This window comes from Mobula birostris, chromosome 8 (genome assembly GCF_030028105.1).
Source record: "Mobula birostris isolate sMobBir1 chromosome 8, sMobBir1.hap1, whole genome shotgun sequence".
NCBI lineage: Eukaryota > Metazoa > Chordata > Chondrichthyes > Myliobatiformes > Myliobatidae > Mobula > Mobula birostris.
Window position 1 is genome coordinate 32,666,509 of NC_092377.1, and position 288,358 is coordinate 32,954,866.

At 40.5% G+C, this 288,358-nt stretch overlaps 3 protein-coding genes across 17 annotated transcripts in view; 2 read left to right on the plus strand and 1 right to left on the minus strand.

Moving 5' to 3' along the window:
• The first annotated feature begins 7,610 nt into the window (after positions 1–7,610).
• Positions 7,611–150,426, plus strand: ppm1ba (protein phosphatase, Mg2+/Mn2+ dependent, 1Ba). 9 transcript variants are annotated; one of them, XM_072264980.1, is made up of 8 exons: positions 7,611–7,949; positions 68,328–68,392; positions 70,196–70,316; positions 72,324–73,180; positions 108,601–108,718; positions 125,026–125,137; positions 129,577–129,634; positions 143,183–143,923. In XM_072264980.1, the coding sequence occupies exons 4-8, from the start codon at positions 72,335–72,337 to the stop codon at positions 143,432–143,434; spliced, it is 1,386 nt and encodes a 461-aa protein (XP_072121081.1). In that variant the 5' UTR covers positions 7,611–7,949; positions 68,328–68,392; positions 70,196–70,316; positions 72,324–72,334; the 3' UTR covers positions 143,435–143,923. The 9 variants fall into 9 exon arrangements, with proteins under 9 accessions (XP_072121081.1, XP_072121076.1, XP_072121074.1 ...); XM_072264976.1 differs by lacking the exon at positions 7,611–7,949 and adding an exon at positions 64,395–64,721; XM_072264975.1 differs by lacking the exon at positions 70,196–70,316.
• Positions 150,427–227,889: 77,463 nt separating this feature from the next.
• slc3a1 (solute carrier family 3 member 1) lies at positions 227,890–260,096 on the plus strand. Of its 2 annotated transcripts, XM_072264989.1 has the most exons (10): positions 227,890–228,330; positions 233,788–233,967; positions 236,210–236,364; positions 237,859–237,984; positions 238,748–238,867; positions 239,961–240,085; positions 246,143–246,344; positions 254,126–254,308; positions 255,088–255,210; positions 255,457–260,096. In XM_072264989.1, exons 1-10 carry the CDS (start codon positions 227,955–227,957, stop codon positions 255,892–255,894), a joined length of 2,028 nt encoding a protein of 675 aa, XP_072121090.1. In that variant the 5' UTR covers positions 227,890–227,954; the 3' UTR covers positions 255,895–260,096. The 2 variants fall into 2 exon arrangements, with proteins under 2 accessions (XP_072121090.1, XP_072121091.1); XM_072264990.1 differs by lacking the exon at positions 233,788–233,967.
• Positions 245,847–288,358, minus strand: part of prepl (prolyl endopeptidase like) — a 73,466-nt gene continuing 30,954 nt past the window's right edge. For 4 of the 6 annotated variants that reach the window (XM_072264985.1, XM_072264986.1, XM_072264983.1 and 1 more), the window contains 6 exons: positions 280,393–280,568; positions 279,288–279,504; positions 276,054–276,203; positions 270,659–270,779; positions 262,707–262,795; positions 260,221–260,627 (listed from right to left, as the gene is read on the minus strand). In XM_072264985.1, coding sequence (XP_072121086.1) covers positions 260,577–260,627; positions 262,707–262,795; positions 270,659–270,779; positions 276,054–276,203; positions 279,288–279,504; positions 280,393–280,568 — 804 coding nt within the window. In that variant the 3' untranslated portion in view covers positions 260,221–260,576. The other 2 variants (XM_072264984.1, XM_072264987.1) reach the window with 2 other exon arrangements.

Consider the following 288,358-nt stretch of genomic DNA (forward strand, 5'->3'; position numbering starts at 1 on the left):
GGCCATTTTGCCCATTGAGACTGCTCTGTCATTTCATCATGGCTGATCCAATTTTCCTCTCAGCCCCAGTCTCCTGCCTTCCCCTCTAACCCTTCATGTCCTGGCCAATCAATAATCTATCAACCTCTGGCTTAAGTATAGACACAGCTCCACAGCTGCCTGTGGCAAATAATACCATGGTCACCAATCTCTAGCTAAGGAAATTCCTCCTCATCTCCATTCAAAGAGGACGCTTCTTTATTCTGAGGTTGTGTGTTCTGGTCTTGGACTCTCCCACCATAGGAAATATCCTCTCCATGTCCATTCAATCAACACCTTTCACCATTTGATTAGTTTCAATGAGTTCACCCCTGATTTTTCTGAACTCCAGTTAATACAGGCCCTGAGCCATCAAATACTCTTCATATGTTGTTGTCAAATCTTGGCGACCCGATGGATAATGTAATTGACAATAGGGTTTTCGTGGCAAGATAAAGAAATAGATTGCCAGACCTTTCTTCTGCCCAGCTACTGATATTGCCCAGGTTGGGACCCGGCCATCCGTAGGACCAGGATCCAGTGCTAATGCCACAACAGTACCGGCTAGTGGTCTTCATATGACAAGCTGATAAATCCTTGAATCATTTTCATGAATCTCCTTTGAACCCTCTTCAGTTTCAGCGCATCTTTTCCTTAAGGGGCCAAAAGCTGCTCACTGTGAAAACGGAGAGGCCTCTTTTCTCCCTTATTAGGAAGAGAGAGAACCTGTGGTATGTCGAATGCCGGGTGAACAATGAGATCTTTGGGGTAACTGCGAGTCTGCGTCTTTACTGTTGCTTTGCTCATGCTTGAGTGCTTGATGGCGGATGCTTTTTTTTGCTGGTGGGGGTAGGGGGATTGTTGCTTGCTCCCACTTAGGCACGGGAAGGGGGAGCTGGGCGGGGGGTTACTTTGTGGTTCTAACATTTGACTGTCGTTCTTCCTTTGGGGCACTCCTCTGTTTTCGTGGATGGTTGCGAAGAAAAAACATTTCAGGATGTATATTGTATACATTCCTCTGACATTAAATTGTACCTTTGAAACTCTGAGGCCTCATCAGTGCTTTATAAATTCTCAACATTACGTCCTTGCTTTTACATTCTAATCCTCTTGAGATGAATGCTAACTTTACATTTGCTGTCCTCACCACAGACTCAACCTCCAAATTAACTTTTAGGGAACCCTGCACAAGGACTACCAAGTCCTTTTGCACCTCTGTTTTTTATATTTTCCTCTCCATTTAGAAAATAGTAAACCCTTTCATTTCTTCTACCAAAGTGCATGACCATACACTTCCTGACACTGTATTCCATCTGCTACTTTGCCCATTCTACTTACCTGTCTCAGTCCTTCTGCAGCCTTTCTACTTCATCAAAACTACCTGCTCCCCCACCTATCTTCGTATTGTCTGCAAACTTCGCAATAAAGCCGTCGATTCCATCATCTAAATCATTGACGTAACGTAAAAAGAATTAGACCCAACACAGACCCGTGTGGAACACAACTAGTCACTGGCAGCCAGTCAGAAAAGGCTCCCTTCATTCCTACTCTTTGCCTCCTGTTTTATCCATGCTAGAATCTTCCCTGTAATACCATGGGCTCATAGCTTGATAAAAAGCGTCCTGTGTGGCATCTTGTCAAAGGCCTTCTGAAAATCCCACTACACAACATCAACTGATTCTCCTTTGTCTATCCTACTTGTTATTTCTTCAAAGAATTCCAACAAATTTGTCAGGCAAGATTTTCTCTTGAGGAAACTGCGCTGACCATTTTATGATGTGCCTCCAAGTACCCTGAAACAATATCCTTAACAACCAACTCCAACATCTTCCCAACCACTGAGGTCAGAGTTACTGGCCTATAATTTCCTATCTTCTGTCTCTCACTTCTTAAAGATTGGAGTGACATTTGCAATTTTCCAGTCTTCTGGAACCATTCCAGAATCTAGTGATTCTTGAAAGATAGTTACTAATGTCTCCACAATCTCTTCAGCCACCTCTTTCAGAACCCTGGAGTGTACACCATCTGGTCCAGGTGAGTTTATTACCTTCTGATCTTTAAGTTTCCCAAGAACCTTCTCCCTAGAATTGGTAACTTCACACACTTCATGCCGTCTGACACCTGGGATTTTCACCATACTGTTAGTGTCTTCCAGAGTGAGATATTTATTCAGTATTGGTTATTGTGCTGACTCATCAGTCGGTAAGATACTTAATCCGTTCATCAGCCATTTCCTTTCCCCCCATTATTCCCTCTTCAGCATTGTTTTCCAGTGGTCCGATATCCACCCTTGCCTCTCTTTGACACAATGTCAGGATTCTTAGCAGTGTTGGGAGACAGAGGGATCTTGGGGTCCGAGTCTATGGATTCCGTCAAAATTGCCACACAAGTTGATAGGATGGTTAAGAAGGTGTATAGTGTGTTGGCCTTTATTAGTCAGGGGATTGAGTTGAAGAGCCGTGAGGTAATGTTGGCTCTATAAAAGCTCGGGTTAGACAACACTTGGAGTAGTGTGTTTTGTTCTGCTTGCCTCATGATAGGAAGGATGTGGAAGCTTAAAGGAGAGTGCAGAGGAGATCTACCAGGATGGTGCCTAGATTAGGGAACATGTCTTGTGAGGAAAGGTTGAATGAGCTATGAACTCTTGCTTCGGTGGATGAAAAGTGACTTCATAGAGGTGTACAAGTTTATGAGAGGATTTTATAGATAGAGTGGACAGCCAGGACCTTTCAATAGGGGTAGTGGCCAATACTAGAAGACATTCATTCAAGGTGAGTGGAGAAAAGTTTCAGGAAATGTTAGAAGTAGGTTTTTAATACAGAAAGAGGTGGGTGTCTGGAACACACTGTGGGAGTGGTGATACAGGCTGGTACAACAGCAACATTTAAAATAGATAGGCACATAGATGTAAAGAAAAATGAAGGATTATATGTAGTTGGGAAGGGTTATATTGATTGTGGAGTATGTTTTTACAGTTCAGCTCAAAATCATTGGTCAAAAGGCTTATACTGTGCTGTGCTTGTTCTAAGATTAGTGGCCTTAAGATGTCTGGAGAATTAGAAGGGCCGGGGGTGGGGGGTTGAAAAGGATTGGGCTTTAACTGACAAAGAGCAGTGGATCAAGGAGAGTTGGTAAATGCTAATGGATTTATGTTGGGTACTTTTCCATATCAAAATCCAGCCCAGTCCATGTGACTGAAATACAGTTGCCCTGTGGAGTCCAATAAAGGTTGTTCTAGGATCACCTGGATTAAGTCCCTGAAATCATGCTCCAAAAGCAATGTTGCATGACGAAGAGGGTCATTGTGGACATGACTTACACTGGAATTGCACCAGGGTCACAAAGGTGATTTATGGAATGATGTGAAATATAACCAAAATGAGAGTTATTACCTTTCTCTTCTGGAAAATTATCTATTAAGTGATTGGATTTTTCGTATGTCTCTGAAGCAGGGATTCCCAACCTCTTTTATGTTATGGACCAAAACCATAAAGCAAGGGGTCTGTAGACCCCAGGTTGGGAACCCTTGCTCTAAAGGGTTATCTATTGCCAATTTGAAGTGACTTGCAAAATTGCCATTTTCTCAATATGCAAAATGTCCCTGCATTTTGTAGAAATGGAGATTGTGGTTTTGAAAGCAACCTGCATCTTGCAATTTTCTAGTGATGATAAAATGGTGAAATATCTACTAATTACTGTCACATCATGTGTCAAACTGAAGCAAAAATGTAAGCTGCTGCTAGAATTCAGCAGGTCAGGGAGCAGCTTCAGGGGAAACTTGACAATTGACATTTCAAGTATTTTAACAGTGGCAGATCTTTTGTACTCAGTTGCAGTTGTCCTGGTCATTTTATTTGTCTTCCTCCACTTGTGTTCTTACAGCTTTTTAGTTTTGGTATTCCTGTTCGATTAAACATCTGTATACTTGGCTGTGTGATGTGCTGTTGAAGTCCCACCTGTCCCATTATAAAACTTCATTTTGTAAGTGTCACATCCTTTTTTCATCTGCTTTATTGAAAATCGTATATTTCTCTTGCTGGTTTGTGTTTGCCACTTTGAACGGAATTTCCAAATCATCTTCATTGTTCTCTAGTATATAAACAGTACAGTACTGTGTTTAAAATATACTGCCTCAAGATTGCTGACTTGCCTCAAAACAACTTTACATGTTGCTCCCAAATCAAGCTGAATATGCATGGTGGTGTCTTCACTGAACTGACCTTTATGGGACCTGGAACTGTACACTGTATTCGCATGATAGTCTGAATCTGATCCTGATCTCGTCTCTGTCCCTGGATGTTTTATCTTACCTACCGTATAGCTTTTTAATTGTTCCCTCTTCATTGGCTACACTGTAGAAATGATTGTATAGTCCATAAAGCATTCTCCCAAAAGCAGGACATTTCTTTTTCATTTACTCATGCCACTTTCCACAATACTTGCAATGCTTTCTCCTTTCTGCCTTTTGTGTTTCATTGTTTTATTTCACTGCATGTACTTCCTGTTGTTAACCGTCCAACAGTTCAGGCCTGGCTGTAGGTCGTTCTGCGGCTTTTCATCTCTGAAAGCACTCTTAACTCTTTCTCATGTTGCGGCTGTTCCATCAGACTGATTGCTACAGTCCACAAATAATCTGATCTCTGGTGATCAAAACCTACACAATTAAATTTATGCAATTTATCTGCTGAATTTTGCTTAAAAAAAGTATCAAAGGATTTCCTCTTACTGATTTTCATGTCATGAATCAGCAACAGTGAACTGTTTCATTTCACAGGTAGGTTGCCATTTGTGCAAAATGTATTCCCCAGAGTTTCATTTGACAGTTTCATGGTATGATACAGTTCTCTCCTGGTGTGACCAAGGAGGAATAATAGCATATCTACTGTTATAAACAAATAAATATACAACACAAACTCCTCCTTTCACTCTCTTTATTCTTTAGGCAGGCTACAATTACATAATCCACTGATTCAACTCAGGTTGGAGGAACACCACCTTATAGAACACAGAACATAGAATAGTACAGCACAATACAGGTCCTTCGGCCCACAATGTTGTGCCGACCCTCAAACTCTGCCTCCCATATAAGCCCCCACCTTAAATTCCTCCATATACCTGCCTAGTAGTCTCTTAAACTTCACGAGTGTATCTGCCTCCACCACTGACTCAGGCAGTGCATTCCACGCACCAACCACTCTCTGAGTAAATAACCTTCCTCTAATATCCCCCTTGAACTTCCCACCCCTTACCTTAAAGCCATGTCCTCTCATATTGAGCAGTGGTGCCCTGGGGAAGAGGCGCTGGCTATCCACTCTATCTATTCCTCTTATTATCTTGTACACCTCTATCATGTCTCCTCTCATCCTCCTTCTCTCCAAGAAGTAAAGCCCTAGCTCCCTTAATCTCTGATCATAATGCATACTTTCTAAACCAGGCAGCATCCTGGTAAATCTCCTCGGTACCCTTTCCAATGCTTCCACATCCTTCCTATAGTGAGGCGACCAGAACTGGACACAGTACTCCAAGTGTGGCCTAACCAGAGTTTTATAGAGCTGCATCATTACATCGCGACTCTTAAACTCTATCCCTCAACTTATGAAAGCTAACACCCCATAAGCTTTCTTAACTACCCTATCCATCTGTGAGGCAACTTTCAGGGATCTGTGGACATGTACCCCCAGATCCCTCTGCTCCTCCACACTACCAAGTATCCTGCCATTTACTTTGTACTCTGCCTTGGAGTTTGTCCTTCCAAAGTGTACCACCTCACACTTCTCCGGGTTGAACTCCATCTGCCACTTCTCAGCCCACTCCTGCATCCTATCAATGTCTCTCTGCAATCTTCGACAATCCTCTACACTATCTACAACACCACCAACCTTTGTGTCGTCTGCAAACTTGCCAACCCACCCTTCTACCCCCACATCCAGGTCGTTAATAAAAATTATATTCCATCTGGGTAGCCTCAACCTGATGGCATGAACATTGACTTCTCTAACTTCCGTTAATGCCCTTTCTCCCCCTCGTACCCCATCGGTTATTTTATATATATATTTATATATTATTTTTCTCTCTCTCCTTTTTCTCCCTCTGTCCCTCTCACTATACCCCTTGCCCATCCTCTGGGCTTTTTCCCCCCCTCCCCCTTTTCTTTCTCCCCCCCTCCCCCTTTTCTTTCTCCCCCCCTCCCCCTTTTCTTTCTCCCCCCCTCCCCCTTTTCTTTCTCCCCCCTCCCCCTTTTCTTTCTCCCCCCTCCCCCTTTTCTTTCTCCCTAGGCCTCCTGTCCCATGATCCTCTCATATCCCTTTTGCCAATGAACTGTCCAGCTCTTGGCTCCATCCCTCCCCCTCCTGTCTTCTCCTATCATTTTGGATCTCCCCCTCCCCCTTTCAAATCTCTTACTAGCTCTTCTTTCAGTTAGTACTGACGAAGGGTCTCAGCCCGAAACGTCGACTGTACCTCTCCCTAGAAATGCTGCCTGGCCTGCTGCGTTCACCAGCAACTTTTATGTGTGTTGCTTGAAATTCCAGCATCTGCAGATTTCCTTGTGCTTGCGTTTTTAGATTCAAGTCTTTTTATATGTTTTACTTAAACCACACAGTTCAGGCTCTGTCCACATTCACATATTGTTCCAATTGGGAAGTACCGTTCAATCTTCCATTATCAACATTTTCTGGTTTCATCAATATCACTACAGAAACTGTCTCAGTATTTCCCTCACATAGTGGAAGAGTCGGTAATTCAAGCTAACCAGGGTACTTAGTTACATAAATTAAAACCATAAAATTTCAAAATTGCAATTTCTTCCAGGGACAGATAATTATGACAAATCACAAAAAAACCATGTTGCAAATCAGAAAGCAGTCGGTCACATGATGAAATCCTTAAACTGCTAGAGCCTTAAAATAACAATGATTTAACATGCGATATTGAAAATGGCACATTTTCTATCCTTGAAGGAATTTGTAAATGGAAATGTCAGGATCATAACAATAATAAAATAACTTTGATGAACATTTAAAATTGTTGTGATCCAGTCGAGAAAGTGGTTGATACCACATTAGTTGAAAACACTCAGAGCTGTGAGCTGCAATTGCCTTTGGCTGCTTCAGCATGACCTAAAAATAGAACGTCAACGCGTCACGCATCTGAAACCAAAAAGCTATTGACAAAAATGTAAGAGTGCAATTCGCAAAAATACATAATCTCAAATTTTAGATGTACTCAGACTTCAACATAAATGAGTTTTTAAAAAATGTTACGACACACATACTTAAACAGGTGAGAGATGGTGGGAAAAAGAAATTATTGTTGTAAGACTGACATCATCGACTCGTATTGGCTACTGGTGATTTCATCCCAGTAACATCCGGGTACAAATCGCCTCAAAGTTATCAGGCGGACGAAGATAATTTACACAGCGAAACAGTTGATTGACATGTATGTTATCCAATCGTCAAGGAAGTCTGACGCATTTTCACCAATGATGAACAGAGTTTTGAAAAGGAGCCGGGATTTAGAAAGGCTAAATAAATTATGTGGTTGACGATAAAAATGGGTTGACTAAAGGTTCTGCACCAATTTCCGGCTTTTTGGGGCGGGAGGGAAAGGCGAAATACATCTATCACATAACAACTTTGATTACATAGTTTGTTGGACGTGCCTGCCCAAGCGCTAACTCAATGGAATGAGCGGTGGTGGCGTCTGTTTCTTTTTCGACCCTCACTTGTTTTTTTAAAAAAATCATATTTGATGTCCGTCTAAGACGTCATTAAAATGTCTGAAAATGTCCGCTGCTGTGAGCTGCAGGCACTAATGAGTGACAATACTGTATAAACTGGTATTCTGAAGAAAATATTTTAAAATAAGAATTAACCTTGTGTGTAAATCTGAAATCGGGAAAACAACGGAGGCAGGAAAAAAAGAGATCCGTAAGTAGTCGTGTTTAAATAATTGGGAGAGTCTCCGTGTCGATGTGTGTCTACCCTCTTCTTTCCCAGCCCTTCACCATGGTATCCTCTTCGCTTCTCTCTCCTCACCTCCCCGTCACTCCTCCTCCTCCCGGCCCGATTCTCTCACTGGAGGTCAGGGCTTGTAAAAAGGCTTAGGCCCACACAATTATTTCTGTTTAGGAGTGTTTGTTTCATCATATGGTTTCATAGATAAAAGCATGACGAGCAGATTCCAACTTCATAAATTCGCCGGTTGTCAAAACGTGCACACATACACGAAATAAAGCTATTTCTAGTAAATAATCTTTTAAATTTATAATGTGTTGACTTAAAATAATATTAGCCCCTTTAACTGACGAGCAGGTAGACTGGGGCATGACAAAAGGTCATTGTCGGTCTCTTGTGCAAAATAGTCTCAGATTTCTATTTGACAGTTAAATGTATTATTATTGTTTAATTATTCTCATTTAAAGCATTTCAAACAAGTCTTTAAATGAGAATAATGCTGTAATAGGAGCAAGATACGTCTCTCGTTTTCCCCATCTTTTTAGTGATTTTAATATGATATTAAATGTGTTGTGTGCCCTCTAGATTTAGTTTAAAATGTATTTTTATTTTTAGCTGCAAACATCCGAACGAATATGTAATTCATGTATTTTTGTTATAAAAGATGTCCCTGTCATGTCCTTGAAATTGTTATCTTTGGGTTCTGAGAAACTTAGTAACATTTGATATATTTTACGAAATAATATTGTTTAGTTTTGAATATTCCAAAATATTTTGTTGTCATCATTAATGGTCCATCTTTGTATATTTGTTGTATTGGGTTTCTCTTAATTGAATTTTTGTTTATTTCTTCCAGTTAATTAATTATTTCAGTTCAATTTGTCTACTAAATCAGGTTTGTTTCTTTTTGCATTTTCAAGGTTTTAGTGAAACTCAGTAGGAAATGTAATATGTGTTCAGTTTTAAGTTTTGATTCTTGTAATTCAAAGTAGTAGCAGGACTGTAGATATACCTGATGAAGGTATGGAAGAGCCTCTTTTGTAAATAAGTGCATAAAAAGGAAGTATATTTCAAATAAATCAATTGAGCTAAAAGTAAGAAAGCAGCATAGATGCTAAGAAAATGTTTTGAAGTGGAATGCTTGCCTGCTGAGAAGTTGCAAGTTTATATACGGTTCAGGAGAATAGGAAAAATCCTACTTTTATGTGGAGCCTATTATCTTAGAATGTTCCAAAGTATTTTGCTCCCAATGTATTACTTTTGAAGTTCAAGCCCTCTTCTAATGATGAAAGCAGCAACATGATAAGTTGTAAAGATTTCTTAGCCAGAACAGTGCACTAACTCCACTACTTTTAGAAACACAGAAACATAAAAAAACCTACAGCACAATACAGGCCCTTCAGCCGAAAATGCTGTGTTGAACATGTGCTTACTTTAGAAATTACCTAGGGTTACCCATAGCCCTCTATTTTTCCAAGCTCCATTATTTTCTGCAACTTCTTGGTCAGGATCGTGGGAATGATGGTATTAAATGCTGAGGTATAATCAATGAACAGCATCCTGACGTAGTTGTTTGTATTGTCCAGGTGGTCTAAGGCTGTGTGAAGAGTCATTGAGATTGTGTCTGCCATTGACCTGTTATGGCAATAGGTCCAGGTCCTTGCTGAGGCAGGAATTCAGTCTAGTCATGACCAACCTCTCAAACCATTTCATCACTGTAGATGTGAACGCTACCAGGTGGTAGTCATTAAGGCATCTCACATTATTCTTCTTAGGTACTGGTATAATTGTTGCCTTTTTGAAACAAGTGGGAACTTCTGCCTGTAGCAGTAAGAGGTTGAAAATGTCCTTGAATGCTCCCACCAGTTGATTGGCACAGGCTTTCAGAGCCTTACCAGGTACTCTGGTGCTTCCGCCTTGTGAGAGTTCACCCTCATTATAAACAACCTAACATCGGCTTCTGAGACAGAGATCATGGGTCATCAGGTGCAGCAGGCATCTTCACAGCTGTAGTTGTGTTCTCCCTTTCAAAGTGGGCATAGAAGGCGTTGAGTTCATCTGGTAGTGAAGCATCGCTGCCATTCATGCTGTTGGGTTTCACTTTGTAAGAAGTAATGTCTTGCAAACCCTACCAGAGTTGTCGTATATCTAATGCCGCCTCCAACCTTGTTTGAAATTGTCTCTTTGCCCTTGAAATAGCCCTCCGCAAATCATACTTGGTTTCCTGATACAGACCTGAGTCGCCAGACTTGAATGCCATAGATCTAGCCTTCAGCAGCTGGTTCATCCACAGCTTTTGGTTTGGGAATGTACAGTAAGTCATTCACTCATCCGGACAGGTTTTAATGAAGTCAGTAACAACTGCACCATACTCATCCGGATTCGAAGCTGAATCACTGAATACTGTCCAGTCCACCGATTCAAAGCAGTCCTGTAGGCGTCTCTGTGCTTCCCTTGTCCAAACCTTCTTGGTCCTCACTGCTGGTGCTGCAGTCTTCAGTCTCTGCCTATACTCAGGGAGTAGAAGTACAGCCAGATGATCAGACTTCCTGAAGTGAGGGTGTGGAATAGCACAGTAAGCATTCTTGATGGTGGTGTAGTGATGGTCCAGTGCGTTGTTTCCTTTAGTATTGCAAGTGATTTATTGATGGTAATTGCTTTGTGAGTTTTTCAGACTGGCCTGGTTAAAATCCCCCAAAATGATGGTGAAGACGTTAGGGTGCACTGTTTCGTGCATGTTGATCCCATTGCTCAGGTCATCTAAAGCGTGATTGACATTGGCTTGAGGTGGAATGTATACCGCTACCAAAATGATCCCGGAAATCTCCCGCGATAGGTAAATAGGATGGCACTTAACTGCTAGATATTCCAGGTCTGGTGAGCAGAATTGGGACAGCACTGATATATTTGTGCACCAAGAAGAGTGATCATGAGGCATTCTCCTCCACCTCTGCTTTTGAGAGACTCTATAGATCTATCCTGATGGTGTATAGTAAACCTGCCGATCTGAATCATGAAACAAAGGACACACTCAGTCCTAATGGCCCTCTGATTCAGTGCCCTAGCTCTGAGATCACTGATTTTATTCACAAGAGGCTGCATGTTTGCCAGCAAGATAGTCGGTATTGGGAGTTTTAAAAGCCCATGTCCTTAAACACTCTTGTATCCTTGGACGAATCTGTCCCAAATTGGCATTGTTTCCGTCAGTTTTAAGCAGCGATAATTCTTTTAAATGCATGAGGGCATCTTTGTTGACTGTACTGACCTTGAAAGCAGTTGTGCGCTTTATCTGTATCAGCCTGAAACGAGTAATAAGAGTGGATATAGGACCACTTGAAAATGAGGCAATTCTGGACAAAGAGATGGCTGATGAACTAAATGAGTATTTTGCGTCTGTCTTCACTGTGGAAGATGCTAACAGTATGCCTGATGTTGTAGTGTGTGAAGGAAGAGAAGTGTGTGCAGTTATTGTTACAAGAGAGAAGGTGCTCAAAAAGCTGAGAGACTTAAAAGGTACATAAGTCACCCAGACCAGATGAACTGCACCCTAGGGTTCTGAAAGAGGTAGCGTTGGAAATTGTGGTAGCATTAGAAATGATTTTTCAAAAATAATTGGACTCCGGCATAGTGCCAGAGGACTGGAAAATTGCAAATGTTACTTCACTCTTTAAGAAAGGAGGAAGGCAGCAGAAAGGAAATTATAGACCGATTAGCCTGACCTCAGTGGTTGGGAAGATGTTAAAGTCAATTGTTAAGGATGTGGTGATGGAGTACTTGGTGACACAGGATAAGATAGTACCAAGTCAGCATGGTTTCCTTCAAGGAAAATCCTGCCTGATAAACCTGTTGGAATTCTTTGAGGAGATTACAAGTAGGATAGATAAAGGGGATTCAGTGGATGTTGTATATATGGACTTTCAGAAGGCCTTTGACAAGGTGTCAAACATGAGGCTGCTTACCAAGTTAAGAGCCCATGGTACTACAGGAAAGTTACAAAGTTGGTTAGAACAATGGCAGATTGGAAGGAGGCAGCGAGTGGGAATAAAAGGATCCTTTTCTGGTTGGTTTCCAGTGACCAGTGGTGTTCTTCAGCGGTCAGTGTTGGGACCCCTTATTTTTATGCTGTATATAAATAATTTAGAAGATGGAATAGATGGCTTTGTTGCCAAGTTTGCCAATGATACGAAGATTGGTGGAGGGGCAGGTAGTGTTGAGGAAACAGGTAGGATGCAGAAGGACTTGGACAGATTAGGAGAATGGGCAAGAAAGTGGCAAGTGAAATACAATGTTGGAAAATGCATGGTCATGCATTTTGGTAATAGAAATAAATGTGCGGACTATTTTCTAAATAGGGAGAAAATCCAGGAATCTGAGATGCAGAAGGACTTTGGAGTCCTTGTGCAGAACACTATGAAGGTTAACTTGCAGGTTGAGTCGGTGGTGAGGAAGGCAAATGCCATGTTAGCATTCATTTCAAGAGGTCTAGAATACAAGAGCAAGGATGTATTGCTGAGGTTTTTTAAGGCACTGGTGAGGCCTTACCTTGAATGTTGTGAACAGTTTTGGGCCCCTCATCTTGGAAAAGATGTGCTGGCATTGAAGAGGGTCCAGAGGAGGTTCACAAGGATGATTCCAGGAATGAAAGGATTATCATATGAGGAACGTTTGATGGCTCTGGCTCTGTACTTGCTAGAATTCAGAAGGATGAGTGGGGATCTCATTGAAATGTTTCGAATGTTGAAAGGCCTAGACAGAGTAGATGTGGAAGGGATCTTTCCTATGGTGGGAGAGCTTAGGACAAGAGGGCACAGCCTCAGGATAGAAGGGTGCCTTTTCAAAACAGAGATCTAGAGAAATTTTTTTAGCCAAAGGGTGGTGAATTTGTGGAATTTGTTGCAGTTGTGAAGGCCAGATCATTGGGTGTATTTAAGGCAGAGATTGATAGGTCCTTGATTGGACATGGCATCAAAGGTTACGGGGAGAAGGCCGGGAACTGGGGTTGAGGAGGAGATAGAAAAAAGGATCAGCCATGATTGAATGGTGGAGCAGATTTGATGGGGCAGATGGCCTAATCCTGCTCCTCTGTCTTGTGGTCTTATGATACGTTTTGCAGTAGGAGTGAAGAGAGATGAAGTAAATCAAATGACGCGGTTCTGAAATGTAAACAGGAGCAGTGGAAGCTGGGTAAATATGCAATAATTAGAAAAGCACGTGGGATTGAGGATTCATACTAGGGAAATAAACTAGGGATCTCATGAATACTCGCTGATATATTGTCTTCAGTTTTGGTTTCCTAAATTTAGTAAGAAAGGTAAGGGCTAAAAGCATGCATAGGAAAAAAAATTCAGAGAAACGTGACCTTTATTATCCAGGGGGATGAGCTTCAGCTGTGTGGGATAATATCTACTACATGTTTTCTTCCAAGTTTTACAGCATACAGACTTGGAAAAATAACTTTGTAAGTTTATCATTTTCAAGGAGTGCTGCATCAGAGCTCAGCACATGACCACTTACCTGAGGACATTTAAGTGTAAGCATTGAATGCTGGCTAGTTTTGCCAGTGACTCCCAAATCTCAAAATAAACAATACAACCAGCCACATGGTCATACTGATAAAGAAAAGGTCCTTCCACTTGAGTAATGTAAAGGATAAATAGAGATGTGCAAGATCTTGACTTTTTTGTGTGGTGGGGGTGGGGTAAGAAATTAGAGTGAAACTGTTCCCATTGGTTGGTAGATGAAGACACAGGTTTAAAATTTTGACTAAAACTAAGAGTAAATGTATCTTTTTCAAGCAGGAAGGTTTTAACTATTGGGGTGCCCCAAGGGCTGGTTTTTAGCCCCTAATTAATTACTAATTATATTAATGACCTGAAGAAGGGAGCAGTATGTAACATATCCAAGTTTGCTGACAACTTAAAAATAGGTAGGGAGGCACTTTGTGATGAGGATACTTGGAATGTACAACAGACTACAAATTCAGTGGATGGAAACTTGACAAATGGAGTTTAATGTAGGAAAGTGTGGAAAAAATGCACATCGATAGGAATGAAAAGGCATACTATTTTCAAAATGAAGATGTAAATGAGTGAAATAGCATGTCATAAAGCATGGAAACAGCCCCTTTAGACCCACTGGTTAGCCAAAGAATTTAAGCTAGTCTCTTTTGTCTGCATTTGGTCCATATCAACCTTTCTTATCTTTAAATGTTGTTATGTGTCTGCCTCAGCCACTTCCTTTTGGAATACAGAAGGTTCCAGAAGTTCTTGTGCATGAATTACAAAAAGTATGGAAGGTAAATGACATATTGACTTTTATTGCAAGGCATTTGACATTTTGAAAAAGGGAAATATTGTTCCATTTGTCAAGGGTGTTAGACCATACCTGGAGAACTGTACAGGGTTTTGATTCCTATGTTAAGTAATAATACAGTAGCATTGGAGGCACTTCAAAACGGATTCTCTAGGCTAATTCCCAGATCATAATTGGCCAAAGAAATAACTTGATTCTTTGAGTTAAAAATAAGGAATAATTTTAATGAAACATAAAACTCTAAGGGCCACAACAAGGTGGATATTGAGATGTCTTCAAGAGAGAAATAGTCACAAACAAGAGGATGTAGTTATAAAATGAGGGACAGTGATTTAAAGCTGAGATGCATAATAATTACTTCTTGTACATGGTAGTGATTTTCTGGAATTTGTATCCTGCATATTTATGGAGTCTAGATCATTAAATGTATGAAAGGGGAGAGCAAAGTTTTTTTTTGAAATATCAGTGATTAAGGAACGAGAAGCTGAGGCCTGGAGCAAATTGGTCATAATGAGAATTAATGGTGGATCAGGTTGAGGGGTCGTGTGGTCTCCTTGAAATCTTGATTTCTTATGTACATGTAAGGAGATGTGAAGGATAAAATAGTTTTGGAGCTCACTGCCAGCACGACTAGTGAGGGAGGGAACTAGATAGGCCCTTGATGAAAAGTAATTTGCAAATTTGAAAGAGCTGTGGAATATTATCTCAGGATTGCGCGTTAGGAGTTTGCATGGATGATGAGCTAAGTAGCTGCCTCCTCTGCAACAACAGCTCTCTGATTCCAGTCAACTTCCTCGTGTGCAAAAGGAAGAATGAAATTATACAAAATGTAGACCAAATGCAGATTTGTGAAGAGTATTTGATTGAATTAATTTGTTGAGAAAATGTGTACAAATAATGGACCAGATCAAAAATAGTCTTCACAGGTATTCCTGTCTTTTATTTGCATCAATATGTTCTTATTGCATGGAATACATTTCTTCCTAAATTAATTATTTTAAGTATTTGCTCAATTTCTTTCCAATTTTGATCCCATCTTTACTTAAAGATTTTTAGCTCCCTGATCCCAATTCATATTTTAATCACAAATATCTAACTCCCTTTGTCCTCTTCATCCAGTCTGTCTTAAACATATTGTCCTGTTCATGTATGGCTCAATCATTTCCATCCTAAGTGCACACTTCCTCATGATTGGACTTGTTCTCACAAGCTTGTCCAAGTATAAGATGTTGCTTTGTCAATGTATATGGTTTCAAGATATTGCTGTCTTTGTGAGATATGTGGAATATTCCGTGTTGCAGTCCTAATTGGTTCCCTTTTCTCACCCATTTTTCTATCGTGTTGATGATTGTATCAGTCCCACTTTCTACTGACTGGGAAGTTTCATCATTGTCATTTTCACCCTGCTGTTATCTTCATGTATTCACCCCCAACTCTGCATTTCTTGATAAGTTCATCACAAGTCAAGTAGACTCTGTTGTCATGTGCACATGTATGGGTGAGGTACAGTACTGTGGAAAAACTCGCAGCAGCATCACTGGCATATAGGTACAAACAATGCACATTATAAGTTGTACATATATGGTGGATTCTGGTTAATTGGGTGATTGGTTATTCGGAGCAGCTGCTTGCTGGATGTTCCTTTGTTTATTTGGAACACTATGCCCCTTAATTGGGACAGGAAACTGTTGCTGAAGTTTCTAACTAGCGTTGGTCACATGAACTTGTGTAACCATTAAACACTACACCATGCTTAGAGCAAATAGTTTTTAAATAGCATCAGTTAAATTTGTATTCATAAAGCAGGGATTTTTTTTGTCACTGATAGTCGGTGAGAAATGAGCAGAAAGATAATTTGGAACTGTTTTGTTCACTACGGTTGTAAGCACTCAAGCTTGGAGATGCCAGAAACGGCTGAGAGTGAAATTTAAATAATTTCACACAAGATACAAACTACGAAGAATTTGCGGGTAAAGAAATTCCTCCCCATCTCTGTTCTAAAGGGACATCCTTGTATTCTGAGTCTATGCCCTGTAATCCTGGACTATCCCACTATTGGGCATATCCTCTCCACTTCTACTCTTTGTCGACCTTTCAATAGTTGGTAGGTTTCAATGAGATTCTGCCTCATTTTTCCAAACTCCAATGAGCACATGCCCAGAGGTGTCAAATACTCCTCGTATGTTAACTCTTTCATTCCCAGGTTAATTCTTGTAATCACCTCTGGACCCTTCTTTCTTGGATCTGAGGCTCAAAACTGCCAACAATACTCCAAACGTGGTCTGTCCAATGCTTTATAAAGTCTCAACAGTACATCCTTGTTTTTATATTCCAATCCTCTTGAAATGAAAGCTAATATGCATTTTCCTTCCTTAATATCAACTCAACCTACAAATTAACATTAAGGGAATTTTGCACACGGGCTCTCAAATCCCTTTGCAAATCTGATTTCAGAAATTGTTTTCTGTTTAGAAATTAGTCTGTCTTTCCTTCTACCAAAGTGCATGACCACACATTTCCCTGCACTGTATTCCATCTGTCACCTCTTTGCCCATTCTCCTAATTTGTTTTAAGTCTTTCTGTGGACTCCCTGCTTCCTCAACTCTACCTGCCCCTCCACCTATTTTTTGTATCATCACAAACATGGCCATAAAGCCATCAATTCCCTCATCCATATTGTTAACGAGAAAAGGCCCCCTTTATTCCTACCCTTTGCTTTCTGCCAGTTAGCCAATCTTCTGTCCGGGTTAGTATATTTTCTGTAATACCACGTAATCTCATTTTGTGTGGTAGATTCATGTATGACATTTTTGTCAGACCTTCTGAAAATCCAAGTATACAACATCCACAGACTCTTCTTGGTCTGTCTTACCTGTTATTTCTCTAAGAATTCCAAAAGATTTGTCAGGTAAGATTTCCCCTTAAGGAAACGATGCTGACTTGGGCCTCATCCTCATCCTTAATAATGGACTCTAACATCTTGCGAACTGCTGAAGTCAGGCTAACTGGCCTATAATTCCTTGTCTTTTGCTTTCCTCTCTTCCTAGAGTGGAGTGACATTTTGTGACTCTTCTGTTCCTATGGAACCATTGCAGAATACTGTGATTCTTGAACAATCACGATTAATACCTTCACAATCTTTTTATTAAGCTACTTCTTTCAAAATGCTATGGAGCAGTCTATCTGGTCCAGGTAATTTGCCTGCCGTCATAGCTTTCATCTTCCCCAGCACTTTTTCCTGAGTAATAGCAAAAATTCCCTTGCTGGTCACTTGTCAACTCTTGTATTTCTGGCATGCTGCTAGTGTCTCCTATCACCCCTACTGCACTGACTGGCGACAGCAGCTCGCCGGAGTCCTCAGTCCTGGGCTGAAGGTTAATTGGCCCTCTGGTTTCCATTTTTACCTCATGACTTCATACGTCTTCAAGGCAAAGATCCTCCCTTTCCCAGCGTTGAGATCTTTGGAGCTTCTGTTGGCATTTCTGCAGCTCTGGGTTTTTAAGAATGTGATTGCCAGTCACATGCCCAACCATCCCCATCTCAAAGCAGACTTGGTACTGTCCATAGTGGAGTTGTTTTTAACTCTTGTTTCCCATTAAGTTTTGCTATATTGTATGCATTCTCTTTTCCTTTTATGTCGTCTTTGACTTCTCTTTGGGATGAACTGATGCTGTATCTTCCAAATTACTCAAAGAAACTCCAGCCATTACTGTTGTACCATCATCTCTGCTAGTTCTCTCTTCTAATCAACCTTGGTCAGCTCCTCTCTCATGCCTCCTGATAGGAGGAAAATAAGAAGTCTTAACTTAATGATTGGATGTGGCAAAGGCAAAGGATGTGGGACCAGAAAACCTTTGAGCAAGAGCAAGACTCTGAGAATGTCAGAGGATGGGAACCGATGCATTGTTTTCATTAGAGATGCAATGGGAATGGTGATTCTAGAAAGGCGGAATGTATTTACTAATCTAAAATCTGTGCGGTGAAGTTTTAGTTTGAATGTACGTGGAAAAAGTGAGAGCTAACTTTAAAAAAAAGAGATACAGCTATGAAAATGAATTTTAATAAATTACCAAAAACGAAGATGTTATAGAAACCAGTGAAGGTGAACAAAGAGAAAGGGTGCAAATGGAAATCCTATCAGAGAGAGAAACAGAGGCTCTTAAGGGTTGTTGAGAAGTTAAGCAATACTTAAGACATCAAATATAAATAGAAACAAAATACATGTTAAATACCCTTTATCCGAAATGCTTAGGGCCGGAAGGGTTTGGGATTTTGATATTTTCAGATTTTGGAATAAAAAATGAGATAGCTTGGGATCACCATAGTTTCAGACTCTGAATTTGTATGCTACTGATAAGCAGTCTTTGTTTTGCACTTGTTCATCGCACATATGTACTTAACAGTAAACATTATTACATACCATTAATATAATGAAAATATAATATATGCAGGGTAACAAAAGCAGCACAGCAGCATCAGAAAAATACCTGATGCCATGTTGTGATTAAAAGGCTGCAGTACACTATTTGTATTTTAGTTTTTTTGTAAGGTATAAAAACGATCAGCATTTGTAGGCTTGTGCTGGTGTTAGATTTTCATCAGCTTATGAATTTCTCTACTGTTTTGTGATTAATAGATGCATTATCTTTAAAAATATAATGCTGTGCTTTTTCTTAAATTTCTGGAGCCAACCTGCTGAATATTCACAATTACCTTCAAATTTCAGTTGGTTGTGATAGATCTTTGCTTGTTTCATGATCAGCGTACCGTTAAGCGGCATATGTTCACTTCGATGCTGACAAATTTGTTCTTTCAATACACTTGATTTTTTTCATTTTTTGCTTTATGCAGCATTTTTCTATTTTTCATTAACTTCACTTCATTACTGTGAGGTCACTTTCCTGAACTGTCTGTGATGTGCAGAGACCTGCACGTTGCCTGGGAACCTTCCAAGTAACTGTCTTGTGGAATTTTCCATTCATGTCCGTGTTAAAACAAAAATTCTGATTTCAGAGGTTTTCTGATTTTGGATTTTTGGACTGGGTACTCAACCTGTTCTGGAAAATACTCAGGTCAGGCAGAACCTATGGAGAAAGAAATTCAATTTCAAATGAATGATCTTTCAATTCCAATGAATCAAATGAATGATTGTTCATTCAAACTGATGAAAACTTATTTTAAAACTTGTTTTATTTCTAACTTCCTCACTTTTTCAGGGCATGACTTAAGGATTGAAGGGCGCCCTTTCAGAACAGAAATGTGAAGAAATTTTTTTAGTCAGAGGGTGGTGAATCTATGGAATTTGTTGCCACGGGCAGCAGTGGATCCAAGTCATTGGGTGTATTTAAGGCAGAGATTGATAGGTATCTGAGTAGCCAGGGCATCAAAGGTTATGGTGAGAAGGCAGGGAAGTGGGACTAAATAGGAGAAAATGGATTAGCTCATGATAAAATAGCGGAGCAGACTCGATGGGCCGAATGGCCTACTTCTGCTCCTTTGTCTTGTGGTCTTTTCATGAAAGGTCATTGATTGTGTTTCTGTTTGCAGAGATGCTGCCTAACCTGAGTATTGCATTTATTTTCTATTCTTTTTACTATTTTAGTTTGATTTAAAGAGATGTAGATTCAAAATTGATGTTATTTTCAGTCCACAGGTGTAAAGGAGAAGGAAGAAATTGTTATTCCAGATTCAATGCAGCATGTAAAAAACACATTATGATAAATAACACAATAACATAAAATACTATAAATAATAGCTAAGATAGCTTAAAATCTAAGCCGTATATACATTGATTATATGTATATAAAGTGATGCTAGGTAGAGGAATATCTGTACATAAATGGACTCAGACAGGAAATGATAATGGCGGTGGTGGGGTGGGTTAGTGGGTGGAGGTGTTGATTGGCCTTTCTGCTTGAGGAAAGTGGTCCTGGCGTGCGCGTTATGTTGCCTCAGAAAGTAAAGGCATTGGTGAGCTTTCTTGATTGTGTTGGATGTGTTCTGAAACCATGAGATATTGTGTAGGATGTGCACTCCCAGGAGTTTGAAATTGCACACAGTCGTGTCGCCGAGGGGTGTGAGTTCTCCTGAACTTGATAACCGTTTCCTTTATCTTGATGACATTAAGGAAGAGGTTATTTGCCTGGCACCATGCCACAACCTCTTCCATCTTCTCTCTGTAGGCTGTGTGATCATTGTTGGTAATGAAGCCCACTACTGTCGTGACTTCAGCAAACTTGACAATGTAGTTACTTAAGTGTTTGGCCGTGCAGTCATGTGTGATCTGAGGGCTCAGCACACAGCCCTGGGGGGCACCGGTGTTGAGGATGATGGGGTGGAAGGAGTGGATGTGCATCTGATTATCTGAAGTCTGTTGTTTAGGAAGTCCAGCACTCTGTTGCACAGTGGTGTAATTAGACTGAGGAGTAGGAGTTGTTCATCAAGGACAACAGTCCTGAAATCCAGAAGCAGCATTCTGACATAAGTATCCTTGTTTTCTAGGTGTGTCAGGGCAGGTGCATGACAGATGCCATCGCATCGGTCATAGAGCAGTTCTGTCAGTAATCATATTGGTGCATGTCCAGTGTGCAGATGTAATGGATGTGTACCTGGTACATCTGCAGTTTAGCTCTTCCAGCAGTTACTGACCTTGTTTATAATTAAGTCCCTTTCAACTGTTAATGACTTCTTGATATCTCATCTTCTTAAATAAAAAAAATCAATTTTGCAATCTAAAGTATGTTTCCCAATCAATTTCTTCACTTACTTCCTTGAAAATCCTATTTTTAAGAGATATCTTAATATTTTGTAAATAATCAGTTTTTATTGTCAATATTTTTCCCTTTTTCTTGATTAATTTTAATGAATACTTGATTTTGTATTATTTGCCCCAGCTGTCAGGTATTCTTCTGAAGATCAAGAAAAAAGTTGTTCAACATTACTGCCATTTCCTTATTTTCATTTGAAATATTACTTGTGTCTGATGTTATCATCTAAGATAGTCCAAAGATTTTCCAAAGTATTTTACTATTAATTAGAGTCATAGAGAAGTACAGCACCAAAACAGGCCCTTTGGCCCATCAAATCCATGCTGAAAGTGTTAAAACTGCCTGCTTCCATTGACCTGCACTGGGGCCATAACCCTTCATGTCTCTACCATCCATGTACCTAACCAAACTTCACAGAAACATTAAAATCGAGCTCGCATGTGCAAGTTGCATTGGCAGCTCGTTTCACACTTTCACAATCCTCTGAGTGAGGAAGTTTCCTCTCGTGTTCCTCTTCAGCTTTTCACCTTTTGCCCTTAATCCGTGACCTCAGGTTGTAGTCCCATCCAACTTCATTGGAAAAAACCTGCTTGCACTTACCCTATTAATACCCCTCATAATCTTGTATATTTTTATCAAATCTCTCAATCTTCTACATTCTAAGGAATACAGTCCTAACATATTCAATCTTTCCTTATAACTCAGGCCCTCCAGTCCCAGCAACATCCTTGTAAATTTTCTCTGTACTCTTTCAATCTAATTTATAGTGCGCCTGCGCCGGTCGTGCATGCAGCCTGTTACAGCCGTTCCGATCGGATTCTTACTTTTTTCTTCTTACTTTTAACTTACGTTATTTTTTGTATTTTTTTTCACGGTAACGCATCGAAGCTGCACCCTCTCTAACATGCTGGTAGAGTTTTATTTGCGTTTTTAGCGCTGGAAATAGTTACATCCCGACACGCGGGACAGAAGCATTGTTCATTCCAGGGACCAGCTGCTTGCACTAATGCTGGCCGGTTTAGCGAGCAGAGCGGTGGACACCCCTGCTGAAATCTGGAGGAAAACACACAGAGGATGCAGAGGGGGATCTCAAAGTCGAGGAAAGAAGACCGGGTCGAGACAACAGAGGCTTATGGAGAAGAGGAGTTTGGTGGGTAATAAAATGGACGAGTTCACGGCACTAGCCAGGCGTCAGAGAACATTTCAGGAGTGCAATGTTATGTGTTTCACTGGAACGGGGCTGCACGAGGACATACCCGATCAAAACTTCTCCATGGACGGCTTCCAGACGGTTCGGGCTGACTGGAAGTGCACTGAGAGCAGTAAGCGTAAAGGAGTTGGGTGCTTACTGTTCTGGTTAACAACAGATGGTGCAATCCAGGTCATATTATGATCGAGGAACGTGTTTGTAGACCAGATATTGAATTTTTTACTGTTGGACTTCGGCCACATTCCACCGAGATTCAACACTGGGCAGCACGGGAGGTCGTTCCTGCCTGTGGCCATCGAACTTGCAGCTCCTCCCGTGGAGGGTCAGACACCCTGAGCCAATAGACTGGTCCTGGACTTTTTTCCATCTGGCATAGTTTGCATTTTGTTGTTTGATTGTTTGTGGTTTTTGTATTGCTATATTTATGCTCTATTCTTGGTTGGTGCGGCTGTAACGAAACCCCATTTCCCTCGGTATCAATAAAGTCTGTCTATCTATCTATCTATCTACCTATCTATCTACCTATCTACATCTTTCCTCTAGGTAGGTGACCAAAACTGCACACAATACTCCAAATGAGGCCTCACCAACATCTTGTACAACTACAAAATAACATACCGTCTCCTGAATTCAGTACATTGATTTATGAAGGCCAATGTGCCAAAAGCTTTCTTTACAACCCTATCTGTTTGTGATGCCACTTACAAGGAATTATGGATCTGTATTCCCAGATCACTTTGTTCCACCACCCTTCTCAGTGCCCGATCGTTCACTGTGTAAGACCTATCCTGGTTGGTCCTACCAAAGTGCAAAAACCTCTTACTTGTCTGCGTTAATTCCGTCTGCTATTTTTCAGCCCATTTTTCCAGCTGATGCAGATCCCACTGCAAGTCGTGATAGCCTTACTTGCTATCCACCACACTCCCAATCTTGGTGTCCACAAATTTGCTGAGCCAGTTAACCACATTATCATCTAGATCAGGGGTAGGCAACCTTAAGCACAAATGATTTTCTAGCATGCGTTATTCATTAATTTGAGGCAAAACATAACAATGTATTTAAATGGTTAATTCTCATATCTCAAGTTTTTATGGCATTTATCTGGCCCACCGTTCGCTCATTAATACGCGATCCGGCCCACAGAGGCAAAAAGATTGCCAACCCCTGATCTAGATCGTCGATATAGATGACAAACAATGAAGTACCCAGCACTGATCCCTGTGGCACACCACTAGTCACAGGCCTCCAATCAGAGAGACAACTATCTACTACCACTCTCTGGCTTTTCCCTCAAATCTAATGTCTAATCCAATTTACTAACTCACCTTGAATGCCGAGTGACTGAACCTTCTTGACCAACCTTCTATGCAGGCCCTTGTCAAATGCTTTGCTAAAGTCCATGTAGACAACATCCACTGCCTTGCCTTCATCCACTTTCATGGTAACTTCCTTGAACAACTCTATAAGATTGGTTAGATCTGACCTACCACGCACAAAGTCATGCTGTCTATCTTTTAATCAGTCCACGTCTATCCAAATACTCAGATATCTGGTCCCAATACTCGGATATTGGAATACCTTCCAATAACTTTCCCAAAACTGATGTCAGACTTGCCATCCTATCATTTCCTGGTTTATGTTTAAAGTCTTTTTTCAAAAAAAAAAGTGGGACAATATTGGCTATCCTCCAATCCTCTAGTATCTTTTCTTAAGTATGGTCATTGTTGTAATGTAGAAAATAGTTAATTATTTCCAGTCCTCCCAGTTATAATGTAAATTATTCTACACTTGATTCTTTTTATTTCAAGATTTTAAGATTGTTTGTTGTCATTCTTCATTATGGGAGTATAAAGGAGAGCAGAATGATTGTTACTTCGGATCCAATGCAGCATATGAAAAAAACACAAGTATAAAGATGCAGTAAATATAAACATAAAAGCAGGACCTGTAGAAAGAAGTTGGGTTAATGGGTGGCAATATTGATCAGCCCCTATGGCTTGGGGGGAATTCACTTTTTGAGTCTAGTGATCCTGGCATGGATGCAGCGTCATGTTGGGAGTGGGACTAACAGCCCAAAAGCAGGATGGGTGGGATCCTTCACGATATTGCTGGCCTTTTTCCAACTCCTTTCTGTTTCTATTTCCTTGATAGTGGGTAGGCTAATACTGGTGATGTGCTCGGCAGATTTAATTATCTGTTGTATAGATCTCCTGTCTGCTGCAATACAGTTACTGTACCACACAGTGAAACAGTACGTTAGGATGCTCTCAGTTGTAAATGTTATTTTCTTTGGCCCTAAACTTCTTACCATTGTTTTTCCACATAAAAATGAGAGGAAAAATATCTGATCTTTAGACATGAGCATTTCATGTAAAAGGAAACTTGCGTAACTGTAGTTAACAGAACTCTTCTTGAGCAACTGCAGGGTACATTCATGGTACCACCACTATCGTATTTGCTGAGGTAGTCCATAAATCTCAGCCATTGTTAATGAAGAAAGCTGGTGTAGGTGCAACTTAGCATGGTGTAACTAGGAAGTAATTGTCTGCTAGTATTTGTGCCCTTGATTGTGAGCTGTGGGATTATTGTTGAAGTATTCTTGTAGAACCTATTCATATTAAACTGTAATGAATGGAGTTCAGTGCCCAGATACTTCAAGTTGATGTTGTGGTTTATGGTGAGGTTTTCCGTTTGTTCCAGCTGGATTGGCCAGTTCTGAATTCCATCACTGGTTAACTTGAAGTTTTAAATAAGAGAAGAGGTGCTTGGTGGTAGATGATTTGCTCCAGGAAGAATGTTTTTTTTTATTGTCTGAATTGTATAACCCCAGTGTTGAATGGTCCAGGAAGGTTTCTAGTTAGTGTTTTAAAAGCGTCAGAGATGACATGAGAGGAAAAAAATGTTTATTTAGCAAGTCTCATCTGGAGAGTGCTGCTGGCAAATGCTCCAATATTCAAATTGGAAATGGATAAGTAGTTGGGGGGGGGGGGAATACAGGACCACAGGTAGGGTGAGAGGGGTTAATTGGATTGACCCAGCTATCAGCAGAAGTCAGTGGTCTGCTCTTGTGCTATTTCTTTCATAGAAGTGACTGGAATTTCTTTTGTTGAAGGTCTGTAATCTAACTGATGCAGAAGATGCCTGCCATTTGTCAGCCCACAGAGACTTGGATGTTGCTGACAAGGTCGGCATTTATTGCTCATTTCGTATTTCCTTTTGAGAAGATAGTGGTGAGCCAAATTGAGTAATACAATGAGTACTTTACTTGGCCATTTCAGAACTGACCTTGTTGCTGTTGGGCTGGATTTGTATGTAGGTCAGACCAGATAAGCATGGTTCATAAATTTCCTTCAGCAAATAATTCGCTGTGTGCTTTTTTTTTTAAAGGCATTCTGAATATTTTGTGGTTTTCTTTATTGATTCTGGATGTTTAATTCAAAATTTAAGTTCTAGTTACCATAGTGGGTCTTGAACTTGCATCACTAGATTGTTAGTCTTGGCTTCTGGATTGGACACTACACTGTCACTGTGTTCACTTTCCACAAGCCTGATGGAACTTGATAATTTTTGCTTGGAGTAGGTCAGATATATTTTCTGCTGCAGATCATTTTGACTTGGTGTCTATTGGTGGTATGCCAGCTGGTGGTGGGGTGGTATCTGCACTGGACTTCTAGGTGAGTGATTCAGGGTTTGAATCCGGCTGCCTCCTTGCATGCTTTCTATCTGTGCTGGGTTGAGTGTCGAACAGACAAAAGTGCAAAAGAAACAGCAAGTTTGCCGCTCAGTGTGCCACAAGCGCGGAAAGGAATAAACTATAACTATTGGTGATGGTAATGCAAGGTGGTAAGTCAGTTGAAGAATTCATGTAACTGACTTGACTAAAGATGGAAGGGTCTGAGTTTCTCTTCATTCTGTTAACAACAGGAAGAATTGCTTGTAAAGAGAATGCATAGCAATCTTTGGGTGGGTTAGAAGTCTATTCTTTGAAATCATTTTAAAGATTACCTTACTACAGTAGTCAAGTTGAGATATTTGGTCATGATGGTAGAAGGGGACTTCATATTGGATTGGAGTTGTATTTTTAAGTGTTTATTTGAAGTCTTCACTCACTGTCAGTTTCCTGTTGCAATGTGTGCAGCAGTGGAGGGAGGGTGTTGCTGTGAATGGATTTGCTTTGGTACAAAGTTCTGATTCTGTACTGAAGCACAGTCTACTTTATTATCACTGGCCATTTTTTTTAAACAAAGAAAAATTAAGAGCTGAGCAGAAAATATCAGCAAAGAACACAAATTCTGACATCAAGATTTTTGAAAGATGTCAAAACCAAATGAAATTTTAGGCATGACAGTGTACTGACGAACTCCAGCACTGTTGTTTGGGGTTATGATGGTTGGACTTCAGCAATGATGACTGCCTTCTGATGCATCAGATATGATTTCAGTTGGTTCATATTTCTATTCAGTAGAAGTTTGCTGGAGCTCAGTTTGCTTGGTTACACATTGTGCTGGAATACAATTGTACAGGTATTTATGCTCAGTGTGAATTTATAGATGCCCAGATTTGGGCTGTTGAATTTGTTTTTGTTCTGTTGCATTTGTCATAGTGGCTATACTGCATTATAGAGCAGATGGTGTTATCACAGTCCACAAGAAGGTATTGTTTTGGAAAAAAACTTCATGATTATTCCTTTGCCACCACCTATGTGCCTAGTCTGCAGGCTTTTCATTTCTAGCTAAACAGGGCTGTTCCCTTGTTTTGGTTCCCCACTACCTGAAGCAGGTCTGGTCTGGCAGCTTCGTATTTGGGATTCAAGTAGCTTAGTTATACTTGGTGCTACTGAGCCTTTTTAATGGTTGACAGGAGTTGAGACATGTTTTGTGCCTTGCATACTTCTGTGCTTCCTCCAACTGCTATTCTATGTGATTAATGATAATGGTGGGGATAGTAATCAGCAGTTAGTTTCCTTATCCTTGTTTGACTTAAACCTTGAAATACTGACATGTGGTTTCTTTTCACACTGAGTATTGTCATCTGTGATTCCAAATTTTCTGAGCTGTATGGAGCCATTTTCATAGTTGACCCTGAATTATTTTTGAACCACGATGAGCTTAAATAGGCAAATACAAATTCCATTCCCAGTGGATGATTATTTAGCAATGGTATTTTATTGAAATTACTGTCTTGGTCAGTTATAAGTTTCATGGATGTAGCAAAGGATTGCTGTGATGAAGAGACACAAAGCAAATATGACTCAAGGAATTTCATCACCTTGTACCTTCAAATTTGTATTTATCTCTTGTGTATGTTATTTGGATTGTACTTTTATAATATATCTGGCATATTGTTGCATTTGAGATCACTAATTTTGAAGGCCACAGATTACTTCAGTAGCATGAATTGACTTTATTTCTTACATCCTTCACATACATGAGGAGTAAAAATCTTTGCAGCACTTCCCCATTTAAATGTGCAATTTATAGTAATTTGTAATAAATATGTTCAACAGGACAGTCAATATAGCATAGAACTACAATTGTATCAGCGTGAATTAATCAATCTGATGGCCTGGTGGAAGAAGCTGCTGGTCCTGGCTTTAATGCTGCAGTACTGTTTCACGGATCGTAGCAGCTGGAACGGTTTGTGGTTGGGGTGACTCTGGTCTCCAGTGATCCTTCAGACCCTTTTTACACCACTGTCTTTGTAAATGTTCTGAATAGTGGGAAGTTCACAACCACAGATGTGCTGGGCTGTCTGCACCACTCTCTGCAGAGTTCTGCAATTGAGGGAAGTACAGTTCCTATACCAGGCAGTGATGCAGCCAGTCAGGATGCTCTCAATTGTGTCCCTGTGGAAAGTCCTTAGGATTTGGAGACTCATGCTAAACTTCTTCAAACGTCTGAGGTGAAAGAGGCACTGTTGTGCTTTTTTCACTGCACAGTCAGTAAGTACAGACCTTGTGAGATCCTTGGTGATGTGTAACTTACAGTTGTCCTTTGTCAATAGGAGTTACCCTGTGTAAGAATAGAACAGGCCCTACAGTCCAAGATGTTGTGCTGAACTAATTAAGCTGATGTCTCTTATGCATCTGGTCCATAAACCTCTGGTCTCTACATATTCATATGCTTATTGAAGAGCCTCTTAAACATTTCTATTGTACCTGCCTCCACCACCACACCTAGCACCCACCACTCTGTGTAAAATAAACTTGCCCCATAAATCTTCTTTGAACTTTCCCCTTTCATCAAAAATGCACGTCCTTTAGTATTAAACATTTTGACCCTAGGAGAAAGATACCAGCTGTCTTCCTACCTCTGCTTATAATTTTATAAACTTCTATCAGGTCTCCCTTCATCCTCTGTCTATCCAGAAAACCTATGCATCTTAATGTTCTGAATGAGCCTAAAATGAGGGATTTGTCAAATGTGTTACTTGCAGTCCATCTAATCCATGTTGTCAACATCCACTGCTCTGACCTCATCGGTCACCTTGGATGCCACCTTAAAGATCTGTCAAGTTAGTGAGATATAATTTGTCCTGCGCAGTCATGCTCATTGTCCCTGACAAGGCCTTGCTTTTCTAAAAGCTCAGAAATCCCTAAGCATCCTCTCCAACAGTTTCTCTCCAATTGATGTGAGGTTTATCAGACTATAATTTTCAGGATTATCCCTATTTTCCTTGACTCCCATAAATTATAGAATATGTTTAAAATAATGTGTTGTCACTTCTTGGTAAATTCTTCTCCCTCACATTGATACTTACCTCCTTCAGAGAATGAATAATTCATAATTAACAAACAATTGGGATAAATGTGGTTAGCAAGGTAACATAGCAGAAAGAAACATTGCTTTGGGGTAGTATTGGGAAAATGAGAGCTTTTTAGCATGATCTCTTTTGGACTGCCTCCATTGCTAGTATAATCTTTTTTAAACAGGGTGATCAAAACTGTTGTCCAGGTGCCTATATAGTTGTAACAATACTTCTCTATTTTTTAAATTCCAGCCTCTGAGGAAAAAGGCCAAAATGCATTTGTTTTCTTAATTTCTTGAACACCTTCATACTAACCTTTGATATTTCATGCTCAAGAACACTCATAGTTAACTCATTTGCTCTGTGTCTTCATTAAGATAATAGTCTGCCTGGAAATAATGTATTTAGGGTTTGCATATTTTTCCAAAGCGTAATCAGTTATGCTACAAAGAACAGAATTAGCCTTCATCCTGAAGTGCTGACACTTTCTTGGGTTTAATATCTTCCATTGGCCTTATACATGTGTCTCCACTCTGAAAGCCATCTCATTCAACATTTACTTTTAATTGTGTGTGATCCTCTGCATCTACAAGAACCCTTGACTAATTTGCACGCCTATCCCTTTATTATAGCATAGTCTCTAATTGTATGAACCGTGTTATTGTCTTAGATAAAATCACATGAGATAATGAAGATCCAAATGTAATGCGCTTTTATTACTGCATCAAACTGAGGGTTTACCCACTCATTCAAAGAGGAACTCAAAATTAAAAGGTCTAATTTATTGTTCTGTGGCAAACTTGCAATGTGTTCTCAATCTTTTGATCTGTGTGTGTGTGTGTGTGTGTGTGTGTGTGTGTGTGTGTGTGTGTGTGTGTGTGTGTGTATGATGGATCTAGAGCAAATGAAGTTTAATTCAGATGCAAACTTTACATCAAAAATTGAACTCTCTGTCCATGTTAGAAAAAAAGTGAGTCTTAAAGTCAATACTTAAAGATGTTCTGATACAAAGAAGCAATCAAAAAGGGAATGGAGGAACAGGATTATGTCATTCAGCTCCGTGAGCTTGTTCTGTCTTTGAATTGGATGACAGTTGATTTCTACTTCATTTTTCTGCATTTGCTTCATATCCCCTAATGCTGTACGCAAATTTTATCCAAAGTTCGAAGTAAATTTTATTATCAAAGTAGATATATATCACCATATAAAAACTTGAGATCCAATCTTGGTCGTTACAATTGCCTTACATTGGTGGCCTTTCTGATGTGGGTTAGAGGGTAGAAGGGAAAGAGAGGCTGAAGGAATTATTGGCTCATTTCTAATTTAGGACCATTAAGAAATAGTTCCTCTGTGTCTAACCAATAAACACTTTATACTTTGGTTAGCTTAACCATAAGTATTTTTAATTCAAGGGTTTACTATTAAGTTTATGAAAACTGACCTTGTAATTTAAATCATTAAGTTTGACAATTTGTGCATTTGTATTCCCTGCATAAAGTAAAGATGCTGTTTTTGCATTGTGATGTGCAGTTTTAAATCCAATATTCCAAATGGGATCCACACAGTAGCTTAGGTCAGGCAGCGTTTGCAGAGGTAAGAAGATGATTAGTATTTCAGGTGAAGACCCTACATTAGGACAGAATATAGAGGGGGAAAAAGGGAAATGTATCAAGGGAAGAGGGAGGAGTGAGTCAAAGGCTCGTAGGCAAATAGGTAGAATCAGTTTTTGTGGGTAGGGGCAGGGTGTGTGTGGGAGGGCACAGAAGATGGGCAGATTGGGCTAGAGGGATGTTGTTACTAACGCTGGTATGTGATGGTCAAAACATAAGAAAAGATTTGGGATCTAATTCTGTGCTTTGTACAATTGAATCATTGTTGCTTTGAGATGAGATAAAAACAAATTGCTGGAAACAGTCAGCAGATCAGGCCACATCTGTGGGAAGAGAAACCGGGTTAATATTTCAAATTGAAGATCCTTTGCCAAAATGGCAGGAATGAACTGTGTTCTGGTGGAAGTATCTTCAACATGAAACATTATCTGTTTCTCTTCCCACTCATGAGGTCTGATCTGCATGGGTATTTTCAGCATTTTATGTTTTTGTTTCAGATTTCCAGCATTTGTCATTTCTTGATTGTTCACTCCCTTGGGATGAGGGTCCATCTTTGAGCTCAATAGTAGCTAGTTTATGGCTCTCAGATCAATTTTAATGATTTGTGTGTATGACAACCCTAATACCATGACTTCTATACAGCTATTCTTTCAGTATTAATCAAATACTACTAGTTTTTTCTTAATCCAATATTAATAACTTTGCAGTGGTCAAATAATTTGCTATTCTATTAGAATTTACTTTGCATAGATGACAATGTTAAAAAGGCATTTGGACAGGTAAATGAATGAGAGGGTTTGCAGGGTTTCCCAAACTGTGGTCCACATAGATGTACTAAAAACTAGCAAATGGGACTAATTCAGGTAGGCTGGATGAGTTGAGCTAAATAGCCTGTTTCTCTGCTTTCTGGCTCAGTGATGACCCCTTGTTCATAAGCTCTCTTTCTACCTTTGCAAATGTAATACCAGGTTCAGTCATCTTGCGTTGGCTATTTAGAAGTTTTTCCTTTGCATCAGATTATTGATCTAGTTACTTTTATCTTTAAATTTAGCATTAACTGATTTCATATAAGTTCTGAAATCTTTGGTTCTAAAAGAAAACCTGGGTACATTCCAACGTCTGATTTGTTTCCTACTTGGAACTGGACTGTCTCTTCTAGTCTATTGAAATCAAATTCTCTTGTTATAGCTGCATATTAAATAAAAGCATTTTGTTCCTACCTCCAATCTTGTTCTTTCATTCGACTAGATCAGTGCTGATCTTCTATCTCAGTGCCACTTTCCTGCCCAACTCCATATCCCTTGATTCTTTTAATAATTAGAAATCTTTCTGCCTATTTTGCACATAATCAGCTGTCTTATACATTTTAAATGTTATTTTAACTTAATATCATATCAGATATGAAGAAGTGGAAACGTTTAATTGCATCATTAATGTTGCTTGTATCCTTAAAAAAAAATGTTGGAATTGGAATTTACAATGGAAAAAATGGGCAGAAAATGTAAAGTATTTAGTATATTTCATATATTTTGTTTCAAGTTATACAAAAGTAAGGATATAACAGAATTTTTAAATGAGGCTTGAATCATAATTATATTCGTAGTCCAATTATTTATCTTGATTCCTGTTTTAATTTGTTGAGAGCAGGGGTTCCCAGCCTTTTTTATGCCATGGACCAAGTTGGGAACCCCTGGTCTGTAGATTTATTTCTGAGCTGTAAGCATATAATCAAGGCTAATATGGCATAGTACTGAGACAGTGCTGCACTGTTGTTATATGTGTTTTTTCCCTTCATGTGATGTACCTTGCCTACCAGTTCTTGATTTGCACATGCCTCCAACCCACCCTTTTTGAGGTTTATGACCCTCGTTGCTCCAGCTTCTCTGTTTTGCAGCTAGCTATACCCAAACCATAGCTGCTTTGTCATGCCTTCTGTTCTCTTTTGTTAACCCTGTCTTCCAAATCATCTTCGTGTCCTAACGACTGTGTTTTTGACAGTTGTCAGAAAATATTGACAATTCTGGCTACTTTAGGTCTCTGGTGTGAGCTTTTGTACTTCTTCCCTAATTTGATGGCATATTACATATTTAGCAGAAAATCATGTTGATCGGCTTGACATTTTCTTGGTGGTGGATTGAATATATTGTGGCGAGCATTTGGTCCATAGTGACAGACGACGAAGCTCGTTGAACTGAGCAACTGTTTTATTGATAGACTCAAAACAGACCAGGCATCATAACCTGGAGAGTGAACCCCACCCAGTCTCACACAGACGGGGTGAGGTGACTATCACACGCCCCAGTTACAGTTAAGGTGACTCACAGATACACAAGCAAATAACTGTATAACCCAAGCTAAAATGTAACATAAATGAACTGGAACTTCCCACCATAATCCCGCAAAAGCATTTTAACGCAAGAACAATAAGAAATGCAGGGGTGGGCTGTCGACCATGTTCCCCCCCCGCCCCCCCCCAGAATGTCACACTGCCCCACCTGAGTATTCAGCTGTCCCCAGCAACCCTAGAGTCCGTAGCAAAGTCCAAAAGTTCCAGTGAGCGTGAGCGTTGACACTGCCACCTGTTTGTGTGAGGCAAGGGGCAGGGCACCCGGAGTGTCACTTCCTTCCTTCAACCTCGCTGGGTTAGTGGTGGCCAAGGGGTGACACGATGCCAGCTGGTCCCGGTGCAGCATGACTGCCTTCCGCCACTCAGGTAACCGCACCCAATATACCACTTCGGAGATGAGGTCAAGCACCTTTCCCGGCCCCTTCCAATGGCTTCCAAGCCTGGGGGATAGTACCTTCTGGGAGGGGCAGTAGATCCATACTGGGGCCCCCACCACGTGAAGCTGCATTGGCACTCTAGACTGGCGGCCCAGCCCCTTCTAGAACTTGCAAGCATCGCAGCAGTACACGAAGAGCTCTATGTCCTACCTGTACCCAGGCCAAGAGAAGTTTTCACGCCTAACTCCAAGATGGCCAGTCCCCACCAGCCCATGCACCGACCGCAGTACTGTGGTGCAGAGCCCCCGGGGGGACTACCAGCTGCAAGAGATGTCTGTCACCATCGGACAACTACCACCGCCTGAGGAGCAACCCGTCCTGGATCTCCAGCATTCCCCACTGCGAGTATGGGGTGTTGGTCTCTGGGTCCAGGGCAGAGACCTCTGCCCACTCTGGCCGTCGTCCCACAGTCAACCATTCCCTCAGCCAGGCCAGCATGGGATCGCTCACCTGTTCACTGTCCAGCTGTTCATGGTCCATAGTGTGGAGGTCCTCGCTGGCTGTCACCTGAAGTGCTGTCACTGTCACTTGCCCGTGGTTTAGCTGTGTTGCGTTGGGCCGCTGCAAGGTGTGCTGCACTGCCACGGGCTGCTGTGAAACCGGTGGTGGTTACTACCCCCACTGGGACCGCTTCCTGGAGCTGCCCTGCCGGAGGACTACGGCTTCAGCACGGAGGTAGAGTGTTGCACCCAGCACATCCACGTGGGCTGCCCCACGGGATGGGCAGCAGGCCAAGGGTGCAGGACTCTCAAATGTCGGTGAGCCACACCTTGTGCTGCACTGTTTTTCCTCACTGCAGTGCGCAGCCTCCTCTTCCCTCGCATTGCTGCACAGTCGCTGGTGACCATAGCCAGCTGGACTGCAGTTGTTGTCCACCCAGGTGGGGATGGCTGGTCCATGTTTGGGGAGAATACTGGGAGGTGTGATGGTTGACCCCGTGTTCAACAACGCACGGCATCTGATGCCCTTCATGATACAGTCCATATATAAGCCTTGCTCTTCACCCAGAAGGGTTTTGCTGGAGGACTCGGGCGGTGCTCCCCACTCGGCATCTCCCAATGGCCAGTGCGGGGCAGTCCCGGGCCAGATGCCCTGCCTCACCGCACTGGTAGCAGAGATCATTTCGCCGCCCGCAGCACTGGTTGGACCTGTCTCACGGGATCCTCCTTGTCACTCTCCTCCTCACCCTTGGTGTCACAAACCTAGGTTTGCTACGTGCGGTGTGACGCTGGAACACTTTGGTGGGGGGGGGGGGGCTAAAATTGCTTCCGCCCTCTCCGCTTCGGCCAGCGCTTCGTCCAACGACTTCAAGCGAACATGTTACCGAAGGCACTTTGGCATCAGTACCTTTACAAAGGGGTGGAGGGCAAGCTCTTCCTGGGCCATGAGAGGGAACTGGAGATAACCAAGCTGAGCACACTGGTGAAGATTAGCTGCTAATGCCCCCAGACTTTCTCCCATATGGCCTCATCTGCTGCACAGTTCCTCCCTCATTGCTTTCACCAACAGCCTCTGCTCGAAGCGCTGCTCCAGTGCCACTGTCAGAGCCCTTTAGCCACGCTGCTCCACCATTGTTGGGTTGAGGTGGGCACATAGGGCATCTCCCTCCAGTGCCATGTGGCAAGTTTGACTTGCACCAGATAAGGCTCCTGGTGCTTGGTACTGTTGTATCTGGGAAGCTTCAGGGTAGACCTTGAGACACAAATTGTCCTTTGATCTTCCTCTTGCTCTGGCAGCACCTGCCATAGTTCCCATCCTCCCATGGCTATGGCATCTTAGGTTCTCCGGTGTGGGTCATGACAGAGGCGAGTGATGCGCACTGCTCTGTCCCCTGGGTACACTTGCTCTGTTGGGGCTCCCTGGGGAAGCACAATGCTCAGTCCCCAGGTCCTCCCTCCGGGTCTCATCTTTACGAGTCCTGCCTGTGGGTGCGGGGGAGGCATGCTGCTCAATTCCTCATCTTATTCCCCAGGTCGTAAGGCACTATATCCAATGTCGTAGCTCTTCAATCTTGCCGATCTCACATCCCACTCCTGACACCAATGTGGTGAGCATTTGGTCCATAATGACATACGAGGAAGGTCGGTGAACTCAACAACTGTTTTATTGTGTCAGACACAAAACAGACTGGACACCATGACCCAGAGAGTGAACCCAACCAGTCTCATACAGTTGGGGGGAGGTGACCATCACACACCCAGGTTACAGTTAGGGTGACCCACAAATATACAAGCAAATAACTGTATAACCCAAGCTAAAATGTAACAATGAATGAACTAGAACTTTCCACCATAATCCCACAAAAGCATTTTAACACAAGAGCAATAAGAAATGCAGGAGTGGGCTGTTGACCATGCCCCCCTCCCCCCCAATATTCAGAATGCTCGCTGCTCTTATTTTGTCATTGGCTGAGCACCTACAGGTTCAAACCAAGGTAAACAACAGTGAAGATTGGCATCAGGGTAGGATGAAGACTAATAGCTGTTTTCCTCAAAATATGTCCAGATGTAAGATTTTCCTAAATCCCATCTCATGGTTGCATTTACCTATTGCCATATTTTTTTTTCACAACTCAATATAACAAAACAAACTATCTACCTGCAAGTCACTTCTCTTCAGATGACCCATTGTTTATCATTCCTTGATGTGTGTGTGTGTGACTGGCACAGAAAGACAATGATGGGAGGAGCTGGGTGGAAAATCCTTTGCTGAAGAAAGTTTAGCTGCTGTTGTCTGCAAGGTTGGTGTGCCATTTTAGTGAAAAGTGGTGTTTCTCTTCAGCATCTTCACAGCCTGTCCATCCCTTCCAAGTATTATTGGAAATCCGACAATTATTGACCTGAAAGATAACTTAAATATTATATTCATCCCCAGTCTACCCTTGCTTCTTAAAAAACTTAGGGTGTCTTAAATTTGTTCTATTCCTGCCAGATCATGGACACTTCCCCTTTGCTATAATTCTTTGGTGATTCCAACCATGTGCGGCTAGGACTGTGAAGCTCTTCATGTCAAACTTCAATTCCTCTTATCCAGGTCTGTAATTTATTTACTACAGACATCTGGATTACTGTGGCTGAATATCATAATAAAATTAAAATCTTAACCTTAGCCATCACTTACTGAACCCCCAGATTAGCTCTTTCTAAAAAAAATTTCAAGCCTCACTTATTTTTATTTTATTTTGTTTAGCGATACAGCACAGAGTAGGCCTTTCTGCCCCGTCGAGCCACATTGCCCTAGCAAGCCCACAACCCGGATTAACCTTAACTTAATCGAGGGATAATTTACAATGACCAATAAACCTTCCCAGTATATCCTTGGGCTGTGGGAGGAAACGGAGGACCCGGGGAAATCCTACTGATTCCATGGGGAGAACATACAGAGACTCCTGACATAATGCCGTCCGAATTCAACTCCAAACTCTGGAACGCTCTGAACTGTAATAACATCACGCTAACTGCTATAACATCACGCTAACTGCTATAACATCACGCTAACTGCTATGCGACTGTGGTTTACAGCTGATAATCTTCAGAATTAAGACCATAAGACCTAGGAGCAGAAGTAGGCCATTTGGCCCATCGAGTCTGCTCCGCCATTCAATCATGGGCTGTTCTAATTCTTCCAGTCATCCCCACTCCCCTGCCTTCTCCACATACCCTTTGATGCCCTGGCTAATCAAGAACCTATCTATCTCTGCCTTAAATGCACCCAATGACTTGGCCTCCACAGTCGCTCGTAGCAACAAATTCCACAGATTTACCACCCTCTGACTAAAGTAATTTCTCCACATCCCTGTTCTAAATGGATGTCCTTCAATCCTGAAGTTGTGCCCTCTTGTCCTGGACTCCCCTACCATGGGAAATAACTTTGCCATATCTAATCTGTTCAGGCCTTGTAACATTTGGAATGTTTCAATCAGATCCATGCTCATTGTCCTGAACTCCAGGGCTTACAGCCCAAGAGCTGCCAGACATTCCTCATACGGTAACCCTTTCCTGGAATCATTCTCATGAATCTTCTCTGAACTCTCTCCAATGTCAGTATATCCTTTCTAAAGTAAGGAGCCCAGAACTGCACACAATACTCCAAGTGTGGTCTCACGAGTGCCTTATAGAGCCTTAACATCACATTCCTGCTCTTATATTCTATACCTCAAGAAATGAATGCCAACATTGCATTTGCTTTCTTCACCACTGACCTCAACCTGGAGATTAACCTTTAGGGTATCCTGCACAAGGACTCCCAAGTCCCTTTGCATCTCTGCAGTTTGAATTCTCTCCGAATCCAAATAATGGACTGCCCGTTTATTCCTTCCACCAAAGTGCATGACCATACACTTTCCAACATTGTATTTCATTTGCTACTACTTTTGCCCATTCCCCTAAACTATCTAAGCCCCTCTGCTGGCTCTCTGTTTCCCCAACACTACCTGCTCCTCCACCTATCTTTGTATCGTCGGCAAATTTAGTCACAAATCCATTAATCTCACTGTCATACATCATAAAAAAGTAGTGGTCCCAACACCGACCCCTTTGGAAATCCACTGGTAACCGGCAGCAGCCAGAATAAGATCCCTCTATTCCCACTTTCTGTTTTGCTAGTAATTCCCCTGTAATTCCATGGGCTATTATCTTGCTAAGCAGCCTCATGTGTGGCACCTTATCAAAGGCCTTCTGAAAATCCAAGTACACCACATCTACTACATCTCCTTTGTCTATCCTGCTTGTAATTTCCTTAAAAAATTGCAGTAGGTTAGTCAGGCAAGATTTTCTTTTCAGGAAGCAATGCTGGCTTTGGCCTATCTTGTCATGTGTCTCCAAGTACTCTGTAATCTCATCCCTAACAATCGATTCCAACAACTTCCCAACCACTGATGTCAAGCTAACAGTTCTGTAGTTTCCTTCCTGCTGCCTCCCACCTTTCTTAAATAGCAGAGTAACATTTTTCCAAACCATGTTGCCATGGAGTTCAAAGGGTAGTTAATGCCAGAATACAAGCTCTATAAGTGCAGAAAACCACATCAGCTTACTACTTAGCTGCCCCACCACCATTCTCTACTTCCTACCATAATATTTATAAGGACGTTCATCAGCTGGCAATGCAACCTGCACCAAAAAAGATTAGGTAAATATGGAATGTGTATTTGTATGGAAACAAAAACAATAGTTCAAATAAGCGTCATTGTGACTTCCTGTCAGATTTTAAAAATTGATTTGAGAAATTGAGAGGCTGGCATCACAGGATATATTTCTGATACCAAATTGCCCAAGAGAAGCTGATGTCTTGAATTGATGCCACTCTTCTGCTGGTGATACTTCCACAGTGGTATTGAGAATGAAGTTGCACAAATTAAACCTATGTGTTGATGAAGAAAAGGCACTGAAGTTGAAAACCAAGGTGATGTGAGTAATATGTGGAGTTGAGTAGTGTTCTCATGCACCAGCTATCCTTGTCTCTATTTCTTGATGACACTCATCACTTGTTTGGGAGGTGCCATTTGAATTTAGGCTATGCATGAGGATAATTTGAATTTCGGGGATTCACAAGCCCCAATAAGTATTGGTTTGATTAATGGTTGTTACCTTGTGATGTACATGAGGTAACAACCATTAATCTAACTTATACTTATGAGGGGTCCTACAAGATGAATTATTCTCACTCTGACTTCAGCCTTAGTGTTTAGCTGGCTGTACTTAAATAGGCAATAAAGCAAAGCTGTGCATGATTCTGTTTGTTATGAAAAGTACCATGTTTTGTTTGCAATAAATGTGATTGTTCATATCAATGTAAGAATTTCATTTGTGATTCTGGATGAATTAATCTTTCTAGCTTACTGTTTAATTTTTTTAATTTAATTTAAGTAGCAAATATCTACCCAGTGCATTAAGGTTTGCTGTTGGTTTAGATGTGCAAGATATGACAAATAATGGAAATGTGAAATAATATAAAATATTTCAAATACTCAGTGGATTACACAGCATCTCTGAAGGTAGAAATTGAGTCACTGTTTCAGGGTATTGATGTTCACCAGAATATTAACCAGAAGTGTGTGAAAAGAAAAGCAAAAAAAGTGGAAAAATAGTAACATATACAGGAGAAAGTATGCAGATGTTTGAAATGCATAGCAACACCCTCAAAGTGCTGGAGGAACTCAGCAGGTCAGGCAGCATCTATGGAAATGAATAGAGACTTGATGTTTCAAGCAGAGACCCTACTTCAGGACTGAGAAGGAAGGGGGAAGATGCCTGAATAGAAATGTGGGGGGATGGGGAGGGGGAGGGGGAGAGGCAAGTTGGAAAGTGATAGGGTGAATCCAGGTGGGTGGGAAAGGTCAAGGGTTGAAGAAGGAGAAATTTGATAGAGGAGAGTGGACCATAGGAGAAAGGGAAAGAAGAGGGGACCCATGGGGAAGTAATAAGCAGGTGAGAAGAGGTAAAAGGTCAGAGTATTTGAGATTTTTTTTCAATAATCATAGTAGCTAGAATTAAATTGATAGGTGCGCATCTGGTGTGATTGTGGGTGGCAACTTTCCAAAAAAAAAGACAGCCAGTTGTAACCGAATTCCCAGATGCATAGATTATACTGGGCCCCTGTCAGCTTTGGCTCCACGGTCTTCTAATTAGATAATCACAGGTTCTAACCCTGTTTCAGGGATTTGAGCTTGTAATCTAGTACAGTGTTCAATTGTCAAAAGTGTTGTTTTGCAGGTGAGGCATTACCTTAAGATCCCATCTGCTGCTGTTGATTATGAATTATCCTGTACCGCTTATCTATGTAAAAGCAGTGATGCCTTCTGGAACTAAACTATTATTCTCCTCAGTAATGTCAGATTATATAGATATTAATTTATTTGCACTTAGTACCTCCTTGTTTGCAAACTGATCACAGTATTTCTGAGCATTATAATGATTATGAATGTTTCCCAGGACGAACTTTGAATCTAAATTTTTTTCTTGCTTAAATTAAAACTTTACATTTGATTTTATGGAAATATCCAAAAGAGAGCACTTTTCTAGAGTTGGCTCTGATAAATGAAATAAATACTTGATGTATTGCAACATACAAAAAATGTTGGAGGAACTTAGTAGGCCAGTTTGCATCTATGGAAATAAATAGATAATCGACATTTTGGGCCGAGACCCTCCTTCAGGCCTGAGAAGGAAGGGGAATAAAAAGGTAGGGGGAGGGGAAGGAGGCTAGTTGGAAGGTAATAGGTGAAGCCAGATGATTGAGAAAAGTCAAGGGCTGGAGAAGAAGGAATCTGACAGGAGAGGAGAGTTGGATCAGAGGAGAAAGGGAAGGGGGGGAACTGGGGGGGGTGGTGAGTAATAAACTGGTGAGAAAAGGTAAAGGGTCAGAGTGGGGGTGTGGAATTTGTTTACTGAAAGGAGAACTCTATATTCATGCCATCAGATTGGAGGCTACCCAGATGGAATATAAGGTGTTGCTCCTCCACCCTGATGTGGGCTCATCTTGGCACAAGAGGAGGCTATGAACATCAGAACGGTAATGGGAATCAGAATTAAGATGAATGGGCACCAGGAAGTACCACTTGTGGCGAATGGTGCGGAGGTGCTTGATGAAGCAGTCCCTTAATTACGATGAGACTCGTCAGTGTAGAGGAAGCTGCATAAAGAGCACTGAACACAATAGACAATCTCAACAGATTGTATTGATACATTATTTCATTATCTATATTGGCTTCTCTCAGCCTTAAACTTTTGGTTGTTTGCTTTATTTGATTTTGACAAGGAAAAATTGGAATGCTAATCTCCTATGATATAACTTTTTGGCATCATAGATAATTGTTTCTCATATTTAAGAAATAATCCATGTCTGTTTTTCTTTATTGATGTATTTTCTAAATTAACTTGAATTAAATCTTGTGTTTATGATTAATATGCTATCTGAGGTTGGGAGTGTGCTGTCAACAGAATTCTACCAATGCTTCTGTGGATTATTGAGTAAGAACACACCCACAGCTAAAATTGAAATTCTGTGCTAAGTGGTATGCATTTATACGTGTAACATTTCTCATGTCTCTGCACGTTCTGGTACAGGTGGTGAAGTATTTACGTGTTATACTTTTAAATTGGATTAAGGTTTTCAGTAGCTTAACGGAGTTGCAATAGAACCATATTGCTGCAGTTTGGCATAATTTCAACTGGGCAAAGTTTCAATTGGCCTTTCTTCCCCCCACATTCAAACAGTATTTGAAATATGCAGAGCCTATAAATAATTATTAAAGTGGTTGCATAGAATTTTAAAAAATCTGCTTGCAAGGTCCAGTGGTAGGATGATAACTGCGTTTGGATAATTGAAGTTTAGTTGGCTATTCTGATTTTTCTGTTGTGAATAAGGTTAAAAAGTGATTCTCTCTGTTCACTGAAAACAAAACATTCATTTTCCAAGTCATGAATTTAGTTTTGATTCTGATATTTCCCTTGTCAGTCCAGTGACTTCCCTGCTATTGTGCAACTTCAGGCCTCAAGCTCCAGGTTTGCACCTCAATGCCATTAGTTATTCTAATGTCACAATAACTATTGAAATTGGAGTGCATTGGCTGAACCATTCTGCAACGTATGCACTGAAAGCAATTTGGGTTTTTAATGTATCCCAAAAACATGAAAGATGCTAAAGTTTTAGAAAATATATTAACCTTGTGTGGTTGTCCAGCCATGGTGGTGCCATCTTGCCTTTAGAATACTTCCTCTTTGGGATGTATATATCCTATGCCTTCCAAATTGCTTCCAGAAATTCCAGCCATTGCTGCTCTGTTGTCATCCCTGCCAGTGTTCTTTTCTAGTCACTTCTGGCCAACTCCTTTATCATGCCTCTGTAATTTCATGTACTCCACTGTAATACTGATACAGCTGACCTCAGCTTCTCCTTCTCTAATTTTAGGGTGAATTCAATCATATTATGATCACTTTCCCCTTGGGGTTCTTTTACCTTGTGTCCTCTAATCAATTTTCCCTTAGAGATTACTCCTGAAACTTTCCCCATCGGTGTATAGCCACATGGGAACAGAGGTTTGAGATCAGAGCTTTCCTTCTCCTAAATGAGCTGCCAACCATGGCTGAGGAGCCTTATCTGCCCAAGGCGGCAGGTTTTAAGGCGACAGTAACCTGCCTTTGCCCCATTTCCTGTCAGTAGAAATGGTTCTGCCAGGCTCAATAGTTAAGCCACACATGAAGGCCTGAAGCTAGTCTTGGTTGTCAGAGGCCATTTGAGATGCATACCATGAGGAGCATTTGATGGGTGGTGGGAAATTCCCCAGATATGGCAACCTTAAGAAATCCTTTGCATGGTCAACATTGTTTTATTTAGATTTAAGAAGATTACTGCTTAAATAAGAGATCTGAGAAAAATACAGATTTTCCTTTTGTTTTCTTGATAATAGCATGGGAGAACAGTTGAAAGATGTGTTCAACTATTTTATAGTAAAATAAAATTTGACTATTAGCATGTGGTGCTTTGCTAATTCTATCTAAGCAGGTGAAGCTGGGAACATTTATGAATTTTAGCTTTTGATAGCCACTTTATACTTTTGAGTTGGCCAAATTGCTTACCCCATACTCTTGCAAAGACTACTTGCAAGATTTCTATGCTGCTAATATTTTATTTGGATTCAAAAGCATCTTTGCTGTTTAGAAGTAATTGAAGATAATGAACTTTGCAACGCTGTTAGTTTTGAAAGTATAATCTTTCAGGCTACTTAAATTTGAATCAAAGTCAATTGTCAATTTAAAATCTAGTCATTTAATTGGGCTTTTGAACAAAGAGGCCTAGCATTTGCTAAAGTCAGTTGCTGTAATGCAAGTGTATGTAGAAATGTATAGAAGAGAAAAAGAAACATATTCCCCTTTGAAGCAGGCTGTAAATTAACAGGAAGTATCAATGAAAATTTTCCTCCCAATTCCCATTGGCAAAAGATCAAAATGTGGAAATGTTAATTCAATAGTAGAGTCAAAAATATTCATATAACCATATAACAATTACAGCACAGAAACAGGCCATCTCGGCCCTTCTAGTCCGTGCTGAACGCTTACTCTCACCTAGTCCCACTGACCTGCACTCAGCTCATAACCCTCCATTCCTTTCCTGTCCATATAGCTATCCAATTTTACTTTAAATGACAATATCAAACCTGCCTCTACCACTTCTACTGGAAGCTCGTTCCACACAGCTACCACTCTCTGAGTAAAGAAGTTCCCCCACGTGTTACCCCTAAACTTTTGCCCCCTAACTCTTAACTCAAGTCCTCTTGTTTGAATCTCCCCTACTCTCAATGGAAAAAGCCTATCCACGTCAACTCTATCTATCCCCCTCATAATTTTAAATACCTCTATCAAGTCGCCCCTCAGCCTTCTACGCTCAAAAGAATAAAGACCCAACTTGTTCAACCTTTCTTTGTAGCTTAGGTGCTGAAACCCAGGTAACATTCTTGTAAATCTTCTCTGTACTCTCTATGTTGTTGACATCTTTCCTATAATTCGGTGACCAGAACTGTACACAATACTCCAAATTTGGCCTTACCAATTCCTTGTACAATTTTAACATTATATCCCAACTCTTATACTCAATGCTCTGATTAATAAAGGCCAGCATACCAAAAGTTTCTTCACCACCCTATCCACATGAGATTCCACCTTCAGGGAAGTATGCATCATTATTCCGAGATCACTCTGTTCTACTGCATTCTTCAATGGCCTACCATTTACCATGTATGTCCGATTTTGATTAGTCCTACGAAAATGTAGCACCTCACACTTATCAGCATTAACCTCCATCTGCCATCTTTCAGCCCACTCGTCTAACTGGCCTAAATCTCTCTGCAAGCTTTGAAAACCTATTTCATTATCCACAACGCCACCTATCTTAGTATCACCTGCATACTTACTAATCCAATTTACCACCCCATCATCCAGATCATTAATGTATATGACAAACAACATTGGACCCAGTACAGATCCCCGAGGCACACCACTAGTCACCGGCCTCCAACCTGACAAGCAGTTATCCACCGCTACTCTCTGGCGTCTCGCATCCAGCCACTGTTGAATCCATTTTACTGCTTCAATATTAATACCAAGTGATTGAACTTCCTAACTAACCTTCCATGTGGAACCTTGTGAAACCCCTTACTGAAGTCCATATAGGCAACGTCCACCGCTTAACCCTCGTCAACTTTCGTAGTAACCTCTTCAAAAATTCAATAAGATTTGTCAAACATGACCTTCCACGCACAAATCCATGTTGATTGTCCCTAATCAGACCCTGTCTATCCAGATAATTATATATACCATCTCTAAGAATACTTTCCATTAATTTACCCACCACAAACGTCAAACTCACAGGCCGATAATTGCTGGGTTTACTCTTAGAACCCTTTTTAAACAATGGAACAACATGAGCAATACGCCAATCCTCCGGCACCAACCCCGTTTTTAATGACATTTGAAATATTTCTGTCAGAGCCCCTTCTATTTCTACACTAACTTCCCTCAAGGTCCCAGGGAATATCATGTCAGGACCCAGAGACTTATCCATTTTTATATTCTTTGAAAGTGCCAGTACTTCCTCCTCTTTAATCATCATGGTTTCCATAACTTCCCTACCTGTTTCCCTTACCTTACACAATTCAATATCCTTCTCCTTAGTGAATACCGAAGAAATGAAATTGTTCAGAATCCCCCCCATCTCTTTTGGCTCCACACATAGCTGTCCACTCTCATTCTCTAAGGGACCAATTTTATCCCTCACTATCCTTTTGCTATTAGTATAACTGTAGAAACCCTTTGGATTTATTTTCACCTTACTTGCCAAAGCAACCTCATATCTTCTTTTAGCTTTTCTAATTTCTTTCTTAAGATTCTTTTTACATTCTTTATATTCCTCGAGCACCTCATTTACTCCATGCTGCCTATATTTATTGTAGATCTCTCTCTTTTTTCCAAACCAAGTTTCCAATATTCCTTGAAAACCATGGCTCTCTCAAACTTTTAACCTTTCCTTTCAACCTACATAAAGATTCTGTACCCTCAAAATTTCACCTTTAAATTACCTCCATTTCTCTATTACATCTTTCCCATAAAACAAATAGTCCCAATCCACTCCTTCTAAATCCTTTCGCATCTCCTTAAAGTTAGCCTTTCTCCAATCAAAAATCTCAACCCTGGGTCCAGACCTACCCTTCTTCATAATTATATTGAAACTAATGGTATTGTGATGACTGGACCCGAAGTGCTCCCCAACAAATACCTCTGTCAACTGACCTATCTCATTCCCTAACAGGACATACAACGCTGCCCCTTCTCTAGTTGGTACCTCTATGTATTGTTGCAAAAAAACTACCCTGCACACATTTTACAAACTCCATACCATCCAGCCCTTTTACAGTATGGGCTTCCCAGTCTATGTGTGGAAAATTAAAATCTCTCACAATCACAACCTTGTGCTTACTACAAATATCTGCTATCTCCTTACAAATTTGCTCCTCCAATTCTCGCTCCCCATTAGGTGGTCTATAATACACCGCTATAAGTGTTACTACACCTTTCCCATTCCTCAATTCCACCCAAATAGCCTCCCTAGATGAGCCCTGTAATCTATCCTGCCAGAGCACTGCTGTAATATTTTCTCTGACAAGCAATGCAACACCTCCCTCTCTTGTCCCTCTGATTCTATCACACCTGAAGCAACGAAATCCAGGAATATTTAGTTGCCAATCACACCCCTCCTGCAACCATGTTTCACTAATATCTACAACATCATACTTCCAGGTATCAATCCATGCTCTAAGCTCATACACCTTTCTTACAATGCTCCTAGCATTAAAATAAATGCATTTAAGAAGTTTTCCTCCTCTTACTCTCTGTTTATCACTAATGGTGCAAACAACTTTACTATCTTTTTCTTCCTTCTCCCCTACATCTGTTCCTACACTCTAGATTCCTCTCCCCCCCCCCCCCCCCGTATCTAGTTTAAATCCACTGAATCCTCTGTAGCAAACCTACCTGCAAGAATACTTGTCCCCTCCAGTTCAGATGTAAACTATCCCACTGGAACAGGTCCCACCTTCCCTGGAAAACTGTCCAATTATCTATAAATCTGAAGCCCTCCCTCCTGCACCATGTCTTCAGCCACGTGTTGATCTGTGCGACCTTACTATTTCTAAACCGGCCTGCACCTGGCACTGGTAGCAATCCTGAGGTTGCTATCCTGGAGGTCCTGTCCTTTAACTTGATGCCTAACTCCCTAAACTCACCTTTCAGGACCTCCTCACTCTTCCTACCCACATCATTGGTCCCTACCTGGACCGCGACATCCGGCTGCTCACCCTCCCTCTTGAGAATACTGAGAACTCAATTGGAGATATCGCGGACCTTGGCACCAGGGAGGCAACAGACCATCCAGGATTCTTGATCTCTTCCACAGAACCTCTTATCTGTCCCCCTAACTATTGAATTCCCTATCACTACTGCTCTCCTCTCAATTTTATTAATTGAAGCAGTTTGAGTCGCACCTGTGCTATCATTCTATTGTAACTCAGGGCCTGATATGCAAGGAAGTCTGGGAGACTGAAAGACAAATGAGTATTGCTTTGTTGTGTTTCATGTATAAAACGTTTTAAATTTTAACCTGTCATGTTTACAAGTAGTATTTGTAGTATACAGAGGACTTGTTTATTTCATTGAAAATTATGCTGATACGAATGTAGTTCATTGAGATCACTTAAGCAGGTGACATCTATTAAGGTCTGGAGGGAAAAGATTGCATCCTTATCACTTGTCTTAATATTCCACTTTCAGTTGCTTATCTATCAGCTTTGAAAGTTGTTAGGTCATTAGAACCATTGGCTGAAGATTAAAATACTCTTTCAATGTTCTGTCCTGAATTGAGAAGTTAATTGGGACACATTGTCTTTTTTATACCTTTTTAACTATTTTGATGCAATCTACCATTTAACTGAGAAGCAAATTGTGCATTGAAATGAAATGTAGAACAAATTAGAACACTATGAGTACTACTACAGTACTATAAAACTGTGTATTAGTCCCTAATGGTTATCAATGGAAGAATTCATCCAGTGTACACTGCCATGTTCTTTTGATTGATTCTGAATGAACAAAAGCAGCTCAGACACCTGGTGGAGATAATGGACTGCCGTCACACAATGCAATCAATGATTGCATCCTCCAAATCTTTATATTCACTGCAACTTTCAAGATGATAGCTTGAAATACTTTGATTCCTAACTTGCTGAAGTTATGAAATTGTTTCATTTTCACTCCAAGCTGTTTCTCTGGTATCTCTAAGCCTGAATGCTTGAAACTGCAGTGAGTAAAACAGTTCTAAATTGTCTTGCTCCTTATTTCTCACCAACTGGCAGTGACAAAAATCACTGATTTTTGAACACACACACAACTGATGCTGTTTAAAATCTGTTTGCACTAAGCAGGGTGTGGTATCTAATGCCCAGATAAATGCATGCAGCTGACTCTAGTTCAAACTTCAAACAAGAGAAGATCTGCAATTGCTGGAAATCCAAGCAACACACACAAAATGCTGGAGGAACTCAGTAGGCCAGGCAGCATGATTGGAAAAGAGTGCAGTCGATGTTTTGTGCTGAGATCCTTCGCAGATCTGAGAGAAAAAAGATGAGTAGTGTTAAAAGGTGGAGGGAGGAGAGGGAGAAACACAAGGTGATAGGCAAAACAGGGAGGGGCAGGAGTGAAGTAAGGAGCTGGGAAGTTGGTGAAAGAGATACAGGGCTGGAGAAAGGGGAGTCTGATAGGAGAGGACACAAGGCCATGGAAGAAAGAAAAGGGGGGAGGCGATGGGCAGGCAAGGAGATAAGAAGGGAGAGGGAAAAAGGGGATGGGGAATAGTGAAGTGGGGGTGGGGGGCAATTACCAGAAGTTTGAGAAATCAATATTCATGCCATTAGGTTGGAGGCTACCCAGAGGGAATATAAGGTGTTGTTCCTCCAACCTGAGTGTGGCCTCATCATGACAGTATAGGAGGCTATGGATAGACATATGGGAATGTGAAGTGAAATTAAAATGGGTGGCCACTGGGAGATCCCTCTTTTCTGGCGGATAGAGTGTAGATGCTCAGCAAAACGGTCTCCCAATCTACATCACATCTCACCTATATACTGGAGGCTACACCGGGAGCACTGGACAACGGTATATGACCCCAACAGACTGACAGGTCTGAAGTGTCACCTCACCTGGGAGGACTGTTTGGGGCCCTGAATGGTAGTGAGGAAGGAGGTGTCGGGGCAGGTCTAGCACTTGTAAGGATAAGTGTTGGGAGGGAGATCAGTGGGGAAGGACGAATGGACAAGGGAGTCACGTAGGAAGCGATCCCTGCAGAAAGTAGGGTGAGGGAATGATGTGCTTGGTGGTGGGATCCTGTTGGAGATGGCGGAAGTTGTGGAGAATTATGTGCTAGACGTGGAGGCTGGTGAAATGGTGAACACAAGAGGAACTCTACCCCGGATAGGATGGTGGGACGATGGGGTGAGAGCAGACGTGAGTGAAATGGGAGAGATGCAGTTGAGGGCAGTGTTGATGGTGAAGGCAGGGAAATCCCTTTCTTTCAAGAAGCAGGACATCACCTTCATTGTGGAATGAAAAGCCTCATCTTATGAGCGGATGCGGCAGAGACAGAGAAATTGAGAGAAGGGGATGGTGTTTTTATAGGTAACAGCGTGGTAGCTGTGAGAGTGGTATAGTCTTGGTAGCTGTCAGAGGCCACAGGTTTAAAATAGACATCAGTATGTAGCCTCCTGGTAAGCCTCAGGCTTGCTCAGCTTGCTTTTGTCTTGGGGGAGTAGCCTTTGGCCCCGCCAAACTGGGTGTTCAAGTTGGTGTGGATGCCATGTGATGTACCCCACACCGCAACTCGGAGCGCCCTGTCCCATGTCCAGGGCTCCACTTCTTTTCCTTCAGGGTCCTGCTGTAACCCAGGCTGCCCACAGATAGCCCTCCTCACTACCCCTGACTCAGTGGGAGAAGGGCCAAAAGTCTCTTCCTCAATCAAGGGGAAGTTAGCGAAAGGCAGCATGTACCACACATCCAGCACATCATCCTTCAAATCCCATATTCTTCCCCATTTCCTCGATTGGTAGCTGCTGTTTGATTTTCTGTCAACTGAAGCAGTTAGCCTGGGCTGCCTCTGCAGCCTCTTCAGCCTCCTGCAATTGAGATGTCAGCTTCTTCTTTGACTTCTCTGCCTCCACCAGCAGTCGCAGCAGTTTGGACTCGCACTTGGTGTTCGTCTCCATCTGGGACACAATTACACCACCAGCTTCTTCCAATCTGTTCTGGATCAATTTCTTGAGTTTCTGCTGATCTTTTCGAAGGTTGGTCATTGTTTTGTTTCTCTGGATTAATTCATCAGTAAATGACCGCAGTTTCGGCTGGGAATTCCGCTTCCCCGTCTCCACTTTGACGAGCGTGGACTCCAATTCTTCAATGGTTGTCCCAAAATTGCAGCACTCAGTCTCCAGCCTGCATTTCTGAGCATTCAGTTCAGCTGTGCAAATCTCGTCTCTCAACCAAACACTCGGGAGCAGTGTCCTTCTCCAGACCTGGCACTCGTCCAAAGAAAGTTATACTTCGTTAACCTCTAGTTGCCCGGGATTCCTCACTCGCCTCGCTTCATAGTCTTCCAAGGCAAATCCCGATGCTAGGAGAACATCCAAATACAGATGTCCCCGGCTTTTCGAACGTTTGCTTTACGAAGCCTCACTGTTACGAAAGACCTACATTAGTTTCCTGTTTTTGCTAACAGAAGGTGTTTTCACTGCGAGAGAAAAAAAGGCAACGCGTGCCCCGAGCAGCCACTTTCCGCCGGATTCGGAACGGCATTCTCGCCAGCATTGCTTAAACACGTGCCTGTAAGCATCCATTAGCAAGCTGAGTTCTAAGGTATTGGAAAAGCCTAAAAGAGCTAGTAAGGGTATTACACTTAGCGTAAAACTAGACATAATTAAGCGTTTCGATCGTAGTGAATGAAGTAAGGACAAAGTGAGTTTGGCTTGTGGAAGTTGACGAAGATGATGTTGAAGAACTGATAGATGAAGAGCTGATGCAATTGGAAGAGGAAAGGATAACAATCGAAACTGAATGAGTAATAATAAAGTACAACTTTAATTTTGAAAGGGTACGTCGGTCTAGGGCATATTTGCAAGATGGTTTGAGTCCTTACAAAGAACCGTATGATAGAAAAATGTGCGAGGCTAAGCAGTCAAGCAAGCCTTCCACATCAGCCACAGCAGGCGATGAACCTCGATCTTTGACATCGAGGCAGGCAGTCATAGGAGAAGAGGAGCTGCCTGCCCTAATGGAAACAGATGATGATGAGATGACACCCCAGTGTCCCACCACCCCAACCCCAGGCCGCGGACAGATACCGATTCATGGAGAATGCAGCGGTAGCCAGGAGGCACACAGCACATCTTTAAGAAAAAAGCCGAAATAGGCTAATTTATTAGGTGCCGCCTGGCACGTAAATGTCGGCCCAGATCAGAGGCGCAATCGCCTCTGATCTGGGCCGACAATTACATGTCGGGTGGCACCTAATAAATTAGCTTGTTTATTAGCCTGTACACCAAAACTCCAAACAAGTCCACATCCCCCATGGTCTTCCCCATGCCCTGCGGGAAGGTTGCAAGGGCTCCGGATATGTCCTGTGGCATCTTTTTGGACCGGAAGAATCCTAGGGAACCTATAACAGCCGTTTTCTCCTTGTCGGCCTCACTCATCGGGGTCTGGCAACATCCAGTCCTCAGATCCAGCACATTCTAGTATCAATTGTTTGGCGACAGTAAAGTATAAACCACGTCGCACCGCTCAGACAGACCATTGTGCCTTCGGTCCTCAGGACCGTATACTGCTCAATGACAGTGCGCCTGTTCAGAGTCCTATAACCCACACATGCTACCTATGTCTTCTGCGGCTGCAGGGGCCAGTCGCCACAACCTCTCTCTCACCGAGGTGTCTTCAGCGGTCAACTCCCCTCCCTTGTGGTATTTCGGAGCGTCCACTCAGAGGGTGTCACCCTCAGATACTTCACCTGGCCGTACCACCATCGGCTCTGGTTTAAATTCTGTACCAGCCCTATGCTGCTACACACGTCCTCACAAGCAGCTCGAAACACTGGGTGCACAGACAATGTCCCCAAACAGCTCTCACCTGCCTCCTCCTGGCAGGCCCCCATGCGCCTCCTCACCAGTGGGGTGTTGGTCCCCTCCAGAATTGAAACACTGCCCATCACACCAGGGTCCGGACACATCAGCGTTAATGATTCATGACCCTCTGACACTCATACATTGGCCCCTGAGAACTCCAGTTTCACTGACCAATAACCGTCGTCTGGATAATCACCGGCACTGGTACCCCAAAGCTCCAGAGCCCTTAATGTTGTCAAGGGTAAATGCTTCAGAAATGGGTTGTAAAACGAACTGTACAACAACTTGACCTGCGACCTGGTGTCGAGGATGGCCTTAGCATAACTTCCCTCCATCCGTAACGACACACTGAAGCATGGTCCCACTGAGCCCTCAGAAATAGGGTCTTTTTCTTCCTGGAGTTCCTTGGTACATCGCTGGGAACGTGTTCCCCAGAGACTCCAAGCTGTTCCTCCACTGCGTCTGCATTAATTCCCTGACACCTCTCTGATCAGCTGAACAACTGCGGGAGGGGCTGATCCCCCTGGCACTGCAAGCAATTTATCTGCCCCCCCAGCCAGAGAAGATACCCTGAAAACTTTCCGCCAATCTCCTGACACAGGTATGGAAAGCTCCCCAGGTGCTGCATTTTACTTCCAGTCGAACCAAATGCATTTCCCCCCGCTTTCAGATAACTGCCAGCTGTCACTATGGGGTAATTGAACCTGACAGTTCTGATAAAGTCAACAGCCCGCCTACTCAAACTTTCAACCAATCCTTGTCTTCCCTCAGCTGAGCACTGCCACTCATCTAACAACTGAGAGGTCCGTTCCACTCATGCCTCCGCCCCTTTAGGGGTGGACATTATCCCAAAAACTAGGCGGAGCCTGCCATAGCTGGAACATTTATTCGCAGACACTACCTCCGAATCAGACCACTCTTTCCTCTCTCTCCTAACAGTATGGACAGCCCATGGCCCCGCCTCACCTGGGGCACTAATAGACACTGGCAGTCCCCCAACCATCTCATCAGCGCTAGTCTGAACTCGAACAAAGACCTCCGGGGTACCAACAGTCACCCCACCCAACACACATGCAGTAATAACCAGCAATCCCACAGAGGTACACTAGCTTTCTGCCCCTGCAGCATGCATAATTTAAACAGGGCGATCACACAGCATTGAATGGAATCCAAATTCACATCTCGGATGAACCCCCACAATGTAGCCTCCTGGTAAGCCTCAGGCTCACTCAGCTCGCTTTTGTCTGGGGGGAGCAGCCTTCAACCCCGCCAAACTGGGTAATCAAGTTTGTGCGGATGCCGTGTGATGTACCCCACACCGCCAATTAACCAGACAGCACACGATGTATGATTTACAGATTACACTTTATAGATCTTACTACTGGAACTACGTAATTAATAGAGATACAATATAAAAGGAAAGCAAAAGGCGCCAAAATTAGCAGAGTTCAACTACTTCATGCACAACTCTTGGAGCTCAATTAACGGAGTTTTCTTTCCACCACTCACCTCCGACCTCCTTGACCCGCCGCCTGGGACCAACCACTGTGGTCAGCACGCCCTTCCTCTTCGGTTCTCCTCCTGAAAAGCCCTAGGCCTCGGACTCTCTTTGGGTCCGATCCTTGCCCAGCTTACAGCATCTCTCTCATCGCGTCTCCTCTCTCTGTCCCCATCGCGCCTTCTCCCCAAAGCCTGCAAAAACAATAGCTTACAGACACACAAGAAAGAATAACATCTATCCCAATTGGTTAGCAAATGAATACAGTTCCGGTTATCAGTAATTATAACCCAAACAAGCTTCTATCGTTAACTCAGCAGTTAACATTACAGAGAAGTCATTTTATTAGCCTTAGCAAATAACATGAAAGAAGTAACCCCTTACAAGTAGATGAACTGTCTTCAGAGACAGAGAGATCAAGAAAGGGGAGGGAGATGTCAGAAATGGATCGGGTAAATTTGAGGACAGGGTGGAAGCTGGAGGCAAAGTGGATGAAGTCAATGAGCTCCACATGGGTACAGGAAGCAGTACCAATGCAGTCGTTGATGTAGCATAGGAAAAGTGGGGGATGGCCACCAGTGTAGGCTTGGAATATAGACTGTTCCGTGTAGCTGACAAAAAGGCATAGCTGGAACCCATGTGAGGGCCCATGGCTACACCTTTTGTTTGAAGGAAGTGGGAGGAGCCAAAGGAGAAATTACTAAGAGTGAAGACAAGTTCCACTAGACAGGGGAGAGTGGTGTTCGTGGAGGGGAATTGGTTGAGTCTGGTGTCTGGAAAGAAATGGAGAGCTTTGAGGCCTTCCTGGTGGGGGATGGAGGTGTGTAGGGATATAGTAAAAAATAAATGATAGGTGCCAGGCAACTTGAAATCATTGGAAAAAATCCAGATTGTGTGAAGTGTCATAGATGTTGGTAGGAAGGGACTGAATCGGGGGATAAAACAGAACTGAGGTATGCCATTATGAGTTCAGTGGGATGGGAACAAGCTGAAACAATGGGTCTACCTGGACAAGTGGGTTTGTGGATCTTGGGTAGGAGATGGAAATGGGAAGGGTGGGGTGTGAGAACTACGAAGTTGTGATTGTGTGAGAGACAATGACCTGGTGCTCCTAAGTGGGGTCCCATTGGAGGGTGAGTAAGAGGAGGTGTCTGAGAGTTGTTGCTGTACCTCAGCAAGGTAGAGGTCAGTACGCCAAACATTTAGAATCTGTTTGGCAATGGTCTCCTATCCCAGTTGAGTGTATCATGTCCCAAATAAATGAAGGGAATCCCCATTATTTTCTCGATTAGTTTTTTCTCTTTAAGTGTTGTCCCAATTTTTTTGACTGTACTCTTTTCCATGGATGCTGCCTGGTCTGCTGAGTTCCTCCAGCATTTGTGTGTGTTTCTTGTTCAGGGATTGCCCATCCAAACGTTAAATGTCCTTCCTGTGGCAGCACTGCTGCCAGTGTCTTTACGATGAAATGTTTCCACCCCACTTCACAGTATATCCATACATTAACCTTAATCTGTCTGTGTCTTAGTCAGTTTCCAAGTAGTTTATATATTAATCCCAGAATAATTACTACTAACATTCTGCTTTTCATCTAAACACTTCCTTATTACTATTTGTTAAATACAACTTTTGGATCCTCCAGCTCTCTGATCAGAATATATTCCTGCCATTTCAAAGTGACTATCTTGTGTACAAGATAATGAGAGGCATTGATCATGTGGATAGTCAGAGGCTTTTCCCCAGGGCTGAAATGGCTAGCATGAGAGGGCATAGTTTTAAGGTGTTTGGAAGTAGGTACAGAGGCGATGTCAGGGGTAAGTTTTTTACGCAGAGAGTGGTGAGTGCATGGAATGGGCTGCCGGCGGTGGTGGAGGCGGAAACAATAGGGTCTTGTAAGAGACTCCTGGATGGCTACATAGAGCTTAGAAAAATAGAGGGCTATAGGTAAAGCCTAGGTAGTTCTAAGATAGGAACATGTTCAGCACAGCTTTGTGGGCCAAAAGGCCTGTATTGTGCTGTAGGTCTTCTGTGTTTCTATGACTAAGTAAGCAGCTGCCCTGATTAACCAATGGACCAATTAACTGGAATCCTCTGTACTTGCATTTTATTTCAGCAAAACTGGCAAAATGATGAAAAGGAAAGAATTAGCTGAAATGAATGAAGATAAGATTGATGAAATATTTTAATAAGATTTTGTAGGAAAAATATAATTTGGAGAAGGTTGGGAGGAGATGTAACTTAAGGTTCTTCTGTAGATGATGGTGGCAGATAGAACAGAGAGAATTTAAGTTGGTACCTGAGAAATGATTGGCAATTTATTATTTAGACTTAGATCTCAGTAAACTGGATGTCTTTCTCTTTCAGAACCTTTGGCCCAAGCTGTGTCCCCACCACTTCCACTTGTTGAGCAAAACTTTGTCAACTGTCTTCCCAGCTTTCTATCAATAAATATAAATCTATACCATTCCAGTTACTTATTTCTCAGCTTGGCAACATGCACCATTCATATTTATTCTATTTCATCCAGCCGAGTTAAATGTGCCTTGGTTGTCTTTTTCCAAAGAAAGCAATCTCAACTTCTCTTTATAAATATAATTCTGTAGTTCTGAGAAAATCCTTATAAATCTCCCTTGCAGAACTGTACACAGTACTTCAGCATTGTCCAATAATGTTCAATATTTTTCTGCATGACCTCTTTGCTCAAGCATTCTGCGCCTCTGTCAATGAAGGTAGTTTCTTAACTACGCATAAACTCTTCTTGAGCTTCCAGCCGGAAAGGTATCAATTACAACTGATCTTTGAATGACAAACTCTGCCATCTTCATCAGGGATGATGCCTGGCCATGTGTGGTCCAGTGGTATTTATATCCCCTCTCAGTCCATCCCTCCCGATTGGTTAGTCCTCATTCAATCAGATTTCCACTCTCCCTCCTTGTTTACAATCGAATTCCAGTTCTAACTTAGAGCGAGACTTTTGTCTCTGTTGAAATTCTTTTCCTCTAGTTGTATTTCAATGGCTTCTTTTACCAGGTGGTCCCAAAAGCCATTAGCGCGGCACAGTAGTCTTGTGCCTTTGAAGTCAACCGTTTGACCATCGCGAATATAGTGTTATGTGACCACCTATTTCTCCAGGTAACCCAAATGGATACACCACCTGTGCTGCTTGTTGTGGGTTTCCACCATGCGAATTGTGGCTGATGAACGCTGCTCTGCATTCACAGGGAATCCTGTAAACGCCAGTTGACCTGAACACCAGTTCATCTTTTAGCCGCACAAGCTGTTGATTTGAGCTTCCTTACCGGTTTGTGGATGGTATTCATCCAGTATTTCTTCAGGATCCTGGCGATCTTTCCAGAAACCATGGGACTATAGGGAAGATGGGAGGTAGCAGCGTGTTCTTCTTCATTGTTAGGTTTCCTGGTTTTTCAGTCAGCCCTTTTACAGGCCTGATTGATTTCCTTCACCTTGTAGCCATTCTGCAGGAAAGTCTTATTTCCTCAGGGAGACTCTGAAATAGTTTTTGCACAGTTAACCAAAGTGGAAAGAACTGCTCTACATTGAGAGGCATGATGGTGGCTGTTATTTTTGAGATACAAGTCCGTGTAAGTGGGTTTCCGATAGACGCTGTGTCTGAGGCTACCGGTCGGTTTCCATATTAATGTCCAGGACCAGGAGGTAACCATTCTTCTTGATCTCCATCGTAAATTGAATGCTTGGATGTGTACTGTTCAGATGGTTGTGGAACTGTTTGTGTGCTTGGAATCCATGAGGCCATACTACGAATGTGTCATGGATGTATCTGAAGAAGCATTTGGGGTGTAAGGGCGATGAGGAGAGGGTTCAGAGTTCAGACAAGGCAATCCTATGGCCACTCCATCCATTTGTTCATCATAGTTCCCCTTGTAGAAGAAGTTCATCGATGTAAGAGTGTGTTCAAAAAGTTCAGTGGTATCCTTATCAAACCTTTGACCACAGGAGTACCAAGCTATCCTTAATGGGAACTCTCATGAACAGGAACACCATGTCGAAACTGACCATTACGTCACTTTCTTGTTGCTAGCTATTGCTAATTTCACCAGACTGGACATGCCCAGGCATCATAACTGTTGAAGATGGCAGAGTTGTCATCGAAACATTGGTTATAATCAATACCTGTACCTGCTAGAAGGCTGAGAAGAGTTTATTTGCCATGTATGCCGGGAAAGCACTAGATCTTTTCTTAACCACTTCATTTATCCATCCTTGTACTTCCCTGCCTCCTTCCACCCTACACTTCCAGGATTCCTCTGTTAGTACTCTACTAACAAGTATTGTGTTGTCTTAAGAGTTGGAGAGTTATACAGCATGGATTGTGATAGTTGAAACCAGGTGAGGGGGAAAGTGGGGGTGGGATGAAATGAGAAACTGGGAGGTGACAGTTGGAAGAGGTAAAGGCCTGATTCTCCTTAGCGGGATCCTCAATGGATAAGAAAGAAGAAGTGTCTGATATTTGCCGTTTGTCCTCAGTAAGGTGGAGGTTAGTCTGCCAGACTACAACAGCAATCACCTTGACTGCGAGTTTGGTGAGGTTGGGATTGGTGCAGAGAGAATTGAGGGCAATGCATTCAGAGAGTGAGATTCGAATGGCAGAGAGGAGTGCTTAAGTCAAGGCAGATGCTCTCCTATCAGCAATTAGAGCTGAAAAGATCCAGAGTGTGTAGAAGACTTGAGTGGGCCCTCCAAGAAGAGGAGGAGGGCAGAAGGTAAGTGGGGGGGGGGGGTCATCCAGTGCGGGAGTCCTTGCCAAAGAATTCAGCTTGGTGATGGAAGAAGAGTGCAATGGTATAGCTTGCATGGAACTTTCTGAGGTGCAAGCATAGGGGCACAGGTAAGGCCCTTGCTTTAGGTGGAAAGATTTCTGGATATTAAGGGAATCATAAATATGGGAAGATGAACACAGAATATAGGAGGAGGATTAAACCACCTGGCTCCTGAGACCAGCTGCACAATTCATTGTGGTCATGGCTGATTATCCACTTCAGTATTCTGTTTCCATCAATTCCCCACATACCTTGATCAATATTTTATTCTGACCTGATGCTGCAAGGAAGGTTGGGTCTCAGATCCAGTCCTGTAGAATGTATTCAATGATGTTTTATTTTTTTTAAAAAGTGTATTTATTTGGAACAAGTTTTTCACCCCCATCCACAGATGCTGCCTAATTTGCTGTTTCCAGCATTTTCTGTTCTTCAATTTAACAGCATCTTAAAGCTATTCAAGTTGTGGAAATTTGCCCTTAGAGAATATGCAAATCATGAACCAAAAGTCCAAGATGTGAATGAAAGTTGGTCTTACAGAATTGGTTAGTGGGAGAGGGATTAATTGTGAACAAAATAACCAATTCTGCCCCTTACTTTCCAGTTATGATGAAGGGTCTCAGCCCGAAACATCAACAATTTGTTCGCCTCTATAGATGCTGCCTGACATGTTGAGTTCCTCCAGAATTTTGTGTATATTGCTCTAGATTTCCAGCATCGGCAGAATCTATGTGGAGAAATTTTGTCTTATTTTCAACTCTTCTTGTCTTGATGAGGTGCAGATAATGTTGTGAATTTTTTTTTAACAGTAGGTTAATTTTGTTAAGTTTTTTTTATCCCAAGATTTTTACATATTGAAGATGTTTGATACAGGGCCAGCAAGTTTAAGTGAAAGTTGTATATCTAAATGATCAATATTATTTGTTGTGAAATATATCATTAAACCATCTTACCTATATTTGATGATGAGTTTTAAAGTGTGCATCTCCATTCAATCTGAAGACTTGAAGGTGAATTAGATCTGTAGTTGCTTGTGTCTCCAAACATAGCTGCTGGCCACTTCAAAACTTTGCTTTGGAAGTTGACAATTGACAAGGCAGTTGTTTATATGGCCCTTGGCAGCTGTAGTATGAATCGTTACTGTTGAGAGAAAAGCATTCTGTCGGAATAGATCTCCATTTATAACACAGGATTTCAAGAGAAATAGGATTTTGAGTTAACAGAAAATCATTATACAGATAATTTTATTAGAATGCAATCTCTCTGCAGAGCAGGCTTTGTCTGTATTTTGATTTGTTTCTTTTCACTTCTGACCTTTATTTCTTTAAGCTAGCAATGCTTAATAGACAATTTTTTTCTTGAAACAGATTAGAAGGTCCAGACAATTTCTGTACAGAAGGGATCTTCATGACACTGCTTTGGAATATAGCTAATAACAGTAATATTTCTGAAAGATTAAAATTGTAAAACTGTAAACCTTATTCTTGTATGTTTGGTCATCCTTGTACATGGTTTACAATTATTTTACATGATTGAAAACATTTTTACATGATGAAATGTTAAGAGGAAATAACAATCTTTATGAGCAAAGAGAAAGGCACATTTGCATTACTAAAATTTAAGAAATACCTTAGTACATAGTTTGTGATGTAGCCTCAAAAGTAAAATAACAGAAACACTCAAGTTGAACAGCCCCTGTGGAAAGTGAATTTGAGTTAACATTTGGGGTTGAAGACCCTTCATCAAATTTGTGGAAAAAAGATTGCAGGTTGCAGAGAGATGGAAAAGACAAAGTGAATTTTTTTGATGATTCCAGGCCAAGATTACAAATGGTTAAATGGGTTAATGAGGGCATTTAGAATGTGATGATACAGTTTAATGTACTGTTAAAGTAGGTCTGTGGCCTAGCAAGTTGGATTGTACTAATGGAGAGAGCAAAACTTGAGCCAATGAATAGCTAGAGATGGAGCCAATGGTAGAAATGGCCTTTGTGAAAAGGATAGAGCAAATAAGTTATCTGCTGTTAAAGAATTTGTTATCAAGTTTGTGAGGCTGCATTTTGTCTAGATGGAAGATGAGACTTTGTTTCTTAAGCAAAATGCAGCCTCAAAAACTTGACAACAAATTCTTTAACTGCTATCTTGAGGGCATTTTAGGGGGGATAAATCCTCAGGACCTGACAATCTATTCCCTCAGACCTTGTGGGACGTTAGTGCAGAAATTGCAGGGGCCCTCGCCAAGCTATTTAAGTCATCTTTAGCGACAGGAGAGGTGACAGAGGATTGGAGGATAGCTAATGTTGTTCCATTGCTTAAGAAAGGCTCTAAGAATAAGCTGTGAAATTAAAGGCTGGTGAGCCTGACTTCAGTACTTGGTAAGTTATTGGAAGGTATTATAAGGGACCAGATATATAAGTGTTTGGATAGATATGGACGTATTAGAGATTGTCAACATGGCTTTGTGTGTGATAAGTCATGTCTAACCAATCTTGGAGCTTTTTGAGGAAGTTACCAGGTAAGTTGCTGAAGGCAGGGCAGTGGATATTGTCTACACGGACTTTAGCAAAGCCTTTGACGAGATCCCACATGGGAGGTTGGTCAAGAAGGTTCAGTTACATGGCATTCAGGATGATGTAGTAAATTGGATTAGCAATTGGCTTTGAGGAAGAAGCCAGAGAATGGTAGTAGATGGTTGCCTCTCTGACAGGAGGCCTGTGACTAGTGGAGTGCTGCAGGGATTGGTGCTGGGTCCATTGTTGTTTGTCATTTATATCAATGATCTGGATGATGTGGTGAACTGGATCAGCAAATTTTTGGATGACACCCTTTGGGTGTAGTGGATAGTGAGGATGACTCATAAATCTTGCAGTGGGATCTTGACACAGCTGGAAAAATAGGCTGAAAAATGGCAGATGAAGTTTTCTGCAGACAAGTGTGAGGTGTTGCACTTTGGGAGGACAACCCGGAGTAGGTCTTACATAGAGAGTGATAGGGCACTGAGAAGTGGAATACAGATCCATAATTCCTTGAAAGTGGCATCACAGTTAGCTAGTATTGTAAAGAAAGCTTTTGGCACATTGGCCTTCATAATAAAAGTATTGAGTACAGGAGTTAGGATGTTATGTTGAAATTTTATAAGACATTAGTGAGGTCTAATTTGGAGTATCCTTTGCAATTTTGATCACCTACCTGCAGGAAAGATGTCCAAAAGATTGAAAGAGTGCAGAGAAAATTTACAAGGATATTGCTGGGACATGCGGACCTGAGTTACAGGAAAAGGTTGAATAAGTTCGTACTTTATTCACTACAGCATAGAAGAATGAGGGGAGATTTGATGGAGGTATACAAAATTATGAGGGGTGTTGAAGAGGTAAATGCAAGCTGGCTTTTTCCACTGAGGTGGTGTGAGACTACAAATAGATGTCATGGGTTAAGGGTAAAAGGTGAAATGTTTAAGGGGAAAGTTGAGGGGAACGACTTCACTCAGAGGCTGGTGAGAGTGTGACCAGTGGAAGTGGTGGATTCGGGTTCAGTTTCAACATTTAAAAGATGTTTGGATAGGTACATGAATGGGAAGGGTATTGAGGGTTATGATCCAGGTGCAGGTCGATGGGACTAGGTAAATTAATGGACTAGATAGGCCAAGGGGCCTGTTTCTGTGCTGAGAATGGAATGGAGTCTTAAGGTGAAAGCTTAACAGTGAACACAGCTGCTCTGCAAAGCAATTTGTGTGAGGACACCACATTGTGAATACCAAATACATTACAATATATTAGCTTGCGTGAAGTGCTAGTGAATTTTTGATTCAGTTGAAAGAACTTTTTGGGTCTCTGGATAATTCGTAAAAGGAAAAAGACAAAGGGTTCTAAAGTTAGCCAGTTCTATCAAGAGGAATAGCCTCCACACCGTTGAGAAATTCTACAAAAGGTGATGCCCAAGAAGGTGACATCCATCATGGAAGAGCAACAAAGCTGGTTTCAGATCAAAAACTTTTGATCAGAACTGGGACAGAGAGAAAGTTCTTTAAAGTTGCAGAGAGTTTGAGAAGGGACTGATGAAAGAAAGAAAATATCTGTCGTGTGATGAGGTCAGCATTGCCATGTGGATAAGCTGTAGATGAAGATATCTGGCTTATTTTGTAAGAGAAATAATACAGGAATGAAATGTAGTGCTGCAGGAGAAGCCGATTGATCAAACTGCTAATAGAGGGAGAAAAATTGAACTAATATTTCAGATAGTTCACTTACAGCAGAATTAATAAGTTCTGATACAGAGGAAAAAAAAGTTACATTTAATTGTTGAATTCTATATTGATTTTAAAGGCTGAAGTGTGCTTAGAAGGAAGATGAAGTTCTTTCCCTTAAACTTGCATTAGGACATGAAGCCACAGATAATTTAGGTGGAGTGGGATGAAGAATTAAGTGGCAGGCAAAAGGAAGCTGAAAGTTACTTCTGCAGACACACTTATGTTCTAGAAACCAATCTCTCTCTGGTTTCTTCGTTGGAGGACATTGAGCACCAAATGCAGTACGCTAGGTTGGGAGGAATGCGAATTAATTGTTACTTCAACTGGAAAGATTGTTTCACTTCCTGGATGGTCGGAAGGGAAGAGGTAAAAAGACAGCATTTTCAGTGGAACCTTCTGGCAATCCTTCATTTAAAAAAAAAAGTGGTTCAGATTTTTTCTTCCCATTTAGCATTGTCTGCCTTACTGGTCATTTCTTATAGCTTTACATTTCACAGCTCTTATGTTCCTTAAAATAACTGCTGTCATCAACTGGATGACTTCATCTGTGGCTATCTTGACATTAAAAGCAGTTAGAAATGCTGGGGAAAAACTTCCATATCACCCGAATCTGGGAACCAAAACCATTTTCCATTTCAGGTTGATGACCAATCATCAGAAAGGCTGGCTGACCTGACCTTTTCCAGCATTTTCGGTTTTTATTTCAGATTTTCATTATCTATATTTTTAATTTTTACTTGCCTCGTTCTAAATTTCTTTTCATTTCTCCCACCTCTCTCCAATGTGTAACTAACTAGTTTTCTTTCTGCCCCAGTTGTGATAAAGGGTTTATTGTTACTCTTTCCACAGATGTTGGCTGCTTGCTGAGTGTTTCCAGCATCTTCTGTTTTAATTTCAGATTTCTTGTGTAGGCAGATTTTTCAATATCCTCTTTAAGAAAATTTTTTAACTTTTGTAATGTTGCAAAACTAGTCAGAAAGAAAAACTCACTTGATCCATTTAATTTATAATATGATTAATAATAGAATTTATAATGTTTTGAAATGAAACTGGACGTTAAATGTTAGCGCCTCATAATTTAATATAATACAATGTTTCAAAATGACATCAGACGTTTAATGTTAAATAATGTTTGGAACCAAATCGCAACCCTAAACGTTGAGATAAAGTGCAAACTACAAGTTGTATTTGAAAATATAGGTAAAGTACATTCTGTTCGTTTCTTCGACCTTTGCCAGAAACAATGAAATCTGACACTAGAATATAAATAGCAAATGGAGTCTTAAAATGATTTGTGCACATTTGGTGGCACAGTAATGCGGCACTGAGCAAGTACAACTGGTCTTTCGCCTCTGTACCCATCCTTGATTCTGGAGAACTGTCACATCGCTGTTCTGAACAGGAGTGTAGAGCATAAACTTTTGGAGAAAATGAATTGTATGTTACGAGATGCAAGAACGATTGAATTGTATGCTAGCTTCGTTTAGAGAATATGAGGCGTCCGGATTAAAGTTAATTTTATGTATGGAACAGAATCTAGGAATTTGTATTCGGGTAAGGATACTGAATTCATGTTGACTTTTGAATATTTTGAACTGGGGAAGTTTCTATTCTGTGGCTTTTTTTATCCAACAATTTCGAGGCTTTATAATTCACCAACTTTTAAATACAGTACATTTCCTCCGCACTTCGGTTATCTCCTCAATTCCAGGATCAGCCAGGTAGTCGATTTTATTATACTGTTCCAGCTGCTACCAACCGGGTAACGGTACCGCAGCATTAAAGCCAGGACCAACAGGCTCCGGAACAGCTTCTTGCACCGGGCCATCAGACTGATTAATTCACGCTGACACAATTGTATTTCTAAGCTATATTGACTGTTCTGTTGTACATACTATTTATTATACTTTGAACATTCAGACGGAGACGTAACGTAAAGATTTTTACTCGTGTATGTGAAGGATGTAAGACTTAAATAAATTAAATTCAAACTAGAGGTCAACGTTTGATGCTGTGCCTGCAGTAAGGAAAGAAGACACTGGCACAAGAAGGGTAAGCGCTGAAGTAACTGATGCTGCTCTTTAAGTTATCTAATTCGTGGAACTGCTAATATGGCAACCTTTTTGTTTGTGACGTGCATTCATTTTGTTGGAAAATCAAGTCGATTCGATAACTTGGCGGGCGCTAGGACCGCGGTGAAACGCGACTACCAAGCGGGAAATGACGACCTAGGCCGTGATTAAAGCCTGGGCCTTTCCTGCGCCAGTGTCAGTCGTTAAGTTTGGAGCGCGTTAGTTCAACCACGAAGCGACTGCTACCGGGATCGATCGCTTACTTTTTAACAGGGTTCTTCAACGCAGTATATAGTTAGTTTTCTTCTATTCTTGGGATGCTGAATGCAACTCGTGTTGGAATCCAGAATTAATCATTTAAAAGGCCCTGAGGTAGGGAGGCGGAGATAAAAGGAGAAGCCAGAAAAGAAATATGTCAGAAAACTGAAACTGGAGGAACGGAGAAGGAAAATCGGGTGTGCCTTGGAGAGAAATTGGGCCAGTTAAAGAAAAATATAATGTTAGCGATTTTTGTTTTGTTGGTGGGGTGTTTGGCTGGAGGTGGGGTGTTTGGCTGGAGGTTGGGTGATTGGTTTAAGGAGAAAAATGCTGTCTTTTAATGTAAGTAGATTGTGCTTGTGAGGCTATGACCAGGCCTTTTTAACGTCCTAAAAGAAAACACACACTTATTTCAATGACCCAGTAATTCACAAGGGACAAAATTTCCAAAAATAGTATAGCAGAGAATTCTATTTACAATTTCTATCAAATTTCTATTTACAATTGATCCAACTATGTCTAAACTGCAGCAATTTAATTAGGAAGAGAAAGTCTACTTTATTCCTCCCAAAATATAATTGTCATAGAAATGTATCCGAGAATCAATCATGAGAAGTGATTTTATGTTTGAACTTTAGATCGGGCCCAGAGTAGTTTCAAATTGTTCTCACTTTGATGTTCTCAGTCTCTTGATTGGACTGTTGAGTCACCACTGAATGTTTAATATGTATATTATGAACAGCAAGAAACTTCTTCCTGAACCATCCTTTCAAGTTTTGATGAATTGTTGGAGCTCAATCTTCAAGTTGAACTTGAAGGCAGATTTACAGGATGATGGCAAGATTATTTGCAGTGTGGAGGAACAGAGAAATTTTGGGGTGTATGTCCAAAGATCCCTCAAAGTTGCCACTCAAGTTGATAAGGTGGTTAAGAAGGTATATGTCCTTCATTCATCAGGGGATTGAGTTAAAGATCTATGAGGTAATGTTGCAGCTCTAAAATATTCTGGTTTAGACTGCGCATGGAGTATTGTGTTCAGTTCTGGATGCCTCATTATAGGATGGATGTGGAAGCTTCAAAGAAAGTGCAAAAGAGATTTACCAGTATACTGGCTGGATTAGAGAGCACATTTTATGACGATAGGCTGAGTGAGCTGGCTGTTTTTTTTCTTTGAAGAGGAGGAGGTTGAGAAGTGACTTGACAGAGGTACATATAATGGTAATGGGCATAACTAGTGTGGACAGCCAGCGAAGTTGTCACAGGGTGGAAATGGTGTGGGGGGGGGGGAATAATCATGTTTGGAAGAATGAAAAGGAGTGATGTCACAGATTTTTTTTACACAGAATGGTGAATGTGGTGAATGTGCTGCTGCCTGGAGTGGTGGTAGAGGCAGGTACATTAGGGACATTTAAGAGGCTCTTGTATAGGCACATGGACTTCAGTAAAATGGAGAGTTCTGGGTGATGTTGGACAGAAAGGTTAGATTAGGTTAAAAGGTCAGCACAACATAATGTATGAAGGACCTGTACTATGCTGCATTGTCCTACGTTTTCATCAGTGGCATCCTATTCATCTTAAGGTGGCAGGAATGTTAAGGAGTTACATTCTTTCATCTTTGGATTGACTTCTCCTTAGTCAAAAAACATCAAATAGTCAATAAATAACTTTGAAGTCAAACTATTTATTCCTGAAAGATCTGCAAGCAGTATGGAAAAAGATATTTTATTTTGAGTTATTGCTCATTTAGGAAAGCTGTTGCCTTTCTCTGGAAGAATTCAGATGGTACCATTTTTGTGTTGACATGAATGTAAAACTGAGAAATTGATTTAACATTGTATTCAAAAGTTGCAGCAGAGACAATTCAATATGGTTCTGCAACAATGATTTCAGGAACTTAGATAAGGTGATCACCTCTGAGGTGTGACCAAAGGTGTGTTTCAGAAAGAAGATTAATCATGGTAATTTAAGATGCTTTTGTCTCTTAAACCTGGGATGAATAGTATTGAATGCATTTGTAGCTGGAATTCATTATATGTTTTAGAAAGGGATTATTACAAATTAAATTGCTAAGGATGAATGGAGTTACATTTCCAGATGGACATTTTATTGATGGCAGTTAGAATTTGTTAAAACTTGATTTAAACTGACTGTAATGTTTAAGTGCAGAAATAAGACAAGTATGGAGAAAAAGCAGGATGATTCAATTTTCACTGTAATGTAGATTTCTGTATGCAGGCAAGCTTGTTGTGAAGAGCATTTTTCACTGCAGCATGTCCTGGAAACCTCCAGGGAGGAACCATTATAAATGTTGTTAAATGCTTTTTCACATATGAACATTTATCCTGGTGATCATGATAAGATTGAGTACAATGAGAGTTAGATTCAATAGCCCAAATGAATGGTATGAGGTGAAGTCAGGTGATAAATTTTAGCTCTCAAAGCTATTAAATACTAGTTTATTTTACTGTCTTGGCATTTGTTTCTGATATTTAAATCACCGGTTATTACAGATTAATTCTACAATGATTTGCATCTTTTGAATATTCCATAACTAGGTCATATTGTGGGAGGATCACCACGTGATATTTTCAACCAATTACTATTTAAAGCATACATCACCAAATGTATGAAACTATTAATGAATGATGGCATATTTCCAATTAAATCAAATCATACATGTTTCAAGGAACATTTGTATTAGATGTGATGAAAAATGAGGATAATATAAAAACTGCACTGTAGTGAACAGATATACTCAGACTTGTAATAAAAACCAAGGACTCTAATGATGTTCAGCAGGTCAGGTAGCATCTGTGGAGAGTGAAACAGCATTAACTTTCATTTTAGTGATCCTTCATCAGAAATGGATTCATACTATTATCTGTAGGATATATTGCAATGAAAGAATATATCCAGTAATCCCACTTTGTACTCTGAAGGTAACAAATAGGATATTTTAACACTAGCATGGAACTATTCAATATTTACTGGTAAGATACAAAGAATGCACGACTAAAAATGGAAATGGTCAACACTTGACATCTAATCTTGGTGCTAGCCACTGTGCATTTTATTTTTATCTTTTTTGGCATATGGTGTTTTCACTTTGTTATCTACTGTAGTTAGCACATTTTATTCCTCCCCATTGTCCCATTTGAATTTGAATTCCTGCTGACTAATTATTTGAGGTTTTTCTTTATTTCTTCGACCCATATTCACCTGTTAGTCATGTCTTCCATCTTAGTTATTTTCTTGATATTGCCCCACCCTCCCCTCCAGTTTTTAACTAGTATTTCCTCTTTTCCCATAATGTTTTAAGAAATGAGCTGGTAGACACCTTGTTGATGACAAACCTCGAGTTTCCTGCCCAAGGACCTCTCTATGTATCTGTGTACAAAACAGGTTGTTATATGTATTATTTGATTATTCATTCCATTGCAGAGAACTCTAACTTTATACTCGTCTGGGATTGGCTGATTGACAATTTGGAAAGAAAAACATGTATTTATGTATGTTTCTCTGACCTGAGGGACACTAATACCAATCAAAGTTTTACAACTTTTGATCTAATTTGGAACAAGAATTCATAATCTTGTGCTATACATATTTTGCTAGTTTCTTTTTAAAAGATCATTTTGATATTGCAAATAAGATGGCATTGATCCTTCTGTCATAGAATCTTTAAAGTTGTTGAGAAACTTAAGTGCAGGAGCGCAAAGGAAGAGTGCTAAAGCAGTTGGGCAAATCACATATACTGGGTGAATCTTAAATGTGGCAAGCACTTACGAATACAGAGTATTGCAGCTGAAAAATATTTATAAATATACATTTCTGATTTGTGTTTTAGCCTTTTACTTGCTGACAGAATTATCGACCAGATCCCTGTTTCGGAAGTGTACAGAAGAATAACAGGTGAATAAGGAAATGTGCAGAGAATGTATGCAGATGGCTAAGATTCATCTAACTGTTGTTTCCTCTGTAAAAATAAAAATAACAGTCCACATTTCCACTATTCTGTGGTGGTTATGGAAAATACTTAACTGTGTCTACGTTTTGTAAAGCAAGAGCACGTGACAAATGTTAATGCCTTCAGCGTGTGATTTCTTTTCAATGATCTCATTTTCCCTGTATTTACTTCTGTGTGAACCTTTGCCTTGTCTTTTGTACGGCATGTTCATATTTTGTTAATCAAACTTGTCAGTAGAAACATGAGTTAACAATGTGTAACAAATAAATAACAAGTTTGTCATGCTGTGTAGCTTATACTATTTTTCTGAAAATGCGTAAATGGATTATATTTATATTTTAAGCAAAGATTTTTGTGTGTGCAGGCAGCCCCTATTTTACTTGAGTGGGGTACTGGGTTCCTGGAAAGTGGTTCATATGATGATTGAAGTCACATCATCTACACATGCCAAGAAACTTCATTTAAAAATTGTTTATTTATTTTTTCCCACTTGCATTCTGTGCAGATGAATTTTTATTCTGTATCTCATTTTTGGGTAGTTGACTTCTGAATTCTGTAAAGGCAGATTTCATATCCTCATGTACAAAAGAATTGTCTCTTTCATTATCTAAATGCACAGGAGTTGTGTAAAGAACATTGATAAGTATTTCAAGTTTTGATAGAATTATTTATTTGTTAGTGGCTGTGCGATGCCTGACCTGTCCCATCCTTTCATCCATTTTGTAATGACCAGACTTGCACATAATTTTCAGAACCCATGGAGCAAATTGGGCTCCATGTCTTGCTTTGAATACCTGTTTTATGCAAGTGGTGCCTAAACCATGGACCACTCTGGTCGTTTAGATTCTGCTGCCAAAAGCCCTTTCAGTTATTGCTGGGTGTATCTCAGAATGAGCTTTGAAATACTTTAAGAAATTGAAATGAAATTATTAAATACATTTATCTATAAACTTTTTTGATTGCTACAATAATAGTTATCAAAGGAAAAGAAAAAAACTGGTGATGTCTGTTTGATGTCCAGTGTTGCAGCTTCTTTTAAATGAATGGGGTTATGCTAGAAATATCAGAATATTTTGCTAGAAATATGGCTGGCATTGAGCTAGGAGGCCAGTTTGAAAGTGTCTCCGACATGTCAACTCAGAATGACTGAGCTCCATTCCTGGGCTCAGTGCAAAGAACAAATCAAGGATATGAGAATACAGATGTGAAAATGAAACTGCTGAAGGAACTCAATGTGTTAAGCAGCATTTGTGAAGACAAAAGAAGAGCTGAAGGTTTTGGGTCATGACCTTGCAGCAGAACAGAGAGTATGGAGGAAGAATAGCCACTATAAAGAGTAATGAAGGGTGAGACAGAATAGTAGGTGATAGGTGGAACAGATGAGGTACGCAGAGAGGCAGAAGGGATAGTGAAGAAAGCAGGCTAGTAGGTGGAAACAGAAAAACAGTGTAGGTGCAGCCAGGAGGAAGGGTGGTGGGGTTGGGGAGCAGAGACAGGAACTATAAGGTCAGGTTGAACCAGGTGGATAGAGGTGTGGGTGTTGGCATAAAAGAACATGAGAAAGGTAAACAAAAGTAGAGAGGACTCGGTGGATCTATAGCAGTGGATAACATAAAATTGAAAAAAAAAATCAGTGTTTGTGTCATTAGGTTTTGGGATACCCAACAGGAACATGAGGTGCTCTTCTGTCAGTTGCTCTTAGTCTTGGGTCACAAATTGAAACAGTGACTATCCCTTTGCATCAATAGATGCTGCTCAACCTGCTGAGTTCCTCCCACAGTTTGTTTTCTGCAAGGCAGGGCATCAGCATCTGATCTTCAGTGCATTCCCAACTTCATGCTCAGGCAAGGAAGTTGGAACCAGCAAAAGGTATGCATATTTTGTTCCATTTGTATTTTTGAATTAAGTGTATGGCAGTTAGAAAATGATGCAGTTTCTAGTTTTTATATTGTGGCTTCCGTATAGTCAAGCAGAATCACAGTGAAAGCCTTGTAATTCATGATTGCTAGTTTCCACAGACAAGCTTAGGTCATTCGTTTAAAAAGGTAAGGTCACGCCTCCTACTGTCATGAATATACAGTGTATTCCGGTTAATTGGGCCATTGGTTAACCGGGGCAGGCGCTTATTTGGGACCACTCTTAAAGAACAAAAACTAATCAACAAAATAGCTGGGATTTGGATTCCTTTTGTTTTTTGGGACACTGTTAGGCTTAATTAAGGAAGGGTACTGTTGCCAAACAGTTTCTAACTAGCGTCAAGACACCTGCACTTGTGCTTGGAGTGAACAAATTTTAAATAGCATCAGTTGCATGTCATTGTGTTCAAAAAACAGTGATTGTCACTGATAGCTGCGAGAACTAAGCAGGAAGATGATTCAGAACTGTTTTATTCACTGTGGTTTCAAGCATTCAGGCTTATGGATGCCAGAAACGGCCAGGAGTGGAAATGAAATGATTTCACTGCTTCAAGTTAGGAACTATCAACAATCTTATATCTGGAATGTTATAATGAAAATGAAGACTTGGAGGATGCAATCATCGATAGCATTTTATGAAGGCAGTCCATTATTCGCACGAGATGTCTGCACTGATTTTGTTCATTTACAGTCAAAATAATGCGGCTGAATTCCTCCTTCAATAACAATCAGGAACTAGTACACAGTTTAGTAATGTTGAGTAGCATTATAATTTGTTATATATTTCATTTAAATACATAATTTGTTACTCAGTTAAATGGGTATTAGAAAGACAAACCACCATTTAACTATTTCCATGAAACCGGCTAATTGGGGCAGCTACTTAACTGGTCAAAATTTACTGGTACTGAAGTGTCCCAATTAACCAGAACCCACTGCATATCACATTATACTGCTTGGAACAAGGAATAAGGTGTATGATTGAATTGCAGTGACTTTGGGCTTTGTCTTCATTTATGTAAAAAAAAACAAATTAATTGACAATATTAGTCTAAAGTTCAAATACTTTTAATATGAAAGGAGAGAAAAGGCACATCTTTAACCTTTGTGAATTGATAACTAGGATATTTGTGAGGCAAATTGTGATTATTTTGCTGGATAAATGTAATCCTTCGCAGTAAACATCTTCAAATTATGCAGCAATGGCCGTTTTGATGGTAGTTTAGAAATTCTTTAAAGATTAGATGCTAAAGAACTCTATGGATATATGAAAGAAGTTGATGATATATGCTACATAATGTAGGATATTTCTGCAGGATTGGGAATGTAACTTAAATTGTATGAACTGCACAAAGGAATATATTGAAAATCTGAACCAGCAATTGATGTTGAGTTAAGGTAAAGATAATGATGCAACTCAAAAATGTAAATTTAATTTGTTTTCATGTGTTCTAATTTTTATTGTTTTTCATCAGTAAAATCATAATTTTAAACGTTTCTGTCATTTGTTACTCATCCAGGGAAAATGAGGTTGAAAAATTTATAAATAAAGGTGTAAATTCCAAGAAATGATCTGTGTTCTGTATTTGATTTTTGCATTTAAATCTTCAAATTATTGTTCAGTTTATTCGTGTTTGTATATAATGTATAAAATTTCCATGTTCTGTTATTGATTTGATAAAGTTCTTGGAAAATGTCTATAGTAGTACTTCGATATATTTTGCAGTTTTTAAGATAGTAGACAACCTTGTTTCTGTATTATGTAGAAAAGTTTGAAAGCATTGGAGAGGATTTCTATTTGATTTTTGTATTCATTACCTTTTGTGAAACAATATAGTAACATACTTTCATGGAGCAGGATGCAACGTTTAATGCAATTTTTTTTGACTAGTTGAAGAATTTTCTTTTTAATTTTGTTTACAAATAACCTGTTATTTGTGTGTCTCTTGCTTTTTTTCAGGAAAGTGAAAAATGGGAGCATTTTTGGATAAACCAAAAACAGAGAAACTTAATGCACATGGTGCAGGAAATGATTTGCGTTATGGCCTTAGCAGCATGCAGGGTTGGAGAGTTGAAATGGAAGACGCTCACACAGCTATTGTTGGCATTCCTCAAGGCTTGGACTCGTGGTCCTTCTTCGCAGTGTATGATGGGCATGCAGGCTCTCGGGTGGCAAATTATTGTTCAAAGCACTTACTTGAACACATCACAAGTAATGAAGACTTCAGAGGCACAAATGTGTCTGGTTATCCCATTGAACCTACCATAGAACATGTCAAGAGTGGTATCAGAACTGGATTTTTGAAAATTGATGAGTACATGCGTAATTTTGCAGAGCTGAGAAATGGCATGGACAGGAGTGGGTCAACAGCTGTAGCAGTGATGATCTCCCCGGAGCACACTTATTTTATCAACTGTGGCGACTCAAGAGCTGTTCTATACAGAAATGCACAACTTTGCTTTTCAACACAGGATCATAAGCCTTGCAACCCAAGGGAGAAAGAGCGAATCCAGAATGCAGGGGGCAGTGTAATGATACAACGAGTTAATGGATCACTAGCTGTGTCGAGAGCCCTGGGGGACTATGATTACAAGTGTGTCGATGGGAAAGGGCCTACAGAGCAGCTGGTATCACCAGAACCTGAAGTGTATGAGATTCTTAGAGCAGAAGAAGATGAGTTTATTATACTGGCTTGTGATGGCATCTGGGATGTGATGTCCAATGAGGAGCTCTGTGAGTTCGCTAGATCTAGACTAGAGATAACGGACGACCTTGAAAAAGTCTGCAACTGGGTAGTGGACACCTGCTTACACAAGGTAGTTAATACATATTTTATTAATTTAAATAATCTAAACATACTGTGGTTTGAATTAAGTATGGTTGTAATGTACTTGAATTGCTGATTTCAGACTTCAGATATTTTTTCAATCAAGTCAGTTTTTAACTGATGTACTGTACGTGTTTGTCATAGCTTTTAGTTCACACATGTCAAACTGGTTATTGCTCTTGATCTTTTGCAAACTATTTTAATGATTTGTCATTATGTATAAATTCACCCCACATGCTTCAGAAAGTAACTTAACCCCACTTAGTTCAGAAAATAATTTAGTAGATTTGTACTTGTAATAGATGCAAACAATGTTTAAGTTTTTGGTACATATTTGACAATTAGACTGTTTCGCTCTAAATGTTTGGGGGGGGGATAAAAAAAAGAACTGGAGGTCTGGCCTTAGTTAATCACAGGAAAGAGGGCAGAACAGTTGATCTTGATAGAAGAAAAATATAACATGACTAATCAATAGCAAGTGTATCTTTTAAAGTCTTGTCTTCTATATATCAAATCATCATTTGGACCATGTACATGTAGAATTTCTCCTTATGATTTGTGCCTGTAAAAGAAAAAGGGACAAATTTTGAGAAAGGACAGTTGTGAGAGAAAATTTAACGTTTGCTTGTAAAATTTAAAGTTTGAGTGATAATTATCCAAGATCTTTAAGCAGAGTGGGAACTCGGAAGTTAGAGGCTTCTCAGACTAGTTCAGACCTTCCAAAATGGCACTTTTCCAGATTTTTTTCCAGTGTTGGAATTTAGTTTTTCTTATGACAACTGGAAACACCTTATTTGATCATGTTAAGTGATAGTAGATCAATTAATGCTCTTTTGTATCTTTCGTCTAACTTAGGCTACCAATTTCCATTGAAATCTTATGAATGTTCATGGGTTTTGCAGTAAATATTTCCTATTCATTTTGAGTTCTGGATTTTATGCACGTCAGATCAAACTTTAGCAGGTTTGATGACACAAGAACAGTGGCTGATGTACGAATTGTTTCAAACGGGTACATTAAATGGTGATCTTTTTCAATTCACTTTTGAGCAGAGAAGCAGGAGAATGGAGGCCAGGTCATTGTGTATATTTAAGTCATTGTGTATATTTGAAGTGGAGATTGATAGGTTCCTGACTAGTCAGGGCATCAAAGATTATGGGAGGAAAGAAGGTCAGGACAGTGGTGTTGTGAGGGATAATAAATCAACTATGATGGAATGGTCTAGCAGACTCAATGGGCTGAATAGCCTAATTCTGTTCCTTTGTTTTATGCTATTCCTGTGTGTGCTTTGTCATTTTCTGATATTTCCTCATGATGCCCATGGAGTCTCTGCTGGCTCTCATAAAACAATCACCTTTCTTCCACTTTTCTATTCTCCCTCTCTCTCATACCCAACACACCCTGTTTCTCCTACTAGTTCCTTTCACTAGGAGTATTTTACAGTAGGTAATTCAGTGAACAATTGACATATCTTTGGGATGTTGGAGGGGAAACTAGAGCACCCAAGGTAATAATATTAATAAGAAATAGAAGTAAGTAAGTATTTTATGTCAGACGTGGAAGACATTAGCAGCATGCCAGAAATGTTGGTGTCAGGGGGCAGAAGTGAATGTAGTTGCTGTTACTAAGGAAAAGATGCTTAGAAAGATAAAAGGTCTCAAGGTAGATAACTCACCTCAGCCAGACAGACTATACTAGAGGGGTCTGAAAGAAGTAGCTGAAGAAATTATGGAGGCATTAGCCTTTCAAGAGTCACTCGACTTTTGAAAGATCATTAGATTCACTGGGCTGGTTTTGGAGGACTGGAAAATCGCAAATGTCATTCCACTTTAAGAAGGATGAAAGTGCATACCTTGAGAAGTTCTTCCTTACCTCTGTTCTAAAAGGTCACAGCCTCAAAATTAAGGGATGATCTTTTAGAATAGAAGTAAGGAGAAAATATTTTAGGCAGAGTATAATGAATCTGTGCAATGCTCTGTCACAGATTGCGGTGGAGGCCCAGTCTGTGGATATATTGAAAGCTGAAATTGATGGATTCCTGATTTGTCGGGGCATCAGGGGATATGGTGAGAAGGGGTTGGGTGGGATCCGGGATCAGCCATGATGGAATGGCAGAGCAGACTCGATGGGCTGAATGGCCTAAATCTGCTCCTATGTCTTCTGATCTTATGGTCTAACAAATATGAGGAGGAATTTCTTGAGCCAGAGTATGGTGATTCTGTGGAATTCATTGCCACAGAGGGCTGTGGAGGCCAAGTCAATGGGTGTATTTAAAGAGGAGGTGCTCCATTCGTTTCTGTTTACTTTAAGCGCAAGAATTTCATCCAAAATTATGCTGTTTGTGTTTTGATATTAAATCGGCACATAGGTCAAAACTGCATCTGTGATAATTATCAAAAGCGTATATTATTTTACCAATCGTACGCTAGTACCTTCAAGTTGCAAAAATAAAATTCAACACATGCTAAAATGCAGAGAGAGGCTGCAAACTCATTGTGACTTTCAACTTAAAGAGTGATTTTTCATATCTGAGAAAAGGCTGTTTATCAGTACCCAAGTACAGGAACCTGAAATTCCTGTCTATGCTTTTGTTGCCATCTGAAATGAAATGAAACTATAATTACCTACTTTATGACTATTTGGAGATTTTGATGGTTCACGCTACTGGTTTCCATGCTACTTTTCACACAGCTGGGACCCTGGTTCCAGATTCCAGTTCCTGTGCATTTAATTGTCCTGATTTAAACTATTCATCTGGCATGAACAAATGCCCAAGTTGTTTGATTAAGAGAGTTTCATTGTATTATTTGTTTATGATTAATACCACTTCGATACTGTTGATCAGTCCGCTTTAAGGCATCATCTCCAATGTTTGTAATATTATACTAAATATGTCCAATGGATCTCTCCTTGATTTCCTTTTCATCTTAGATTAATTAAACGGACAAATATAATTTTTCTGGTCTGTCTTTGGCTTCTAGACTTCATCTTGGGCTAAATCCAATGGTATGCATCCTTGGCATCTAACCTTGAGTTGAGTTTTCAACCTCATGTAAATGTGATGAGACACAAAACTGGACTGAATTAGCAGTAACTTGTGTAAGTTGAATAGTGAAACAAGGGTTTGTTAATGACAATATCAAGTAAATAATAGTATATCTTTGTCCTAAGAGGATCAATGAATAAAAATGCAATTGCTGTATATATGGGCTCCCAAACTACATCTGAAAATGCTGCCACATTACAGTCATCATAAACACAAAATACTCTGCAGATGCTGGGGTCAAAGCAACACTCACAACTCAGCAGGTCGCACCCTCCCCCCACCTTTGTAGGGCCTCTGACTCTTCCCTCTTCAGTCCTGGTGAAGGGTTCCAGCCCGAAACATTGACTGATCGTTTCCATGGATGCTGCCCGACCTGCTGAGTTCCTCCAGCATGTTCACAGTCATCATTAATATTGAATTCCATGAAATAAAGTGGTCTAGAGCGCCATGGAGAGAAAATTGGCTAAAATGGGAAAAGGAGAGTAATAGTTGTTTTATCAGATTAGTCTGATAGATAGATAGATAGATAGATTGCTTGCTTGCTTGCTTGCTTGCATTCATGCAATGGAACTTATCTGGGATCAGTACCAGAATCACTTCTTTTCTCATATGTATTACGTTCAACTGCAAATGGTACAAAACATGCAATTGTAGTGAACTGTAAAAGATTTATGGGCAGACTGCTGAAATGATTGGAGGGATGACAGATGAAATTTGATGCTGCATAATGTGTTTGTCACATGTTGGTAGGGTGAAAGATGGGAGGAAGTAAAAACAAGAGGGCATAGTTCAGAAAGGGATATTGAAAGATATATGCATTGCTTGTTAAATAGGAGAAAAGGATTTTAAAAAAAACATATGTGATCCTGAGCTTTATACTGTACCTATAGTAAGTATTTGTCCCCTCCCCCGGAAGTTTTCATGTTTTATTGTCTTACAACATTGAATCACAGTGGATTTAATTTGGCTTTTTTTAAAACACTGATCAACAGAAAAAAATACTTTTTCATGTCAAAATGAAAACAGATCTCTACAAAGTGACATCAATGGATCTGGAGTTGGGAGGGTAATCAGCTTCAAGTTCCTTGGCATCCACATCACTGAGGACCTCACGTGGTCTGTACACAGCAGCTGTGTGAAAAAGGCCCAACAGTGCCTCCTTCACCTCAGACAGTTGAGGAAGTTTGGTATGGGCTCCCAAATCCTAAGAACTTTCTACAGGGACACAATGGAGAGTATCCTCACTGGCTGCATCACTGCCTGTATGGGAACTGTACCTCCCTTAATCGCAGGACTCTGCAGAGAGTGGTGCAGACAGCCCAGCACATCTGTAGTTGTGAACTTCCCATAATTCAGGACATTTACAAGGAAAGGTGTTTAAAAAGGGCCCGAAGGATCATTGGGGACCCAAGCCACCCCAACCACTATCTATTCCAGCTGCTACCATCTGGGAAGTGGTACTGCAGCATAAAAGCCAGAACCAACAAGCTCTGGGACAGCTTCTTCCACCAGGCCATCAGACTGATGAACTCATGCTGATTTGAGTACACTCTATATTACATTGACTGTTCTATTTATTATAAATTATTATAAATTACTATGATTGTATATTGCACATTTAGATGGAGACATAACATAAAGATTTTTACTCATGTATGTGAAGGATGTAAGAAATAAAGTCAATTCAATTCAAATTAATCACAAAAACAAAACACAAAATAATTGATTGTATAATTATTCACCCCCTTTAATATGAAACACCAGATCATCACTGGTACAGCCAGTTGGTTTTAGAAGTGGGGGTGCTTCACTGCAGCAGGCCCTGGAAGGCTTGTGAAGGTAGAGGGTAAAATGAATGCAGCAAAATGCAGAGAAATCCTGGAGGAAAACCTGGGGCAGTCTGCAAGAGAACTGCGACTTGGGCGAAGATTTATTTTCCAGCAAGACAATGACCCCAAGCATGAAGCCAAAACTGCACAGGAATGGCCTAAAAACAGTAAGGTTAGTGCCCTGGAGTGGCCAAATCAGAGTCTAGGTCTTAATCCAATTGGGAATTTGTGGCTGAACTTGGAAAGGGCTGTTCACTGTCATTCCTCATGCAATCTGACAGAGATTGAGCAGTTTTGTAAAGAAGAATGGGGAAAAAATTGCAGTGTTCAGATGTACAAAGCTAATAGAGACCGATCCACACAGACTCAAGGCTGCAAATGCTGCCAAAGGTGCATCTACTAATCACTGACTTGAAGGGGGTGAGTACTCATGCAATCAATTATTTTGTGTTTTATATTTGTAATTAGATCACTTTGTAGAGATTTGTTTTCACTTTGGCACCAAAGTCTTTTTCTGTTGGTCAGTGTCAAAAAAAAACAACAAATTAAAGCCACTGTGATTCAATATTGTAGAACAATAAAACATGAAAACTTCCTAGGGGTGGGGGTGAATACTTCTTATAGTCATTATAAATAACTGCACCAAGTGCAAAAGCAAGTAAGGCACAGTAAAATTTCATCATCATCATTATGTGCTGTGTTGTATGACGTGGGTGATCATGGTCCAGTTGAACATGATTGTTCTTGGCAAATTTTTTGATAGGAATAGTTTGACAATGCTGCTTTCTGAGCAGTGTCTTTACCAGATGGGTGACCCCAGCCACCAGCAATACTCTTCAGAGATTGTCTGCCTGGTGTCAGTGGTCACATAACCAGGATTTGTGATATGTACCAACTGCTCATACCTTCTCCCATGGTTTCACGTAGACCTGATTGGGGAGGCTGAGCAGGTTTTACACCTTGCCCCAGGGTAACCTGCAGGCAAGAGGAGGGAAGGAGCGCCTTGCACTTCCTTTGGTAGAGACACAGCTCCACCCCACCAGCCTAGTGAACATTTACAGTTATAAAAATGACCACAGTTAAACTGTGGTGTCTATTCTGGACCATATGTCAGGAAAGATGTGAAAACTTTAAAGAAGATACATAAGTAATCTAAAATAATTTCAGTGACACAAGACTTATGGTATAAATAAATGATTTGGTTCAGAATTTAGACCAATTGGACAAAGGAACAACTGATAAAATTTAACTTTGAGTGCATATTGATGGCTTTGAGCAAGTTAAACCAGGGCAGGTCATAAATGTCAGGGTCATAGGAAGTGTTGTAGAACAGAGGTCTTGGAATACAAGTACATAGTTTGCTAAAAATACATTAGACAAGATTTATGGCATGCTTGTCTTATTCTCCGAGACATTAAGTATCAGAGCTGGGAGGTCACGTTACAATTGTACAAAATGTTTGTTAGCTATACTTGAGTGTTGTAGTCACCACGAGAGAGGAAGGAAATGATTGAGCGCGAAAAGGTGTAGAAAAGATTTACAAGGATGTTTTCTGAATTGGAGGACTTGTACTACCAGGGCAAGTTGTTTAGACTAAGGTTGTTTTCTCTAGAGCAAAGAATGCTGAGACATGACATGATAGAGGTATATAAGTCTGAGCGGCATAAATGGGGTAGAGCCATAATCCCTCTCTATCTTGCTGGAGTTGTGCAGAACTAGAGGTCATACATAGGTTTAAGACGAGAATGGAAATATTTTAAGGATACACAGAGTGGTGAGTGTATGGAACAAGTTGCCACTAGAGGCAGGTACAATCACAACATTTGGACAGGTCTGTGCATAGGAAAGGAATAGAGGGATATAGGCCAAATGCAGGAAAATGAGATGAATACAGACATCTTGGTCAGCATGGAGAAGAGTTGGGCTGAAGAGACTGTTTCCATGATGTATGACTTCATAAGTAGAGTAGGCATGGTAGGAGCTTTCACAACATTTAATATTTCTGTTGCAAAATTTTATTTGTGTGTGTGTGTGTGTATATACGTGTGTGTGTATATATGTGTGTGTGTGTATGTATGTATATATAGATGTGTGTGTGTTTCCCCTTTTTCATTTGTTCTTGTCTACATTTGTATTTTAAGAAACTATCATAGTAATGACATGTGAAATGAAAGGTATATTCAGACATATTTTGAAGTAATTCTAAATACTTGGCTGAATTTTCTTGCATATTTTAAAATTGTATATTTGTAATCATGGGTTAAGTCTCTAAACAATACTTGGAGGAGGATCAGCTGTCAGATCAGGAGGCAGCCACTAGGCCCATGTCAGCTTGAAGATTGCAGTCCAATTGGTCTGATTTTACTCTGATTTCCTTGCACTATATCTCACAAATGCCCTCAACTTCCCATTAAGTCTTTTTGATTTTAACATGGGGGTAATTGAGTTACTAATTAATATGTCTGATGATATGGGAGAAGCTGGTGGTCTCAGAGAAACCTGTGGTTTCTTGTGATCGCAAGACTGTGTTGGACATTGTGGAATGTTGCAAGACTGGTTTCACTGATTTATTGGTGGAAGGCAGGGGAAATGTGTGACCTCAGTTGTAGAGAGGACTAGGCCTCAAGTTGTGGTGTCGCCTCCTTACAGCCACCCAGAAGAGAGGTGTTGGAGTAGGTGTGCTCCACTGCAGGCAGTGTGGTGCAGCAGACAAGCTGGAGTTGGTGCTGCCCCCCCTCCCGGTGTTTGTTCGCCAGAAGACAAGCTGTATTGTGTTTGCAGATTGCTGCAACGTTCATGGACTTGGTCTTGGACTTTTTTTTTGTGTGACTGTACTTTACTGCTATCTTATGTGTGCTTACTCTCTTACATGTGCCTTGTGCTGTGTGTGACTGTTGGTACTGTGCTTCAGACCTTGGCCCCAGAGTAATGCTGTTTTGTTTGACTGTATTCATGGGTATTCACATACAGTTGAATGACAATTGAACTTGATTACAGACAAAACATAAAATCTGCTCAGGTAAAATTATTACTCTGAACAACAACACATTATTGAAAGAATTTCCTTGCAACTAATCTAGCTCTATTGCTTCATCATTTCAACCAAAATACCCTAGTACTTAATGCAAAAGCAAAAATCTGAAGCATTTAGTACATCCATCAAACTTTGTAGAAAGAAAGAGTTAACATTTAGTCTGAAAATTTAGTTTTTTTTCAGTAATTTAAAGTTCTGTAAGGAACTTATTGTGCAAGTATAGAAGGAGGGTACTCAGCTGATGTGCAAGGAAGATTTTTTTTGGCATGTGCATCTGCGTGTCCGTGTGTGCATCCATGCTGATGTCCTTTTCATGGCTTTTACAAGGTGCAGAGCGAAAGAGAGAGTGTAGCGCGCCACTCCTCACACAGACATTTTCGCAGTATTTTCCCTTTTTATTTTACGAGATTGAGTTGCGATCCCAATACTCAACCCGGCGCGGATGGAAAGCGTACTCGGGAGTGGACCTGACTAGTTTCGAACCCGGGAACCTTCGCTCCCGGGTCTGGTGCCGATGTCATTGCGCCACCAGCTGGCCCACAAGTAAGATTTTTTATGTGTTTGCTTTGTATAATGGGCTTGACAGTGAAGCAGTGCAAAAATTGTATTTTTGGTTTACTGGCAGAAGGGCATGGCTTGTCCCTTTTAGGAACACTCTAATTTTATCCTATAGCTTTATATAAATTTGAAAATACTTTTGAGATGTTACGTTTTTTGATATACAGTGGCACGCAAAAGTTTGGGCACCCATGATCAAAATTTCTGTTACTGTGAATAGCTATGTAAGTAAAAGATGACCTGATTTCCAAAAGGCATAAAGTTAAAGATGACACATTTCTTTAATATTTTAAACAAGATTACTTTTTTATTTCCATCTTTTACAGTTTCAAAATAACAAAGGAAAAGGGCCCGAAGCAAAAGTCAGTACTTAGTAACGTCCCCTTTGGCAAGTATCACAGCTTGTAAACGCTTTCTGTAGCTAGCTAAGAGTCTTTCAATTCTTGTTTGGGGGATTTTTGCCTATTCTTCTTTGCAAAAGGCTTCTAGTTCTGTGAGATTCTTGGGCTGTCTTGCATGCACTGCTCTTTTGAGGTCTATCCACAGGTTTTCGATGATGTTTAGGTCGGGGGATTGTGAGGGCCATGGCAAAACCTTCAGCTTGTGCCTCTTGAGGATTTTGAGGTGTGTTTAGGATCATTATCCTGTTGTAGAAGCCATCCTCTTTTCATCTTCAGCTTTTTTTACAGACGGTGTGATGTTTGCTTCCAGAATTTGCTGGTATTTAATTGAATTCATTCTTGCCTCTACCAGTGAAATGTTCCCCGTGCCACTGGCTGCAACATACAAGCCCAAAGCATGATCGATCCACCCCCGTGCTTAACAGTTGGAGAGGGGTTCTTTTCATGAAATTCTGCACCCTTTTTTCTCCAAACATACCTTTGCTCATTGTGGCCAAAAAGTTCTATTTTAACTTCATCAGTCCACAGGACTTGTTTCGAAAATGCATCAGGCTTGTTTAGATGTTCCTTTGCAAACTTCTGACACTGAATTTTGTGGTGAGGACGTAGGAAAGGTTTTCTTCTGATGACTCTTCCATGAAGGTCATATTTGTGCAGGTGTCACTGCACAGTAGGAACAGTGCACTATTACTCCAGAGTCTGCTAAATCTTCCTGAAGGTCTTTTGCAGTCAAACAGGGATTTTGATTTACCTTTCTTGCAATCCTACGAGCAGTTCTCTTGGAAAGTTTTCTTGGTCTTTCAGACCTCAACTTGACCTCCACCGTTCCTGTTAACTGCCATTTCTTAGTTACATTACGAACTGAGGAAATGGCCACCTGAAAACCCTTTGCTGTCTTCTTATAGCCTTCTGCTTTGTGGGCATCATTTATTTTAAATTTCAGAGTGCTAGGCAGCTGCTTAGATGAGTCCATGGCTGCTGATTGTTGGGACAAGGTTTGAGGAGTCAGGGTATTTATAAAGCTTTGAAATTTGCATCACCTGGCCTTTCCTAACGATGACTGTGAACAAGGCATAGCCCTAACAAGCTAATTAAGGTCTGAGACCTTGGTAAAAGTTATCTGAGAGCTGAAATCTCTTAGGGTACCCAAACTTTTGCATAGTGCTCCTTTCCTTTTTTTCACTCTGAAATTGTACAAAACAAAAATAATACACTAATGTTGCTTAAAATGTTGAAAAGAATGTTTCATCTTTAACTTTATGGCTTCTGGAGATCAGTTCATCTTCTACTCACTTAACTATTCACAGTAACAGTAATTTTGACCAGGGGTGCCCAAACTTTTGCATGCCACTGTATCCTCAGTCCCAAGAGATTGCTTAAGTAGTATTCTGAAATAAATCAGTTATAAAACAAATGTCAATATCTGTGCAATATTGTTTGAGATTTTAATTGCAATTAAAGTTCACGATGACATGGGTCTTCTCCAAGATTCTGAGAAAAGACCATTATATTTCCCTATTAATGTTCCCAAACCTGGAGAAGTAAAAAAAAATAGCCTTTTAAAAGATGAGTCAGTAGCATTTTGTTAACCTGAGAACATGGCAGCAACAAACAATTGGCTAAAAGAACTCAGCAGGTTGAACAGCATCTGTGGGAGGAAATAAGCTGTGGGCATTTCAGGTTGAAGCCCTTAATCAGATGGTCCTGATGCAGGGTTTCAACCTGAAATGTCAACAGTACCTTTCCTCCCACAGATACGTATGTACCTGCTGAGTTCTTCCAGTAAGTAGTAGTTGCTCCATATTATAGCATCTGCAATCTCTTGTTTCCTGAGAATGTGCCATTTTGTTTCCATGGTTTGTAGCCAGCATTACCTTTTGATTGATACTGGACAGGTTGAGAAGGCTGCTGTATCTTAATGGAATATGCCTTTGTAATTGGAGGCTTCAAAAGGCAGTAATGAGCATTGCCTCTTCAAAGTAAAGTAAATTTATTATCAAAGTATGTACATGTTACCATGTACTACTTGAGATTCATTGACAGGAAAAAAAAAGTACAATAGAATTTATGAAAAACCATACGTAGACAAAGACTGCCAAACAACCAATATGCAAAAAAAGACAAAATGCAAATAAAAATAACTCAGAAAACGAGTTATAGAGAGTCATTAAAAAGTAAATTCAAGACAAGTCGTGAAATCAATTCAGAGAGTGGTGAATGAAGTTATCCATGCCAGTTCGGGAGTTTGGTGGTTAAAGGGTAGTCACTGTTCCTGAACCTGGTGGTATAGGATTTGACGATTCTGAACCTCTTGTCCAATGGTAGTAGTGAGAAGAGGGCATGGCCTCTGGTGAGGGTCTTTAATGATAGATGCTGCTTTCTTGTGGCAGTGCTTCAAATAAATATACCCAGCGGTGGGGAGAGCTTGGCCTGTGGACAGGGCTGTATCCACCACTTTGTATTTTTTTTTTCTGTTCCTGGGCATTGGTGTTTTGATACTAGGCTGTAATGCAACCAGTATGGATACTCTCCACTGTGCATTTATAGATATTTGTCAAAGTTATTAGTGACATGCTGAATCTACGCAAACTTCGAAGTAGAACCTCTGTTGTACTGTCTTTGTGATGACAATTATGTGCTGGTCTCAAGACACATCCTCTGATACACTAATGCCAAGGAATTTAAAGATATTTACCCTACCTCCATTCCGCTGATAAGGACTGACTCTTGAATGCATTAGGTATTTGTAATGTCAGGACTAGGTAAGGAAAACAATTTGCTATATTTTCATTTTACAAAGCATCCCAACTATTCAGATAAATCACTCCCCAGCATGGCCAGGGCACTCAACCTGAGGAGAATGTTGTTGCTTACTTAAACGATAGTGAAAATGCTATTGATTCAGTAAATATCATAATTCTTAGTCACGGACACTGCTCTTGAATGCATAATGATTTATTTGCTATTATTGACATTTGAAACGATTCCCCTATGTTCCACATTTACCTCAGTATTATGTTCAATATTGTATATTAGTCATTGATGTTTTAGTTATTGCAAGTGCATACATGTCAATTAATTGCTGGTATCCTACAGAACTTTGAACATAGGTCTTGGAACATTATGTTGCAGTTGTATAAGTCGCTGGTGGGGCTGCATTTGGAGTACTGTGTTAACTGGAAGGAATGTAGAAAAGATTTACGAGGATGTTGCCAGGACTTTAACCTCCAAGACCTAACCTTCAAGCCGAACCTGCCATTCAGGACCTTGTCAAAGGCTTTGCTAAAGTTCATATAGACAGCATCCACTGTCACACCCACACCTTCCCTTTTGGTTATATCTTAAAAGAGCTCAAAAAGATCCATTAAACTTACCTTCCCATGTTGACGACTCCTTGTCAGATTCTGTCCCTCAGTGTCTTCCCTGCCAGTGATGTTAGGCTGACTGGACTTGTTCTTGCCATCCTTAAACAACAGAATGACATTAGACACTTTGCTGTTTTCATGAAATTTACCTGTAGCAAATATATTTCCACAAAGGTTTCTGCAGTTTCTTCTCTAGCTGCCCACTAAGTCTGAGGATATACTTGGTCAGGTTCTGGGGATTTATCCACCTTAATACACTGCAAAGCTGCAAATACCTCCTCCCTGGTAATATGGATGTTCTCCAGACCTACCAGTAGTTTCCCTTATCTCTTGAGCAACCATGATTTTGGCCTCATTGAAGATTCCACCCATTTCTTGTAGCTCGAGACATGGGCAGTCATGCTGGCATCTAAGGGGACTTATTCTCTCTCTAGCCTCACTATTCAGATGGAGATGTTTGAGAAAACTGAGAGGAGCAAATGTGAAAATACAAAGATTTCTCATCTATTTGCAAGAACTTTTCTGCAGTCAGCTGTGATTTGATACTGAAATAGTTCAGGAAATTTTGAGGCTGTTATCAGCTCTGTGCTTTTTGACTGACTTGGATTCTCTTGGCCTCTCTGAATTATTAGACTGTAACATTTAAGTGTAATCTGTACACCTTAAAATAAGAGCAAGACCTTGGTTTTCCAGAAGAATGTAGACTGAATCAAGAATAAATACCTTAGTGCCATCAATTTTTGGATTTTATTGTGAAACTTTAGAGAAAGAGAAATTGGTAAATTCGTTTAGTATTATGTGTGTCAAGATACAGTGGAAAAACTTGTAGTTTGTCCATATAATTTCATTAAAAGTACATGGTGATATCATCTGCAGATTGCAAGTGGAGTTGGAACAGAATCCGGTCATGTTGTCATGAATGTATAGAATAAGTATATGAAAGAAAAGCTTTAGAAAATGTATATTTTTGGAACTATTTTAAGTGTAGTGATGTAAGAAACTGAAAAATTGACCACATTAATCGAATGTTTCACTTCACTTTGATGTACAACCAAGCAAAAGGAAGCAGATAAAGCTAGGAAAACCAGCTTTTGCTCAGTTGCAAATGGTATCTTGTGGCTTAGAATTAAAAGGATATTCATGAATGCAAATATGCTTCTTAGAATAAAAACCTACGTGTCAACATCAAAAAAGAATTATACAAATATCTCGTGCAGAACCATCTGTACTCTTTTTAACCAGCACACAGAGCACAAATAGGAAATGGTGAATGAATGTAAATCATAAAAGGACAAGATCTGTGCTGCAGGTCCAGCATGATTTCAGAAAGGTTTGATCACTGTCTATTCTTGCAGCGTTAACACACCAAAGAGTGAGGTTAAAGTAGTGTCAGGAAAAAGAAAAAGATTCTATTTCATTTGATGCTGGGACTGACTGCCTGAACCAAGCTGGAGTTGGGGACTAGAGGAAAGGTTAATGAAGGTGTTCACGAAAGCTTAATATTTTTAAGTGAAAGGAGGTTAAATAAATAATTCCAAAACAATTGAAAAAGCAGAGCTTAGTCACTGCAGTCAAGGAGAAAGATAATAGATAGAAAGTGATTAAAGTGAGCAAAATGAGTATTAGCAATAAAAAGTTGAAGCAGAATTTAGACATTTTTTTACAAAGGGATGAAGTGTGAGCTTTCTGAATTCTTGGCTCAACTTCATTTAAAAAAAATTCATCTGCATCATGTTGGTGTTGCCGGTAGACCCATAATTTGTTGTATATAAGAAAGCAGAATTGAATCATGTTCTCAAGCTGCTGCAGTCATCCAGTTGAAAGTAAATTTTTTATGAGAGCAAATTTTTAAATATCTGCAGTTTTGCTTCGATCTTTTACAATTCTTATTTTCTTCACTTAAGCTTAAAAGTGGAGGGACGGGTAGTGCTGAGGAAGCAGGGAGTCTGCAAAAGGACTTAGACAGAGTAGGAGAATGGGCAAAGAAGTGGCAGATAGAATACAGTGCCAGGAAGGTAATGCACTTGGATAGAAGGAATAAAGATGTAGTCTGCCTGTGTGCCACACATTGCAAGGGGACGTTGGATTTCCATAGTGGGAGAGAGACTTCAAAAGAAGCAAACAGGGGCAGTCATGACATTTTGCACATCACACATAGGATTTTGCATTATTAGGCACCTGGCAAGTGCCAATATAAAGAAGTTGGGTTTAGGCGAAGTGGCTATTGAGTGAGTAGGCCAGTGTTAGAGTGGGGATTTGAGGATTTGGCTCATAAGAGATTTCTGTGAGGAGAGGCAGAAGCTGTAGGTAGGTTTTTATTGTTTAATTTTTCTTTCTTTGTTTCCTTATTGCACAGTTAGAGCAGTGGGTTGCCAAGCATAATAGCTGAATGCTCCACTTGCTGTATGTGGTAAGACAGGGAGAGCTCTGGTGTCCCTGATGACTATACCTGCAAGAATTGCATCTGGCTGCAGCTTCTTACAGTCAATGTTAAGGAATTGGAGCTGGAGCTTGATGAACTCTGAATCATTCAGAAGAGTGAGGGGTTGACTGACAGATAATCCAGGGAGGTAGTTACACCCAAGGTGCAGAACACAGGTAACTGAGTGACTGTGAGGAGGGGGAAAGGGGATAGCCAGCCAGTGCAGAATACTCCTGTGGCCATTCCCCCCAATAACAGTTATCCTGCTTTGGATACAGTTAGGGGCTATGGATGGCAGAGGAAAGCCTCAGCAGTCAGGTCTGTGGCTCGGAAAGGGAGGGGGAGGAAATGGTGAGCTGTATTGATTGGGGATTCAATGGTTAGGGGAGCCGACAGGAGGTTCTCTGGACTAGAATGAGATTCCTGGACAGTATGTTGCCTCTTGTGTGCCAGAGTCTGGGACATCTCGGATGGAGTCCACAGCATTCATAAGTGGAAGGGTGAGCAGCCAGAGGTTGTGGTCTTCATCAGTGCCAAAAACATGGGTAGGAAGGGTGGGGAGGTCCTCCAAAGTGAGTTCAGGGAGTTGGATGCTGGGTTAAAGGACAGGACCTTCAGGGTTCTGATCTCAGTATTGCTACCCATTGCATGTGCTAGTGAGGCCAGAAATAGGAAGATAATACAGTTTAAAATGAAGATAAGGAGATGGTGCAGGAAGGAGGACTTCAAGTTTTTAGATTGTTGGGCTCTCTTCCAGGAAAGTTGGGTACCTGTGCAGATGGGATGTTTTGCACTTGAACTGGAGGGGGACTAATATCCTTGTGAGAAGGTTTGCTTGTGTTGCACAGGGGTCGAGGGTGTGTTAAACTAGAGTTGTAGGGGGATGGGAACCAGAACCAAGGGGAATCTCATTGAAACCTACTGAATATTGAGCGACCCAGGTAGGGTGGATGAGGAAAGGATGTTTCCAATCGTGGGAGAGTCTAGAACTCCAGAGCACAGCGTCAGAATAGAAGAGATGAGGAATTCCTTTTTCCAGAGGATTGTAAATCTGAGGAATTCATTGCCACAGATGGTTCTGGAAGCCAGTGATTGGGTATATTTAAATTGGAGGTTGATAGGTTCTTGATTAGCAGTAGTGTCAAAAGTTATGAGAAGAAGGCAGGATTGAGAGGGAAAATAAATCGGCTATGATCGAATGGCAGAGCAGACTCGATGGGCTGAATGACCTAATTTAGTTCCAATGTCACATGTTAGTGCTTTGGGGTTTCATGTTTTTATCCAAAAATAATGTGAGAACTGACTATAAGGAACAAATTGAACTTCTAAAATAGCCAAGTTTAACAGCCGGGATTGAGCTGCTTTCATCATCCTGGTGAGAGCACAGCTAAAGTATCAGAGAGTTTGGTGCAGTTTTGGTGTCGTTTAAAATTTTATCTGGTGGTAATTCATACTTTATTATTGTCACATGTACAGAAACATTGTGAAAAGCTTTTGTTTGCATGCCATCTTGGCAAATCATTCCATTAGTAAGCACATTAAGGTAGTAAAGGTGAAAACAATATAGAATAAAGTGTTAAAGTTACAGAGAAAGCGCAGCAGACAAATAAATTACAGGTCACGATGAGTTAGATCACAATGAGCCCATTCTCATCAGGGGATCAGAGGTGGAGAGCGTCAGCAACTTTAAATTCCATGCTGCTATCATTTCAGCGGGACTGTCCTGGGCCCAGCACATAAGTGCCATTATGAAGATAGCACAGCAGCGCCTCTACTTCCTTAGAAGTATGCAAAGATTCAGCATGATATCTAAAACTTTGACAAACTTCTATAGATGTCTGGTAGAGAGTATATTGACTGGCTGTATCACAGCCTGGTATGGGAACACCAATGCCCTTGATTGGAAAATCCGACAGAAAGTAGTGGATATGGACCAGACCATCACAGGTAAAGCCCTCACCACCATTGATGAAATCTATATACACTGTTGTTGCAGGAATGCAACATCCATCATCAGGGATCCTCACCACCTAGGTCATGCCCTCTTCTTACTACTGTCATCAGGAAGAAGGCACATGAGCCTAAGGACCCACACCACCAGGATCATGAACAGTTATTACCTCTCAACCATTAGGCTCTTGAACAAAAGGGGATAACTTCACTTTCCCCAACGCTGATCCATACCGACACCCTACAGACTCACTTTCAAACAACTGTCATCTGATGTTCTCTATTTATTGGATACTTATATAGTATTATTATTTACTTTCTTTTGTATTTGCTGCTCTTACTGCCTTTTGCACACTGGATGTCTGTCCTGTTAGTGCAGTCTTTCATTGATTCTATTATGGTTATTGGATTTATTGAGCATGCCCGCAATTAATCGCAGGGTTGTATGCACATGGTGACATATAGGTATGCACTTTGATAATAAATTTACTTTGAACTTCTGCATTTTAACTTTTTAGTGTATTGAGTCTGATAACAGCTGGAAAGAGGCTCCCCTTGAACTTTGTATCTTCTGCCAACCAACTAGCGAGAGTATCTAAGGACATTTTCAACCTCTCACTGCTACAGGCGGAAGTTCCCACTTCAAAAAGGCAACACTTATACCCGTGCCTAAAGAAGAATAACGTGGGCTGCCTTAATAACTATCACTGGTAGCACTCACATCGACAGTGATGAAATGCTTTGAGAGGTTGGTCATGACTAGACTGAACTCCTGCCTCAGCAAGGACCTGGACCCATTGCAATTTGCCGATTGCCACAATAGGTCAACGGCAGACACAATCTCAATGGCTCTTCACGCAGCTTTAGAACACCTGGACAACATAAACACCTATGTCAGGATGCTGTCCATTGACTATGGCTCAGCATTTAATACCATCATTCTCACAATCCTGATGGAGAAGTTGCAGAACCTGGACCTCTGTACCTCCCTCTGCAATTGGATCTTCGACTTCCTAACTGGAAGACCACAACCCGTATGGATTGGTGATAACGTATCCTCCAACACTGGCGCACCTCAGGGGTGTGTGCTGAGCCCACTGCTCTACTCCCTATATACCCATGACTGTGTGGCAGGCATAGCTCAAATACCATCTATAAATTTGCTGACAATACAACCATTGTTGGTTGAATCTCAGGTGGTGATGAGAGGGCGTAACAGGAGTGAGATATGCCAACTAGTGGAGTGCTGACTTAACAATAATCTTGCACTCAATGTCAGTAGGACGAAAGAGCTGATTGTGGACTTCAGGAAGGTAAGACGAAGGAACACATACCAATCCTCATAGAGGGATCAGAAGTGGAGAGAGTGAGCAGCTTCAAGTTCCTGGGTGTCGAGATCTCTGAGGATCTAACCTGATCCCAACATATCAATATAGTTATAAAGAAGGCAAGACAGTGGCTATACTTCATTAGGAGTTTGATGAAATTTGGTATGTCAAGAAATAAATTCAAAAACTTCTATAGTTGTACTGTGGAGAGCATTCTAACAGGCTGCATCGCTGTCTGGTATGGAGGGGCTACTGCACGGGACCGAAAGAAGCTGCAGAGGGTTGTAAATCTAGTCAGCTCCATCTTGGATACTAGCCTAAAAAGTACCCAGGATATCTTTAGGGAGTGGTGTCTGAGAAAGGCAGTGTCCATTATTAGGGACCTCCAGCACCCAGGGCATGCCCTTTTCTCACTGTTACCATCAGGTAGGAGGTACAGAAGCCTGAAGGCGCACAGTCAGCAATTCAGGAACAGCCTTTTCCCCTCTGCCATCCAATTCCTAAATGGACATTGAATCCTTGGACACTACCTCACTTTTTTTAATGTACAGTATTTCTTTTTTTGCATTTTTAAAAATCTATTAAATGTACACTGTAATTGATTTACTTGTTTATTTTTATTTTATTATTATTATATTTTCTCTTCTAGATTATGCAGTGCATTGAACTGCTGCTGCTAAGTTAACAAATTTCACGTCACATGCCGGTGATAATAAACCTGATTCTGATTCTGATTCTGATGGGAGAGGGGAGAAGAGAGAATAATGACGTTGGAGAAGTCCTTGATTATGTCAGTTGCTTTCCAAAGGCAACAAGAATTATAGACAGAATCAATGGAGGGAAAGTTGGTTTCACACTGCACAATTTCTTGAAAGGTGGTTAGGACTAGGCATGAAAGTTTAAATTACAGCTCAGATTTATCTTGGTGAATAAGGATTGAATTTGCTATCAATAATAAGATATCTGAAGATATATTGGTAGAGATTTTATGGATGGAATTAAGAAATTGGGAAAAATGTTGGAGCTGCATGAAACTTTTGTGATAACAATAGTGAAATTGTAAACTATTAATGAAATGATCACACAAATGTACAAAGGCAGAATCATTTTAACAAGATTTCAGTTTCCATCTGGGGTGTAAATAGAATTTACTTAAATCTTTCATCCATCCCACAACGTGAGGGAGTAAAAATCTTTGCGTTATGACTCCGTTGCAGTGTACAACAACGTGAATTTAAAAGTCTAATGGCTTATAGGAAGAAGCTGTTGGTCTTTGCTTTAATGCTGCGATACCTTTAGCCAGATGAAAGCAGCTGAAATGGTTATGGTTGGTGTCCCCAATGATCTTCCAGGTCTTTTTTCTGCACTTCCTGCTACATATGTCCTCAATGGAGGGAATTTCACATCCACAGGTGCGCTGAGCTGTCTCTACCACTCTGCGGTGCCCAGCGATCAAGGTTGGTGCAGTTCCCGTACCAGGTGGTGATACGGTATACTCTCAATGGTGCCTGTATAGGAGGTCTTGAGGATTTAGGGGCCCATGCCATACTCCTTTAGTGGTCTTACATGGAAGAGACGCTGTTGTGCTTTTTTTCCCCCAAAGGGCCAATGTGTACAGTCCAGGTTGAGGTCACCAATGACATATATGTTGAACTTGAAACTACTCATCCTCTCAACTGCAGCCTCATTGATGCTGATTGGGCCGAGCCTGTCTCCGTTCCTCCTGTAATCCACAATCAACGCTTTTATTTTTTGGACATCGAGGGAGAGGTTGTTATCCTGACACCACAGTCTCAGGGTATCAACCTCTTCTCTGTAGACTGTCTCATTAGCACTAGAAATAAGGCCAATCAAAGTCGTGTCATCTACAAATTTGATCAGCCGATTTCTGATTGCGTTGTCTCTGATCTGGGCCGACAATTAGAAGTCTGATATTTGCTCTTTTCCACTGACACACTAGTGCAGAAGACAAAAATATAAAACAAAATTTATTTCAGATAAACCAAGGGCATTTAAGACATTTGCACAGAACTGACAATTTCCCTGGAATTGGCTGATGCATTACTTCAGTTTTGGTGTCGGTGGTATGCAGAAGGTTGGCACACACATCAGAACACTTGTCAACACAGCACTGCATAACATCTTTTGAATCCGCATTGACAGCACAGTCACCAGCAAAAAGGAAGTCTGTCATAACCTTAGTTTTTGCTTGGAGCCTCGAGGTAGAGAATCAGTTTTCTGTCAGTGCAGGATCTGATGTTGATGCCTACGTCGCTCTTTCTGAAGGCATCAGTCAATGTGGCGGAAAACACCAGCCTGACTGACTTTGGCATCAAGTTGTCACCTGCTTCACCCAGCTCGAGATAGGGAAGGGCTCAGATGTCTCATTATTGTCCTGAACTCCAGCTTGCTTGCCATCATGGAGTTGCTGCACCATAGTGATGAATTTCTTTGGGCATCCATACTTCACCTTGATCTTCCACAGACCCTCTCTGCTAACAGTGTCAAAGGCCTTAGGCAGATTGACATAGCAGAACAGGTCAGCATTTTGCTCCTGACATGTCTCTTGCAGTAAGCACCATATCGATAGTCTCACGCTTTTTCTGGAATCCATACTGGCTGTCTGGTAGGAGTCCCTAGTCAAGGTATGTTGCGAGATGATTGAGTAAAAGCTTGGCGGGATCTTGCCTGCAATTGACAGCAAGGATATAACCCGATAGTTGAGGCAGGACTTTTGTTTTCCCTTTCACTTAAATAGGTGGATGATGGATACATCTTTAAATTCCTGTAGAGTTGTCTGTTAGTGCTACATGAGTTGCAAGAGCTGTTGGAACTTTTCAGTTCACACTGCACTATCTTCCTTCTCGGCCTCAGCTGGTATTGTGTCTGATCCATGCCTTTTGCTGCTGCAGAGCTGAGATATTGCTATTTGGGCAAAACATCCAGTGCTTCATTGATAGGTGCTTGGGGCAGGGGACTGATGGCTTTCTCATTTACCATTGAGGGACAATTCTGAACAATGTTAATGCCTCCACAGTCTCTTCAGTTACCTTTTTCAGAACCCTGGTGTGGGGAGAAAAATTCCCTTTCAGATTCCCTCTAAACCTTCTTTCCCTTGCCTTTGACATATATACTCTAGTCTTGGATATCTCTGCTATGAGAAATAAAATTCAAACTATCTTTACTTTCTTTTTATTTCTCTTTTAACTTTGTTTATCAGGGCAGGTATTTTGAATTGGGCAACAGATGAGTAGAAATGCCATTTAATGAGTGGCACAGCTGAAGTGATTAGGAAGTTGATTTGTGGACATCTGTTCCCATGTAATTGTTTTTTATGTTCGAGTTTTAATTGAGAAAACTTGTTTTAAAAAAAGCCACTTGAAGTTAAAGTTGTATTTTGTTTTTCAACTAAGATTTCTATTTCTAATTGAGAATGTGTGTGGTTATGGAATTTTATACTGAAACCGAATTGTAAGTGGCAAATTTGGTAGAATAGAAGCATAAAAAAGTGATTTGTCCCATTGTGCTTGTACAAATCCTTGGAAAGAACTATTTGATTAGATTGTGAATTTTACCTGATACGCTCACTGATGCCCACTGGAAAAAAGCCAAGTTGTGTTTAAGAGCCAAATGGTTGAAGGGAAATAGCTGCTCTTAAACCTGGTGGCATGAGACTTCAGACCTCTATACCTTCTGTCTGATGGCAGCTGTGAGAAGATGGCATATATAGGAAGATTAGGGGTTTTGAAAGTAGATGTTGCTTTCTTGAGGGAGCACCTCCCAGCTACACTCAATAGTGAAGGTGGATGTGCCTATAATGTATTGCACTAAGTCCACTACTCTAGCTTTTTCCTTTCCCGTGCATTCAAATTGTCCTAACAGGCCATGATGCAAAAAGGTTATTCAGGGTGAAATATTAAACTATTTGCTTGGGATAGCTTCAAAACCTTTAATTGTCTTTTTGACCAAAGGTACATCCACCAAACAAGTTGGAATTTGAAGAATCAGAAGCAAAGGTCAAGGACCAGCAATAAATTTCACTGGTTTGCAACAAAAAATTAAATATATAATTTTTGGGTTAAATTAAAATTTACTTTGGATCATTATTGTTGCTTTACAATATAACACATTAAATCCCAGAAGGTATCTCAAAGTTTATTGAATTTATTTAAATCTTACATCCAACCCACAATGTGAAGGGAGTAAAAATCTTTGCGTTATGACTGTCACAATGTGAATTTATAAGTAATGGCTCATAGAAAGAAGCTGTCCCGTAGCTTGTTTGTCCTGGCTTTAAAGCTGCGGTACTGTTTGCCAGACGGAAACAGTTTATGGTTGATGTCCCTGATGATGTTCCAGGCCTTCCTTTTGAAACTGCTTCTGTAAATGGCCTCAATGGAGGGAAGTTCACATCCACAGATGTGCTGGCCTGTCTGTACCACTCTGCGGTGCCCAGCAATCATGATTGGTGTATTTCCTGTACCAGGCATATACAGCCAGTCAACATGCTCTCAGTGGTGCCCCTATAGAAAGTCTTGAGGATTTGGGGGCTCATGCCAAACTGCTTCAGTTGTCTGGGGGTGAGCCTGTCTCTATTCCTGTAATCCACAGTCAGCTCTTTTGCTCTTTGGACAATGAAGGAGAGAGAGGTTGTTATCTTTGCACCACTGTGTCAGGGTGTCAACCTCTCCTCTGAAAGCTGTCTCGTCATCTACGAATTTGGTCAGCAGATTGGAGCTGTGTGTGGCAGCACAATCAGGCATTTCGTGTTTCCATTATTTTGTGAAGTGAATATCTGCTAAAGCAGCCCAATTGAGAAAGTAATCTGGCACTTGTCAGTGTATTGAGAAACTGTCAATTAAATAGAGTTGATGGTCTAAAATTTGTGAGAGACATATCTGTTTAGCAAGTTAATGCTACTGAAAGATCAGGAAACATTTAATTAAAGTCATTTGGTGCACAGGAATAGCACTCTTTCTCTCCCCCCCCCCCTCCCCCCCACTGAGCCAGGAGGGTTTGTGCTCACACCCATCCCCAAGATGTATGTAGATATCAGCTGGTATTTGGGTGTTTGTCAGTGTGTATTCTCTGAGAACTTTGAGATGAGAAATGTTCTGTTTTTTATAAGAGTAAAAGACAGAGATAGTAATATTTCGAGGAAGAAAATGTGAGTTCCACATTATTCCATATTATTGAGCCACCATTTATATGACCTTAATGTGCAAGTTTATTACTGTATTTCATTTCAAAAGAACAATCACCTTTCAAGAGCCTAGGATGATCTGGAAATCACAAAAACACTTACTTCATCGGCATTAAGCTTTAGTTTCCTGCTGCAAATTCACTGATCTTGATGAGGTACTCATGAGATTGAGAAGATTGAATAATTGAGTAGAGAAATGGGGAAGGAGCTTTTAATATTCTGTCACAATTCAAAATAGTGGTCATCCAGGCTTCATTGCCTTTATTGTTTGTGTTAGAGCTTCAGTTCATTTTATTTTGTGTGTGCATTGTGGGGTTGAAGGTATGGAATCTGTCTGAAATAGGCACAGTAGCATCCCCTCATTATTTCTTGTAGCTCATCTTCATTTATAGTGAGTCCTGATTATTCTCATGTAAAACTCCTGTGTCCAAGTTTGCTTAATGTGTGCTAGTAGGCCATATAGTAATGCAGTATGGAATCTGATCCTTCAGCCCAATTCATCCATGCTGACTGTGTTGCCCGGCAAGTCCCATCTGTCTGCATTTAGCTAAACATCTCATATCTATGCACTTAAATCGAGATGGCTTTTCAGTGCTGCTCATGTTGCCCGCTTCAACCACTATTTTTCTTAATTTCTAGAGCAGTTTGTTCAGTTTCTGAGATTATAGATTTTTTTCTTGTTTTTGCCACAGATTTTTATCCCATGTTTCTTAGGGATTGTTACATGAAATATGATGCCCTTTGTAAATAGTGGAAAATAGTTTTTTTCAAAACTAAGTTTTATCCTCAAAAGAAAACCTACAAGGTGCATCTGTTAACAAAGCAGTACCATGTAGTTTGTACAATGCAGAAATGGCTCCATGTTGAAATACAAGCGACAGGGCCTTTACTTGCACTTGACTTATCCAAAGATCATCCCTTTGTCATGGTGGAGAGGCTGAAGAGTTCCTGAGATACTGAGAGCAAGGCCACCTGGAGTTCGGCTCCTGGTTGGGGCACTCATGGCGGTAAGGTCAACGGGATGGTTCCAGACAAAGAGTACCTCAAAAGCCTCAGCAGTGGAGTTGGCAGATGATGACACACCATAATGTCAGTAAAAGCAGAGAAAGACTTAGCAGTGAAGGGTCCACAGTTGTATTGCACTCCCATGCCGCTGGACCCTGACCTTGATCTGCCAAGGACTGTGTGGCGGCTGCCCTTGCGTCAGCCTCCCTACATGAAACAAAGTGATGCACTGGTGTTTTCTATTGAGGGAATCCGCCGTAACATCCCAGATTAAGTCCTGTGGTGATCAGCAAGTAGCAAAAGGGGCAGGATTGTGAGGTTTGAAAGTGGTGGGTGTTTGATTAAATTGCTGGGCTCCTGGACTGAGGCAGAAAGAGTAGTTTGGCAGTTGCACCCATGACTAAGCAGCCCCTTTTAGCTCAGTCTGCTCACCCCACTCAGGGAAGGGGCTGAAAAGGGTGCCCTAAAAATAGCCTCCTTTGAAACCTCCTGACTGGTTTACCGCATCCAGAGGGATCACCTTATATCAGCCAGAAACAAAAAAGCATGATCTTTGGAGCCTAGAGTTTGCGCATTCTGAAAGAAAGTGCAACCAGTGGTTGACCAGAGAAGAAAACTTTGATCATCGTCAGAGAACTGAGGAGATGTGCACTTTCTGAAACCAGTCTGACTGATGGAGGGCAACTGTGAGGGGAGAAGGGTGGCTATACCTTCTGAAAATGTAAGGCAGCTGACAAGCCCAGGATCCATGGTGTTGCATTTGCAATAAAGGTCCAGGTTGTCAGTCAACTCTCTGAACTTCCTGTGGGGATTGGTGCATATCTCATGATCCATTTGGGGCTTGCCAACAACAAGATGGCAGCTGTTGTAAATGGTTCAGCACAAACTCTGGACTCATACGAGTATGAAAAGTGCCCTTCTTCGCTTGCCTGGATGTGACACTCTCGAGCATTCCCAAGAAAGATGAAATAATTCAATGTCCTGGTCGGTTGGGACTTCAGCCTATGGAAAGGTACCATAGGAAAGGAAGGCATTGGCAATATCAACTCAAATGGAGTACAACTTCTCACCATATGTGTTGAGCACAATCTTATCACAAGTACACTCTTCCACCAGAAAAATAAATTCAAGGCATCTTAGCAACACCCGTGATCTAAACAGTGGTGTTTCATTGACTATGCCATTGTTCAAGCTGGGGATCACCGTGATGTGAATATTGCAAGGGCCGTGATTGGCACAGTTGACTGCTCCGCCATGTCCATCAGACTCATGAAAAAGAAGAGAGTTCATAAGAAGCATACGAGACCAAGATTAAAATTTGAGAGCCTGCTTCACACTGTCACCCAACAGTACCTTCAGGCCTCATTTGGGGGAAAACTTCCAACAGGAATATCCAGAGGATATTGAAAAACACTGGGGTCTGCTTAAATCCACCATCTTTGATACCTGCAAAAACATCCTTGGGCATGTCAAGCAAACGTCAGGATTGGTTTGATGATAAGAACATGGAGATGGAACTCATCTCCAAGAAAAGGAAAGCATTTTGTGCCTGACAGAAATGACATCAGCAGCAGAGCCAAAAGAGAAGCATACTCCTGAGCTAAGGCAAATGTCTAGTGAATGATAGGGGGACAAAAGAAGTTGTGGTGGACTGAGAAAACCCTGGAAATCCAGAGACTGGCAGACTCTGGTGACGAGAGAGGTTTCTTCAGTGCCACCTGAGTTGCTTCAGATTAAATGCTCTGCGCCCAAAGGATGGGAAGAACCTGCTAAAAGATCGGAAGGATGTGAACAACTGATGGTGAGAGTACTTTCAAGAGCTTCTTAACTGCGACAGCACTGCTGAACCAGAGATTACTATCAAAGTACTTCAGAGACCTGTGAAGGAACACATGGGAGAACTTCACAGTATGAGAGAGGTCCATCAAAAGCATGAGAAGCAACAAAGCTACTGGTCCTGATGTGATCACGGTAGAGATCCTTGAGGAAGGCGGACCAGCTTTCCTGCACCACATACATGCCCTTTGCTTATGAAGGTCTGGGAAAAGGAAAAACTGGCCTCAAAGCTCAGGGATGCTCTAATAGTGACCATATTCAAGAAGGGAGACAAGGCAGATTGTGCTTGCATGTATCCTTGTCAACCAACTCCATCCGCTATCTGAATAAGTACTCCCTGAGTGTCAGTGTAGTTTCCCCTCATCTAGAGTTATTGCAGACATGACCTTTACTGCACGCCAATTACAGGAAAAATACCTTAAATAAAGGCAACCTTTGTACTTGGCTTTCATAGATTCGACAAAGGCATTTGATACAGTGGACCACCAAGCTCTGTGGCATATACTATCGAGAAATGGCTGTCCTGACATAATTATAAATACTCAGGCTAATGCCAATGATATGTCAGCCACAGTACTCAGCAATATTGACTCTGAATCAGATCCCTTCACTGTGAAGACAGGAGTCAAACAAGCTGCATCATTGCACCCACCCTATTTGTCATCTTTATTGCTGACATCCTTCACCTCATTGGCCAAGACCTGCCACATGGAATCCCAATTGTGTATAGAATGGTCAACAGGCTTTTCAACTTCAACCAGTTCAAGGCCAAGAACAAGGTCAGCACCACTTCTTCTGTCATGGAGCTTCAGTATGTGAATGACAACACCATCACAGCACACTGTGAAGAAGTCCTCCAGTGCATCCTGAAAACCTTTCCCAAGACATGTAGGGCCCTGGGTCTTGTTTTGAGTATAAAAAAGACTCAGGTCCTATGTCAGCCATTTATCTAGCCCTCCATAAAAGTTGATAATGCCCTTTCCCTACTTTGGAAGCATTCTCTTCTCAAAAGCAAACAACCTCCTCAGTAGTGTTAGTGGAGCCTTTGCAAGATTAAGGAAAAGAGTCATTGAAAACCATTATCTACAGCAAGGGTCCCCAACTTTTTTTGCACCGCGGACTTGTTTAATATTGACAATATTCTTGCGGACTGGCCAACCAGGGTGGGGGGTGGGGTGGTGTTCAAGTAGGTTTAAACTTACCTCAACATGTCTTTTACAGTTAGGGTTGCCAACTTTCTCACTCCCAAATAAGAGACAAAAGTAGCAGTCAAATTCTGGGACACTTTACCCCAGGAAAGACTACCATGACCATGAAGCCTTGCGCGGGCCCCTGTGTGGCATGCGTGTACGTGCCGATTTTTTTCCCCCCCACAAATCGGTTTTGCCGTCATCTTCCGGAATATACTGTACATACATTATTTCTACTTTATATAGGCTGTGTATTTATCATATCATTCCTGCTTTTACTATAAGTTGGTGTTATTTATTTTTGGTTTTATGTGCTACTTGGTATGATTTGGTAGGTTATTTTTTGGGTCTGGGAACGCTCAAAAATTTTTCCCATATAAATTAATGGTAATTGCTTCTTCGCTTTACGCCATTTTGGCACGAAAGGTTTCATAGGAATGCTCTACCTTAGCAGGGGAAATACGGGACAAGGGCGGTCCCGTATGGGACAAACCAATTTAGCCCAATATACAGGATGTTCTGGCAAATACAGGACAGATGGCAGCCCTATGTTCAAGTGCAACAGTGGGCGTGACAGGGAATGAGGAAAGTTGCAGCTGAATCATATCGTTTCCTCACGGCCCAGTAGCACATGCTTTGCGGCCCAGTACCGGTCCGCGGCCTGGTGGTTGAGGACCGCTGATTTAGAGATCTAAACAAAACTTTTGATCTATAAAATCATCCTTCTGTCATTACTGTATGGAGATGAATCATGGACCACCTACCATAAACACATGAAAGCCATGGAACAATACCACCAAAGAACCTTGTGGAAGATTTTGAGGATCAGCTGGAAGAGTAGATGAACTAACACCAGCGTACTGGAAGACATTAACAGCATTTCCACCACAATAAAGCAACACCAACTCCAGTGGATAGGTCATGTAATTCAGATGCCTAACTCGCAGCTCCCCAAATAGATCCTTTGCTGTCAGTTGAAGGAAGGTCAGTGAGCCCCTGGTGGGCAAAGGAAATGCTTCAAAGATAACAGCATAATCAGCCTGAAGAAATTCAACATTACATCTAAGAACTGGGAAGACATTGCACTCAATAGATGCACTTGGAGGAAATCTTTTCTAGAGGGAGCTGCGCTGCATGACAGCAAACTCTGCTGTGCCACAGGGAGTAAGTGGCAGCTGTGAAAGAAGGGAATGACCAACCAAAACAGCGATCCTTAACAAAAACCACCACTTACTTGGGTTCATACTGCATCAGAATGTGGATCACTGATTGGCCTCTACATCCACCCAAGGACCCACCAATAGGCAACCCCTAAATTAGGAGAATATCTTAGTCAACTCAAGTGATCATACTACTACTACTACTACTACTACTACTACTACTACTACTACTACTTGGATTTGACAAGAGGAGAGCATGAGCATAAATTTTGCCTCAAGGGATTTTGTTTAGGAGATTCCAGCTGCCACTAGATATATCAGTTGCAAACTAAGCAAATGTCCTTGGTCCACTGATTTTTTAAATGCATTGTTTACCAGAATGAAGGATTTTATTGACTATTATAGCAAAGAATGAGTGGTAAAATTTCTCAAGATAACTGCTTTTATTTGTGATAGTTACACCAAACTGATATGAAAGCTCCTGTTGTGATGCTGTGTCTGATAACTAATTTGTCTGATGCATCTCATTCCACTTCCTAATTTAAAAAGAATATGATAAGACGGTACATTGAGCATAGCCAATAATGTCAACATAGCTTATGGGTAACATAAGTGACCCAGATATTTAGGGAAAGAAAACATTTAGAAAATCCTTTAGCTTATTTAGGAGAAGTAGCACCAAACTTCCTCTCCAATGCCAGAAAATTTCTGGAAACTTCACTGGCTTGTATACACGTTTCTAATTTCCATGTTGTTACCTGCACTGGTGTTGAGCATGTTTTGCAACAAACCACACTTGCATGAGTTGACGACTTCTTCCTACAAAAGGTTGATAATTAACCAATTTGTATTTAATTTATGCTTTATTTTGTTTAAAGTAGTTTTCCTCGGTTAAGAAGCCCTATCATATATTATGTAATTAAAAGATAGTAGATTTTGCTCAGTTGTACCTAGTTCTGGTGATCGTGTTATCTGAGGAAAAGGAAAAGAGGAAATTGCTCAAGTTCGCCATTGTCTAAATATGTAGCTCTTAAATTTTTTTGTGGGCATTTATGCACTTATGACAACTGAATGCATGCTTTAGACGTAACATTTCCAGGGCTGTGTGATTTTAATTTGTAAAAATTGAAAAAGAAAACAGGAATAGTCAGTGGTGTCGGTGGAATGAAAACCTCCAGAAAATTCTCCAGAATTTCAGCATATCTCATGAATCTTTATAAAGCAATGACAGATTCTGATCTTGAGTAATGTGAATGTAAGTGACTTAATGACTTTCAAGGAAGAAGCTTTTGTTAGATTTTGGAGTAAATTTTGCATTCCTGACAGGAGGATTTCCTTACGGAGTAAGAATCAAAGAATTGTACATGTAGTTAGATTTCTGGTTCAGATTCACATCCTGGCACTATCTTCTCAAAGAATATGGTATCACAGATTTTTCCTTAAGCTTTTGAGGTCGCTAAACATTTTGGATCTGGGATTCTGTTAGTAACATGTGCTGAGCTTTCATTTGTTTGATGCAGCCAGGGAAGTTTGACATATCATTAAGCCATCTTGTTTTTCTTTTCAGCTGAAGTTGATGAACCCAGTAATCAGTTGAAGTTCTAATTTGAGTAATCTTTTGTCTACATGCTACTGCATATCCACAAAGTGCTGCAAGAGATGGAGGTGTCTGGATTGAGGCAGTGGTATTGTGTGTCACAGTAGGAGATTTACAAGGATGTTGCCTGGATTGGGGAGCATGCCTTATGAGAATAGGTTAAGTGAACGCAGCCTTTTCTCCTTGGAGGGACGGAGGATGAGAGGTGACCTGATAGAGGTGTACAAGATAATGAGAGGCATTGATCATGTGGATAGTCAGAGGCTTTTTCCCAGGACTGAAATGCAGACATCCCACCCTGCAAAAATTCATTTCAGGGAAGTAGCACCCCCACCCCCGTTGACCTCCAAGGGTGTGTGTAATACTTTGTTTAGTGATTTTGTCTAATCTGTAAACCAAGTTGGGTATATGCAGCAAATGTGACATTAAAATATGTACTTATATTATCATGTTTATTCTATTACAACTTTAAGCAAGTCTACAGAGAGTTTGGCCTCATCACATAGGACATCAATAGCGTAGCTCCTTGGCAGCTAGCCAGCTAGTTTAAATCAAGGGTCCCCAACCTTTTTTTGCACCGCGGTCCGGTTTAATATTGACAATATTCTTGCGGACCGGCCAACCCGGGTGGGGGGGAGGGGGGGCGGGGTGCATGTTAAACGCAACCGGAATATAGGTGATAAGTCAACTATAAGTCACTTGTAAGTGGCTAATACATTCAATTTCGTTTCTAAAGGGGTTTATCTAAGGAATTTAATATTAAACACACAGCTTATATTTTCCTCACATGAATGTAGTGATAGTCAATTATAACAGTGGTCCCAAACCTCCGGGCCGCGAAGAATGCAACGGTACAGCGTTGACTGGGATGCACCCAGCACGTCTTTAAGAAAAAAGCCGAAATAAACAAGCTAATTGATTAGGTGCTGCCCGGCACGTAAATGTCGGCCCAGATCAGAGATGACACAATCAGCAATCATTGGGGGACCACTCTTAGCACAAAGAGAGACCAATCAAGATGCTTGCTTTCCCTCTCAAAAACATCTATTTCCGGGATATCGTATATAATTTCCGGGTGTCAGGGAGCCACTATCGATTTGCGGGAGACTTCTGGAACTTCCGGGAGAGGTGGGATGTCTGGAAATGGCTAGCACGAGAGGGCATATTTTGAAGGTACTTGGAAGTAGGTACAGAGGAGATGTCAGGGGTAAGTTTTTTTTTTAATGCAAAGAGTGGGGAGTGTGTGGAATGGGCTGCCGGCAGTGGAGGTGGAAACGATAGCGTCTTTTAAGAGACTCCTGGATGGATACATGGAGCTTAGAAAAATAGAGGGCTATGGATAAGCCTAGGTAGTTCTAAGGTAAGGACATGTTCGGCACAGCTTTGTGGGCCGAAGGGCCTGTATTGTGCTGTAGGTTTTCTATATTTCTAATGTAAAAAAATAGAAGCAGGAGTAAGCCATTCAGCTTGTAATGCCTTATCCATTATACAATAAAATTGCAAAGTCACTGGAGATATGATGCTATGTATTAAAGTGTGCTATCAGTGGGAGTACCTTGTACTTGTTCATTGTTGAGTTATCTTGTTCTCAATACATCCTGTGTGGAAACCATATTTCAATTGTTTTCCTGTTTGGGAATGGTAGTAAAGCTGAAATGTTACTTTTGTTCAAGTGTGAAAGAAAATGAATATCCAATTTGGAAAATCTAAATAACAACTCCATTACTTATTGCTGAAAACAAAACCAAGAGATTCGGCAGGTGCTGGAAATCCAGGGTAAAACAAACACACACAAACATGCACACGCACACACAAACATGCACACACGCGCGCGCGCACACACGGAGAAACTCAGCAGGTCAGGCAGCATCTATGAAGAAGAATAAACAGTTGATGTGTTGGGGCCCTTATGCTCAATAACTGGCTCTGCAACTATAGGATATGGAGTTTTTTTTTGAGGAGATACACATTTCTAACCTTTTCCTTATCATTTACTTCAAATAATGAGTGGTTGTTTCAAAATTTTTTCCCTTAATCTAGATTTTGCTTCTGCCTTGCATGTATGCATGTACACGCATACATCTACACACGTACGCACACACTCAATTTTGACATCTACTGTTGGGGAATATTAAATTTTCAATGCTACCAGGTGTCATTCTTTTAATATCCAACCCGCTTCATGTTTCTTCATAAATTATCTCTTCATCTCGGCAATCAACCTCCATATGCCTTTTTTGTTGCTACGCCTATCCTTTCATATCTTCAGTTTCCACCATCCAAAATCACAAACAGGTCTTCAGGTGAAGCAGTGGTTCACCTTGCACCACTTCAAGACTAGAATATTGAATTTGATGTTCACTACATCAGAGAAACCTGAGGCAGATTAGAAAACACTTTGACAAGTACCTGCATTCTGTCAAGAGGGTCCTGAGCTTCCTGTTGCTTTTCATTTTAGTTCTTCACCATATTCCCACTCTGACCTAACTATGTGTAATCTGTTACAGTGTTATAAAGAGGCCCAAAATACATTTGAGGTGCTTCTTTCTTCTGTCTGAGCTTTTCAGATGCTGAATTGATTTTTGCAACTTCAGGTAACTGTTGGAGCTGGCCAGTATTGTTGTAAGTCATTCGTCAGATATTCTGTCTGCATTAGCACAGCATGTCCTACAGTCCTTGGTTCAAGTATTTATGTTATCTCTCTCTAACTGTCCCCATTAATCTACTGACCAGCAAACCTATATAATTTATTTTCTTGGCAACTCTGGCCCCACTCTATCTGATGGGTTCCTTTAGTCCTGTCCCACTTCCCACAAATTTTCAACTTGGAATGTTCATTCTGCCCCCCCCCACCCCCCCGCCCCAGTGTTCTTGCTTGTTGTATTTCTAGCATTCTGTTTTTTTTAATTTCAGCTTTCTAGCAAAGAACTCTTGACTTTCACTTTTATATTTAAGATCCCTGGGTTGCAGGCCATCATGTCCTGAAGACTGCTGTATGAAATCAACAGGTCCTTCTTTTTCCACAGATGTTGCTTGATCCACCAAGTTCCTCCAGCAGATTGATGCTCCAGATCTCAGCATATTCAAAGATTCAAGATTCAAAAAACTTTATTGTCGTTCTAACCGTACATCAGCTCTGCAGGGCAGAATGAGACAGCGTTTCCCAGGAGCAGTGCAATCATAACATAACAAACGTAACACTAAATAATAAACATAACAATAAATAGTAAAACACAATAGCCACATGTCAGTTAAAATCAAGTTACAAGTGTCCAGTGCAAGTTAAAGGTGTCCAAAGCAGAGTCAGGTAGAGCAGCTATTTAGCAGTCTGACTGCCTGTGGGAGGAAGCTGTTTAGTAGCCTTGTGGTTTTAGTTTTGATGCTCCTGTAATGTTTGCCTGATGGCAGAAGAACAAACAGTTCATGGAGAGGGTGTGAGGGGTCTTTAATGATGTACCGTGTCTTCTGGAGGCATCGACTCTGAAAGAGGTCTTGGACAGAAGGTAGGGAGACCCCAATAACCTTCTCTGCTCCCCTAACCACCCTCTGCAAGGCTTTTTTGTCGATAGCATTGCAGTTGGAGTACCAGGTTGTGATGCAAAAGGTCAGCACACTCTCAACCACGCCTCTGTAGAATGTAGTTAAGATGTTAGTGGGGAATGATGCTTGTTTAAGCTTCCTCAGGAAGTACAATCTCTGCTGGGCCCCTTTCACAATCCCAGTGGTGTTCCTGGACCAGGTGAGATTGTCCGAGATCTGCACCCCAAGGAACTTGATGTTTTCCACTCTCTCCACTGTGGAGCCGCTGATGCCGAAGGGTGTGTGCGTAGGCTGAGACCGTCTGAAATCGATGATCATCTCCTTGGTTTTGGTGACATTAAGCATCAAGTTGTTATCCCTGCACCAGCTCTCTAGGTGTTTGATCTCCTCCCTGTACATTGTTTCATCATTTTTGCTGATGAGCCCCACCACTGTGGTATCATCTTGTTACCACATATGGAATATGGAATCTTGTTTCCATTTATCTGTTCATTTTCTTTTTTAAAAAAAATAGCTGAACCCCCACCTGTTTTCACATTACTTACTAATTTCTCACGTCCTAATTCCTCTCTGTTCATTTTGTGTCATCGTTTGCTGATGTCCATATTTTTTCAGTCATCAGACCCTTTGCAACAATATTAATGTTTTTCAATTTTCTATTTTTCTTATTTAATTATGGATGATTTTTTTTGTGTCTTCTCAAGTTGAGGCATCTTCTGGTGGATTCCCAGTTCAAAATTGCTCTTCATTAGCATGGTAGAGAAAAAAAAATGACAACAAATATAAGTGTGATTAAGTTCAAAGCCATGCATAAGTTAGAAACTAATGGCACATATAGATTTCGAGAGGGGTTGTGGCACAAATTTCATATTTTAATACAAGGATAGTAATTAATGATAGGAGATTACTACAATTTATGTCCATATAAAAATAATAGTATATCACCTGTAAAAATAAAAGTCAAGTAATTGAAAAGGAATTGCAGTTAATTGGGACAGTTAATCAAGACCAGTACATTTTGGCCAAACTAAGTGACTGCCTCAGTTAGCGGAAGTTTCATGGAAAGAGTTGAAAAGGTCGAAAATAGATATCTACAGTTTAACAAAATAACCAATTATGTATTTAAATGAAATACAGAATAAAGTACAACACTGCCAAAACAACTATAGTACTATAAAACTGTGTATTAGCTCCTAATAGTTATCAACAGAGGAACTCATTCAGTGTATGCTGATGTGTTCTTTTGATTTAAGTGAACAAAATCAGTGCGGATAGTGGACTGCCTTCAAACTGCTTTCGATGACTGCACCTCCTAATCTTCATTTTAATTGTAATACTCAAGGTGATTTTCAATACCTTCAATTCTTCATAGTTCCTTACTTGTTGAAGTAGTGAAATGGTTTCATTTTCACTCCTGGCTGTTTCTGGCATCTCCAAGCCTAAATGCTTGAAACTGCAGTGAGCGAAACAGTTCTGATTGTCCTATTGTTAATTATTTGACAAAAATCACTGCTCTTTAAGCACAAATATGCCAGTGATGCTATATAAAAATGGTTTGCTGGAAGCATGATGTAGTGTCTTACAGCCACATGATGTGCACGCGACTGACAGTAGTTCGAAAATGTTTGGCATGGTTTCCTGCCCCAATTAGGTGGTATAGTGTCCAAAATAAACGAAGGTAATCCTGGCTATTTTCTCAATTAGTTTTTAGTTCTCTAAGAGTTGTCCGAAATAAACAGTGGACCAATTAACTGGAAACCACTGTATTCACTTTTTGTACTTCAAAATCCCTATGTGCCAATTAAGCAACTTGTGTAATTTTGAAAATTAATTAACTTAGTATTGTATCCTTTGCTTAACTTAGCCAGTTCTATGAATATGACTGATCTGTCTGATAATTCTGTAGAGTGATGTTTTTACAATATTACTTCATTTGTTTCTGTAGGGAAGTAGAGACAATATGAGCATTGTACTGGTCTGCTTCCCTAATGCTCCCAAGGTTTCAGAAGAGGCAGTAAGAAGAGATGCTGAACTGGATAAGTACCTGGAATCTCGTGTCGAAGGTAGGATTGGTTTGGCTTAATTGTTTCTTTTAGCTTGAGATGTTTGTTTAAAAAAAAAATTATTCAGTGAATTTATTACTAAGTAGGTGTTTTAAGAAATAACTTTCTTCAGGTATCAATTTTTTTTTGTTCTCGAGAATGAAGTATCTTGTGATCTAGGAACATTTAAGAACCCCTTCTCCACTTGTCTGTATAGAATGTGAAATTGAATAAAAATAGTCCGTAAATGTGTCACTATAATGCATTAGTAGAGTATTGTTGGTCATGAATTTGGCTTTTTCCTTTCAGAGTGTGAGTGCTTTTTCCAGTTACTTACCCAAATATGTTGCTTGTGATCTGTATGTAATTTTACCTTTATGTATTGCCTTGCTAGATGTACCACGAAGGTCTGAATAGTGGAAATATCTACCAGTAAATGTTGACATTGTGTTTGTTAAACTTGTGAAAATTTTAGCCGGGTTTAAACTAATCATTGTATCCATCTAATTATACTTTCAACAAGGATCAATGCTTCTTAATGTAATTCCCATCAGTATTACAAATGATCCAGTATTTACCCTTAAATGCGTATTTCATCCTCCATACCTCAAGTCACAAAGATGTTCCCAGGCTTTGTGCCTTCCGAAGGTAGACAGTTTAACAAAGGATGGTGTATTGATACTCAATAGTTTGCAATTTCTTGGATAATGTGTGTTGTAAAAGTGTCGGGATTTCAATAGATTTCACCAAATTCCATTCAAAGTGTTGGCCTCAGTGATAATTATCCAGTATTAGAGTTGTTTATATTTTTCCTACTGCATCATTTCTTTTTGATTTTCAGGTACAGGATCTATTGTCAAAATATTTTTATAGTGACAGGATGGCTAAACTTGTTTCTAGATTTGTTTTATTTTTATTTGTATTTTTAATATAATTGTTGGAATATAACTGTCAAGGACAAATTGTTAAAATTTTGAGTGGATGAACTCAAATGCAGCTGCATCGAGCTGCAGCTCCTTAGGGACCCCATTAGGGAACTGGAGATGTAGCTTGATGACTTTCATCTGGTCAGGGTGAGTGAGGAGGTGATAGGAGCTATAGGAGCAGGTGATAGATAGGACCTACGGGCAGGTAGTCACACCGGGGCCTCGGGAGACAGATAAGTGGGTAACAGTCAGGAGAGGGAAGGACAGGAGTCAGAGGCTAGAGAGTACCCCTGTGGCTGTCCCCCTTAACAATAAGTACTCCTGCTTGAGAACTGTTGGGAGGGGGTGGGGGGAGCAGCCTACCTGGGGGAAGCAACAGTGGCCGTGCCTCTGGCACGGAGTGTGCTCCTGTGGCTCAGAAGGGTAGGGAAAGGAAGAGGATGGCAGCATTGATAGTGGACTCTATAGTTAGGGGGCCAGACAGGCGATTCTGTGGATGCAGGAAAGAAACACGGTTGGTAGTTTGCCTCCCAGGTGCCAGGGTCCTGAATGTTTCTGGTTGTGTCCAGGATATCCTGAAGTGGGAAAGAGAACAGCCAGAGGTTATGGTACATATTGGTACCAATGACATAGGTAGGAAAAGGGAGGAGGTCCTGAAAACAGACTACAGGGAGTTAGGAAGGAAGTGAGAAGCAGGACCTCAAAGGTAGTAATCTCGGGATTACTTCCTGTGCCACGTGACAGCGAGTATAAGAATAGAGTGAGGTGGAGGATAAATGCGTGGCTGAGGGATTGGAGTGGGGGGCAGGGATTCAAATTTCTGGATCATTGGGAACTCCTTTGGGGCAGGTGTGACCTGTACAAAAAGGAAGGGTTGCACTTGAATCCCAGGGGGACCAATATCGTGGTGGGGAGATTTACAAAGGCTGTTGGGGAGAGTTTAATTGCTGGAGAGTGGGAACCGAAGTGAAGAGACGGTGGAAGAGGTGGTTGCCTCACAAATAGAGAAAGCTTGTAGACAGTGCGAGAGGAAAGATAGGCAGGTGATAGAGAAGGGACGCACTCAGACCGATGATTTGAGATGTGTCTATTTTAATGCAAAGAGTATTATGAACAAAGCAGATGAGCTTAGAGCGTGGATCAGTACTTGGAGCTATGATGTCGTGGCCATTACAGAGACTTGGCTAGCTTGGGTAGGAATGGTGCCAGGCTTTAGATGTTTCAGAAAGAACGGAGGGAGGCAGAAGAGGTGGGGGTGTTGCACTGTTGATCAGAGATAGTGTCACAGCTGCAGAAAAGGAGTAAGTCATGGAGGGATTATCTACGGAGTCTCTGTGGGTGGAAGTTAGAAACAGGGAAGGGGTCAATAACTCTACTGGGTATTTTTTTATAGACCACCCAACAGTAACAGGGACATTGAGGAGCAGATAGGGAGACAGATTCTGGAAAGGTGTAATAATAACAGGGTTGTCATGGTGGGAGATTTTAATTTCCCAAGTATCGATTGGCTTGTCTCTAGAGTGAGGGGTTTTGATGGGATGGAGTTTGTTAGGTGTGTTCAGGAAGGTTTCTTGACACAATATGTTGATAAGCCTACAAGAGGAGAGGCTATACTTGCTCTGGTATTGGGAAATGAACCTGGTCAGGTGTCAGATCTCTCAGTGGGAGAGCATTTTGGAGTCAGTGATCTCAATTCTATCTCCTTTATCAAAGCTTTGGAGAGGGATAGGGTCAGACAGGTTAGGTTAATTGGAGTAAGGGGAAATATGAGGCTATCAGGCAGGAACTTGGAAGCATAAGATGGAAACAGATGTTCTTAGGGAAACGTACAGCAGAAATGTGGCAAATGTTCAGGGGATATTTGCGTGGGGTTCTGCATAGGTACGTTCCAATGAGACAGGGAAAGGATGGTAGGGTCCAGGAACCATGGTGTGCAAAGGCTGTTGTAAATCTAGTCAAGAAGAAAAGAAGAGCTTACGAAAGGTTCAAAAAACTAGGTAATGATAGAGACCTAGAAGTTTATAAGGCTAGCAGGAAGGAGCTTAAGAATGAAATTTGGAGAGCCAGAAGGGGCCATGAGAAGGCCTTGGTGGACAGGATTAAGGAAAACCCCAAGGCATTCTACAAGTACATGAAGAGTAAGAGGATAAGACGTGAGAGTATAGGACCAATCAACTGTGACAGTGGAAAAGCGTGTATGGAACCGGAGGAAATAGCAGAGGTACTTAATGGATACTTTGCTTCAGTATTCACTACGGAAAAGGATCTTGGTGATTGTAGGGATGACTTACAGCAGACTGAAAAGGTTGAGCATGTAGATATTAAACAAGAGGATGTGCTAGAGCTTTTGGAAAGCATCAAGTTGGATAAGTCACTAGGACCGGACGACATGTACCCCAGGCTACTGTGGGAGGTGAGGGAGGAGATTGCTGAGCCTCTGACAACGATCTTTGTATCATCAGTGGGGACGGGAGCGGTTCCGGAGGATTGGAGGTTGCGGATGTTGTTCCCTTATTCAAGAAAGGGAATAGAGATAGCCCAGGAAATTATAGATCAGTGAATCTTACTTCAGTGGTTGGTAAGTTGATGGAAAAGATCCTGAGAGGCAGGATTTATGAACATTTGGAGAGGCATAATATGATTAAGAATGGTCTACATGGCTTTGTCAAAGGCAGGTCGTGTCTTATGAGCCTGTTTGAATTTTTTGAGGATGTGACTGAACACATTGATGAAGGTAGAGCAGTAGATGTAGTGTATATGGATTTTAGCAAGGCATTTGACAAGGTACCCCGTGCGAGGCTTATTGAGAAAGGAAGAAGGCATGGGATCCAAGGGGACATTGATTTGTGGATCCAGAACTGGGTTGCCCTCAGTAGGCAAAGTGTGGTTGTAGATGGGTCATATTCTGCATGGAGGTCAGTGACCAGTGGTGTGCCTCAGGGATTTGTTCTGGGACACCTACTCTGTGATTTTTATAAATGACCTGGATGAGGAAGTGGAGGGATGGGTTAATAAATTTGCTGATGACACAAAGGTTGAGGGTGTTGTGGATAGTGGATAGTTTGGAAGGCTGTCAGAGGTTACAGGGGGACATTGATAGGATGCAAAATTGGGCTGAGAGGTGGCAGATGGAGTTCAACCCAGATAAATGTGAGGTGGTTCATTTTGGTAGGTCAAATATGATGGCAGAATATAGTGTTGATGGTAAGACTCTTAGCAGTGTGGAGGATCAGAGGGATCTTGGGGTCAGAGTCCATAGGACACTCAAAGCTGCTGCACAGGTTGACTCTGTGATTAAGAAGGCATACAGTGCATTGACCTTCATCAATTGTGGGATTGAGTTTAGGAGCCAAGAGGTAATGTTATAGCTATATTGGGCCCTGGTCAGACCCCACTTGGAGTGTTGTGCTCAGTTCTGGTCACCTCACTGCAGGACGGATGTGGAAACCATGGAAAAGGTGCAGAGGAGATTTACAAGGATGCCTGGATTGGGGAGCATGCTTATGAGAGTAGGTTGAGCGAACTCGGCCTTTTCTTCTTGGAGCAATGGAGGATGGGAGGTGACCTGATAGAGGTGTACAAGATGATGAGAGGCATTGATCGTGTGGATAGTCAGAAGCTTTTCGTGGCTGAAATGGCTAACATGAGAGGGCACAATTTTAAGGTGCTTGGAAATGGGTACAGAGGAAATGTCAGGGATAAGTTTTTTTACGCAGAGAGTTGTGAGTGCGTGGAATGGGCTGCTAGCGACCATGGTGGAGGCGGATATGATAGGGTCTTTTAAGAGACTCGTGAATAGGTACATGGAGCTTAGAAAAATAGAGGGCTATGGGTAACCCTAGGTAATTTCTAAGGTAAGGACATGTTCGGCACAGCTTTGTGGGCTGAAGGGCCTGTATCGTGCTGTAGGTTTTCTGTTTCTGTGTTTCTAACTCAACTTTGAGTTCATTTTCCTTGATACTCGGTGGTTTTATCTTCCCAACATTGAGAATAACAGAAGTGTGTTTCTGTCCAGTTTCTTTGATGAAAATTATTTATATCACTGCTGAGATGCGTTTCCCTGAGAGGACAGGCTCTCCAACGGCCAACACTGTTTTGCTCCGCTGAGGTTGTATACTCAAATTATCAAATGGTGCCCAAAATGAACAATTACTGTGAGCAGACTGAGGTTAGGATATTGAGTGATGAATTCCAGCAGCTATTGCCCTATGTGGAATTGCAGAAATCAAAAATGCTTTCCTGAAAAGCCAAGGTTGTTAGAACCAATATTGTTACAAGATGCATCTCAAAGTGGCTGTGGCTTTAATTCAACTATTAGACTAGGTGCAGGAGTAGACCATTCAGCCCTTCGAGCCAGCACCACCATTCACTGTGATCATGGCTGATCATCCAGAATCAGTACCCTTTTCCTGCCTTCTCCCTATATCCCTTCACTCCGCTATCTTTAAGAGCTCTATCTAACTCTTTCTTGAAAGAATTCAGAGAATTGGCCTCCGCTGCCTTCTGAGGCACAGCGTTCCACAGAACCACAACCCTCTGGGTGAAAAAGTTTTTCCTCAACTCCGTTCTAAATTGTCTACCCTTTATTCTTAAACTGTGGCCTCTGGTTTTGGACTCCCCCAACATTGGGAACATGTTTCCTGCCTCTAGCGTGTCCAATCCCTGAATAATCTTATATGTTTCAATCAGATCCCCTCTCATCCTTCTAAATTCCAGCGTATAGAATCCCAGTTGCTCCAATCAAGAGTCAGTTAGCAGCAAGAGTCTTTTGGTGAAGCTTCTCAATCTTATGCAGATATGATGAGTTTTTTTTTTCACATTGTAAGTATTTTTGTGCAAAAGTTTGACCTAGCACCTGAAATATTTTTCTGGTTAATTGCAAGGTTCACTGGGATATCTTGTAATGATATATCACAAAAGGAGGCCGGTAGTTAGAACTATCCCATTTTAATCTCGTACTCCTGCTTTCCTCCTCACTCTCTGGTTTATCTTTGAAGTGCTCAACTAATGCTTTATAGAGTGTTTCAAGTTAATACGCTTTGTCGACTTTTTTAAAGAGAACACTTTCTTGTATAGGTAATGAGTAGAACATAATGAGGTGTTTTCTAATACAAGTACAACAAACATTTTAGAATACTTCAGCATCTGCAGAGAGGAACATTTGACTATGAAGATTGATAGCCTTTCATCAGAACTATCAGGAGTGTTTTCAGTGCTACTGGTTATAAAATTGGATTTTCTGCACTTGGAAATTCTTACTTTTCCATGATGTTTCCTTAATGTTGCTTTGCAATCATCATATATCTTCATCCTCTGTTGAAGAAAAGTTGTCCTTTGTTTACTGTATTAAAATAGGTGCATTCTAGAATTTATTTAATTGAATTTATCTGCTTCAGTGCTGTGCTGGAATTTGAACTCTTCTAATTCATCAGTCCAGACCTCTGTATTAATAGCAAGAGATACAAAAAAAATACTTGGTGAGGCAATAGTGATTTTCTTTGCTCTCAAAACAGCATTTGCACCAGGTGTGATGTGCAGGAACCTTACTGAATTTGTAGAGTGGGAGATGAATGAGAGATTAGCTGTAGCAGAAAAGAACTGTGGTAAAAGAAGAAATTATTGAAAAATTACTAAGAAATGTAGGATATTAGTTAAGTCCTTGTAATGTTACTTTTCATAAAGATGCACTTTTTGGAAGGATGAATTAAGAATAACAGAGAAATTGAGCAATTAATGAAATAATAAAACAGTTTTGGCAGCAAGAGTTTTTCCTAGCACTAGTGGAAAAAGAGAAGAATGTCAAGTCAAATGGAAACAGTGGTCATATTTCTTTAGTATTCATGGACCATCTATTGCTGCTAATTTGCTGAATGGACTTGTAATAATTTTTCTGGAAGTCAAAGAGTATCTGTTTTTTTTTTCATTCTTCCCCAAATAATCCTGGTGGTTAAGAGATAGGAAATGTGATTGCTTTTCTGAAAATTCTTGTGGAGTCAATTGTATTGCTTGCACCTGTAGTCTCACTCTTTGTCCTGGTTTGATTTTATTTTTTTTTTAATTTTATTTTTATTTGGATAAGGAATTCACAAATATCATGTACTTTTTTCACACATATAACCTTTTCCATTTTTTTATATGTATAAAACTACAATTATTTATACATTCTTAAGTACACATTCAGATGATATAAAAGGAAAATAAACATTTAAATAGGTAATTATGTACTGTGGTAAATCTAACCTATTAGGCTAAGTAATGGAATTAGTTGTTAAGAAAAATGGTAATAATATTTTCCATATAACCCTTCTGGACCATTTCCACTGGTCCAAAATGTTGTATATAAGCCTATGTATCAACCATTGTAGGTGTTTATATCCTAATTTGTTCATGCTTGCTCCTGCCCGCAGACATAATTATCCAATCCCTATGTACTTATTTACTTAATTTTTTCATTTTTTTATCCCTTTCCCAAATCTTTCCCTTTACTTATGTTAATTCTCTATTTTCCAAAAGAAAACAAAAAAAAAACAAACATTTGGACTAGGGGTGCTTACGTTAGCAATATTACTGTGTTGATGAGAAGAGCAGTATAAATCATTAGGAGAGTCATCTAAAGTCTGCTCGCATTGGGGTTATATATTCAATCCATTTATTCCAGATTTGATAAAATTTTTCTTTTTGAGTTCTCAGGGAGTAAGTCAACTTTTCCATTTTAAATATTTCCAAGATAATTTCGTACCAATCTTCTAATGTAGGTGGTATTGGATTTAGCCATTTTCTAGTGATTGATTTCTTACTTACCGCTAAGAGGGCCTGCAGCAACTTTATATCTTCCTTCTGTTCAAGAAACAATACATGCCCCAAATAGAACGTCTCAAAGTTCAGAGGTATCTGGGACCTAAGTACCTTAACTAATGTTCTATGAATACCTTCCCAAAATAGACTTAATTTAGGGCAATCCCAAAAAATATGAAAATGATTTGCCTCCTTGGAGCCGCACCTTCTCCAACACATCACATTTGTATCTTTATATTTTTCCTGATATGGGGTCTTGAAGTATCTATAATGTTTTTTCAACAATGTTCTCTCCAAGTCAAAGAATTAGTCGAGGACCATTGAAAGCTGCAGATTTTCCCCCAAGCCTCCTCTGAAAGTACCAACCCCGCTTCTTTCTCCCACTTCTCTTTAATATACAGTGTATTTACATTTTTAGCATGGGAGAGTGCATTATATAATCGAGAAACTGATTTACTAGGTATTGAACTGCAAGCCGAATTCAGAATCTTGAAAAATTCTAATTCTACTGTTGATAGGTCTGTATATCTACAACTCTGGTTAACATAGTTTCGTACTTGAAGGTACCTAAAAAAGTCATTATGTTCTAGGCCATGTTTGTCCTGCAGGATTTGGAAACTTTGTAATACTCTTTTATCTATAAGTGAGAGGTAGGTTGTAAGACCTTTCTTTATCCGTAGCTCAAATCTTTTATCTCCTCTGTTGGGAAGGAATTCGGTATCATATGCACACCATCTAAAGAGTTTTAACATGTTATTAATTCCACATGAATTAACCACCTTCTGCCATACTTTTAATGTAAGATTTATCCAAGCATTTTTAAATTTTTCCAACTGGGCCATCAATCCTTTGTCAGCTATTGAGGCCTGAAGAGGAAAATTGTCAACTAATCCAAATTCTATTTCCTTCCATCTAGCCTTATATTCCCTATTACACCAATATAACAGAGGGGTTATCTGTGAGGCATAAAAATAATTTCTCAGGCAAGGAAGAACCATACCTCCTCCTTCCTTCCCTAACTGTAAGGTGTTATATCGAATTCTAGGTTTCTTTCCTTGCCAAATGAAGCGGGAAATCCATCTGTCCCATTCCCTGAATTGATTATCATCCACCTCCACCGGTAAAGTACGGAAAAGATACAATAACCGAGGAAGAATATTCATTTTTATAGTATTTATCCTTGAATTTAAACTTAAAAAGAGGATAAGATTCCATCTATGCATATCTGCTTCTGTCTCTGAGATTAATGGCCCATAATTTACCTGTGACAGTGTTGAAAGATCCTTCGGCAGGGTTATTCCTAAATATTTTAATGATTTAGCTTCCCACTTAAGATCATATGTATCCTGCAACTTTTTGGATGATGTATAATTTAGGAACATAACCTGTGTTTTCTTTACATTTATTTTATAACCTGATATTTTCCCAAAGTCATCCAGCAGTGTAAACAATCCTATAAATGTTTTTTCTGGTTCACTCAGATAGACCAAAACATCATCTGTGAATAACGCCACTTTCTGTTCAATCCCTGCCACCTTGATACCTTTTACAATTTCGCTCTGTCTTATTAGTTGGGCAAGTGGTTCAATATATAGCGCAAAAAGGAGAGGAGAAATTGGGCATCCCTGTCTAGTGCCTCTCTCTAAGATGAAGGAGTCAGAGAGGTCCCCATTTATCTTAATTCGGGCTGTAGGGCTGTCATATAGAGTCTGAATTACTTTAATAAACTTTTCTTGAAAGCCGAATCTTCCTAACACTCTGTATAGGAATGCCCAACTAACCAAATCAAAAGCTTTCTCAGTGTCCAATCCTACTACCATTGTCTCTGTCTCGTTCTTATTAACCTGTTCTAATATGTGCAGAGTTCTCCTTATGTTGTCCTGTGTTTGTCTTTGTTGAATAAATCCAGTCTGGTCTAAGTGGATTAGGCCAGGTAAAGGCTTTTCCAATCTGCGCGCTAATATAGATGTAAATAGTTTGTAATCTAAATTAAGAACACTAATTGGCCGATAATTGCCACATTCTAGTTTATCTTTACCCTCTTTAGGAATAACTGAAATAATCGCTTCTCTCCAGGAAGGTGGAGTTTCTCCTCTCTGCAAGATCCAGTTAAAGGTGTTAAGTAGTAATGGGGCTAACTGTGTCTTCAGGGACTTATACCACTCTGAAGTAAACCCATCAGAACCCAGGGACTTTCCAGCCTTTAACCTAGAGATGGCCGCGTTCAGTTCTTTGACAGTTACTGGTTCTAATAAACTTTCATTTTGTAAATCTGTAAGTTTAGGTAGATCTAAAAAATTCAATACACTGTCTATATAGGGCTCATTGGGGGCCCGGGGTTGGGAGTACAGCTCTCGATAATATGTTTCAAAACTCTCTTGAATTTTCCCTATTGTACTCTCCACAAGCTTTGTCTTTGGATTCTTTATTTTATGAATTGTATTGTCTGCTTGTTGTTTTTGTAATTTATATGCTAATAATCTAGCTGATTTACCTCCTACTTCATAATTCTTTTGTCTCAGGTAAAGAAAATTTCTTTGAGTTTCCAACATATAAATATCGTCAATTTCACTTTGCAATTTCCTAATTTCCTGTTTTCGATTTGAATTACTTTTGTTGCTATCTACAACTTGAAGTTGTTTTAATTTTCCTTGAAGGTCTGCTAGTTTTTGTGCATTGATTTTTTTCATGCGAGTGGTAATGGAAATAATTTTCCCTCTCAGTACAGCTTTCAATGTATCCCATAAGATCACTGGTGATGTTTCTCCTGTGTCATTAAGGTCTAGATATTCTTTGATTTCTCCCCTTAATCTCTCCATTACTTTCGGGTTATTGAGTATACGTGAGTTTAGCCTCCATAGTGTTTTCCTCATTTTCCTTTCCAGGATTAGAGACATAGAGACTGGGCTATGATCCGACAGATCAATTGTTGCAATATTACAGTTTTTTATCCTGAGTCTATCTGTATTAAAGATAAAGAAATAGTCTATCCTTGAATAGGCTGAATGAGGGAAAGAGTAATATGTATAATCTTTACTAGTAGGGTGTAATTCCCTCCAGACATCTATAATTCCCAACTCCTCCATCAATGAATTCACTTTCCGAGTCAGAGGTTTATTCTGAGTAACTATTCTTGAAGAATCTAATATAGGATTTAATCTAATATTAAAATCCCCTCCACAAATTACTACCCCTTGAGAACTGACCATTAGGTCAAAAATGTGTCTATAAAATGACCATTCACAACCTGGAGGAGCATAAACATTCAGCAATGTTATTTCTGTACCTTCTATTCTTCCTGTGATTTTTACGAACCGTCCTTCTTTGTCTCTAGTCTCTGAAATATGTTCATAATTAAGAGTACTTGATATTAAAGTAGCTACCCCTCTTTTGTGACTCAATTTATATGATGAATAAAATACATGCTTAAAGCCCATTCCTTTTAATTTTCCATGTTCAGATTGGCTCATATGTGTTTCCTGGAGGAAAGCTATTTGTGCCCTCTCTTTTTTCAATTTAGACATAATCTTATTTCTTTTAATTGGATTCAAAACCCCATTAACATTATAGGAAATTATTTTTACCAATTCAGTTTGCATTTTTCTCTAGTAGAAAAAAAAACACTCTCCTTTTCTAACCAAACAATAAGCAATCCCTTCTCAACAGTAAACCAAGACATATAACCACACCCTAGACGTTTTTGAACGTGCAACATTTGAAAATTTTTCCCGACTTCCCACAGTGAGGCCTGAGCACCGACCCGCCTCAGTTCAGAGGGATAACCTCTATCTTCACCCTGTGCCCTTTTAAGCACCTCTTCCTTCGTTCTGTAACTGAGAAGGCCCTCAGCAGTTTGAATAATCATAGAGAATTTTCTCCTATTTATGTCTCGACCATATTGCTATCATTCAAGTTATTCCGTCTAGTTTATTTTCAGTTACCAGTTTACATTTTACCTTTAAGTCCGATTTACTCTTTTCAGTCACTTCTCTTAATTAATCTGTGTTCTCTGTACATTCGCGTCTGAATATTTGCAGCTTTTCCTTGTAGTTTGACACTCTGGTTCGTGTGGAGCGTCCTCGCCCCACTAACTGCCACGACTTCTGCCGAATCCTCTCCAGTAGCGACTCCGGTTGGATGATAACTTTAATAGGTAGTCCCCGGTCCGCCAGGTCCAACGTTGCCTCCTCCACCGTAACGTAAGTTTTTGTCCCTTCGTCGTAAAAGACTCTCAGCCGAGCTGGATACAGGGTCTGGAACTTGATGTTGTTTTCCTTCAGGACTCTTCGTGTTTCCGTATATTCCTTCCGCCTGGCAAGAATCCCCGGTGCGTAGTCGTGGTCTAAACTGATTTTACAGTTGTTCCACATGAAACCTTTCTTTTGCCATGCCCTTTTAAGCACCTCTTCCTTCGTTCTGTAACTGAGAAATCTGACCAGAATTGAGCTGGGCTGGGCGCCTGCTGGAGGCTGTGGTGCCAACGCGCGGTGAGCTCTTTCTATCTGTAGGTCTTTTGCGGCCGGTATATCAAGGTTCTCTCTAAGTAGCTTCTCCACGAAGGGAATCATCAATCCGGGTTTACCTTCAGTTCCTTCGGGAACTCCGTAAATCCTCACATTTTCCCTTCTCGAGCGGCCTTCTTGATCTATTAGTTTCCACTGGAGCTGGTCTTGCAGCTTCAGCATTTCTGCTATCACCTCCTCTGCGTTTTGTAGCTTCTCTTCAATTCCAACAATCCTCGCTTCGGCTTCATCTATCCGTGAGTTAGTTTTTACTATTTCTCCTTTAATATCTTCCAGCTGTTTGCCGTTATCTTGTCGGAACTCCTGAATCTCTCCGAGAATCAAGGACAGAGTCACCGATTCCCCCTCATTATCTCCGTCCTGGCTTGCTGTGGGGGAGCTAGGTCTGTCGCCTTGCTGCGTCTCTTTATGTTTATCAGCCTTCGGAGCGGACTTTTTAATCTTGTTCTTAGACATCATCCTTGCCCCTTTTATTAATATAGTTATGCAATATTAAGTATTTGTCTAAATTCGATTATGGGGCAGTTTACCTTTTTTGTCGAGAGACCTTTTCCTTACGCCGCCATTCCCTTGATGACCCGGAAGTCCTCCTCGGTTTGATTTTTTTTAAATGATATATTGAATTGTTTGCTGTTAGATCAGGTGAAGTATGCACCTTGGTATCAGGCCTTTTGGTAAAGCCTATATGAAGGAATCTCAACATTACATTTTCCTTTATAAAATATATCATCAGACATCAGAGTGGGCAAATTCATGGCAGATGCAATTTAATGTGGATAAATGTGAAGTTATCCACTTTGGTGGCAAAAATAGGAAAACAGATTATTATCTGAATGGTGGCCGATTAGGAAAAGGGGAGGTGCAACGAGACCTGGGTGTCATTATACACCAGTCATTGAAAGTGGGCATGCAGGTACAGCAGGCGGTGAAAAAGGCGAATGGTATGCTGGCATTTATAGCGAGAGGATTCGAGTACAGGAGCAGGGAGGTACTACTGCAGTTGTACAAGGCCTTGGTGAGACCACACCTGGAGTATTGTGTGCAGTTTTGGTCCCCTAATCTGAGGAAAGACATCCTTGCCATAGAGGGAGTACAGAGAAGGTTCACCAGATTGATTCCTGGGATGGCAGGACTTTCATATGAAGAAAGACTGGATGAACTGGGCTTGTACTCGTTGGAATTTAGAAGATTGAGGGGGGGATCTGATTGAAACGTATAAGATCCTAAAGGGATTGGACAGGCTAGATGCAGGAAGATTGTTCCCGATGTTGGGGAAGTCCAGAACGAGGGGTCACAGTTTGAGGATAGAGGGGAAGCCTTTTAGGACCGAGATTAGGAAAAACTTCTTCACACAGAGAGTGGTGAATCTGTGGAATTCTCTGCCACAGGAAACAGTTGAGGCCAGTTCATTGGCTATATTTAAGAGGGAGTTAGATATGGCCCTTGTGGCTACGGGGGCCAGGGGGTATGGAGGGAAGGCTGGGGCGGTGTTCTGAGTTGGATGATCAGCCATGATCATAATAAATGGCGGTGCAGGCTCGAAGGGCCGAATGGCCTACTCCTGCACCTATTTTCTATGTTTCTATAAGCAGATGTGTGTGATTTCAAAAATTTGGATAGAGTAGATTATCATAATCTACTTTTAGATTTTTTTTCAGTGCGTAATCTGTAATTCATATCATAGGCAATACATCAGGGAAGACAAATTAATGTCCTATATTTCAACATTACTGGTAATTTGATGCTTGCAGTATATTTGCTCAAGATTTTTCATTCATATTATGAATGTAATATGACCCTAAATTAGATGCTTGAATTGCCCAGGAAAATTTTGCAAAAAAAAAGTTGGTCTGATATTCATGTTGCTCACAAATTGATTTATGTTTTCAATCGGACCAATAATATAACAAAAAGTTGAACAAAGCACAGCAGTGTATTAGAAATGCAGAACAATGAGTATGCTATTTTCAGAATCTGGGCAATAATTAAAAGCTGTATTATAAAAATATAAAGGTAGAAATGGAAGAATTTTAATCACATATTTTAGTGAATATGAAAGTCATTCCTCCTGTTGTGAATTGCTGGTTTTGGTAGATACTTGATTGCATCATTGGGGTGGAGTTCATTGGCTTTTTTCAAAAGATTGGGGAATCTGCTTGTACTTTGTATTGATTGTTTAATCTTGTTGAAGCATGCAGAGCTTGTGAGAATTCCTCTTGGAATTCAGGAGGCAGAATATAAGAGAACAGAAAAGATTTGAAAATGCTTTGGCTGTTAAGTGGAAAGCACACAAGTTTGTTTAGTTCTGGTTGCATTTAATCCTCAGCTGCTGCTCTCCACCAATCCAACTGCAAACTGAGGAAAAGATTTTTTTTAAAAATTCATTTCAGACATTTACCTCATTGTTACACAATTGTCTAACTGGTGGAATCCTGTGACACTTTTAGATTTATTTTTTACCTCACCTTAGAACTTCATGTGAATCTGTATTCATAATTTTCCAAATTATGAGCCCATGGACACTACCTCACTTTTAAAAATTATTTCTGTTATTGCATTATTTTAAATTATTTATAACTACCTAAAGCTTCAATAGTTTTATTACAACTGTCTTCTGAAAGTGAACTGGTTTTTAGTTGATCAAAAATTCTTTTGAATAACTTGGTGAATACGTACTTCCTTAAAATCATAAATGGACTGGTTGACTGTCAACCAATAGCTGCACGCTTGACTTCTCATCATCCCCTTGCATCTCAGTACATCCAAGTGCATTCTGTAACATGAGTATGTGGAGCCAGATACATTATATATGTGCCCCCTTAGCCTTAGGCGAGCTACAGATGATGCACCTACACTAGTTCCATTTATTAGAAAGGGGTTGATGACCTTCACTGAAAGTAAGTTATTTACTTTGTTAACGTTGTTTTAACTAATATTAATAATTTAATTTACATGGGTAGGATAGTTTAAAATAAATATACTTGCACACACTCAGTGATCTAAGAATAGCTTCTTCCACACTGCCATCCAATTCATAAATGTACATTGAACTCAAGAACTCTACCTCACCTTTTTTCTTCTCTTTTTGCATTATTTTTAATCTAACTATTTATAACTATCTAACTACACACTTACTGTAATTGGTTTACTTATTTTTTCTTTCTATATTGTATTGCATTGTACTGCTGCTGCTCAGTCAACAAATTTCATAACACATGCCAGAGTTAATAAACCTGATTCTGATGTTTTCTAACACATTGGCTTACGCAAGGGGGCATAGTTTCAAGGTGCTTGGAAATAGGTGCAAGGGGGATGTCAGACGTAAGTTTTTCACACAGAGTGATGGATGCTTGGAATGCACTGCCAGCGAAGGTGGTAGAGGTGGAACTTTTTAAGGGACACTTAGATAGGTACATGGAGCTTAGAAAAATAGAGGGCTATGTAGTAGGGAAATTCTAGGCAGCTTCTAGAGTAGGTTACATGGTCGGCACAACATTTGTGAGCTGAAGGGTCTGTAATGTGCTGTAGATTTCTATGTTCTAATTTTAATTGGACTATTCTGTGAATTACTTGTTTATTAAGTATTTAATTGCATTTGTCTTTGATCAATAGAGGAGCTGTCAATAGGTCATCAGGGCAATACATGGACAGGACATTAGTTACCTGCACACTGTTATACAGGACATGATGCTCTAAACTCTTAACAATGGAATACCATTAGTATTCAATTTAATTTAAAGCTTAAATCTCTGATTTAGTCCTTCCTTAGGATTGACCCTGGAGTTCATATTCGGAGCAGAATTTTGTTTACTGACCCACAGGGAAGGTGCAAATATTTGTATCTATTATAACTAAACCATAATTAATCAAAAATAATATTACTTTTGACCATCACCTATGCACATACGTAGGACCTTTGTATTTACTTATAAGGAAGTCTGCTCACGTGTACCAATGTTGATAAGTTGCACATTCTCAACCCGGGGACTGCCTGAAAAAGTTTTAATTTTGTTGTAAAGCACTTGAAAATTTGTATTTTAAATGCATCTTTAATAATATGTATCTCTTTAATAACCAAAACTAGAAATCATGTCGAAACCCAGTGAAGAAGGGATGCCTGATTTGGTTCACGTGATGCGTACTCTCTCTATGGAGAATATCCCTAATCTTCCCCCAGGAGGAGGCCTTGCAAGCAAGTGAGTACAAAATCTTTTGCACCTATAATGAGAGTCATAAACTTTGTGAATGTTTCTGCAGTTGTTTTCTGACTGTCCATTGGTTAAATTGAGGAACAAGGCAACTGGTTGTGGCAAACAAAATTATTTAATCCTCTTGCCGTATTTTTCTCAATGATTTCTGAAGTAATTATCTTCAAAATCACATTGCAGAATAGAAAATTTCTCTAAATGTATTAGAGTGAAAGCTACACAAAGGGATAAAAGAGGGATACAGAACATTGGCAGTTGATAAGATAGTGAAAATTGTCCTTTTCCAAAAGACAAAAATAGAAAGTGCATTTGCATTGCTAAGATCTTCCATTCCTCTTGGGATAGAAGGTTGAGGCAAAGGACTGGAGTATTTTGTAATATTGTATAGGTTTATTGAAGGGAAAATGATTAAATTTGACAATTATAAATAATTAAATCGCTGCCAGATTAATATCAATGGGAGGCAAACTTTTAGAAACAATCGTGGAGATGAGCATGAAATGGCATCGAAGATTTCTAACAGCAAATAGCATTGAAGTAATATGGTTTGAGTCCTGGTCTAGGCCTCATTATCTCTTGCCATACAATATTGCCTACTCCTGCCAGCCTTGCCCTTCACTCTAACAGGAACATGCACATTGAGCTCTCACTATCTCACCTTTGTCAAAGATCCCTTTGCCAAAGATCCCTTTGCCCACAAACAATTTACTCCAATCAACCTTTACAAGCTCCTGTCACATACTGTCAAAATTTTGTTACGGAAGCAGCAACAATGAATATCAATTGAGACAGGTTATATAGAAACAACCAAACATTTATTAAACACGGATAAACGATAAGGAAAAAAAAACAAACGAAAACTTTAACCGGAAATGAACTGATATACAGCTGTTCAACACCTCGTCACTTGGCACTGGTTCTTAAAGTGTTAAATGCGAAAACAGTTCTTTAAAGCGATAAAGTCAAATATAGTTCTTAAAGCGATAACTTTGAAAATCCAACAGATTTACATGTTCAGTTGGGAGAGACTTCTCTGGAGAAGGATTTCTTCACAGACGCAACTTTCTTGCTGGTTCTGTCCACAGGATTCACGATGCCGAAAATAAACAGTCTAAATCAACTGACCTTAAATTCTTTTAGAGAGAGAGCAAACCATTGCATGAACTTCTTGCTCTTTTTGGCAAGAGTTATCCTCGATGCAGGTCGCTACTCTTCCATCGAAGACTCAATAAGGTCGATCCTTTATTAAACTGCCAAACGGTGCTGACTCCTCTCGACCCTTCGATCCTGTACCTCGATAAAGTCTTCACTCTCCTTTGTACTGTTGGAATTGAGTAAATCAACACATCTAGCAAAAATTTCCAGTCCAATAATATGGTATTTTGCAACAGAACGCACACTCCATTTTAAAAATGAAACTACATCACAAAAACAAACACACAACAGAAACGGAGACACAGCACGTTCTACCTGGAAATCTTCAAACTAAAAACCTACTGCGTCACCTGGGTCGACCCTTATATAGCCATGGCAGATGTCATCATGTGACCTCACATCGGCGGGAAAATCACATCAGGTGACCTCCAAAAGACTATTACATCATTCTCACAAAAAAAAACAGATCTCCTCGAGCATGTAAAAATTTGTATTGTCCTAATTTCAGATTTGAATGTTTGGACCATCTCTGTCCATTTCCATAACTATTTTAAAACTACTGGTCCAATGTAATTTCTCCTACTGTCAACTTAGTCACTTATCCTGCCTTATTACCCAGGAGTAGGTGGAACTTTGCCCTTTCATTTGTTTGGGCCTCTGTATATTAACTGAGTAAACTTTCCTGAACACACTGCACAATTCCCACCCCAGTTAAGCCCTTAATGTAGCAGTTCCAGTCTGTTTGGAAGTTAATATCCCTGACTATTGCAACCTTATTCTTACAACTCTCCACAATGTCCCCACAAATTTGTTCTTCCAATTCCTGTTGACTAATTCAGAGGTTTAAAGTACAGCCTAAGAAAGGGTTCATTCTGTTTTTGGTTCTCAGTTCCACCTGTTAAAGCCTCACTCGATGATCCTTCAGTAACTTCATTGTGATGTTCCACTTATTCAGAAATGTAACTTCTCCACCACCACCACCGCCTCTATCTCACTGAAAGCATCAGTACCCTGGAACATTAAGCTGCCAACCTGATCCTTCCTTAGCCATGTTTCTGTAATGGTTATAATACCTTCCTTCTATTAGTTAATGTGTCTCACAATTAGTCAATCAGGAATGCTGCTCTTAGACCCTGTCATGCTGCTGCTTCTCCTAACTCTCAGACCCACAAATAATTAGGAAGGCTAACAAAATGTTATCATTCATTGCCAGAGTAACTGAATACAAATGTCGAGATATTCTGCTTCAGTTACATTGGACATTGGTGAGACTACATCTGGTGTATTGTATTGGTCTGTTTTAAAGTAAGCATATAAATATATTGGAAACAGTTCATAGAAAGTTTCCTGACTGGTATCTGGAATGTGTTGATTATGAAAAAAGGTTGAACAGGCTTGACTTGTATCAGCAGAGGTTTAAAAGAGTGAGGGGCAAAAAGATTCTTGAGGAGTCTTGACATGCTGGATGTTGAGCATGTTTCCTCTTGTGAGCAAATCTAGAACGAGGCATGACAATTTAAAAATAAGGGTTGTCCAATTAATGAAAAAATGAGAGGAAATTCTGCTCTGAGGATTGTGAGCGTTCTGAATTTTAACATTGGATTTAGCAGAATAGATTCAGCTGTATCAGTTTAGGAGTGCATTTGGACTTTCAGAGGGCCCTTGTAGGCTACTGTGGAAGAGGTTAGTAAACAAAATTAGAATGTAACATTAGAGATGAAATACTAGAATGGATTAAGGATGTTTATTGGATGAAAAGCAGAGCAGAAATAGGTTATTTCCAAGGTAGGATGCTATGCTGGCCTCACTTGTAGACTCCATGAAGTCTTGCTGCATGAATGGGCAAGCATGTGGCAAATGGGATACAATATGCAAAAGTATTCCGTCATCCATTTGGATAGGAAAAGGTAGCTCAAGTGTTGAGAGACTGAAAGGATTATTGTTCAGATTAATGGAGATACACAGGCAGATGGTTAGTGTTGCCAGAATCTTTCATGATAAGAATAAAGACATCCTGCTGCAATTATATAGGACCCTTGTGTAACTGTATGTGACATATACAAGTTTGACCTCCCTACATTTAAAAAAAAATTGAATTAGAGCAGCGCTGTTAAAAAATTATCAGTTCGATTCCTGGCATGGTGGCCTTAATAAAAGTCTGTTCTGTGATGGGAAAAATAAACAACTGGTGTATACTCTCTAGTGTTTGGAAGAATGACAGATAATCTCATTGAAATACATACAGTTCTTTTGGGGATGGTCAGTTTAGATGTGAAGCTGATGTTTCCTCCAGCTGGTGTATCCATACTAAATTCAAATCTCAAGCATAGCCAATCTGGACATAGATGAGATGCACTTTATTCACCCAGCTATAGTGGATTCTGCAGATGAGAGGCTCATAGTGTCTTAGTCAACTTTATATTCAAGAATGAGATAATAAAATTTTTAACTTTTAAAGGGATCAGTGGATGTGATGTTGGAAAGTCATGTTTATCAGCCACAATCCTACTGAATGATGGAAGGTGTGAGGAGCCTCATGGCTTACTTTTGCTTTTTTTACCCATATGTTCTTCAATTTTAATCTTTTTCTCCTCAGATTGGCACAATAAACTTCTCCCCTGTCTTCCTGGTGTATGCTTTAAGTTTATGGACAACTTTGTAACTAGGATTGAGGTTGCCTAGTCAACTGTATTTACTTTTTTTTGCCATTTTGTGGCCTGCTGGGCCATTTTGTTTAATACTTTGTTTTGCCCCAGCTCTGAAGTCATGTCCTGGTCTGGTTTCTCTCAAGTTTCCTGTAGTTGCTTTGCCATGCTTACTTTCATGACATTATATTCTTTGTCCATTGAATACCCCTTCTCACCCAAGTCCTCCACTTGATCGATGTCAACTGATATTGATAACATACTTTCATCTTAAGTACTGTATTCCACCCCATTAATTCCATTGTTCCTAACCCTCTCGAGGATATAGATCTGACTGGTGGAAGAGTTGCAAGGGGAAATCATTTTCTGTGTCATATGTAATGTGGTCAAGTCTTTCACACAGACGTGAAGCACCTTATTAAATCCTCAGATACTTGAGCCATTTTCTGTAATATTCATTCTCAATGGGGAGAAATATCAATCAGTGGAAAATATGTTAAATGAGCTACCAAAAAAGAAACAGCTCATGTTTAACTGTCGATTTTCTTTTATACTAGATATCTTGGCTTATTACCTCTTTACGTTTTGTTACAAGTTTAATTGTTTGTGTTTCCATAATCCTTTTAGGCGCAGTGTGATAGAAGCTGTTTATAATAGACTGAATCCACACAGGGATGATGATGGGGTGAGCTTTATTTTCTTATGCATATACAGTTAATTCACAAAATAGATGCAGAAGTATATTTTGGATTAGAATGTACATACAATGCTGACTGCAATGTTTCCCCTCTTCTCCCCCCCCCCCCATTTGATTATATTTTTAATCAAAACATTTGCTTGGCATAAAGTTTCTTATGATAAAGTATTCTGATACGTATCCTTAATATGCAGCAAAATAGATCATTTTGGCCAAGATAAATATTTTTTGCATAAATTCTGCATTTTTGATGAAAAATTAATTTGAAATGTATAGGCACATTCTTATTAATTGATGAAACTGTACTCAAATAAGAATATTGGAAGGTACAAAAATTTATAGAAGACATGAAGTGTGAAAAGTCAATCCTTTCAAAATATTTTCAATGAATTATGCTCATCAAGATTAATGAATCTAAGGAAGCGGAAACCTCTACTTCTGACACACTGAATACTGGTATAAAGTCTTATATACTCAGGTCAGCCTAGATGTGTGAAAAAACGTTCTTTTATCTAACATAGAAACATAGAAAACCTAGGGCACAATATGGGCCCTGTGGCCCATGATGCTGTGCTCAACATGTACTTCACTTTAGAAATTATCTAGGGTTACCCATAGCCCTCTATTTTTCTAAGCTCCATGTACCTATCCAAGAAACCCTTAAAAGACCCTATCCCTTCCTATAGCAAGTGCCTCCCTGAAACTTCTCGCATGGCAGAATCTATAAATGAGATTGCTGAAAGTTACCAGCTTATTGGTAGTGCTATGCTTTAAGAATTTTGAAAATTGTTTAAACTGTTACTTCTAATTTGCATTGGAATTCAGGTAACAGTGTCAAAAGAGTGATCTTAATCTGCCACAACAAATTTAATATGCTACAGCATGTGTAAAACAAAAGGTACTGGAGGTATTCAGCAGAGTATCTCATTAATGGTCTTAGTGTTTGAGGGATAAGTTCTTTCAGGAGAATTGATGAAAGTTAGAAGGAAAAGCTTCTTTGAAGTTTGAGTGGTAAAGTCTGAAGTCCATCAGAACTTCACTGCAGAGTTTTTTTTAAACATTCAAACTTTAAAAGAACTTTTGCTTTTAACTTTTCATTAGTTTTGCTGAAAGAAAGCCAACCTAAATTATTAACTGCATTGCTTTCTCCACAGATGCTACTTGATCTGCCATGAAAATTCAGCAGTGTCTGTTCTATTTTAGATTTTCAGCATTCAAAGTGTTTTGTTTCAAGCAGTTAATTGGGCTGTTCAATATTACGCTACCAGAGCATATATTTGAACAGTATTTTTTAAAATAAAGAATTAGATAATAATAAGTGCTACTTTTCCAGGCAAAATAGGAAAGTTTGAACCCCTATCATTTGAAATCAGTTGTATAAATTGACAGGTCTCAGTTTATTTCATTTGCCATATACATCTGACAAAACATTTATTTAAAGAGATTAGGTTTATTTGTCACAGGTATATTGAAACATTCTCAACTACCAAAGCCTAGCAAGCTATACTTCTACTTGCATGGTCAATTTCAGGGAGGTATGCCCTTGGTCTACAATATCCCTCTGTTAAGGGTGCTGCCATTAACTGTGTACTTTCTTTTTACTTTAGACGCTCCCAGTCCAACTTTGGGAAAGTATCTAGCATCTGAGGTAGTATGACAGGCTAAGTTTAAAGCAGCTGACAGCAAGCCAGAGTTTGAGTTGATTCACCAATAACACACTCATGTAAGATGCACTTAATGTATGTCATGTTCTCTTTTTGACCCCTTAAAAAATTCCAAGAATATCAATATATGCCACATTAAACAATAATTATAATTCCTAATGCATTTTTTCTGCAAATACTTCTGTCATTTCTCTACGCTCTGTCCGCCAGAGGAAGCAGGATCTCCCAGTGGCCACACATTTTAATTCCACATCCCATTCCCATTCTGACATGTCTATCCACGGCCTCCTCTACTGTAAAGATGAAGCCACACTCAGGTTGGAGGAACAACACCTTATATTCCGTCTGGGTAGCCTCCAACCTGATGGCATGAACATCGACTTCTCTAACTTCCGCTAAGGCCCCACCTCCCCCTCGTACCCCATCTGTTACTCATTTTTATGCACACATTCTTTCTCTCACTCTCCTTTTTCTCCCTCTGTCCCTCTGAATATACCTCTTGCCCATCCTCTGGGTCCCCCCCCCTTGTCTTTCTTCCCGGACCTCCTGTCCCATGATCCTCTCGTATCCCCTTTTGCCTATCACCTGTCCAGCTCTTGGCTCTATCCCACCCCCTCCTGTCTTCTCCTATCATTTTGGATCTCCCCCTCCCCCTCCAACTTTCAAATCCCTTACTCACTCTTCCTTCAGTGCGTCCTGACGAAGGGTCTCAGCCTGAAACGTCGACTGCACCTCTTCCTACAGATGCTGCTTGGCCTGCAGCGTTCACCAGCAACTTTGATGTGTGTTGCTTGAATTTCCAGCATCTGCAGAATTCCTGTTGTTTGTCATTTCTCTAGTTTTGATTGCAATCTGGTTGTATGCAGAATAATTGTCATTAACTGTTTTCAGTATGGAAGGCCAAAGGGAAACATACATTTGAGGTGATTTGGTTCTTAAGCTGTGAATTAGTAGATGGAACTAGCACTGGTGTGGTTGACTTACTTATATAATGTAAATATAGCAATTCTTTGATACTAAATTTAAAAAAAAACACACTATGCTGGAAATCAGGTTGGAGGATCAACACATTATATTCTGTCTGGGTAGTCCAACCTGATGGCATGAACATTGATTTCTCGAACTTCCAATAATGCAACCCCCCCCCCCCCCCACCTCCTTCATTATTTCCTATTCCATTTTTCCCCTCTCATCTAATCTCTTTCCTTACCTGCCCATCACCTCTTTCACCAATCAGCTTCCCAGCTCTTCACCTCCCCCTCCCAGTTTCACCTAGCACCTTGTGTTTCTTCCTCTCCTCCCCGCCACCTTCTAACTCTGACTCATTTTTTTCCCCTTCAGTCCTGGTGAAGGGTCTCACCCCGAAACATCAACTATTCTCTTTTTCCATAGATGCTGCCTGGCCTGCTGAGTTCCTCCAGCATTTTGTGTGTGCTGCTATGCTGGAAATACTTATATGAACCAGGTAGCATCTAGGAAGGGAGCAATTAAGCTAATGTTTCAAATTGATAAATGTTTCTCAAAAGTAATGAAAGGCTTGGGAAAAATAATGAACTCTTTAAATCTTGGCCTGAAAATATTGCAACAGGTGTTTGGGCTATTTTCATCAGCTCCTTCCTGATTGACCCAGGAATTCTCTTTTCTCCAACTACCAAATGTCACTTTAACAAGTGTAGTAGATGTTTAAAAAATAATTGAATAATGTTTTTTTCTATTTGCTGCAACTCAGTTAATGAAGCAGTCTACTGAGCATAGAATATAGAACAGTACAGGAACAGGCCCTTTGATCCTTGACATCTTGACACTTGAACTGCACCCTAGGTTTCTGAAAGAGGTAGTGGTAGAAATTGTGGAGGCATTAGTAATGATCTTTCAAGAATTATTGGACTCTGGCATGGCTCCATGGACTGGAAAATTGCAAAAATCACTCCACTCTTTAAGAAAGGAGGGAGGCAGCAAAAAGGAAAATTATCGTTAGTCTGACCATAATTGTAATTATAGTTAGCCTGACCTTAGTGGTTGGGAAGATGTTGGAGTCGATAAGGGTGAGGTTATGGAGTACTTGGTGACACAAGACAAGATAGGACAAAGTCAGCAAGGTTTCCTTAAGGGAAAAATCTTGCCAGACAAACCTGTTGGAATTCTTTGAGGAGATTACAAATAGGATAGATAAAGGGGATGCAGAGGATGTTGTACATTTGGATTTTCAGAAGGCCTTTGCCAAGGTGCCTCATGTGAGGCTGCTTGCCAAGTGTTAAGAGCCTATGGTATTACAGGTAAGTTGCTAGCATGGTTAGAGCATTGACTGATTGGTCGGAGGCAGTGAATGGGTATAAAATAATCCCTGTCTGGATGGCTGCCAGTGACTAGTGGTGTTCCGCCGGGTTTGGTGTTGGGACCTCTTCTTTTTAAGCTGTATATCAATGATTTAGATGATGGCATAGGTAGCTTTATTGCCAAGCTTGCAGAGGATTCAAAGATTGGTAGGGGGCAGGTGGTGTTGAGGAAACAGGAAAGCTACAGAAGGACTTAGACTGAATAGGAGAATGGGCAAGAGAGTGGTAAATGAAATACAATATTGGAAAATGCATGGTCATGCATTTTGATAGAAGAAATAAATGTGTGGGCTATTTTCTAAAAGGGGAGGAAATCCAAAAATCTGAAATGCAGAAGGACTTGAGAGTCCTTGTGCAGAACACACTAAAGGTTAACGCAGGTAGAGTCGGTGGTAAGGAAAGCAAATGCAATATCAGCATTCATTTCAAAAGGTCTAGAATGTCGGAGCAGGGATGTGATGCTGAGGCACTGGTGAGGCCTTGCTTTGAGTATTATGAACAGTTTTGGGTTCCTCATCTAAGAAAAGATGTGCAGGCATTGGAGAGGGTCTGGAGGAGGTTCACAAGAATAATTCTGGGAATTAAAGGGTTATCATAAGAGAAATGTTTGGTGGCTCTGGGTCTGTCCTTGCTGGAACTTAGGAGGATGGGGGGTGGGGTGAAATCTCATTGAAATCTTTTGAGTGTTGAAAGGTCTAGACAGAGTAGATGTGGGAAGGATGTTCCCCATGATGTGGAAGTCAAGGACAAGAGGGCACAGCCTCAGGATAGAGGGGCATCCATTTAAAATAGAGATGCGAGGGATTTTTTTTCCACCAGGGGTTGGTGAATTTGTGGAATTTGTTACCACAGGCAGCTGTGGAGGCCAAGTTGCTGGGTGTATTTAAGGTGGAGAATGTTAGATTTCTAATTGGCCACAGCATCATAAGTTACAGGGAGAAGACCGGGGAATGGGGCTGAGGAGGGAAAAGAAAGGATCAGCCATGATTGAATGGTGGAGCAGACTCAATGTGCCAAACAGCCTAATTCTGCTCCTATGTGGTCTTATGGTGTATTATATGTGCCAGCCACAATAGTTTAAATCAGACCTATCTGTCTGTACGGGACCCATAGTCCTCCACTCCCTGTCCTCTAACATGTCTGTTTTCACCCCTGGTAGTGTGTGCCAGACATTTGCCATCCTCTGTATATTAAAAAAAAACTTACCCCAAATACCTCTTTTAAACTTTCCACCTTTGACCTTAAAGCTACAGTTGCAAGAAAAAGTTTGTGAACCCTTTTGCAATGACCTGGTTTTCTGCATTAACACACAAACAATTATACTATTTCTTAGCAGTACTGAGTACACCATCTAAACAGTCACAGTCTAGGTTCAAAAAAAGTATGTGAAGCTCTGGCATGATGCCTTCTGCAAAATCTATTTGGAGTCAGATGTTCCAGTCAATCAGATGAGATTGGAGGAGTGGGTTGTAGAGGAACCCTGCTCTATATTTTAAAAAAAAAAGACACACAAAGTCAGGTTACTGACAGAGCCTGCTCTTCTCAAAAAGATCTCTGCGTTCACCAGCAACTTTTATGTGTGTTGCTTGAAATTCCAGCATCTGCAGATTTTCTCGTGTTTGCATGTTTATGTGCACCATGCCTCGATCAAAACAACTTTCAGAGGACCTTAGAAGAAGATATGTAGAGATGCATCAAGCGGAAGAAGGCTAAAAGAGAATTTCTAAAGACCTGAGTGCTCATCAGTCCACAGTAAGAGAAATTATCTACATATGGAGGAAGTTCAGTATTATTGCTGCTTTCCCAAGGTGTGGGCATCCTGTAAAGATTTTATCAAGCACAATGTGCAATGCTAAAGGAGGTGAAAAAGAACCTAAGGGTAACAGCAAAAGACCTGCAGAAATCTCTCGAACTTGCTAAAGCCTCTGTTCATGAGTCCACTATAAGAAAAACACTGAACAAGAATGGTGGTCGTGGAAGAACACCACGGAAGAAACCACTGCTCTCCAAAAAAACATTGCTGCATGTCTCAAGTTTGCAAAAGACGACCTGGATGTTCCACAACGTTTCTGGGACAATGTTCTGTGGACAGATGAGACAAAAGTTGGACCTCTTGGCACACTGCTATGTTTGGAGGAAAAAGGGTACTGCACACCAACACCAAAACCTCATCCCAACTGTGAAGCATAGTGGAAGGAGCATCATGGTTTGGGGCTGCTTTGCTGCCACAGGGCCTGGACAGCTTGTAATTGTTAAGGAACAATGAATTCAAAATTGTATCAAGATATTTCACAGGAGAATATCAGGGTTGCGGTCCATCATCTGAATAGAAGTTGGATGATGCAAAAAGACAATGATCCGATACACAAGGGTAAATCAACAACAGAATGGTTTAGAACCAAGAAAATTTATGTTTTGTAATGACCAAGTCGTAGTCCAGATCTTAACCCAACCGAGATGCTATGGCATGACCTGAAGAGGGCTGTTCATGCATGGTATCCCAGAGATATTGATGAACTGAACCAGTTTTGTATGAAGGAATACTCTAAAATTCCTCCTCACCGTTGTGCAAGTCTGATCAGCAGCTACAGGAAAACAACATTATTGCTGCTAAAGGAGGTTCTACCGGTTATTAAGTATAAGGGTTCACATACTTTTTCATGTATTCAATAAAGACATGAAAAATACAATTGTTTGTGTGTTATTAGTTCAGACAGATTATGTCTGTCTATTATTGTGCCTTAGCTGAAGATCAGACCACATTCTATGAGTAATTAAAGCAGAAAACCAGGTAATTGCAAAGGGTTCACAAACTTTTTCTTGCAACTGTATATTTAACATTTCTACACTACAAAAGACTCTTGACCATCCTTTGTCTCTCATAATTTTATATTCTTTGATTAGCTTGTCCCCTGCTTTCCAGTCCTCCAGATCAAACAATCTAAATTCGTCCAAACTTTCATTATAGTAAGTACTCTGTAGTCCAAGCAACATCCTGGTGAACCTCTGTAATGCGGCAACCAGAAGTACACACAATACTTCAACTGAGGCTGAAGCAATGTTTTATATAGCTTCAACCATAATTTCCTGAGGCCCAACCAATAAAGGCAGGTATGTTAGTTGCTGCCTTTATCACTTGATCTACTTGTGTTGCACTTTTAGGGAAACAATGGATCTGTACCTCATATGCATCAATGCTCCTTGTAAAGCTGCTATTTACTGTATTCTTTCCCCTTACATTTGGCCTCACAACATGCAAAACCTCACACTTGGATTAAATTCCATCTCCCTTTTCCCTATCCACATTAGCAACTGAAATATATCCTTTGACAACTTTCCTCATTTTGCACAACTCTTCCAATTTTTGCATCATCTGCAAACTTGCAAATGGGCCTATCTACATTTTTGTCCCATGTCTTTTATATATTGCAAACACGAGGGGTTCTAGCACTGATCCTTGCAGACGATCATTGGTCACCAAACTCCATTCAGAATCACACCCTTCTGCTATTACCCTCTATTTTTATAGCCAAGCCTATTTTGAATCCAGTCTACGAACTCTCCATAGATCCCATGTAATAATTTTCTTAGTCAGCCCTCCATGAGAGACCAAATACCTTACTGAAGTCCATGTGAACAATAACCACTGTTCTGTTCTCATTAATCATCTTGTTAACCTTTTTTAAAAAAAAACTCAATCAAGATTGTAAGGCATTACCTGACCGATAAAAATCAATGCTTTTTAAAATGTGAATAATTCCTATTCTTAATAATACTGTCCACAAGCTACTTACACTGATAATTTTCAGGATTATCATTTGAAATCTTTTTTGCCAAGACTTTAGTACCATTTAGTTTGGTGAAGTACTGGTTTATTGCCCGTTTTCATAAATAAATTTATTTGTTCCCTCATCAGCTTCACATCTGCTACGTGCTTACTGATTATAAGCTAGTAGAGAATTTTTGCATTCTTTTCTACATTTGCCCCATTATTTTATCTTTATGCACTAAATTTTTACTTTCCCCTTGAACTTTCTACAATCAAAGCTTAAGATGGGCAGTGTTTAAAAGAGGTCATCAGCATGGATTAAGTACACATCGAGGGCATTATAGTCCTCAATTGAAAGAAGCAAACGTGCTTTAAAGAGAAAGTAAGTTGCAGAATTCAAGTTGAGGAATACAAAATGAAATTGGTTTATCGATGGATAATTTATAAGTAATATAGTTCCTCATCACAATGCAGTCTAGAATTTAGGGCAAAATGTGTGGAATATACCACCTTATTCAGAAGCAGGTGCAGGAACTGAGAATTCCTTAAAGTTATATCATCGTGTTCTTTTCAAGCCTGGATTGATGCATGTTATTTTCCAATTGAGCAACTTTAGTTCACATCTGATTTCATGCCAGTTGTGAAAATTCTTTTTCTAATCCTGGCATTCATCATTTTGATGAGCATAATTTGGTACAAAATGTAAACATGTATATAATAATTTCACTAGGATTTCCCAGGATTCTTTTACCAAGCACATGCATATATTAGTGTCATTCAGTAGAAATTGCTAAAGAGCCACAGGTGTTATTATGAGTTATGTTGCTTTTAGTGTGCCTACCAGAAATATCTTGTATTGCTTACAGGTAAATGTGCTTCAATAATGTTTTGTTAGTTCTGTGTACTTACTTTGCTAAAAATCTTTAATCATGGTTTAATAAGCTGGTAAACAGCTCACAATGATCAAAACTTAATTCCTCACATTTTTATTACAGTTGCTTAAAAACAATTATAATTATGTATTAACTAATATATATGGATTGTGTCCAATGAGAATATTTGAGTATTGTTCTTTTATTTCCTCATCAAAATGCATTTGGCCACATCTGCCTTCCCAATAAGTTACCAAAAAAAGTTTAATTATTGGCGTATATTCACTTATGTTAGTTGACTATTGACATCAAAATGTTTATAAGAAGCGAGGATGAAACTTCCACGAAAGAATCCGAATGTCTCAAAAGCTAACAATAAAAAGTCGCACTCTGATCTGTGATGTGCAGATGACTTGGAAAGTTGAATTAAAGGTATTCAGAGTCTTTTGCACTTGCAGTTTAGAGCAAATGGATCTAAATTTTAAAATGGATACAATATTTTAAAACCCTTGTAATATTTTCCCGAAATGATATAACATTTTAAAACAATATCCGTTTAATACTTAAGCCGAAAGTGCAGAATGGCGTGTTTATTTTCTCGTTAGTTTTTGGAGTTATTGTTACCTGTTTGCCCAAACATTATGTAAATATTCTTCAGATTGCATATGGCTGTAATAATTATTGTGAGCTAGTAATTATGCAAATGTGGTACTTGTATATGCAGGTAATACAAGTATAGCATAATGCAGTTTTAGTTCAATATTACTGCCGTGATGCAGATGGACTAAACAAAATAGCTCTGAAGACTAATGTGATTAGCATTGAGAATACGTTCTCATAATGCTATAGTACATAATGAATAACTGTTCTAATCATTGTTATAGAACTGAAACAAATGCCATGGTGCCTTTTCTAATAGTGGCAGGTCAAATTTCTAAATGTTCCCCCCCCCACCCCCCAACACTAGTAATACAAATTTGCTTCACAGAAGTTAATGAAATGTAATAATGTCAGGGCTTTTAATAATTTACTCAGTACAAAATCCTAATGGGCATTTTAGTGTTTTTTTACAGAAGCTTGTTTATTCATTTATTCACTCTTATTTGCAGTGGAGACAACATGAAAAGAAGCTATATAACCTGTCACTATCAGTGATGGCTCTCTATCAGAGCAATTCCCATTGGACCCTCATTCATTGCCTTGCAAACTTTCCATGACTATATATTTATCCAGTTTCTTCTTGAAAGCTCCAGTGGAACCTCCTTCCACTCCACCTGTCAAACAACACATTCCAGATTCCAACCACGCTAATAATGTTTAGATTGTGCAACTAGTAATTCAATATTTTATTCCTGTGACTAGAACTCAAGACCTCCACTAAAGAGAACAATTTCGTACTAAATACTCTTTCCAAAACTCTCATCATTTTGTGTACTTCTGTCAGTTTTCCCTTCACTCTTCTCTGAAGAAAATAAGCCCAGTTTCTCTGATCAATCCTTGATTGGTATTAAGGCAACTGTTCATGTAGAAGTTCAGTCAGTATCTTAGAAAGGTTCTGCATAGTTTCCTTGATTTTGTGTTCTATATCTCTAGTGATGGTCATGTATTAATACAGCACAGATACAGAGCCTTTGACACATGTTCGTGTTGACCATGGTGCTCATCTAGCTAGTCCCAATTTCATGTGTTCAACACATACTGCTCTGAGCCTTATTCTTCCAAGTGCTTCTTAATTGATTCTATTGTACTTGTATCTTTCTCTTCTTCTGGCAGCTCGTTCCATATACTCACCATCCTCTGTGGTAAAAATTACCTCTCGGGTACTTTTTAAACTTTTCCCTGCTGATCCTAAATTTGTGCCCCTTGGTTTTGGTCTCCCCTGCCCTGGGGAAAGGACTATTACCATCCACCTTATCCAGACATCTCAATTTTAAACATCTCTGTAATATTTTCCTACATTCCAAGGAATAAAGCTTTCTACTCCTGGCAACTTTCTCATTACTATTTTCTAAACTATTTCCAATTTAGCCACAGCTTTCCTACAAAAGGATGACCAAAATTGTACTCAGTACTCTTAATTGCAGCCTCATCAATGACTTGTACGCTGCAAGATATGTCCCAACTCAGTGCCCTGACTGATGAAGGCCATCGTGCTAAAACACCTTTATCATTACCCAGTTTACATATGACACCTTTTTCAATGAAATACATACACTTGTACTCCTAGTTCCCGCTGTTCCATTACATCTGCTTGTGCCCTACCATTCATAGTTTCAGTTCTTCACTGCTTTGACTATCTGTGTCACAGTAGCATTAGCATGATGCAGTTACAGCTCGGGGCATTTCAGAGTTCAGTTCCGGTGCCGTTCTGTAAGAAGTCTCTGTACTTCCTTCCTGTGGAATGCATGGGTGTTCTCTGGGTCCTCCATTTTCCTCCCACAGTCCAGGTAGGTTAATAGGTCATTGTAAATTGGCCCATGATTAGGTTAGGTTAATCAGGTTTGTTGCAAGTTGCTGGGGCAGTGTGGCTTGAAGGGTGTACTCTGCCCTGTATCCCTAAATAAATAAAATGCTTCACTTCGCACGTAACTGCATTGAAATTCAGTTGGCACTCCTTGGCCCAATTCCCTAACTGATCAAGATCCCCCTGTGATCTGCAAAAACCTTCACCATCAATAGCACCTCTTAATTTGGTGTCATCTACAAGCCTTGCAAATTTGCGACTTATATAAATAATGAATAATAAGATTCCCAACACTGACCCCTGTGGCACACCACTAGTCACTAGACTTCATTCCAAGGAAACCTTCAGTCACCACCTTCTGCTTCCTACCTCTGAGCCAACTGGCATTCCATGGGGCCTAACCTTCCAGACCAGCCTGCCATATTGATGACCTTGTTAAAGTCCAAATAGACTACATCTACTGCCTCATCAAAGAACTCTTTAAAAAGTTCACCAAGGATGACTTTCTTTGCATAAAAACATGCTTACTCTCTTAATCAGACTCTTTTGATCCAAATGCTGGTAAATTCTGCCCCTCAGAATTCGCTACAGTAACTTCTCAACTGCTGATGTCAGGCTGACCAGCCTGTAGTTCCCTGGCTTGTTTTTTCAAACCTTTTTTTTTTAAAAAAATGGAATATTAGTCACCTTCCAGTCTTTGAGAAAATCACTCGTAGCTAATGTGGGGATACAAATATCTCTGCAAGAGCCTGCAGACGCACACTTACTCCAAAACACCTCCACTAGTTTCCCTTATCACCTGAGGGCCCCCATCACCCAGGTCATGCCTTGTTCTCATTGCTGCCATCAGAAAGGATGTACAGAAGCATGAAGGCACATATTCAATGATTCTGGAACAGCTTCTTCCCCTCTACCATCTGATTTCTGACTGAGCATCGAACCCACTCACTTCTTCTTATTTCTATTTTTGCACGACTTTTTAAATCTTAACTATTTAATATAGATACTTGTTATAATTTGGATTTTTTCCCTATAAATATGTATTGCATTGTACTGCTGCCATAAAGTCACAAGTTTTATGACATATGCTGATGATACTAAATCTGATTCTGATTCAATTTCTACTCTAGCTTCCTACAAAGTCTGAGGATGCATTTTGTCAGGCCATGGGGCAGGGGTGATTTGTGCAACTTAACGCCCTATAAGGCTGCAAATGCCTCCTCCCTGGTGATGTAAATTTCTTCCAAAACATCTCTTCTAGTTTCCCTTAACACTTAAGCAACCATGGTGTTCTCTTCAATAAACAATGAGAAGAAATGTTCTTTAAAAATGCCACCCAGCTGCTGCTGCTCAAGACATGGGTGGCCCTGCTGATTCTACTTGCTCCCTAGTCACCCTTCTATCTTTAATATAGCTGTAGACCCTTTTAAATTTTCCTTAACCTTACCTGCCAGATCTATTAAACCCTCTCTTTGTTCTCCAGATAACTATTGAAGATTATTCTTGATCTTTTTATAGTCTTCAAAGGATTTGCTCAATCATGACCACCTCAATTTAGAAATTGTGGCTTAGACCCCTTGCTATGGTCATCAACATATAGATAATATCCCTGTAGTCTTTTATCTGTTACCTTGTATGCATATCCCTTCCCTCCAGTTATTGATTGCTGAGGTAATATATTCCAATTCACCTCAACTAGGTCTTCCATAATTATACGTTAATTAAATCCCCTGTAAGCTGTGTCTTCAGCAAAGAAATCAAAGCCACCATTGTTAGTCTTTCGTGACTAATATTCTCCAATCTTGCAAAGTTATTCGAAATCCATTGTCCTTTCTTGTGCTATCATAGTCATATATATCCATTAAAACTGTATGCAGTACTATACTGTGGGCTAACTTCAGTTTAATACACACATTCATCAAGTTGTCTTTGGAAATATCTGCACAATATGAAAATAAAAATGTATTACAAAAATTAAAGGAAGTGAGGAAGCATGCCAAGGCAAATTTCATTTTAAAGTAATCTGAAAGCTGCTCAGATTTAAACACAAATATTAAAAACTGGTTTTCCATGAAATTGTTTTCAGCACTGTTGAATAAGTTTAAAATGTTTCAAGCTTTTTCATATTAATTAAATATACAATTATTTTATGTATGCTAGTTCCTTTTTGGTATTAGTACCATTTGAAAGTTATTCAAAGATTAAATAATGTAGGACATAAGACTTTTTTAAAACTTATTTTGCTCCTTTCTAATAATAGAAGCAGCTTATCTTTATATTGCCCAGGTGTAACTTCAAAGGTAGTAATAAAAATGATTTGAATATTTATTAACTGTAACCACTTTTAAAGAATTGATTAATTTGTGTGTTTGATAGTCCAAAAAATTATCATAGGCTGTTTACTCACACTGGGGTATTAAATCTTGAAAAGGACCCTACTGGAGCAGATGAAGGGGGAACAAGACCGGGCAAATTGCTCGAGACACTCAGACAATTGAGAATTAATCATAGGGGGAACTACCGTCACCTAATGGAGGAGATGCTGGCTAATTACAGGCTAGCTCAGATCCAGGGGGAAGCAAGTACTACCGAGCAAGCTTTTTCTACTGCAGTTATGCCTGCTAGAGAATCAGAGACCAGGTTGCGAACAGATGAGGAGAATCGTCCTAAGGATGTAAACTGAACTGATGAAGATGTAGTAATAAATAAGAAATGCCTTAAAGAGCTCACGCTTCCAGCATTGTGTATCAACTGTTATAATTTATAACACCGCATGAGTTTATGATCTCTTTGCATGTTTTATTGTGTTTTGTGCTTGTAATTTCAATTTTTGTTGTTGGTTACCATAAAAGCCTATGCAATGACAGCTAATTTTCAAAATCTATCTGTAGCACATTAATTTTGGTTGTAAAATTGTAAATGTAGTAAATGCATGATTCTGGAAAGATGTTTATGACATTGATACCATGGTTTAGTGTAATTGTTAGTTATTTGTAAACTGTCCCTTGTATGTTCCTTTTGCAGTATTCAGTGAGAGAGGAGATATGTGTTTTAAATGTCAAATAAAGCTTTACAGTATGTCTGGACCATTGTTCAATTTGCTCATTACAAGTTAATTTGGATCTGCTTTGTTCACCTCAATAAATGATTACAAATAAAACATGAAACCAACTGGTTATGTTTTACATTTGGCAAGTGACTTATCTAGAGATTGCAACTGCATTTTTAAAAAAAATTTAGCTTTGCGGGAAAATATTATTTCAATGCACCCCAGTTTGTTTTTCTAAATATTTAATTAAAAGCACCATTTTGTACATGCCAATAACACTTAAGTAAATGTTAAGTGTATCATGCTTTCTACACATTACTTTTCAATATAAACTGAAGCTTTATTCAAAAGATAAACTTGTTTACATGAATATCTTTGACTTGGAGGATCCTTGTAGACTCATGGGATATAGTGTTCAGGTTGCCACAAAAAATTATTGCATATTCCAAAGGAATGCTTTTACATTTGTTTTTGTATTGGGTTAGTTCTGATGAAGATGCAAGTTGGTCATTTATTTTTAAGATCATCAGACCGAATGACGTTGGAGCAGAATTAGATCATTCGTTCCATCAAGTCTGCTGCGTCATTCAATGATGGCTGATTTATTTGTCAATCTGAACCCCATTCTTCTACCTTCTCCCTGTAACCTTTGACACCTGTACTAATCAAGGACCTCTCAACCCCTGCTTTAAATGTACCTACTGAGTCCTTACAGCCATCTGTGGCAGTAAATTCCACAGATTCACCACTCTGGCTAAAGAAATTCCTCCTCATCTCTGCACTAAAGAGCAATTCTTTTATTCTGAGGCTGTGCCCTCTGATCCTAGAATCATAATCAGATTTAATATCACTGGGACATTTTGTGAAATTTGCTTTTTTTTTTGCAGTAGCAGTATATTGCAATACTTAATAAAAATCTATAAATTATAATACATATATTTGTAAGTTTTCAATTAAGCAATTAGTGCAAAAAGAGGGCAAAAAAATTGAGGTAGTGAACATGGGTTCATTAGCCATTCAGAAATCTAATGTGGGGGAGAAGAAGCTGTTCCTGAGTGTGTATCTTCAGGCTTGTACCACCACCTTGATGGTAGCAATGAGAATATGGCATGTCCTGGGTAATGGGGATCCTTAATGATGGACACAGCCTGTTTGAGGCATCTGCTTTGGAGGATGTCCTCAGTACTGGGGAGGCTAGTGCCTATGAAGGAGCTGACTGAATTCACAACTTCTTCAGCATTTTCAGAGCCTGTGCTGTGGCATTCCATACCAGACAGTGATGTAACCAGTTAGAATGCTCCCCGCAGTGTATCTGCAGAAATTTGCTTGAGTTCTTGGTGTCATACCAAGTCTCCTCAAACTTTTGATGAAACATTGCTGCCGATGTGCCTTATTTGTAGTTGCATCGATATCTTGGGCCCAGGATAGATCTTCAGAGCTGTTGACACCCAGGAATTTGAAACTGCTTACCCTTTCCACTGCTGATCCCTCGATGAGGTGTGTGTTCCCTTGACTTCCCTTTCCTGAAGTCCACAATTGAGTCCTTGGTCTTACATTGAGTACAAGGTTATTGTTATGACACCACTCATCCAGCTGATCTTTTTCACTCTTGTATGCATTTTTGTCACAGTCTGAAATTTTGCCAACAATAGTTGTGTCATCTGCAAATTTATAGATGCCATTTGACTTCTGCCTGGCCACACAGTAGTGGGCGTAGAGTAGAGTAGTGAGCCAGGCACACATCCTTGAGGTGCACCAGTGTTGATTGTCAGTGAGGAGATGTTATTTATGATCCGCACTGACTGTGGTCTCCTGGTGAGGAAGTCAAGGATCCCGTTACAGAGGCCTACGTTTTGGAGCTTGTTGATTAGTACTGAGTTGAGCAATGAACACTGAGCTATAATCAATAAACACCACTGTAATCAATAAACAGTAGGTATTGCTATTGTTCAGGTGGTTAAGGCTGAGTGGAGAGCCAATGAGATTACATCTGCTGTAGACTTACTGTGGCAATAAGCAAATTGCAATGAGTCCAGGTCCCAACTTCTCAAAACACTTCATCACACTCAATGGAGTGCAACTGGGTGGTGGTCATTGAGGCAGCTCACTCTGCTTTTCTTTGGCAGTGGTATGAATGTTGCACAGTGGAGTCTCCCACTACTGGAAGCATACTTTCCACATCCATTCTACCCAGCACTTCCATTATTCAATGGAGTTCATTGAGATACCCCACACCCACCCCCAATCCTTCTAAATAGCAGAACTGTCAAATACTTTTCATATATTAACCCTTTTATCATGAACCTCCACTAGGTCCCATCCAACTCTATATCCTGAGATATGGAGTCCAAAACTGCTCAGAATACTCCATATGTGGTCTGAGCAACACATTATAACACTACAGCATAACATCTTTGCTTTTGTATTCTTGTCCTCTCGAAATGAATACTAGCATTTCCTTATTACCAACTCAACCTGCAAGTTAAGAGTTAGGGAATTGCGCACTAGGACTCCCAAGTCCCTTTGCACCTCTGAATTTCAAATCTCGTTTGGAAAAGTTAGTACTTTTACTACTTCTACCATGAGCATGCACTTCACTGTACTGTATTCCATCTGACACTACTTTGCCCACGGAATCCCAATCTGTCTACAAGTGCTTCTGCAGACTCCTTGCTTCTTTAGCCATATCTGCCCTTTCATCTATTGTCATATCTTCCACAGACTAGACTATAATTTCATCAGTTCCATCATCCAAATCATTAACATGTAATGTGAAAAGTAGTGGCCCCAACACCAACCCCTGCAGAACACCCTTAGCCACTGGCAGCCGTCCAAGAGAGGCCCCCTTTATTTCCACTCTTTGCCTTCTGCCAGTCAGTCAATCTTCTATCCATGCTAGTTCCTTTCCTATCTTGAGCTAATATGAGCTCCTATCTTTCTTAGCAGCTTCATGGAAAGCATCATCAAAGGCGTTCTGAAAGTCCAAGCCAACAATATCCACTGACTCTCCTTCGTCTATCCTGCTTGCTATTTCTGCAAAGAATTCCAGCAGATATTTTCAGCAAGATCTTCCCTCAAGGAAGACATACTGACTTCAGGCATTTTACCATCTGCTCCCAAGAACAAAGACATCTTATCCTTAGTAATGGATCCTAAAATCTTGTCAATCTCTGAAGTCAGGCTTACTAGCCTTTAATTTCCTGTCTTTTGCTTCTCTCCCTTAAAGAGTAGGGTGACATTTGTGATTTTGCAGTCTTCTGGAACCATTCCTGTCTCCACTGAGTTTTGAAAAATCACTACTAGTACCTCCATAATCTTTTCAGCCACCTCTTTCAGAACCTTAAGGCTTAGTCCATCTAGTCCAGGTACTTTATCCACATTCAGACCTTTCAGCTTCCAAAGTACGATCTCCTTAATGATAATGATGACATTCACTTCTTCCCCCAACTCTTGAATTTCTAACATGTTGTTACTATCTTGTACAGTTTAGACTGATGTTAGATATTGCACTTAGTGTACATATAGAATTTATCTGAGATTCAAAAAACTGCTGGTTTCAGAGATTTTTTTGATATGCATATTCTCGTGTCTGCTATAATTAGAATAAAGTAGCTTTTATTTCAGGTGTTACATTTTTGTATGTTGTGAACTTCTGATTACTTTTTAAATTTGATCAACAGGTTTTGATCTAAAATTTGCATTTGAATTTACTGCTAAATTTTAAAACATTTTTCTACACAAAACAACTAATTTTCTTTGTGCCTTCATTATTTCATCAAAATTACAGAGACTACATAGTAGAGACTGGTATCAAAGTACAGAATAACATTTTATATTTGCAATATTTGGGACTGTTATAACAGCAAGCATTCAAATCACAAGTTTAAGCATGCTGCAAAAGGCTGATGTGTTTATTGAATATTTAAAATCTGTCAGTTATTCTGAGGAACGAACCTAAAATTTATTTTCATTGGAAATTAATGTTTGGTTATTACTGATTATTATCTTGGTTATATTATAGTACTTCTATCAAAACTGTGTAACTCCATTCTAAGTTTCAATTTGCAATTGGGTAATTAATTATTTTACATATTCTTGTCTTGCACCCAAGCTAATGTTTTTGATAAAGGTGAAAATATGTTCTAGATTGATGAAGAACAAAGATACTCCAAGATTTAGAATCAGAATCAGGTTTATTATCACTGGCATATGTTGTGAAATCTGTTTTGCAGTAGTACAGTGCAATACAAAAAATTTACTATAAGATGGCCCTAAAGTAGATTGGTTTGAATGTAGTACTTAGCTCTGTTCAGAAATCTCTTCACATCCCTTCACAAATGAGTTTACTCTAAAATCTGTGCAATCAAATTTGTAATTGATATAGCAATGAACACTATTTAAATTAATGCAGATTTTTAAAATAATTGAATTATTGATTGTTCACGTCTTAAATCGTTTCATAAGTTGTCCATCAGTTTGAGCTTTTTTTTTCTTCTTTCCATGCACCCCACACCCTTCCCAAACAACAGGTTAATATGTTCAGCTGGTAGAGTTTCACTGCTATGTATCCAGTATTAAGACAAGGTCTGTTGCTTTAGCTCACTTGTTCCTGCTTCTTAAACGAACATAATGCCTTTACTTTTGTATTTGAAATTTGCAAGGCATTTACAAAACTTTAGTGCACGTGGTGGAGAATGTAAATGTAATAGTATTGTTTTGTTTCTCACAGGGTTCCGCAGATCTTGAAGACCCCTGGTAGTTAATAGGCTAGAATCGCTAAGAATTTCCTGGTTTGAAATATGGAAGAAACCTTCGTTCACACACCTTTTATTTACTACAAGGGAAATTAAAAATCCAAAGGATCTTCTTTTAAAGTCATTTTGTCAGAAGGGCAGGAGGAACTTAATTGTTAGAATTATACACCATTTGTTCATTTTTTTTTGCATATTCTAATATTGCCACTCTCACGCATCTTCCTGTAAAACAGTATTTTGTTGATTGCCTCAGACTTACTGATTGCATCTATACCCATCTTGTTGCCTAAAGGAATGGTGATGCTGTAGCAGATGTAATAAAAGTACCTGAGGTGCATGGATTTCTAGTTTCATTTGGAAGATGCACTGAGTACTGTTAATTTAAATCTAACTCGCCGGACATGAGCATGTACAAATTGCTGTATAAGGCGTTACTTGATTGCAAGGTTCAAGGTTGAGAGCTTCTGCACCTATCTCAGGCCCAGAGGGAACATGCAGTGAGCAGAATGCTGTAGAAATTTATTTCGTGTAATTCTTCACTTCGATTTCTGCTGTACTACCAAATACTCAGTTTTCTCAGCTGTCCGATATGCAGTATATGTTGTCTACTGCTTGCTTGAAGATAACATTGCATTTGGCAATAAATGGAGCAAATGTATGGTAAAGTTCCCTTATGATTTTAAAGCATGTGTAGATTTTAAGCTCTTGCTAAGCAGAACCTTTGGACAAAATTGAATCGATTAATTTATGCTTCTATGTCAATTGTCATTTGCTTCAGACATCCCACTCATTATTGCAGAAGTTGAAAATATCGCTATAAAATTTGCCTTTCTCACACTATATTGTACATTGTGATTTTGTTCTACATGTGGTTTTCTATTAGTATCATTGATTTGCAGCAGAAATAAAGACACAGCCTTGTGTAAACTGGGGTATAGTTTTGCAAAAGAGAATTGTTTGCATTAACAATTATAAAACTAGAGATCACATAGATTTATAAATGCAATTTAAAATATTCTATTGTGAATTTAAGCTTTACAAATATGTTTCTTAATTTTGTTCAGTGATTTTTTTTCATTCATTGTGGAATGGGCATGGTACAGAGTGGCTGTCTTTTAAGGTACTGAAGATTCTTGGTTTGATTTATATTTCTGCAATAACACAATTTTAACTGAGTAAATTTGAGCTGTGCATGTACTAAAGTTTGGTTTAAGCTAATGGTTGAGGGGTAGGGGATTTGAGCAGCATATGAGGGTAGAGAGAGCAATGAATGTATCCACTTGTACAGAAAACACATGCTATGGATGCCTTGTAAGATTTAAATGATTCAGCCAGTCAGTGGATGGTGTACTGTTGAGAGCTGCCCTGAACTGTGATTGAAACATACTAATGAGTGTTGCTGATTGGATTTGTATACAATGGAATTCATTTGTATTTCTCTTAACTTTGATTTTTTTCCCCTCATTAAGTCCTTATGCTGGAAAGCTGCCTGTTACCATACACCCTTTGAACACTGGTGCCTCCAACCAGCTGCCCCAATCATTTAGTTCATTGTGTAGGTATGATTCTTGGCCTAGAGAGTATGATTATTGCCCGTGTTTTTATTTATTCACTAGATTTTAGCTACAATAATAAAAATGTCCTGAAGAAGATGATGTTAACAGGTGTTTTGACCCTTTGTTGAGATTATGGGGTTGTTTGAGGATGGGATGAAGAGTGTCGAAGTGGTTTCTTACTGTACATGGACTGTCGACTCTGGTCCTTCCCTGTACTGACTATAGTATATTCCCTGTATGATATTTGTGATGTTTCATACAATACAGTGATCATAACCACCTTGTTATCTTCAATAAAGGATTGCTAAATGCATTATGACTTTTGTATTTACAGTTTGTATTGTGTATATACTGTCTGAGAATAAAATCTGTTATATTTTGGGTTTGTATGTAATAGAGAAAAATCTAATTCCTTTAATAACATTGAGCCATTTTGCCATGTGACTGGTCAGTATTTTACAGTTACAAATTTAAGAAAATATTTCAAATAGGATTTTGAAATTTGTGATTTTAAAGGTATTTTAATCCTCTCGAGGTATATTCAGCATCCCATTAGCTCAGATTTCATAACCATAAAGGATAGATTTTAAAATATGAAATTCTGTCCATAGCATGTTTCAAAAGCATCACAATTTTATTTTGCACTTACTTTTTCCAATAATGATATGAAATACTATTATTTATATACGTATTTTAAACTACGTGTACACATCAGTTGATAATGCATTTAAAATATTCTCTCCTTTTAGAATGGAAGATGCAGTTGTTCCTTCAGATCATCAATATGAGTATGTAATTCATGTTTAGAGATATTGAGTAATGAATATTCATAAATAGTATATTCATTGAATTGGAATTGGTATATTATTGTCACATGTACAATGGTACAGTGAGAAGCTTGTCTTGCTTACTGTTCATACAGATCAGATCATTACACAGTGCTTTGGGGTAGAACAGTGAGGAACAAAAATTAAAGCAACGAAGAAGGTACATTGCAGCTAAACAAGGTAGATTGTGAGGTGAAAAGTTAATCTTATTGGACTAAGAAACCATTTAATAATCTTCTAACAGTGGAATAGAAGCTGTTCTTAATCCTGGCGGTGCATGCTTTTAGGCTTTTGTATCTTCTGCCTAATAGAAGAGGGAAGAAGAGAGAATGTCTCTGATGGGTGAAGTCTTTGATTATGCTGACTGCTTTACTGACACAGCAAGAAGTATAGACAAAGTCCATGGAGGGACTTTGTGATATGCTGTGGTGTGTCCACAACTCTGCAGTTTGTTGCAGTCACATGCAGAGAAGTTGTTGTAGCAAGCCATCAGGCTTCCTATGGTGTATCAACTACATTTGTTTCAGTTATATATCTCTAATCATTAACTCAGTGGAATATAGCCATGTACAATACATCATACATAATTTGGTAAGTTAAAGTACAAGGGGTACCAAACTTATTTTATCTGCTGAACGAAGTAACATCTTTGATAAGTGTTTACAGTATGTTGGCCAGTGTTATGATGGATCTTGGATTTGGGATCAATGAAAAAAATCCTAAAGCGTTAAGTTTTAAGTTGTCAGTTCTGTTGTTTGATCTTCCTACAATAGTTCTGAAATGCATTCCAACCTTTCCTTTATTATTTCCTGTATGGTCAGTATCAGAATTTGCTGTTATGTTATTTTATTGATTTCTGTATGGGTTAAAAATCAAAGCATTTTTGCATTTAATTGCTGAATTATGTTCTGTTATTTGGACATCTGCTCACATTGTGTATCAAAATGTTGAAGATAGTTTTTTTCCTTTAAATATTATTGCTTAATCAATATGATCAACTCCATGCAAGCAATATCATGCACTATCTTGTGGAACTGCTGTTGTAGAAATTTATAATATTCCCTGTTTCAGAGAAGGTGGTGTGTCAGAGATTGTCCTTGTACAATTGCACGGATGTTAGGTCTGTCTCTACCATCTCGCTTGACCCCTCTGCTTTTTCTATATTGTCAATGTGTTTGTCCCAACTGTCTTACTCAATAAATAGAAATTCCTTTCAATTTTAATTATTGTTCTTGAAACTCTTTGAAGACTTTTCCATAGCCATCCACTACAACCCTCTTCCCAACTCTCTTAGCAACTATCTGAATCAGGTTCCTCACAACCATGGTGTCATATTTAAACCTACGATATGTGTACCTTGACTACACATCAACTTCACCCATTTATATTCCCATCAAATCGACCAATGCATGTTTTGATTTCTTCTCAGACAGTATATTACAAATTTTGTCTCCATTGTGTCCAAATTACAGGAAAAATCTGACTTCCATTTAAATCACACCAATCGAGAACTGTTAATTTTGAATGAACTAATGCCACAATTTTGAATTGTTCACAGCTAATTATATAGAGGTTGAGTGACATAGTATTGATCTAAAACAATAGACTACCCTTGTTCAAATATATCCTTGATGAAGTACTAATTTGTGGGTCTCACAAAATTGTATGTATTTGATGAAATGATAATCAGGATTATCCTTATTAAAGAAAAGGGTGGAAAATAGATCACAGCTATCATTTCTTTTTAACTTTCTTTAAATCATTGTCGATGATGCTGCTGTTGCTGTTTTATTCATTTTGAATGTGAACCAATGCAAATGTGTAATAGGTTTTAGCTAGAAATTCTCAGGCTTTTGAAGATAGAAATGATTCCATTTCTCAGTGAACATAGATCTGAAGGTGGCATTGATGGTAATAATTATAAGGATGTCAGTCATTTGTAGTTTCAGTCTATCTGTAGATTTTATTTATTTGTTTTTAGTGTTGAATTGGGTTATAGTGGCAACAGTCAAAGGAACTACTCTGTTCCAGATATTGATTCTTGATTGGGGTTCCAGACACCCAGCTGACACCAGCGGTAATCTTTGAGAAGCCAGGAAGTAAGTTGCATGTTGCAGTTGACAACTCTATATTGAAGAAGCTAGTTGCAAAGTTCCATCATTCATATAGAAAACAGAACTTGATTGAGTCTGTATAACTTTGAAGCCTTAGACTTGCCTGGTATTTTTCTAGTTTCTTTATTGTCCATGGAACAACTCTTCCAAGTTGTGCACCCACCAGCCCCCAGGTATTAGAGAGGATAGCGCATTTGTTTAATTGTATCCTGGTTCACTACTTAGGGCTTTTCCTGTGATTGTCATATTAACAAAATTTGCACATTTTAAGAGTTTGTTCTTATCATGAAAGTGCCACCAGGTAGCATCATAGGCTATCTGGCCATTGAGGGCATTAAGATTTCTTATTTCTTCACAGGGTATAGATATTGTTAGCCACCATCACTCATTATCCCTGAATTGAGACATTTAACAGTCAACCACATAAGTAGTTTGGGAGTTGCATACATCTCAGACTGGGTAAGGATAACAGATTTCTTTGCTTAGAGATCAGTTATTAAGCTAAATTACATTGCATTAATTATTATTATGTTACTTTTAGTTTAATTACTTCAACTTAGTATGGTATGATTTATGGTCCAGATCTGGTTAAGTAATGGCCACTTTGCCACCAGAGAAGTTAAGAGTGAACATATACTGAGAGACTGGAACATCATATTGATGTGACATGAAACCACAAGTTACAAATCACACAATGAATCTAATATGGATCAGGGAACAGTGTAATATTTGGGTTAAAAGAAACAAAGAGTTGGTTTTGTTTACCAACAGTTATGATAGTATTTGAGCTTGCGTCACTGAAGTTTTGAGGAAATCTTCTTTAACATCTGCTCTCAAACATTATTACATCAGTGCTCACACCAAAGTACATTCTATTTAACTAAGTACAGCATTCATAGAAATGTGCGTCAAAAGCTGTGTTGAGTTTTTTTTTACCTCAAGTTCAATTTAAAGTTTATTGTCATCTGACTACATATATATAACAAAATGAAAAAACATTGCTAAGGACTATGGTGCACCTACACAACATATATCTCACAAAGCACATAAACCAAAATATACTGCAAATAAGTTAATAAAATATAATTCAAAATGCATGTAGTAAAGCACAGCACAGGAAAACAGTAAACAGCTCACTGTACTAGTTACGAGACCTCAGTGGTGGCAGGGTATTCATTAGTCCCACAACCTGAGGGAAGAAGCTGTTACCCAGTCTGACGGTCCTAGTTCTGACGCTCTTGCACCTCCTTCCTGATGGAAGTAGGTCAAAGAGATTGTAGGATGGGTAGTAGAGATCCTCAACAGTGCTTTGGGCCCTTTGTCTGCAACACTCCCAGTAAATGTCTTAAATAGGAGTGAGTGCGACCCTGTTGATCTTCTCAGCAGTTTTTACTGTTGTCTGTATAGTCTTGGTGCAGCTTCCGTCCCACACAGTGATGCAGCCAGACAGGACACCTTTGATGGTGCTCCTGTAGAAAGTTGTTAGAATGGAGACAGGGAGACTTGCACGCATCAATCTCCTCAGAAAATATGGACGCTGCAGTGCCTTCTGGACTAATGAGGTGGTGTTGTGAGTCCAGGTTAAATTATCCATCATGTACACACCAAGAAATATTGTGATCTTTACTTACTCCACCTCAGACCCATTGATGTGTAATGGAGAGTGGTTGACCTGTGCATTCCTGAAGTCCATAATCATCTCTTTTGTCTTGTTCACGTTGAGACTCGGGTTGTTGTTCTCACACCATTTGACAAGCCTCTCCACCTCCTCTCTATACTGCCTCATTGTTGCTGATGAGGCCAACCACTGTAGTATCAGCAGCGAACTTGGTGATGCAGTTTGAGGTGAATCTGGTAGCGCAGTGATGAGTCAGCAGCAGACTGAGCACACAGTCCTGAGGAGCACCATTTCTCAGCGCAATGAAGCTTGAGATGTTGATCCCAACTCGGACTAAATGGGGTCTGTCCATCAATAAGTCCAAGATCCAGTTACACTCAACCCAATAAGCTACAACCAGGGATGGTTTTTGGAACAGCTTCCATAAATGAAAGTGCTGGGACAAGTTTAGGGTTTGAAAATAGTATTGGATTAAACTTCTGAGAAGTGCAGAGGTGATAGACTGAAATGATACCAGGGATTAGGGTCTTCAGTCATGTGGAGAAATTGGGAAAGTTGAGTTTCTTTTCTTAGTTACTTAAGGGGAAATTTTATATCAGTGTTCAAAGTTCATGAAGGTTCATGCAATAAATGAGGAAAAGCTAGGTTCCATGGCCAAAAATCTTGAAGGCCAGGAGGGGTGGTTTAAAATGAATAGTGTATAATCCGGGAGATGACATGAGGAAATATTTATTTACATATTGTGATTTATAGTGCCCTGCAAGAATGTGTAGTAGTGCAGATTTTTGTAATAATGACATGGAAAAGTAGATCCAAATTTGCATACGAGACAGGGATTTGGTTTCCTGCTGATGAGATCAGGATGGTAAAAGAGAAAGTGGACTCATTTAAAAGGGACTTGGAAGAAATTGTATACAAGGATGACTAATAGCTGGGGCTTAGAATCAACAGCACAAATGGAATTTAGGATTTTATCTTCAAGATTTGGAATATAAAAGAAGTACTGACATGAGTTCTTCAGAGCCTCATGTAGGAATTATTTGAAATTTTTTTGCAGTAGTTGATGCAGAACTTTAGGAAAGCTTTTATTGGTCTTGAAGGATTGTCCGCTGGCTACCTTCACGTGGTTTAGCCTGCTTGTCGAAGTGGTGTACTGCGGTGTGAGCGATGTCACATGCAAACAACATGTATGCCATAGTTGAGAGCTGAGTGGCTGAAGGGTACCAAAGATGAGTGAGCTGCTCCAGAATGGAAACATGCCCTTTCACCAGATATGCTATCCCTCGCTGAACACCGCAACAGAATCCTACTGCTTGAATAAAATATTGGTTGATGCTTGAAAATAGTTTTTGCCTCATACAGCTATGCAAACTACTCTTTATTAATTTTAGGAATTGATTGACGCAGTGTTCTGTAACTATACACTTTAAAGGATGAATTAATGTTTCTTCCACCATTTTAAGACCAAAGACATAGGGGCAGAATTAGGCCATTTGGCCTTTCAAATCTGCTCTATCATTTGATCATGGCTGATTTATTATCCCTCTCAACCCCATTCTCCTGTCTTCTCTCTGTGATCATTGATGCCCTGATTAATCAAGAACCTATCAACCTCTTCCTTAAAATATATCCAATAACTTGGCCTGCACATTTTTTGTTGCAATGAATTCCACAGGTTCACTACCCTCTGGCTAAAGAAATTTCTCCTCATCTCTATTCTAAATGGATGTCCCTCTATTCTGAGGCCGTGTCCTCTTGTCCTTGACTCTCCCACTATAGGAAACATCCTCTCCACATCCACTCTATCTAGGCCTTTCAAGATGTGATAGGTTTCAATGAGGTTCTTCCCCCTCCCTCCCATTTATCAAAACTCCATTGAATACAGGGCCAGATCCATCAAAGCTCCTCATTTGTTAATTCTTTAGTTCCTGAGATCATTCTTGTGGACCTCCTCTGGACCGTCTCCAACCCCTGCACGTTTTCTTAGGAACTGAAAACTGTTTACTACAGTCTGCGGTCTGAGCAGTGCCTTATAAAGCCTCAGTATTACATCCTTGCTTTTGTATTCCGGAGTCCTATTGAAATGAATGCTAAAATTGCATTTGCTTTCCTTAAGAACAAACTCAGCCTGCAAGTTAACTTTTAGGAAATCCCGCACGAAGACCCCCAAGACCCTTTGTACCCCGATTTTTGAATTTTTTCCCTCATTTAGAAAATAATCAAAGATTCAAGATTCAAAGTACATTTATTATCAATGTATACAGTATACAACCCTGAAATTTGTCGTCTCACAGTCAGTCAAGAAACAAAGAACCACCGACAGTACTGAGGGAGAGAGAGAGAGAGATTACTTGAATGCAAGGACCTTCCTTCGGGAGCAGAGAGCGAGAGGCTTGAGAGAGAGCACGGACTCACCCTCCGCACCCGCCTCAATTACTTTAATCTTCCTTGGCACTTTAATCAAAGAGAAGGAGTCAATCGTGGCCTCCATGCTGCACACTTTGGTCACAGCCTTGTGGAACCCAATATTTAGAAGAGAGTCTACGCCTTTATTCCTTCTAACAAAATGCATGACTATCCATGAATCTACAATTTATTCCATCTGCTGCTTCTTTGCCCATTCTCCCAATATGTCCAAGAACTTCTGCTTTTGCCCTGCTTCCTCAACACTACATGTCCCTCCACCTATCTTCGTATCATCCACAAACTTGGCCAGAAAGCGTTCAAACCCTTAGTCCAAATCATTGATATATAACGTTAAAAGAAGTGATCCAAACACCCACCTCTGTGGAACACTAGTCACTAGCAGCCAACCAGAAAAGGCCTACTTCAATCCCACTCTGCCTCCTGATAGTCAGCCAATTTTCTATACATGTTAGTACCTTTTCTTCTTTAGCACCCTCATGGTTTTTTTCACCATCTTATCAAGTAATTAAGTGAGGCTTAAATCGGGGGTTGCTGGGTGGCGTGCCTAAAGGTCTCGAAGGCTCTATTCTGTGCTGTATCTCTAAATATTATGAATAAATTTAAGACAATGATGGAAATACATTATGCAGTGCAAAAAGTTTTCAACTTGTAGCTCTGCCAATACAAAATCCTCATAGTTCTTGCATCACCTTTAAGTATATCTTGATCATTATATTGTGACTGATTGCTGTTACTTTTCTTTTTGACTTCATTGTTTCCCTGTGGGTAATTTAATTTCCCTGTATGCTGATCAGGACAACCTATGTACAAAATTAGCCGGGAAACTGGGTTTTATCATGGTCAAAATTGTTAATTGCCAAACGTGCGTTAGAGATTCCTGAGCTATGAAAAATTAGGCATTAATAAATCCGAAGAGGGGAAACTTTTAGAGTGTAAAAATGTGCTTTGAGAAGGAGAAACTGAGACAAACAGCTGGTTAAAGAAAAGCTAGCTAAGTGAATAAGAGGAAAAGGAATAGATGTTGATGAGATTAGATGAAGCAAAGGAGGAGAAAGTTTGCATGGAGCATAAAACACTGGTACAGATCAGCTGTGTTTAATGGCCAATTTCCATGCTGTAAAACTGTGTAATTCTGTGGTAAAGTAAGTGGTTACATGGACTGAATACAATATACATGGCACAGAAATGCACTTTTTGACTCATCGGTCCTTCTTAGTAATCATGCTTCCATCATCGCTCATCTAAATCTATCAGTATAACTATTTCCTCCACCTTCATCCATTTGTCTAAGCTTCTCTTAACATGTTTATACTGGTCCCCTCAACCACTCCATTTATAATCTCACCATTCTTTGGGTATTGAAGTTTCCCTAATGGAATTTTGATAATTATATTGTTAGCCTGTATTTAATACTTTCGCAACGAGTAATTGCATGCTCTCTGTATCCATTAATTTTTGATGTAATTTTAAAGAACTTTATTAGATTGTCTTTGAACACAGCAGGCCAGGCAGCATCTCTAGGAAGAGGTGCAGCCTGGCCTGCTGCGTTCACTAGCAACTTTTATGTGTGTTGCTTGAATTTCCAGCATCTGCAGAATTCCTGTTGTTTTTGTTTTAAATTGTCTTTCATTCTTTTCACAAAGAAACCAAGACCCAGTCTGTTCGTTGCTTCCTGATATGTATATTCTTGCAGACCTCTGCACCCCCTCCAGTACTTAAGTATCATTCTTTATACTTTTTACTTTATTGTCGCCAAACAATTGATACTAGAACATACAATCAACATAGCGATATTTGATTCTGCACTTCCCGCTCCCTGGATTACAAATCGATAGTAAATATTAAAAATTTAAATTATAAATCATAAATAGAAAATAGAAAAATGGAAAGTAAGGTAGTGCAAAAAAACCGAGATGCAGGTCCAGATATTTGGAGGGTACGGCCCAGATCCGGATCAGGATCTGTTCAGCAGCCTTATCACAGTTGGAAGGAAGCTGTTCCCAAATCTGGCCGTACGAGTCTTCAAGCTCCTGTGCCTTCTCCTGGAGGGAAGAGGGACAAGAAGTATTCTGAGAATATGGTGGTCAAAACAATTTGTAATACTATAAATTTTGATATAGATATGGCATAGATTCATTATTTTTCAGTCCTATGGCAAAACACTGCTGTAACCTGCCTCGTATGCGATTCCCCACTACGTCAGAGAGCCGTGGAGGGAAATCGTCCGCTAACCGGAGAAACTCCGGATGGGACGTACCTTTCCTTTTATCCCTCAAAAAAAGCTTTTTTTTTAACCAATGTCTTGAAGGCAGTTCGCAATCCATGTTGTTATTTTTGGCTTATTTTACAAACCCGTTTGTACATATTTGTAAACACGAGGAATTCTGCAGATGCTGGAAATTCAAGCAACAAACATCAAAGTTACTGGTGAACGCAGCAGGCCAGGCAGCATCTCTAGGAAGAGGTACAGACGACGTTTCGGGCCGAGGCCCTTCGTCAGGACTAACTGAAGGAAGAGCTAGTAAGAGATTAGAAAGTGGGAGGGGGAGGAGGAGATCCAAAATGATAGGAGAAGACAGGAGGGGGAGGGATGGAGCCAAGAGCTGGACAGTTGATTGGCAAAAGGGATATGAGAGGATCATGGGACAGGAGGCCCAGGGAGAAGGAAAAGGGGGGGGGAACCCAGAGGATGGGTAAGGGGGCCGAACCATGCAACACACCGTTATCGGCTCCAGTCTGGAAAACCAGCATGTCACTACAATCTTCTGCTTCCTACCAGCAAGCTTAATCCCTAATTGGATCCCATGCTGGATCCCATGTGTTTTAGCCTTTAAGCCCAACTTTTGATGTGGGACCTTGCCAAAAGATTTGCTAAAATCCATGCAGACAATGTCTACTGCCCTATCCTCATCAGTCCTCTTGATTACATCTTAAAAAAAAAACTCAAATCACATTTGTTCAAACCTGATTTATCATTCGCAAAGCCACATTGACAATCTCTAATCGGTCCTGGCTGTTCCAAATGCAAATAAATCCTGTTCTCTAGAATATCTTCCACTAACTTTACCACCATTAACGTAAAGCACACTAGTTTGTAGTTTCTCAGCTTATCCCTGCTGTTCTTCTTGAATAGAGACATAACATTAGTCATCCTCCAAGCTTTTGGTACCTTACCTGTGGCCGACAAAGTTATACCCTACTTGCCATAACATCCTAATGTGCAGCTAGTCAGACTCTGGGAATTTATTCACATACATGTGGTTTTGGACCTCCAGTTCCACCTCCTTTTTAGTATCGATGTGCTTCAAAATCTGAACTCACCAGCTTCGTGTCCTGTAACATGTAATATGGAGTTTGGTTTTCATTATTTAGAATCTATATTTAACAAAAACAAATTGAATACGATTTTGAAAATAATTATTGTAAACGTTTAGCGCAGAAAAATGTCACTTAGCCTGTTATGTCCATTATAGCTCCAAGCAGAGGAATCAGAATAATCCTACTTATTTCCCTGTAGCCCTGCGACCTATTCACTCATTTATCTATAAACCTCACCACCTGTATCCCCCAAAATAAATGTTGCCACTTATTATTCAGGGACCATTGTGGGTGGAAAGCAGAGCAGCTGGCAGAAACCCACGTAGTCATGAAGCGATCATGCAAATTGAGCGTACATATACATACTACCGTTTCCTTGTTGGACAAGTTTCTCATGTAAAGTGTGTTTTTGTATATATGAAGTAACATTATACAAAGAGTAATTATTTACATTCTTTTGATATACCCTGAAAATCTTTTGACACTGAACTGAGTGAAAAATAATAGACGTTCAAACCAATCACTATAGAGACTGTATAAACCTATCCAAATATTATTACATTATGTTACAACATGATTGAATTAGTAAAGTGTTTAAAGACAAAGGTAACTAAGTTAAAATACTTAAACAATATTCACACCACTTTGGTATACCTAGATGTGTACTTCTACTAATGATGTAGATCTTTTGCTAACATAAAAACGTATATTGATATTTTTCAGAGTTTTCATCCTTACCAGGGTTATTAGACGATGAATAAATTGATTTCATAAACAATATATTTACGATATACATTGTGTTCAGATGATGAATGATAACCTTTATTTCACTTCAATTTATATTTTAAATGTAGGAAATACTTCCTTTCATGAGGCATATTTTGTGTTGCTTTCAGTTAGGTTTGCAAAGCAAAGGTGGAGCTCATGCTGTGTGTATTCCCAGTAATTCACACTTTGTATTTTAATTTCGGGAAGCATTGTTAGTGGTGTCCATTTTGGATACATTTAGAATTTATGTTTAAGAGTTTGAATTCCACACTTAAATGCCATTCACAATTATTCAACAACTTTTAAAAATATATAAAAGTAAAGTGGCAAAATATTTTGACATAAATCTAAAAATTGTAAATTACCTGCTGCAGATCCAATGGATGTAACAGCTGCAAAACTGCAAGAAGTTGTTGCTCTGCAGGAGGAGTCCAGTCCGGAAAACAACAGGGAACTTTCAGAATGTTGATCGGCTATGTATAACTCTGATTGTCCCACTATGGGTAGGGCATGAATACACTTGAGAGGGTATAGAAGAGATTCACTTGGATGATATCTGGATTGGAGCATTTCAGTTATAAGCACTAGTTGAATAACCTGAGTTTATTTTCATTGGAAAAGAGCAGGCTGAGAATAGACCTGACATAGGTATACAAAATTATGAGGATGGTAGCTAGTCCATAGGAGAGGTGCCCAAAACAAGAAGACAAAAGTTTAGGGTAAGGGTAAGAATTTTAGAGGAGATGTAAGGAAGAACTTATTCACCAGAGGGCAGTTAGAATCTGAAAGGTGCTGCCCAAGTGGATGGTGGAATCAAGTAGTCTCATAATTCTTATAAATAATCTGGAGGAATATTTAAATTGGCAAGATATAGAAAGTGGCTGGTATAGATTGGTACTCATTCAGCAGCATGGTCATGGTGATCAACAAGCCTGTACTGTGCGGGAACGGTGGGTATTGACTATTTTATATAGATAGCAGTAACCATATTTTAATGAGTATACTTACTGTTTTGTAATTATTGATTGTCTGTACCTTGTGTATTTCTGATGTAAATAAACTTTTATAGTTTTGTAAAAAAAAAAACCTGTACTGTGTGATTCTGTGACTTAAAGAAACCCACATATGTATGCAGGAATACTTAATATTGGAAAGCATTTTCTATATTGTCTCTGCCTAATAATTTTATGGATTTCCAAGTGTCTTTTGTGATCTGATTTATGGATTACAGCATTTTGACAACAACAGATGACTTTGGAAAAAGTCCCAATCAGTTCACCCAAAGGGATAATGTTACCTGAACTTCAGTAGTCAAAGTTTAATGTAATTCTTGTTATTAAAGTACATACGTATTTGTCACCATATACAACCCTGAGATGTGTTTTCTTGTGGGCATACTGCACAAATCTATAGAATAGTAGCTGTAACAGAATCAATGAAAGACCGCCCAGGAGGACTTCAACAGGAGCACAAAATACAACAAACAATGCAAATGCAAAAAGAAGAAACAATAACATAATTAAATAAGCAATAAATATTGAGGACTTGAGATGGCGTCCTTGAAAGTGAGTACATTGGTTGTGGGAATATTTCAATGATGGGGTAAGTAAAGTTGGTGAAGTTATCCTCTTTTGTTCAAGAGTCTGATTGTTAACGGGTAATAACTGTTCTTGTACCTGGTAGTGTGAGTCCTGAGGCTCTTGTATCTTCTTCCTAATGGCAGTAGGGAGGCGAGAACATGTTGTGGGTAGTGTCTTCTCAATGCTGCTATCAGGAAGAAGGTACAAGAGCCTCAGGCCTCATACCACCAGGTTCAGGAACAGTTGTTAATTGTCATTTTATTCATTGAAAGGCATACACACATCTGGAAGACCAAGGCCTTTTTCAGAAGCAGGAAGAAGAAGAAGAATATCTTTATTGTCATTGTTGTGGAGCAATGAAACACAGTTTAGCAGCTCAATGTTTTGCAGCATGACAAAAAATATATACATAAACTCTAAAACCTCAGGAGTGCGGTCCAAAATTAATAATATATGGATGGATGGGGGGGGGGGGTAGGACTATTGCACACCTGCCATTCCTGGAACTGTGATGCATTTAGCTGCCTCTGTCTTAGGAGGGGGGGGCAGGAGAAGGGCAGGGGGTGTTATACATTTCACTGCTTGTGGGTAGAAACTGTTAAGGAGTCTCTTTGTTTTCGTCCTTAATGCTCTGTATCTCTTCCCAGAAGGTAGAGGGGAAAATAGGTGATGTCCAGGATGAGTGGGATCCTTTGAAATACAAGTAGCCTTCTTTTGAAGTCTGCCAGTATAAATGTCTCTGAGGGGGGGTAATGTTGTGCCAATAACCCGCTCTGCTGCCCTCACCACCTGCTGCAAGTCCTTCCTGTTCTGTTCTGTGCAGCTGGCAAACCACTCTGCACAGCAATACGTCAGGAGGCTCTCTATAGTTGTCCGATAGAAGTTGATCAGCAGGTGATGAGGGAGGAGAGCGTGCTTTAGCTTCCTTAGGAAGTAGAGCCTCTGTTGGGCCTTCCCCACCTGATAAGAGATATGGGCAGCCCAGGTGAGGTCAGCCCAGATGTGGACGCCGAGGAACTTGAAACTCTCTACTCTCTCCACCTCTTTCCCGTATATGTGCAGAGCAGAGTGCTCGACGCGCTTTGATTTCCTGAAGTCTACTATCAGCTCCTTGGTTTTTGTGATGTTCAAGTCCCGGTTATCATGACAACACCATTCTGTCAAATGCTGTACCTCCTCCCTATAGGCTGTCTCGTCACAGTCTGATATGATACCTATTAGGGTGGTATCGTCAGCAAATTTGACAATGGTGTTGGTGGAGTGAATGATAGAGCAGTCACGGGTGAAAAGAGAATAGAGGATGGGGCTGAGAACACACCCCTGTGGTGTACCGGTGTTCAGGATGAGAGTAGATGATGTGTGTTCTCCCATCCTGACACTTTGGGGTCTGTTACTCAGAAAATCCAGTATCCATGAGCACAGTGAACTGCCAAGGCCCAGGTTGCTCCATTTCTGCACCAGTTTGTAGGGGATGACTGTATTAAAAGCTGAGCTGTTCCTTCTGCATTATACTGTACGAGCTATTAACGTTCATAATGTGAACTACCTCCTGTATTGCAGGAACCACTTCTTGACAAAGGCAGATATCAGTGATGAAATTCATTACTACCTTGAATAAACTAGCATACATTTTACATTGGCGATCAAAAGTTAAGAACTGGGACAACATTTGTGATGACTGTTTTCCCATTTTACTCAAAATATACCACGCTCTCTCCTCAGCATAATCCTACGGACGCACTGAAAGGAAGGACAAAGCAACGTTCCGGGACCAAGCTTGGGTCTGTCACTGAGACTTTTGTTCAGCATTACGATAAACGGCTGCTACTGTCACTAAGCATTCATTGGTCTTTTAAGAGAGACTTTCCCCGCGGTTCAGTTCAAGCCTCATCTCACGCGTGTGCGTGACGTGTGCTGAGGCCGGCCGGGGAGCGCGAGGTGTTTCGGTTTGCGGCACGTGGAGAGTGAACGCGTGACGGTTTCACTCGGGCCTTGCTTTTTTGGAAGAAGCACCGCCAACATGGACGAAGAGCTTAAATCTACGATTAATGTGGCCACACCGTTGTGGAGAGGGTCTCCGGCAGCCTCTTATGTTGTAAGCGAGAGCCAATCTTCGGTGGTAGTGCCGCCTGACCCCTCCTTCGATCAGAGCCGTTTTGGCGAGGCGTCGAGTCAGAACAAGTTGCCTTCAGGCTCCACAAAAATAACAGAGGGGTCTGCCCGTTCTAGTGGCAGCACCAGACCCCAAGCTACACGACTCTTAAATGCATCTTCGAATAGGATACTAAACAAGATGGAGTTGCAGATGGCAAGCGGGCCCAAATGGATGTGTATCCGGCGTTTCACCCTTGCTTTGTTTTTCATCTCTGTGATCTGCTTTGCAGCAGCGGCCCTCGTGATCGTCATTCAAACCCCCGAGTGTAAGGCTATTCCTAAACTGGGATGGTGGCAAGAGGGACCACTATATCGCATTGCTCTTCAATCGTTCCGCGATACGACTGGGAATGGAATAGGAGACCTCCCAGGTAAAACACTGCGCGCGTATTTTATTTTCAGTCTTAGCATTCATTCACATTGACTGTGTAGTCTTTAACCATCACTGGGTGATTCAGACATTGTCTAAGTATTTCGGCTGCTTCGATAGTGATCAAACCTACCTGATAAACAGGCTCTGATTGTAGTTTAATCAACGTTTACAACTCCAGGGCCCCGGAATCTCAGCTGGATTTGGGTGAATGTGTTGCGCAAATATTGCATGATACTTGTTGCATAGGACAAAACAGTCTGCTTCACAAGTTTAAATATTCATCTTTAGCGTTATTTGGTAAAACAACACAGAAAACAGGCTGTTTGGTCCAATTCACCTCATGCCAACCAATGTGCTGTACTTTTCTAATTTTCCTGCTTCCACTTTGAGATCTGCCCAGTTTAAAGGGGTAAAGGCAGAGGTGTGAGGATGCGAGTTCATTTGTAATTATCACCTCATTATTACTTCCATGTCACCATTGCTTTGTAAAATTCTGAGCCTTCCAAACAGCCTTTTGAAAGCATTTTAATAAAATGATCAGAAGGCTTCAGGAAAGCCCAGCACCCTTTTATTCAAGAAATCACAACCTCACGATTTGAGAAAAGAAACATAGAAACAGTAAGTGAAGGCCTTGAGCTTATTCTACCAGTGTGTCTCCAGAAGAGTATAAGTGATAGATATTAATTTTAGAAATTTGTGTACAGCACTCTAGGATTAAAATAGCCTGGTAAACTCCTCAATGCTGCTTGGAATGCTCTAAAAATAATATTTGTTTGCACCCACTTTAAACAATTTATAATCTTTCTCATGGAGAACTATAATTTCTACTTTTCCTGAAGTACCAATCATATTACTCACGGTAGTAGCACCCATCCGTTCTGTGGAGAGAGATCTGTCAGGATCCATTCTGGAGTCTGAGGAACCTGCACTGACTGCTGAACAAAAGTGTGAGCAGGTGACTTGCGCAAGGACACTTCTGGCAGGAAGATGCTAGGGAGATGCCTCTAAGAATGAGTGGCTTATTCAATTGCCAAGCATATTCATCTGCCAGATCTGAATGCTAAAGCTTCATGAACCAAAATTATTGGCACAACTACTGAGCTTTGTAATATAATACCAGTCATGTACAAAAAGCAGCATTGAATAATGGGAATTAATGCACACTCAGGTAAAATTGTACGCATGGGCAGGTCGTGCATGCAGCCTGTTAGAGCCGTTCTGATCGGATTCTTACTTTTTTCTTCTTACTTTTTAACTTACGTTATTTCTTGTATTTTTTTTTCACGGTAACACGTTGAAGCTGCACCCTCTCTAACATGCTGGTAGAGAGTGTTTTATTTGGGTTTTTAGCGCTGGAAATAGTTACATCCCGACACATGGGACAGAAGCATGGTCGCATTGTTCGTTCCAGGGACCAGCTGCTTGCGCTAATGCTGGCTGGTTTAGCGAGCAGAGCAGAGGACACCCCTGCTGAAATCTGGAGGAAAGCACACAGAGGATGCAGAGGGGGATCACAAAGTTGAGGAAAGAGGACCGGGTCGAGACAGCAGAGACTTATGGAGAAGAGGAGTTCGGTGGGTAATAAAATGGACGAGTTGGTGGCACTAGCCAGGCGTCAGAGAACATTTCAGGAGTGCAGTGTTATGTGTTTTACTGGAACGGGGCTGCACGAGGACATACCCGATCAAAACTTCTCCATGGACGGCTTCCAGACCGTTCGGTCTGACCGGAAGTGCACTGAGAGCAGTAAGCGTAAAGGAGTTGGGTGCTTACTGTTCTGGTTAACAACAGATGGTGCATCCGCGTCATATTACGATCGAAGAACGTGTTTCTAGACCGGATATTGAACTTTTTACTGTTGGACTTCGGCCACATTCCACCGAGATTCAACACTGGGCGGCATGGGAGGTCGTTCCTGCCTGTGGCCATCGAACGTGCAGCTCCTCCCTTTGAGGGTCAGACACCCTGAGCCAATAGGCTGGTCCTGGACTTTTTCCATCTGGCATAGTTTGCATTTTATTGTTTGATTGTTTGTGGTTTTTGTATTACTATATTTATGCTCTATTCTTGGTTGGTGCGGCTGTAACGAAACCCAATTTCCCTCAGGATCAATAAAATATATCTATCTAATTAAGGTGAAATTTACATTATGTTGATCAGGGACAATTGACCAAGAGTCACTATTCATAAGTGAAATAATTCATAACTGAAGTGTGACTGCAGTGCTATTCCTAATTCTTTGTTAAATATATTACTCCACTTTTCTGTTTTAATCTTTTATGTACTTTGTACTTGTCTGCCTGTTGCTTTGCAAAAATTCCTCAGGTGATTATCTTATTAGAACACTAATCACTCCACTCCTCAAGAAGGGAGAGTGGCAGAAGAAAGGAAACTATAGGCCAGTTGGTCTGAACTCAGTGGTTGTGAAAATGTTTGAGTCGATTATTAGGAATGAGGTCTCAGGGTACTTGGAGGCACATGATAAAATAGACTTTATCAGCATGGTTTCCTCAAGGAAAAATGTTGCCTGACAAATCTGTCAGATTTCTTTGATGAAATAGCAAGCAAGATAGATAAAGGAGAATCATTTGATGTTGTGTGTTTGGATTTTCAGAATGCCTTTGTCAAGGTGCCACATGTGAGGCTGTGTAACAAGCCACGAGCCCATAATATTACAGGAAGGATTCTAGTATGAAAAAAGCAATGGCTAATTGGCCGGAGGCAAAGACTGGGTATAAAGGGAGCCTTTTCTGGTTGGCTGCCAGTGACTAGTAATGTTCCATTGGGGCTCTATGTTGGGACCAATTCTTTTTACATTGTATGCCAATTATTTGGATGATAAAATTGATGGTTTTGTTGCATCATTGATACGAAGATAGGTGGAGGGGCAGGTAGTTTGAGGGAGTAGAGAGGCTACAGAAGTACTGAGACAGATGAGGAGAATGGGCAAAGAAGTGGCAGATGGAATACAGTGTTGGGAAGTGTATGTTCATGCACTTTGGTAGAAGAAAGGAAGGGGTTAACTATTTTCTAAATGGAGAGAAAATACAAAAATATGAAGCACAAAGGGACTTGGGAGTCTTTGTATTGGACTCTGTTAAAGTTAGTTTTCAGGTTGGGTGAGTGGTGAGGAAGGCGAATGCGATGATAACATTCATTTAAAAAAAACTAGAATATAAAAGCAAGGATGTAATGTTGAGGCTTTATAAAGCACTGGTGAGGCCTCACTTGGAGTATTGTGAGCATTATTGGGCCCTTTTGAGAGGATGTGTGGAATTAGAGAAGGTTCGCAAAAATGATTCCATGTTTGAATGGCTTGTCATATGAAGTGTTTGATGGCTGTGGGCCTGCATTCACTGGAACTCATAAGAATGAGGGGTGACCTAATTGAAACTTACTGCATGATGAAAGGGCTTGATAGAGTGGATGTGGAGAGAATGTTTCCGATGGTGGGGGAGTCTAAGACCAGGGGACGCAGCCTCAGAATAAGGGGAGTCCGTTTAGAGTGGAGATGAGGAATTCCCTTAGCTAGAGAGTGAAGAATCTGTGAAAATTTTTCACAGGCAGCTATGGAGACCAAGTAATTGGGTATAGTTGATAGATCTTGGTTGGTCTGGGCATGAAGGGATGCAGGAAGAAGGCAGGACATTGGGACTATGAGGAAAAATGGATCAGCCATGATGAAATGGTGGAGCAGTCTCTATTGGCCAAATAGCCTAATCTGCTCCTATACCTTTTGGTCTTATGGTCTAAAGAAAATCCTCCTCATCTCTGTTCTAAATGGGCATACCTCTATCCTGTGGCTGTGCCCCCTGGTCCTAGACTCCCCCACTGTAGGAAACATCTTCACATCCACTCTATCTAGGCTTTTCAATACTCTTTTGGTTTCATTGAGGATTTTTCCCTCATAATTCTAAACAGTGAGTAGAGCCATTGAATGTTTCTCGTACATTAACCTGTTTATTCCTGGAATCATTCTGTTGAATCTCCTCTGGACCTTTCTAGTGCCAGCATATCTTCTTGGATAAGGGTCCAGAACTGTTTGCAATACTTCGTGTGGTCTGACCAGTGCCTGAAAAAGCCTAGGCATTGTATTTTTGCTATAATATTCCAGTCCTCTTGAAATGAATGCTAACATTGCATTTGCCTTCCTTACCACCACCCCACTGTATGGCAGAGTGGAAGTACAACCAGGCAGACAATTTCTGAAGGGTATTGATAATGGCTGAGTTCATCCAGATAATAGAGATGCTGCCCAGAAGGAGGCAATGGCAAAGCATCGGTAGAAAAAATTGCCAAGAAGCCATGGAAAGACCATGATCCCCATGTGACACAGCACATAATGAATAAACCACTGACTCAACTTGCAAGTTAACCTTCAGGGAATCCTGCGCAAGGATTTCTAAGTTGCTTTACACCTCTGATTTCTGGGTTTTCTCCTTATTTCGAAAATAGTCTACCAAAGTACATGAGCATACACTGCCCAGCATTATATTCCATCTGCCATTTCTTTGCCCATTCCCCCAATCTAAGTCCTTCTGCAGACTCTCTCCTTCCTCAACACTACCTGCCCCTCCATCTGTCTTCGTATATCTGCAAACTTGGCCACAAAGCCATTAATTTTGTCATGCAAATCATTGACATATCATGTGAAAGGAAGTGGTCCCAACATCAACCCACTAGTCACAGGTAGCCACCCTTTATTCCCACTCTTTGCTTTCTGTTAATCAGCCAATATTCTATCCATGCTAGTTTCTTTCTTATAATACCACGGGCTCTTAAGCATTGCGGCACCTTGTCTAGGGCCTTCTAAAAATCCAAATAAACAACATTCACTAACTCCCATTTGTACCCTGCCTGTTATTTCCTCTAAAAATTCTGACAGATTTCCCCATGTTGACTTAGGCCTATTTTATCATGTGCCTTCAAGAACCCCAAAATCTCATCCTCAATAATGGACTCCAACATTTCCCAACCACTAAAGTCAGGCTAACTGACCTATAATTTCCTTTTATCTGTCTCCCTTCCTCCTTAAAGAGTGGAGTGACATCTGTAATTTTCCAGTCCTCCAGAACCATTCCAGAATCGAGTGATTCATGAAAGATCACTACGAATGCTTCCACAGTCTCATCAGCTACCTCATTCTAAACCCTGTGGTGTCGTCCATTTGGTTCAGGTGACATCTACCTTCAAACCTTTCAGCTTCCCAAGCAATGATGCTCACTTCTGCCTCCTGACACTCAAGTTTCTGGCATACTGTTGGTGTTTTCCGCAGAGAGGACTGACACAAAATATTAAGTTTGTCCGCTGTTTCTTTGTTCCCTATAACAACTTTCCAGTGTCATTTTCTAGTGGTTCAACATACACTCTTACTTCTCTTATTCCTTATCTATATGAAACAAAACTTTTGGTGTTTTTTTTATATTATTGGCTAGCTTACCTTTATATTTAATCTTTTCTCGCTTTTTAGTTTTCACGATTGGTTTTTAAAAGCTTCCCTATTCTCTAACTGCCAACTAATTTTTGCTATATTATATCCCCTCTTTTGCTTTTGTGCTCTATTTGACTTCCCTTGTTAGCCATTGTTTTCATCTTCCTATAAAATTGACTTCCCTTGTTAGCCATTGTTTTCATCTTCCTATAAAATACTCCTTCATCTTTACAATGTATCTGCCCTGCACCTTCTGAATTGCTCTCAGAAACTCCAGCCATTGCTGTTCTGATGTCATCCCTGGTAGTGTCTGCTTCCAACCATCTCATGCCTCTACAATTCCCTTTATTCTACTATAAAACTAATACAGTAATGAATTTGAGAATATCTCCAAGAGTCTTAACCATGTATCTGTGATTATTAGATTTCTTTTAGTACTGTCCAGGATTTTTATTCGTGATGTTGATTGTTAACTACTCCAGCTGGAAAGATTTTGTTTCTGTAACGCCTTGTTGCCATTAAAATACCGCCATCTTAAATAGTACAATGGCAGCAAAGAGATAAGAAAGATCAGATTTTTATCTCTGCCTAGGCCTGAGTCTTTCAAACATAAGTTTAATTATCCTGTATCCAGTGAGGAGTTGTTTATTTTACCTGATGCCAAGCAGAAATTGAAAGAGAGTCACGATCCAGTGGAGAAGCCATTATGAGAAGGGCATTGTTGAAGTTCAAAGTACAGCTGCTGAGGTCAAAGTGTGGGTTTTGGTAAAAGATATTCTGCTGTGGAGCGGCAACAAAGTTTTAATTTTCCTTGGCTTGTTAAAAGTGGGAGAGATGACACTCAGTGGAGATGCTGAGTTCATGCTGAGATATGGAAGATGAGAGAGTGGTCTTGAGTCCCTGGCACATATGTCTGTAGGAAGTGTATCCAGCTTTGCAGCTCTTTCCAACCTTGGATTTTCTCTCTATATGAACTGCATGGATAAGTTGGAGCAGCAGTTGGACTCAGTGAAGAATATACAGGAAGCAAAGAGTGTTGGCAGGAGTTTCAGGGAGGTGGTCATACGAAAGATTCAGTCAGATAGATGAGTGCTAGATGGGTCATTAATTCTATTGTGTTTCTTTGTATTTATTAGTCAAGAACACATAGGGGATTCTGTGACCTCTAGCAAGACTCACAAATGCTCTGTTGCATTCTTGGTGTCATGATCTGAGTGGGCATAAAACATGCTGAAAGGCGAAGTTGAACAGTCAGAGACTCAAAGCTTAATGATCTGAGGGTAGATAAATCTCCTGGACCTGCTAGAATGCACAAGCGGGTTCTGAAGGAAGGAGCTGGCGAGATTGCGAAGGCATTAACAATGATCTTTCAAGAATCAATAGATTCTGGCATTGTACCGGATGACTGGAAAATTGCAAATGTTACTCCGCTATTTAAGAAGGGTGGGAGACAGCAAAAAGGAAACTATAAGACCTGTTAGCCTGACATCAGTGGTTGGGAAGTTGTTGGAATCACTTGTTAGGGATGCGATTACGGCATACCTGGAGAAAGGAAAATCCTGCCTGACTAACCTGCAATTTTTTGAGGAAATTACAAGCAGGGTAGACAAAGGAGATGCAGTGTATGTGGTGTACTTGGATTTTCAGAAGATCTTTGACAAGATGCCACGCATGAGGCTGCTTAGCAAGATAAGAGCCCATGGAATTAAAGGGAAGTTACTAGCATGGTGGAGCCTTGGCCGATGGGCAGAAATAAGAGTGGGAATGAAGGGATCCTATTCTGGCTTTCTGCCGGTAGTTCCACAGAGGCCGGTGATGGGACCACTGCTTTTTACGATGTATGTCAATGATTTGGACTATGGGATTAATGGATTTGTGGCTAAGTTTGCCGATGATACAAAGATAGGTGGGGGAGCAGGTAGTGTTGAGGAAACAGAGCCTGCAGAGATGGACTTGGATAGTTTAAGGGAATGGGCAAAGTGGCAAATGAAATACAATGTCGGAAAATGTATGGTCATGCACGTTGGTGGAAGAAATAAACGGGCAGACTATTATTTAGATGGGGAGAGAATTCAAAATGCAGAGATGCAAAGGGACTTGGGAGTCCTTGTGCAGGATAGCCTAAAGGTTGAGTTGGTGGTGAAGAAGGTGAATGCAATATTGGCATTCCTTTCTAGAGGTATAGAATATAAGAGCAGGGATGTGATGTTGAGGCTCTATAAGGCACTTATGAGACTTATGTGTGCAGTTTTGGGCTCCTTATTTTAGAAACGATATACTGATATTGCAGAGGGTTCAGAGGAGATTGACAAGAATGATTCCAGGAATGAAAGGGCTACCATATGAGGAACACCTGGCAGCTCTTGGGCTGTATTCCCTGGAGTTCAGGAGAATGAGGGGGGATCTCATAGAAACATTTTATTCCAAATGTTAAAAGGCCTGAACAGATTAGATATGGCAAAGTTATTTCCTGTGGTAGGGGATTCTAGGACAAGAGGGCATGACATCAAGATTGAAGGACATCCATTTAGAACAGAGATGCAGAGAAATTACTTTAGTCAGAGTGTGGTAAATCTGTGGAATTTGTTGCCACAGGTGGCTGTGGAGGCCAAGTTGTTGGGTGCATTTAAGGCAGAGATAGATAGGTTCTTGATTAGCCAGGGCATCATGGGGATAAGGCAGGGGAGTGGAGATGACTGGAAGAATTGGATCAGCCCATGATTGAATGGCAGAACAGACTTGATGGGCCGAATGGTCTACTATATATTATGGTTTTATGATCTGTATTGGTACTAGCAACATAGGCTTGAAGAGAGATAAGGACCCTCCACCATCTGGGCCATTCTCTCTTCTTTCTGCTGCTACCAGGAAGGAGATGCAGGAGTCTTGGGTCCCACAACACCAGGTTCAGGAACAGTTATTACTCCTCATCCATCAGGCTCCTGAACCAAAGTGAATAACTTCATTTAACCCAACATTGAACTGATTCCACAACCCACAGACTCACTTTCAAGAGGTCTACAACTCTTGTTCTCAATTTTATTTATACTTATTTATCAATTATTATTATTATTTTGTTTATGTATTTGCTCTTTGGTTATTTGTCTGTCTTAGTAGTTTTTCATTGATTCTGCTGTGTTTCTGTGTATTTATTATGAATGTCTCCAAGAAAATGTATTTCGGGGTACTATATCAGGGGTCCCCAACCTTTTTTGCACCGTGGACCGGTTTAATATTGACAATATTCTTGCCGACCCGGTGGGGGGTGGGGGTGTTCAAGTAGGGTTAAACTCACCTCAACACGTCTTTTACAGTTAGGGTTGCCAACTTTCTCACTCCCAAATAAGGAACAAAATTAGCAGTCAAATCCCAGGACATTTGTGTTTACCCTAAGAAAGACTACCATGACCATAAAGCCTTGCGCGGGCACCTGTGTGCGCATGCGTGTACGTGACGATTTTTTTCCACAAATCAGTTTTGGCTTAATCTTCCCAACTACACTGTACATACATTATTTCTACTTTATATAGACTGTGTATTTATCATATCATTCCTGCTTTTACTATATGTTAGTGTTATTTTCGGTTTTGTGTGTTATTTGTTATGATTTGTTAGGTTATTTTTTGGGTCTGGGAACACTCAAAAATTTTTCCCATGTAAATTAATGGTAATTGCTTATTCGCTTTTCGCCATTTCGGCACGAAAGGTTTCATAGGAACGCTCTACCTTAGCAGGGGAAATACGGGCGCAAGGGCGGTCCCATATGGGACAAACCAATTTAGCCCAATATACAGGATGTCCCGGCTAATACAGGACAGTTGGCAACCCTATGTTCAAGTTCAACAGTGTGTGACAGGGAAATGAGGACAGGTGCAACTGACTCGTATCGTTTCCTTACGGCCCGGTAGCACATGCTTTGCGGCCCGGTAGTTGGGGACCGCTGTACTATATGATGACATATATGTATTTTGAACTTCTGAGGTCCTGGAAAGAAAATTTAAGGGGTTAGACAGAGTTAAAAAGCAGAACCAATACAGTTATAATCTCAGGAATGCTCTCTGTGTCACATGCTAGCAAGGCAAGAAATAGATAGTAAGTACATATATTATCAAAGTATTATGTCGAATATAACCCTGAGATTCATCTTCTCACAATCATGAAACAAATAAAAACCATGGAACCCATTCCAAGAAAAACCTGTGCAAAAAAAAGTTGCGTAAATGGCAAAAAAAGCGAAAAACACAGAAAATAAGGTACCATCCCTCAGAAGTCATTGAAAGAATCTAGGCATGTTCAGTTTCAGCTCAGTTCTAGGTCAATCTAGCACTGTCATTTATTTTCTGAGGCCACTCCAATCAGAATTGCACAAAATAGCTACCAAAAAAAAGGAGCGATCAGAAACACATCATAAGGTGAACTACTGAGTCCAATCCATAACCACGTTGAATAAACCTTGCCCATGATCCAGGCCACTGGCACCATCCTCCAACAGCATTAAGGGAGAGAGAAATGATTGGAACGCAGGGACTTTCCTCCAGGAGCAGGGTGGGAGAAACTACCACTTGCATGCACATTCCTCTGGCAGCAGCAAGCGAGAGGTCAGTAGACGACGCTGAACACCTGCTCGCATTCTCCTCTCTCAACAATTTCAGTCATCTTCACCGCTTTAATCGGCGAGAAATGGAGACGATTATGGGATCCAGGCTTCTCGGCCTTGAGGCTGCACACCACCCTCGGAGACAGCAACCTGCTAGATCACTTAATAGGCCCAAAAACACACCACCAAAATGCAGATCACAAGCTCCAACAATTGCAGAACCACTTTTGAAAGAAAAAGAAGACGTGAAAGATGTAATTTCGTGATCTGTCTGGAGGATGTTGTCTTTGGTCGAGTTGTTCGCTGGTACCATTTTCTTCCAGATATACTGTACTTAAATGTGTCGCTAAGGAGCTGATGCATAGAGGAGGACTTTGGGTTCATGTATCATTGAGTTCTCTTCCAGGAAAGGAAATGTACAAGAAAGATGGTTGCACCTAAACTGGTGGGCACCAGTATCCTTGCAGCAAGTTTGCCCATGTTACTAGTGAGGTAGGGGGATGGGAACTAGAATAGTAGGTCAGTAAGAGGAGAGATTGAGGGGAAGGTAGAGATTGGGTCAGAGATGTAAAGGACAGGCAGGGACAGCTTAATGAGTACGGTGGAGCCGATGCACTGCAGTTATTTATTTCAGCGAAAAGAGTATTACAGATTACATATGAATTCAGCAGCGTTTGCATATGAGTTTAGAGCCTGGGTATGAACATAGGGCTACAATGTTGCAGCCATCACTGATACTTGGTTAAGAAGTGTAAGACTGGCAGCTCAATGTTCCTTTATTTGGGTATTTCAGACATGATGGAGAGGGGTGTTGCATGACTAATCAGGGAGAATCCCAGAACACTTCGGTCATCTTGGAGAGCTTATCTGGTGAGACAGAGTGATAGTGCTCAGGCATAAGAAAGCTGTCGTCACATCATGGTCATCTAAATAGGCAGAACAAGAAAAAATGGAGATAGATTATGGAAGGATGTTAAAAACAGCAATATATTTGTAGTGGGTGACTTCAATTTGTCTCTCTTCTATATTTTATGTACTATTGCAGTACAAGCTTTTTCACCGACTTTCATATCTTTGGCAGTTTGGGAAATGCGTGCCAATTCTTCCAACACGTCATTAAAGTAGTGAACAGTCCCATTTTCAATAAGTGGTTTAAAAAAATTCCATCTATTACTATTTTATGTGGAGATACTAGTCTGTAATGGCAACTGTTGGCACGTGACTTTGAAGTTTTTGCTGTTCGGTCTCTCAGTTTACTGAGCGCATTATTTTCTATATGATTATAGTATAAACTCTCAGCAGGATACTAATTAGAAGTGAAAGTTGTATTCCTGCAATAGCTTTATTTTGAGATTGATTATTTGTAATTTAATTTTAATAGCACTCTCAGTTGAGGGAGTGTATTTGAGAGTTGCCATTGAATCAAACTATTCTCTAGTAGTTATTTAATCTGTTTTCTTGGACATGTTTAAAAAAAAATTAAAACATTTTATAAATTAAGTTGCCTATTGAGCCAGTTACAAAAAATACATATTCTTTGCTTTTCAGGAATTCAGCTGCAGTTAGAATACATCGCTCTGCTGCGTGTAGTTGCTGTGATCATTGTACCTTATAACAACTTAAATCAAACAGCTGACATATTGAATCCTTCAAGATTCCATGGTGATATCTTTGGTAATAGCCAAGACATGAAAGCTTTATTAAACTCAGCTGAAAAATGTGGTATGCCTTTATCTTGTATTCAATCTATACTAATGTCATATTCCTTAGAGCCTTTACTGAGTTCTTTCATTGTTGCTTTCAAGGTGTGAAGGTTATCCTTGATCTTACTGTATTGTCTGCTCAACTTGAAAGTGATAATTCAACCAACACTCCTTCTGATATTGAGGAACCTTTGCAGAATTTACTGGTAAAAGCATTATATTTTAAGTGTAATTTTTATTATCAAGTAAATTTAGTACAACAGCATATTTTCTTCAAACTTTCTTAGACAGAATTTCGTGCCTGGTTCGGAGAGGGTGTAGATGGAATCTTCCTCAAAATGAATTCAGTGAATTTGAAGAAAACAATTGTAAGAGTTATTTTGTAATAATTAACTTTAATTTGAATTATTTTTTTCTGGTTTTAAAACCAAAATGCTTGATTTTTCCTTTATGTAGATCTAGAAGTTCTAAAGTGCACTGTAAGTTATGCAGTTAAGAAACTGCTGTCATTTTCTGTGGAGGATTTGAGGCACTTTGTTACATGTAGAACTTGCAAGGAGTTGTTTGCATCATTGTTGCGGGTACTCAATATTAATACTTTTAAAAATATGCACAAGCAGATGGCAGTAGTTGGATAGGCTGAGCTTTTTTGTTGAGCACTGGAGGATGAGGCAAGAACCTGACAGGTATATAAAATTATGAGGCATACAGTAGATATTAAACTCTTCCAGTGGCAGAGTTGTCTACAACTTGAAGCTTTAAGTTTAAGATGAAGAGTCAGAAGTTTAGAAGGTAACTGAAGGAAGATTTTTTTTCATGTTAAAGGCAGTTATGGTATGGGACATACTGCCTGAGAAGACGATGAGAGGTACTAATAAATGTTTAATACTGCAGAGTGATATAGGGAGTTAGTAAAGAGGTTAAAAAACATAACCTCTAGAGCAGTGATCTCTGCCACAATGCCACATGCTAGTGAGGGTAGAAATGGAAAATTACGTCTTGGCAGATGAATGTGTGGCAGAGGGCAGGGATTTAAATTCTTGGATTATGGGGCATAGGTGATCTGCACAAGATGGACGGGTTGCACCTTAAACAGATAGGGGCCAGTGTGTAAGGTCAAGCATCCATCTTATCGTACTAGGGAACTGTTCAGTATTCATATAACAGTGGGATAGAAACTGTCCTTCAGTTGTGTGGGAAATGTTTTCAGGCTTTTGTATGTTCGGCGTGATGGGAAAGGGGATAAGAAAGAATATCCAGGATGGGGTCTTTATACTAGCTGCTTCACTGAGGTGTTGAGAAGTTTAGACTGAGTCCATGGAGAGATACTGGTGTCCATGATGTGCTGAGCTTTGTAAATAGTTCTCTGCAGTTTCTTGCGGTCATGGTCCGAGCAGTTGTCATACAAGTCATGATGGAATCGGGGCTTTTTCTATTGTGTATCAATAAACATTGGTAAGAGTCGATGGGGACCTGCCAAATTTGCTTAGCTTCCTGATGAAATAAAGTTGTTGGTGGATTTTCTTGGCTATGATGTCTGCATGTTTGGACCAAGGGAGTCTATTGATGATGTTCACTCTTAGGAAATTGAAGTTCTCAATCTTAGCACCACTGATGTAGATGTACTGCCCCTTTTCCTGAAGTGAATGACTAGTACTTCTGTCTTTCTGGCACTAGGCAAAAGGTTGTTTTTTTTCCCACCAAAAAAATGTTTGCCATCGACTTTTTCTGTGTAGTCCTGAGATAACGTCTTTCTACGTATGCTGTTTGATTTCAGATTCCAGCATCTGTTGTATGATTTTCTTTCCCCCCACAGGTGTTCCCTCTATCCTGCTTCAGCGTTGAATATGATGATGGTTGATTTAATTTGGTATTCAATTTTACTTTTCTGCCAATTCTTCTAACTGCTGATTTCTCTTTGGTGCACATCTCAGCCTTAAATATATTCAAAGATTTAGTCTCTTCAGCTCTCTGGGGAAGGAAAGATTTACAAGCTTCTGAGATAAGAAATCCCTTCTTATTTCCATCCTAAATTGACAGTGCCTTATTTTGAAAGTATGTTCCATAGTTCTATATTTCCCATTCAGGGAATTATCCTCCCAGTATAAAGTCATATTTTGACAGAAGGTAGAGAATTTTAGAAAATAACAATCATTAACTTATTCAAAGTCTTCGGTCATCTCTGCTGATCTCCTTTAAACTTGTGTTTCCTGTTTCAAGTTCAAGTTTATATACAGCCAAACATATATCATAAAACATATATCACAATCAGCACATAAGCTAAAATAGCTCTGTAAATAAGTTAGTAAGATATAATTCAAATTGCATGTAGTGCACAACACAGGTAAATGATAAACAGCTTGCTGTCCTAGTGATGAGAACTTGACCAATAATTGTGTATGTACAGGATTTACACAGCATTTGCTTAAATTGAGGTACCTTTAATCAGAATTCCCAACGTTCCTGTATGTTTGAACCTCAAATCATACTGACTGTAGACGTATATTGTTTATCACGGTGGCCTCTTCACTGCAGAGTCGTGGCTGTTAGCTGAGTTAGCTAACGAGCCAAGCTGACATCCGAGCTCTGGTGATGGGGGGGGTTACACATTGCTTTTGCCTTCCTCGTTACCAATTCAACCAGCAAATTAACCTTTCGGGAATCCTCCCCGAGGATTCCCAAATTCCTTAGTATCTCAGAAATTTGAATTTTCTCCCCTTTTAGAAAATAGTCAATGCTATTATTCCTTCTACCAAAGTGCATGACTGTACACTTCCCAACACTGTATTCCATCTGCCACGTAGCCCATTCTCCTAATCTGTCTAAGTCCTTCTGCACTTGTTGCTTCCTCAACATTACTTGCCCCTCCACCTAACTTATCATCCACAAACTTGGCAAGAAAGCCTTCAATTTCATTATCCAAATCATTGACATACAATGTAAAACGAAGCGGTCCCAACACAGATTCCCTGTGGAACACCGCTAGTCACTGGCAGGCAATCTGAAAAGGATCCCTTATTCCCACTGTGCCTTCTGCCAGTCAGCCAATGCTCTATCCACACTAGTATCTTTCCTGTAATACTGGTGGGCTCTTGCTTAGCAGTTGGATGTGCGGCAACTTGTCATAGGCATTCTGAAAATCCAAGTACACAGCATCCACAGACTCTCCTTTGTCCATCCTGCTTATTTCTTCAAAGAATTCCAATAGATTTGTCAGGTAAAATTTTCTCTTAAGGAAACCATTTTGACAACGGCCTATTTTGTCATGTGCCTCTTAGTACCCAGAAACCACGTCCTTAAGAGTGGAGTGACATTGCAATTTTCCAGTCCTCCTGAACCATGTTAGAATCAATTGATTCTTGAAAGATCATTACTAATGCCCTCACCATCACTTCAGCTGCCTCTTTTAGAACCCTGGGGTATAGTCCATCAGATCCTGGTGACTTAACTACCTTCAGACCTTTCAGTTTGCCACCCACCATCTCTCTAGTAATAGCAAATGCCCTTGACACTCAAACATCCAGCTTACCACAAGTGTCTTCCATAGTGAAGACCAATACAAATATTTATTCGGTTCTTCCACCATTTCCTTGTCCCCTCTCCAGTGTCATTTTCCAACAGTCCAGTGTATCTACTCTTGCCTCTTTTACTCTTTATATATCCGAAAAAACCTTTAGTATCATTTTTGATAGTATTGGTGAGCTTGTGTTCTTATTTTATCTTTTTCCCCCTTATGGTTTTTCAGTTGCCTTCTGTGGTTAAAAATTTCCCCAATTCTTTAACTTCCCACTAATTTTTGCTCTATTATACGCACTCCCTATTGCTTTTATGTTAGCTTTGACTTCTCTGGTCAACTGCAGCTGTCTTCCTGCCTTTAGAATATTTCCTCTTCTTTGAGATGTATCTATCCTGCACCTTCCAAATGACTCCCAGACTCCAGCCATTGCTGCTCTGCCATCATCCCCACTAGTGTCCCCTTTCCCTTCAAATCAATTTTGGCCAGCTCCTCTCTCATGCCCCTGCAATTCGCTTTACTTCACCCAAATACTGATATATCTGACTTTAGCTTCTCCCTCTCATATTACAGGGTAAAGTCTATTATATTATGATCACTGTTACCTAAGGGTTCCATTTCCTTAAGGTCCCTAAGCATATCTGATTCATTACTTAACACCTAATCCAGAATTCCTGATCCCCTAGTGGGCTCAACCACATGCTGCTTCAAAAAGCTAACTCAGAGGCACTCCACAAATTCTCTTTCCTGGGTTCCAATATCAATTTGATTTTCTCAATCATCTGCATATTGAAATCCCCATGAATATTGCAGCATTGCCTTTTTGACATGCTTTTTCTCTTTCCCAGTGTAATTTGTAGACTATATCCTGGCTACTGTTCAGAGGTCTGTTCAGACTTCTTACCCTTGCAGTTTCCACGTGGATTGTACATCTTAAGATCCTATGTCACCTCGTTCTAAAGATTGATTTTTTTTTACTAGCAGAGGCATTTCTCCTTCTGTCTACCAGCTTGTGCTTTCGATAGCTATTAAGCTTCTACCTGCAATTGATTTTCATCCATGACTCTGTGATACTCACAACATCATACCTGCCAATCCCTTAACTGCTCTACAAATCATCTACCTTATTTTGTATACTGCATGTATTCAAATATAACAACTTCAGTCCTGTGTTTTTCACCCTTGTCAATTTTTGCGATGCAGCCTATCTCACTGCTTGCAATCTTGCCCTATCATCTGCCTGTCCTGCCTGACAGTTTCACTATACTTCCCTATCCTAAACCAACATCCCTATTCTCAGCACTATCACTCCAGTTCCCATCCCCCACCAAATTAATTTAAACCTCCCCCAACAGCTCCAACAAACCTGCCCATAAGGATGTTGGTCCCCCTGAGGTCCAAGTGTAGCCCGGTCCTTTTGCACAGGTCGTACCTTCCCCAGAGGAGATCCTGATAATCCATAAATCTGAAACCCTGCACTGGTTCCTCAGCCATACATTCATCTGCCATATCAACCTATTCTTGCCCTCACTGGCACATGGCATAGGCAGGAATCCAGAGATTACTACCCTGGATGTCCTGCTTCTCAACTTTCTATCGAGCTCTCCCAAATTCTTTCTTTTGGATCTCCTTTCTTTTCCTTCCTGTGTCATTGGGAACAATATGTATCAAGATGTCTGGCTGCTCACCCTTTCCTTTTAGAATGTCATGGGAATGTTACACGATCTGAGACGTCCCTGGCACCTGGGAGGAAACATACCATCTGTTTCTTTCTATGGCTTCCACACACTCTACTACCTACTCCCTAGGTATGGAATTTCCTATTATCACTGCATTCCTCCTTTGTCCGCTTCACTATTGAGCCACAGTGCCAGAGATCCGGTTGTTGTGGTTACCCCCACTAAGATCTCCCTTCCCCCAACAGTATCTGAAACGATATCCTTGTTACTGAGGCGAATGGGCACAGGTGTACTCTGTACTGGCCGCTTATTTCCCTTCCCTCTCCTGATGGTCACCCATTTACTACTTCCTACTACCTCCCTGTAGCTTCTATCATCTCCTCAGTTTCCCTTATGAGCTGAAGATCATCGAGTAGCAGCTCCTGTTCCTTAACACGTTCTCTGCAGAGCTGGAACTCTGTGCACCTGCTGCATATGTGGTTATCAGGGAGGCTGGAGGTCTCCCTGGATCCCCACATCTCACATAAAGAACAAAACACATCCCTGGAGGCATTCTTACTGCCCTAACTATACACTTACAGGTGAAGAATGAGCAAGAGAAGCATTACCAGATACTTAGGTCGCCAAAGTCTATTGAGCCATAGCCAAAAGTCACCCCACTCTAACGCTGCACCAGTCATGCAATGGCTGCTCCGCCTGCCCCTGCATTATTTCCATTGAACCTTGCTATTGAATCCTGACCCCCAATTGGCTGCTGTTCAAACTCCGAAAAAATGGCTATGAATTGCTTATTTTTAGTGCTCTTTCTTTGACCTAGGTGAAGACACCTTTACATTGAGATGGAACTGGTGTAGGAATTAACAAAAGATCAGGGATAGAGAGCTTTAACATTTGCAGTACCTTACTTCATGCCATTCTGAGCCACTTGACTATCTTTCTGAACTTTTCTATTTTAGGAGCAGTCATTTTGATTCCTTTTGGTATTTACTGCCAGTGAGGTATATTTATTTGGATAGCAAGATAACAGAGTAAATACATTAGAAGTAACTTGATGAAATAGTTAGCCATAAAAGTAAAGACAGTGGAAGCTATTTAACGTGTAGGTGGGGTATTCCCTACAGTTTTCACAGTTGAAGGTCAGACTGCTCATGTTGGTCAGTTAAGTGAAATTACTTAAATAATGTTAGTACTTGGATAATTAAATTCTGCAATGAAATAGAGAGAATTCTTCGTTGATGTTGGTCGTAGACTTGCAATATAAATGAAGCAACAGTCCAGACACCATGGATTCCAGGGGTATCTAGTAGTTTGTATTCTTTATTATATTCAACTTTGCTCTGTGATAATTGGTGTTTTTGGTATCTGGTTTATAAAGAACGTTCATAAGTTATAGTGTATAATGTGGCAGTATTGTTTGCTAAGGTAAAAGATTAGCACAAGTTCTCTCACTTCATTTGGCCCTTCTAATGAGGCACCCGTAGATAAAGAGAAATAACATCCCTACATCGTTTCTGAGTTATTTGTGATTGAACTGAGTCATAGATTTGATCTTCCTGTTCTGACCAGTCCCGAAAGAGCCATGTCTGTAGATGATAGGCCAGTTATAAGTGGTGAGACTCGATCAGAATAATTTTCTCTAAGGATCCTTGATGAAATCTGTTTAATTTTATTTAATTGTTCCTGTTATTCTACTCAGGAAATTATCAAGACTATAGCTACTAATGATAAAGCTATCTATGTTTACATATTGTGTACATCAGAACTTTTTAAATGTTTACTAGACAACCGGGTGACCCGTTGGGGCACCCTTTGAGAGAAAGGTAGTGCAGTCTGATGTGATGTGCTTTGGAAATTAAAGAAGAAAAATTCAGTTTATTAAAGAAGAAAGACACGTGACAAGACAAATTTATCTCCTCCTCGTTTAACGAAGGACACTTTTGATGACAAAATTTCTGGTTGATCTGCCACCCTTCAAGAATACTCTGCACTTCTGGTAAGATGGTGATAGTTTAACCGTTTAAAACTGTTGCTCCATTTCATTTCTTACCTCCACAATTCTTATCTTAGTTTTTTTTTTACCCCAGACTGCTAATTTTTTTTTTGTTCTCCTACCTGCCTGTGAGTACGCCTGTCCTACAGTGGCTTCAAAGCCCTTTGAATCTGGGAAAAAAGAAGTCTCTGTGACTGCGACTGTCTCTAGCTCCTCTACCGAGATTACTGCCATTTTGGAACAGCACCGAGAAGAGATTATATCTGAACTTAAGTCTGAATATAAGTCTTTCAGTTTGTTGGAGTCAAAATTGGAGCAAATTAATTCCAAAGTGGAGGATCATGCCGTATGCCTCTCTCATCTTGACTCAGAGACCGAAGGTTTAAAATGTCATGTTCAGCAGCTGGAAGCTGTTTGTTCTGATTTGAGTGAGTATAACACCAAGTTAACATCTAAAATAACTGATCTCGAAGGTCAGAGCAGAAGGCATAATCTACAGATCTTCGGTCTGCCAGAGGCTATTGAAAGCGGATCTCCTGTTGAATTTTTCTCTGTTTTACTTTGTGAGATTTTTGGGAAAGATACTCTTCCAACTCCACCCGAGTTAGACAGAACTCACTGTACATTTCTGGCCAAACCCGAATTAGGCTCTAGGCCACACCCAGCTGTACTCTGTTTTCATTGATATCAGGTGAAAAACCTTTTAATCATGGAAGCACGTCAGAGAGGAAAATTGCATTATAAGGGTCTTTCCATTTGTATTGTTGAAGATTATGCTCCTCAAGTTCTGAGGTTGCGCGCCGAGTACAAAGTTCTTGTGCAAGAGTTCTGCAACCGTGGATTCAGGCCCTCTCTGCGTTATCCTGCCCATCTCCGAATAACTCTTAGTACTGGGGACAAAAATAGTTTAACCCTGTTACAGAAGCTCAGGAATTCATTGAAAGTCTTCCGGCCATTGTGACTCCTTCAGACTCGATATGATTATTTAAAATGGCCAATTAATACTTTTTTTTCTCTCTTTGTTTTTTCTCCCCCCTTGTTTTCTTTTTAAATTAAAATTTTAAATTACTGATTTCTTTTTCATAGTTTTTCGTGGGTATGGTACTCTGGATTATTACTTTGAGTTAAGTCTAATACTTTTTGATAGAACTGTTCCTTTTTTTCCTTATGTACAATTTTAATTCGTAGTGCATAAGCTCTCTTGCTTTTTTTTTGAAATGTTAATTAAACGGAGCTTATGAAGATATTCAGAAACTGGAAGTTGTTTTTTGGGGTAGTTTTTTTCTGAAGAGCTTGCTGCTGTTCTTTAGTAGTTATTTTGTTTTGGGATTGGGGTGGGGGAGGTCCCTAGTGCTAATACCATTTATACAACCTTTAGTTATTCTTTGTTACTCAGGACCTTTTTTATGTCCTGATTCTCTTGTTTTATACTTTTAACCCAGAGCTGTTATTTGAATGCTTATTCTTGTCTATGCCTACTACTCTTTATTTTTTTTTAAATGACAATGGTTAGCCCATTGAATCTTATAAACTGGAATGTTAAGGGATTGAACCATCCAGTTAAAAGAAGGAAGGTGTTTTCACATGTTAAGCAGCTCAAACCTGACATTGCTTTTTTGCAAGAAACACATATTCGTAGTTTTGATAACTCTCTCCTTATGTCTAGGTGGGTGGGACAGCACTTCCATTCTGCCTTTCCGGCTAAAGCCGGCGGGGGCGGGGGGGTGGAAGTTCAATCCTTATTAATCAGAATGTTCCCTTTGAGCATCCCAACAAAATATCTGATACAAATGGTCATTTTATTATTGTCACTGGGAAATTTTATAATACTAGAGTAGTCTTGGCTAACTTCTATTCTCCCAATTCAGATGATGTGGACTTTTTTGATCATTTTTTCTCTTTATTGCCTGACTTGAGTTTATATTCCCTCATATTGGGTGGTGATTTTAATTGCTGGTTAGATCCAGTATTGGATCGATGATCCTCTGTCCCTAGTCTTCCTAGCAAATCTGTTTTATCTATTCACTCTTTCCTTTCTAATTATGGTATCTCTGATATGTGGCATTTTTTTCCATCCTTCTGAGAGAGATTATTCCTTTTTTTCACATGTCCATCATACTTTTACGTGAACTGATTATTTTTTAACTAGACAACGGGGTGACCTGTTGGGGCACCCTTTGAGAGAAGGTTAGTACAGTCTGATGTGACCAGAATGAACATTAAATGTTCCTGAATGCTATTGGTATTGCTTTGTTTTGGAAACTGAAGTAGAAAACCTCAGTTTATTAAAGAAGAATGACATGTAGCAAAGCAAATATAGCTCCTCCTTGTTTAACGAAGCACACTTTTGATGGCATCATTTCTGGTTTTTCTGCCACCCTTGTGCCTCTTGTCATTCTAGAGACGTGCAGTCCTTTCATCTCCCGTCTCTTTATCTCTTCTGCTGTTTGTTCTTTGTCTCTGATCCTGGAGACATAAATTTCTCAGCTCCTTTGTTCCTTCCTCTCTCCTCCTTCTGTGCCTGTGTTTGTCATTCTGGAGACGTGAAGCCCTTTCATTCCCCGTCTCTTCATCTCTTCTGCTGTTTGTTGTTTGTCTCTGATCTTGGAGACGTGCATGCCTCTCCTCTTCTGTCTCTTCTTCTGTCATCTTTTTTTGTCCTGACTCTTTGATCCTGGAGTCGTGCGGCCCTGGCCTCATCCGATTCTTGTTCTCTCCCTCTCCTTGCTGCTTCCCAATGACGTTTGGCGACATCTCTTGACCATAATGTCCCCCTTCCCTTTCCACGCCGCATAATTAGGCTGACCATTTTTTTTACCCTAGTGCTGGATAGAAGAGTAACACCAAAGGATGCTGATTATTCTTGATGATGTGGTTGGCACTTTCCTAAATGGACATGATATAGTCACCGCTGTCCTTTGACTGCAGAATATATAACCTTGAACTGTGCCTGCATTCTGTAAGTTAGCGCATTTTAATTCGATTTAGCAAAAACAAGTGCCACTGTAATGCACCATTTGCGCTAATTGGAGTTCACACAGACAGAGCATGAGAGTTTTAGCAGTATGTAGATGGATAACCAGCTGATTCCATCTGTTCGCTCTTGTGATTATCAGAGTAAATTGATTTTGGATCATGCCCCAGTTACCCTGTCCATAAATTTCCCTGGTTTCCCTCAAATGAATTAACATTGGCGTTTTAACCTGATCTTGTTGTCGGATAATGATTTTGTAAAATTTATGAAGGACCAGATAACTTTTTTTTAAAGTACTAACATGTCATCTGGAATCTCATCGCAGGTTGTCTGGGATGCTATGAAAGCATATTTGAGGAGTCAAATAATTTCATATACTGCGAATCTGAAAAGAAAGACCTATTTAGAGCAAATGGACTTGATTAATCAAATTAAAGCAACAGACCAATTGTATGCCCAGACCAAAAATCCCAAACTGTAAAAGAAGCGAGTAGAACTTCAAACTAAGTTTGACCTTATTTCCATTCAGCCATTTGAATGCCAACTTCTTTAAAGTAAGAGTTGATTTTATATTCGCGATGATAAATCCGGTAAGTTTTTAGTTAACCAACTAAGATGCTCTAAAGCTAAACAACAAATTACAAAAATTCAAATGGGAAATGGGAACATTACTTCGAATCATTCTGAAATTAATGATACATTTAAGAAACATTATTCTTGACTTTTTACCTCTGAATCTTTAAATGACAGTATCTCTTTTGAGCATCTTTTAAACAGTTTAAGTATTCCTTCGCTCTCTTCTGACTCTAAAGCAAAACTCAGTGGGCCATTATCACTAGAGGAAATATCCTCTGCCATCTCTGCATTACAGTTGGGTAAATCTCCTGTACCTGATGGGTTTTCTACAGAATTTTATAAATCATTTTCTTCACTGCTTTCGTCTCAATTACTTTTAGTTCTATCTGATTCGTTTAAACATGGTAATTGCCAGCATCATTTAACGAGGCTTGTATCATTCTTTTAGCTAAAAAAGGTAAAGATCCAAGAGTGTTCTTTGTATAGGCCAATTTCTTTGTTAAATGTTAATGTTAAAATTTTGGCTAAAGTTTTGGCTCGTAGATTAGAGAACATTGTACCTTCTATTATTTCCGAAGATCAAACTGGTTTTATTAAAAATCGCCTTCCCTTTTTTAACTCAATATATAAGTTTGCTGATGACACAACAATTGTAGGCCGTATCTTGGGTAATGATGAGTTTGAGTACAGCAAGGAAATTAAGAACCTGGTGGCATGGTGCGAAGACAATAACCTATCCCTCAACGTCAGCAAGACGAAGGAATTGGTTGTTGACTGCAGAAGGAGTAGCGGACTGCACGGCCCAACTTACATCGGTGGTGTGCAAGTGGAACAGGTCAAAAGCTTTAAGTTCCTCGGGGTCAATATCACAAATAACCTGACTTGGTCCAACCAAGGAGAGTCCACTGCCAAGAAGGCCCACCAGCACCTTTACTTCTTGAGAAAGCTAAAGAAATTTGGCCTGTCCCCTAAAACCCTCACAAATTTTTATAGATGCACCATAGAAAGCATTCTTCTAGGGTGCGTCACAACCTGGTATGGAAGTTGTCCCATCCAAGACCGGAAGAAGCTGCAGAAGATCATGAGCACAGCCCAGTACATCACACAAACCAATCTTCTGTCCTTGGACTCACTTTACACCACATGCTGTTGGAGCAGTGCTGCCAGGATAATCAAGGACACGACCCACCCAGCCAACACACTTTTCGTCTCTCATCCCTCCGGGAGAAGGCTCAGGAGCTTGAAGACTCATACAGCCAGATTTGGGAACAGCTTTTTTCCAACTGTGATAAGACTGCTGAATGGATCCTGACCCCGATCTGGGCCGTACCCTCCAAATATCCGGACCTGCATCTCGTTTTTTTTGCACTTACCTTATTTTCTATTTTTCTATTTTCTATTTATGATTTATAATTTAGATTTTTAATATTTACTATCGATTTTTAATCCAGGGAGCGGGAAGAGCAGAATCAAATATCGCTATGATGATTGTACGTTGTAGTATCAATTGTTTGGCGACAATAAAGTATAAAGTATTAATATACAGCGCTTATTTAATATCTTATATTCACCCTCAGTTGGGACTCCTGAACGTGTTATTTCTGTTGATGTGAAGAAAGCGTTCGATCGTGTGGAATGGAATTACCTTTTTGTGGTGTTAGAAAAATTTGATTTGGACAGAGTTTTATTACGTGGATTAAATTGTTATATTCATGTCCCACCGCTTCTGTTTTGACCAACTCTCAGCAATCCCAGTCTTTTAGCCTTAAACGTGGCACCCCGTCAAGGATGCCCCTTAAGTCCCTTACTTTTTGATTTGGCTATAGAGCAGCCGTCCCCAACCACCGGGCCGCAAAGCATGTGCTACCGGGCTGCGAGGAAACGATATGATTTGGCGATATGAGTCAGCGGCACCTTTCCTCATTCCCTGTCACGGCCACTGTTGAGCTTGAACGCACACGAGGTCATTACCCGCGCGTCATCCATGTCAGCGCGGGAAGAAGATCAACTCCTCGAGCTTACAAATGACAGTGAGCTGTAAAGTATGTTTGACATAACATCTCTGCCGGCATTCTGGATCAAAGTCAAGGCTAACTATCCTGAGATAGCCACGAAAGCACTGAAAACATTGCTTCCATTTCCAACATATCTCTGCAATGAATGTAACAAAAACTAAATTGCGGAATAGACTGGACATAAGGACATAACCCTTTTAGAAACAAAATTGAGTGTATTAGCCACTTATCACCTATATTCTGGTCGTGATTACCCCCCCCCCCATACAGAATCGCCAAAAACGATTTGTAGAAAAAAAATCAGCACGTACACACGTGCCCGCGCAAGGATTCATGGTCATGGTAGTCTTTCTTGGGGTAAACACAACGTATTTGACTGCTCCTCTTGTCCGTTGGCAACCCTACCGCCCCCCGGGGTCCCGGGGTCGGCTGGTCCGCAATAATATTGTCAATATTAAACCGGTCCGCAGTACAAAAAAGGTCGGGGACCCCTGCTATAGAGCCACTGGTGATTGCGTTTCATAGCTGTGCTGAATCGATGGGGGTTAGGAGGGGAGGTGTTGAGCATAAAGTTTCCCCTTATGCCGATGATCTTTTACTTTTTATATCAAACCGGACTACCTCCTTACCCCCAATGTTTTCACTTCTTAATAAATTCAGTCAGCTTTCTGGTTATAAACTTAATTTACACAAGAGCGAACTCTTTCCAATCCATAGAGAAGCACAAACATTAGTATTTCATGACCTCCCTTTTAAAGTAGTTAACAATCAATTCACTTACCTTGGTATTACGGTAACAAGGAACTTTAAGAATCTTTTTTGAGAAAATTTTGCCAATCTTCTAAATTCTACAAAACAGAATCTGACACAGTGGTCACCCTTGTCCGTGTCCCTGGTAGGTCAAATTAAAATATATATCCTTCCTAAATTTCTGTACTTATTTCAGTCTTTACCAATTTTTATTTCTAAAGCTTTTTTTGATGTGTTAGGTTCTATTACTTCGTCCTATCTACGGAAGGGCAAATGTTCCAGACTTAATAAAGCACACCTTCAAAAATCTAAAAAGAGAAGGTGGTATGGCCTTGCCTAATTTCATTTATATTATTGGGCAGCCAATATTCGTTGTCTTATTTTTTGGTCTTTCTTCCATAATCAGTCTGACTGCCCAAAATGGGTGGCAATGGAGTTGAATGCTACTAAGGAACTTCCATTTCTGCACTTCTCGGATCCGCGCTTCCTTGTCATTTGCCTAGACTAATTGTTAATCCTCTTATTAGACATACTCTGAGAATATGGGCTCAGTTCAGAAAATATAATGGCCTTCATGGATGGTTTCTCTCTCCCTCTCCCTCTCCCTCTCCCTCTCCCTCTCCCTCTCCCTCTCCCTCTCCCTCTCCCTCTCCCTCTCCCTCTCCCTCTCCCTCTCCCTCTCCCTCTCCCCTTCCCCCTCCCCCTCCCCCTCCCCCTCCCCCTCCCTCCCTCTATTTTACACAATCATCTTTTCCTACCGTCTATGTGGGATTCAACATTTTGTGATTGGTACAGAAAGGCTATTAGGCACCTTGAAGATCTTTTCATAGGTAATCGTTTTGCAGCTTTCCAACAACTGTCTGTAAAGTTTAACCTACCTAATACTCACTCCTTTAGATATCTTGAAGTTAGACATTTCATTAACCCTTTAATATCAAACTTTCCTGAGATGCCTGAGAAAAACTTTGTGGACCTGTTTGTTTGTATTACTCCATTGGGTAAAGGTTTAATAGCTGCTATTCGGGATAAGTTGGTGATCTTGAAGTGTGCCCCCTTTGATTAAAAACTAGAACTGCCTGGGAACATGATCCAAATATCCGACGAGGTTTGGGATTCAATTCTTAAGTCAGTTAACTCAACCTGTTTATGTGCTTGCCACTGCCTTTTGCAGTTTGTTGTACACAAGGCTCATATGTCTAAAACTAAATTATCGCGTTTTTACCCTGACATTAGTCCCGTTTGTGATAAGTATAAAGGGGGTGAGGCTTCTCTTATCCATATGTACTGGGCCTGTCCTAGTCTAGAGAAATTCTGGAGAGAAATTTTTTTAACTCTATCCCACATTCTTTATTGCTACTTAGAACCTAACCCTCTGATTGTTCTTTTTGGCACTTTGGGTGAAGTAGACATGCACTTGAGTTCGACTAAACGTCGAACATTATCTTTTGCCTCTCTCTTGGCTAGACGATTAGTTCTTAGGTGGAGAGATGCTGCCCCACCCAGTCATGCTCAATGGCTTAGTGATATTATGTCCTGCTTAGATGGTGAAAAGATTCATTATTGACTTCTTAATTGGGACATAAAGTTTCATAAGGTGTGGGGACCTTTTCTTGAATACTTTGATAACTCCCCTTTAGAATAAGTTATTAAATTTATCCTTTTTTTTTGTACTACAGTCCCTTACTTTCAGCTGTTTTTTCCTGTAAGTTAACGGTTTTTTGTTGTGAATTACATTATTGTTTTTATATATATTTACAGTTCTGTAGGGTTGAATGCTCCGATTAATGTTTCTTTTATACATAGAATTGGTTGGCCTGGGGTTTTATAGTGGGAGGGTGGGGAGGACACTAACTTTATATAATTTTATTTTGGGTGCTTTTTCCTTATTGTTATGAATCATATATTGGACACATTTGATTTGCACTGTATAAATTTCCATTTTGTTGATGGTTTTTTTCTGTCATTGTACTGTAGAAATGCATAAAAAATTAATTAAAAAAGAAAGAGTGCTCTAATGTTTTCATTTCCTTTTCCCCGGCTGCCACATACAGCTGACCACGCTGGAATACCGGATTCTCCAGATAAATCAACACATTCTCCATGGTTTGGCCTTGCGCCTCACGTATAGTCATAGCAAAGCTTGACTGTATCGGGAACTGGCTCCGCTGAAGAGGGACACTTTCCCCTTCTGATAAATTGAGAGTAATTCTTGGGATCATGACAATGTCATTTTTGAACGCACCAATGTTTGTCTTCGCTACGATAAGATTGTTGTGCAATTCTTCCACCATCATTCGCATTCCATTGCGAAGCCTTGGTGGATCCAAGTTTCTCATTGAAATGATGGGAGATCCCCTCTTCAATTCCAGTTTATGTGGTGGCAATTCAGAGAGTTCGACCGAATCAAGGAATTCTGTTGGAAAAAGAGTGGCATTAGCTCCTTCACTTATGGCACTGAAGGAACAGTATTCTTTCATGATTCCAGGGAAGTGTCTAATGCATGTGAAGCTTATTTTTCGTATCATTTCATTGAGAGGAACCAAGATAGAATTCCTCGAAAACAGTTCTGCAGGATTGTTGAATGTCGGGTAGATGAAATCAATGCATTCTTCCATAGTTTTTGCTGGCAGAATCATATCTTCAGGTATTTCAATTTCACCGTTTTCATTTTTCTCAATCTTGTCTTCTCCAACATCCAATAAGAACTCAGAATATTGTCCTTGTCCCTCACTCAATCGCATGTTTCTCTTCAATTGAAACTTGACGAAGCTTCTCCATAAGTAGGATTTTTTTATTCATGAATTCTCCACATCAGCATCATTTCCGCGTTTCACAACTGCTAGAAGCTGACTGAAATCACCACAGCAAATGGGTAAAATGCCCTCGAAGGCCTCATTCTCGCCTCATACATCACGAAGAGTACATTCCACGGCTTCGAAGCTCTCCCTCCTAATCATGGGGCACTCATCCCAGACTTATTAGTCTCGCATTTTGGAGTAAATTTGCAGTATTGGTGTTTTTATCAATGTTACAAAGGGCATCTTCATTGACTTTGAGGGGTATTTTGAATCTTGAGTGCACTGTCCTACCACCTGATGATGCTACAGCAATAGCAACACCTCCATCTCCCCTAACTTTAGCAAGGATCAAATTGATGATAAATGTCTTTTCTGTTCCTCCTGGTGCATCAATGAAAACCATTGAAGAGAGATTCCTTTCCAAGCAGTCACACACATATTCATATACTTCTCTTTGCTCATTATTCAATAGGGTACTCTTTGCCGCATATTCTCGAGTTGATCTTGCCTTTTCTCCTCTGTCTCTTCCTCTCCCCTCCTGCTCTGCCTGTTTTTATCATTCTGGAGATGCGCAGCCCTTTCATCCTTCGTCTCTTCATCTCTTCTACCATTTGTTCTTTCTGTCTGATCCTGGAGTCGTGCGGCCCTGGCCTGATCCGATTCTTGTTCTGGCCTCCTTCTGTACCTATTGTTGTCATTTTGGAGACGTGCATGGCTCTCCTTCTCTGTCTCTTCTTCTTCTCATCTTTTTTGTCCTGACTCTTTGATCCTGGAGTCGTGCGGCCCTGGCCTCATCCAATTGTTGTTCTTTCCCTCTCCTTGCCGCTTCCCGACGACATTTGGCATCATCTCTTGACCAAACTGTCCCCCTTCTCTTTCCACACGGCATAATTAGGCTGTCCATATTTTTTTACCCTAATGCTTGATAGAAGATATGAAGCAGTAACACCAAAGCCTCCAGGATGCTGATTTTTCTTGATGATGTGGTTGGCGCTTTCCTAAATGGACGTGATAGCCCTGCCCTTTTGCTGCGGTTGGTGTCGCTGCTGTGAGCATCGTGAGGCGCTGCTGAGGCTGGCCGTGCGCATGCGTCGTGTCGCGTCGCGGTTTCCATGAAAGGTGGAATTGGCTCTGTGAGCATCGTGAGGCACTGCTGAGGCTGGCTGTGCGCATGCGTCATCGTGTCACGTCGCGGTTTCCATTAAAGTTGGAATCAGCTCGGGTTGTCGAAACGGGGCCTGTTGATTGATGAGTGAGCAATTTTATACAAATATATAACCCTGAACTTTGCGTGCATTCTGTAAGTTAGTGCATTTTAAGTCGATTTAGTAAAAATAAAGTGCTGCTGTAATGCACCGTTTGGGCTAATTGGAGGTCACAAACAGAGCATGAGAATTTTAGTAGGATATAGAGTGTAAGAATCCTTTAAGATAAGGAAATGATACCTTCACCATAGCTTTATCACTATTCTGGAATCTAGTCTTGGTGGCATTTGTTTTTCTATAAGGGGGAGGTTTAGTTGTTTGAATCTTTCACAGTAGTTTTTAAATATGATTTGTAAAGGCAACTCTTAGTGAAGTTAGTTGAGGTATAGAGTTCAGATCACACAACAGCTTACCGCACAATGTTGTCCATTCAGTACCACCAAATTTAGGTGGCTTAAAAGTAGCCCATCATATCCTTCCTTTTAATTATATTGTGCATAAAGCCATTCTCTAGGGAATTTCTAGGCAATAAGATTGGCACTTAGGGCATGCCTAGAAAGAACTTCAATTTGTTGTCATGTACCAATTTCCTTTTCCTGTTCCATCACCTCTATCTGCACCTTCCCAATCTCCTGTGAATGCACATCTTTCTCTCACTGAGGGCCTAAGGCAAAATATAATCTTCACTGCCAGGGTTGAGGAGCATGCAACTAACTGGTCATGCTAAAATATGTAATAGAGTGGTACCTTCAAGATCTGTTGTGACTCTCCTTTTGTTTCAATGTAAAATTGCTCTGGTGCATAAGCCTAAGAATGTACAGGTTTTATAAGCAGAGGTGAATGCGATACACCCTGTATTTCAAGATGCAACATAGTCATGCAGCACAGGAGCTGGATATGATAAGCAGTGTAAATCACCTAAAAATAAAAGTCATGCACATGGCTTCATTATGTGATGGTGAACTGAAAAATGCAATTTTAGTTTCTACATTTCCTAACATAGCATAGTGAGTAACATCATTCCATGTATTTCATTCAAAATTTTAATCTATTTTGGGAATATGCCACATTTTTCAACTCGATGGTCTTCACCCAAACAGTGTGCAGTCTAAAAACATATTCCACTGCAGGCTGGCAAATCCACGTCTATGGCTATTTACAATCAATCGCACATGTGATCTTTCCCTCACTGCATCCTCCTTAGCAGTCCTGTAAATGTTACCAATTCTGTTCAGCCCCTAGATTGAACTATCTTATTAAATGTGTTAACAGAAATAATTTTCTACTCTTAAAACCTACCTCCCCTGTTGCACCACTCCAAGGTACTCAGTTTAAGCCAGCTCTTCTAAATGTGAGATCCCTTTCAAATAAGCCTTTTATCTTAAATGATTTTATTTTCTCTACAGACTTTGATTTTATGTTCTGAACTGAGACCTGGTTAAAGCTAGATGAATGCAGCCAGTTGTCTTCTGAACTGTGTCCCCCTGACTATGTACTAAGGACATAGTCCTAAGGACAAAATGGCAGGCTTGCCACCATGTTCAAAAACCATTTTAGGTGCACTCTACTGACTGTCAACAATTTTCAAAATTTGAAATACATATGTTTCAAATTTATGGTACAGATGCTGTCCTCTGAGCTGTCATTTATCACCCTGCTAAATCCAGTGCCCGTTTTCTCTCGGAATTCTCAAAATTCTTATCCTCTCTTTTATTGAACTATGATAGGATTTTCATCTCTGGTGACTTAAATATTCATGTTAATGATCTCTCTATGGCAGCTGAATTCATGAGCTTACTAGACAGCCTAGATCTTACCCACCATGTCACTGAGCCCACTCATCAACTTGGCAATGCACTTGATTTTGGGTTAAATATTATTAATGTCTCTCTGTCTGAATTCAGTAACTGATCATTTTTGTATATTTTTGATGCCTTCCTGCCTGGAATCAAGACCTTGAAATAAATTATTTTTTTAAAAAGATAGTTTCTTGATGTGGAACACAACTTTAATTCTCTGAGCTGGCTAGCTTATCTGACTCATGTGATTTAGAACTGCTTAGTAAATGAAATGGTTGGTAATTTCAACAATAACTTGACAAATATATTGAACACAGTGGCCTCACTTAGGGTTAAAAAGAAATTACTTATTAAAACAGAACCATGGTTAAACACAATTGTATGAAAAATGCTCTATAAATAAAGTTGTTATTATTATTACTTCCTATGCATCACATTTTTTGGGCAAGACTTCCTAGAATGCCATATCAAATTTTTAGAATGTATTACCCAGGCAGTATGGCCAATGTCCCCCAATTTGAATATAAAATATTCAAAATTGAAATTGTATAGCACAAATAAAACTTCCAATTTCTCAGCTCACCTATTTATTTTAAAGATAAATTGTTGAAAATAAATAGCTTTTATGGTTATTATGCTTAGATCACTTACATTTAAGATGGTATTCTCTATTTGGATTTAGTTTATAGAACTTCTGAAAAGATTGAAAGAAATGGCTGGAAGATACAGTACAAAATCAAGAAAAAGGTATATTTGAGAGTAATTTTTAGTATTTTTATAATGCAGTTGTTTTTAATTGTATACCATTATGTGATTGTGCATTGTGCCCAGTTAATTTCTACTGAGGTATTTTGACATTTAAATTGATAACATTATTTTGCTGTTATCCCTGTATGATAACTGATCATTGTTTTATCAATTAATTAAATGTTGCTTATATGGTTGCAATATTGCAATGTAATATTTTGTATTTCAAAATTTTCACTGCAAGTACAGCTGACAGGAAAATTTCAACCAGAATAGCCTTTCAGGACTGAGATGAGGAAAAACTTCTTCACACAGAGAGTGGTGAATCTGTGGAATTCTCTGCCACAGGAAACAGTTGAGGCCAGTTCATTGGCTATATTTAAGAGGGAGTTAGATATGGCCCTTGTGGCTAAAGGGATCAGGGGGTATGGAGAGAAGGCAGGTACAGGGATTTGAGTTGGATGATCAGCCATGATCATACTGAATGGTGGTGCAGGCTTGAAGGGCTGAATGGCCTACTCCTGCACCTATTTTCTATGTTTCTATCTAAACCAGTCATAGATCTTGCATACATCTATCTGATATCCTCTCTAATTCTGCTTTATTAATTCCACCCTTGTGGCTGAAAGCTTCATCTCTGGGCTCGTGTAAGCCTTTTCTGTATCCTCTCTAGGATTTATCTATCCTTCCTGATGTGTGATGATGGAAATTGGCTGCCATATGCCAATTGTGGCCAGACCAGTGTACTTACAGTTTAAACACATTTTTTTGAATTCAGTGCCTCTGTTTATGAACCCCAGGATCCCCTATGGTTTACATGGTACTCTCTCAACAAGCCCTTTACTTTCAAAGATTCAGGCATGTGTACTTCCAAATCATTCTGTTCACATGCCTCTATTAGAACTATGCTATTTAGTCAGTGTTGTCTCTTTTTGTTCCTTATATCAAAATGTATAATTTTACACTTTATACTAAAGATCTCCGTCATCCATTATCTGTGTTTTGTAGTCTATTATGATCATCATGGTTTACCACACTTCAAAGCATGAGTCATCCACAGTTTTATAAATTATGTACTGCACACCCATTTTCTTTATGTTGATCAGAAAATGAACAATGGACCCAGCTCCTATCCCAATGGAAAATCACAGTCTTAAATCCTGCAGTTTGAAGGAAACCACCATTTGCTGCTACTGTTTTCTGTCTTTGAACCAATTTCCTATCCCTGGTGAAAAGCAAACAAAATGCAAACACTCAAACATGAGGAATTCTGCAGATGCTAGAAATTCAAGCAACACACATCAAAGTTGCCGGTGAACACAGCAGGCCAGGCAGCATCTCTAGGAAGAGGTACAGTCGACATTTCGGGCTGAGACCCTTCGTCAGGACTAACTGAAAGAAGAGCTAGTAAGAGATTTGAAAGGGGGAGGGGGAGGGGGAAATCCAAAATGATAGGAGAAGACAGGAGGGGGAGGGATGGAGCCAAGAGCTGGACAGGTGATTGACAAAAGGGATATGAGAGGATCATGGGACAGGAGACCTAGGGAGAAAGAAAAGGGGGGGGGGGAAACCCGGTGGATGGGCAAAGGGTATAGTCAGAGGGACAGAGGGAGAAAAAGGAGAGAGAGAGAAAGAATGTGTGTATATAAATAAATAACGGATCGGGTATGAGGGGGAGGTGGGGCATTAGCAGAAAGTGTCCGGAAGGTGTGGAAGGGTCTGGGATAGGGACACCAAATACCTCCTTGTGGACTCGCTATCACAGCCATATATCCTTTCTTGGAACGTGCCTCTGCCACCAACTTACTCCAGTTGGCTTTAGGATTCATTTTCAAGCCTCTCAATTTGGACCTTCTGAGGATCCCAGGTACTCACATTTTATTGACTCTGCCTCTCGTCGCTTCTCCTGTCAAGCTCTGAAGGCGACCCTCTCCGCCATGAGGTACTTGGTGTCCCTATCCCAGACCCTTCCACACCTTCGGGACACTTTCTGCTAATGCCCCACCTCCCCCTCGTACCCCATCCGTTATTTATTTATATACACACATTCTTTCACTCTCTCTCCTTTTTCTCCCTCTGTCCCTCTGATTATACCCCTTGCCCATCCACTGGGTCTTTTCCCCCCTCCCCCTTTTCCTTCTCCCTTGGCCTCCTGTCCCATGATCCTCTCATATCCCTTTTGCCAATCACCTGTCCAGCTCTTGGCTCCATCCCTCCCCCTCCTGTCTTCTCCTATCATTTTGGATCTCCCCCTCCCCCTCCCACTTTCAAATCTCTTACTAGCTCTTCCTTCAGTTAGTCCTGACGAAGGGTCTCGGCCCGAAACGTCGACTGTACCTCTTCCTAGAGGTGCTGCCTGGCCTGCTGCGTTCACCAGCAACTTTGATGTGTGTGGCTTAAAATGCAGATGCTGCAAGTTGGAAACAGCAATAAACATTGCAGGAAATGTTTAGCAGGTCAAGCAGTATCTTTGAAAAGAGCTGATGAAAAGGAACCTTTGACATGAAATACTAATTCTGTTTCTTTTTACAAATGTTGCATGACCTGCTGAATATTCCAGCATCTTTTTCTGGTGACCCTTCAGTTCCAAGGGCCTCAATTTTTCTAATTATCTTTTTGCATGGGACTTCTTCAGTTGCCTAAAATCCACCTAGATGATACTTACAACATTTTTTTATAATGAATCCAATGCAACTTTTGGGCTGCCCTAACCTTTACAGCTGAGGAAAGTAAAAATAATTGATTGTATTGTGAAGTAAAAATTGGAAATCAATGACATAGATTAACACAATACTGTTTTCTTTCAGAGTATTTATTATTGCTACTAGTATGGAAGATCCAGACTACTTAATTTCAGTTCTAATGAAAGTTCCTGGAGTAATGATTTTTGTTTATTATCTGAATGATCTGTTAACAAATCCTAAAGTAGTTGAAAAAGCCTGGACATTGAATAATTATTATCATAAGCAGAATTTTGCATGGTCTGGTTTCATTGTAAGTATTCAGAAATGATATCTTTTTATAGTATATATAAATATAGTATGTTTCATTTATTAAAATTTATATCAAAATTAGCACCTGCTTAATCATGGTATGGATCTGTATAGACCCTGTGATAAAAGGTTAAATTTAAGATCTAAAATGGTTTTGCAGAAATTAATTTTTTAAATATTTCAGGTATTTAATGAATTCAGTAAAATCTGGTATAATGATAAAAATATCAAATCATATCACTGCAAATATTTTGATAGCCTGGTATTATTTTCACGGTACAGCATGAGCACCTAAATTCATTGCATTGTGGTATACTACCTAATACCGGCAAAAAAAATGAACATAGGTCTCACAGCCCTAAACCCACATACTAAGGACATCTAATTTCATAGACATAGATGAAAGAGAAATGGAGGGTCTTTGGCTATGTAGAAGGAAGGGTTAGATTGATCATAGAGTAGTTTAAAAGATAGGCAAAGCATCATGGTACAAGGGGTCCATACTGTGCCGTACTGTTGAATGTTCTATCCGGTCCAACTCCCAACCTCAATCTGTTTCTGCTTACCCCACAATTATGTACCTATCTCTTGCAGAAATCTAGAAAAGTCTTAATAAACAGATCTGCTTCCTCTTTTAGCAAATGTTTGATGCAACTGCAATAAACCAGTAGATATAATGATGAAAAGACAGCGGCATTGATCCTCTTTTCCCCCCACAATGTTGGTAAAATCCTGGGATTTTCAGTCAAAGAACAGGTACCTAAATCAAACATTCACTATAAAATAAAGTCCTGAACATTCGCTCATTGGAAATGGATTTTTTTTTAGTGTTTTCCAAATAAAGACAAAGTTCTTTTCACCATTGCACTCCTGGAATAAATATCTACAATGGAACCCAGTAAATGTTTACATTTTTGTAGAAACATACATTTTAGATGCACATAATATTTTTATATAAATCTTTCTTGTAGTTTGGTGAAGGACATATTGCATCTATGATCTCTGAAAAACAACAAGGAACTTATATCAAATTGTGTGCAGTACTTTTATTAACAATGCCTGGGACTCCAGTATTTTATTATGGAGATGAGATTGCTCTCAAAGACTATAAGGTAATAAAAATCTACTGTTGTGATTAAGTTATTATATGCTTAAAGCATTATTATTATTGTAAGTTCCTAATTGGTTAAAATATGGTTCTAATCTTGCGCTATATGTAACAGGAATCAAAATATCCTCTAATGCGATGGGACAAATCTAAGTATGCAGGATTTGCAAACAGCGTTCCTTGGATTTCACCAGATTTGAGTGTATACACACCAACTGTTAATGTATGTATGAACATTTTGCATTTCATGTAATTAATATGACACTGTAATAAATTATGACAGAATAGTTAAAGTAGAAAGTGAGAAGCTTTTTTTACTTAGTGTAAGTATTCATAAACAGTGACAGAGTTTTAAGGCAAGAAGTACACATGAATAGAAGAAAATAAAGTTGGAGTAGGCTATCTGGCCCCTCAAACCTTCCCCACTATTGAATATGTACTCCAGACCTGAATTCCTCTGTGCCAGATAGAAATAGCCCTCAGTCCCCAGTATTATCAAAATTTATCTCTCACTACTTTAAAATCTTCTGGTAAATTAGCCCCCTCTTAAAATCTTCTGGTGAAATCCAGAGATTCACTACCTCTTCCAGAATAATTATTTATGTGCCTAGGTTTGAAATAATTTGCCCTTTATCAGGCTGATAAAATTAGAGCCCATGGTATCACAGGAAAGATACTAGCAAGATTGCCTGACAGGCAGGAAGCAAAGCGTGGGAATAAAGGGGCATTTTTTCTGGTTGATTGCTGGTGATGTGGTTTTCTAGACAGTTCAGGGTTGATGTTATGTTTTGTAACTTCAAACTTAAACTAATTCAAAGGAAGACACAGGAGTCTTAACTTCAAGTTTACTTTAAGTAAGCCGTGCACACTACGTGTGGTATCGTGATGATGTATACAATTTGCGTGTTTATGCATATAACCCATTATGGATTATTTAATGAACAAGAATGCTTGTTCTAAAATATATACACACGCACAGAAAGTAATTGATTGCATAAATATTCACCCACTTCAATAGGACACACCAAATCATCACTGGTACAGCCAATTGGTTTTAGAATTCACACAATTAGTTAAATGGAGATCTGTTTTTGGAGGCCTATGTGCAGTCAAGGTGTTTCAATTGATTGTAGTAAAAATACACCTGTAGCTGGGAAATCCAACTGCAGGCGAGTCAGTATCCTGGCGAAAATGGCACCATGAAGAAAATAGAACACTCCAAGCAACTCTGTGAAAAGTTTATTGAAAAGCACAAGTCAGGAGATGGATACAAGAGCATTTTCAAGTCACTGAATATCCCTTGGAGTACAGTTAAGTCAATCATCAAGAAATGGGAAGAATATGGCACAGCTGTAAATCTGCCTAGCAGGCTGTCGTCAAGAACTGAGTGACCCTGCAAGAAGGGGACAAGTGAGGGAGACCACCAAGACACCTGTGACAACTCTGGAGGAGTTACAAGCTTCAGTGTCTGAGATGGGAGAGATTGTGCATACAACTGTTGACCAGGTGCTTCGTCAGTCGCAGCTTTACAGGAGAGTGGCAAAGAGAAAGGCACTGTTTGGGAAAAAAAACTCTCATGAAATCTCGGCTGGAGTTTTCCAGAAGGCATGTGGGAGAGTCTGAAGTCATTTGGAAGAAGGTTCTATGTTCTGATGAAACCAAAATTGAGCTTTTTGGCCATCAGACTAAACTGTATGTTTGGTGTAAGTCAAACACTGCACATCATCAAAAACACACCATCCCTACCATGAAGCAGTGGCTGCATTGTGCTGTGGGATGCTTCACTGCAGCAGGCCCTGGAAGGCTTGTAAAGGTAAAGGGTAAAGTGAATGCTGCAAAATACAGGGAAAGCCTGGTGGGGAACCTGATGCAGTCAGCAAGGGAACTCTATCTTGAGAGAAGATGTGTTTTCCAGCAAGACAATTACCCCAAGCATAAAGCCAAAACTGCACAGAAATGGCTTTAAAAACAACAAAGTTAATGCCCTGGAGTGGCCAACTCAGTGTCCAGACCTCAATCCAATTGAGAATTTATGGTTGGACTTGAAAAGGGCTGCTCATTCACAGTCCCCATGCAATCTGACAGAGCTTGAGCAATTTTGTAAAGAAGAATGGGGAAAAATTTCAGTGTCCAGATGTGCAAAGCTGATAGAGACCTATCCACACAGACACAAGGCTGTAATTGCTGCCAAAGGTGCATCTACTAAATACTGACGAAGGGGGCGAATACTTATAAACCACAAAATAATTGCATGGATATTTGTAATTAATTTAGATCACTTTGTAGAGATTGTTTTCTGTTGATCAGTGTCAAAAAAGCCAAATTAAATCCACTGTGATTCAATGTTGTAAATAATAAAACATGAAAGCTTCCAAGGGGATGAATACTTTCATAGGCACTAATATATATTTTTTTTTATTATGCACATACATATACAGTGTACACACTTTTCCAAATGGGGAGAAAGTTCAGAAAACGGATGTGGAAAGTTACTTGGGAGTCCTTTTGTTGGATAACTTGCAGGTTGAGTCGGTGGTAAGAAAGTCAAATGCAATGTTAGCATTCATTTTGAGAGGACTAGAATAGAAAAGCAAGGATGTAATACTGAGACTACAAAGCATTTGTCAGACCACATTTGGAGCAGTTTTGAGCTCCTTATCTAAAAAAAGAATGTGCTGGCATTGAAAAGAGTCCAGAGGAAGTTCATGAGAATGATCCCAGGAATGATGCAGTTAATGTATGAGAACATTTGATCGTCCTGGTCCGTACTCTCTGGAATTTAGAAGAATGAGGGATATCTCATTGAAACGTATTGAATATTGAAAGGCTTAAAAAGAGTGAATGTGGAGAGATCTAAAAATACAAGATTATTTGATGCCATTTCCAGTATACAAATGTAAAAGGCAATCAAATAATTGTTACTCCAGATCTGATGCAGCATATAAAAAACCACACAAAGAAAAAGTACACAATAATAAAAACACAATAAATATATACTGTATATATATATATATATATATATATATACACACACACACACACACAGATATATATATATTTATAGACACACAGAGACACACACACTGATAGACATTTTGCTCATACATAAAGTGACTAACAAAGTACAGGAACATATGGTGACTGACAAGAAATGGTAATATAATGGTGGTGGCAGTTGAGGTGGGTTGATAGACATTGATCAGCCTTACTGCTTGGGGAAAATAACTTGTTTTTGGGTCTGGTAGTCCTGGATAGATGCTATGTAACCTCCTGCCTGATGGGCGTTGGACAAATTGTCCATGAACAGGGTGGGTGAGATCCTTCATGATATTGCTAGCCTTATATCTTTCTGTATATATGTCCTTGATGGTGGAAATCTGCTGCTTTGACTACCCATTGTAGAGCCTTCCTGAATGCTGCTGTGTACTTTCCATACCATGCAGTGATGCAGCTGTTAATGTGCTCTCTGCAGTGCATCTGTAGGAGGTCATGAGTATTGATATGCATAGTCCAGCTCTCTTCTGCCTCCTCAGAAAGTTGAAATATTGTTGAGTTCTTTTGATTGTGTAGGATGAATTTTGGGAGCATGAGAGGTTGTGCAAGATGTACACTACCAGGAGTTTGAAACTGTATGCAATTTCCACTGCTGGGCCTCCGATGTAAAGAGATCTAAGAGTGGTGTGAGTTCTCTTGAAGTTGATAACCGTCTCCTTTGTCTTGTTGACACTGAGCAGCAGGTTATTTGCCTTAGCACCAGGCCTTGAGCTCTTCCACCTCCTCTCTGCAGACCGTCTTGTTGATGATAAACCCTACCACTTTTGTGTCATCAGCAAACTTAACAATGTGGTTACTCAGATGTTTGACCTTGCAGTCATGTGTGAGGAGGTGTAAAGCAGCGGGCTCAGCACACAACCCTGGGGGGGGTCCTTGTGTTGAGGATGATGGGGAGGGAGGAATGGTTGTGCATCCTGACTATTTGAGATCTGTTGGTTAGGAAGTCTAACATCCAGTTGCACAGTGGTGTATTTAGACCAAGGATTAGGAGTAGGAGTTTGTTCACCTTAGTGTAGAATGCCGAATTGACGTCCAGAAACAGCATTCTGGCACAAATGTCAGGACCAGGTACATGATGGTACTACGGCATCTGTCAAAGAGCAGTTCTGGTGGATGTCCAGTGTGGCAGGATGGAGGTTTTGATGTGTGCCATTACCAGCATTCAAAGCATTCCATGATGATTGCTGTTGGTGCCACTGCGTGATCGTCATCCAGTTCTGACGCTACAGACTGCTTTGGTATAGGGATGATGGTGACTGATTTGAATCATGTTGTGACAGCAGTCTGAATGAATGAAGTGTTGAAGATGTCACTGAGCTGGTGTACTCACTCCCAAAGTACTTTGCCTGGGATGTTGTCTGGCCTGGCTCGTGTCTGCTGCTGTTAGAAATAGTGGCTGCTCACCTGGAAGGGGGTTAGCTTTTGTGGCTGACATTGTGTTATATGCCTTGACGCATGCATAAAGGTTGTTTAGAGCGTCAGAGAGGGAAGCATCACTGATACATTTGATGGTTTTTCCTTGCGTAGTTAGTAATATCTTTGATGCCCAGCCACATATGCCAGGAATCATCATCAGACAGGTGTTCCTGAATTTTTTTTGTGTGTTGGCAATCTTTTCCCTCTTAATTCCCAACCTGAGGTCTCTCTTGGCAGCTCTGAGAGCTGTTCTGTCACCAGACTTAAAGGCAGGGTCCCAGGCTTTTAGCAGGAACGCATGCAGCCAGGGCTTCTGGTTCAGCCATGACATGACCGTTCCTGAGGTACCAGCATAGTTTACACATTTACAGATGTAGATGGTGACAGATGAGACATATTTTTCAAGGTCTGTGTCTTCTCTGATTGTGGCACCCTCCTTGAAAATCTGCTAGTTAATCTGTTCGAAACAGTCCCAAAGCAGGGAGATTGCCTTATTAGGCCATACAATGATGAGGAAGTCGAGGACCAGCGGGCATAGCCTCAATACAAGGATATCCCTTTAGAACAGAGAGAGGAGGAATTTGTTTAGCCAGAGGGTGGTGAATCTGCGGAATTCATTGCCCCAAATGGCTGTATTGGCCAAGACATTGGGTACATTTAAAGCAGAGGTTGATGGGTTCTTAATTACCAAGGGTTTCAAAGTTTGTGGGGAGAAGGTAGGAGAATGGGGTTGAGGGGGAGAATAAATCAGCCATGATTGAATGGCAGAGTCAACTCAATGGTTTGAATGGCTTAATTATGCTCCTATGGCTTATGGTTTTTATCTTGAAATTATATGCCCTCATTGAGTATTCCCATAAGCGAAAACATCTCAACATACAGTACTGTACAAAAGTCTTAGGCACATATATATAGCTAGAGTGTCTAAGACTCTTGCATATTACTGTATTTGACACCATAGTACAGAGAGAGAGAGTTTGTAAATCTGGCGGGAGCAAAGGATATTGGAATGGCGAGGGTGGAGGCCCCCGGGAGGGCTGTTGGACAGGTGGCAGAGGAGTGCAAGATGTGAGTGGTGGCATGGGTGCAGACACACTCAGCCTTGAGATACCAGGCAAAGTCATTTCATTCCAAACAATTGGTTTATTGATCATTACAGAATATCTCTGGTGCTTCCCACTCCCTCCCCTCTCCCTGAAGCATGATAGTTGGATATTACTGTAATATAACCCACTATTCTTCTACACTTTGAAGAATGCAGAACTAATGCATTTAGCATTTCAGTCCAGGGATTAGCCTAATGAATCTATTTTGGTCCGCATTCAACAGTTTGAAATCCTGTTTGGAATAAATGGATTAAAACTATGCACAGTATCCCAGGTTGACCTCACCCACCATACAACTATAACAAAATCTGCCTATTTGTAAACTCCCATTCCCTTCATATTAAAGGTTATTAGGTCATTTACCCTCTTAACCAGTTGGACCTGCCTGGTTGCATTTCTGGTTCAAGCACAAGAACACCTATGTTCTTCTATACTCCATTGATTTGCTGTCACTTTCCATTTAGATACTAGGCTGCATTTTTTGATTCCCTCTTATCAAAGTATATGGCCTAACACTTTGCCACATTGGACTCTGGATTTTCTTTCACTCATTTTATCTGTTTTCCCAAAGCCTAGTTACATTTTCTTCTTACAAACGTATTCTACGTATTTTTGTGACTTTAGCAAACTTGGATACCTTACATACGGTGTCCTTAATGTAAAGAGAAATAAGTTAGGGCCTGGGGTACTACACAAGTCCTTCTAAGACTCATTTATTCCAAACCTGTTTATTTTTGTTATAAACAATTCTCAATTCATAGTGATGCTCATCCTCCATTATTATGAAATACCTTCTGGAAGTTCAAATGTAGCTCATCTACATGTTCCCCTTTATCTGCTCTAGTTAATACATCCTCAAAGAACTCAAGCAAATTTGTCAAACCTGATTAACTTGCTTTGATTATATTAAACTTTTCTAAATGGTCAGCTATTTCTTTGATTGTTCACTCCCTCTTGCCAACAATAGATATTAAACTGACTGGTCTATAGTCTTATGCCTTTTATTTTCCTTCCTTCCTTGGACGGGGAGTCACATGGTATCCTCTCAGAATTCAGAGTTTGAAAAACTTCAACCAATGGGCCCACTATTTCTGCAGTCACTTCCATCAAAGCTCTTGGGTGCAGATCAGTGGGTCATGAAGACTTGTTGCTTTTTGTCCCATGAGTTTTTCTATACCTTGTTCATCATGATTGAAATTTTTACACGTTCTTCCATGCTGTTCGAAACCAGCCCATCTGTGATCATCGTGATATTTGTGGTATAATTCACAGTAAAGACTGATGCAAAAATCTGCTCTAGGTATCTGCTGGGTAAGACATTTAGAAGGATATGAGATAATTTTTCAGCCATAGAGTGATTGATGTGTACTCAGGATGGGGCAACAGCTTGGAGTGAAGGCAGGTATTCTCAAAAACATTTAAGAAGTTTTTTTAGATGAACATTCGAAGCACCATGGCACAGAATACTTTGTGCCAGTTGATAGAAATAGGAATTATTATCGATAGGTATTTGGTGAGCAGAAGGGCCTGTTTCCATATTATACAATCCATTGACTCCAGTATTCCTAAATTTGTTTCACTGAGGTTTCATCATTCTTGAACAGGACAACTTGTTCGTTGTGTACAACCCCAGCCCTAATCGTGACAATGGATATGATTCACCTAGTGGGTCCAATTGTCCTCAAGGCTTCACTGCCATCCCACAAAATAGATCTATCCACCAATAGCAATAAGCCCATAAGATTAGATCCTGAAACTATACCTCTGTATCAAGGGATTTTTGTTAACTCATTGTTGTGTAAGACTTTCAAATGCATTCTCATGACTGAGAAGGATGGAGATATTTGGATGCTGGAACAAGATACAGGTAGGTTGAGTGAATGGGCAAAACCTGACCAATGGAATTTAGTGTGGAACAGTGTAAGGTCATACACTTCAGTAAGAGAAATGAAAGAGCAGTTGGTTAACTAAATGAAAAGAGATTGCAAATGAATGAAATACAGAAGTGTGTGTTTTTGTGCATGAATCCAGATGGGCTCAGCATTTAGAAAATGAGAAGTTCTGTTTCAATTCTACAGGCTTTGAAGTAGTCACATCATGACTATTGTGCACAATTTTGGGCCTCTGGTTTAAGCAATATACCAGCATTAGAGAAAGTCCAAAGGAGACTCAGTGGGCTAGTCCCTGAAGTAGCTAAATAAGTTGGTTTGTGTACTTTAGAATTTAAAAGAAAGGAATGATTTTACGCCATAAGATACAGGTGTCCCCCGCTTTTCGAATTTTCGCTCTACGAAACCTCATTGTTATGAAAGACCTACAAAGTACATTAGTTACCTGTTTTCGCTAACAGAAGGTGTTTTCACTGTTATGAAGAAAGGCAGCGCGTGATAAAAAGCAGCACTCGATAAAAGGCAGCGCGCCACGCACACCGAGCAGCCACTCTCCCCGGGATTTGGAACGGCATTCTAGCCGGCATTGCTTAAACATGTGCCTGTGAGCATCCGTTAGCAAGATGAGTTCTAAGGTATCGGAAAAGCCTGAAAGAGCTCGTAAGGGTGTTACACTTAACGTAAAACTAGACATAATTAAGCGTTTCGATCGTGGTGAACGAAGTAAGGACAAAGTGAGTTTGGCTTGTGGAAGTTGACGAACACGACGTTGAAGAGGTTTTGGCATCCCATGGCCAAGAACTGATAAATGAAGAGCTGAGGCAATTGGAAGAGGAAAGGATAACAATCGAAACTGAATTTAGTAGCGAAAGTGAAGTCGTCCAGGAACTGAACGTGAAGCAACTGCGTGAGATTTTTTCTGCAATGATAAAGTACAACTTTAATTTTGAAAGGGTACATCAGTTTAGGGCATATTTGCAAGATGGTTTGAGTGCTTACTAAGAACTGTATGATCTAAAAACGTGCGAGGCTAAGCGGTCAAGCAAGCCTTCCATATCAGCCACAGCAGATGACGAACCTTGACCTTCGACATCGAGGTGGGCAGTCATAGGAGAAGATGAGCTGCCTGCCCTAATGGAGACAGACGACGATGAGATGACATCCCAGTGTCCCACCACCCCAACCCCCAGGCCGTGGACAGATACCGATTCGCGGAGAATGCAGCGGTAGCCGGGAGGCACACAGCACATCTTTAAGAAAAAAGCCGAAATAAACAAGCTAATTAATTAGGTGCCACCCGGTACATAAATGTCGGCCCAGATCAGAGACAATTGCCGATTGTGTCGCCTCTGATCTGGGCCGACATTTACGTGCCGGGCGCCACCTTATTAATTAGCATGTTTATTTCGGCTTTTTTCTTAAAGATGTGCTGTGTGCGTTCCAGCCAGCGCTGTACCCTTGCATGCTTCGCGGATCGGTATTGGTTGGCAGCCCAGAGGGTGGAGGCCACTGCACCACCCAAACTCCGACGACTCAGTCTAACACACCTTCATCAGTGTGCATGGCAAGCTGTCTTCCCAATTCCGGTAAGTGATACTACACTGTACATACATTATTTCTACTTTATATAGGCTGTGTATTTTTACGTGTTATTTGGTATGGTTTGGCAGCTTCATAGCTTAGAGCTTACTGGAGGGAGTGTTTTTGCTGAGAGCGCTTGTGTGAGATTTTCTGCCGAGAGCGCAAGCGTGAGATTTTCGCTACAGAGAACAGTGCCGGCAATGATTGTGGAAAAGTATTTCTACTTTATATAGGCTGTGTACTTATCATATAATTCCTGCTTTTACTATGTTACTGTTATTTTAGGTTTTATGTGTTATTTGGCATGATTTGGTAGGTTATTTTTGGGTCTGCGAATGCTCACAAAATTTTCCCATATAAATGGTAATTGCTTCTTCGCTTTACGACATTCTGGCTTACGAACCGTTTCATAGGAACGCTCTACCTTCGGATGGCGGGGGAAACCTGTATAGGAGCAAAATTGGGCCATTTGGTCAATCTAGTTTGCTCTGCCATTTCATCATGATTGATCCATTTCCCTCTCAGCCCCAGTCTCTTGTCTTCTCCCCATAGTACTTTATGCCCTGACTAATGAAGAACCTTAAATATACCCAACGACTTGGCCTCCACATTTGCCTGTGGTAACAAATTCCACAGATTCACCACTTTCTGGTTAAAGAAATTCCTCCTCATATCTATTCTAAATGGATGTCCCTCTATTCTGAGGCTGTGTCCTTGGGTCTTAGACTCCCCTATCATAGGAAATGTACTCTCCACATCACCTCTTTTGAGGCATTTCAACATTCAATAGGTTTCAATGAGATACCGCCTCATTCTTCTGAATTCCAGTGAGTATGGGCCCAGATGCATCAAAGGCTTCTCAATGTGATAAGCCTTTCAATCCTGGAATCAGCTTTGCGAACCTCCTTTGAACCCTCTCCAATGCCAGCACATCCTTTAAATAACGAGCCTGGAACTGCTCACAATATTTCAAGTGAGGCCTCACCGGTGCCTTATAAGTCTCAATATTATATCCTTGCTTTTATTCAATAGACAATAGGTGCAGGAGTAGGCCATTCGGCCCTTCGAGCCAGCACCACCATTCACTGTGATCATGGCTGATCATCCACAATCAGTATCCAATTCCTGCCTTATCCCCATAACCTTTGATTCCGCTATCTTTAAGAGCTCTATCCAGCTCTATCCATCTAGTCCTCTTGAAGTGATTGCTAACATCACATTTGCCTTCCTCACCACTGACTTAAGTTGCAAATTAACCTTTGGGGAATCCTGCTCAATGACTCCAATGTTCCTTTGCACCTCATATTTTTGAATTTTTGCTCCATTTAGAAAATAGGTTGTGCTTTTATCTCTTCTACTAAGGTACATGCTCATACACTTCCCAACAGTGTAATCCATCTGCTATTTCTCTACCCATTCTCCTAATCTGACCAAGTTCTTCTGTAGCCTCTCTGCTTCCTCAAAACTTCCTGCTCTTCCACTTATCTTCGTAACGTCTGTAAACTAGGCCACAAAGACATCAGTTTTGACTTCTGAATCATTGACGTATAACGTAAAAAGAAGTGGTCTCAACACAGCCTATGTGGAACACCACTAGTCACCGACAGCCAATTAGGAAAGGCTTCCTTTATTCCCACTCTTTGCCTCCTGCTAATCAGCCACTGCTTTATCCATGCTAGAATCTTTCCTGTAATATCATGGGCTCATAGCTTGTTCAGCAACCTCGTGTGACACCCTGAAAATCCAAGTACACAACATCAACCAATTCTCCTGCGTCTATCCTGTTGGTTACTTTTTCAAAGAATTCCAACAGATTTGTCTGGCTCAATTTTCCCTTGAGGAAACCCCACTGACTATGACCTATTTTATCATTTGCCTCCATGTACCTCAAAACCATATCCGTAACAATTGACTCCAACATCTTCCCAACCACTGAGGTCAGACTAACTGGCCTATAATTTCTTTTCCTCTGCCTCTCTCCCTTCTTGAACTGTGGAGTGACAGATGCAATTTTCCAGTCCTCCAGTATCATGCCAGAATCCATTGATTCTTGAAAGATCATTACTAATCCCTCCACTATTTCTTTAGCCACATCTTTCAGAACCACCTCATTCAGCTGACTTATTGGAACATACTTTATAAGATCCTAAGTGGGCATGACTCTTCCATTTGTGGAAGAGTCTTGAATGAGGGCATTGAGTTTCAGGATAAGGTGGGTTGGCAGGAACATTGGGGTGTGAGGTGGAATGGTCATTTAAAACTGATGTGCATAGGTATTCCTTCCCATGGAATGTGACAAATCTGTAGAATTTAGTACCTTGAAGAGTTTGGCAGCTAGATCAATGGAAAATGTAAAATGAAGATGGGTGAACTTTGAAAGGTGAGGGTGATAGGGAAACCAGATTTGATTTGGGAGCTTAAGGTAAAGGAACCCTTAAGAGCCTGATCATAATATGACCAGCATTTGCAGATTTTCTCTTGTTTATAATATAGAATTCACCCTGTGGTTTAAAAGGGGGATGTTAAAATCAGATCTATCAGTATTACAGTGGAGTGAAGGGAATTGCAGAGGCATGAGAGAGAAGTGGGCCAAAGTAGAATTGGATAGGGACACTCAGCGGTGATGGCAGAAAATGACTGGAGTTTCTGGGGACAATTCGGAAGGTGCTGGATCGATATATCCCAAAGATGAAGTATTCTTAAGGGAGGATGAGGCAACTGTGGGTGACAGCGGAAGTCAAAGACAGCATAAAAGCAAAAGGGGCGTATAGCAAAAAATTAGTGGGATGTTAGTTGATTGGAAAGCATTTCAAAGCCAGCAGAAGGCAACTGAGAAAACCATTAAGGAAAGAAAAGATGAAATATGAAGGTAAGCTAGCCAAAGAGGATGCCAAAAGTTTTTTTTCCAGATATACTATATAAACAGTAAAACAGGCGAGAGTGGTTATCAGACCGCTGTAAAATGACACTGGACAGATAGTAATGGGCAACAAAGAAATGGCAGGTGAACTCAATTAGTATTTGGCGCAGTCCTCACTGTGGAAGGCACTAGCAATATACCAGAAATTTGAGAGTGTCAGGGGCCAGAAGTGAGTGTAGATGGTATTACTAAGAAGGTGTTAGGGAAGCTGAAAAGTCTGAAGGCAGATTCCTTCCCTAGACCTCATGGTTCTGAAAGAGGTAGCTGAAGAGATTGGGTTGGCATTACTAATGATCTTTCAAGAATCACTAGATTCTGGAATGGTTCCAGAGGTTGGAAAATTGCAAAAGTCTCTCCACTGTTCCAGATGGGAGGGAGGCAGAAGAAATTAAATTATAGGCCAGTTAGTTTGACTTCAGTGGTTGGGGAGATGTTGGAGGTTTTGGGGTATTTGGAAATGCAAAATATAAGGGGAAATCTGCTGGAATTATTTGAGTAAATTATAGGCAGGATAGATCAAGGATGTTTTATGGTATTACAGGAAAGGTGCTAGCATGAATAAGAGATTCATTGACTGGCAGGAGGTAAAGAGTTGGAATAAAATGTTGTCCTCAATGTAATCTAGAAAGTTTCTTTATTGTCTAGGCATTCCTGAGCATGCTTAGACAATGTGGATAATGCATGGCAGGGCAGGTTTTGGAAAGACTATAAAAGCATCACGCACACACCATTCTATGCACTCTGTTTATATGTATATCGGCTTGTGATCACGTTGATGCGCTGGTGACTAGCCACGTTCTGCAGGCGGTCAGTATTACAACAGCTTTTCTCGTATGTCAGTGATTTGAATCTGAATCAGAATCAGGTTTATTATCACCGGTATGTGATGTGAAATTTGTTAACTTAGCAGCAGCAGTTCAATGCAATACATAATATAGAAAAGAAATAAATAAAATAAAATAATATTAAATTAAGTAAATCAATTACATTATACGTATATTGAATAGATTTTAAAAGTGCAAAGAACAGAAATACTATATACTAAAAAAAGTGAGCTAGTGTTCACGAGTCCAAGTGAAGAAGTTGTTCCTGAATCGCTGAGTGTGTGCTTTCAGGCTTCTATACCTCCAACCTGGTGGTAACAGTGAGAAAAGGGTATGCCCTGGGTACTGGAGGTCCTTAATGATGGAATGCTGCCTTTCTGAGACACCGCTCCCTGAAGATGTTCTGGGTACTTTGTAGACGATTACCCAAGATGGAGCTGACTAGATTTACAATCCTCTGCAGCTTCTTTTGGTCCTGTGCCCCGCCTCCCCATACCAGTCAGCAATGCAGCCTGTCAGGATGCTCTCCACGGTATATCTGTAGAAGTTTTTGAGTGTATTTGTTGACATGCCAAATCTCTTCAAACTCCTAGTAAAGTATAGCTGCTGTCTTGCTTTGTTTAATACTACATCGATATGTCGGGACCCGGTTAGATCCTCAGAGATCTTGGCACCCAGGAACTTGAAACTGCTCACTCTCTCCACTTCTGATCCCTCTATGAGGATTGGTATGCGTTCCTTTGTCTTACCCTTCCTGAAGTCCACAATCAGCTCTTTTGTCTTACTGACGTTGAGTGCCAGGTTGTTGCTGCGGCACCACTCCACTGGTTAGCATATCTCACTCCTGTACGCCCTCTTGTCACCACCTGAGATTCTACCAACAATGTATCATCAGCATATTTATAGATGGTATTTGAGCTATCCCTAGCCACACAGTCACGTGTATATAGAGAGTAGAGCAGTGGGCTAAGCACACACCCCTGATGTGTTATCACCAATCTGCACAGATTGTGGTCTTCCAGTTAGGAAGTCAAGGATCCAACTGCAGAGGGAGGTAGAGGCCCAGGTTCTGCAACTTCTCAATCTGGATGTTGGAATTGATGGTTTTGTGGCCAAGCATGCAAACAATACAAAGCTAGGCGGAGGAGCAGCTGGTGTTGAGGAAGCTGGGAGGCTACTGAAGGACTTGGACAATTGGGAGAATGGGCAAAGAAGTGGCAGATGGAATGTAGTGTAGGGAAGTGTATAGTCATGCACTTGGGTAAAAGAAATAAAGGCGCAGACTATTTTCTAAACAGGGAGAACATTTAAAAATAGGAGGTGCAAAAAGACTTTGAGTCCTTGTGCAAGATTCCCTAAAATTTAACTTGCAGATTGAGTTGGTGGTAAGGAAGGTAAATGCAGTATTATCATTCCTTTTGAGAGGACAACAATATCTGAGTATGGATTTATTGCTGAGGCTTTATAAGGCATTGGTCAGCCTTCACGGAGTATTGTGAGCATTTGGGCCCTTTATCTAATAAAAAAAAAATAGTGTTGGCACTGGAGAAGGTCTAGAGGAGCTTCAGAAGAATGATCCAAGAATGAACGATTAGCATATGAAAGGCCTAGATAGCATGAATGTTGAGAGGATATTTCCTATAGTGGTTTAATTTAGGACCAGAGAACACAACGTTAGAATAGAGAAATGTGCATTTGGAACAGAGATGCCAAGGAACGCAAAATGCTGAAGGAACTCAGCAGGCCAGGCAGCATCTATGGGGAAAAAAAGTACAGTCAACGTTTTGGGCTGAAACCCTTCAGCAGGACTTCAGAGATGCCAAGGAATTTCTTTAGCCCGAGAGTGATGAGTCTGGAATTTATTTCCACCAATGGTGGTGGAGGTCAAATCATTGAATATATTTAAAGAAAAGTTTGATAGGTTCTTGATTATTTAGAGCATTAAAGATTACCATATAACCATATAACAATTACAGCACGGAAAAGAATTTTGAAAGCTGCCGATGTTACTGTTGGTTTTGCTTGTAGTAAAGTGGTCCCTCTTAGTCGGCATCCAATAATAGGTAAAATGGAATGTCTGTTGCTTGAGTGGATTGATGGGTGTACAAAGCGTGGCGCTCCATTAAGTTTTCTTATACTTAAGGAGAAATCAGTCAGTCTTTTTAATAAGCTGAAACAGAAAGCACTGGATGATGGTGATGAAAGTGTTGCATAAGTGGAGTTTAAAGGTAGTCATGGGTGGTTTGATTGGATTCTGAGGTGAGGGCAGCTTCATAGTTTAAGCAGTAGTCCCCAACCTCCAGGCTGCAGACCGATACATTGCTGCAAAGAATGCAGTGGTGCAGCAGCAGTCGGAATGCACCCAGCACATCTTTAAGAAAAAAGGCGAAATAAACAAGCTAATTAATTAGGTGCCGCCCCGCACGTAAATGTCGGCCCAGATCAGAGGAGATTGCCAATTGTGCCAGGTGGTTATTGGTATAAGCAAGTGTTTAACTGTGACGGAACTGCAATTTATTGGAGTCTTCCCGATTCCGGTAAGTGAAACTACACTGTACATACATTATTTCTACTTTATATAGGCTGTGTATTTTTATGTGTTATTTGGTATGATTTGGCAGCTTCATAGCTTAAAGGTTACTAGAGAGAGCGCTTCTGCGAGATTTTCGCTGCGCTAGACAGTGCTGCAGAAAAGTATTTCTACTTTATATAGGCTGTGTATTTATCATATCATTCCTGCTTTTACTATATATTACTGTTACTATAGGTTTTTTTGTGTTACTTGGCATGATTTTGTAGGTTATTTTTTGGGTCTGGGAACGCTCAAAAATTTTTCCCATATTAATGGTAATTGCTTATTCACTTTACTACATTCTGGCTTACAAACCGTTTCATAGGAACGCTCTACCTTCGGATAGCGGGGAAAACCTGTACATCTGTAGAGGTTTTTGAGTGTATTTGTTGACATACCAAATCTCTTCCAACTCCTAAGGAGGTATAATAGCCACTGTCTTGCCTTCTTTATAACTGCTTCAGTATGTTGGGACCAGGTGGTATCCAGTTTAAGACTGATAGTTAAAAAATATTACAAAGGTACATCATGAGAAATATTTGCCAAACGATTAAGAGCAGAGCAGGATCATTCTGAGCTTCTGCACAGATATTATAGGCTGAATTGCATCTATCTGGCATGTATAATAATGATTTTGTTTTGGGCATAACAATTTTTTTCTTTGTTTTAACAGCAACAGTCTGAAGATCCATTATCAACTTTGTCATTTTACAGAACACTTGGAAAGATAAGAATTGAAGAACAACCCTTGCAGTATGGTGACTTCAGCGTAATGATAAATACAACAAATATCCTTGCATATATAAGACAATGGCATGAGACAGGAATTTTAGTTATCTTGAATTTTGGTGGTGCAGTTACTTATGATTTTACTGCATTAAATTTACCTTCAACTGCTGTTTTACTTGCAAAGTCTACAGATTTAACCCGATGTGAATTAATACATTTGCACACTATGGTAATTGAAGCAAACATGGGATATGTACTAAAATATTTTAAAGTAGAGTAGTTCTTGATCTATGATAATTTTTAAGTGAATAGAATTATATGAACAGTATGATTTTGAAAAAGCAAGCACGCTGATTGCTTTTCATATCCTAATTGAAAATGATGGAAGAATTAGGTAAATTTACTTTGTGATTTGAAATTTAAATAAAAGCAGTTATATAGTTAACTATCTTTGTAAACTGTGTTCTTTTACAGTGTCAATCTCAAATTGAATACAACTTGAGAGGAAGTACACTTCCTTCTTTAGCAATGAGAGGTGTGCAAAATGAATTGATCTGTTCATGTGTACAAACTTTGCCAGTTTTCATGGATTTCAAAAGCAATTCTAAATTCTTCAGTCAGACAGATCATATTTATAATGTCTGTATCCATTTAAAATGGGTTGAAAGGAGTTTGTTTTCATCACAGTAATTATCAGTTTGTTAAAACAAAGGTACAGTAGGTAAGGAAAATTTCTACCAATATGTGGTACCAATTTTTCAATCATTTCCTTGCATTACAAAATTGACATTCTCCATGAGTGTATTAATCACTTTTTATATGGATATGCATCATTATTCTTGAGCTTTTACCAGTGTATATCTGTAATTCCTTGGCATGAGTACAAAATATTCCTTTAATATTTTAGTTTCCTACTTCAATGTCTAAAAACGACACCTCACCAACAACAGAAATTGATAGATTATTTTCTGGGATCCCCACATTATAGCTGTTCGGGTAACAGAATTCATAAAACACTGACAAAAATTTGAGATACAGAATAAAATTCGCTCTCATGAAGTATATGTGATTAAATATATAAATAAATACATATTTTAAACACATCTTGATGCATGCACAGAAAATAAGGCTTGGTATTACAAAAAATTATGATAGTGGTTGCTTTCTGGGAATGCAGCCCTTTCTTCATCAAGGAAGTCACCTGTATTTGGAAATGGGTTGTTACTTTTTTTTGGGGGGGCGTGTGCGCGTGTCTGTGCGTCTGCGATGATGTCTTTTTCATGGCTTTTTACAAGGTGCAGAGCGAGAGAGAGAGAGACTGTGTGGCGCGCCACTCCTCACAGACATTTTTGCAGTATTTTCCCTTTATCTTACGAGGACGAGTTGCGATCTCGACACTCAACCCAGCACAGCTGGAAAGCGTACTCGGGAGTGGACCCGACTAGTTTTGAACCTGAGAACCTCCTCTCCCAGGTCCAGCGCTGATGTTATTGTGCCACCAGTCGGCCCAGGTTGTTACTTTGTTATAGCAATGATAATGTGAGTTATTGATTGTGAAATTCTATAGGGGTCAAAAAATTTGCCTGCACAGTGCTGGAGAAAAATTTGATATACAGAAAGAAGTTAATATGGTGGTAACTATTACTTAACATACATTCCTGGCACAGTTTACAATGGTCACTGGAGGATATGTGCTCTTTGGTGCTCAGTTCTTGTGTATCCTGGTATTGTTTGTTGGTGCAATACTCAAAGAGCTGAAGGAACTCAGTGGGTTAGTGCTTGTCTGGACTGGAATGTTTAATACGAGAGGACATAAATTTAAGGTAAAGGGTGGAAACTTTAGAGAAAATGGAACTATGACTTTGTGGCTGTTACAAAAACTTGGCTATCATAATGGCAAAAATGGCTGCTGGATGTTCCAGGATTTAGTTATCTCAAAAGGGACAGGGTTGGAGGTAAAAGAGGAGGGGGAAGTGGCATTATTACAGAAATAGGAGCAGACTGCATAGGAAAGTATTTAATCTGGGGAGAGGGAATTATGATGGTATTAGGCAGCAAAATTTGGGAACAGATGCATTGGGAAAATGTATATTGGAAATGCGGAGCTTGTTCAGGGAGCACTTGCATGGGGTTCTGGATGGGTTTGTCCCGTTGAGGCAGGGAACGGATAGTAGGGTGAGGAGCCATAGTTGAAAGAGAAGTGCAACATCTCATCAAGAGGACGAAGCAACTTGAGGTTAAGGAAGTAAAGATCAGATAGGGTCTTGGCAGTTACAAGGCGGGCAGGAAAGATGAACAGCAGAAGGGACTTTGGAGAACTAGAAGGGGACATGAGAAGGCCTTGGAGAGTAGTATTAAGGAAAACGCCAAGGTGCTCCACGCAGGTGAAGAACAAGGGGATGACTGGATAGTGTTCTGGTTATCTCATAAGAAGGAGGGCACAAATGAGATATATCAGAATGCTCCCCCGGATTAGAGAACATGCCTTACAACAGAAGGTTGAGTGAGCTCGGGCTTTCATCTTTAGAGAGAAGGAGAAAGAGAGGTGACTTGATACATGTGTATAAGATGATAAGAGACACAGACAGAGTGGACAGCTAGTGCTATTTTCCTAGGGCAGAAATGGCTAATATGAGAGGGCATAATTTTACAGTGATTGGAGTATGGGGGATGTCAGAGTTATTTTTGTTTTTACACAGGGTGTGATAACTGCCTAAGGACGCACTGCCAGAGCTGGTGGTAGAGATAAGTACTGTGAGGGGATCCTGAAGTAGAGAGAGAGTTATTTATCACTGATGGCTTGTTTGTGAAAGAGAGAGAAAGACGAAGATTAACGGTTGGACTGTCACTTTAAGGCACTGGAAGTAACTTTGGATTTCTACTGAGTTTGGAGTTGGAGACAGCACCGAGCAGCTGGAAAGTTGCTATGGTGACCGAAGGCAGGTTGTTGATATTACTTGTTCAAGGACAGTTCGCCTGCTTGTGCATTTCTTCACAGACGAAGGAAGGAGGGATTATTTGAATGACAGTAGATGCTCAGTACGGTGAGATAAATGGGAGGTCAGATGATACAGACCTCAGACACATGATCTGGACACTGAGTGAGCATTGTTGTGCCCGCAGAAAAAGTGGGTTTTGGAGGATCGATCCAATTGCTCTTGCAGTGGAGAGAAGGAAAAGAAGGGTTGACTGGTGGGGAGTCGTCTATGTGTCCACCCTCGCCTGGGGGATAGCTCCACCACAGAAAACCGGTCCCCTTTGTTAAGGTCACAGTCGGTGACTTGTAAAGGATTTTGGAGGACGACGAGAAGATCAATGGTATCAGCTCACCTGAAGACTCAAACCTCTCCCTCTCCGTCACTACTCAACTCAATGCCACAAACTGAATTGAACTGAACTTTACTCATCATCGTAAGACTGTTTATCTTTTTACCCCTAGACTTAGGCTTGGTTTTTCATACATATATATTTCCACACTTACTGATATATATATAATCATTGCTAACCTGTTTGATTTATCTACATTTATATTACTGTATTGCGCAGTTACTAATACATATTATTAGTTTATAGCAATACTGGACTCCAAAGTGTTTTCTATTTCTGCTGGTTCTTTATTCCCGTCATGGGGTACGTGACAATACTTTAGGAACATTTAAGAGACTCTTCGATGGGGACATGTATGAACAAAAGGAAATGGAATGCTGTAATGGAGGGAAGGGTTAGATTGATCTTGGTGTAGGTTAAAAGGTCGGAACGTTATCATGGGCCAAAGGGCTACTACTGTGCTGTTAGGTTCTATGAAATGTGCAGGCATAATTTCTACACAAAGTAGTAACATCCCAGTCCAGGTGAAGCATTTCAACCCTAAACATCAACTATCTGTTTCCTTCCATGGATGCTGCCTGACCCGCAAGAGTTCCTCTTGCATTTTTGTGTGTTCTTCCAGATTTTCTGCATCTGCAGTTTTCACTGCTTCTGTGGTGTGCACTTTGCCACATTAGTTTTGATCGCATAGAGTGCTGTTCACTCCCAAGAAGAACTAGTATCCAATAATGCTGACAGCTCAAAGTGAATGCTTTTGAAAGGATCAGATACCTGGCTCTTGCAGTCTAATTCTTTGTCAAAGACTTGTTAAGTAAACTTACCTAGTTATTACCACACCCATTATATTTTCAGCGGCTTGTCCCTCAAAATTAATGGCCTAGAAATATTGGAAGAAATCCTGCAAAATAAGATGCGGTTGCTTGCACCTCAGGTGAGAAATGAGCAAAAGAAGGATTAAGACATAAAATATGTGGACCCAGTTCTTATTCACCTTGGCTTCACAGGGTGCCATCCTCTAAAAGGCAGGAGGAGAAGATGGCGACGCAGCGTGACGCAGCTTGCAGTGGCCACTCCAGTGGTGATGTCTGTTATTTGTTAAGTAGGGTGCCGTGCACAATCCTGATTTGATGGAGACGGACATGAGAGCATGGAGGAACATCTGGTGAAACTTCTGAAATACCTGCTTCACTGCTGCTGCTGCTACTATATGGGTGGTACAGAATCTCTGGAGGAGAAGGCCCTGAGACCTCGGCTTTGCTTGTTGATCGGCGGCCAGGGCGGGGTCGAAGCGCTTGGCAGAGTATGGTGCTCGGAAGGGCTGGTCGGAGGCTCGAAGTTTTTGGACGGACTCAGAGTCCACTGCGGTCGGGTGCTTCCAATAGTGCTGCATCGGCAAGTTGGCGGCGCTTGCATGTTCATGGCAGGGAGAGTTCCTCCCGTCTACTGCCTACGTGAGATGATGAGTCTATCGGGACTCTGAGACTTTTTTTTACCGTGCCCATGGTCTGCTCTTTATCAAATTATGGTATTGCTTTGCACTGTTGTAACTATATGTTATAATTATGTGGTTTTGTCAGTTTTAGTCTTGGTTTGTCCTGTGTTTTCTTGTGATATCATTCTGGAGGAACGTTGTATCATTTTTTAATGCATGCATTTCTAAATGACAATAAACGAGGACTGAGTGTCATCATAATCTAAAAAAAATCTAATCGACGCTTCTTGCAAAAGTTTGGGGTTTTTTGAGGTGACTACTTTGGTTTCTGAGTGAGAAAGCTGCACATCAGGAATGAATACATATTGTGAATTTTGCTTCTTGTTGTTAAAAGTGGTTATGATGTATTAGTGGTTAGTTTGTTTTCCTCGCAACTGTCAATTTACAATGTTTTGGTAGTATCTGATGTCAGTGAAATACAGAATAGGAAACATGGGACAATGTAGCACAGGAAGAGGACATCTGGCTCATGATGTTGTGCCTGACTAATTAAGCTAATGATGCCTAATGACACCTAGTCCCTTCTGCCTGCACATGGTTCATATCCCTCCATTCTCTGCATATTCATGATCCTATCCAACAGTCTCTTAAACACTTTCGTCATATATCTCAACCACCACCCTGAGGAGTGCATTCCAGCCACCCATCTCTCTAGTGTTATCTAATATCAAGTAATCTTTAGTATTTGACATTTGGACTCAGGGAAAGGATGCCATTTATGTAATCTGTGCCTCTCAGGATTGTATAAACTATCAGGCTTCCCCTCAGCCTTTACTGCTCCAGAGAAAAGAATCCTACATCTCCTTATAAAACCTGCCCTGTAATCCAGGCATTTTGGTAAACCTCTTCTGTGTCAGTTCATTTTTCACTTACTACTGTTGCTCCTTGAATACTATAATTCCCAACAAACTCATAACCAAGCTCTGGATCCTGGGAGCCAATCCCTTCCCTTCTGGAACCAGATCTTTGATTTCCTGACCAACAGACCACAATCAGTAAAAATAGGTTGCAACACTTGCTGTGTTGCTCCTCCAACCTGAGAGAGGCCTCATCGTGACAGTCGAGAAGGCCATATCAGAATGAGAAGTAGAATTAAAATGGGTAGCCACCAGTAAATTGCACCTATTGTAGTGGACAGTGAAGGTGCTCAACAAAGTGGTCACCATATCGACATTGGGTCTCCCATCTACAAGTTTGCAGCTGGTACCGTTATAGTCATAGTCATACTTTATTGATCCCGGGGGAAATTGGTTTTCATTACAGTTGCACCATAAATAATTAAATAGTAATAAAATCATAAATAGTTAAATAGTAATATGTAAATTATGCCAGGAAATAAGTCCAGGACCAGCCTATTGGCTCAGGGTGTCTGACCCTCCAAGGGAGGAATTGTAAAGTTTGATGGCCACAGGCAGGAATGACTTCCTATGACGATCTGTGTTGCATCTTGGTGGAATGAGTCTCTGGCTGAATGTACTCCTGTGCCCACCCAGTACATTATGTAGTGGATGGGAGACATTGTCCAAGATGGCATGCAACTTGGACAGCATCCTCTTTTCAGACACCACCGTCAGAGAGTCTAGTTCCATCCCCACAACATCACTGGCCTTACGAATGAGTTTGTTGATTCTGTTGGTGTCTGCTACCCTCAGTCTGCTGCACACAACAGCAAACATGATAGCACTGGCCACCACAGACTTGTAGAGCATCCTCAGTATCGTCCAGCAGATGTTAAAGGACCTCAGTCTCTTCAGGAAATAGAGACGGCTCTAACCTTTCTTGTAGACAGTATCAGTGTTCTTTGACCAGTCCAGTTTACTGTCAATTTGCATCCCCAGGTATTTGTAATCCTCCACCATGTCCACACTGACCCCCTGGATGGAGACAGGGGTCACCGGTACCTTAGCTCTCCTCAGGTCTACCACCAGCTTCTTAGTCTTTTTCACATTAAGCTGCAGATAATTCTGCTCACGCCATGTGACAAAGTTTCCTACCGTAGCCCTGTACTCAGCCTCATCTCCCTTGCTGATGCATCCAACTATGACAGAGTCATCCGAAAACTTCTGAAGATGACAGGACTCTATGCAGTCGTTGAAGTTCAAGGTGTAAATGGTGAAGAGAAAGGGAGACAAGACAGTCCCCTGTGGAGCCCCAGTGCTGCTGATCACTCTGTCGGACACACAGTGTTGCAAGCATACGTATGGTGGTCTGCCAGTCAGGTAATCAAGAATCCATGACACCAGGAAAGCATCCACCAGCATCGCTGTCAGCTTCTCCTCCAGCAGAGCAGGGCAGATGGTGTTGAACACACTGGAGAAGTCGAAAAACATGACCCTCACAGTGCTCGCTGGCTTGTCCAGGTGGGCGTAGACACGGTTCAGCAGGTAGACGATGGCATCCTCAACTTCTAGTCGGGGCTGGTAGGCGAACTGGAGGGGATCTAAGTGTGGCCTGACCATAGGCTGGAGCAGCTCCAGAACAAGTCTCTCCAAGGTCTTCATGATGTGGGAGGTCAATGCCACCGGTCTGTAGTCATTGAGGCTGCTGGGGCGCGGCGTCTTCGGCACAGGGACGAGGCAGGATGTCTTCCACAGCACAGGAACCCTCCGGAGCCTCAGGCTCAGGTTGAAGACATGGCAAAGTACTCCACATAGCTGAGGGGCACAGGCTTTGAGCACCCTGGTACTGACACCATCTGGTCCTGCAGCCTTGCTTGGGTTGAGACGTTTCAGCTGTCTTCTCACCTCTTCAGCTGTGAAGCCCACCATGGTGGTTTCATGTGGGGAAGGGGTATAGTCATGAGAGCAGGATGGGAGACTGTGAGGAGGGGTAGGAGGGGAGAGGAGAATATGTGTTGGTTGGAGGCTGACAACAGACGACTCATGTGGGGGATGGGCAGGGGCCACAATGTCAAATCTGTTAAAGAACAGGTTAAGTTCATTGGCCCTGTCCACACTGCCTTCAGCTCCTCTGTTGCTAGTTTGCCGGAACCCAGTGATGGTCCTCATCCCCCTCCAGACCTCTCTCATGTTGTTCTGCTGGAGTTTCCACTCAAGCTTCCTCCTGTACCTGACTTTAGCTTCCCTGATCCTGGCTTTCAGGTCCCTCTGTATTGCCCTCAGCTCCTCCCTATTTCCATCTCTAAACGCCCTCTTTTTAGCGTTCAGGATGTCCTTAATGTCCTTTGTTACTCATGGCTTGTTATTTGAATAACAAAGGACAGTTCTTGTCGGAACATTGCAGTCCACACAGAAGTTGATGTAATCAGTGATGCATTCTGTGAGCCCATCAATATCCTCTCCATGTGGCTCACAGAGTGCCTGCCAGTCTGTCACCTCAAAACAACCCTGGAGTGCCTCATAAGCCTTCGACCATTTCCTCACTGTCCTCGAGGTTGCAGGTTTACTCTTCACCAGAGGCATGTAGCAGGGCTTTAGAGGCACCAGGTTGTGATCTGACCTTCCCAATGGGGGGAGGGGAGAGGAGCTGTATGCATCCTTAACGTTAGCGTACGTCAAATCCAGAGTCCTCTCCCCTCTGGTTGTACAGCTCACATACTGCGTGAAGTTGGGCAGTGTTCTAGCCATGGTAACCTGGTTGAAGTCACTCGAGATGGTAATGAGGACACTCGGGTGCTGGGTTTGTAATCTTGCTATGACGGTGTAAATGATGTTACACACTGATGTTGGGTTGGCAGAGGGAGGAATAGTGCATGCAAGATTTCCCTTGGCAAATAATATGGCCGTATAGTGGACTGTATCTCAAGTAACAGTGAGTCAGAGTACAGGAAAAAGAGACTTAGTGATATGGTGTCATAACAACCTTTTCCTTCAATGTCAATAAAGCCAAGGTGTTGGTCATTGACTTCGGGGGCGGGGGGATGCAGTGCATATGCTCCTGTCTACATCTTCGGTGTTGAAGTTAAGAGCTTTAAGTCCTTAGGAGTGAACATCACCAATAGCCCATCCTGGACAAATCACGTTCATGTCATAGGTAAGAAAGTTCTCGATTGCTTCCTTCTACTTCCTCAAGAAGCTAAAGAAATTTGGCAGGTCCCCATCAACCCTTACCAGTTTTATCAATGCACCATAGAAAGCATTCTGTCAGGATATATAATGGCCGGGTATGGCCTCTTCCATCAGGCAGAAGATATAAAGCCAGGCTCAAGGACAGCTTCTATTCTCCTGTCGTCAGTCTTTTGAATGGACCTTGTGTACGATAAAGACAGACTCTTGACCTCACAATCTCCCTTTATGCTCTTGCACTTTATTGTTTATCTGCACTGCATTTTTTTCTGTGGCATTTCTGCAGTTTTATTGTTCTACCTTGCACAGTAGTGGTGATATGTATGAACAGTCTGCAAGATGATCACTGTATCTTGCTTGATACATGTGACAATAATAATCTGATACTAATTGGGTCAGGCAGCATCTATAGCAAAAATGGACAGTCAATATTTCAGGTTGAGACCCTTCTTAAGATTGATTGCTTTAGGAACAAGTGTGTGGCCTTCATCAGTGCAGTGAGTACTGCAGTTGGGACATTATGCTGTAGTTGTCCAAATAATTACTGAGGCTGTGGAGTACTGAGTGCAGTTTTGATCACCTTACAGAAAAGATATGTTTAAACTAAAGAGTGTGGAGAAGATTTACAACAATGTTGTGAGGAATAGAGGGCCTGAGTTACAGGAAGAGGTTGGCCAAGTTAGGCCTTTATTAGTCATAGTCATACTTTATTGATCCCGGGGGAAATTGGGTTTCGTTACAGTTGCACCATAAATAATAAAAAGTAATAAAACCATAAATAGTTAAATAGTAATATGTAAATTATGCCAGTAAATTATGAAATAAGTCCAGGACCAGCCTATTGGCTCAGGGTGTCTGACCCTCCAAGGGAGGAATTGTAAAGTTTGATGGCCACAGGCAGGAATGACTTCCTATGACGATCTGTGTTGCATCTCAGTGGAATGAGTCTCTGGCTGACTGTACTCCTGTGCCCACCTAGTACATTATGTAGTGGATGGGAGACATTGTCCAAGATGGCATGCAACTTGGACAGCATCCTCTTTTCAGACACCACCGTCTGAGAGTCCAGTTCCATCCCCACAACATCACTGGCCTTACGAATTAGTTTGTTGATTCTGTTGGTGTCTGCTACCCTCAGCCTGCTGCCCCAGCACACAACAGCAAACATGATAGCACTGGCCACCACAGACTTGTAGAACATCCTCAGCATCGTCCGGCAGATGTTAAAGGACCTCAGTCTCCTCAGGAAATAGAGACGGCTCTGACTCTTCTTGTCGACAGCCTCAGTAGAAGAATAAGGGGCAACATTATAGAAATGTTTTAAATCATAAGGATGCATAGGTAAGGTGGATGATATGTTGCTTTCCCCAGGGTAGGAGGAAATTAAGGTGCATTGGCTTAAGGTGACTGAGGCATGTGGAATAGTATCATTTAAGAAGCAGTTGGATATATACATAGAAAGGCAAGGCTTGGAGGGATATGCAGGAAATTGGGGCTAGTTGGCTGGTCACTGGTCAGTATGGACTTGAGTCGAAGGGCTTAGTTCATGAAGTATTGCACTATGACTGTGAATGCTGGAAGCGACATGACATACAGTAGAATGAGCTGAGTACTGAAAATGATACTCATTGGCTGGTCCTATAATCTGAATCTCTGGGTACTGGTAGAACCATACCTTTTGTGTATGGTTAATAATTTCTGGTCTATTTGCATGCTCGCGTCACTTGCTCAAGATGTAAAGTCCAAAGTACAAATATTATAAAATACATTCCTTTCAGCACTCAGTTCAAAGTTGCAGCTAGACAGCTTAACAAGTGCAAACAGTTAACAGCTCTAAAGACGGCTTCAGAAATGGATATGGAGGTAAAAAATATTATTAATCAAGCCTTTGCAGAAGATGAAGACCAGGAAAGAAATGAATCTACTGAGAAAACAGAGAATACTGTTTATGCAGTAGTTAGTGATGAAATGGATCACAATTCAGGACCCTATGCTGGAATGCCCAAGGAAGTCCTGCTGCAATATTCAAGTCAACTGTGTTATAGATTGCCCAGGGAGATTATTTTCTGGCTCGTTGTTGCAGCCACACTAGTTCTGGTTGCCTGTACTATCAGCATTATTGCAGTCTCTCCTAAGTGTTTGGATTGGTGGCAAGCTAGTCCAATCTACCAGATCTATCCACGATCCTTCAAAGACTCTGATGGGAATGGTGTCGGGGACTTGAATGGTAAGTTGCAAGAATCTAAGAATGTAAGATAAATATATTTCACATATTTATATCGCAAAACAGGTAGGTCTGATGTCAAAAACTAAGAAATTGCATAATATTATTACCTTTAAACAAAAAAGGATGTTGAAATGTGAGAAGTACACAGCCTGTTCCTATTTAAAAGCTTGTGCAATATTGTTAACATGATCGCAGTGCTCTGTTTAATACCTCAGTGCATAACAAACTTCCCTGTGTTATGGGCAACCAGCGTCAGTTCAAACTGGCTACTCTGTATGTGGTCAAATGACAGAGGATCAGGAAGCATTTAAAAAAGCAAGGTGTTATGTCCAAGTTCCAAGATGATTTATTGTCAAAGTACAAACTTGTTACCATATACTACCTTGACATTAATTTTCTTATATGTATTCACAGAGGAGAAAAGAAACATAATAGAATTTCACAAAAAAAATTGTACATAAACAGGCAAAGACTGACAAACAACCAAAATGCAAAAGAAGCCAAACTGTGCAAATAAAAAAAGAATAGAGAACAAGAGATGTAAAGAGTCCTTTGAAGTGAGTATGTAGATCATAGAATCAGTTCAGAGTAGTGGTGATTGAAGAAGCTAATGGTTGTATGGTAATAGCTGTTCCTGAACTATTCCTGCTTGGATGAGGTGCCTCCTAGTTTTAATAACCTCACATTATAGTCAATGCCAGTACCCACATGGAATCTCATTCTTTGCCTTCATCATTACCACCTTGTGATGCTGCTTGTAAAAAGTTCCAACACAAACTAAGGTGAGGATCAAATATCAAATACCATCTGACCCCAAACTCTCACATGCAGCACCTCTTTAACCCCTTGCATTTAATGTTGCCACTGAACAACTCCAGACATGACATGATGATTTGTCTACCCTGCAAAAAATTTTGCATATGCAAATATTTCATGCATCACTGGTCTGACAATGGCATCAGGGGCCAGGGTTAACTGCACGGAAAGCAAGGCCATGATCTTCGGCAACTGGCCTGACCATTCCAGTGTCCCCCTCACCATCAGGTCAGATAATGTGAAGGTGCTGGGTATTTGGTTCGAAGGGTCCAAGGCATGCGACAAGAATTGGTGGAGCAGAGAGGGAAGGCAAAACAAAAATAGAGACTGTGGGGAGGGGTTGCTCCCATGAATAACTGGGAAGAAACTGGTCATCGGCAGTGAGATGCTCTCAGAGCTACTGTACTTGGCGCAGGTGTGGCCCGTGGCCCGTCCCCCGTCCCTTCATTTTGGGAATCACCCGAGCTGTCTTCGGGTTCGCCTGGGGATCTAAGATGGAGAAGGTCAGATGGGTCACAATGCACAAGTCTCTGACAATGGGGTCAAAGATGTACCCAATATTGCCCTCACCCTTATGACCACCTTTGTATGTGGCTGTGCATTGTATCTCAAGTAGTGGGCACCAAGTTCCACTGCATGCCAAGGTTCTCTGTCCCCATTGCTGTGCACTGTCCCAGTCAACTGGACATGGCTGTACTACCTGTCCTTCATGGAAAAGTCCTTCCACCCAAGACTTTTGACCATAAGTCCATCAGATGGTGGTCAGTATGGAATGTTCTGCAGACACTGCAGGAGAAGGACTCAATGGACACAGTGGGGGCGGTTCCTGAGCAGCCTGTGCAGATCATCTGTTAGAAAACTTCATCGCAAGGCCTCACCAACAGGCACCAAGACCTTGCCTGAGTGGTGGTGAGAGGGTCCCATCAGTCAGATCCTTCCTGCCTGCCCGGAGCATCACTCCCACTGTGCGTTGCCCATGGGATAACTGCAGGGGAGAAGACAGTAGCTCACTTCTTTGTGGACTGTGGGTTTGCGAAGAGGATGTGGAGAAAGATGAAAGGGCTTGTGTCACAATTCATCCTGAGGAGTTGTATGACACATCTACAGGAACACACAGAGGTGAACAGGAAGTCCTGGCAGGTCATCAACTTGGTGAAAGATGCTCTTTGGTCTGCCCAAAACTTGCTGGTCTGCCAGCACATTGATATGTCCATGGAGGAATGCTGCCAACTGGTACATTCCAGACTGCAGGAGTATGTGTGAGGGAAGCACTGAAGCTTGGTGCAGCCACCTCAAGGGCTCAGTGGGAAGCATCTCAGAGTAGGGTGTTTCTCCTACTGGAAAGGGAGGAGGCAGATTGTGGAAGGAAGTCTCTCAATTACTGTAGTGGTAATACCACCCCAGAGTGCTGCTTGAATGGCAGCAGTGCTGTTGATGTGTGTGAACCTCTTAGAAAGTATGGAAAACATTGACGAAGAATACAAATAAGGCAAAGGCATTGAATGGCTTATCTTGTCAATTTTTAAAAATATGAATAAGGGTTATTTTGTTAAAAAATCTCTATAAGATCACCCCTCACTTTTTCTATGTGTTAGTGAATCAAGTTCCAACCCTCTCAACCTCTCTCCATAACTCAGTTCCTTGAGTCCCGGTAAACACCTTGTAATCTTCTCTGGGCTCTTTTTCTAGCTTAATGACATTTTTCCTGCAGCAGGATGAACAAAACTGCATACTGTATTCCAAATGTGGCATCACCAACATCTTATACAACGTAATGTCTTAATTTCTGTACTCAGTGCCCTGACTGATGAAGGCCAGCACACGATTCTTCGCCACCCTTTCTACCAGTATTGTCACTCTCAAGGAGCCATGTACTTGTGCTCCCAGGTCCCTCTGTTCTGCAACACTTCCCAACGCCCTATCATTGACTGTCTTACCCTCATTTGTCTTCCCAAAATCCCACACCGGGCACTTATCCAAATTAAACTCTACTTCCCATTCCTTGGGCCACTTATCCAGCTGATTAAAATCCACCTGTAAATCATGATAACTGTCTTCACAGTCTTATGACATCTTCTATTTTAGTATTAGCTGTACACTTTTCATTCTCATTCAACATTGATAAAGTCAACAAATAACAATGGGTCCAGCACTGACCCCCGAGGAACATCAGTAGTTGTGGGTCTTCAGTACAAAAAAAAACCTTTTGTTATCACCCTTTGCTTCCTACCATCAAGCCATTTGTGTGTCCAATTAGTTAGCTCTCCATGGATTCCATGTAATTTAATTTTGAATAACAGCCTACCTTCCTTATCAAAGGGCTTACTGAAGTTCACATGGACCACATCTGCCACCCTACCTTTATCAATCTTCTTGGCGACTACAAAAATCCAAATCAAGTTTGTGAGATGTGATGCTCTATGCATAAAGTTATGTTGTCTATCTCTAATCAGCCCCTGTCTTTCCAACTGCTTTCATATCTTATCCCTCAAAATAATTTCTAGTAACTTACCTACCACAGATGTAAGGTTTTCTGGTCTATAGTGTTCCAGGTTTTTCTTTGTAGATCAGTTTAAATAAAAGCACACTATAAGCCACTCTCTAGTCTTCCAACAGCTGACCTGATGTTAACAATAATGTAAATATCTCAGCTAGGGATCCTACAATTTTCTCTCTATTTCCATGAGTGTTCTTGAATATACCTGATCAGGCCCCAGAGATTTATATACCTTCAAATGTTTTAAGACATACAGTACCTTCTCTGCTGTAATGCAGGCTCCACACCTGACTATCAAGTCACCTATCACTATAGTCCTGGCTGTCTTCACACTTTCTTGCTGAGCCTCAGAAACAGATCTAGGTGCTGCTGTTTTCCCTAGAACAGTCAAATCACACTTACACACCCGAACCCAACCTTTGCACACACACAACAGTATCCAAAATGCAGCATGGGAATCCTGCGTGATCTGTCTACCTCTCCAGTTGATCACCTAACTACTTGAAGACTGCATCTTCAGTGTTACCACCTCACTAAAACTCTCATCTAATACTCTGTCAGCACTCTGGATGGTGATAAGTGCATTCAGTTCCTGCTCGTTTCTTAATGCAGCCAGCTAGGAGCTGCAGCTGGATGCACTTCCACCGACCTCTCAAACCCTGCAGGACGAGCCTACCACTGCCCAACTGCCAACCTGACTCACCAAGTGTGAAGATTGAAGTGCAAAGACCTTACCTGTGTTTCCCTTTACTCTTGCCTCTTCATCAAGGCTTCAGCACGTTGACCTCAATCAGACTCAAATAGGCAGCTTTCAAATTCCCCTGCACTTGAGTCTACCTCCCTTTTATATCTGTAAAACAACTTCTGAACAGTGCTGGCTCCTTCACTTCTGCTAAGGTTGCAGTGTCTCCAAAACATGACTAATTGAAGACTAATTATTCAGTGAATTGAATATTCTGTCCTTTTACCTTATAAACCATACAGTACAGTACTGAAAGTTAGAGGGAAAGCTATAACACTGCTTATTGAGACAACGCTGTTGGTGGCATTTCTCCAGAAGTCTTGGTTTAGATAGCCTGGGCACTCCCCCGGTTCCAATGAAAAGTTAGACACCTGAATTCTTTCTCCTACATGGATCTCGAATATTTTCAGCCCTATCTATTTTAAATTAATCTAATTTCCTTAATAGATACCAGGAGTAAAAATGTACAATTTTTTTTGGAATAATGAAACCAGTTCAATAACCAAGTAATGTTTGTTCTTAAACCAGCCTTAATAATCTTTATTAATAGCTTCTGGCACAGTCTTTCACATTTCCTGAAGGCACAAGTGTATTTTGTTGAGAGATACAGTGCAGAATGTACATTAGTGTTTTTGAGGACTGGAACATCTGACATAATAAAATTGCATGGAAAATTACTATCTTACAGCTTGTGTAACGATTTCTTTTCTGCACAAGTTACAAGCCAAATCCATGTGGTTGCCCAATTCCAGATCTCTCTGGTTACCATCCTTCAAACACCATAACATGGGCTTTTCTTCAGTTAACTTTGGTTCTGAGAAATGGCTATCAACCTAAAAGAGCAAAAGTTTCTTTCTTTAGCGTTTATGTCACCTGCTTAATATTTTGAAGTTTGTTTTTATTAACTATAATATTTGTTTCCATAGTCCAAGAACTCTCACCACTAAAACAAAATGAATTTCAGTTCATATAGTGGTTTTAAGATAGCAAAAGGCCCCAAGGCACTTGACTGAAAACAGGTAATCTCAGTGAGCTATACAAGCAGACTTGACGGCAAATGACTGAAAGTTTGGCCAAATATTAATGCTTATCTGTAAAGAGTAGTGAGAGTGCAGTTTAGGGATGGAAGTTATGATTGTCAATGGTAGCACAGTTAAATTCAGAAATGCTGAAAAAGCCCAAATTGGATTTTCTCAGATATCTTAGAGCTGGAGTTGGTAGTGCATCATCCAAATCAACATCTGGCTGTGTCATGCAGCAGCAGCAACAACGTTTTGGGGTGTTTTTTTTCCATTTGCATAAATACTAAGGTTCTTAATTTATTATGTTTGTTATTTTTAGAATTTGGTTTAATTGTTTAAAAATTATATACATTGAAATTGCTTTTGTCTGCTGTTAATAGGAATTAAAGAAAAGTTGGATTACTTTGTGGATTTAAAAATCAAATCTATATGGTTAAGTCCAGTGTACAAGTCTCCAATGAAAGATTTTGGGTATGATGTCGAAGACTTTGAAGATATTGATCCATTATTTGGAACTATGGAAGATTTTGACAACCTTTTAAAAGCTATACATAAGAAACGTAAGATAATATTAAAGAAAAACCATAGTTTCTTGTTGGATACCATTAGATTGTAATCCTTGTTTGATTGGCTTTTATAAAATGTAGTTGCAAGATTTGTTGTCTAACAATGAAATGAGCTCCATAAACCTGAAGATGAGTACATTGGTACCACTTGCAATATTAATGCTTGTAATTCAGTGTTAAGCCTTTTTCCTCTAAAATATACTTTATTCATAAGTTTATAATTATACTGAGTTGGACACTCCTTTGTTATGATTCATATCTACGTTATTGTGACATAAGGGATTTTTCCTAACCAGGCATTCCATTAGCAAAATACTACAGTAGTTAGTACACAGGACCAGCCCCTCAGTACTCAGAGGCAAGAGGGACCTAAACTCTGGTCTTCCCCATAGACTTTGCAGCAGTGGCATTAAGCTTTATTGCTTCCCTTAGTATATAATCTTGTCCGTGAAATGTGAAATCCTGCAACACTTCTGTGAACAGCATGTTTCAAGTAGATCAAAGTGTGTTTTACTGAGTTCATTATCTTCCAGTAATAGTTGATATGTTTCAGTATGCTAGTCTGGGAATATCTCTTTCCACACAGATCTGTGTAATGCAATGGCCAAGGAATAACAACATTAAGATTTCAGTTCTTTTGTTAGAACTTGAATAATTCACAATTTTCCTAGAACATAGTATTATTTAAAAAAAAAAGCTTTAAACGATATTTGAAGTGTGCAAGGCCTTTTCCAGATTAAAGTGTAATTTGCTGTATGGTAGCTGAGACTAATACTCTAGAGTGGTGAAGATTGTTGCGGTAGATTTATGCCCTGCAAATGTAAACATGTGTTTGGAAAGGATCAAACAGCTTTTTGTTGTACTACTGCCATATAACAACAAATTTCACAACATAAGCCAAAATGGTATTAAACCTGCAAACACGAGGAATTCTGCAGATGCTGGAAATTCAAGCAACACACGTCAAAGTTGCTGGTGAACGCAGCAGGCCAGGCAGCATCTCTAGGAAGAGGTAGAGTCGATGTTTCAGGCCGAGACCCTTCGTCAGGACTAACTGAAGGAAGAGCTAGTAAGAGATTTGAAAGTGGGTGGGGTAGGGGAGATCCAAAATGAAAGGAGAAGACAGGAGGGGGAGGGATGGAGCCAAGAGCTGGACAGGTGATTGGCAAAAGGGTTATGAGAGGATCATGGGACAGGAGGCCTAGGGAGAAGGAAAAGGGGGAGGGGGGGGAAAACCCAGAGGATGGGCAAGGGGTATAGTCAGAGGGACAGAGGAAGAAACCTATGCTCCGTCCGCCAGAGAAAGCAGGATCTCCCAGTGGCCACACATTTTAATTCCACATCCCATTCCCATTCTGACATGTCTATCCACGGCCTCCTCTACTGTAGAGATGAAGCCACACTCAGGTTGGAGGAGCAACACCTTATATTCCGTCTGGGTAGCCTCCAACCTGATGGCATGAACATTGACTTCTCTAACTTCCGCTAATGCCCCACCTCCCCCTCGTACCCCATCCGTTATTTATACACACACACTCTTTCTCTCGCTCTTCTGTTTCTCCCTCTGTCCCTCTGACTATACCCCTTGCCCATCCTCTGGTTCCCCCCCCCGCCCTTGTCTTTCTCCCTGGGCTTCATGTCCCATGATCCTCTCATATCCCCTTTGCCAATCACCTGTCCAGCTCTTGGCTCCATCCCTCCCCCTCCTGTCTTCTCCTATCATTTTGGATCTTCCCCTCCCCCTCCCACTTTCAAATCTCTTACTATCTCTTCCTTCAGTTAGTCCTGACGAAGGGCCTCGGCCTGAAATGTCGACTGCACCTCTTCCTACAGATGCTGCCTGGCCTGCTGCGTTCACCAGCAACTTTGATGGATATTAAACCTGATTCTGATTCTGAAACATATAATTACATTCTTTAATATTGCTTGTATAAACTTCAAATGTGGTACTATTACCATAATGATAAAAGAGAGATTACAGACATGAGATACAAGTTATTAAAACTACTTTAGAGTAGAGATTTGCTTGGAAGATTTTCCAATATTTATGGAAGGACTTCATAGAGTGAACTGGGCATTACGCCTTTTCAGGGGTAATTGTATAAATGTTTAATTCCGATATAAATTATAGGATAGTGTACAGAGCAATATAATTAATTCTATAATATTTTGCTTTATTTCTCTGCACAGTAATTGAAAACATTATTAACATTTTTTTCCATGTACTTTTGGAAAGGTTTGAAATTAATAATGGACTTCATTCCAAATCACACCAGTGACAAACACCGATGGTTTCAGCTTAGCCGGAACCGAACTGGAAAATACACCGATTACTACATCTGGGTGAACTGTAAATCAGAGATGAACAAAATCACTAACCCCAACAACTGGGTAATAATGCTACTTAATTTATTTTTCCTTCCTATCTCTATCACATGTGGCATGGTAGTGTAGTTATTTTTATTTATAGAAAAACGTGGAAATTCTGACCCAATAAGCTGCACCACTCAGCAACCCACCTATTTAACCCTAGCCTAATTATAGGACAATTTACAATGACCAATTAACCTACTAACCAGTAAGTCCTTGGAATGTGAGAGGAAATCGGAGCACATGGAGGAAACAGATACGTTCACGGGGAGGACATGCACCTCCTTACAGACAGTGCTGAAATTGAATTCTGAATGCCGATGCCCCGAGCTGTAAGAGTGTCGCACTAACTGGTACACTACCATGGCACCCTTATTAACAGAAGCTAGTGACCTGGGTTCAATATCGCTGCTGTCTGTAGGCAGTTCATACGTTCTCCCCCATTCCATGACTGTTTCCTCCCACATTACAAAGACTTTGCATCAGTAGGTCAATTGGTCACATAGATGTAATTGTGCTCATTGGACCAGAAAGGTCTGTTACCGGGCTATATCAATAAATAAAATAAAGGATTTAATTTTATTGCAAGTTTTCTTAACGGCTATGCTTTTACTTAGATAACTCTCAGATGAGATATAACCAACGAGTATTGGTTACCTATCAGTATTTAGCCAGGCAGCCAATATTATTGTATGGAATGGAATAGCAGCAGTCTTTTCACCATTTGTGAAACATCAAAATGCCATAGTTTTTTGGTAGGAAAATTTTTTAGATAGTCAGCAGCTGATTTTCTGCTTTCTAACTAAAGGACAGTGCTGCCGCTGGTATCTAAATAAGAACAGGGGTAACGTAGGTTGTAGAGCAAGCTTGAGATCTTCCAAGTCATTATTGCTGTTTATGGCAAGATCTGTTCAACCAGGTTCTGTATCCAAATTAAGAGTTTTCAGTATTATGCAGAAAAAGTGTTGGAAAACACATAGGTCTAAATGTTATGGTTTTACTACTAGAGAAACCCATTTATTTAATGGCTTACCAGTGTCTTGATATTTAGTAAATTTGTTTTTTTAAAAAATTGGGCTTTGAATTAGAGAAAAGCTAGATGACGTAGAAGAAAAAATCAAATAGCTCAGACTGACAAGACAATAGAAGGAAGTGGATTTTGCTATAAGTATGCTAGTGAAAAGCTACCGGGTTTTCTGTCAAAATATATCATATAACATTGGATATAATGAAGAAACAGCACAAATTTTGTATGCAACTTGCAGAGGATCAAACAGGAACTGGTTGATCAATGATCCAATCCCAGCTAATGTTTTTCTGATATTTCTAAGACTATCAAAATCACATTAAGACTTGTCACAAATGAAGTTAATACTTAGCCAATTCTCTATTTAGAACAAAATTCCAATTCAGAGGACATCTGCTCGTTAAAGATTAATGCAGAGGATTAACATCTATTTGTCAGCAGTTTATATTTTAGACAGAACATTAACAATTGTCAGTTTTATCTGTCAGGTTAGCTTATTTGGACATTCTGCATGGCAGTATGATGAGGTTCGAGGACAGTGTTATTTTCACCAATTCTTAAAGGAACAGCCTGATTTGAATTACAGAAACACTGATGTGCAAGAAGAAATGAAAGTAAGTATCTATTAGTTTTATATGTATCTGTGATTTAAATAGTCATTTTTGTTATTCAGATAAATTATGTTTAACTGTTGCTGCTCAATCCATTGAGTTCTTCCAGCAGTTAATTGCTGCATCAGACTGCAGCACCTACAGTCTCTTTTGTCTAGTTATTAATAAGTAGTTTGAGTTTGACTCTGGGAACACCATACAGTAGCTATTTTAAATTTAGCTTATAGAGTTGAAAGTTTTTAAAAAAAGTAGATTTTATATTTAGTTTTATATAAGTAACATTGTCTCTCTAAATTAGCTATGTGTATGATTTGGTATATAGAGATAATTTTTTGCCAATTTTAAATGGGGAGTAGTGTAGCATATCTAAGTGTGAATGTACGCTTAAGAGATGTATGTGTATCATATGATATGACTCCTCATACAGTATTGTATCAGCCTCTGCTGTTAGTCAAGTGTTGACTGCCTTCAGCAGAGATACGTTATTAGCTCTTTCCTTATTGAACAGCCTACACTAGGTACTAATGCTTGGTTTTAATTTATTTATCAAGCACTGAGAGAAATGTGTTGGGGTTCTGAAATAGAATGCCAATTGGGATGTCGCAGCAAACATATTTCCTTAAAATAAAATCTCAAATTATCTTCATTGAATTGTTAGAGATGGGGCTGAAATTATTAAACAAGATTTTTTTTGTCATCTGGTGGTGGTGACAAATTCCTAGGTGCAAACAATTTTCTTTGAATATTTTTTTTCTGCTACTTCCAGAACGTATTGAGATTTTGGCTGGAAAAAGGAGTTGATGGCTTCCGGGTGGATGCAGTCAAATATCTTTTGGAAGCTGAAAGTCTAAGAAATGAGCCTCAAGTTAATTTAACGCAGAATCCTGTGAGTTACTCGATACTTAAATTAAAAATGATACTAGAAGGTAATTTACACACTGTGAACTCTATGCTCATTAATATAGCTTGCCCAGGGACTTCTGAAGGAACGATGGAAAAGCAAAGGTTAACAAGAGCATATGAGGATGGTCACTATTGGTAATGAGTCGTGACAGAGAGTTATATTCAATCCCATCATGGTAGATGAGGAATTTAAATTTGGATAATTAAACGATCTATTCAGAAACATGTCAATAGTGGTCAACCTGAAACTACCACAGTGTCAATAAAATTTCTTTGAGATCATCAAGATAAATTGTTGGAGGAAATCTCCCATCCTCGCTTAGTCTGACATGTATGCGACCTGAGACCCTCGGTGATATTATTTTCGTTTGAAATGGTCTCACACAGTATCAAACATGATTGGACCTGTGCCACCTGGTGTGAACACTAACTCAAAGGTTGACAAAGTCCTCACCTGTGCATCTGTACCAGATAGATATGCTCATAAGAGCGTTTGTAGGAATAACCACCTCAGTCTTGTGAGACCATCTCAAAGAAACAAATTCTCATCTCCACATTGATGCCACTCAGGGTGATTTCCCAAAAGATTTAATTGTTTAAAAGCAGAGATACATTCATCAGCAATGTATTCCATCTATACCTGTAAAGTCATGGCTGACCATGATTGCTAATATCTCGCAGGAACAACTCGAGTTTGATGAACGAAGAACAATTTGAAAGTAAACCTGCTGAAGCCGCAAGAGCCACTAGAACATTGAACAGATGATAGAACATGCTTTAGCAAAACCCAAATGAATTCTTAACCACTGGAACAGACAGAAATTCTTCAGTCTTGTTTTCTCCAGCTATGAATAGTAGTGGATAATTTAAAAGCAGCTAGATGGGTAGTACCTTGAGTTTACCATGGCTCAGAGATTTAAGAGCCCAGCATGTGAGTGTAGATAACAAACCCTGTATGTTTGAAAAAAAAATCAGTCAAAAGGACTGAATTGATGATCCACATATCCTCCGGTCTGTATTATTTATATGATACTCTGAGAACTGTATTAATTAGATTTTAAAATCTAAATTTCCAGAATAATATCACATCATATGATGAGCTATATCATGACTACACAGCCACACAAGTGGGAATGCACGACATTGTCCGGAGCTGGCGACATGTTTTGAATGAGTTCAGCACGGAACCAAGCAGATACAGGTAAAGAATGACTTGCATCTATGTGCTTATGAGTTGAAACTGCTGAGATTCACAGAGGTGGCTCACATCCAGTATAATGAACATACTGGTACAGTATAGACAAGTGAGACAACAGAGCCAGTAACAGCAATGGGCAGGCAATCAGTGATGGCATTAAATAAGGATGTTTGTTAGGGTACTGGCACTTATTAAATCATGGCAGAGAATCCTTAATATTTGTTAGAGCTAGTGGAATAGAAAAGACATCACCTTTTCATGCAACATCCTTTAGTGTTGTGGAGAGTCAGGCTTGATTGCCAATTCAAGTCCAGAGCTAAGGATAAGGATATCATTGTTCTTAAACCAAGAGTCTATTGATTTGGGACAGAATTAATTAGTTAATTTCTTAGCAATATCAACTAAGTTTACAGTTTATAACTTTTGAAAATACTACAATGCACAATCAAGAATCCTCATAAACCACATGTTCATTGCCTTGCATAGTTATAGGTTAATACCAAAGTTGGGACTTTAACTGCATGAATAGCATTTACTCCCTTCACTGGCTGCCTGGAGAAGGCTTGCTTTGCTTTCTTGCTAACTGCATAACTGGGAAACAAGGCTGCAGATGGGTCCAAACAGGATCGCAGCTCATCTCTGATCTAGCATGGCAGGGTTTGATTCCGTTATATTGCTGCTGCAGGCAGATTACATCAGTTAGGTGTTGCAGGAGTTGAAGCAGTCAGCACTGAAGAGCACAGAGAAAGCAGAGTAGGTGGAAGAAGCAGTGCGGAAGAAATATCAGTGAGGCCAAATGTATTTGGAGAACAAGTGGGAATTTGATGGAGGGGAAGATACAGAAATTAGGAATCAAAGAGATGCTTTTAGGGAAACGTATACAGTTGAGTAAGGATACATTTGAGGAAATTGCAGCCCAGCGAAGTCAAAGTACAAAGTTGAGTTTATTGTTATCTGCTCAAGAACATGTCTGCACAGGTGCAATGAAAGCACATTGCATTATATACAGCAAGTAGCATTCACAAGAAAAACAGAATTTAAACATTATGTACAATTTTTATAAGAATGAACACAAATAAACAAAAGTGACACAGTCCATTTTAATGCAAAGTGATGAAAGTTTGGGTTTACTAGTTGGTTAAAGACACCTGAAACCTGATAGGTGGGATCATAGGGAATGGGAGATTTTAATGGAAGGAGAAGTTAATGTGGTGGGTTGCTTCTCCTTGTCTATAACCAGTTGGGTAAAGGCAATTACCACATCTTAAGAAGGGGCTGAGAAGAGCAAGAAGGGGGCATGAGAAGGCCTTGGCAAGTAGGGTAAAGGAAAACCCCAAGACATTCTTCAATTATGTGAAGAACAAAAGGATGACAGGAGTGAAGGTAGGACTGATTAGAGATAAAGGTGGGAAGATGTGCCTGGAGGCTGTGGAAGTGAGCGATGTCCTCAATGAATACTTCTCTTCGGTATTCACCAATGAGAGGGAACTTGATGATGGTGAGGACAATATCAGTGAGGTTGATGTTCTGGAGCATGTTGATATTAAGGGAGAGGAGGTGTTGGAGTTGTTAAAATACATTAGGATGGATAAGTCCCTGGGGCCTGATGGAATATTCCCTAGGCTGCTCCACGAGGCGAGGGAAGAGATTGCTGAGCCTCTGGCTAGGATCTTTATGTCCTTGTTGTGCATGGGAATGGTACCGGAGGATTGGAGGGAGGCGAATGTTGTCCCCTTGTTCAAAAAAGGTAGTAGGGATAGTCCAGGTAATTATAGACCAGTGAGCCTTATGTCTGTGGTCGGAAAGCTGTTGGAAAAGATTCTTAGAGATAGGATCTATGGGCATTTAGAGGATCATGGTCTGATCAGGGACAGTCAGCATGGCTTTGTGAAGGGCAGATCGTATCTAATATGCCTGATAGAGTTCTTTGAGGAGGTGACCAGGCATATAGATGAGGATAGTGCAGTGGATGTGATCTATATGGATTTTAGTAAGGCATTTGACAAGGTTCCACATGGTAGGCTTATCCAGAAAGTCAGAAGGCATGGGATCCAGGGAGGTTTGGCCAGGTGGATTCAGAATTGGCTTGCCTGCAGAAGGCAGAGGGTCATAGTGGAGGGAGTACATTCAGATTGGAGGATTGTGACTAGTGGTGTCCCACAAGGATCTGTTCTGGGACCGCTACTTTTTGTGATTTTTATTAACAACCTGGATGTGGGGGTAGAGGGGTGGGTTGGCAAGTTTGCAGACGACACAAAGGTTGGTGGTGTTGTACATAGTGTAGAGGATTGTCGAAGATTGCAGAGAGACATTGATAGGATGCAGAAGTGGGCTGAGAAGTGGCAGATGGAGTTCAATCCGGAGAAGTGTGAGGTGGTACACTTTGGAAGGACAAATTCCAAGGCAGAGTACAAAGTAAATGGCAGGATACTTGGTAATGTGGAGGAACAGAGGGATCTGGGGGTACATGTCCACAGATCCCTGAAAGTTGCCTCACAGGTAGATAGGGTAGTTAAGAAAGCTTATGGGATGTTAGCTTTCATAAGTCGAGGGATAGAGTTTAAGAGTCGTGATGTAATGATGCAGCTCTATAAAACTCTGGTTAGGCCACACTTGGAGTACTGTGTCCAGTTCTGGTTGCCTCAATATAGGAAGGATGTGGAAGCATTGGAAAGGGTACAAAGGAGACTTACCAGGATGCTGCCTGGTTTAGAGAGTATGCATTATGTTCAGAGATAAAGGGAGCTAGGGCTTTACTCTTTGGAGAGGAGGAGGATCAGAGGAGAAATGATAGAGGTGTACAAGATAATAAGAGGAATAGATAGGGTGGATAGCCAGCGCCTCTTCCCCAGGGCACCACTGCTCAATACAAGAGGACATGGCTTTAAGGTAAGGGGTGGGAAGTTCAAGGGGGATATTAGAGGAAGGTTTTTTACTCAGAGAGTGGTTGGTGCGTGGAATGCACTGCCTGAGTCAGTGGTGGAGGCAGATACACTCGTGACGTTTAAGAGACTACTAGACAGGTATATGGAGGAATTTAAGGTGGGGGCTTATATGGGAGGCAGGGTTTGAGGGTCGGCACAACATTGTGGGCCGAAGGGCCTGTAATGTGCTGTACTACTCTATGTTCTATGTTCTATCGATCCAGCAGTGGTCACTTCCATTCTGTTGCTGGGGTTTTCAGAATTTAGAAAATGTTAAAACTTTGAGAGATAAATTCTTAGGCACAGAGCCAAATTAAAATATTTTACTAAGTGCTCTGCCTCCAGAGAGTAAAAAGGGATTGCATTTTAAAACTAATTAACTAGCTACCTGAAACAAACCTATTGGATTTCAGGCTACCCTCAAAGTTCAAAGTGAATTTTATTATCAGAGCACACATATGTCACCATATACAACCCTGACATACATTTTCCTGTGGGCTAACTTGGCAAATTTATAGAACAGTAACTATAACAGGATCAAAGAAATATCAATTAGAGTGCAGAAGACAGCAAACTGTGCAAATATAAATATAACTACATAGCAATAAATAGTGAGAATATGAGATAATGAGATAAAGAGTCCTTAAAGTGAGATCATTGGTTGTGGGAGCACCTGAATGGATGGGCAGGTGAGTGTAGTTATCCCTTTTGTTCAAGAGGCTGATGGTAGCAACGAGAAAAGAGCATGGCCTGGTAGTAGAGGTCCCTGATGATGGATGCTGTTTTCCTACAACAGCACTCCATGTAGATGTCCTCAATGGTTGGAAGAGCTTTACCTGTGATATACTGGACCAAATTCACTGCCTTTCGTAGGATTTTCCATTCAATTGCATTGCTGTCTCCATACCAGGCACGATGCAGCCAGTCAATACACTCTCCACCACACATCTATAGAAGTTTGTTGGAGTATTAGATGTCATGCCAAATGTCCCCATTCTCCTAAAGAAGTAGAGGTGCCTTCATGCTTTCTTCGCAACTCCACCTACGTGCTGGGTCCAGGACAGATGTTCTGAAATAGTAACACCCAGGAATTTAAAGTTGCTAACCCTCTCCATCTCTGATCCTCTTATGGGGATTGGCTGATGAACCTCTGGTTTCCCTCTCCTGAAGTTTACAATCAGTTCCTTGGTCTTCCTGACATTGAGAGAGAAGTTCTTGTTATGACACTATCAAATTTTCAATCTTCCTCCTGTATGCTGATTCATCAACACCCTTGGATCGGCCCACAAGAGTGGTGTCATCAGCAAGCTTGAAAAAGGTTGCTGTTGTAGGAAATAAATCTAATATGTTTCATATCTTGATAAAAGTAATTTAAGTGAGCCTCTGTTAATTAGTTGGCAGATGATATCATAGATTAGAAATATTCTTCAGCAGAGCTGTGCTCATTCTTCCTTGTGCTTTTGCTATCAGATTTTTACTCTGGTTTATTCTCTGGGGCCAGTAATCCACACGAGTTGAATCCTTGATCTGGAGTCAGCCATACCTCCATGCCCCCACCCACCACGACTTTATTACTTCCTGTCAGTCACCTTATGTACAGACAGTCCTGTGCCTAGTATCACGTTATGGACATACAATCCATCTATCTATATACGCTATCTTTTGTGTATTTTTTTTTGGGCTGCATCAGATCTTGAGTAACAATTACTTCATTTTCCTTTACACTTGATTAGAGAAAATTACATTAAGCAGTCTTGAATCTTGACTCCAGATCAAGGACTCAACTCCAGTTATTTGTTCTAATTCAAGGACCACAAAAAAAATTCCCCTACTGCATTTCAATTCACTGATTCAGCTGCAGGTGATTAGGTTGGAAGTTCAAAGTAAATTTATTATCTAAGTACATATATGTCATTGTATACAACCCTGAGATACACTTTCTTGCAGGCATACTCAATAAGTGGCCAGCCAGTGGTGTAGCAGCATCCGCATCAGACTTTGAGGCGAGTGGTCCCAAGGTTTGAATCTGGCAGGCTCCTTGCACGCTTTCTATCTGTTCTGGCTTGAGCATCGAGCTAGCAACTCGGCCTCATCAAAAGCAGAAAAGTGCAAAAGAAATGGCAAGGTTGCTGCCCGATATGCCACAAGGCATGGAGAGGAAAAAAATACTCAATAAATCCATAACAGAATCAATGAAAGACCGCACCTACTGGGTGGTCACCAACTGACCAGTGTGCAAAAGACAACAAACTGTGAAAATACAAAAAGAAAGAAATAATAATAATGAATAAGCAATAAATATTGAGATCATGAGAGGAAGAGTCCTGGAGAGTGAGTCCATAGGTTGCGGGAACATTTCAGGGATGGGGGCAGGTGAAGTTGAATAAAGTTGGTTCATGAGTCTGATGGTTGAGAGTAATAACTGTTCCTGAAGCACGTGGAGTGAATTCTGAGGCTCCCGTACCACCTTCCTGAAGGCAGCAGGAAGAAAGTACAGGACTATTAAATTAACCAACACCAATGCATCTGTACTACTTTGGGCCAGATTGTGCCATCCACTTGCTTACAGAAACTCCTAGTTATAGTTCTGCGGTCAGCTTCTTATTGACTTTAGTGCCTGTGCAGTGCATCATGAAACTTTGGAAACTGATTGGAGATCAGATGCCATTGTGTTTGATCTCCCACCCTGCTGCCTCACTCAGTACTGAATGGGATGACCACAACCAGATGAAAAAGTAAGCTGTTTTTCTTAATCTACGTAGACATTTTTGATCTTTAATAAGTTAAATCCATTTGAGTTATTTATGTCTCTTACCATAAACAAGGCAAATTCATCATTATGGGGCCAGGGTCCTGGAGTCTGCCGCATCAGGCATGGTCATGCTTGAAGGGTTATCTGCTTCACTGGGAGTGGGTCCTGGAGGAACCCTGGAAGCATAAGACGTAAATAGTGACTACAGGTGTCTGCAGGCACTGAATGTGCATTGTGGGTCAGATCCAGTGTGATTCAGCCTTTTATTTAAATTCTTGATGCTTAAATTCATGACACAGGAGTTCACCGTAATGGTGTAAAGGTGGTGTTTATTGATTTCTGATCAGAATATAGAATTTTCTTTTTGCCATGTCGTCTTTGCAGGTTTATGATGACCGAATCCTATGACAATGAAGAACTTCAGAAGACCATGATGTACTATGGAACACCAATCCAACAGGAAGCTGATTTTCCCTTCAACTTTTACCTTATTGATCTCTATAAAGACTTGTCAGGAAATGGAATATTTAAACTAGTAGACTACTGGATGCGCAACATGCCTACAGGAAAATGGCCAAACTGGGTGGTATGTCTTTAAACTTACTTTTTAATATAGAACAATATCTTTATCATAAACATCAAGAGTAATATACTCAGGCAACTTTATTAGCTATTTCCTGTACTTTATACAGTGACTACTGAAGTTATTTCTGTATGTGTGTGGTCTTCTGCTGCTGTAGTCCATGCACTTCAAGTTTGACATTTTGCAGGTTCAGGGATACTCTTCTGCACACCACTGTTGTGATGTGTGGATTTTTGAGTTACAATCACCCTGCTGTCAGCTTAAATCAGTCAGGCCATTCTCCTCGACCTTTCTTTCATTAACAAGGCATTTTCACCCACACAACCGTCATTCACTGGCTGTTTTTTGTTGTAAACTCTCGAGCAGGGATTCCCAACCTGGGGTCAGCGGACACCTTGGTTAATGATAGGGATCCATAAAATGCATAAAAAAGGCTGGGAACCCCTGCTTTAGAGTCTTATTTGTGTGAAATTCCCAGATACTCAAACTACCCTGCTGGCATCAACAATTATTCCACCAACAAAGTCTCTTAGATCACATTTCTTCCCCATTCTGATGTTTGGTCTGAAACTGAACCTCTTGACCATGTCTGCATGCTTTTATGCACTGGGATGCTGCCACATGAATGGCTCATTAGGAATTTGTATTTACAAGCAGGTATACAAGTGGACCTAATAAAACGGCCACTGGGTGTATGTATTATTATTCTTATTAACTATTTGCTAGGGTATTTCCATGCTGGTGAATGCAGGCAGATAGTGAACTTCTGTTGCATTTCCTTTGTACTACATATAGCTTTTTTATAGGCAAGGAGACAAACTACACACTTAAAATTGTAATTAGTCTTTGTCCCTGACTGAAGCCCAATACAGGTAACCCCTGTATTACTGTAAGGGGGAGGGATGAAAAGATCAATTTGAAGATAAAGAACTGGACCAGTTCTTGGGTTAAGATGAAGATTATGAGAACAAAATAATCAGGATTACCTATAATTTCTTTTGTTATTCCCTGGATATTGTGCTTCAATGTTAAATAATGTAAAATTGTTTGCTTTTAATTTATTTAAAAATAGGTTTGAACTTAAGAGTTAATAAACACTGCAGTACAGAAATAGGCCCTTTGGCCCATTTAATCCATGCTGAACTGTTAATCTGCCAAGTCCCATCAACTTGCACCTGGATCATAGGCCTTCATACCCCTCCCATCCATGTACCTATCCAAATTTCTCTTAAATGTTGAAACTGATCCTGCATCCATCACGTGCTGGCAGCTCATTCTACCCTAACCACCCTCTGAGTTAAGTTTCCCATCATGTTCCCTTAAACATTTCACCTTTCACACTTAACCCATGACTTCTAGTTCAGCAAAGCCAGTATCTAATCCAGTTTACTACCTCATCTTGAATGGTAAGTGACAGAATCTTCTTGACCAACCTCATATGCAAGACATTGTTAAAATTGATGTAGACAACATCCACTGCCTTGCTTCCATTAATTTTCCTGGTAACTTCTTCGAAAAACTCGGCAAGGTTGGTTAGACTTGACTTGCCACACACTAAGCCATTCTGACTATCTCTAATCAGTCCCTGTCTATCCAAATTCTCATATACATGGTCCATAAGACCATAATGTATAGGAGCAGAAGTAGGCCAATCAGCCCATCGAGTCTGCTCCGCCATTCAATCATGGGCTGATCCAATTCTGCCAGTCATCCCCATTCCCCTGCCTTCTCCACATACCCTTTGATGCCCTGGCTAGTCAAGAACCTATCTATCTCTGCCTTAAATGCACCCAATGACTTGGCCTCCTCAGTCACTCATGGCAACAAATTCCACAGATTTACCACCATCTGTCTAAAGTAATTTCTCTGCATCTCTGTTCTAAATGGATGTCCTTAATCCTGAAGTTGTGCCCTCTTATCCTAGACTCCCCTACCATGGGAAATAACTTTGCCACATCTAATCTGTTCAGGCCTTTTAACATTTGGAATGTTTCTATGAGATCCCCCCTCATTCTCCTGAACTCCAAGGAATACAGCCCAAGAGCTGCCAGACGTTCTTCATATGGTAACCCTTTCATTCCTGGAATCATTCTTGTGAATCTTCTCTGACCTTTCTCCAATATCAGTATATCGTTTATAAAATAAGGAGCCCAAAACTGCACACAATACTCTACGTGTGGTCTCACGAGTGCCTTATAGATCCTCAACATCACATCCTTGCTTTTATATTCTATACCTCTAGAAATGAATGTCAACATTGCATTCGCCTTCTTCAACACCGATTCAACCTGGAGGTTAACCTTTAGGGTATCCTGCACAAGGACTCCCAAGTCCCTTTGCATCTCTGCATTTTGAATTCTCTCCCCATCTAAATAATAGTCTGCCTGTTTATTTCTTCCACCAAAGTGCATGACCATACACTTTCCAACATTGTATTTCATTTGCCACTTCTTTTGCCCATTCCCCTAAACTATCTAAGTCTCTCTGCAGGCTCTCTGTTTCCCCAACACTACCTGCTCCTCCACCTATCTTTGTATCGTCGGCAAATTTAGCCACAAATCCATTAATCCAATAGTCCAAATCATTGACATATATCGTAAAAAGTAGCAGTCCCAACACCGACCCCTGTGGAACTCCACAGCTAACCGCCAGCCAGCCAGCCAGAGAAGGTTCCCTTTATTTCCACTCTCTGTTTTCTGCTGACCAGCCAATGCTCCACCCATGCTAGTAACTTCCCTGTAATTCCATGGGCTCTTATCTTGCTAAGCAGCCTCATGTGCGGCACCTTGTCAAAAGCCTTCTGAAAATCCAAGTACACCACATCTACTGCATCTCCTTTGTCTACCCTGCTTGTAACTTCCCCAAAAAATTGCAGTAGTTTAGTCAGGCAAGATTTTCCTTTCAGGAAATCATGCTGGCTTTGGCCTATCTTGTCATGTGCCTCCAGGTACTCCGTAATCTCATCCCTAACAATTGATTCCAACAACTTCCCAACCAGTGATGTCAGGCTAACAGTTCTATAGTTTCCTTTCTGCACCCTCCCACCCTTCTTAAAAAGTGGAGTAACATTTGCAATTTTCCAGTCATCCGGTACAATGCCAGAATCTATGGATCGTTGCTCTAAGATCATTGTTATTGCCCCTGCAGTCTCTCCAGCTACTCCCTGCAGAACCCAAGGGTGCATTCCATCAGGTCCAGGAGATTATCCACCCTTAGACTATTAAGCTTCCTGAGCACCTTCTCAGTCGTAATTTTCACTGCACATACTTCACCTGCCTGACACTTTTGAATATCCGGTATACTGCAGATGTCTTCTACTGTGAAAACTGATGCAAAATATGCGTTCAGTTCCTCTGCCATCTCTGCGTCTCTCATTACAATATCTAAAGCGTAATTTTATATTGGTCCTATATCTACCCTCATCTCTTTTACCCTTTATATACTTAAAAAAAGCTTTTAGTATCTTCTTTGATATTAGTCGCCAGCTTCCTTTCATAATTCATCTTTTCCTTCCCAATGACCTTCTACGTTTCCTTCTGCAAGTTTTTAAAAGCTTTCCAGTCCTCTTTCTTCCCACTAGCTTTGGCTTCCTTGTATGCCCTCTCTTTTGCTTTTACTTTGACTCTGACTTCACTTCTCAGCCATGGGAGTGTCTTTCTTCCATTTGAAAATTTCTTCTTATTTGGAATATATCTGTCTTGCACTTCCCTCATTTTTCACAGAAACTCCAGCCATTGCTGCTCTGCTGTCCTTCCTGCTAGTGTCCCTTTCCAGTCAACTTTGGTCAGTTCCTCTCTCACGCCATTGTAATTTCCTTTATTCCACTGAAATACTGACACATTGGAATTTAGTTTCTCCTTCTCAAATTTCAAAGGGAACTCGATCAAATTGTGATCACTGTTCCCCAAGGGTTCCTTAACCTTAAGCTCTTTTATCACCTTTGGATTATTGCACAACACCCAATCCAGCACAGCCGATCCCCTAGTGGGCTTAAGCTGTTCTAAAAAGCCATCCCTTAGACATTCTACTAATTCTCTCTCTTGAGATCCAGTACTGGCCTGGTTTTCTCAATCCACTTTCATGTTAAAATCCCCAATGATTATCATGACATTGCCCTTCTGATATGCCTTTTCTATCTCCTGCTGTAATTTGTAATCCACATCCCGGCTGCTGTTTGGAGGCCTGTATACAACTGCCATTAGGGTCCTTTTACCCTTGCCATTTCTTAACTCAACCCACACAGACTCTACACAGGGGCATATCTACGAAAAATAGCGCCTATGGCAAGCACTGAAATTGCGCCCCTCTCCAAACATCTGACACCCATCTTTTAGATAACTTTACCATAATATCAGCTCAAAAATACAAGTCAAGCTCGTTAATCTTTTAATTAACGAATTATGGCACTACATGAAAATTAGAACTGCACCTTCCTTGCTTTCACTGATGCAAATTGGTCTATGATGTGATCAAAGTCAGTTTTTACAGTTTCTTTTCTTTCTACACTCAGCAAGCAAGATCACAAAGTCTGCCTTGACCCATGGAGGCTCTCAATTACGAAAGTATTAGTTTTAACTTGCTGAATGATCTCTCACAGCTGGTGATGGAAACTGCCATGGTTAGCATTATCTGAATAGCAATGTGAAGATTGGGGAAGACGCTCTCATCTCCATACTTAACAATAAATTCAAGAAGCTCTTCAGGTCTTGGTATTTTCATGTTGACCCGCCTTGATAGCAACATTCTGCAATTCAAAATTTCTTCATGTAGCTGCTGTCCATCAACATCAGAGCTGTACAATTCGCCCAAGTTTTTGCACATCTTCTTTAGGTCATTACTGTCAGTGCCATAACACAGTCCCTCAACATCGAGAAGGAACCCAAACTTGGTGTCAGTGTCGTGCAAACGAGCGAACCTTTCGTCCATTTCTCTGTGAAGGTGGTCGAGTGTTCCCTTTATGACTCTTTCCATTTCCTCCTTTGCTGTTAACCCAGTGTCTCTCGCGCTCATCAGCCATTCGTTTCTTTCGTCTCTGACGACTTTCAACTTCAATATTCCATTCTTGACAGAGACAGACTCCTCCTTTGAGTGACTCACTGACCAACGCTTCTCTTTGACACCATCCAGTTCACTAGGTTCACTTTCTCACCACAACCATTTCCCAATTTCCTCTTGAACCAAGTTTTGTTCATTGAGCAGTTATTTGGTGGTAGGAAAGGCCCCTCACTGTTCTGGAAATACTTTGAACCCAGCTTTATTATTTCTATTCGCAACGTGTCAGGCAGAATTGCTTTTCCAGTATCCTTGTCGAACTTCAGAAGTCCAGTGTCATGCTGTTCAATCAATTCTGGTATGACAGTTCGAGGCTCTTTGACACCATCCAGTTCACTAGGTTCAGTGTCATCAGGTTCAATCTCGTCAATAAACTCAACATCACCACCACCACCACCGTCTTCCCCTCCTGTCATGTCCACATTCTCTGTGGCAGCCTCACTCTTAATCTTGTCATACTCGGATTTATCTGACTTGACTTCCTCCTCGGCTTGTGACGCATTGGTAATTGATCCACCTTCGGATTCTAACAAACTTGTAGCAGGGTGCAGGCAACTCCACAGAACGTGTCGAACTACTTGTTCCAGGCTTTTCAAAGAAGGGCATGAAGAACGTGCTCGACTTCTTGGCTTCCTCCACCTCCAACTTTCGTCTCTTCCGTCCTTCAGCTCCACTTTCCTCCTCCTTCGTGAAGAAACGTTTCATGGTCTTCTTACACAATGCTCTGAAATAAGGCCATCCTGGTGCTTCTCACCCATGATAATCAAATACAGATCATATATCTGAGGAAAATTCTTTTTTCACTATCCGAGGATGGCTTGTCTGACTTTAATAGAAACTGCTCAGTGGCACCCCCTTCAAGTGGCACCCAGGGCACGTGCCATACCTTAGATACGCCACTGACTCCACACCTTCTGATCCTATGTCATCCCTTTCTAATGATTTAATATTATTTCTTATACACAGGGCCACACCACCCCCTCTGCCTTCTAACCTATCTCTCTGATACACTCGCATATCCTTGGATGTTCAACACCCAATGGCAGCCATCCTTTAGCTAAGTTTCAGAGATGGCCACAATGTCATACTTGCCAACCTATAGCTGAATTTCAAGATTATCCATTTTATTTCTTATGCTGCGTGAATTCAAATATAACACTTCCAGTCCAGTATTTGTTGCTTTCTGTTTTAACTGCGCCACGCCTCTATTGCCCTGTAACTCATTCCACTGGTTGTGATTATGCCTCATCTCCTGCCTGTCCTTTCTATCATCTCTGTTGCATGCCATCTTTAATTTATTTCTGTTTTCCCCCAGTTCCCATCCCCCTGCAAATTAGTTTAACCCCTCCCTAACAGCTCTATTAAACCTGCCTGCTGGGATATTGGACCCCTTTGGGTTCAGGTGTAACCTGTGCTTTTTGTACAAGACGTACCTCCCCCAGAAGTTACCCCAATGATCCTGCCCCCTACACCAGTCTCTCTGTCACGCATTAATATGCCTGATCGCGCTATTCTTGTGCTTGTTAGCACGTGGCACAGGCAGCAATCCTGAGATTACTACCCTGGAGATCCTGCTTCTCAGTTTCCTATCCAACTCCTTGAATTCTCTCTTCAGGCCCTCCTCCCTTTTTTCTACCTATGTCATTGGTACCACAACGTATATCAAGACTTCTGGCTGTTCACCCTCTTCCTTCAGAGTACTCTGCACTCGATCCGAGACATCCTGTACACTGACACCTGGGAGGCAACACACCATGCTGGTATCACTATCAGGCTGACAGTACCTCCTGTCTGTTCCCCTCACTATGGAATCCCCTATGACTACTGCATTCCTCATCATCTTCTTTCCCTTCTGCACCACGGAACCAGGCTCAGTGCCAGAGACCCAATCACCGTGTCGTCCTCTGTCAGGTCACCCCCCCAACAGCATCCAAAATGAGGTAATGATTACTGAGGGGGATGGCCACAGGGGTGCTCTCTACTATCTGAGTTCTTCCCTTCCCGTCACCCTTATCTAACTCCTGCAGCCTCAGGGTGACTAATTTCCTGTAGCTTCTATCTGTCTCCTGCTGTTAAGCTGTAGGTCATCAAGCCGCAGCTCCGGATCCCTAACACGGCCTCTCAGGAGCTGCATCTCAGTGCACCTGGTGCAGATGTGGCCATCTGGGAGACTGGAAGATTCCCAGGATTCCCACATCTGACACCTAGAGCAAAATACTAACCCTACAGACATGCTCGCTATTCTTCAAAAAATGCACTGAAAAAAACGAAGTCCACTTACCCACTTACCTTGCTGAAGCCCGAATGAGCCAAAGCCCTACCACTCTCAGACCACTCGGTCCTTGGAATACCTTCCAATAACTTTCTCACTACTGATATCAGGCTCACCGGCCTATAATTTCGTGACTTATTCTTAGAGCCTTTCTTAAACAACAGAACAACATTAACTATCTTACAATCCTCTGGCACCTCACCCGTGACTTAAGGATGTTTAATATCTCTGCTAGGGTCCCTGCAATCTCTGCACTTGGTCTTGCAGGGTCCAAGCGAATACATTGTCAGCCCCTGGGGATTTATCCACCCTAATATGCCTCAAGACAGCAAACACCACCTTCTCTGTAATCTATCCATTATGTTGCTGATGTACTGCCTCACTTCTTTAGCCTCTTGTGTCCATCTCCCAAGTAATTAGATGCAAATCATCCATTTAAGATCTATTTAATACATTCTAGGTTGGAAATCATGACAATTCACGTATTGCTTCTCGTACGGGAGCAGCATATACTGCTGTTATTAATATGCTTCTGCTGACACTTCCTGGAACTCCCACCACATATTATGGGGAAGAACTGGGAATGGAGAATATTGTGGTATCTGAAGATGAGATTCAAGATCCTTTTGGGAAATTTGATCCTGTAAGTACTAACAATATCTTAATTTCATTAATCATTTAGGAAGTTATACCAATGACGCTTTACATCTAGGAACTGGAGTCATATATGATAAAGATTGCAACAGATCTGGAGGTTTTGGTAGCCCCTTCATCCAATTCTAGATAGCCAACTTATAAGCACTTAGCTACAAATAGCTAGCTAATTTATTTGGTTATGCTCTTTAAATTTTTTGATTTATAAGAGATGGAACATCAATTGTGTAATTTTAAATATCAGTGGTAACAAACTTTAAATCTAAAGTTTGCATTGAACCTGACAACTACACTAAACTTTCTAAGTTCTTAGAGTCATAGAGAAGTACAGCACTGAAACGGGCCCTTCGGCCCATTTAGTCTGTGACGAACCATTTAATCTGCCTCCTCCCACTGGGACCAAAGCCCTGCATACCCCTGCTACTTATGTACGTATCCAAACTTCACTTTAACATTGAAACTGAGCTTGCATGCACCGCTTCTGTTGGCAGTTCATTCCACACACTCATTACCTTCTGACTGAAGATTCTCCTCATGTTCCCCTTAAACTTTTCACCTTTCACTCTTAACCCATGACCTCTGGTTATAGAAAATGGGTGACAATATTAGCTAGGACTGTGATATACTCTGAAATTTTTTGGCTTTCATTTCCTATTTACGAGAGAATCTACAAATCTAAGTGAGATTGGATAATGTTTATAAATGGTTTTTTATATAGAAAAGGGTCTAAGATAATGAAGTAGCTGAAGTTCTATCCACTTGTTGCAGACATCAAATCGAGATCCACAACGGTCACCAATGCAGTGGGACAGCACTGCCAATGCTGGCTTCAGCACAGCAAACAAAACTTGGCTGCCTGTCCATCCAAACTATATCACAGTAAACGTTGAAGTAAGTGAGACCAACCTTCATATTATTTAAACTAAAGCCAATCATGTGATAGAAATACAGAACCTGAACTTTATTCCTGGAGTTTGAAGAATTTACATTTCTAAAATCAGAATTGAATAATTAAGAAAATATACACAATGATCTACACTTTAAGTGTTATTAGTGTACTTGTGATTCATGCAGATTTATTAATTATGCTGCTCTAAACACTAACATGGAATATTGCTTATGGAATTATCTTGTCAGGTTGAAAAGGAAGAACAGAATTCCATGTTGACCCTCTACCGTAAACTTAGCTATCTTCGGAAAGAACTGCCAATTCACAGGGGATGGATGTGTTACATTTTTAACGATGAAGATGTGTTTGCATATGTGAGAGAACTGGATGGTTTGGATTCTGTCTTCTTAATAGTGCTAAATTTTGGTAAAGCCTCAACTGTTAATCTGGGGAGCAAAGTCCCATATCTTTCTAAAGAAGCAACCGTAAGACTTGGTACTGACCCTAACAAAAGTGGTACTATAGTTCAGACAGCATCCTTAATGACTAGTGCTGGTGAAGGTCTTGTATTGGAATACAAAACAAATAATCCAGTCCACAGTAAAGCAGAATTCAAAGATAAGTGCTATATTTCACAGAGAGCATGTTATTTGAGTACAATTGGTTTACTGTACAAGAACTGCTGAGTTTTTTTAAAGTTTAGTAAATATTCTGTAGGTTAATCAAAAGTACTTGGCGTACAAGGAATAATGCATTACTTTATACAAAATTGACTTTGATTAATGAAAATAATTGAAACTAAAACTGTAAATTTTTCCTCAACTTGTTAAATTCTGCTACAGCTTCTCACCTTGGTCTTGTATCTAATTCCCTTCTGGCCTAGCTTGTATGATAAACTCCAATCACACTAATATTAGTGCATTGTTCCAACAGATGAAATTGTTTTCCAATACAGGTCCAGGACCAGCTCCTGCTCCTGCAACCTTGGATCAATACCTTCATTTTCTATCTGTGTACATTATTGCTACATAATTTTACGTACGTTTCAAATCATTCCCTGTTTCAGTTCCTTCAGTCTATTTTATTCCTCATTGAAATGAGACTAATCAAAAACAATGTAATTGTTTGGTACTATAAACACGATGCACTATGATCATTCCATTCTTTCAAGTATTGTTGATTAACTTCCTTCAAAATATCTCTTTCACTATTTACTGTGACCTTCCCCTCAGTTTCACCCTTAACACATATCTTACAACAGACCCAACCAGTTCACCTCCACCACTACTCTTCTCCACCTGGTTGAACTGGTCTTCACCCTCAACAATTTCTCTTTTGGCTCCTCCTACTTTCTCTAAACTCACTGTAGCCATGGGCACCCACAAAGGCCCCAGCTATGCCTGCACTTTCACTGGCTTCATGGAACAGTCTATATTCCATGTCTTTCCAGGTAATGCCCCCCAAATATTCCTGTGCTACATTGCCGACTGCATTGGTGATGCTTCATGCACACATGCTGAGCTTGTCAAATTCATCAACTTTGCCTCCGACTTCTACCATGCCCTTAAATTCACTTGGTTCATTCCTGACACCTATCTCCCCTTTTTCAATTTTGTCACAATTTCCTGGAAGGCAAACTGTCAACTGACGTTTTTATAAACCCACCAGTTCGCACAGTTATCTTGACCATACCTCTTCCCACCCTGTGTCCTGTAAAAATGCTTACTCCCTTTCCTCAGTTCCTTTGTCTCTGCCCCACCTGCTGCCAGGATGAGGCTTTCCTTTCCAGATGTCCTTCTTCACTGAACAGGGTTTTCCTTCCTCCACCATCTCCTCCATTTCCCAGACAATCACACTCATCCCATCTGCCCGCCGCCTTAACAGGGATAAAGTTCCTCTTGGGCTTACTTACCATCCCATGAGCTCCTGCATCCAATGTATCATTACCTGCAACTTCTGCCATATTCAGCGGAATCCGACCACTAAACACGTCTTTACCTTCCTTCTGGCTCTTATCCCTGCAAGTGGAGGAGATGATACACCTGCCCATTCACCTCCCCCCTCACCTATAGTCATTGCCCCAAACAGCCCTTCCAGATTAGGTAGTGTTTCACCTGCAAATCTGTTGGGGTCCTCTACTCTATACTGTGCCACCAATATGGTCTCCTCTACATTGTACAATGTAGATTGAGGGATGCTTTGTCAAGCATCGTTGCTGCTTCTGCAAAAAAAGCAGGCTCTCCTGGTGGCCAACCATTTCAATTCCTAACCCACCCTGACATGTCAGTATATGGCCACCTCTATGGCCAAAATGAGGCCACTCTCAGGTTGGAGGAGCAACACCTCATATTCTGTCTGGAAAAAAAAAAGAGATAGATTGGGTGAAAAACACAGAATATATAAAAACTAAAGACTGAAAGTCTATAGTCCGAGTCCACATTCAAAATGTAGAAAACCTCGGCAACATTCTCTGTGCACAGCGGCAGGCTTTCCCCCCTGTGGTAGCATAGCAGAGCGACCCTCAGTGATCAAAACACAGGTAGCTGCTGCTCACTCTCCACACTTGCCTCAATGCCTCAATCTCCTTTGTGGCTTTAGTCAGCACACAATGGATTTATGTCCAGGGACTATCAAGGAATTGTCAGTTCCAGGTCAGAATAGCATGTGTCCTACATAAAATACTTGTAGATGGTGCCATTTCCACTTGCCTCCTGTGCATGGCCTAGGTAGTAAGTATGATGAATTAAGGAGATACTAGTGTAATGTATTTTATATACAGCACAAGGTTCATATTGCCCAGCCTTCCGGTGCTGGAGGGTGCAAATGTTCAGGATAGTACTAACCTAAAAGGCTGCTGTTTCCTGGGTTGTCTCATGGTTAAGATTCTTAAGTATAGTTAGAGCTGTGTTCACCAGGGAACTGAGATTATTCTATTGCACTTCTCAGTTCTGCTGCAGTATAAAGAAAAATTTTGAGGAGTCACTCACCATCACATACCCAGTTTCTGCCTGGCCCAGTCAATATTTTGTTTGCTCGTAATTTTAATAGATTTTTCCCAACTAAGAATGCATTGGTGATAATCCTTAAGCACTCCAGCCACACTTGAATGAGTATATCCACAGCTGACTGTACAAAGAGGAAAAAAACTGGGTCTTTGGAACAGATGTAAGAAGTTTTCTTGATCAGAACTGTATTGTACTTAATAAACAATCACTGAATGAATTTTTCATTTTACCACCTACTGATAAACAAAGTAAATCCAAATTTTAAAAATGATAGACTGTTTTTTGAAAGATGTAGTTAATAGAATTCACATTGAAAGACAGCTTCCCTTGAACAAAGGAATGTAAGTTAAGTTGCCTTTCATAGGTTTGGCTGTGTACACTGATGGGTTGCCTAATCTCCAAAGTTGTCAGTGAGCTAGTTATTTGATGTATTTTCTTCTCAAATCTCACAATTAGAGCTGCAGTTTTTAAGCCAAAGCGGTAGTTGCTTTACATAAACTATTGAATATAAAGGGTTCATGGTACAGAGGTTATAATCATATAAATCTAAATTTTGATAGCTCTATCTTGCTTTACCTGCAACTTTAGCCTTCCTAAGCATTATCTATTGGCCTGCAATATCTTAAAATCTGCAGTGTCTGCTGACATTTAAAGGTTGTAACTAGACAGAAGCGTAATTTTACCCTTGCCTATGAGGTTATCAGTTACCATTTAAATCTGAGTCACTTTGTGACTTTATTCTAAATTATCAAGTCTTGCTTTTGATTTTTAATCAATAAGCATCAAACCTTTATAACAGTTCCAGATCACATTTTAAACAAATTTGAACATCACGAAATCTAAAGAATTTAAGGTCCTTTCAACAAGACTTTCAAGGTCACAGATTTGTCTTTTGACGTGAAGTACTTTGATTGGCTTGTGCGAACTTTTATGCTTCCAAATAACCTGATATTTTTTGTCTAAAAAGCATGCTGTCCCAAGTTATTAATGGCTTATGAAGTACATACATAGATTCAATCTTACTTAGTTTGCTTCCTACCCACTTTCTGTTGCACGGTATGTTAATTATACAGTACGGGACCTGGCTATTCAGCTCATTTCAGTGTATTCCTGGCAACCGTGATCCACTCAAGCCTCTTTTTACTTAATCTAATTAACATTACCTTCCATACATTCCCTCAGATTCTTTAATTGTCTTGCTTTAAAGATTGCTACATATTTTGTTACTGTGGTAGTAAACATGACTTGGTAACATTTTAGAGATTAAAGTACTTTCAGGATTTGGTATTTGATTTCTTGGACATCTCTAGCCTATAGTTTTGTTTCTCTCCACAAATGGAAGCACTCTGCCAAAATGTTTTCATGGATTTATAAATACACCCATCTCTTTTGCTGAAAACCAGTCTGTTCAACTTTCCTGAAAGATAAGTAATCTTGTTCTTCTGGTATCATCGTAATTAACATTTTTGCTGTAAAATTTCCGAGTAAAATGCAAAATAAAAATGTACTTCTAAATATCAGCTATTATATATTTAAACTGAAAAATGCTATGTGTTTACAATCTGTTGAAGTTCTTCTGGAATCAATTAGGCTTTCTAATATGATGACATCTGGAAATTTGTATTAAAGTATTGTTTGTTATATCTTAGCTATTAAATCAAAAAAATGAATAACAGTGGTACCAGCAAAGATCTTAGCTGAATCCTACTTTCTACCCACTGCCACTTTGAGCACATTTTATTTTGAAAACTGCTTATCTGACTGGGAGCTGGAAGCATAGTCTATTAGTGGAATGATTGTTCATAACCTGATCAAACTGATTTGCCCTTTTGAAAGGAATTTGCAAAAGAGCAAGACCAATAAAAGTTGTACAATAAATCCTCCCTCTACTTGCCTCGTAACCTTTGTTCTTTAGGTTGGGTGTTTTATTAAATGTGCAAGCACATCATCAATCAGATGTGTGATGACAGATAAAAAACTGCCAAAGATGACAGCACAGAACTTGGGTAATATTTACAGAAGGCTCTTCAATTTATTACAGAAATGTATTTAAACAATTTTCATGAAGAAATGTAACAGAAGTCATCTTGGAATGAAAGGACACAAGAGATGGCACACAGGAGTGAATAAAAGGCATCAATATTGTCTTCATGTTTTACTTCAAATCTCAGATAAAACAAATGAAAATTAAGTTATAAATTTAAACTATATTACGTAAACTATATACCAATTCAATGTGCATTAAACAATTACTAATAACAAAAATAAACACTCAAAATCCAGAAAAGGTAATCAGTCATCTCATATCTTGTTTACGTCTCTGACCGTATGCACTACAAAGAAAATACTCAATTACAACTTGCCTATGGATCAAGTTCCAGCTCCTTATATAGAAATGCATAATGTCTGGCAACCTATAAAACAAAAGTAGAGTGACCTAATAAATAATTTTCATAAGTATATTTCAACTATATAGATATCACAGTTTAATTACAATTACAAAATTCTCCAAATTTTCCCGATGGGGTTAATTTCATATATTAAGATTCTTTAGAACAGATAAAGCAGAATCATCTAAATACAGGCACTGGATAATGTTTTAATGTCAAATTAAATCCAAAAAAGCTAAGCAATACAAGAAAATAATTATACTTGACTTCTCTTTGGAAACAAATGTTTCAGGTCTGATCCTCGATCAGTGTGGCGTTAATGAAGGCCTACTTAAAACAATGTGTTTCAGCAAAACATTTTGCTTGAATTTTTTATGTGGTTGTCTATTTGTTACATTGACTTCTTATTCTTGACTTTTGCACACACAAAGAAACCTATTTATCCTGATTCACCAAACCCTTTTTTGACAAATAATTCACCTTTTCCTATTCATGAGATTCTCAGCTTTAGAAACATTTTTCTATCCCAGTTTTTCTTTAGAACTATTCAAGATTTAAAAATATCAAATGCTGTTGGAATCACACTTCAAATACCTATCCAATTCCCTTTTAATAGCTTTAACCTTTTCTGACACTGAATTTCAGTTTGTAAATGAGTGAAACAAATTTTTCCTTGTATACCCTTGTACCTTTTGCTCAAAAATTGCTCCCTTTGATTGTTGAACCTTTTATTATCAGGTAATCATTGCCAATTCAGTCATAATTTATGAAAATTATGGTTATAAATGAAAACTCCCTTTAGAATTGAAAATTAAAAGAAGCATTCAAGTTTTTACCCCAGATTATGAAATGTTTATGGAGATAACTGCCAAGAGCTTTTTTTTTCTACTTGTCTGGCAAATCAGCAACTAAGTGTTCGAGAAGTTTGAAAAAAATGTTATAACTTATTTGCACAACTGTACAAATGCTGTGAAGTTCTTTTGATTTGTTCGTGGCATCAAGTGGTCACACAACATGGAACCAGATCCATCAGCCCAACTCCTCCATGTGGCAAAGATGCCAATCTACTCCCATCCCTTGTCCTGCCTTTGATCCATAACCTCTGAATTTTTCCTACCCATGCATCTCTCCAAATGCTTTTTCAAAAAAAAAATGCTTTGATTGTATCCACCTCCAGCAGCACATTTGGCTGACACTCAGTGTGGAAAAAAAAATTCCACTTAATTTCCCCTTTAAATCTTAACCCTCTCATCTTAAACTTGTGCACACTAGATTTAGATTCCCATATCCTTGGATAAAGACTATTTATCTAACCTATTTATGTCCCTCATAATTTTAAACCTATAATGTCATTAACTACAGTGTTTTCATTTGACAAACAGAAGGATATACATTTAATAAGAATTTTGAAAATGATATGGAGAAAAGCAGGGAACCAGGAGCTCCCAACCTGGGGGTCCACGGCATAAATAAACTTGGGACCCCCCGCATGGAACTAAGATTGGAGTAGTGATAGTTGAATAGTAGGTAAATAGAGGCTGTGCAGATGAGAATAGATCTATCATTTATATATGTACATAATAAACCTTCTGTGTCTATCTTGCATCCTTTGCCACAATTGAATAATGTCCTTGCAGTAAATGAACGTTTGTACTTTCCCTTTTTTCAGCAGGTAATGTGAAGCAGTAGTACGATACTTCATGTAGTTTTTGGAGTCACGATACGTTATTTTCTACTACAGTTGACTATGTACATATTTACACCAGTATGGAAGCAAACGCAATTTTGCCATGGTTTGGAGGCTGTCAGTACACCGATATTAGAATAAACATTTTTTATTGTTCCAAACAAGCAAAGCTAGTGCTAACAGTAGATCAGTGAGAAAATGCCTAGTAGGTCAAAAAAAATTTTCAGATTGAGCAGAATTCTTTTAGTGCACCAAGCTCTAAATAAATGACCAGAACAATTTTACTCTAGGAATCTTAATGATTAAGTTTTTAAAATTACTGGATTTAGTCCCCTTTTTAGATCTGAATAGCAAAAATAATTCTCATTGATCAGAAAGATGAAACACTTGTGGAGAGAAAACAAATAAAGACTTACTTCGTGCAATGATTGTTCCCAGTTGGATGGACCAAAATGATCATCTCCAGGTCGGATATCCAAAATGATGCTCGGTGATTCACCTTTGTCTGAAAACAATGTGGAGAAACAAATATCTCACTGCAACAATTGATTTAATAATATACTGCAGAAAAATTGATTTGTTCTAAATGATTTAATTTCAATTACATGTAACAATTCTGTTAAGCTACTTCATTACATTTACACTAAGTTTATTTGATTAGATTACCTTATTTGAATTTATCATATAGACTAGCTGAGATCAATATAATATTGCTACCTTAAAAAACTGAGGAAAAAAGTAGAAAATTTGAAAGATGTGTTTAGTTTCAGAACAGATTTGATCAGGCAGAACTTGTGGTTTTCAAAATCAACACAACTTGGATGAGACCACTTGCTGTGTAGGTTAGATATTAAATTCAATCTATTACAAATAGGCTTCGTACCCAAACCTGTGCTGAAATGGGTTTGAAATAGGAGAACAAACAGGATCTTTGCTCGATGCAACTGTCCTCTGGGTAACCAAAATAGAGATTTGTTAACAATTTAATAACTTTATTGACTAGAAACCTATTTTGTATGTTTCTTGAATATATAATGAGATCAGAAGTTGCATGAGAGAGACCCTATGGAACAACTCAATTTTATTAACTATCGGTTATTGCAATCAGATCGGAATTGGAGCTGAACTATCAGGAGCAGATGGAACAACAGATGGAATGGGAAGCTATTATGGCAGCATTATGTGAATATATCAGACAATCTATTTTGCTTTCATTCATATTTAAGCATCATTGGAATCAGTATGTAATATGCTAATAGATAACGTACAAATGTAACTCAGATTCTGACTGAGCTACACCTTAAATGATTAATACAGATTAAGTGTTTTTGCAGTTGACCATAAATATCCATTGAATACCAAATCTGATTAGCCCGAGTTAGTAATGTGAACACCAATCCCCTTGTAGTAGCAGGCTCCCAATGACTTTACTCCTTATGTGCTTAATGTGGTCCAGCTTTTACCTCAGCTGCCAATCCCACCATGACTCCAGTGACTTTCTTCTCTTCAAGTCAGTTACTAGCACCAGGAACCCTGAAGAAGTATTCATTAACTTTAGTGTACTCTAAAAGCAAAACAAACTGATTAAGGTAGGGCAGTAACCATTGTCTCTATAGGGCCACAACAGCAGAATTAAGTCATTTGACCCATTGAGCCTGCTGCGCCATTTCATCATGGCTGACCAATCCTTCTCTCATCCCCAATCTCCTGCCTTTTCCCTGTATCCCTTCATACCCTAACCAATCAATAATCTATCAACCTTTGCCTTAAATATACATAAAGACTTGGCCTCCACCACTTCCTGTGGCAAAGGATTCCAGATTCACCACTCTCTGGCCAAAGAAATTTCTTGTCTCCGTGTGACGAGGTCCTGAGTTACCTTTATGAACTGTGCTTTTGGAAAGAAAGAGAGAGAGAGCGAGAGAGAGGTGTCCAACAGAGACACCTTATTAAAAGAGAGAGGCAAAGACTGCTTTGAGATAGTGTTATGGTTTTTCTGCAGCATGCTTACACTTTTGCAAGGACACTAGCAGCTTCCAAGTTCTTACGGTGAGATAAATAGAAGGTCAGCTGTTAGACCAGGAGACACATGGTTTTGGACACTGAATGAGCTTTGTTGTGCCCACAGAAAAGGTAGGTTTTGGAGGATCAATCAGTGGCTCTCGCAGTCTGAAAAGGGTGTGACCGGTGGGGAGTTACTCGTGTGTCCAACCCTCACCTGGGTTGATAATCCCACCACAGAAGAAGGGTCCCCTTTGTTGTGGTCACAGTCAGTGACTTCTAAAGGATTTCGGAGGACAACGGGAAGATTGACGGCATCAGCTCACCTGAAGACTCAAATCTGTCCCTCTCTCTCCATCACTACTCAACTTAATACCACGAACTGAACTGAACTTTACTCGTCTTTGTAAGACTATCTATTTACCCCTAACTCGAAGAAGCTTGGTTTTCATATATTTCCACACACACACACACACACATACATACACACATACATATATATACATATACATATATGTATGTATATATATACATTATACACACACACACACACACACATATATATAAATAAATAAAAAATCATTGCTAACCTGCTTTATATATCTGATATTTATATTACTGCATTGTGTAGTTACTAAATAAATACCATTAGCTAATAGCAATACTGGACTCCAAAGTGTTTTCCATTTCTGCTGGTTCCTTAACCCATCACAGGGTACGTGACACTGTTCTATAAGGACCCCCCCCTATACTGAGGTTGTCCTCTGGTCTTACACTCTCCCACCATAGGAAATATCCTCTCTACATCCAGTCTATCAAGGCCTTTCACGATTCAATAGGTTTCAATGAAGTCACCCCTCATTCTTCTGAATTCTAAAGAAAACAAGCCCATGGCCATCAAGCGCTCTTCATATGATGAGCCATTCAATCCTGGAATCATTTTCATCAGCCTCCTTTGAACTTTCTCCAGTTTCAGCACATCCTTTCTAAGATAAGGAGCCCAAAACTGCTCATAATACTCTAAGTGAGGCTGCACTAGGGCTTTATAAAGTTTCAACATTACATCCTTGCTTTTATGTTCTAGTCCTCTTGAAATGAATGCTGACGTTGCATTTGCCTTCCTCATCACAGGCCTAACCTGCAAGTTAACCTTTAGGTAGTCCTGCACAAGAACTCCCAAGTCCCTTTGCATCTCAGTTTTTTGTATTTTCTCTCCATTTAGAAATTTTCTCTCACATCTATTTCTACTACCAAAGTGCATGACCACACACTTCCAACACTGTATTCCATCTGCCACCTCTTTGTCCATTCTCCTCATCAGTCTCAGTCCTTTTGCAGCCTACTTCCTCAAAATTACTTGCCCCTCTACCTATCTTCATATTGTCTACAAACTTTGCAACAAAGCCAATTTTGTCATCCAAATCATTGACGTATAATATAAAAACTATTAGTTCCACACAGACCCCCCGTCATTGAAAGCCAACCAGAAAAGGGTCCCTTTATTCCCACTCTTTACCTCCTGCCCATCAGCCACTGCTTTATCTGTGATAGAATCCTTTCTGTAATACCATATCTTGAGGCATTTGAGAAGCTCTCACAAGGAAGCCTGGTCTGGAAGCTCGAGGGAAATAGGGTATATTGTAAGGCCAGCTAACTAATTGGATCCTGAACTGAACCAGTGATAGGAGGCAGGAGATACTAATGGGAGGATGTCTTTCTGATGGGAAGCCCATGACCAGCAGTGTATTTCAGAGATAAGTGCTAGGATCCTTTCTTCATGATTTCAATTCACAACTTGAACGTGAACGTAGGAGGTATTATTAATAAATTTGTAGATGGCATAAAAGTTGGTGATGTTGTGGATAGCAAGGAAGGTTGTCCAAAGCTACAGCAGATTATGCGTCAGAAGGAAAGTTGGGCAGAACACTGGCAGATGGAATTTAATCCAGAGGTAATGCATTGTGGGAAATTTGTTCATTTTATTTATTTATTTCGAGATACACCATGGAACAGGCCCTTCTCTGCACCGTCTAGTACCCACTGATTTAATCCTAGTCTAATCATGGGACAATTTACAATGACCAATTAATCTACTAAATAGTACATCTGTGGATTGTAAGAGGAAACCGGAGCACCTGGAGTAAACCCATGCACACATGGGAAGGAATGTACAAACTTGTTTATAGCAGATGCCAGAATTGAACTCTTGACGCCCCGAGCTGTAATAGCATCGTGCTAACTGCTACACGACTGTGGTGCCTCAGACAGGACACACACGGTAAATGGCAGGGAACTATGGAATGTAATTGAAGAAAGGCATATTTTGGGAGTACATGTCCACAGTTCCCTGAAAATGACAATAAGATGGTGAAGGAGAAATACAGCTTGCTTGCTGTTAAAGATAAAGCATTGTGGTAAACCATATATATGTTGTAACTGGGTTAACTGTCTGGATGCGCCCCTCCGCTGACTGCCCCTGTGGCTCCTCCCACAGATTCCTGTATAAAGGTGATTTCGCCTTGCCCCTCCCCCTCAGTCCGGGAGCAGACACTCAGCATGGAGGTCATATGGTACAGTGAATAAAAGCCTTTCAGTATTTTACCCAACTTCAGTCTTTTGGAGTTATTGAAGGGGCTTCAATTTTATTCGCTGTACAATGCGACCTCCATGTTGAGTGTCTGCCCCTGGACTGAGGGGGAGGGGCAAGGAGGAATCACCTTTATTCAGGAATCTGTGGGAGGAGACACAGGGGCAGTCAGCAGAGGGGCGTGTCCAGACAGTTAACCCAGTTACAACATATATATGGTTTACCACATTCACCCCTCCTTTTTTTTTAAAAAAAGAGTCCCACAGGGTGAAGTGACTGACGATATTTAAAACAAGTATATTTACAGGTCAAGTCTATCAGGTGATCGAGTCCGTCGCTCTGATCTATGTAGCACCAGTGGTAATTGTATCAGCAACGGTGGTTGTGCAATGGGTCTCTAACTACGCAGACAAGGCCCGCCCCCGGTCAAATCCACCACATTCCCCCTCTCAGCCGAGGCCCGCGTGGCCTTCAGCTGCATAAAAGGGGACGTTGCCAAAGCAGCAATGCATGCGGTGGATGAGGCCATTCCCTTCCAAGTAGAGATGACGCCTCTGACTTTGCACTGGCTGCTACCCTCAACCAGGCGGGAAGACCAGTGGTGTTCTTCTCCTGTACTCTTCAAGGCCCTGAAATTCGGCACTCTGCGGTGGAGAAAGAGGCCCAGGCCATAGTGGAAGCTATTAGGCACTGGAGGCACTATCTCGCCGGCAAAAGGTTTACCTTGCTAACTGACCAGTGCTCAGTCGCATTCATGTTTAATAACCAACAGCGGGGCAAAATCAAAAATGATAAAATTCTGAACGGAGAATCGAACTACCCACCTACAACTATGACATCATGTATAGGCCTGGGAAGTTCAACGAGCCCTCCGATGCCCTATCCCGGGGAACATGCGCCAGCATGCAGATTGACCAGCTATATGCCTTACATGTACATCTTTGCCACCCGGGGGTCACCCGGCTTTTCCACTTTGTGAAAGCCCAGAACCTGCCTTACTCCCTTGAGGAGATCAGTTCGATGACCAGGGACTGTCAAGTCTGCGCAGAGTGCAAACTGCACATCTACCGACCCGAAAAGGCACAACTCATCAAGGCCACCCGCCCCTTTGAGCGACTGAGTGTTGACTTTAAGGGCCCCCTTCCCTCCACTGACCGCAATGTGTACTTTCTTAACGTTATCGACGAGTACTCGCGGTTCCCCTTCGCCATCCCCTGCCCCGACACCACTACCACATTAGTTATAAAAGCCCTGCGCAAGCTCTTCACTCTGTTCGGAAACCCATGCTATATCCACAGTGACAGAGGGTCCTCGTTTATGAGTGACGAGCTGCGCCAATACCTACTGGCTAGGGGAATTGCAACTAGTAGGACCACGAGCTATAATCCCCGGGGGAATGGACAGGTGGAGAAGGAGGATGGCACAGTGTGGAAAGCCACACTCTTAGCCCTCAGGTCAAAGGGACTGCCGGTCTCTTGCTGGCAGGGGGTCCTTCCCGAGGCACTCCACCCGCTCCCTGTTATGCACGTCCACCAATGCCACCCCTCATGAGCGGCTCTTTTCTTTTCCCAGAAAGTCGACCTCTGGGTCCACCCTACCAACTTGGCTGACGTCCCCGGGGCCAGTGCTGCTCCGGAAACATGTGAGGAGCAATAAATACTCCCCGATGGTCGAGAGGGTTCACTTACTTCATGCGAACCCCCAGTACGCCTATGTGGTTTTACCTGATGGGCGGGAGGACACGGTCTCCATCCGCGACCTGGCGCCCACAGGAGAACCGGGCCCCTACCCTGAACACTCCATGGTGACTATTGACCCCGTACCCACCGATGTATGTACCCACGAGACACCGTGCACTCTAAGCCCTACACAGACACCACACCACGCTCCCATACCGGGCACGACGCACACGCATGAGGGATTAACAACGCCTAACGTGCTGGCACCTCAAGTCAGGCCGGAGCCAGCACAACCACCGTCGCCGATGCAATCACCACCGGTGCTACGTAGGTCACAGCGATGGACTCGACCGCCTGATAGACTTGACCTGTAAATATACTTGTTCTAAATATTGTCAGTTACTTCACCCTGCGGGGCTCTTTTTTAAAAAAAGGAGGGGTGAATGTGGTAAACCATATATATGTTGTAACTGGGTTAACTGTCTGGACGCACTCCTCTGCTGACTGCCCCGTGGCTCCTCCCACAGATTCCTGAATAAAGGTGATTTTGCCTTGCCCCTCCCCCTCAGTCCGGGGGCAGACACTCACTGTGGAGGTCATATTGTACAGCGAATAAAAGTCTTTCAGTATTTTACCCAACTTCAGTCTTTTGGAGTTATTGAAGGTGCTTCAAGCATACAATATAAAACCAGTGACTTCATGCTGTAACTTTACAAATTACTGGTTAGACTATATTTAGAGAATTGTGTGCAGTTCCGCTTGCCCCCTGGAGCTAAGGATGTGGAGGGGTGATCTGACTGATTACATTAGGAATAGATCAGGCAAAAAGCAAACTGGTCGAGGAATTCAGCAAGTCATTCAAGTGTTATCTGTGGAGGTAAGGAGTTTTAAATGGGATTTAAGGGGAAAGTTTTTTTAAACCAGAGTGATTTATATATGGAATTTGCTGTTAGATGAGGTGGCAGAGTCTGATACAATCACAATGTTTAAGAGACATTGCACTACTTTTTCACCCAGAGGGTGGTCAGTATATGTTATAAACAGCCAGAAGTGGTTGAGACAGGTACGTTAACAACATTTAAAAAGGCACAGGGACAGGTACATGGATAGTTTAGAGGGATATGGACCAAACACAGGCAAGTGGGCCTTTCTTAGATGGAGATTTTGGCCAGCATGGACTAGGTGGGCCAGATGGCCTATTTCTGTGCTGTATAAATATTTTAGACAGATGTTTGATTGGACAAGGTTTAAAGGATACAGATACAGTACAATAGAATCAGTGCAGATAGACAAAAAGGCCAACATGGAAAGATAGGCCATAGGCCTGTGTGTTTCACAACTCTGACATTACTTTTCCCCCTCAGTTCCAATGTCTTCTCACTAGAGTATAGATCAATGTGGGGAGATCATATTGGAGCACAGTGTTCTGAAGGGGACTGCCATGGTGGATGCGAAGAAAATGTTTCCCTTGGCTGAGGCAATTAGAATTAGCGGGCGTAGTTTCAGAATAAGGGATCGCCAGATGGAGATGAGAAGGAATTTCTTCTCTCAGGGAATTATGGCTTTTTGTAATTTTCAACCCAGCAGCAGTGTAGGTGGACAATAAGAGATATCAGGGGCAAGGCCATGACTTTGGGGGAAGAGATGTTGAGGCTACGGTTGGCTCACTTATGAACTTACTGAATGGTGAAGCACCTTGATGGGCTGGTTGGCCTACCCTGCCTCTATTTTTTTTTATCTAATTTTACTGACTCCGGATATTATTGCAGAATTGCCTTAGTTACAGACAAGTAAGATATTAGGTGGTGAATGTTAATGAGTTCTTCACCACTTAAAGACTACATGAACTTTCACTGATATGATCTGCAACATGAGAGCACAAATTCCCGACGTTGCCGTCCCAGTTGGTACTGTAACCAATACACAACCAGTGATATCCCAATGATCATGCAGTTGCCCATACGTTGATTCCACACAAAGTATACTATTGGGAAAGTCCTGTATAAGTGCAGGTTGTTATAGCTATCTGGTGGGCACGTGCACTATATAACCAGCAGAAACAACCTAAAGGCATGGCTGACATGTTGGTAGCCGCACTCACCTGTTGTAATACACTTATTATCGGCCACAGCATTTCGAAGTTTGTTTGTATATTTTAACAAGCCAGACAGTGGTACACGCTGATCACCTTGGTAAGCTGTGATGAATACAGAGGGATAATTCTGTAAAAAAAAAAAGTCAAGCAAAAGACTTAACTTTGAAATATATATGTACACAAACAACTGGGCTTCAGGCAGTTCATTGCAAAGCCTTGACCCCCAAACACCAAAAAAAAATTACTAGCTGTGAAAGTTATGAGGCATTTTAATAATTCTTACATACCTAATTTACAAACTTAGTTTTTTTAAAAACTTATTTTCAAAATAATATTTACTTCTGATTTACTTCAAAAGTAAAACTGAGCATGCACGGGAACGTTTAAAATAATTGCACAGTAATACCCAAGGACAGTGGTATGTTGCTATGACAGGCCTTCACTGTTGTACAAAGAGTAGTACAGGTGTCCCCCGCTTTTCGAATGTTCGCTTTACGAAACCTCACTGTTACAAAAGACCTACATTAGTATCCCGTTTTCGCTTTCAGAAGGTGTTTTCACTGTTATGAAAAAAAAATCAGCGCGCGACAACTGCATTCTAGCTGACATTGCTTAAACACATGCCTGTGAGCAGCCATTTGCAAGATGAGTTCTAAAGTATCGGAAAAGCCTAAAAGAGCTCGTAAGGGTGTTACACTTAGCGTAAAACTAGACATAATTAAACGTTTCAGTAAGGACAACGCAAGTTTGGCTTGTGGAAGCTGACGAACATGATGTTGAAGAGGTTTTGGCATCCCATGACCAAGAACTGACAGATGAAGAGCTGATGCAATTGGAAGAAAAAAGGATAACAATCGAAACCAAATGAGTAATGATAAAGTACGACTTTAATTTTGAAAGGGTACGTCGGTTTAGGGGATATTTGCAGGACGGTTTGAGTCCTTACAAAGAACTGTGTGATAGAAAAATGCGCGAGGCTCAGCAGTCAAGCAAGCCTTCTACATCAGCCACAGCAGACGACAAACCTCGACCTTCGACATCGAAGCCGGCAGAGATAGAAGAAGATGAGCTGCCTGCTCTAATGGAAACAGACGATGACGAGATGACACCCCAGTGTCCCACCACCCCAACCCCCAGGCCACGGACAGATACCAATTCACGGAAAATGCAACGGTAGCCGGGAGGCACACAGCACATCTTTAAGAAAAAAGCCGAAATAAACATGCTAATTAATTAAGGTGCTGCCAGCACGTAATTTTCGGCCCAGATCAGAGATGACACAATCGGAAATCGGCACTGATCTGGGCTGACAATTACGTGCTGGGCGGCACCTAATTAATTAGCATGTTTGTTTCGGCTTTTTTCAAGATGTACTGTGTGCCTCCTGGCTACCGCTGGATATCTGCATGCCTCGTGGCAATGTATCGCTCGGCGGCCTGGAGAGTGGGGGCCACTGCACCACCCAGCCTGCAATGACTCAGTCTAACACACCATCATCAGTGTGCTCGGTGCTGAACCGATTCCGGTAAGTGATACTACACTGTACATACATTATTTCTACTTTATATAGCCTGTGTATTTTAACGTGTTATGATTTGGCAGCTTCATAGCTTAAACGTTACTGGAGAGCGCTTGCGCCGTGTTTTGGCCAACAGCGCTTGTGTGAGATTTTCTGCTGACGGCGCTTGCGTGAGATTATCACTACAGAGAACAGTTCAGTAATGATTGTGGAAAAGTATTTCTACTTTATATAGGCTGTGTATTTATCATATCATTCCTGCTTTTACTATATGCTACTGTTATTTTAGGTTTTATGTGTTATTTGGCATAATTTGGTAGGTTATTTTTGGGTCTGCGAACGCTCACAAAATTTTCCCATATAAATAAATGATAATTGCTTCTTCGCTTTATGACATGTCGGCTTACGAACCATTTCATAGGAACGCTCTACCTTCAGATGGCGAGGGAAACCTGTATTAGATATTTCAACCCTGGGGTCAACCAGTCATCTGCTCTAATCATTTTATAAACTTTTATCACGTCTCCCCTCAGCTTCTGCTGCTCCATGGAAGACAACACCCGTTCCCCCCGCCCCCCCAACATGCCTTCTAACCCAGGCAGCATCCACGTATGCATCTTTTAAACAATGCTACTAGTTCTAGCTTCCAATACAAACAGGATACAGAAAGGTTCAGTATGTATTCTCCAATTCTATCAGGTATGGGTTTATTTGGAACAGTCATTAAATCCTACAGTATGAGAGAGCTATATCCAAACACCCAAGATGAAAACACTTTAGCTGAACAGTGCACCTATGCTCAGAAATGGATATCTTTCCACTATCAGGTCCAGTGCCATTGAAGGTATTTCCATCAAATGAATTTTGTTTTTCCACCTGGAGAACAATATTACTGCTGGAAGCAAAATAATTCCATATAACAGATTAATTATAGAACAGTACAGCGCAGAAATGCACCATTCGGCTTATGATGTTGCACCAAAATGATCAAGCTAATAATGCCCAATTAATCTTTTCTGCCTTCACATGATCCATTTCCCTCCATTCTTTCCCCAAGAGCCTCTTGAAACATCCCTATTATATCTGCCTTCAGCACCAACCCTGACAGCATATTCCAGGCACTCACCATTCTGTAAAACAAAAATTGTCCTGCACATCTCCTTTGGACTTAGCTCCCTCTCACATAAAATGCATGCTCTTTAGTATTTCGACACTAGGATAAAGACCCCAGTCATCTGTTCTATCTATGCCTCTAATCATTTGAAACTTCTATCAGGTCTCCACTCAGCCTCTATTACTCCAAAGAAAACAACCCTGTTCCCCCCCACCCCACATCTCCTTATAGTACATGACTTCTAATCCAGTCAGCATTCTGGTAACCTCTTCTGCACCCTCTCGAAGGTCTCTGCATCCTCTAATGGGAGTGAATAGAATTAAATGTAATACTCCAGTTGTGGCCCAACCAGAGTTTTATAGTTACAAGACAACTTCCTGACTTCTAAACAGAGTACCTTATCTAACAAAGGCAAACATGCCATATAGCACCTTTTCCACTCCATCAGCCACTTTCAGTAGCTATGGATTTGGATACAAAATCCACCTATACAGTATATCCACAATATACTGTTTGTGCTCTTAACTGTGTACTTTGTCTTTACATTTTGTTTTCCAAAGTGTAGCACCTTCTCTTTGCCTGGATTAAACTCTGCTGTTTCTCAGAATCAGAATCAGGTTTATTATCACTGGTATGTGACGTGAAATTTATTGACTTAGCAGCAGTTCAATGCAATACATAATCTAGCAGAGAAAAAAAATATAATAAACATGTAAGTCAATTACGTATATTGAATTGATTTAAAAATGTGAAAAAACAGAAATACTGTATATTAAAAAAGTTAAAATAAGAATAATAAGTAAATCAATTACAGTATACATATATTGAATAGATTAAAAATCGTGCAAATATCAGAAATAATATATTAAAAAAGTGAGGTAGTGTAGTAAGATTCAATGTCCATTTAGGAATCGGATGGCAGAGGGGAAGAAGCTGTTCCTGAAACGCTGAGTGTGTGCCTTCAGGCTTCTGTATCTCCTACCTGATGGTAACAGTGAGAAAAGGGCATGCCCTGGGTGCTGGAGGTCCTTAATAATGTACACTGCCTTTCTGAGACACCACTCCCTAAAGATGTCCTGGGTACTTTGTAGGCTAGTACCCAAGATGGAACTGACTAGATTTACAACCTTCTGCAGCTTCTTTCGGCCCTGTGCAATAGCCCCTCCATAACAGACAGTGATGCAGCCTATCAGAATGCTCTCCATGGTACATCTATAGAAATTTGAGTGTATTTGTTGACATGCCAAATCTCTCCAAACCCCTAATGAAATATAGCTGCTGTCTTGCCTTCTTTATAACTACATCGATATGTTGGAATCAGGTTAGATCCTCAGAGATCTTGTCACACAGGAACTTGAAGCTGCTCACTCTCTTCACTTCCGATTCCCCCTATGAGGTTAGGTATGTGTTCCTTCGACTTACCCTTCCGGAAGTCCACAATCGGCTCTTTCATCTTACTGACGTTGAGTGCCAGGTTGTTGCTGCGGCACCACTCCACTAGTTGGCATATCTCACTCCTGTACGCCTTCTCATCACCACCTGAGATTCTACCAGATTCTTTCCCATACTTGCAAATGATCTACATCCTTTGTAGATCCTCTTACAATCTTCTACACTATCCACAATGCACTAATCTTTGTGTCATCAGCAAATATTGCTAACCCACTCATTCATGATTTTATTAAAGTCATAAACAGCAGGAGGTCCCAGTACAGATCCCTTCTGAACACCACCATTCACGGACATCAGCCAGAATAAAACCTATTGACCACTAAGCTGTCTTCTATGGGCCAGTCAATTCTGAATCCAAATGACCATCACCATGGATCCCATCCATTCTAATATTCTGGATGAGCCTACCATGAACCACCTTGTTGAATCCTAACTAAAACAATATCAAGGATATCAAAAGACAATTTAAACTTTCCCTGGTCATTTGCGGATAGCCATCTATTGTATCCCTGCCAGACTTTCAGTTTGCGCTATGCCTAGTAGAAAGTAAGTCAAGTCTACTCAGTTCACAAAATTATTCCCAGTAACAGAAGTTTATCCTTTTTGTGTGGGTTGCATAAAATCTAACATCACATTGTCCACAAGTTCTCTCCAAAGATATTTAAATTATTTATGGAACCTAGGTTAAAAATTGTTTGCAATTATTAAAGATGCCTGCTGTTCTAAGGATTACTAAATCTGGAAACAAAAATCAATTCAGTTAATGATTACTTTAGCATTTTAACTAATTTGCATGAATTACTCACCCAAGTCAATCTGTTACCGAAATGTAGGTGTAAGAATGTTGCATGCTCATCAAAAGTGAGATGAAGTCATTCATCTACAGCAAGGTGCCAGAAACATTATGATTTTGGAGTTGTTTGTATCAGAGTTCAATAGTGACTGTAAAAAGCAGACTTTGACCACAGTAACATCCCACTGGTTACTTTATAACTAAAGGACTTGGTATCCTCCAGTAAAAGCATTTACTGTATTTCATTGCACACTTGCCTTTGGTATTAAGGGAAGGAGTTGAATGACACTAGTCATTTGAGACTGGGATTTGAAAGCAAGCATTTAAAGTTTATCCTGGATTACTTGACTTTACCTTGAGAAAATCTGAGACATAGTGTAAGATTGAGGCTTACTTCAAAAAAAAAATCAAAACTTCATTTTTCCAGCAACCAAGTTAAAAACAGAAAATGCTGGCAACATTCCAGGAAACGTGTGAAAACAGAGTTAATATTTCAGATCAAAGACACTTTATTTCAGCTTACCTGTGGCTTAATATTCTGATATGGACAATAAGCTTGAATGTACTTGAAAAGTCTTTGGTCAGACAGAGGGTTTCCCCATTCTTCTTGATCTTCATTGGTGAGTGGTAATGAAGAGTCCAGCATGGTGTTGAGAACATCAAGGAAAGGGGCCTGTGGATCATAAAAAAATCTGATGCAGTCAGCAGCTCAATAATGTATTAACAGACAATTGACAACAAAGAGAATCCTATATACAAAATCTCTGTTCCAACCCACTCAACAGTAGATCACAGGCATAATGTTCAAGGAAATGCCTCTACGAAACTGTTGATTTATCAGCAAGACCAAATATCTGCCTTTTCTCACCACTGGTCTAACAACACACCAATAACTAAACAGATATAAAATTTAAACTCAGTGTCATGATTGGGTTGGATTGATCTCACTTCCCGTCGTTGCTATCTCTTACTTGCTCTCCAGCTCATGTGGTTTCAGAAACACAGAAAACCTACAGCACAATACAGGCCCTTCGACCCACAAAGCTGTGCCAAACGTGTCCTTACCTTAGAACTACCTAGGCTTACCCATAGCCCTCTATTTTTCTAAGCTCTATGTATCCATCCAGGAGTCTCCTAAAAGACCCCATCGTTTCCGCCTCCACCACTGCCATCGGCAGCCCATTCCACGCACTCACCACTCTCTGCGTAAAAAACTTACCCCTGACATCTCCTCTGTACCTACTTCTAAGCACCTTAAAACTGTGCCTTCTCATGCTAGCCATTTCAGCCCTGTGACAAAGCCTCTGACTATCCACACAATCAATGCCTCTCATTACCTTGTACACCTCTATAAGGTCACCTCTCATCCTCCGTCGCTCCAAGGAGAAAAGGCTGAGTTCACTCAACCTATTCTCATAAGGCATGCTCCCCAATCCAGGCAAAGTCCTTGTAAATCTCCTCTGCACCCTTTCTATGGTTTCCACGTCCTTCCTGTAGTGAGGCAACCTGAATTGAGCACAGTACTCCAAGTGGGGTCTGTCCAGGGTCTTATGTAGCTGCAAAAATACCTCTCGGATCTTAAACTCAATCCCATGATTGATGAAGGCCAATGCTCCGTATGCCTTCTTAACCACAGAGTCAACCTGTGCAGCAGCTTTGAGTGTCCTGTGGACTCGGACCCCAAGATCCTTCTGATCCTCCACACTGCCAAGAGTCTTACCATTAATACTATATTCTGCCATCATATTTGACCTACCAAAATGAACCACCTCACACTTATCTAGGTTGAACTCCATTTTGTGAATACACGCTGAAGTACAGAAATCAGATGAGCTGAAAGTCAACAGATGTAGTACAGTCAAAGGCTCCATCAACAATGGTAGCTTGCAATGAAGGAAGAAGACATGGAGAAAGTTTCATCATCAGCGAAAGTGTGATAGAGACAGCTGAACTGTGAAAATAGAGTGGAGTCTTTATAGGATTCAGGGCATTTGGAGATATAACCAGAATAACTGTGTGAGTCTGTAGGCATGTAATTAACGTTTGTGCAAGCCTATTCCCCAAAATGGAGGCAGACAGAATTAGAAAGGGAAGTAAATGGTAGGGTTAGAGACTCACCATATGAAGGTGAGAGCAGGGTGAAACCAGGCAGCAAAAGCAATGAAAATGTCCTATTTTGAATGGAGTGCAGGGGGAAGCAGCAATGCAGTCATTGATATACTGGAAAACCAGCTGAGTAGGACTGGATCAAAGATTGTTTCTTGTAACCCTCAAAACAGCAGGTGTAGCTTGGGTCCTTGTGAGTGCCTACAGCTGAACGCATGATCTGGAGAGAGAGTTCAATTGAAGGAATTGTTTAACACGAAGACACATTCAGCAAAGTCCTGCAATTAATAACAAGGATCTTAAGTAATCCATTACCAAAAACTATGGGTGTTGGACTTCTGAAGTTCTGCACACCTCACTCCCAGAAATAGAATAGGGTCCCTGTCCTCACTTTCGACCCTGTCAACTTTCATGTAAAACTGATCAGCCAGTATTTCTCACATTGTTGTCACCAGACACGTCTTCTCTATTCCATTTTCAGTACTCTAAAAGGGATTGTTCCATCTTGAAAATTTCAGTTCACCCTTCCACTAACAACAATACACCACGTCCTCAGAATCAGCCAACTTGCCATCGTATTGATCTGCGTGCCTGTGGTGGCTGGCTATGTATAATCGGAAATGAACAAAGTACAACAGGGGAACAGACCCTTGAGCCCACAATGTTGTGCCAAACAAATTAAACTAGTAATTACATGCCTAACTAAACTAATTCCTTCAGCCTACACAATGTTCCTATCCCTGCATTTTAAAAAAAATATACATTCATGTTCCTATCTAAAATCCTTTTAAACAGTTCTATCATATTTGCTTCCATTACCACTGCTGGCAGCACATTCAAGCTGCCCACCACTCTTTTTGCTGAACACAACAGTGCAACCACCTTCAGGGGAGCTATAGAGATGGATTGCACGATCCCTCTCTGCATCAAGATGTTAGCTCAAAGAAGTGTAGGTTGAAAAAGAAAAAGCGTGTTTCTCCAGATCCTTCTCCTGTGGTGAATCCTGTTTGCCATTGAGCTGTAGTTGATGTCCAACGCTAGCAAATGGTGAAATATCAATAGTCAGCGAGCAGTCAGCGTTGACATCAGGGTCAGGAACACATGCAGGTCTTAGGCCAGGGATGGGATCCAGACGTCTTGTGTGTTTGCAGCTCGTTTTGACAAGCAAGCTGAAATTCACAGAAGAATTTGTTCCCTCCATGAACAAATTGTCCACTGTATGACATTGCAGCTGTTGGCTTATTCTAAGATAAGAAGAATGAGAGGGATGAACAGGCAGAGGAAAGAAAGTACAAGACAGAAAATGTAGTGTCCCCTTTGCTTCTTGTTGATGACCTTTGCCTCTTAAATCACTAATTCTTTAGTGGCTCACACCCATCACTCAAAGTTTGCAAATTTTCTCCCCCATTCTGATTGCATTCTTTCAGTTAGCATCATTATTACTTATTAACCAGCACAAATCAGAAATCCTAGAGAGAAACAGTGAGAAAGAAAAAGAGAAGGGAAGATAACTCGTTGGAAACTCAAAGACAAGGGGAACCATGGGTTGCATTTAACAGTACTTCAGGAGATCCATCAGCACCTCATGCAGTAATTACCTACACAATCTTTTTGAAACTAAGTTTAAAAGTATTACTAGCTCTCAACTTACTCGTAAAACAACAGCTCTGATGGAATCAGGTGATGTGTTGCACAAGCTTCCAACAAGGAGTCCACCTGCACTACTTGCTGTGAGTGCTGTCTGCCTGGGGTTGGAATATCCCATCGTATGCAAGCAGCACAGACAAGCCTGCAAGTCTTCTCTGCCAATGTGCTTCTTATCTAACCGACCAGCTTTGTGCCAGTTTAAACCCAACTCACCACCACCTCTGGAATAGAAAGCAAAATATATACAGACAAATGTTGGAATCAAGTTCATAAAATCAATAGCATTGTGACTTTTTCCATAAGCAAAATATGTCTGAAGTTGGAGTAGAGACAGGTACTTGTAATGGAGTTTGAGATTTTGTTGATTTCAGAAGTTCAAAGGGCAGTATGGTGCTAGGGTTCATACTGTTATTTGATGAAATGTCACAAGCTGGGAGAAGTAGAGCATTTTGTCAGTGTTCAGTCAACCAACATAAGTAAATAAAATGGGTCACTCATCACACTACTGGTTGTGGTTTTTCAGCTGTACACAATATTGCTTTCTCGAAGTGAAACACTTTTATTTTATTGAGATACAGCACGAAACACGTCCTTCTGGCCCTTTGAGCTGTGTCACCCAGCAAGCCCCCAGTTTAGGTTCTAGCCTAGTCATGGGACAATTTACAATGACCAATTATCCTACCAGCCAGGAGGTCTTTGGACTGTGGGAGGAAACAGAAGCACTGAGGAAACCCACGTGATCACAGGGAGAACGTACAAACTCCTTACAGGCAGCAGTGGGAACTGAACCCGCCCTGTACCGTAAAGCATTGTGCTAACCACTCGGCCACCACGCCGCCCCTACTTATGTTGTTAATTACTGTGAAACGCTATAGGGCATTGTGACAAAGTTGTGCCTAGAAATTAGTGTAAGGTTGTCAGCACTTTTACACATGTGGCAGTGGTTGTTTATTGAGTTCTGCATCCAAAATCTGATCAAGTCTGGTAGAGGCAAGTTCCTTCTTACTTTCAAGTGTTTATTTTGAGAAAATTGAACATCATCCAGAAACAGATAGCTGGCAAGTAACACTGCAAAATGATGAAATGCCAACGAAGCCGGGAGACTTTACCTTACATGGCAATATGCTAAAATCCAGCCATCTTCCAATAACATTAACTGTTCTGGCTTAAAGTCAACATTCAAGTCCATACCATAAGCCCCATAGACATGGACCAACAAAGGTTTTTCATTCATTTGACTTAACACCGTTTTATGAAAAACTGATATGGGTACCAACGTTCCATCCTGAAAATAAAAATAACAGTAGCAAAATTTGCAAATTCATAAGTATTTTACACACATTCCTCTCACATTACTGTTTAGCATGTGCATAATAAAACAGTGAACTTTTACGTATAATCAATTTCCATCCTGTGTTGGGGTGACATCATCATTTTGATGCAGGTACAAACCCACCCACTGTGTTTGGATAGTCAAGCTCTTCTATGAAAATCAGCACATGTGAATGGCAGAAAACCACCACAGCCATGACCACACAACAGATGGTAGGAGTGTGGTATTTGAGTGTTAAAACAGGAGAACCTGACACTGTGCACAACACACTACAGGTACAGGTAAGGAAGAGAAATGGCACTGGGGTTAGATGTTTTGGGGGAATCCAGACACAATTCTGAGTAGAATGGGAAGGGAAACTATTGCTGTAGGTGCACTGACTGCAGCAGGTTGGATCAGAAGAAAACCAAGCAGTAACAGTCTCACTGGCTTGGCCTGGAAGGGAAACGCTGGAGCTGAGAAGTGGTCAGCAAGACAACAAAGGACAAATTAGTCACAACAACTAAAAATCTACTGTGTGACTTTAGATGTATAAGAGGAGGTTGGAATACTTTACTAACATCAGGATGGGTATGGGGGCAATCATGGTTCATTTTAAAGGATGGGTCTTTTAAGGTAGCAGTTTTGAAACATTAGGGGAACAGTTCCTGAGCAAATGAAACTATTTATAACATTGTACCAATACAATTGAAAACACTTTTTTTGGCATTATCTTCATTTTCATTCTTGGGATCAGAAGTTCTATGAACTTGTGTCCTGCAAAATCACTTCAGAAGAGAATGAATTGTCAGTTATGATTGAATGGGATTAGAGATAAGTACAAATCAGATGTATTCCTGAAGATTAATGAACTGTATTTTACTACAATCTTACAATCCAATAGTCACATAACAAAAGCCAATTTTATATTTACAAATCTATTTTAAAAATTCTACAAATAAACTTTTCTCAGGCTTCCAGCTGGGTACAGATATAGAATTTACTGATGTTCCAAGGATAAGCTCTGCCATCATCATCAGGATTGGTGCCTGGGCATGTCTAGTCCAGTGGTGGTTATACTCCCATCGTCCGTCCCTCCTGATTGGTTAGTCCTCATCCAATCAGGTTTCTACTCTCCTACCTTGTGTAAAATTGAATTCCAGTTCTTACTTAGAACATGACTGGGCCCCTGAAAACAATCAATCAGGGCCTTAAAGGTCCAACAGAAAAACCAGGAAACCTAACAACGAGAAGGAACCCATCACTACTGATTGTCTTTCCTGGTCTGTTGCCTCCCTGGCGCCAGGGTCCGCGATATCTCGGATCGAGTTCTTGGTATTCTCAGGAGAGAGGGTGAGCAGCCAGATGTTGTGGTCCACGTGGTGACCAATGACATAGATAGGAGTAGGGATGAGGTCCTGAAGAAGGAATATAGGGAGTTAGGAAAGAAGTTAAAAAGCAGGACCTCAAGGGTGGTAATCTCGGGAATGCTGCCTATGCCACGAGACAGAGAGGGTAGGAACAGGAAGTTATGGCAGATGAATGCGTGGCTGAAGAGTTGGTGCAGGGGGCAGGGGTTCAGATTTAACATAGAACATAGAATAGTACAGCACATTACAGGCCCTTCGGCCCACAATGTTGTGCCGACCCTCAAACACTGCCTCCCATATAACCCCCCACCTTAAATTCCTCCATATACCTGTCTAGTAGTCTCTTAAACTTCACTAGTGTATCTGCCTCCACCACTGACTCAGGCAGTGCATTCCACGCACCAACCACTCTCTGAGTAAAAAACCTTCCTCCAAAATCCTCCTTGAACTTCCCACCCCTTACCTTAAAGCCATGTCCTCTTGTATTGAGTAGTGGTGTCCCGGGGAAGAAGAGCTGGCTACCCACTCTATCTATTCCTCTTATTATCTTGTACACCTCTATCATGTCTCCTCTGATCCTCCTTCTTTCCAAAGAGAAAAGCCCTAGCTCCCTTAATCTCTGATCATAATCCATACTCTCTAAACCAAGCAGCATCCTGGTAAATCTCCTCTGTACCTTTTCCAATGCTTCCACATCCTTCCTATAGTGAGGCGACCAGAAATGGACACAGTACTCCAATTGTGGCCTAACCAGAGTTTTATAGAGTTGCATCATTACATCATTTCTGGATCACTGGGATATCTTCTGGGGAAGGTCTGACCTGTACAAAAAGGACAGGCTGCACCTGAACTGGAAAGGGACCAATATTCTGGCAGGCAGGTTTGCTAGAGCTGTTGGGGAGGGTTTAAACTAGTTTGGCAGGGGGGTGGGAGTCCGAATGTGAGTGCAGAGATCAAGGTAGAAGGACAAGGGCAAGATGCTATGTGTTCTGAGTTGGTGAGGAAGGACAGGCAGGGGACAAAACATAAATGTAACCAGTTAGAGGAGCTGAAATGTGTCTATTTCAACGCTAGGAGTATTAGGAATAAAGGGGATGAACTTAGAGCATGGATCAGTACGTGGGACTACGATGTTGTGGCCGTTACTGAAACTTGGCTGGAGGAAGGGCAGGATTAGCTGACGCAGGTATTGGGGTTTAGGTGTTTTAAAAGGAATAGGATGGGAGGTAGAAAAGGGGGTGGTGTAGTATTACTGGTCAGGGATAGTATCATGGCTATAGAAAGGGAGGACGCTGCAGAGGGAGTGTTCACTGAGTCAGTGTGGAAGTCAGAAATAGGAAGGGATCAATCACTGTGCTGGGAGTAGTCTAGTAGGCATCTGTTAGTCTCATGAGACCACGGATTTGCACCTTGGAAGGTTTCCAGGGCGCAGGCCTGGGCAAGGTTGTATGGAAGACCAGCAGTTGCCCATGCTGCAAGTCTCCCCTCTCCACGACACCAATGTTGTCCAAGGGAAGGGCATTAGGACCCATACAGCTTGGCACCAGTGTCGTCACAGAGCAATGTGTGGTTAAGTGCCTTGCTCAAGGACACAGCACGCTGCCTCAGCTGAGGCTCGAACTAGAGACCTTCAGATCACTGGACCAACGCCTTAACCACTTGGCCACGCGCCATAGCCCCCAAATAGCCCTTGGGACACCGAGGAGCAGATAAGCAGGCAGATTTTAGAATGGTGCAGGAAATACAGGGTTGTCGTTATGGGTGATTTCAACTTCCCTTCCTGTCAGGTGTGTTCAGAAGGATTCCTGACACAGTATGTGGATCAGCCAATGAGAGGAGAGGTCATACTGGATCTAGTTCTGGGTAATGAACCTGGTCAGGTGGCATACCTCTTGGTGGGGGAGCATTTGTGGTGAGAGTGACCACAACTCCCTTAGCTTCAGCATTGCTATGGAAAAGGATAAAAACAGACAAAATGGGAAAGTGCTTAACCGGGGAAGGGCTAACTATGAAGTGATGAGGCAGGAACTAGCGAGAGTAAATAGGAAACAGATGTTAAAGGGTGAAAGCACAGAAGTAATGTGGAGGAAGTTTAGGGACTACGTGCTGGGTTCAGGATGGGTTTGTTCCACTGAGACAAGGAAAAAATGATAGGAAAAGGGAACCGTGGCTGACGAAACACATGAGGCAACTCGTCAAGAGGAAGAAGGAAGCAGGAGGGACTCATGAGCATGGTTCCCTCTAAGCTGTGCGCATTCACACATTTTTCAACCAGCGCACAAAGGAAATTAACGTGCGCACAAAAGGTTAGTTACCTAAAATAATGTAGTAGTTAATAATTATACTTCTTGAAAATAATCTTCTAGCTAACTGTTTCTGTTAACTCATTAGTCGGTTTTTCAAATACCACAATGCACGTCACTAATTTATGTCACCTCAACTATCCTGTTCTGGTTTGTACAGCTGCATCACGGTAGCAGCCATGTTTGGCGGACAGTGTTCATATCGTAAAGTTTACAAAGATCTGTTTCAAATCCTGTAGGTAGCTTACTAAGTTTTTATTGGAAAAAATATTGATTCACTATGTCGAATTCAAAAGAAGCGAAGGGCGCGAAGGGCGTGAAGCGCAAAAGAACTGCAAATTTGTTTAAAGTTGAATGGCTTAACAAAATAGTAGAAACTGTTACACTAAAAGCTCATGAGGTCATGAACGTTCAGCTACGAGAAATATTTATGTATGATTCGGAAACTGGAGTTACCTGTTTGTATTGTCGTGATGTGAAAGTTGCTGGAGAATTTGCTAATGGAAAGAAGTGGGATGATATTTGGAAACTTGACTTTTTGAAGTGTCATTTGGCAAGTAAATCGCATTTGGACGGTGTACAAAAGCTCAGGCAACAGAACCCATCATTATCCGTTACAGGAGTGCTACGCATTTTACGTTTGAGTGCAGATGAGCGAGAGCGAAAACGATCAAACCCAGAGGAGATCAAATTTGAGGTACAAGAATGGCCAGCTTTTGATTTCTCCGCAATTGCAGATTGTCTCTTCACATTTGGCAATGAACAACTTAATGCCTTATGTCTAAAATATCATGAATTTCTAGCTGAAAATATTGTAATAATTAGACAGTTTAATGATTTCAAATTTTCCATGCAAGAAAAAAATCCAAACCGATTTCAAACTTTGCTCAAATCGTGGTATTCGTACTTCAAAATGAACAGTCTTGCGACCTTGCACAGTTGATGGACATTGGGGGAACCTTTCTTGCGTCTAGTGCGGACTGTGAGCGAGGTTTTAGCCTAATGAATCAACTCAGAAACAAGCTGAGAAACCGTTTAGGTGAATGTCATTTGGATATGTTAGTGAGAATCAAAAGCTATCAATGGGATGGAAGTCCTATTAGTCGAAATAGAGTTAACAAAGAATGGGTAAATGCCAAAGACAGGAGAGAGAAAAAAATAATTGAATGACTTAAATATGATAAAAATTAAATATCTCCAACCTGATGGCATGAACATTGATCTCTCTAACTTCCGTTAATGCCCCTCCTCCATCCCTTATTTATTTATTATTATTTTTTTTTCTTTCCTCTCTTTTTTCTCCCTCTGTCCCTCTCACTATAACTCTTGCCCATCCTCTGGGCTCCCCCCCCCCTTTCTTTCTCCCTAGGCCTCCCATCCCACAATCCTCTCCCTTCTGCAGCCTGGTATCCCTTTTGCCAATCAACCTTCCAGATCTTAGCTCCATCCCTCCCCCTCCTGTCTTCTCCTATCATTTTGGATCTCCCCTCCCCCTCTGAAATCTCTTACTATCTCTTCTTTCAGTTAGTCCTGACGAAGGGTCTCGGCCCGAAACGTCGACTGTACCTCTTCCTATAGATGCTACCCGGCCTGCTGTGTTCACCAGCACTTTTTGTGTGTGTGACTTAAATACGTATGTGATTTTGTTGTTATTCTGTGCAGTTTTATGTCAAATATTTTGTAAACCTACATAAACTGTCCCACGTGTGCATTCAGTGCGCACATACTTTTGTCACAGGAAAAAATTTGCACAACATAAGATTTTTGTGCACACTGACTACTAAAAATTAGAGGGAACATTGCTCATGAGAGATATAGGGTAGTCAGGAAGGAGCTTAAGAAAGGACTTAGAAGAGCTCGAAGGGGACGTGAGAAGGCCTTGGCATGTAGGATTAAGGAGAACCCCACGGCGTTCTATGCGTACGTGAAGAACAGAAGGATGATAAGAATGAAGGTGGGCCACTAAAGGATAAAGAAGGCAACATGTGCCTGGAGGCGGAAGAGGTTGGGGAGGTCCTAAATGAATACTTTGCTTCAGTATTCACAACTGAAAAGGACCTTGATCAGGGTGAGGTCGAAATAGAACAGGCCGATGTGCTGGACAATGTGGAGATTAAGGAAGAAGTAGTGTTGGATCTTCTTAAAAACATCAAGATTGCTAAGTCCCCAGGGCCGATTGTGATATACGCCAGGTTGCTGTGGGAAGTGAGAGAAGAGATCGCTGGAGCAGTAGCTATGATCTTTGAATCCTCTTTGGCTGCAGGGGAGGTGCCGGAGGATTGGAGAATGGCAAATGTAGTTCCCTTGTTTAAAAAAGGTAACAGGGAGAATCCTGGGAATGACAGACCAGTGAGTCTTACAACCGTGGTCTGCAAACGATTGGAAAGGAGTCTTTCCCTCGGGATCAATAAAGTATGACTATGACTACTTGGAGAAGTACAGTCTACTCAAGGATAGTCAACATGGCTTTGTGAAGGGAAGGTCGTGCCCCACAAGCCTAATTGAGTCATTTGAAGAGGTAACAAAAGAAATTGATGAGGGTAGGGCGGTAGATGTGGTCTACATGGATTTTAGCAAGGCATTTGACAAGGTCCCCCATGAGAGACTCATCCAGAAAGTCATGAGGCATGGGGTCAGTGGAACCTTAGCTGTTTGGATAAAAAAATTGGCTTACAGGAAGAAAGCAGAGGGTAGTAGTGAAAGGAAAGTATTCAGCCTAGAGGTCGGTGACCAGTGGAGTGCTGCAAGGATCTGTCCTGGGACTCATGCTCTTCGTGATTTTTATAAATGACCTGAAGAGGCGGAAGGATGGGTGAGTAAGTTTGAGGATGACACGAAGATTGGAGGAGTTGTGGATGGAGCTGTAGGTTGCCAAAGGTTACAAGAGGATATAGACAGGATGCAGAGTTGGGCAGAAAAGTGGCAGATGGAGTTCAATCTGGGTAAGTGTGAGGTGATGCATTTTGGAAGGACAAACCAGAAGGCTGAGTACAGGGTTAATGGTCGGTTACTTAAGAGTGTGGATGAACAGAGGAACCTTGGGGTTCAAATCCATACATCCCTCAAGGTCACTGCACAGGTTGATAGGATAGTTAAGGCGGCCTCTGGGATTCTAGGCTTCATTAATAGGGGGATTGAGTTCAAGAGTAGAGAGGTCATGTTGCAACTCTACAAATCTCTGGTGAGACCACACTTAAGAGTATTGTGTTCAGTTCTGGTCACCTCATTATAGGAAGGATGTGGAAGCTATGGAGAGGGTGCAGAGGAGATTACCAGGATGTTGCCTGGATTGGAAAACAAGTCTTATGAGGCAAGGTTAGCAGAGCTGGGACTTTACTCTTTAGAGTGTAGAAGGATGAGAGGGGACTTGATAGAGGTCTATAAGATTATGAGAGGCATAGATATGGTGGATAGCCAGTACCTGTTTCCCAGGGCACAAATAGCAAACACCAGAGGGCCTATGTACAAAGTTAAGGGAGGGAATTTTCGGGAGACATCAGGTTTTTTTTTTAAAACACAGAGGGTTGTGGGTGCCTGGAATGACTTGCCAGGGATGGTGGTGGAGGCTAAAACATTAGGGGTATTTAAGAGCCTCTTGGACAGGCACATGGATGAAAGAAAAATAGAGGGTTACGTGGTAGTGTGGGTTTAGTACTTTTTTTTAGGAATATATGGGTCGGCACAACATTGAGGGCTGAAGGGCCTGTACCATGCTGTAGTATTCTAGTGTCTAGTGTCTATATTTCCATGGTTTTTGGAAGGGTCACCAGAATCCTGAAGAAACACTGGATTAATACCATCCACAAACCCGCAAGGAAGCTCAAGTCCCAGCTTATGCAGGTCAAAGATGACCTGGGACTCAGGTCGGTTGGCATTTACAGGAATTTCTGTGAAAGCGGAGCAGCGTACAATCGGCCAGACAGGATGTGAGCATCAAGGAGCACAGAAAGAGTAACTGTTTGGGTTACTGGAGAAATTGGTGATAGCAAATCATTGCATTCGCAATGGCCATAGGATTGACTTCAACAGCACGAAAACTACTGTGCCATACCAATGGCTTTTGGGACCACCTGGTAAAGGAAGCCATTGA

Bases quoted from the DNA above. Each gene is read 5' to 3' on its own strand.
- ppm1ba (XM_072264980.1), top strand. From the start codon at position 72,335: ATGGGAGCATTTTTGGATAAACCAAAAACAGAGAAACTTAATGCACAT. The intron at 108,719-125,025 runs GTAGGATTGGTT...AACCAAAACTAG, and splicing joins CCTGGAATCTCGTGTCGAAG to AAATCATGTCGAAACCCAGT. The intron at 125,138-129,576 runs GTGAGTACAAAA...TAATCCTTTTAG, and splicing joins GGAGGAGGCCTTGCAAGCAA to GCGCAGTGTGATAGAAGCTG.
- slc3a1 (XM_072264989.1), top strand. From the start codon at position 227,955: ATGGATATGGAGGTAAAAAATATTATTAATCAAGCCTTTGCAGAAGAT. The intron at 233,968-236,209 runs GTAAGATAATAT...ACTTTTGGAAAG, and splicing joins AAAAGCTATACATAAGAAAC to GTTTGAAATTAATAATGGAC. The intron at 246,345-254,125 runs GTATGTCTTTAA...AATACATTCTAG, and splicing joins GAAAATGGCCAAACTGGGTG to GTTGGAAATCATGACAATTC.